Source organism: Crocodylus siamensis, chromosome 4 (assembly GCF_052110815.1).
Source record: "Crocodylus siamensis isolate JL-2025a chromosome 4, ASM5211081v1, whole genome shotgun sequence".
In the NCBI taxonomy this organism is placed as follows: domain Eukaryota; kingdom Metazoa; phylum Chordata; order Crocodylia; family Crocodylidae; genus Crocodylus; species Crocodylus siamensis.
The window spans coordinates 85,142,207-85,362,246 of record NC_143398.1 but is presented as its reverse complement, the minus strand read 5'-3'; the positions used below and the strand labels follow the sequence as shown (position 1 = coordinate 85,362,246).

General features: G+C 44.1%; 1 protein-coding gene and 1 long non-coding RNA gene across 3 annotated transcripts; one reads left to right on the top strand and one right to left on the bottom strand.

Annotated features, from left to right (window-relative positions):
• Positions 1 to 4,481: 4,481 nt before the first annotated feature.
• Positions 4,482 to 39,454, bottom strand: NUDT4 (nudix hydrolase 4). Of its 2 annotated transcripts, none has more exons than XM_090042684.1 (5): positions 39,143 to 39,454; positions 26,504 to 26,614; positions 15,669 to 15,713; positions 10,903 to 10,994; positions 4,482 to 8,250 (listed from the first exon to the last, which is right to left on the bottom strand). In XM_090042684.1, the coding sequence occupies exons 1-5, from the start codon at positions 39,239 to 39,241 to the stop codon at positions 8,052 to 8,054; spliced, it is 546 nt and encodes a 181-aa protein (XP_089898810.1). In that variant the 5' UTR covers positions 39,242 to 39,454; the 3' UTR covers positions 4,482 to 8,051. The 2 variants fall into 2 exon arrangements, with proteins under 2 accessions (XP_089898810.1, XP_089898811.1); XM_090042685.1 differs by having other exon boundaries at positions 10,903 to 10,991.
• A 2,998-nt stretch (positions 39,455 to 42,452) lies between these two features.
• Positions 42,453 to 128,200, top strand: LOC149865936 (uncharacterized). The gene is made up of 8 exons (XR_016441571.1): positions 42,453 to 42,549; positions 69,713 to 69,823; positions 105,145 to 105,251; positions 107,606 to 107,774; positions 108,298 to 108,413; positions 109,147 to 109,276; positions 119,586 to 119,738; positions 126,138 to 128,200. It is a non-coding gene; the product is annotated as an uncharacterized LOC149865936 (long non-coding RNA).
• Positions 128,201 to 220,040: the final 91,840 nt, after the last annotated feature.

Here is a 220,040-nt window from a genome sequence, read left to right as displayed (position 1 = left end):
TGGGATCTATAACTATAAAATTTGATTTTTTTGTAAGCACTTAACAGCTGAATCTTTCACTTTTTAATGAAGATTGAAATGGACAAATTTTCATAGCTCCATACCAATAGGTGTTTGCAGATGCATCTTATTTAAACTCATGAAGTTCATAGTTCACAAATTTTAAATACCTATACAAATAATCTTTAGATAAATTGAAATTTTTTTCTCTATGGGGTTTGAATATGTCCAGCTATGTATTGTGTTTAATCTGATGATCATTTGATAACTTTTGGAAGCCCACACTTGTCAGAAAACACCAATGTGGTTGACGTACCATAGAAAGTCCTAATTAGTTGATTTTTTTTTTTTTTTAAAACAGATGCCCAGTGCATGACTTAAAGATGCATGTTCTTGGTATTAGGCATTCACTACCCTGAAATCCTGTATAAGAGAACTGAAGTTGTACGTTGCATGTTAGTTTATGCATGAAGTTTCTGTAGTTACAAGATTCAGACTGTAAAAACAAATGTTAATAAATTTTTAAAAATACATCACTGTAATTAGGTTTGTAATCTAGGTCAGTGCAGCAGAAGTCTTAATCCTTAAAATCTTTATGCAACAAAAATTGCCATTTTAAAACTTTTGATCATATTTTATGTGGAAATGAGACTTATTTAAGTTACTTGAAACCAATGGGATTTAATGACTTCTGAATGTTGGGTGAGTTTGTTTGTTTTCATCTGAAGTGTGCTGCCTTTTATGTCCTTCAAGAAAGCGTATTTCCAACACATGGCTAGTGTAAAACATGTTAATGGAGCAGTGAAGTTGTGAAACTTCTCTCAACTTAGCATACTTTTACTTGGAATTATTTGGACGGTTACTTTAAAATATTATGTTACTGTTTATAGTATGTCTTAACTAATATAATGACTGTAATGATACTGAAATAGAAGAAGGGGGTAACATCCCTCCCCCAATGCGCACTCACAAATTGAGCTTTAAAAATAGAGGTCCCTTTTCTGCTAGGATGACACCATTCAAATTCACAATGATCACATTATATAATGTCTTTACAATCTTTTTCTGAAAATGACAAATTTTATTTGCCATTTCAACTAGTGACTTTGGGGGAGACTAGTAAAACTTAGACCAAAAGTTTCTGGGAAGGACTCTTCCCTTGTGTTCTTATAACATCCTTTGATTAAAACCTTTTTGTATTGTCCTAGCCTTGATATTTTTATGCAAGACTTTGATTGTGTAAGTAATTATCCAGTTTGTATGTCTAATTCCTATATTGTATAAGTAGTTGGTCATAATTTTTTAAGCAGGTTACTTATAAATGCAGTATGGGGTTGCAGTCAGTTAGTTGATTCTAGGTTAGACTATTGCTATTCAAGTACATGTGAAGAAACACTTAATCTTTCTGTATAACTGAAGTGTGTGTGTGAAGAGTGGCACCCCGTGGCTAAACTACTTTATCTTTGTTGGGTTTTTTTTGATACTGCATTGTCTTTAAGTAGCAGGTTGAACTTGAGTAAGGTGAGCAAATGAGCTTCGCTTGCTTTGCAAGCATTGAACAAATTAAGGATAAAAACTGCTGTGATTGTACAAGGTCTTTTATCAATGCTGGCTGAACACTATTTTTAGCTAACACACTGACAGAAGGAAATAATAGATGCACACAACTATTCTAGTGCCCTGCCTTCTGCTTAGACTCAGACTAATATGGCTAATTCTCTTTCTCTACTCTTGTAGAGTTAGTGCAGTTTTCAACAGAAAGCTGTCAATTTGAATTTGCTAACCTGAATGTGATGTACTGAGTGGTGAAAGGGAAGTTTAGAGGCATAAATGTAGGTAATGTCTATGTATAAGGTACTTTATTAGCTCTTACCTGCAGAAGAGGTTGTCATTGTTTATGAGAATAACATGAACAATTAAAATCTAAAGCTGAAGAGAAATCAGTGAAAGGTTCTGGAGGTGTCAGGGTTGTTTGTTGTAGTCAGCTAACTTCCTCCATGTCTGGGTGAATTCATTTTAAAATCTACAGATACCATTTCAGACTTTGAATTGCTGCCTACTGCAGCTAGTGTACTTATCCCAGCCAGTTATCTCCTGTGTCTCCCAGGTACTTAAACCTCCAGCTGCTCTGATTTTTGTCTTGCCAATTGCATGATGAGAATTCAGATGAAGCTTGATAATTTTAACAGCAAGGAATGTTGCACTGACTGGTGTTCTCTGTACGCAAGTCATTCACTTACCTTTGCAGTTGTTAGCCTGCCTTCATGAAGATAAGTCTGAAATAGTTGGGAGGCAGCAATACATTGTGGGATTGAGGGAGAATGCTTCTAAAGTGGAAAACAAATTTCATGCTTTAAGCAGGCCTTGTTGCTTGTAGGGTATATTCTGGGACAAGGCTAACTTTAACTTGCACATGGCTGGGAGTCCTCACACTCTATCACCCATATGCGGTGAAGGCAGGCCTGTTGGAATCCTTCCCCGGCTGTATAGGCAATGGCAATAGCACACAGCCCCCAGGCCCCTTCCTCTTGCACAGCTGAGAGAGAGATGGTTGCAGAGATCCGTGGGTTACCAGTTAGACATCCCTGCTCTAGGATAGTGAGTGTCAAGTAGGATGCTGTGGACCCTGGAGTGCTGCAAGATCCTTTTAAGGAAGACTTTCAATAGGAACACTGTTAGGTGTGCAAACACAGGGTTCACAAGGTAAACCCAGAGATTTCAAATAGGAATCCTCTGTCAAAAGCATTCTGACCCATGGTCTTTCTGAGGTTTTCACAATATAAAAATTGGTGTATTTTTCTGTAGTCAGCATTTTTTCTGGTATTTTTCTGACATCTTCCAAGAGATGCCTTGATTTTTAAGAAGGTTAAGGGGTTGCTTCAGGGGGTGGGGTGATGGGTTTTAGTACACAGCCAACAGCTGTGTACGTGTATTTAACTGATAGCACTGACATTGGTGCACACAAGGAAAAATGTTTGGAAACCACTTGGGGCTGACTTGCATGGAGGTGTTGATCTTTGCCCATTATGCAAGCAAGTGCTGATTTGTACAATGGGTTTAGACAATGCCTGGTTTCCATTTCCTTGAAAATTACCCTTTCTTCTTAGACCATCTCCTGTTCTTGAGTCAAGGATGGACTCTTCTGTGGACTGTTCAGGCTCAAGTTGGTCTTTTTTGTCATCTTTTTCTTTTAATGTATACAAACCTGCATGCACAACTAATCTTAACTTTTTTCATGTGGCTTGCTCAGCATGGTATGATCTGCTTGGGTTCTGGTTTGAATACAGTTGGAACTATGTTTTTTAAAGAAGCACCAGAAAATGAGTTTAAATTGGATTAAATGGGAACATCTAAGATGAATGAAGATGGTGAAGATGAATATTGACTACATTGCTGTCCAGGGAATAGAGTGCTTCAAGCACCGTAAGCCCACCCACATGGGAAAGGATGGAGTTAGCAAGTCTGGCTGTGATGTCCTCTATGAAGACTTTAGTTGGTAGAAAGTACTGACTTGTTGCTGGAGAGTTCTTCCACAGGCCTGAAATGATTGCCCTCTTTCATCTTGGGACCTTCAACAGCATGCTAGCCCTATTTGCTTCTGCTCTAGTAAGAGGCAAACATTTGGGTATGGATATACAGAACATATCACTACATGTATCAAGGACAGCTCTACTATCCAAACTGGTGTTTACTTCTAAATGCAGAGCAGTAGACAAAACACAGGCCATGGATTGGTCTTGCTGAGTAACACCAGCAACTGAACAGGACTTGCTACAATTTTTTCAAGATTCACCTGATAGTCACAGTACAGGTATATCCAACTCATCTGGTACTAGGGGCTGAGCCAAGCCCACAGCCTGGCCCTGTGCACTGGCTCCAGCCTTGCATTCTGCATGCACCATGAGCTAGCCCACATCCATCATACCATACACCAAGTCAGTCCAGGGTGTGTGCTACATGTGACATGGGTGGCTGGATCCAGCACACAGGGCCAGTCTTCAGACCTGATTGAGACTGGCCCTAGGTTCAGTACACAAGGTAGATCTGGCGCATCCTAGAATGGCTCTACACATTGTTGACAGGGCCAGTTCAAAATCCACAGGCACCACAATGGGCTGAGTGCTGGGGCTCCTTGTGCAGCTGGCACCTGCTCTTCTCTGCCTCTTTTTTTATTTTGTAAGAGGAGGGGAGTGGCTCATGTGGGGATTTTGTGATGAATTTGATCAAACCATCAAAGTGTTGCAGAATAATGCAATTTATCTACATATTATGCAAGATATTACTGGCTTTATCTGAAGCCCTTCTAAGCAAACTTCTCCATTTTGAACACTAAGAGAATGGGGATGGTATAAACCATGCTGGGGACTTGTCTGGTGGATTCTTTTTATGTCATTTCCCAAGTCCTTTTCAGATGGGGCCTAAGCATTTTGCATTAGCCCTTCAGCTTAATTTATATTCAGTAATTAAAAGATTGCAACATCCACAGTACTAGTTTAGATTTTATTTTGATGTTTATCTCAAATATAAAAAGTCAAAATTCTTACACCAATCTTTAAAGAAAATCCATGCAAGCTTGTCATAATGTTTACAACTTAAGGATTTCTTTATTTCAGATCTCATTTCTCAAAATCAAAAAGAATTAGCTGTATTTTACTCTGTTTTTCTCCATAGCCCATTGTTAAATGGGCCAAGCTTAGGTCAAGTTAATGGTGTAAAAAATACCAAGCTAAACTTGTCAGTCCAGGCAATACTTCAGTGTGCTTGTCATGTTAACACACATGCCCTTTCTAATTAGGTTATTCATTTTAATGAAATTCCAATTTATATGAATTGCAGTCATTGTACTTAATACCACATGCTTTGTCTTGTATCATTTTTAAAAACATGACTGCTGGGGGAGAGGTTGTTGGAAATGGCACAACTGATCAGATTCTTTTTACAATTCACATCAAGGCAGTTGCTGATAGTTTAGCACCATGTTCTGGTGGAAGAGGTAAAGGGAAAGTTTTTAAATTCACACACAGAATGCATAAATGTAAGCCATAGGACCACCTCTAATTAACTAAAACCAAATTAGAACAGAGGAGATTGTTAAAGAGGGTGACAAAAGGGCAAACTCTTGGGGAAACTGTTTCTACACTTAACTTTCTTGCATCCGTGCCTGTAAAGATTATCCTTCATAGCCCAAGTTTTACAGTACATTTCTGTAGACTGTTCAGTTCAGTTAAGAGAAATGCATATTTGCTATAGTGGTTTCCTGTAGCATAGTCACCCCAGTAACTTCTCTAATATTATTGTCAGTTACCATTTACTGTCCTGTTTTCATGGTTTAAACGTTCTGTGTATTACAGAAAGGCATTAGAGGAGGTCAAACAAAAAGCAATATTGGCATTCACGTTGAAGGTTGCATAGAGACTGAAGAAACCTATACAATGAATTAGTATTTAAAAAAATCCATGGAGCACTAGCTGTTTGAATGTGTATGATGAAAGAAAAAAAAAAAATCAAAATATTTATAGGCAATCAACTGAGTTTTGGTAGCAACACCAACACTGTACATTTTTTACATTATCAAATACATAATTCAAGAGATACAAAATAAGATCATGCATCACTACGAAATACGTTGTACAAGCTTTTTTAAATTCCAAGAGTCTGAAACAGTTTAGAGATTGAAGCATTTTCATGATCCAGAATGAGATATTGCCCAGGAATCTTGTACTTTTTATGGATTATATTGTACCATCAAAAGAAAGCTGTCAAAGATTATTAGTTATGCACTCAGTTTAAAGTGTTAAAATGACTACTAAACAAAAGTATGAGCATCAATGTATGAGACTGAAAGAGGAAGCTAAATGGCTTATACTATATTAAGAGGCAAACTTGTTCAATCTAAAAACAAGAAAAAAAAAAACAGGTGTGCCATGACAATACATTAGTTGTAATTGCAATATTGGATGTTCCTTTTTAAAGTTGTCTGACTTAAATTAAACATCTAGAGAAAGCTCAATAAGAATTTTTTCTAGACCTTCAGTCAGTAGTAGAGATGTGATGAATGGATGGTGTTCAGGTCCAGATTGGGGTCCGAGTTAAATGGATTTAAAATCTCACAAGATCAATTGATCATGGTATTTTCATCTCTGGCTGCATCTGAGCTAGATATAGACAACAATCCTTTTTTAGTTTTTCAAGTGACCTGGAATTGGGAGCCACAGAGCTGGTTCTGAGCCAGAGATCTGAGAGAAGACACCTAACTCTGAAATTCAGAGGATTGCTGATTTGTGGCTCTCGTGTATGCCCACTTCTGATCAGTAGTATTTATGCCTCTTCAAAAAGAGCAGTTTTTATGAACCAAAACCTCTAAAACATTAGCCTCTATGGATTAAAAGCATTTGTGTATGGCACAAGATTTAATTCATTAAAGAATCAGCTTGTGGCACCAACATTGTTCCTAAAAAAAATGTAACAGCACGCAAGTTTAATTTATAGCAGCATTTTACACAATTTGTGTTAAAAAAGTAGAAGTTAGTCATTTGTGTACTGAGTAACAAAATGTTTAAATTACATTTATTTTCCATTTTACACTCACTATTTACCAGTTGGACTATTTACAAAGGTTCAAATGCTATGTAAAAGAATGAGCTTACCCAAAATAGTCTTCACAAGTGAGGCAATAGTTTACCTCTACCTCAGTTTTGGCCGATTAAAGAAAAACTGCAGTTAGCTGTAATGGTTAGAAGGTGTCCGTCTGCACAAGAGAAGAAAATCCTACCTTAATGGCAGCTGCAAGAACATATTTGGGACTTGCAGCTGACTTGGCTTTCACCTTTTTTCAGGTGGCAGATATTTAAAAGGAAAATGGTGATTAAAAAAGGGAGACCTGTCAGTGAAGTTTTACCAGCAGGTTGGCTTTCCACTTGGAAATAGTGATGCTGTTAACATTAAAACAAAAATTAAGAAAAACATTCAAGTACAACTTTAATTAGGACATTCAGCAAAACCATGAAGAAAGGAAATTTTGGCACACCTATAATATAAGTGAACCCTTCCTACTTCTACTAGTACCATTTCCTTTTGCTAACTAGTTTCTCTTTAACATTTGTTAATGGACATACCCATAAAAGGAATGGGATGGGTAGGTCTATTTTTTTTTGAAGAAAAGTTAGGCCACAGAAGTTACTGGAAGGGGAGGGGTAAAGGGTACTTTTCTTTGAGAACTGAATACTTCCTGAAATAACTATGGGATCACCCCATCTGCAGCGTGTACATTACAGAAAACCAACAGACCTGGGAAAGGCAGGGATCAACTTGTTTTCATGTCTGCTTTTTACTGTTAGGAATTTCTTGTATGTGTGTCCCCCTCCACCTCAAATTTAGGATGGTTTGGGGAACTGCAAAGACTGTATCGATAGCAGACAACATGAATGAGCCAGCAATGGGCCCTTAGTTTCAATAGCTGAGGATGGCATAGGTAGAGGCAACTTTTGAAAGAAAAAAAATACATAGCTTAACATTGATATCCTCTGTTATGATTGGCTGAATGTGTTATTAGTATTTTACCATAGTCATGCCTGTGAAGGTCTGCCTTTGATGGTCTGCTTACTTTTCCAAACTCAGTGGTAGCATTTTCAAGCTCTAGCACTTAACAAAGTTGGATTCGGAGTAAGAGAGAAACTTGACTGCCATTTGTTTAAGGCTTTCCAGTAAGCAGATATTTCTTTGCAAGACTACTACTGGTTTTAAAAATTAAACAAGTCTTGAATAAGCTGAATGTAACCCAGATGTTTGTTATTTTAATAGACGTTTATAAACCAATAGCGGAGAGGGAGAGGGATGGCCAGTTAAGGCATCTTAAAAAAATCCACATATGGCTTTGGTTTGCTGAAATACTATTTTACATTGTTAAAAAGGAAAAAAAATGTCAAATGTGCGAACATATACAAGGCATTCACATATTTTGTTTAGGACTGACAGCTACATAAGTGTCTGCAGGTGAACACAAAGACATCTCCCCTCGTGATGGCATAAGAGTAAAAAGGTAATCCACGCATTTATCTCACAGTAGAAGGTAGCCCAGAAGTCTGTCCAGAAGTGACATATAAGGAGTTACTATCAGGAAGAGAGGGAACCACAGAATTTCCATTAGTGGGAGAGCAACCCAGTTTCAGTTTTTCCAAATACTCTGCATGAACAGGCTTGTGACACTGAAGAACCTTGATTGCATCTTCTACTTTAAACCATTCTCTCTTTCTTCCTAAAATGGAAATTTAAGAAAAAAAAAAAGTTACCAAGAAAAAGCGATTTCAAGTGGGGTGACACAGAAATAACTTTACAAACTAATCTGGAAAGGAAGAGGGTGCTACTACTACAGAGAAGACACAAAGGCCTAAGAAGTTTTGTTCCCTGCCTCCCAAATTCTGTAACATTAGTTGCATCTTTTCTGACCAACAACTGGAGAAGCAGCAAGTGACAGCAAGTCACTATACGGTGAAATCAACTTTCTGCCGATTTTAGTTTCAACAAACTTTTAAAGTGTGCTCTTTTGTAGCTGTTCTACTTCATCCATCCTATCAGCTTCTGCACAATTCATGCTCTTAAAACAGAGTCTAATCCTAATAGCTGAGAAGACTACCGGCAGAATATGAACCAGACAAATTAGTTCACTGCTTATTAAGTTGGTATCCTACAAATCAAAGTCCGTCTACACCAGACTAGCTCCTATGTTTGTTTACTCCAGCATAAACTAGCTTGGGAAACAAGTCACTCATTCGAGAATAGAGCACCTGCACATCAAGTTAGCCAGCTTGTGAATATAAAGCATAATATTTACCAGCTGTAAGCTTCTTTTTCCAGAATAAATTTTCCATGTCTGGATCGGCTCCAAGACAGAATATCAGAGGGCGTTATTTTTAGAAGCAGTTACATCTTCACTGAATACTTCAAGTTGGATAAGGGTTACATTCTAGAAGTCTGGGGTTAATTCCCTTTTCCTTTACAACTTAAGTGTGCTACACTGTACTACGTCATGTACTTAGACAAAGTTTATTACAGCAGCAAGAAACATTTTATGCATGCAAGCACACCTACCACACCCACACAAATAAATAAGTGGAATAGCATGACTACATAAACTTGAGGGCAAAAAACTTCACTCTCCAGGCATCAGCACTGGCCTTGTGGTAAAGCAGTTTCTGAAGTAGACAAGGCATTGCCAAACAACCTAAAGCACTGTGGTTCTGCTGTAGCTTCCTTAGTTGGTCTAACATGCACTTTAAACTGGTCATGTCTTTTTAAAGTATGTATTAAATTTAGCAAAATAGCAAACTGTTAATATTTGTAGGCAAAACCACAAATATACATATACATTTGTTTCAGCATAAATTAAGAATTGATTCAGGTTACCAATGGAGGTGCTGTGATATATTGCTGCCATATCAGATCAGCACCAACAAGATGGAAATTAACATCACCAGCTATTGGCTTTTTTTGGCTGGCGTAGCTGATATCGTACTGATGAATATAGTACACCTTCTGGCCAGGGCCCCTGGTCATTGCATGGATATGGCTAGGAATACAGCCAAGCAGCATAGAGAGCAGCACCCTGCAGCTAAGTATGGAGGGGGAGGGGTGTGGGGGGGAGCAGATCAAGGCCCCCATGGTGAGGGAGGGAGTGGGGCAGGGGCAGGGCATGGGATGGAGCCATGGGTGGCTCATCCAAGGGATCAGTGTTCCAGTGCTTAAAATGGCAGCAGGGGCATTTGAACTAAAACTCATCATCCAGCAGCCATAGCGGTAGCAAGCTGTGCCTCTAGGTGCTGGATGAGCAGGGGGTAAGCGTGGCCAGCATGTGGCTCTCTGGGCAAAGGCAGCAGGGCAAAAAGCCCCAAGTCCACAGCGTGCAGTCCGCCTCTACCCTCAGCCCGCTCAGCTCAGCTCTGGATAAAAGTGTCCCAGTGCTTAAAAGTGGTGACAGTGGCACTTGAACTAAAGCTCATTTGATAAGCTTTAGTTCAAGCACCCCTGCCACCATTTTTAAGTACCAGGATGCTGATCCCCCAGATGAGTCACCTGTGGCTCCATCCTGCTCCCTGCCCAGGCCCCAGGGTCCCATTTACTACTCAGCCCCACTCCCTCTGCCCCCCTCCCCAAGTGCCTCTTCCCCTCCACAGATTACCTACAGGGTGCTGCTCTCCATTGCTGCCCAACTGCATTCTTGTAAATCAGTCACTGGATCAGTATTGGCCAATATGCCTGGTGAATACTTGGCTACTGGTATCGGCCAAAAAAAAATCTTTAATCAGTGCACCCCAATCAGTACTTGTGTGATGCAACAATTAGAAAATGACTAGTTTCTTGTCTGTTCATGACAGGCTTGGGACAGGCAAATCTCTTATTACTAACGTGGTCATTATTGAACGATAGGGGAAACCAGTCAAAAGTTTCCCCATTAAAAATTGGGAAGGATAGTTTTCAAGACTTCATGCATTTTTTAAAAGTAAATACTACATGATTATATACTAACAGAGGCATCAAAAATGTTGATGTTGCAAGTATATTTTGTTAGAAGTACTGTTGTCTGGACCAACTGTATTTATGACTAAATATTTGGGAACTCTCATTCGGTCTAAAATCCTCATATCGTTCATCCCATTCTATTCCTTTACGATGGCTACTTTATACAAAATAAGAGTAACGAACATATCTGAAGTCAGAACCAGTTAAGTCTGCACAGATGTTGAGAGAAATTCCTTATTTCCAAGAGTTTCAGTTTATGCCACATGAACCATCTCTAGATTTAGAGAATCTAGTCTTAGACTCTGGGCATTGGTGGGGGGTGGGTAAAGGGTAGTCACCTACCGCATTACAAAAAGAAACAAACATACAAAACCAAAATAAAAGGACTTGCCTATATTAACTGAATCCTCCCAGTCTTCCAATATTTCAGTCACAGTTAGAACATAAACATAAGTCCTATGCTTCCGGTCTTGATTCTGCTTGAATGTTAGAAATGGAAACATTAATTCACAGCAATTCATAATGAATGCTTTTAGAGAGATATACAACAGAGGTTTAAAATCAGTGTTATATTATTCAATAGGAGATTTTGGTGTGATGCATGTCAGCACAAACATCTTAACTTTCCCTGACTAACCATGTACTTATACACAAAAATCCCTTGGAAATCTTGCTCCTCCAGCTGACTAAACACAAAAGTATTAAAACCTCAATATCTCATAGAATAGGAAAGCCAGCATTAGTATTAATAAAATCATAAGAGAGAGATAAACGTAACTACAGACTATGGAATTAGGATTAAACTATACTTTTGGTCAGACAGCAAGTGTCAGATAGGTAGGTACAAATGTTTGTCAGCACTGGTATTAGGCAATCACTGTTCAGACTCCATGGCAGAAGATAATCTTTGCTTCTGAAACAAAAGCTGTGAAAACTGGATATTTATTAAGTCAGCCTCCTATATTTTACACAATGAACTAGAAGGGAACATTTTAATTTTCTATGTAGTGCTGTTTGCAGAATTTCACTCAGTGCAGGTAAAGATGGCAAGTTAAATATCCTAAATTTGGGAGTATGACAAATGTGCAACTCTTTAAATACTGACTTATTTCCTGGATCTGCCATCATCATAGTGTGATTTTCATGAAACCAAACAGACAATTCACTCTAGGAGTATGACTGGGTAACAGCACCTACTTGTCTGATTAGGAAGAATGCACCCAAACCAGTTTGAACAGAAGAGACTCAGAATCATAGGGACTGTCTACTGGGATAAATAGCTATCGTACAATAACTATTTTATACCAGCGCCTTATGAGGACAGTTGTACTTTGGCACTGGATTAAGCAGAGGTGGAAAAAAAAAGTACCCCTTGTGAAGTAAAAGTATTTGCATGGAGAACTGGTGCAGAATAGCTATTGCACTTTCCAATCACACACAAGCCTATTTTACAAAAGCTTCCTCATCTTATAACTGTCTTTTACTCCCTGTGTAGGGAGATCTTAGAGACACAGAAAGCTCTGGTTTGCTCAGAGAAGGTAACCTGGTCCAGATGTTGGAACAAACTATTAATTTAGCTTTAGGGAAATATGAAACCAAGAATTCTTGCAGACAAGTATTAAACTCTTGATACCATTTCAATTCCAAAATAAGGTCATCTCTTAACATGATTTTCACAGGATTCAACAGGAGGACATGCAGCTATCTGAAACCCTGCCATGTCTGCAGGGGAGCGAGGAATTTGGATATACTGGGTAGTAAGCCTGTTTAAGAACGACTCCAAGAAAAGACCCTGAAACAAGTAAATGGCAACAAGCTGACCAAAGGTGGATGTGCTTAAAGAAGCTAGAGAGGCACAGAGGTACTAGCCCTATTACTACAACAGTGGTCAAGGGAACCTATCATGGCTTCCAACTGCTGGGCTGCAGGCGCTTTAGTGCTTTGCAGCCAATCCCAAGGATGCATACTATTTCCAGCCAAAAATCTAAGTAGAACTCTTACACTGATGCCTAGCTTTAACACTTCTCCTAAAAAAATCCATATTGAGCATCTGTAGACAATCTAAGGAAAGAATTGCTGTCCCAGAATGCCTTCCCCTTACTTTCTAGTCAGGAGTCTTTGGGGTATAGACTACTGGTTATAGGTTAAGACTCTTAAGACAATTACCAAGACACTGAAACTTCGAAGGATAAACTTGCTCCCATTACTCTCAATTTAGAGCCAATCAAGGGACAAGATAGTGAAACAAGCATAATGCAACAGGGTTGCTAACAGATCTACAGTGCTAGATGTAGCCTAGTAATACAAGGACTAATTGAGCAGAGTAGAAGGAACCATGGAATGGATGTACCAAGAATACGGCTATTTCAAGATGAGGCGTTCAGCTGTAGAATGGACTGCAGGAAGTTAGTCTAATCTCAAATATGACCATGTCCAAGGCTTTCCTATACATAAAACCAAGGTTTCTATTAAAGAAAAAAGCAGTGCAGAATATTTTACAAAGCCTACACAAGAATTCATTGGGCATACTTAAATTTAAGAGAAATTAAAGTCTGATGGGACTTCCAGGGTTTGAAGCCTAGTGCGCCACTATCCAGAACACAATCTCATATTGATTACATCATATTTACACCCTATGCTAAGACCTGGATAGAATAGTGATCGAACTTGCTGAAAAGTTAACATGTGGTCCCAAAACTAATTTTGACAGCAACTAGGAATGAGGGTCTGAAAAGGAATCTCTGTGATGTGAGATAAACAGGTGATGAATCAAGCAAGACGAGAACAAGTTCTTGCTTTAACTAGGCTCAGCTGGGCTAGAGTACAAGAAAACTAATAGTTGTTTCTTTCTAATGCCAACATAGTGAGCAAGATGCAACTCTTCTTGCTTCAAATTTCATTCTCCACATGACTTGAACACCCGTATGTATCATCAATTACATATGTACTAGGGCTGTGAGACAATTTCACCAGCTGTTTTGTTTTGACACTGTTTCGATTCATTTTGAGCTCGAAACAGCAAAACCAACACAAAACAAAGGACTTCGAAACAGCCTTGAAACAAAATGAGATCCCCTCCTCAGCGCTATGATCCTTTCCCCAGTCTGATCAAAACAGCAAAACCATTTTGAACAATTGGAGCAGAACAGTGTTTTTGAATCAAAACAAAAAACTCCAAATGAAACACTGATCCATTGAAGTGGATGTCAAAGTGGAACGCTGCTGTTGTTTCACACAGCAAATATCTACCCTCACAAGATAAAGCAAGCAAAAAGAAATTGAAGTTTCAGGATCTTTTAAAGATGGACTTGAAGTTTTTTCAGCTTGCATTTCAATGAGCTACAATTCAGAATACTAAAGAAAGAATCAAAGCCATACCACAACATTTTGCGGGTAGACCTTTCAATTAAGGAAAAAGATGAAACTGATACAGGACTATTAAAATAAAGCCACATGCAGCAATGTCAAAATGGTATTCAAGAGATGCTTTATTACCACTGATTTTTCTTTGAAAGCTGATGGACAGCCATTGCAAAATCTAAACTTATAATTTCACTAATCTCTTCACATACTTCTGTTGTTTCAACATATCATGTTTCATGTGGTTAAAGAATTCAAATGTGTATTAACTTTAGGCAGAACTTAAGTAACTTGATTCTGTACTAGAAAAGGCATTCTAAAAAGACATGTTGTTCCGGTCATAAGATGCTGGTAAAATTTAATTTCCTGATGCCCAATGTAGGCCTTGGCTGGAGCAACACAACTACCAATAATCCCAAATGATACCCAATAATATCTGTTGGCCTAAACATAACAGCATTTTTTCTAAACAGTTATACTGTTTTCATAATGTAACTAGTAATGAAAAATGAAACATGCCTTTTCAGCAACCACATTTATTTACACATACCATCTTATGCAGTATAATCCAAGATTATATACATGTATGTACACGGAAGTGGCATAACTTCAAAACAGAACCCATTCTGAAGTGGAATTACAGGTAGGCTGCCCTATGTATTTAACTGCACTCTATTTTTACCTCATTATCACGAGCTATTCATATGAAAGAAGCAGCAGAAAACCTTTTAAAGTGGTAGATAAAAAGCAAAAGGTGCATGTGTTAATTTTGGTTTTTAATGAGAAGTCTCCACTTAGCTTTCAATCTTTTAAAGAAATACCACCTTTTAAAGGGATATAAAACACACAATATATGGCCTATTTGTTGTACACAATTACACAGATTACTGCAAAGGTAAGAGATTTCTCTTTTTCAGTTCTTTGACCATTAAGTGATATCACTTTCAGCCACTTCTGTTGATCACTAGGGCTGTGCAAAGCTTCGGGTGCCAATTTGATTCCAAGGAAATCTGGCCCCATTTGGCAGCTGAATCTCCTAATCAAATCAGGAGACCAATAGAAATCCGAATCTATTCAAAGCTCTCCGAATAGATTTGGAAAAGATCTGGAGAGCTTTGGAGATTTGGGAAGCCCCCACTTGCTGCCACAGGGAGCTGGACCTGGACTCCATGCTGGTAACTAAGGGGTGGGGGAGCGGGGGTGGAAGAAGGGACCATGAGGGGGACTCCTGCCTGCTTCCCCAGACCCCCTAAGCACCCCCAACCACTCAGCCCCCCTGCCCCCACTCACTGGCTGCTGCAGCAGCCATCGGGGCTTCTGGGGACTTGTTGCAGAGCCCCCCATGTAGCAGGGGGCAGTGGGGATCACCTCCTGCCTAGCAGGAGCCAGTGAGTCCAGGGCTTTTTAAAAAAAGGCGTGGGGAGCTGAGGCTGGGTGGGGCAGCCATTCACAGGGTTGGGAGAGCAAGCGGGGGATGGGGCCAGCTGGATTAGGAGATTTGGCAGTGGACAAAATTTGGTTCTGGACAGTGATTCGAATCACTGTCTCCTGAAAACTGGCCAAATCCGAAGCAAATACTAGCCACTTCACACAGGCCTAGTAATCACTACAGAGCAACAGGGGAGAAAGCTTAGAAGACAACCCAGGAAAAATGCGACTAAAATTACAAAATAGGTAGTGCTCGATTTTAGCTAAATAATTTTTAAAAATCAGCTACTATTTTATGGTTGTGTTGTTAACAAATCTTCATTAAGCGTCTCCCCTCTCCCCACCACATCAAGAAAATAGCTCACCTCAAATATTCCCAGCAGTCTGCCCAATTTTCCCTTTACTCCAGCCTACAAAAGAAGGAAAATGTTACCATATTAACTTCCCCCAGTTCACAGACAAAGGTTAAAGTCATGCTTCTATAAGGAGTTTCTATAAAAGACAAAATGAATTGCATTGCACAATTATAGTAGGAGATTTCAATATATTACCTTTTAGAGAAATATTCCTTAGGCCTGTTCCTTAGAAATATTCTCTTCTTTAGAGAACTGTTTCAAGTGATCCCAAAATGTCTAGCTTTTGCCCTAAAGTATGCCTAAATACTTGGTTTATGTAATTTGAGAAATCAATAGGAGGATAAATTAGACCTTTTTAATTTTTTGAAGGATTTAGTAGACATGTACAGAGTATGAACTAGTTAAATTAATATCTGCATGCATACCTAAAATATTAGTTTACTTGCCATGGTCCTCCAAACTATTTCTGTTTTAAGCAGCTAAATAAAGACAAGGAGTAGAGATGAACAGAGAATACATAAAAGTGATGCTATTACTTACCAGAGTCCAAACCAAGAATCATTGGAAGCTTTAGTTGATTACTAGTTGTTATCAATAGTCCAAACCAGTCTACTTCTATAGCAAATCAAAAGGCTAGATTTCCCAATATCATTTTGTAATACCATAATAAACCAAGATACTTTAAACACTTTTATACAGACAACTGTTGGGGTAGGTATGGGACAGAGCCACACCACAATCAGGCTCTGGAGCGGTGAGAGACACGCGGGTGAAAGCCTGCTGTGCCCCCACTCCCCCGAAGCCCCCCAGACACCCCCTCAGCAGCCGCAGAGCCCCCTGCCGACCCCCAGCACAGCCAGAGGTAGGTGGGCTCGTGGTGGGCTCCCTGGGAGGAGGTGGCTGCGTGGAGCCGGGCCGGGTCAAGCCCCCGCCCAGGCCCCTACTTGGCCCAGCCCCCCAGGGAGCCACGCGACCGGAGCCGTGTGAACAGGCTGCGTAAACAGGCGCTCAAGTTAGCGCGGAGTTCGCGCAGGAGAAGGCGTGGGAGGGCACAAGACCCTGCCTGCAACCCCCCTAGAGTAATCAGTCCCAGCCGTAACCAGCTTATCAGAGGCATGACACGGATGGGCACGCGCCGCACCCCGAGGGTCCCCTTGGGCTCTGCGGCCCCCCCATTGGGCACCTCAGAGACGGCCACCCAGACAGAGCCCATGGTTCTGGGCTCCACGCAGACGGAGCCCCTGGATCTTGGCTGCAGGGGCTGCCTGTCCCTTTTTCAGGCTCTGGGGCCCGGGAGCATGGCCCCCTCCCCTTGCAGGGTCTGCTCCCTATTGGGGTCTCTGGCATGCCAGCTGGAGGAGCTCCAGGCCACAGTCCAGAGACTGCGTGCCATCAGGGACTGCAAGCAGGAGATAGACTCTTACTGCCAGGCCCTGATCCCCCGGGAGCTGCAGGGTAGAGCGCCGTCTCCCTCTACAACTAAGGAGGACTCTGGGACCTCCTGCTCTGCCCAGTCAGGGGCATGGACCAAGGTGGTCAAGGGCCCCAAGGCCCGCCGCACCAAGGCCCCTCCCTCGCCGGAGCTTAGCAACAGGTTCGCACCTCTTGCAGCCCCAGCAGAGCCTGCTCAGTTGCCAGCTCCCGCAGGCAACCCAGGCTCAACCGCAGCTACTGCCCCCGCTCTCCCCAAGACAAAACGAAAGGTGTTTGTTGTGGGAGACTCCATCCTGCGGGGGACTGAGGGGGCAATCTGCCGCCCCGACCCCTTAGCCCGGGAAGTCTGCTGCTTCCCGGGGGCCCACATCCGAGACATTGCGGAGAGGATCCCGCAGCTCCTCCGGCCCACAGACCACTACCCCATGCTCCTTATTCATGTGGGCACCAATGACATGGCTCGGAGCACACCCAGCCAGGTCATGAGGCGCTACAGGGATTTGGGAGCAGGGCTTAGGGGTCTGGGAGCTCAGGTGGTATTTTCATCGATCCTCCCAGTCTTGGGCTATGGGCTGAGGAGGGAGAGGAGGATCCACGCAGTGCACCAAAGACTGCGGAGCTGGTGTCATCGGGAAGGCTTTGGCTTCCATGACCACAGCCCGCTCTTTGGCGAGAGAGGCAGCGAGCTGCTGGGAAGAGATGGCCTCCACCTCTCCCCCCTGGGGAGGAGGCTCTTCTCAGCCAGGCTGGCTGACCTGCTCCACCGGGCTTTAAACTAAGCCCGCTGGGGGATTGGGGGGGGAGGGACACACGACTACTGCCACTGCTAGCCCGCTGAGCAACCCTTGCAAAGCCAGCAGACCAAGGCACTTAAGGGAGCCCACCCTTGCCCCAGCCCCGGCACAATCTGTGGGCAAGGGAAGAGCCCCCAAGGGGACACTTGCCTGCCTGTACACTAATGCCAGGAGCCTGGGCAACAAGCAGGAGGAGCTCATCCTCCTGCTCAGTGCAAAGAATTATGACGTCACTGGGATAACGGAGACCTGGTGGGACTCCACCCATGACTGGACCATGGGTATAGAGGGCTACACCCTGTACAGAAGGGATCATGTTGACAAAAGGGGTGGGGGTGTAGCTCTCTATGTGAAGGAAAGCTACATGTCCCTGCAAGCTAAAGTTGGCGACCGGCATGGACAGCTAGAGACCCTCTGGGTAAAAATTCGTGGGGAATACGGCACAGGGGACACGATGGTGGGAGTCTACTACAGACCTCCCACTCAACATCCTGAGCTTGACCAGGAGTTCGCCCGGGAACTGACTGAGGCCGCTTGCTCCAGGACCTTGGTTGTCACGGGTGACTTCAATTACCTGGACATCTCGTGGGAAGATCACTCAGCAAAATCCGAGCGGTCTCAAAGCTTTCTCTCGTGCGTGAATGACCTCTACCTGACTCAAGAAGTCTATGGGCCAACGAGAGGCAAAGCGCTGCTCGACCTGGTACTGGCTACAGGGGACGACCTAATCGGCAACCTAGTGATCGATGGGAAGCTGGGTGACAGCGACCACGAGCTGATCACCTGCACCATCCGTATTACATTTCTATAGGAGGAGTTGGATATTACTATAGATTAACGATGCTCAAAGTATAGCCCATAGGCTGGATCCAGTACACGGAACAGAGTCATCTGGCCCATGAGGTTCTCCATGGGTCCAGAAATCTGGCAGCGGGGGAGTGGTAGCACTTAACTGCCCAAGCTCTGGGAGCCCCACTGCAATTGATGTTGCCATTGCTCTCCTGTTGCTACATTTTTGAACAGGCCTATTTAATACACAGTTTCGCAGAAACTGTGAAAAATGACATCTGCACTCACTAGGAAATCCTGCATTGATTGTGATTTCCTGTGAAATCAACCTACAAAACCCAGCATTAGTCATGTAGCTGTTTTAGAACGTTTCAATGTGTACCACAGCACAGTGATAATCACTGTAGCCACAGATCACAACAGAGTTACTGGGCGTGTTTACACAAGATGCTTACTGTGCATTAGCCTAACATTGCACAGTAGTGTCATGGCATTAGCCTAACAACATTGCACAGTAGTGTCATGGCAAAAATCATGCTAATAGCATTACACAGTAGACTAATACACAGTAAGCGTTACTAAATAACTGCGCCAATGCTAATGCACAGTAACTCTAGTTACTGCACATTCAGTTAGTACTGAACTAAATTGGCAGCAATTAGGGCATATTAATCAACATGCAGATGTGCCCACAGTCTGCTAGTGATGTATATTAAGTGAAAGCGCCAGTCAGTGAAGTGAAAAGTGCATCTATTAAAGTTAGTATTATTTAGTACTTCTAAGCTTTTTGGAGAATGCTACACACAATAAGTTAGGACAAGTTACAATTCTTATTGTGTATATATTTATAATTATAATATTTAAATTTGATTTAAATTATATTTAAATTTATAATCATGTGACAAATTATATGATAACTTCTACAGAAAGTAAACTATATCAAGTTATACTGTTATAAGCTTCTCTGCCAATCAGTGCCAAGAAGTTGGGCTGCTGGGAAACGCCTGTGAAAATTGGTTCTTTGTGCTGCAACCAAGCTGTGAAAGTCGTCTCACCATGAACTAAGTAGACCCGTACCTATGGGAAGCACCATGGGCTGCATCACCTAGCCTCATGGCCTGGATCTGGCCTGCAAATTTGGCTTTGCACCTTGGATCAGGCCCAGGGCAACTGTGAAACACTGAGATAGTTCAACAAAGACTTTTACTCAGTGTGCAGCTATAGCTCTCCTCCCGTCATAGGAACAGAGGAATGTTTAATGAATCTGAAGAGAAAATATTTTCATGAGAAACAACTAAACTGTGGAATGCATTACTATGGAGTCATCAAAAACAAGAACTTAAGAGTCTAAGAGGATTGGAAATTTAGATAGATATGAAAAATAGCCAACTACTGTAGCATATGAAAATTTGGAAGGGGCAAAGAGACTCCATGCTTCTGGTTTCTGCCTAGCTTCAGTCAGCATTCCAGGATAAGACATCCTATGAAAGAGATTACCCTATATCTGCCTGTTGTGGCATTCTTATACCTACTTCCAAAATATCTGGCACTGGTCACCTTCAGAAACAGGGATACTGATCCTGGTCCTGGTCCTAGGTAGTATGACAATTCATATATTCTTATGAAAACATAATTGTGAAGTCCCAGTCTACAAGACAACCTATACAAAATGGCAGTGAAGGTCAACTGTATTTGCACTATGAGCGTTTCCTTTGAAAGGTGCATTATTGCTTTTATGCTTGTATCCCCATCACAGGCTGCCAATACAAGCTGTTATGATGCAACTATTGAGTTTGTGCCACACTGTAGCAATTCAAGTATGACAAAACCACTTCTGTTTCAACCCTGCTTTATATAGGGTCAAAGTTAGTGCAATTTAGCTCACTTTTAATCACTACAGGCTCAGGAAGATAACAGTTACTGCATAACAGCTTCTACTGGCTCTCAAGCAACAGCTCCCCGTCCCCTTCTCGTAGTGGCTACAAGTGTAGTTTGTCCATAAGGTTATCAGTACCACTTGATACAGCTATCATTGTCACATCTGTCTACATGCTTAGAAGATCCCATCTGCAATATCATGAGCTCCACTGTCGAAGCAGCCTTTAAACACTCAAGGGGTGGGGAGAAGGGGGAAGAGCCACAAGGTAGCCCTGGCATATGCAATATGCAGAGCCTCAAATTCACCCCAGAGCTGGAGAAAGCCACCTTGTCAAATGGCTGGCCCTCTACTTTGGAGCTGCTGATATACGAGGGGGCTGAAATGCAGCCACAGCCACTGAATAGGATGTCTCAAAGCTGTGCTTTTTCCTATAAAAAGAGTCTATCCAAGAAGGGTATTATCCTGCCCTACACTGGAAACAAGAAAAGCATATTACTGGCTATGTGCCTTCAAAAAGCTGTAGAAATTAATAAAGGTTTTTTAAACAGAGAATCTGATTTAGTTCCAGCACAAATACTCATGTGAGACTTGGTACTTATTGGTTAGCCTCTGTGGCCAAGGTAAATTAAAAAATAAGTAAATAAATCAGATATCCATGGCTGCATCCTACCCCTTTATTTGTATTAGATGGTCAAAACCAGGCTGTGGGAGGTTGAATGGGAAGAGAGAAGAGGGAAACAGCATCAGACTGAAAGTAGGGAGGGTTGCTGTCAGCAGGGCAAGCATGGGAAGTATACCTACCTACATTTTAAATAAAAGTGACATAATTTAAAAGAGGCAAAGGGGTAGCAAATGGACATCCGAGTTCCTTCTCTGTAGGGGCCATAAAAAGGAACAGCTGAAGAGGGCTTGTATAGGCCCTTCAGGAAAACACCATAACACTAAGTAACCAGGGAGACCGTGCCTGTATACTGCAAGTCAAAAAGTCCCAAGCTGTACGCAAGGCCCCTTCACACCAGGAATGGTATGTACGTGGACAAAAAAGGCTTAAGAATTTCCTGCTCAGACATACTTTAGATATGTGCGCCTTTTGTGCCTCACAAGATGCCTCAACATACCAGTTAATGTTGACAGTCATTTTAGGACTGATACATTAAACATGCTCGTTTAAAAAAAAAAAAAAGCAACAAAGCTTGTATTATTTTGTCCATGAGAAACGCCATGTTTTAGCATCTGTATTTATGTTGTAGCAGTCCTCAAAATAGTAGCAATGATCCCCCTACCACCCAAAAAGGCATACTTTGTTTAATAACCATAAAAAACACTTCTTAAATTGAAGTAATAAAGTATAGGATTTTTTGCTTACATATGTTCTTTTACAGCATTGTATAGAATCCAAGTAATTGGAAACATGCTATTCACTGGAACAAAATACATACATACATACGCACACACTTTTTATACCACCTTATGATTGTAAACAATATGAATATTTTCAAAGTTAAGATGGTTTTACCAGGCCATAATTCACATTTTCAGACTTGGTAGAATTATATAATAGCATCTCAAATTGTAGTTTAGAAGACTAGGTTTCAGCCTAGTTCAGTTATAACTATCTGGAAGCAATTAGATTTGTTGCATGATTAAATATGGACAAGGATACACTGTTTCAGCAGAATCTCAGAAGTATTTTAAAATTACTCTATCATGTTCAGAAACCCTACTTGTTTAATTTACATTCACATTAAGCATGGATGACTTTGGAGTCTAGATAATCTTCTGGTCTGTGCCTTCTACTGTTGCCATGTTTTCTTTACAGTGGCTCTAACATAGCTAAATCATTCCAATAATAATTCCACTGCAGTTTTATTGTGATTTTATTAAACCTTATGTTTTTTGCATAAATTAAGACCAGAAACATTTACAGAATATTTTTATAAGTGAAGGAAATGTACAGGTAGCATCTATTTGAAGTACCTCACCCCAGCAATTGTTTATATAAGGTTTTGTAATTTGGCAAATATCCACAAAGACACAGCTAGGGCCTTAAAGAGAGGCTATGCTGGTACTACCAAATATATAGTAAACAAGAAATTGAAATATCTACCAGTAACAGTGATAGGTAGCAGCATTTTTAGAATACAGAAAACAAAGTGGCAAAGAACCCTAATGTAGTCCTGAAAGGGTCAGCTGCAGGCATGTAAACAGTTTAAGGGATTGCAACTATGTAAAAGATACCAACACAGCATGTGCTTGGGTATCAGTTTAATATAATTGATAGATATATTAACAAAATTAATTTTGCATGCAAAAGCAAACCACAATAAGCTTTTTTGTTTAAGAAGTGTGTAACCATAAGGTGTTGAGATGTCTCAGCATCCCAATGCAGATAAAAGTGGCGTCTCCTTAGTGGAAAAGAGACAAGAGGACTTCCATCATCTGTAGCTTTTGTCCTGCAGCACAAATCTAAATCAAATTTGGAATTACATTGCTGAGAGCAGTATGTCCCAGAAGTTTGAGGCTGAAGGAATCAGGGGATGCCTATGCACTGTGATGCAATCCTTAACAGAACTATCATGTTTTTTATGACAAAAAAGTTTGCCTCACACTGGCTAAAGGTGAACGACAGGAAAGCAAATTCCACATCTCTTCCACATGCTCTCATCTGTAATTACCTCTACAAGAAGGACCTTACTTCACAGTCTCCTTAAAGACTTAGGGCCTTGTTGCACCTTATGCTGCAAGCCACACAAATGTTGACTTCTGTTAGAGATAGCTTGGAGTTTGAAGCAGTCACACCCTTTGTGTAGAAAATCTAACTGCCCCCAATCTGCACAGCTGTGACTTGCTGTTAGAGGTCTGGCAAGCAGAGACAGGACTAGGGCTGCCAACACTGTCTGAACCTATTCTGGAAGGTTTCCAGAATGCCAACATGCCTGAGACGCATAATACAAGTGCCTGTGTATATCAATTAGATTATGGTGCATAGACTTCACATCAGGAAGGCAAATGAACATTACTATTACATTATACAGTAGTCCAGTGACTTTAAGTTGGAGTCAACATTTAATATTTATTTTAATGAATGCCCTATAATTTATCTCCTGGGTGACTCAGGAGTCTCCTGGCAATTTATCTAATTCCTGGAGGGTCGGCACCCCTAGGACTAGGAGCTATAGCAAGTTGCCACTAGAGGGCTGGTGAACCAGGACAGGCTTCTAACCCTGCCAGATGGACAGGGGTGAAAGAGATCCTGGGATACTGAAAGACCACAACTTGGGTGGCACATCTGTGGGGACTGGCCACACCTTAATAGAACAGGGGCTGGGTAACGCACTATTCCAGGGCAGGATTATCTTTGATCTGCAACTTTGAGCCACACGAGTGCTTAACATCACTTTGAGGTATTAATGTACGGACAATCCAGGAGTTAAGAGCCCCAGAAGCCAAACAAAATGACTGTGTAAAAAGGTACTTAACACAGTGCTACCATTTTGGGTTGAAGGGTAAAAGAGGTCAGGAGACTAATAAACAGCATAACAGGTAGCATAGTATACAGCTGGGATTGCCATTTTTGCAAAAGATCTGGCAAAAAACAATGGTTAGGGATTTAAAGGATTGAGAGTGAAACATCCAGATCTACACACAACAAATTGCTTAAGTCCTCCTCACAGAGGCTTTCATGTTCTTACTGGGAGCATTTTTTCAGCAAAAAGGGTGCACCTGCATCCACATTTACTTTGGAATAAGAACATTCTGTGTGCATCTCAAAGTTGACTTCCCAAATACATTTAATACTGTGCTTTAGAAGACAGTTTGTTAAATTTCAAAACTCGATTTTCAATATTTGAATCAAAGGGCATCAAGCATATATAGGCATTCAATGAGGTAACATCATATCTTTAGGTGTATGATGCATGACCAAATGCTTATTTTTTCCATTAGATAAACCTACTTGCATACCTGGAGTTTAGCACTGTCATCTTGGCAAACTGTTTAGGTGCTTATTTGGGATTCTACCTTCTGTGTCCCAAACTTAAGTCCCAAGAAGCTGGATGTGACAAATATGCATAAACACATAAGCAACATGGAGTACAGCCTACCACCCCTTTAATTCAAAGACTGCCATGGGTGGAGTAGATTACGATGCCTCTCCCTTATTATAACAATAGCATATTAGAGCAGCGAGCGCTCCAACTGAGCCCTAGGCTGCAAGTCTGATAAGATTAAAATCCAAACTCATACCCCCTGGAAGAGCCTTTCTGAACTGTACTCTATAAAACACACCCAAAAAGCTAGCATGCTAAGCTTAAGTCTAACAAGATTTAGACAGTATTTCATACTTCAAGCATTTGAACTTCAAAGCAAACTGTGAGACAATTAAAAAAATTCACTATCTAAGCATGCTGCTATAAAATGAGGTTGTATCTGTTCATCAAGCCTTGAAAAGTACTTTAAAAAAACAATTCCAGGGGAGGTGTGAAGATTGTCCATTATACTTTTCTGATGATTATTATTGGCTTGAGAGTCTTTCTACCTTTGTATTTAAGAGCAAGTTACTGGCATTGTAGGAATTATGAAATGTACTTTAATTACGTAATACATAAGGGAATGTTTCATCATATCAGGTATAAGCACAGCAGTCTTTCAGGAAACCTAAGTTTAAGCAGAGGCAGGCAGAGAGTGAAAGTGCTAATGTTGGCAGGATGGAGTGTGGTGAGCAATAAATACATTAGTGTACGGAGAAAAAGTAGGTGAACAATAGCAAGGAAATTAACATGCCAAACTGGCTCCTGGAGGTTTAAGAGGAAGCCCACAAGGAATAAGGAAGGCAGGAAGTTTGTGTGTCTTGGTAATAACAAGGTAGGCATGTATAAAAGTTTCAGTTTAGATCTAATCAGTTTCTAAAAAGTCAGAAGATATAGTGAGAAATTCAGATAAGACACAGGAGAAATGAATTCTTTCCTGATCTACAGGAGTCAGCCAGCTAGAATTTCCCTTGCTAGCCCAGCTGTAAACATTTTGATCAAATGCTTGTAACCTATTGCTGTGTGGGTGTAGTCATTAATAAGTACCATAATACTGCTACTTTAGTATTTTGTTACACTATTTTATATTAAATAGTTGCTATTGGCCTTAGATTAAAAAAAAAAAAAAGACAGAAAAGGAAGGGTGGTACCTTAGACTACCTGGTTCAAAGAGGTGCAAGTGACCACACACTTGGTCAGATGCCTTCCCTTTATTGATCCACTTCTTCATCCCCCTTCTCTTTTCCCTCCCCCCCAGCCCATCTCTCACCCACTGACTCCTCAGTCTATATTTTCACTGCCTGCCTGTCTTGTATGCATACCAGCCCAGCCTCTGGCTTCTTTACTTTTCATTCCATCTAGGAAGAACACACACCAACTGCTGAAACTTCCTTAGCCTAAGGGTTTTTTAACCCAAAAGCTTCCTTAATAATTGTTTCCCAACTATTTAAGTTGGTCTAATAAAAGATATCAGATTCACGCAAAGAACCTTGTCTGCCTATTCCCTTTATTGATTCATTTGAACTCAAGTTCTAAGTAGTCCTCTGGCAGTCTAACGACTTTTCCAGGATAAATAGAAACATGTGAGTTGCACCTTCAGGCCCTCATTGTAACTCGAGGAAGGGCTAATTTCCTTTGCGCCACAGCTTTATGAATTTGCTTGAAGATCTACAAAATTCAGTTGCATTTTAGTTAGTCACTTAAATAAAAATATTGAATAGTGATCAGAGTGTGCTGATATACAAAATTGTATGCATTACAATACAAAATAATTAAGTTTGAAAGAAAGACAAGTTCTCTGGAGTTCCTTGGTCATGGGAATTTGGACAAATCAACCAAATCAGTATAGTAAATAAAATGTTCTCTTCTCCTTCTAATCTGTTTGATTATGCAAGGTACATCATCAAGGAGTCTCTTTACCTCTTCATACACCTCCCGAACTGCAGCTCCCCCTGGTTCCTCCTCAGGTTCCATTCCTCCACCTGGTACAATCCACTGATCTGGGTACCGGCTACTGCTCACTAGCAGCACCTGAAAATACAATTCAAAACAATTGCTAAAGTATCTGAAAATTGTCTGTATGATCTACAATTGTAGTTTGAAGATTATTTTTCCATAATCCATTGCAATTCCAGATTGATTTCTGTGTTCAAAGATTTGTCTGCAATCAATCTGCAGATAGAAGTTGCATTTGAAATTTCATGTACTATATTAAACCTTGAATTTGTGCATGTTAAAACAAACCAGGGTTCATTCCTTTATTCATCTCTTTCCCCATTAGGATGTTACCGTCTTATGCTTTGCATAAAAGATGCTTCTATACATACATATTTTTAGTACTGCTAAAACTGTTTCTCTACCTTGTATATGGTAAAGTGTATTTGCATATTAACAGAATCATAAAATATTTTATCTATATTTGCTCCTTAAAATTTAAGAAGGTTTATTTAAACAATTTCACTCAAATGATTATGGCTCTGTTACCATAAACAGACATCCATGCTAGAAGCATTGCACATAATACTGTGTAAATGCATTGTTACAACTCTAGGTGGCAGACTTTCTTTTATCATGGTTTGTTTTCCTGCAGAGAAAAAGATTTCATGGAAACAGCTAACCAGGATAAACTCAACCCAGCTGAGGCTACCTAACAAGGTAAGAATTTGAAGATTTAGTGGCACCTCTGGGCATTCATTTAAATAGTTAACATTAAAGTTTACCCATTGAGATGGGACCTTTTACAACTTGCCCAGGCTGCTGTAAACGCAGACAAACTATACAACTTCACCCTTATGGAATGCCTTTGTTTGCATTAAAGTAGGGGTTCCCAACCTTTTTTCCTACTGCAGCCCAGCAGGAGCAGGACAGGACAGATGGAGCTGGCTACCTCCCTCCCAGGGCTCCCCCACCACCCAACTTTAACCCCAAAACCGCAACTGTGACCCCAGAAGCCACTCGCCCAGGCAGACAAGACAGGGCTCTGAGCAGGGGGTTGATGCCATGACCCCGCAGCCAACTCACTGCAGCCCAGTACCGGTCCACAGTCTGTTGTTTGGGAACCTCTGTATTAAAAGGTCTTGGAAGTGAGCAAAGCCTCTACAGAGTCCTCAGAAAGCCTTTAATCATTCATCTTGACAAAACACTGGGGTCTCCCCAGTGGGCAGAGGGGAGCACTACCTTAACACTAGACCATTTGGTCAACAGCAAGAAGTCTGTGATTTAATTGGTCAGCATCTGGCCAAAAAACTAAGACCCATACTCCACAAACAAATATAAGCAACTCCATTTATTGCAAAATGCCTTTTCACTTTAATACTGTGATCTTGGAAGAATAAAACAGTTTAAATGGTTAAAGGCCTCTGCCAACAACCTTGAGCAACTGTTGGAGCAGCATGTTACAGGCCATTCATGATGGATCACTAATTAAATGCAGAGAACCCAACAGAAACACACATCACTTTGGAGTCCAACAGAAGTGAACATTTCCAACAGAAGACAGGCAATAAACAAACGTTCAGAGGCCATGCCTGTTGCCTGCAGTGGCAGTCCACCTGGAAAGTGCTCAACTAGCAACTTTAAAAGCATTCTCTTATACCTAAATGCCATAGCTGTTCAACATTTAAAAAAAAACAAACAAAAAACCAGCTGAAACACTACATATTACATCCTGCTGATCTACCCTGGTCTACCCAGTTGACTGCAATGAACACTACTAAAACAATTAACATAGGATGATTTTATTACATTCAAATCACTCACAGTTTAATGGAATAGTTTTAAATCAGCATTTACCGATTTTGTCAAAGGCTAGATACAAATTCCCATATACTAGTATGGGGTAAATAAAGGTTGCTTCCCCCTCCCTGGAAGCTCAGTAAGAACTAAATAGCTTTACCTTATTGTATAAAATGCTGTTCAGGCAATGAGTATCAAAAACCATTTGAAAGAATAAAGTTAACACACTTTGAGATTCCACAAAAATCAAGGCAATTTATGTGCACCCAGTTAACAACAACATGACCATGTAGTTACAGATATAGCAAGACTATTTACATGGAAAAACAACTTACATTCACAAGTCATTTCAGTCAGATATCCAACATTTCAAAAATGTATCTTTCTGAAAAATTAATCCCACTTATCTGCTCTAATCCCCTGCCTGGAGGTTTCCCTCTGGATAGAGAATAGTAGATAAGAAGGATTTTCTCATTGAGCCTGTGAGGTGGTTCTACAGAACAAAGCCAAGTTTTCTACCCAACTATTTTAAATTTTGTAACATAATGCTTACCTGTAAGCATCCCCCATCCAAGAATTTGGTTCATTCATGCAAAAGGAAAATCTTGGATCCTTATTCAATCCATTATTTTTGGATTAGCAGAAGAATAAATATGCAGGGTCCCCAGAAACAGCCAACACCTGCCTTGAGGCAGTGTACTTGAAGAAAATTATAGCCAACACTTAAGAACTTGTCATACACTACTGTGTAAATAATATTTCTTACATTGGTGAGCAAAGCAAGTGAGAGGCAGAGTTACTTCTAGTCCTACCTGCATACTGTCAGTGTTTTGTCCTTTTCAGTTAAATTTCAAGCAAACTTGGGATAGAAGATGCAGACTTTGACAGCTGAGGGAACTGACATCACTAGCACCTAATTCTTCATCAACATCAAAATGAAACAGCACAAAACTCCCAGCTGAGAGTGATCAGCAACAAAATAAATGGACTAATTGGAGCTGGACTAAGAAATTAGTTATGTTAAACAGAACTGCTTCAAAGAACACCAATCAGCATTCATTTGTGGTCACAATTCTTCACTACCTCTAATTATTAGAACAGTTACAGCCATTAGAGTTACTATCGACAGATAGCTAGAGGATGCATTTCATTATCAGATTAATTTGGCCATATATGCATGTAATGTTTTAACTCTTTCAAATGAAGGCACTAAAAAGCAATTTTATTCAGAATGTGTACTCAGCAGCACAAGCTGCCAATATCACCTCATCACTCTGCTCCATTCACCTATACCTTGCAAATGAAACTAAGAACAGAAATTAGAGATTCAAATAAAGCTAGACTTCCCCAGGTTTTCTACACAATTCTCCAACTACATGGTTCCACCGAAAACTACAGAAATTAACTAAGTGTATGCAGGACAGCAAGTTTTAACGTACAGCTTGCAACTGTTCATTCATTTCCACCTCAATCTCAGTGGGCACATCTACATGCAATTAATATGACTGAATATACTCTAGCTCAATTTGAGCCAGATTAATCCCAATGCCACTATCTATACATGCATTTAAACTCAGCAATTTACCGTGCTGCTGGATACCACTTGTATCTGATGAGACTATCTGGCAACTCAGCAAATTAGTCTACTGTGTCTTAAGTGCACAGTAAAGCATCTTGGGTAGACGCATCTAATACATACTATTTTAGAGGTACATCCACAGAAGGATTCTCAACTATGTAGCAGGAAATAAGGTATTTTCCACCAGTTATTTATTTATTTATTTATTTTTTTGCCATCTGATTCCTTGTTTGTGACCCTTAAAAAGCAAGAGTAGAATGCCATTCTTTCCCTGATCAAGACCAACAGGGAAACTTGCTACAAGATCATCCCTCTTTCATAGATTTTTTACTTAGAAATAAATGCAATTTAGATTGGTTAACTAGATATTCTCTAGCCAAGAGAAAGCTCATCTCTTCCACCTGTAGGTGCCTCTCAATTGAAGACAAAAGCTTCACTGCAATGAGGCCTTATCAAGCACGTTTTTACCCCATATTGGGGAAAAAAGTTGTTCCCTTTACAGGCAGGAAGGAAGAACTCTAGCTATTTTTTGATTGGACAGCAGTCAGTACCTACCCAACACAGCTATGGCTACAGTTATTACTAACTGGCAGGACACAGGATTTTTGCCAGAAATACTAAAGAGTAAAGAGGTCTGGGAAAAAGAAATGAGATAACTGTAAAAGTTCAGGCCTAGCTTATCCTAACTAAGAAAATACTCGTGATGCCTTTTGTGCTAGAATGCTTAGCTTTCTGGAAGCATCTCACTTTCATTTGTTATTTTAGTCTCCTTCCAGAAAGCTATATGTACACTATGTCTTTCTATATTCAAAACTTATTTTTAGATGTTAAACATTCAAGAACTGAGAAGTAGTTAGCCATGTTAGTTTGAAGGTAGGCAGAAGACAGCACACTGTGGCACCTTGGACTCGCTCAGTTGAGAAGGTGCTACCCTACCTTGCCTTTTGTCTACTCAAGTGTTAAAAATGACATAAATAAGGTTGCCTGTGCAACTTTATTTTGGGGAGATCTGGTGCACACCCCCTTGTACCTTAAATCTAGCTTATCCCAAGAGCCTGACTATCGACATCACATGTTGAAGCTTCAGGTTCTTGGGTATTGCCACGATATCATGCAGAATCCTTCTCTTTCCCCCCAGTCAAGGTGGGTCAGGAGCATTGGGGTCTTCAAGCACCACTTGCAGCAGTAAGAAATGAAAACAGCAACTTGCAGCAATAGGAGATGAAAGCTCTTTACACCAGGGTAGTTTACAGATACGTATTAAAACAGACCCAAACAAAGTAGAATTCCTGGCTTTGTAGGGAGTTGGGTTTGGTTTTTTCAGTGATTAGACCCTCCTTCCCCCTACCCTTGTCTCCATCTTCCCCAAATATAGACTCCTACTCTACAAAAGGTGATGTTGGTGCTTCTCAATCCACAGCTGATATCCAGCATAAGGATAACTTCTCCAAATGGTCAGTTTGGCAAATTTATAAGTAACTGAAAATGGTCTTCTAGTGGGAAGCATTAATAGGCTATAAGCACTGCTGCCCATGTCACTTATAAAGACATACTTTATAAAATGAGTAAAGGGGGATTCTGGGTGGAGGGGAAAGTCTTTGATAAGATCTCCCTCCATACAATGCATGACAGTAGTTAGAGAAGGATTTTTGTTCCCTAAATTTTGTGTTTTCAAGGAGCAGATTTTTGGATCTTAGTCAGTTGTCCAAGATCAAGGAGCAATGCTTCTCTGGGTAAATCGGATCAAAGACGTTAATACTATTTTAAGTATCACTGTCTCATTTCTGCAATTTGCAGATTGCTTTCTAGCTTTCCTATAAATTACATGGTACTCTTGCATGAGGGAAGCACCATCTCATTTTTCGATTCCAGGAAGTTGAAATCTAAAAGAAAAAAAACAAACAAACAAAAAACATCAAAGATATCTATAACAGTGAGACTGTTGCAAGGACGATATAATGAAGAAACTGCTCTTTCCTTCACATTTGAATCCTATTAGATATTCAAATCAATCAGTTTTGCATGGAGATCTCTTCTCCTCCTTACAGCAAAACTGAAGAAATTAGAAAAAGTATTAAAAACAGCATGGATTAGGTGTAGTAATTAAGCTATCACTTCTGATGCCAATTGAATTTAGATGACTTCCTTGTAAGGCAACAAAAATGCATTTGTACCTCTTATGACAAAAAAGAAGCTTGAGAGGTGATATACTATGTAGTTTAGGTCCCTAGAATATCTCTTTACATTCCTAACTGCAATGAGGCTAGAAAAAAAATTGCATTAAGCTTACCAGTTATATCTTTCATTTTATTAGTTTGCATAGCGCTTGAGCAAATCTTTAGGAGTTGAGATGCAGCTATCCACATGTACGGGGGTAGGGGGATAATAACACATTCACTTAATAGCCTTGAGAGAATTCAAAAAACCTGATTAAAAAAAAATAAATCTCTTTTCACCCTATTTTAAAAAGTAAAACAGAGGAGTCTAAGACCTTTTCACCCTCCCTTAATCTTTATAAAGAGGCAAAATTTTTTCCTGTAGAAGTTACCTCAAAAAAAGGCATGCTGAATGGTCAGTACTGATTATTACAGCAAATACTGTCCAAAATGCAAATTTAATCAAAACTTGCACTATAGTCTTTCAGCTGAATTTTGAAATGCACATAAAACAATATGATGGGATATCTAGATGTGGAAGGGCCTACATAATCCCTTGAGTGGTTCTCATAGCCACATAGGCCTTACAATGATCATGGGAAACTGGTATGCTAAAAAAAGGACTAAAAGCCTTCAGCGTTTTTTAAAGTGACTAGACTTCTTAAAACAAGGTAGCATAAGGCCAGGCCCTCCTGGAAGAATGCATTAATTGGCTCACTTACACCCTACAACTAGCTATCATTTTCTTCATTTAGACAAGACCTAGGTAGCATGTGTGCAAGTATGCAGGCAGGAAGAAAAATACTGGAGGCTGAATGAGGAACCACCATCCAGAAGATCATTATTTTAATTTTGTCCAGTATAAAATAAAAGTCAAAATGGACCACAGTTAATACACTGGGGATACAAACACATGCTATCTGTGCATGTCAGCTGCTTAGAGGGAAAATGCACATTTTAATTTTTTTAAAAGCATCATAAAGTGTTTATGCCTTATGTGAAACATAAGCTAGATGCTAATATCTTTATACTTCTGGTTTGGAAAGCTTGCCTGTTTCAGGGTTGAACACTATGTACCAGACAGGGCAGGATAGCACTTTAGAGACCAGCTAGTACCTTTCACAGGAAACAAACTAAATGTTTACATCCAACATTGCTAACTACCTCTACTCATATGCAGAAGGCACAATTTACAAACCAACATTGTCATATGTATGGGAATGTTATTAATGTGTCAGTACCAAAGATGATCATCACAGAATCATAGAACGTTAAGGTTGGAAGGGATCTCAGGAGGTCATCTAGTCCAAACCCTTGCTCAAAGCAGGACTGTACCCAACTAGATATCAGCCAAAGCTTTGTCTAACCAGGTTTTGAAAACCTTCAAGGATACAGATTCCACCACATTGCTGGGTAACCTGTTCCAGTGTTTTACTACCCTCCTAGTGAGAAAATTTTCCCTATATCTAACCTAAACTTCTCTTGTTGCAACTTGAGACCATTGCTCCTTGTTCCATCATCTGCCACCACCAAGAACAGGTCTAGCTCCACCTTCTTCTGAAGCCCCCTTCAAGTAGTTGATCACTTAACTACTTGATGGCTCCCCTCTTAGTCTCTTTTTCTCTAGACTAAATTATCCCAGTTCCCTCAGTCTTTCATAAGTCATGTCCCCCAGCCCCCTCACCAGTTTTCTAGCTCTCCACTCAACCCTCTCCAATTTGTCTACATCCTTTCTGTAGTGGGGCCCCCAAAACTGAACACAGTACTCATGATGTGGCCTCACCAGTGCAGAATAGAGGAGAACATAGTCACTTCCCTTGACTTCCTGGCAACACACCTACCAATGCAGCCCAGTATGCTGTTAGGCTTCTTTGCAACAAGGGCACAGTGCTGACTCATTCAACTTACTGTCCACTGTAACCCTCAGGTCCTTTTCTGCAGAGCTGTTGCCCAGCCAGTGAACCCCCAGCCTGTGCATGGTATTGTTCCATTCTAAGTGCAGGACTTAGCACTTGTCCTTGCTGAACCTCATGAGATTCCTTTTAGCCCAATTCTCAACTTCGTCTAGGTCACTCTGAAGCCTAACCCTATCTTCCAGCATATCTACTACTCCCCATCTGCAAACTTGCTGAGGGTACACTCTATGCCATCTTCCAGGTTGTTGATGACGACATTGAACAAAACTGATTTCGATCAAGTTGATGAAGACATTTAACTATATGCATATAATCATTTGAATTAGCAGCCAAGGGTTTAGCACTTAAGGAACAAGCCAAAGTTGTATTTTTGCAGTCAAACTTAGGAAACCATACCTTACAACTTATGAAATGTGTTAGGCCAAGAATTGAGCCAATACTGAACATACAGGAAGTCTGAAGACTGACTAAAGCATAAGAAATTAATTCTGAAGCTACTACCCTTACAGGCTCTCTGCTGAGGCTAGATGATCCATGTGAACAACTGCAGTTTTGTTAACATGACAACTGAACGGTTCAAAGGAGTAGTCTGCATGGAGAAAAATATAAGTGTCCATCAGTTTAAGGGAGCTTCTAAGGAAGCTGAACTGGTCACTGAGCCCTTTATCATAACTGAGCTAAGAGGCATATGACTATGGCATGAAGAAACCAAATAGTAAACTTTGATTTAAGAAGCATGGAGTTTTTAAAAAAATAATATAGTCTTTGTTAAGACTCAGTGTTATAATCAAGTGCAACCTGCAGTTATAAGCTCTGTGCAGGAGCAACTGCTTATTGTTACGTCTTGTGTTGTCCAGATCAGGAATTCTCAATTTTCTGGGATAAGTGGACTACTGTCAATCTTCTTAATTGCTCAGACCACTAAAGAGGGGTCAGCACAATCCTTACTGCAGAGCAGTTTGCAAATTGCTGGATTAGATCACTGTGTTACCTTCTCAGTTTAGATGTCTATTAAGCTGATAAAAGAAATAGAAAATTAAATACATTTAAGTGACAATCTTTTAATAAAACCACTGCTAGAGTAAATTTCAGGAGGCATGACCGAAAAAAGATTAAATCAATGTTTTCTAGCTATGCTAAACAAAAAATGATTATTGAGGCAAATACGATGATAGAAAGTTGAAAGAGAGAAAGGGTTCTCAAGATTTGAAACACCAGCCTCAAAGACCAAGTCATCAAAAGTTTAAATAATGTTTTCAGTCTGATTTGATTTTAACTCCCCTCATCTCCTCCATGAGTGAGAGTTTCCAGTTGAGAAGTCTACCTTTGAACACCTATAAAAATATAATGACCCTCCTCAACTGATCAGAGACTCTGCCAACAAAGAGAAGTGGTACATCCTATAGATATCTTATCAGAATCCTATTAGAAATTAGCTCCTATTAGAGTCTTGATACTCTCCTCTATTTTTTGTCTGATCCCCATGGTCCCATTCTATAAGAGGCATAGAAAGCGTAGCTGGAAAATGAACACCTATGGAGCACACAGCATTCTTCTAGACATTAACTTTTCCAAAAAGTTTGAAAGCTACATGATCTTTACACAAATCAACCAAATTATTAATTGTTGAGTAAAACAAATAAAAAATAAAGCTTTCTGCATCTTACTAATAATAATGCTGTAATATTTAAACATTTTATTAAGGATAATCTATTTTATTAAAAGATGATCTTTTTTCCACATCCAAAATATTTTAGAGACACTTAACTTTTGTGCAATTTCAATCAACCATTTTATCCAATCAATGAAGTGTCTACTAATTACTCAAATAGCTACAATATAATTTAGTCCCTTCCCTCTTGCTGCCCTTAAAGTTGTCTTCTGCCTCAGACTACAGCAGTACTCCCCTCCTTTACTTCTTAGTTCTTGAATTTCTTATCTGCTGAAGTTCCAGAACTGGAGGCAGAAGAGATGTTCCCCTACTCCACATGACAATTCTGTTTGAATGCTCAGGTTCCAATGCAGTTTAGCAAACATTTTATAACCACTGCCTTAAATTTCACTGAAAGCAACTGCTCACAGAAATTGGAGGAATACACAAATGCCTTTGGCAGAACACTAACTTCCCTGGACATTCTGTCACTGACCTCAGTGTAGATGTTCTTATCGAGTGAAACTTTAAAAATGAACTTGGATACAAAATTGCAGTGGCTATGCAGAACAAGTGATTATCCTCAGACTGGACTGTCACAACAATCCTTATCTCATCACTTGACCTAGCTTTTATAAGTGGTATATCCGTGAATGGGCAAACTGATTAATTTATCCTTATTACAGTATTCAACCCACTTTCACCTCCTGCTATGCTTTGTAGTTAAGTTCTATTTGGTTTAGAACCTCTGCTTTCTGCAAGTTCATTCATAGCATCCGACCGAGTTCATGCCTCTCTGAACAGTCAGTCTCTCATAAAGGTGGCACCCTGCCCTGCGCCACCCACTACCAGATCTGTAGAATGAGTAAGAACTATCTAAGGAACTACAACATCACATTCTGTTAAAAGGGGAATTATCAGGTTAGAGGGAAGCTACTACCAGAGCCCTCAAGAATAAATCTTAAGATTGCTCTATTTTTCCATTGGTGATCTTGATATAAGAAATGCCACTAGAACGATCAGGAGAACAGACAACTTATCTTATGAGAACGCTAGAAGTGCTTTGTTTGGATTAGTCTAGTAAAATGAACACCGAGAGACAATTTGGTTGATGTCTACAAATACGGATGAGGATGGTGAGTACCAGGAGTGGAAAGAACTAAAAGACAATCTTGGCACCAGAGCAAATATGTATTAAATGGCCATGAGTAAATTTAAGCTGGAAATAAAGTTTATTACCCATCAGAGCTGTAGGGTTCACAGACAAGTGTAGCAAAGTCAAGCAACTTAACTACTTTTGTATCAGAGCTTGATCATTTTGTTAAAAGGGAGGATGTAACTGATTGACTTATTCAGAAGACCTCTTACAGTCCTATACCCTAAGTTCTCTACTGATAGTAGTTCCCAGCCCAATATTAACTCCAGATCAGTTACAGAAACTGAGGACAGAAGTTAAAGAAAGGTAAAATCATTCCCGGTAGTCAGTAGCCCCCTATTCCTCCAAAGTGGACAAATTTGCCATTGGAAGATTCTTTAGACTCATCTGTATCTGAAGGACAAGTTGAATCACCCCAATTGTCACTAGTAATTAAAGCAGTCAGAACAGTCTAGTCAATTAAAACAGCAAACTCATACCACTTATTCTGTATCTGGGAAGCGCAGCCAGGACTTTGTTACTTAATTTTTATATCTCAAGTTAATTCACTGATGATAGGGATATGCAATATTTATAAAGGCTAATATGAATATTTGTTTATTCTAGAAATTTACCTAGTGTACAGTACAAATATTTATAACCTAGAACAAATGCCCAAGAGTGTCATGGGCATAGTTTTGCCAGCTACTATGAAATATCTTGGTATAAAAGTCTAGTGTATCAACAGCACCAATTGACATGAGAAACCTTCACTGTGGCAAGGGAAGCTACACCTGTAGGTACAAGGCAGAATGCTAGGCCTGGTTACAGCTTAGTAGAGAATGAGAAGGCATGGAGGATTACCACACATGCATAGACAGAAACACCATTTCTTCTTTCCACTTAAACATCAGACTGGGAGAGAGAACAAAGATCTCAACACAAGGCTGCATGAGTTGGAACAATACCTATTAGCTACAGGCCTTACTGGCACTGACTCCAAGGCTTATATAGAAACTTCCTTATCCCCTATGAGCAAGAGCTCAGATCTACAACTTCATGCACCAAGTATGCAGTAGAACTAGCAGCTTCAGGTCTTGCTTTGCTGGTGACTGCACCCAGCACTTTCAGTAGCAAAGCAACCCTGCCAGATCTATTAGGCTTCTGATCCGAAATCACATGGATGATGTACAGATCAGTGTTACAACTCAAAACTAGTCAATTCCCTTTACCTTCTAGTGCTCCTTTTCCAAGCAGCGAATGCCAGACTTACAGGAGCTCCCTCAGAGGTCCACATGCCACCCACCCTTAGTAGTGAAGACTCTTACATGCATCTGCAGAGTGCCACCCCTGAACAAAGAAGCAGTCAAATGAAATGTAGGAGCAGTCAAAGCAAATCTCATCCTTTGTTTTAAGTAATATTTGATATGCCAAGTTGGTCTATTTCCTTAATGCTGTATTTGAAATGGGGAAAAAAAGGGGCTCCAGATTGGCTGACAGAAACACCAAGACACCCAACAGACCAGCTCTGTAACAGACACTCATCTGTCAGCAACAAGCAAGCTACAACAAGTGCTGGACTAAATAAAGATGACAAAGACTAGTATCACTTCAAGCAACAATACAGGCACCCAAACATTGAGAAACCAAATACTAAAGCAGTAAAGCAGAGCATGAGATCACCCAAAATCCTGCTGGGGCCCAGAGAAGAAACTGATGCAGAAACTGAGAAGTCAGAGCCCCCTTCTCCTGACCACAGTAAGAAAGGAAGTCACTGGGCTGTAAAGACAGTAGAAGGCAGCAATTCTGCACTGCAAGGCACAGCCTGCAGCCAACACACATGTGAAACCCATCTTGTGCTCTTCAAGCCATTTCTGAGCTGTGGAATCAGTGCTGAGCCTAGGATTTCTTGCTGTTTTCTAGCAAGGCACCTGGGAGTACAAGGCTAGTTAGATTTGCCACGTGGGATCATGACCCTACACTCCTCCAGCACCCAGACGGCAAGAAACCCCAGTCTTCAGTTCCTAGGCAGCTGAACGACTCCGCAGCCATTTACTACAGAACAAACATGCCGGCTGCAGGCTTGAAGCAGCACTTGGATACACCGCCGCACTGCCAAAGAGGGACGAGATAAGGGACGGGGCAACTGACCTTGGTGAAGAGGCCTGAACAACCCCACGGCCTCTACTGCCGCCCGCGTTGTGCGCAAGAGCCCGCTCCCACCCAGCGGCTCCTCCCGTTCCCCCCGTGCACAGGAGGCGGCGGGGTCCGTGTCCCGAAGCTGGCACCGAGGGCACGCACACAAAGCCTGGCGGCTGCCACCTCTACCGAGGAGCCGGCGCTGCTCTCCTCGGAGGCCGCCGGCCGCCCCGGCCCAGCCGGCTCACCTCGTCCTCTCGCTCACTGCGGAAGCACAGGCAGGCCGCCCGCTTCTTGAAGCCCTCCCGGTCGTAGGTCCGCGTCTGGTTCGGCTTGAACTTCATCATAGAGGCGGAGGGCGGCGCCACGGCCGCGCCCCGGTCACCAACACCGCCGCCGCCACCGGCCGCCGCCGCTCTCCCGCACGCCACGCCGCGCCATGGAGCGCAGCCGAGCTCGGCCACGCCGCACGGCCCGCGCGGCCGCCGCTGAGCCCGCTATTTAATCGGAACGCGCATTCCAGCGCCCGGCCCGTGCCACCGCCTCCCCGCCGCACTGCGCAGGCGCAGGGCTTCGGGAGGGGCGGGGCTTCGGGCTCGGAGACGCTGGGGGGGCGGGGCTCGGCGGCACTGGGGGCGGGGCTTCGGGTGAGGAGACGCTGGCGCGGGGCGACCGTTGGGCTGCGAGGGGCTGGCTGAGGGAGAGGCGCGCGGGGCCTGGGGCGGGGGGTGACTGGTATCAGGCGTCTGGGCGCTTAGTCATCGGCCCCTGTGTGCGGGCGGGGCGGGTTGGGTTGGGTTGGGTTGGGTGGGGAAGGGCGCCCCCCGCTCCCGCCTCAGGCGAGGGAGCCGCGCTGACGGAGGAGCTCGCGGGCAGGGGGAGCCGGTGGCCTGGGCCAGGCGGCCGAGGATTCCCGCCGGGCTCTGCCTGGCGGGGCCGGGGAGGGGCCCTCGGCAGCCCGCGGGGAGGGAGGCTTGCAGGAGCTGGAGGCACAGCCCTGCAGTAAGAAGCGTGTTTGTTCCCGAAGAGACCTGCCTCAAGAAGGGTGTTTGTGTCCCCAAATTTGCAAAGAATAATTTTTCCAACCGAGTTGGTCTAATAAAAGATACCGCAGTTCCCCAAGGAACCTTGTAGACCTGCACTAAAGAAGACATGGATGAGCCTCCCTTGCTGGTCTAAGGACCCCGGCTGGGGTGGGCACTGGTTTGATAAAGAGCTTTTTGCTACAGGAGACGGACCAGCAAACACCACAGCTGCACACCGGTTATACCAGGGTTTAACTGTCACAGGTCAACCCATCTTGCCACAACGCAATCTTACCCTTTAGTTAGAGTGGCAATTTTGGCTGAGTGTAAACCCGCTCCTGAAGGGACATAAACTGGTACAAAAAAAAAAAAGACACTTTTATATGAGACTAGGAAGATGCAGGCGAGATGCTGTGTGGATGCTTCAGAGTCACAACACTGTGATGTGGGTATGACTTTCCCACATAGACAAGCCCTACATCAGTTTGAAACTGATTTCTCCCTCCCTTCCCCCTTTTTCTAATAAGTGTAAAATTGTTCAAGACTTTATGTGCAGACTGACAGCCACTGGAGCTAGGGCTATGCTGTACCCTGAGTTTGCAGATTTATAGGCTCTAAAGCCATGCCTACGCTAGTGTTTTCTACTGGCAAAGATAGCAGGGGTATGGAGAAGTGTGATCCCACATTGACATAGCTGTGCCTTCTTTGTGGGTTTGGTGGGATGGCATGAAGTTGTGCCACTAAAAGAACAACTGTACCCACACGAGCACTTTGCTTGTCTAGTATGCCTGTGCTCCTATACTGGTAAAGAGCACCTGGCATAGCCTCAGGCCTAGTCTTTACCACACGCTCTTGCTTATATGATAATATTGCCCAATAGTAAGTTGTTGGTTTTTTTAATGTTTCCCAGTAAAAGCCCAAATGTAGGTGATGCTGCCACAGGAAAAAAAGTGTGTTGCTAATATAACTTATTTCCTCTGAAGGTAGCACTGCCTGACTTCAGGCTAACATGTTCCCCATTTCTTTTGGGGAACACACATCAGCAACACTGAAATATAACTTATTTCCTCTGAAGGTAGCACTGCCTGACTTCAGGCTAACATGTTCCCCATTTCTTTTGGGGAACACACATCAGCAACACTGATAATAAAACAGTCTTTTCCCAATATAAGGTATGTCTACACCAGGAGTTTACTGTTTATACTTTAAGCATACTTATGGGAGTGCTTAACCGCTCCATTCATGTAGATGAATATTAATACAGGTGCCTATTAGTCATAATTTAAATATCAACTTTGTTAGTGATTTCACTTTACTCAAAGCATGGAGAAATGAAAAAAGGATCTTATCATGAAGTTCTGAACAATTTGGACACAGATTACAAAGCCTAGGACAAAGCTTGTGCAAGTGGGGGGCTTGGAAGTCAGAGAAGGCAAAGCACTCTTTTTAAAGCGGTTCTGGCTATGAACTAACCTTTGAGAGGACATGAAGTGAATCCTGAGATTGATTGTCTTTAGGAAGAGTTGAAAAACCTCTTTCTCTGAAGAAGTCTTTTCACAATGGCAGTTACATTCACAATTACAGCTGGTTGGAAATTTTCCAGTGAAACAAAATTTTGTCAAAAATGCCAGTTCATTGAGCCCAAAACATGTCATTTTGAACATCTCTGGCTTGTCAAATTTTTGTTAAATTCAAGGCAGGATTCTTTTTGTCAGTAAAACTGACATGAAGAAAAGCTTAAGAGGGCAGCCCAAGGTATAGAGAACTACCAGTTTGGATCAAAACCAAATAAAGTTCCACTGCATTTAGACTAGATGGATTTACAATATTGATACCTTTTCGTGCTCCAAAAACCTTTTCTCTTTCTTTCCCCTGCAAAAATAAATAAATAATTTTTTTTTAAAAAAAGGAAAGAAAAAGAGTCCTAACCCAAGCAGTGTTTTTACCCTAAAATGGAACATTTAAATATTCCTAGAATAGATATGTAGCTAGCACTTCTATTCCATTCCAGCCACCTGGCATTATGGAGTCATTGCAAAATAGATGGATTTCAACTGCTAATAGTCAATGCAGCAAGGGAGCTGAATTGTATTTTTGTGGTGGGGGGAAGGAAGGGGGCTTACATGATGGACATGTGGAACGTTTTATGCATTTCAGGTGAGAGCCCTCTTTCTGAGTGGGGCCAGGGTCCTCAAGCCTCACGTACTCAGCACCTCTGCAATGGAGAACATCTTTTGAGGCAGGAGGCCTCCCACTTCCATGCGTTACTTCAGCTACATGATTACCTACTTTTTCCCACAGAGCTCCTGCCTTATTCAATGGCTAGGTAGTAATTTTAGAGACAGGAAATTTATTTTCGTCTCATTCCCAATTCAGCAAAATACTTAACTTCAAGTATGTGAGCAGTCCTATTGTGTTCAATACTACTCACATACTTAAGAGACCATATCTTATTATTCTGCAGATTGCTTTCATATACATTTATAATCTGTCTTTAGTATTTATCTTTTCCGAGATGTTTATTGTTCATTACGTTTTTCTGAGGTAATTTTACCCTGATATGTGATTCATTTTGAATTGCCTTTTCTTTCAGGAAGGTTTGCCACCTGCTCAATTAAAGGAATGTGAAGGTAGGTTTTATGCTTCTTGGGAACGTTGTATGACGATGAGTCGAAGACCTGGGTCAAATTCTATCATAATAGCATTTCCGTCAAGGGTCAAAAAACACTGGGGCAACTACTGGAGCTAGGAATTTTATTCTAGGGAGATAAAAGCCAGGTGTCATAATACTTCAAAATGATACTTTCAGCAGTGCAGAATAACAGTGAAAGTAATTTTCCCCTTTTAAACTTAAAATCAAAGTACAGTAAAATCTTTGTTACCTGGCATCCCTGGGGTAAGGGGATTGCCAGTTATGTAAAAATTTCAGTTATCTGAAATAATTTGGCAGGGGTTTTCACATAATGCACAGTGGAGGAGGGGGTTGGGAGAGGGAGTGGCAGTGGTTGCATGTGGAGCGGCAGCAGTGCAGGGTGGTAGGTGGTGGTGACGGTGGTGGTGTGCAAGCTTTTCCCCGGGTCCTCTCCCCCTGCATCTGCCCAGCTGGTCAGAAATTTCCGGTTACTTAAATGCTGGATAACAAAGAATTTACTATAGTAAGGACCTATTATCTCTTCTTGTCCAAATGCCTACAGTAAGAGTGTCCTTTTTCTTCAGTCCTTAGGCAAGTAGTTGTTGCCAGCTCTGACAGCTTTACCATTAATTTCACAACTTCTGAATTTATCCAGAAGCCCCAGCTCCTGGAGGCATGTTGTTAAGTTTTGATTTTAAATAAGTTTATACCTGTCATGATGGTAGGAAAAAGGTTGAAATTGAGGCCAAATACATCCTAAAGACTCAAATAGAAGGGAAATAAATAAAAGAAACATTTTTGTAAAACGATCATGATTTTGGAGAGCCATATTGATAAATCTTTTATCACTTGAAGTTAGTAATAGTGGAGGCTAGTTTTAGGTGCTGTAATTGATGTGGCTTTGATTACAGACAGAAATCTCACATGATTCCATTTAAGACAATTTAATGTTTAAAGGTTCCCTAAGTTTTGTTCATTTAATCTTCTAAGTTGGAGAGACCCCATGTTATTTAGAATTACATATCTATATAAACATCTTAAGGTAGTAAACAGCAATTCAGTCTTTGTAGAAAAAAAGGTAGTTAACATTTATGTTACATTCAGAATACATATGTAATGATTGCCTATTACAGAATGACATATCTTGCTAATATGGTATTTGGTACTGTATTCATATGGTGGTATGTTAGGAATGGATAGAGTATGTTATCTAGTGGGACTCGAAGGTCGTGTAGGTGGGACTTCAACTCATTGCCCAATTGAAAAAATCAGTTGTTTGCACCTCAGATAGATGAATCCACAGATATCTCAAACAGTGCAATTTTGTGGGATTTTGTTTTTATCATGGTAGGACCAGGGTTTTTTGACAAAATGGTTGGTGGGACATAAGGTGCAAAAGGTTGAAAGGAGCTGTTATAGTACTGTGTCAAAGGTCTATTTCTCTGTAAAATTAATTGGTTACAAATCATCTTCTTCTCTTACAATGTATTTGTATTTGGAATTTAAACAGTAGCAATAATGACTAGAAAGTAAACAACAGATGCTCTGGATCCAAATTTATTTAGATCTATTATACACAAAACAATATGCAAGCATGGTGTAACGAGGTTTTAAAAAGCCCCTATAATCAAACAAAAGGTAAATCCAGGTACTTTTAGCTAAATTCTTAAGTGAAAAGTCTACCTGTTTGTGACTGCTTATTTTCCTTGAGATTGAAGAAACAGTAAAAGAAATTATAGAATAATTTGATTTTCTGATTTCTTTAACCCATATTTATTACCAAGGTTAGAGACTGTACTGTTCAATAATTGTGTTCTGGCAAGTAATATTAGAAAATAATATTTTTGCACCTTTAGTTTATTATGGTTAGTAAAAAAGAAAGTATTTGTGTTGGAAGTGCTTTTAGTTCTTGGTTTACCATTTATCCTGAAAAGAAATGCATTTCCAAGTTTGTTCCCACCTCCCCATAAAATTGAGTCAGATTAACAGAGCTGTCCTGATGAGATCTCAGTGTTTTAACTGTCTCTGTTCTAGATTCTTATTAATTTCCTAATGATTATAACCTTTCTTTGGGATGCCAGCAGTTAAACTGATACAGTCTAGAGGCAAGCATCCTATCTGGAGGATACCTCTGTGGAGCATTACAGCCATATGAGAATAGTAAATCTGAATCCAGCTGCATCACTGTCTAGTAAAGAAGTTGCCTGAGGCTCCAGGCCTTGTGATAATAACAAAATTTACATAGAAGTTGTAGGGATCAAAGATGGCAATCAATATATATGTTGATTTTAGTCTTAGAAAAGGTGCAGAATGAGGGAACAGCAAAAGTTCATTAAGATGATTCTTACTTTAACACAGTTTGCCTTTCCAAGTTGCATCGGAAAAGGGTGGCGCTTTTCCTGCAAATTAATAACACTTACATAGTCTATCAGGAAGGAGTGAGGGAATGAAATGGCAACTGCACCTTCTCCAGAAGCAGATGTCATTTCTGTGACGCTTTCACCAGCCACGGAAGTGCCAACAGTAGTCTTTCAATACTTGTGAAGGCCAATAGCATGTGAGAAGTCTATCAAGAAATGTACACACATAAACATAACCAAGGAAATCAGTTTATAAAAGTGATATATTTATTTTTAGCTCATAACACTAGCAGAACAGCTTTTGCTGAAGTTCCCGTGTCCTGGGTTCCCTGTATGAATTCAGCTTTGCACCTGTTTTCAATCTGCTGTACAGATTTTTCCTTAAATTTAAATTTAAAGGTTTACCACAGATGGGAATTGGACACCCAATCTGCAAAGCACCTCTCTGAATTTATATCATTGAAGCTGATATGGCATGTTTCCAGAAATTGGGGGAGCCAGGGCAAGCAGTTTGTGTGACAGTGATAGTATATGCATATTTAGTAGTCTAAATACCTCTAGAAATTTTTTCCTTTGTAATAAAAGGCTGGACAGTGCTACTGTGGCCCCACAGCCAGTACATACTACAGAGAGCAAGATTTCACACTAATTATTTAATTAAACATTTAATTAAAAATATTGAAATATTTGAAATATATATGTAAACATCTAGAACGCTAAACATTTTCATACTAACATTTTTGCCTTTGTTTCTCCTCTTAAGAGGTCAGGCAAAGTAGTTCAATATACTTATTTTATTTTCATGTAGTTACTGGACTTTTTAGAAGTCCCCAATGTGTTTTAGCAAAATGGAGAGCAGTAGTCCATCAAGATGAGCTTTGGAAGTAAAACTAGTCTGGTATCTCACTGCAAGAGAATCTCACTTGAAGAAAAAAAATTAACATCTGCAAAATCCCATTTTTTTCCTTTCAGTGCTCTGACAAAATTCCAGAGGATTTATATAAACTACATGAGAAATACAAGTCTGGATACAGGCCAAGTTTTACATGTTTCAGTATTGATTTTCTAAGAAAATGAATAATTTAAAACTTGGATTTATGATCTGAGTACGCAGTGCTTTGCCAGTGGGAACTATCCAGTGCCCATTTGGGACTTTGGGCAGGTGCAATATTCTGTCCATGAGCAATTCATTATAAGATTAGAGCTGTAGATTATAGCTCAGTTACTATAAATGCTACCTCTTCCTTCATTACAGTTTCATTATTCTAATTCTCTAGTAATTCCAGCCTTAGGAGTCAGTTCAGATAATAGAATCAATTGCTTAGGATCAGCAGTGTAGTTTGTGAAGAGTGTGAAAATCAAACACTTGTTCAGTAATTAAATTCTGTCCTAAAATTGATACCTTGAAATTAACATCTGTATTTGCAAATAGTTTTTTGACTGTCATTCATAAAATTACCTAAATGAGAGATCACATTGCAAGAAGTAGTACAGAAACTTTCAGAATCTATTCCAATTCCCAGTTAAAGGGAAGTGATATCTAATTAGGCAATAAGGAGATGGACTTAAAGGAAAACCAGACCCTTGAATAACTTAGGAAAATTGGAAGAGAATACCTGAAATTTGGAAATTTAACTTACTATCATAATGTTATATATGCTATATTACTACCATAGGAGTTTAACATAAAAGGTTAAGTACATTTCTCTCCCTTTCTCTACCTAATGAAGCATGTTTCACATTTGAAACCTTGTCTGAGTCTATCCTAGTCATGTAGTCAGCTCAATAAATGATATGACCCACAATAATCCTTGCGCCTTTTCTCTAGGAAGCTTGGAGCTTGTACCTAGTTAGACGTGGCAGTCAACTCCTATGAAATAGGTTGCTTATTTGTTCTATTTATTTTGATATGATTATACAGCCAAGGCTCCAGGCAACTGACAGGGAATTTGAGCCTATTTTTCGTATGAAGTTATGTAAATATAATAAAAAAGGCTTCTTTCATAAGGAGGTTGATTTTTTGTTTAAATAAAGGAATTGGGGTGATTAAGTAGAGGAAAGGGGATATAGTTATGGTGTGGTTTATAACGAACCAAACTAAATGCAAGTAAATGGATATTATGTATCTTTGAATACAGAGAAATAAATCATAGAGATGAATCAAAGGACGCCAGGCATTTATTCAGGACTTACTTTTCTTGATAACTTTCATCAAATACATCCCCAGAGTTTTATAAATTATGTCCCTCTTCCTGAAAAAAATGTGAGTGCCAGAATCACTGAAATGCAGTTGTCTCGAAGCTGGAAGGAAGCAGCTCTTTCACAGTTGATAACTTTAGAAAACCAAAGGGTACAAAAAGGGTTAAATTGAACTTTTGAGGTAAACTTTGGTAGACAGAATTATAATGTTTAAGAGTTAAGAGATGCTCATATGTAGTTTCATGGTGTTTTTCAATGTTGTTATGCTGTAAACAGCAACAAAATTGTTGGGGAAAATGATTAAGGTGAGGGTGTGGTGGCAGATAGAGCAATAAAAAATGTGAATGTTTCTGTGCTGTTTTCATCTGAAGGCTTTCCACAGTGTTGACTTTTGACTTTTCTGTGTTTAGTCAGGCTGAACCTTTCTCTTACAAAACACACTTTTGAAAGGTCACAGGTCAGTCTGGGTGGAGAAGATTCATCACATGTGACCTGTCACCTTTCCAACCAGGATTTTATGGAAGTTAGTCAGGCCAGCTTTATTGTCAAGTACAAGAGGATACACATTTGATAGTCAAAGATTGATTAAGGAGTATCTGGGCACACATCACTTTATTGCTGCATTTCTAGAGCTGGCATATATATATTGGATACATCCTCAGTTCCTGTGCTAACACACTGGGAAGTCTGGTACTATCATTCTTATTTCAGGACTTTATTTCAAACCATGATTTAACTATGGTTAATAAATACATGTATCTGGCTCCTTGTTATTATGCATGTAATGATTACATTTTGTCTGGTGTGGAGGGTCCACAAAAGGTACCCTTAAGACATACATAATAGCTTAATTTGGGGTAATAATTGAATGATCATGGATAGAAGTCTGTGAACTAGGGTCTGGGAGAGTAACCTTGCCATCCTGCAAGGGGCTAATATGAAATTACACCCAAGGGTTTGCCCCATTCTCAATAGGATGGGATGGGTAGGCAGGAGGGGGTGCTGTGAGAGGGATGTCAGAATTTCAAACAGATCCTTCTTTCCTCTATAGAGTTAGCCCAAGCCCAAAGTTCTTACCTATATACAATTTATTGAGTTATAATATACATAAACATAAAACTAAATACCATATACATACATTTATAGTGAACATTAACCAGTAACCAAGGTCAAACCCTAAATAACACTACAACATCACAATACAACATTTCAATCACAAAATATAAGGTGCAAATGTGAAAAATCTTAACATCTATTTCCTTAATATAGTCCATGACCCATGAAAAGAGATAGTCCTCCTTCCAATGGGGTCCCTTTGAGGGGGGGTGTCCAGGAAGCACCAGGGGCACCTCCCCTTAGGGCCTTGACTAGGCAGGGGGGAGGGGGAGGCTGCTTACCCAGCCCCTTCTCTGGGTTTGCCCGCCCCAAATCTCTTTCCCCTGTGGGACCCAAGGATCCAATGACTCATGATCCCTCAGGTGGTGGTGGTCAGGGCACAGCTCAGTGGGGTCTCCTCTGCTGGAGTGCCTCTCCTGCACCCCTGGGCTCCTCTCCACCCTGTGCCCTTGCCCACATCAAGGGCTCAGATCCTCTCAGCTGCTGCACCACTGCTGCTGGCTCCTGGGTGCTGAGCCTCATGCTGCAGCACTACTATTTCCCCGTGCCCAGGTTCGGCACTGAGGGCCCTCTTAGCACAGGCTGGGCCCTTCAGGCTCCGGCCAGCCATCCTCATGCCAGGTGGCTAACCCAAGCAGCCTCCGCTGCTTCCTGGCTCCCAAGGTTTGGGCCCGTGCACCACCCTGCACACCATGGGACCTGGCTGCTTGCTGGGAGATGAGGCCTGAGCTGCCTCACTGTGGGCCCCAAGGTCCTGCCGGAGTTGCAGGTTCAAGCTGCCGCTTGCGGATCCCAAAGCTTGAGCTTCATGCACCAAACTGTGTACTGTGATGGGCCTAAGCAGTCTCACACTGCTTCCAAGGCCAGGTCTCCACACACCATCCCTGTGCACCATCAACAGCCTGAGTGGTCTTGCACTGCTCCCAAGGCTGTTCCTCCAGTGGCAGCTTCAGCAGCCTTTGGCCTATTGCCCGCTGAGGGAGAGCTCCCCAACTTTTCTTGGCTCCACTCTTATTGAGTTCCTTGCTGCATCTGCCCCTCATGCTGGGCACACAACTCCTTTTATATGCTCCAGGGCTCTGCTGCTGAAGTCTTCCGGACTGACAGTTTACAGTCTTCAATCAGGTCCGGGTGAGCTCTTCTCCCCCTCCCCTCAGGAAAGGGGTGTGACTTTATTTCTCTTGCTGCCTCCTGATTGGTGGATGGGCTCCACCAATCAAAACAGCAGGATCTCAAGCCTGGGGCTCAACCCAAGCTCTGAAAGGTGAGCCTGCTGCAGGGGCAATCTAGGATCGAAAACAGGAAAGAGAAGTCAGATCTGTGTCCGTGAAATTCCATTGTCCTACAAATTCAGGGAGACTCCCAATGCCTGAGGAAGGGTGTTTATGCCTGAAAACTTGCAGGGAACTTTTTCCAGCTATATTCTTGGTCTAATAAATAATACCACATCTACCCAAAGAACCTTGCAACCTTGTATTGTTGCATGAACTCTTTGGTAGATATAACAGCTGTTGGGAGTAGCTATATATCTTGGCTATGGGTTTCATCTCCATAATTTCCATCTGTCTAGAACCTGAGGATGTTTATACACTTGCCCTGGGAGGCATCTAATTAAAGTGTCTGAAGTGTCACACGTATCGGCATTCCCGTGCTGACAAATGGTGGTGGGGATGCTTTAACTAAAACTCGTTCTTTAACTAGAACTTTAATTAAAGCACTCCGTCACCATTTTTCAGCATGGGGATGCTGATACACATGACACTGGAGTCTGCTGTAGCACGGTAATTACCATGCTCCAGCAGACCTGATTAACTGAATCTGTTCCAACATGCTGTAATTACAGCATGTCAGAGCAGCCTCAATATACATGTGTATAGGCATCCTAAGTGTGCTGACAGACATAAAAGAAAAACAGCAAAAAACTGGCACTTTACTTTATACTCCATGTGTTCCCATGCCAAACCCAGCACATGCCCAGAGGTGGCATTGCATTTGTAAAGCATGTCCCCGCCTTCCCATGTCTTTCAGTGCTCTAAATGCATAACCTCCATGTAGGTGAAATACATTTCATCTGTATAAACATATAGCTAACTGATATCTAACAGAGTGCAGATAGAAGTTATGTTTGTTGTGTGATCGGCCCCTTGAAAGTGCTCTACAACTATGCTGTGATATGTGTGTGGCTGCAAAGTGCTTTAAAAATGGCTGATTGCATGACAAATTAACCCTTATTTAATGAAGGATCAAATGAAGGTGCTCCAAAGTGGAGCACCTCAGGGAACTTGTGTTTCTTAGGATCAATCTGTCAGGGTTATGAGGTCTAAGCTGATAGAGCCCAGCTCCAGCCTTGGTGCTATCTGTGGGAAGGGAGTGGGGTGGGGAAGCTGTGGGCTGGTGTTTGCCCAACCTGAGTTAAAGAGGGGGCAGGTGGATTAGAGGCCCCCTGCCCTGTGGTCCCCCACTGCCCTACCTCCTTCAGTTCAGGCTGAGCAAACCTCACCCCACAGCTCCCTCTCCCCCTTCTCACTTATCCCTCCCTTCCCACAGACAGCACCAGAGAAAATGCCAGCTGGTAGAAAATAAATAGTTAATGGAAACCTATATATTTGTACTGGTCCACAATGGAATTTCTGCTCAACATAGATGGCCACCATAGCCAAGTGGTCAGGGCATTCCTCGGGGAGACCTAGATTCAAGTTCCTATACTGCCTGTTTTGGATCAAGAATTTTAAGCTGGGTCTTCTACATTCCAGGTGAATGCCCTCAGCAACAGAAGTATTGTCTCTCTGGACCAATGAATATTTAATTATTTAAAAATGTAAATTTATAAAAATTATTTACTGTACCAGAGAGAGAAATAATGCTTTTATAATTGGGTGGTTAAGATACTTGACTAGGATATGGAAGACTCAGTATGTATGGAGGTTACCTTTTTTTGTGCAATGAAGCCCCTGAAAGTGGCTGGCCAGGCAGTGCTTACCTGGGCTGTCTCAGAGGTGCGCGGGGGCTCGTGGGCTGTGAGCCTCCATGGTGGGTGGCTGCCAGGCTCTGGGCTCGCGGCACCTCTGAGCCGGTCCGGGTAAGTGCAGCCTGGCCACATGCTAGCTGTGTGCACTGGGCTATGCTCACTGACAGGGTAAGCCACTGCCTGGCTGTACTTGTGTCCCTATCACTGAGCTGCATCCACCGGGGGTGGCCCCACTATGCTGCTGCCTTGGCTGGGGCTGAGCGAGGCCAGTCCAGGCCGTAGGGGCAGCTAGGTTGCCAACTCTGAATCTATTTTAGGAGGTTTCATCACATGATGTAATGATATTTATGACTTTACGTCAGGAAGGCAAATGCACATTACTGTTAAGTTCTAAAAGCCGACTGGACACCTGTATAAATCAGATTCAACATTTCATATTTATTTTAATGCCTGATCGTTTATATATATATAAATATATATAAATATATTTATAAATAAATAAATAAATATAATAATATATATAAATATAAATAATATATAAATAATATATATATATATAATTTATATATATATATTTCATATTTATTTTAATGCCTGATCATTTATCTCCCAGGTGACTCTCAGCAGTCTCCTGGAGATTTATCTTTAACTAGTGAACTGCCTGTCCAGTGGGGGGTAGCTTGTTAACCCTAACCCCTGCCTCCCAAGAATGCGGGGGGAGGAAGCTTGCCCTGCCATCTCCTCCATCCCCTTCTGCCAACACCCCACACCACCACTGCCCCCAAGGAGCAGGGCTGGGCGGGGCTGAGGCCAGCAGTGCTGGCCTTGCCCCCCCACTCCATCCCCTCTGTCCCCGCCATCATGGCAGCACTCCGCCATGCTGTCACTGCTGCCTCTGGTCTGTAATGCTCTTGGAGCACTCCAGTTGGTTGTTTCAGTAACCAGAGTGCTCCAAAAGCATTACAGACAGACAGATGGACTAAGCCCTTTATTATATTAGAATTCCTAGAAACTCCAGGGCAATCCTGGAGAGTTGGCAACATTAGGGGCAGGGCCACCCCTAGCAGTTGTGGCTCTGTGACAGCCACTCCCCACACCCTGGCTGGGCCAGGCTGGGCTGGGCAGTGCTGCCCAGTCCCCCTCCTCCCTGCCCTGTGGTGATGGGGGGAGGAGGAGGAAGAGTTCCCTCCTAGTACTGGACAGAGCCCTCCTCCCTGCACCATGGGGTGGGGGAAGTCCCCGTCTGGGGCCTGGGCCAGGGCTAGGCAACCTCACACAGAGCCCCCCCTCTCCCCCAGCATGGAACAGAGCCACCCTCCCTGCCCCATGGGGGGAGGGGCAGGAGGAAGAGTCCCCCTCTGGGGTCAGGGATATCATGGAGCCCCTCCCCCAGTCTGTGGCAGTGGGGGAGAAGGAGTGGGAAAAGTCCTTCTCCGCAGCTGAACAGCCTCTCAGAACCCCCTTCTCCTCCTCACCCCACAGTGGCAGGGGCAGAGAACGGGGAAGAACCCTGCTGAGCACTGAATAGAGCCACTGCCTCATGGCAGTGGGGGAGAGGGAGGAGCAGGAAGAGTTGCCCTCTGGGGCTGGGCAGCCCTGTGTGCTGGGATTGTTCCCTGCTGTCAGGGAGCCACTGGGGCAGGCAGAGCTCTCCCCTCCTCCTCCCCTGCCACAACAGACACTCCCTCTTCTCCCACCCTCTGAACCCTGCAGGCCAAGGTTGGGGTTTAAACCCCTCCACAACCTTACTTGGGCCTGCTAGGGCCTGGTCATGCACCCCCGCTCCCCCGCTGCCAGCTCTGCTGCCCTGTGAAATGGAGGGCTGTTCTAGCGCCCCCCAGCTTCTGGCCTGAGCCACTGCAGGCATGTGCGTGCATTTCCTGAATGGAAAGGGAACATTTATCCATTTGGAAATTGGTACACTCTCTGTAGGTTAAACTAACCTGCAAAGATTGAATCAATTCAGGTTTGGGCTTTTTGAATGTCTGTCCCTAGCCCTTATGATTTTCTTATCGGAAAAGAAACATTTGTCTTAGTTGGGAAACTGCAGCAAGTTCTCCGCATTTTGCCAGTCCATTTACCCTTTTGGGGTGTGTGAGTTAGAATGCAAACATATGTTGCCCTTGTACCACCATAAACACGTTTGTGGTGGCAGAAGTTGCGAGCAAATGGACTTCCTAACATACTCATGCGCCAAGTACCCAAAAATGTTGTCATGACCAAAGGAAGTCATGGTTTGTGATGCCTTAATGGGAGAAAGTCTGTTTGCTTATCGCATGCCACAGGAGTTGCCCAGCAGGGGATTTCTCCTGGCAAGCATCTGCAAGTTCCAAGGGGCATGTGGGTACCTCCCTTTGCAGATATGTGCCCTGAGTCAGGGCATGGCACCCAGGGCCATTGTCCCATAGGATTGGGCCCTGACAAGGGCCCCAGCAATATCTGTAGATGCCTATGAAGTAGATCAGATATGCCAGGACATTCTGGCACAGCTAAGCCTGCTTGAATGACGATGTCTGTTTATAGCCTTAGCTATTCAACTTTTTAGACATAACTATGTCCATTGAGATTTCTAATCAGTCAGAAAAATTAGCTCTCTCCCTCTGCTTCAACAGAAGGTTAGTTAGTGGCTCCATTAGAAGGTGTAACAAATATTAAATAAGAATGTAAGTTTTTGTTAATATGGTTCAACTGTGCTATTAGCACATACGGGGTGGATCCAAAAGGAGTGCAGTGGCATAGTGTACCCCACCTTTCAGATTGGACTGAACCAGGGGTGCTTCTGGAGATTTTTTAAAGTCCCCAAAGCAAATAACAATGTTCCTGAATTCCTTTCCATGCATGTCCCCTCCCCCACTTTCCCACTCCCCTATTTATGGCTGCTGCTTTCCCCACTGTTCCAGGAGTGGGGGAAGCTTCAAAGCCACTTCTGCCTGATCCAGGTGGGCTGTGGGGGGGGGCTTGGCTCAGTTGGGAACAGTGATAGTGGCAGTAATGGACTGCTTCCGGGGAACAGGGCAGGATAGGGGAACCCACTCCCCGTCCGATTGCTGTGCTGCCCCTGTGGCTGAGTCCAGCCCCCATGCAAACTGGCTGGAACAGAAAGGAGTGGCATTGAAGCTTGCCCTGCCCTCAGAACAGCATGGAAAGCAGTAGCAGTAGGCAGGGGAGGGTGTTAAGAGGAAGAAGGGGATGAGCCTCTGAGGATTGAGGGGAAGGGAGGGGGATTTTTTACTTGCTTTGGGGACTTTAAAAAAGTCTCTAGAGTATCCAACAGCACAGTGTGTCCACAATAGTGGTTTGCAGGGGGAGAGTGGGAGTGGAGGTGCAGCTACCCCTGAAGCACAGGTGGATGCTTCTACACCCCATTTTGTCAAATCCTGAAAACATCCCTGGGTACACATGAATCTGTGTCTGCAGCATATGTACTACAAACTAGGGGTGTGCAAAATGGGCCATATTCAATTTGGATTTGGATTTGGATTTGGCCTTTATTGGGGACAGTGATTTGATTAGCTGATTTGGATCACTATCCCTGATTCGATTCGGCCAAATCCGAATCTGAAGATTCGATGCTGATTCAGAGAATCAGTGATTCAGATATAGGCACAGCTTTCAATTTTTTTTTTACATATCTTGAAGTACCAGGCGTGGCCCGTGAATTCTGCGATGCTGGGGCAGATGGAGTGTCCCATAGGAGTGCAGGGCCCCCACCGTGTGCCCAGTAGTGAACCCAGAAGTGGACTGGAAATACTTCTGGTCCACTTCCAGGTTCGCTGGGGAATGCGTAGGGACACCCCCCACCCCCCCAACTTCGTAATTGGCTGCAGGGGACACCGGGCGCCCCACAGACCCAGGAGGCACCAGATGCTGAGCCAGGGATGGGGAGATGGTCGCAGGGAGGTGCCAGGGAGGGGCCAGCAGACCCAGAAGTGGACCGGAAGTGCTTCTGGTCCACTTCTGGGTCTGCTGCCCAGTGCGCTGGGGAGCCCCCCACTCTCCTTATGGGATGCTCCATCCTTGTGGGATGCTCCATCTGCCCCAGCATCTCAGCATTCATGATCTGCCTGTTACCTTGAGGTATGTAGAAAAAAACTTTAAAGCTGTGCCTATGTCCGAATCTTTCTGAATCTCTCCGAATTGACTTGGAGGGTTCTGATTTGATTCAGAGAGATTAAAGGGTCCTCTGATTTGATTTGGAATTGGGCCAAATCTCCACCAAATCAAATCAGGGACCAAAGCTTTGCACAGTCCTACTACAAACCTCAATTTTGGAAGGTGAATAGGACTAATTCCTATTTCCCTTTACATGTCTAGATGTAGAGTTACCATATTTCCCTCAAAATGGAACACTCAACTCTCCAGCATGCTCGTATGTTTCCAAGTGTTAGAGAATGTGGTGTGGGGGGGTGGCTGTCACATAATTCCATTTTTGCCAGAACGGTCTTGTTTCAAACATTTTTCCCAGGTGTCCTGTTAAAAATGGGAGAAAAATTTTCATTTGACCAAACTGATGGGATGTGTGGTCAGCCTACATAAATGGCCCATATGCAGCCAGATAACTGCAGATTTTGGCAATTATGCACAGTTTGTGATACAGCTCTGGATGCATAAGTATGCCCATGTCCATTATTCAGGGATGTATTTGGTAGCTGTGTTGGTGTGAGACAAAAAGAAATGCACATCTTTAGAACTGTTGGTTCAGAGATGATACCTTTTATTTGACCAACTAAGAAATAGCAAAAAATAATCATTTTCTGGAAGCTTTTGGGTGCACACACCCTTCATTAGGCTCAGGGAAAATTAAAGATGGTAAAAAGTCCCCATAGGTAGAAAATAAACTTTATTTTTAAAGAGAGGGAGCTAGAGGTGGAAGACTGTTCCTTTGGGTTCATGAGTGTGTCTTTGTGAATTGCAGCTGCTTTAATTAAAGTGCCGTAGTGTCTTGTGTATCAGCATCCCCACACTTTAGTTCAAGTGCCCTCACCACCATTTTTAAGTGCAGGGATGATGATACACGAGACGGGGGAGGCTGCTGGATTGCAGTAATTACCATGCTGGAATAATAGCACATTGGAGCAGCCTCTGTGCTCGTGTACAGGCACGCTAGAGTCTAGGTCTCCTGTATCCTGGGCAAGTGCCCTAACTACCATGCTACTGGGAGAACACGACAGTGCTATTCTCCTCTTCTGTCATTTTGCTTCTGGCAAACACCTGTAACACAGATTCTGTTTCATCACAGAGCAAAATAGAATTTGAAACTCTAAGTGACTGAAACTGTAGTTATATAGCTTTTTATGTGCCATTTAGGCATCTAATGTAAAACAGGATTTGGTCCATAGTAGCTCACTCATATATACACTGGACAATATCTCCAGCTGGAATTCAGTTCTGTGGGTTCTTATCTATTCTTTATTTTTATTGTGATTTTTATGCTCCCTATTTGTTCAGCTGCTGGGACTAAGCTCACTCATGTAGTCTTTGAATTTTATTAATTAGCCCCATGCTTATTCTGAGTTATAATAGATACATTCTTCTTCTAAGTTTTAGGTGCCTCTGACACCAATGAAAAATGTAATTGCCCAGAGAATTATTAAGTTAATTAATACTTCTCCCTTTGAAACCAGAATATGGCAGTCATTATTTCTTTATCAATCACCACTGATTCCCCCAAAAGCCTGAGTAAATACAGTCTGAAGTGTGTCCTGCTGGTCAGCATATATGTGCAGTTTCAGATCAAGGATGGAGGGAATTAGTTCTGCAATTGAATTCCTTGTGGAGGTCTCTACCAGAAGTATCCTTTCCCTTAGTTTAATCTGCCTCCAGCCTTAGCATTAGAAGTAGACTTTGGAATGAGCACTGTGTCAATAAAGGTTACTCTGCAGTCACAGATAAACCTCTCAAAGCCTTTTTTATCAGAGTTGTCAGGATAACCATATCTATTACACCCCCGAGCACTCTGGTATGGATCTTGAGTCTCATGCCATCATTTTTCTCAGGATGGAATCAGGGAGTTCTCCCAGTTTCATAGTGGGCTGTATGCCTCCGAGAAAACACATATTAGGACAATAAATAGTCCAGAATCTACCTGCTTACCATTCTCTAGATCTGGCAATCAATCCAGCTCTTTTAGACTCCTCTACAGAGTCTCTTTCTGTCAACTTTTCCTTCTGACAGTTGCTCTCCTTTTTCTGAGAAGGGATTTCTAACTGTTTAGTAATTTTTGATCTCTCCATATCTAGCATTGGTAGAAGACCTGCAACCCTCACCTGAAGATTTATAAGAATATCATTGTACATTCTCACTCCCACTTGTTTGTTTGGAGGTTTTCCCCACACAGTCCAGAACTGGCCGGGAACTGTCCCACTTCTGGGGCAGGTCCCAGCCAGCTCTGAGCTGCATGGGGAAATTTTTGCACAGCTCAGAGCTAGTTGGGACTTGCCCCAGAAGCAGGACAGTTCCCAGCCAGCCCTGGACTACACACAGAAATCTCCACACAGCCCATACCTGGCTGGGACCTGACCTGGAAGCAGGTCAGTTCCCCACTAGCTCCAGGCTGGGTGGGGAAGCAGGGAGCTCCCAGGTTTCAGCACTGCTTGGCTCCCAGTTCCTGTCGGGAGCTGAGAGCTGAGCAGTGATGAGATGGGGTGGGAGCAGGGAGCTACCTTGTCCTGGCACTGCTCTGCTCCCAGCTCCTATGGGAAGCCAGGAGTTGAGTAGTGCCAGGACTGGGGGCTTTCCCTATTCCCTGTGGCCCCTGAGTGTAGGGGTTGACCAGGAGCAAATTTGCTCCCAGCCAGTGTCTACACATGTGCTACTGCTTAGTATCCACAGTTAATTTACCACCTGTATTTATGAGTAGTAACTAACTGCGCAGTAGACTAATTTACTGCCCAACAAATGCACATGTATACATGATGCTTTACTGCACTGTAGATTAGTTTACTGTGCAGTAAAGCATCTTGTGTAGACACACCCAATATATGTTTGAAGCCTAATTTTGGTCCTCCTTGCATTGGTGTAAATTAGGAATGTTTCCAATGAAGTCTGCCCTTCCAAATAGATTCATATTTATTTATGAAGCTATTTATAAAATTTCTCTCAGTATAGTGCAGGATATAGAAAATTAATCTCTAAAAGAATAACACTGTTGATTTTAGACTCTTTACTGATACTGTTCTTCAAAATAAAGGAGTTAATGAATAGATTTGGGAATATAGATAAAGAATCTTTTTACATCAGAAATATCCTGACAAGAACTATGCAGCCTGCAAACATAAATTAGCCACAAACAATGCCTTTGTTTTTAAAGATATGATTTTTAAAAGACCTGTGGTATGAACATTGTTTGTTGTGTTGCTTTTGCTGCCTGCACAATGAAGGTTAATTCATGTGACTGGCTGGAAAAGCTATGCAGTAAATATACTTATTTAGATTTCACTAGCATTTCCCTGTAAATGTCCTCTTAAGCCCACCTTCAGTGGAGTACTCTGCAGCTGCCTTTTACCATACTGGATTGAAAAGAAAAGTTGATAATTAAATTGAGTGAAGAAATAGTGTTTGTAGCTGAAATGTTTAGTATAGAACTTGGTGATCGGATTGAGCCTGAATTAAGGGTAGATGGACGATTTAGAAATCTTATGTGCTGTTGTTGCAACATTTCAAGTCTTAATCACAGAAAGTTAAAAGACCAGCTGATTCTACACCATGAAGATTATCATCATTAAGAAACGGTACAAATCTTAACAATAGAAAGTGCAAAGTTGTACACTTAAGGACTAACACCAAGACCTTTTGCTGGAAACTGCGGGCTCTTAGCTGGGGGTGATGGAGGAAGAGAACAATCTGGATGTATCAGGCAATTGTACGACGTCCATGAGCTGACAATGTGGCATGGTCATACAGAAGGCCAATATAATTGTAGCTTGTATGAAACAAGAAAGATTGAGCACACTTCAGATTTAGAATGTTGTGTAGAGTTTGGGTCATCTGTGTTGAAAAGAGATGAATTTAAACTGGAATAGGTGCAGAGAAGGGCTACGAGGATGATTAGGGGAATGGAGAACGTATTTTAGAAGATTAAAGAGCTTGGATTTTTTTAGCCCAGCAAAATGAAGATTGAGAAGAGATATGTTTACTCTTTATAAATATATTCAAGGGATAAATACTAGGAGGAATAGAGAACAATTATTTAAATTGAAGGATAATACTGGTACAAGATCAAATGTGTACAAAATGTTGGTGAATATGTTTAAACTGTAAATTAGAGGAAAGTTTCTAACCATGAACAGAATGAAGCTCTGGAGGGCAGTGGGAGCAAGAACTTCATATTTTTTTTAGGACTGAGCATGGTAAGTTCCTGGAAAGGATAGTCTGACAAGCTAGGGATGATCTTGGTGTAAGTATTTTAAGGTTGAATGTACTAGGCTTGCAGTGGCTTGGGGTTCTGAGGTGCTTCTATATCGTTTTGAAGTCGTGATTTAGTTTACATGACTGAGAACTGTAATCAGGATTGTGTTTTATATTAGTAATGATGACACTTCTCTGAGGTTGGTAGATCAGGATGACCCCATTATTAGAGATCATAAGGTCATTTTCATTCTAAAGCATTACAGAATGTCATGCAAACTGTATTATGTGAACTCCAATTATACATTCTCCTGATTCATGGACAGTAGAGCCTTCCTGTTTACAATGAGGTAATGTCTACCATCACTACTGAACTCAATGTACAGACTTCCTATATAAAGACTAAGCAGCTTAGAAAAAGCATGCAGTTGGAAATACTTTATTATGTATATTTTTTTCATAATAGCATTGTAAGCAGCAGCACACTGGTATTATGTGTCCCGTACTAAGCAATTTTAAATATAATATGCAAGCATTATATCAGGATGTTAATTTTATTCTAAGATAATTGGATATAATGACTGTTTTACCAGCTTCCCTGTTATAGAATAGTTTTAAATCATGCTGTGAAACTGTTTCAATAGTGTTATTCTTTAAGGTATATAATTACTCTAAAATACATGCTTCATTTTATACACACTGTATTTTTACAGATAATGATCAAACCATGACATAGTTCTCAACAGATACCTGAAGATCTCTAATTTGCCTTTGGCTATAGAACATCTGCCATCTTACAGGATGTAACTCTATGTGCAGTGTATCTTACCTCACTAGTTTTCATAATGAGTGAAGTATTCTGAATAATATATTAGGTGTTTTGAATAGTAAGACCATCTATAGAAAGAATTATTTTAAACATTTAAAAACCAGTTCTTTAAGAGTTATTGAATGCTATTTTCAGGAAAACTAGCTATATGCAATATTTCACTGTTTAAAGCTAGTATAGTCCAGCTACTGCAGTAAAATTGTGCTCTGATTTGCATGAAGACCACTTTGCTCACTGGGGAAACAGAGCAGTATATGGTCCACAGTCTGCAAGCATCATTCTAATGTATAGCCAAATGTATTACAAATTCCATTTTATATTGCAAATTCAGTTTGTATTATCTCTGCCATATAAGACTGTAGTAAACTCTAAGAAAAGACTCCGAAGGAACTTTCCTTTCCCAAAGATTGTGCACTTGGCTAGTTAAGGCAGAGTAGCTGACTTGAAGTTAATCACTATGTTCATGGTAATTTGATCATGTGCCCTTGTTGAAATAGATTCACTAGATCAGGAGTCAGCAGGCTTTAAGCAACAGCAGGGCAAATTAACACAGCTCAGTCCTAGAATGGGCCACTGTTTGTGACCCTTGTGCCACCACTGATCGCTGCTAATCCCACCGTCACTGATAGACAGTTATTTCCATGTCATTGATTGCTGCCATTATCCCAGCTTTGTAAACCAGATGAAATCTTTTTGCAGCCCAAATCTGGCCTGCAGGCCATAGGTTTCCAGCCTCTGTGCTATTTCATAGATAATTCCATGGCATGAATATCTACTCTACTCTGCAGTGTAACCATTCAACTCAACATGCTTTGCTTTTAAATAGTTATATATAGACATTTAGACCTAACTTTTGGCCTTGACCCAAACACATATCTATATTTTGGATCAAACTATTAAGGACTGAATAATGTCAGGGTAATAAGAACCATGGCAGGGAATGAAGATGGGTGAAAGAATGTATTGAGGGACAGTGAGTGATTTGTGAGAGGAAGTCTGGTAGTAGTTTGGGCTGTGGATTTAGTAGTGCGGGGATAAATAAAGGAACAGGGCTATCAAGGACAAGGGAGAAGAGTGGGGTTAAAATGGAAATAATCAAAGATATACTTGGGAGAATATGATCGTGAGAACTGCCACTTTGTGGGAAAACAGAACAACTAAGTCTTCTGAGAAGCAGCTGTAGGTAGTGGATTTAGAACTAAAATAGTGAATATTCTGCATATAGAACTAGAATACTGGCAAAATCCTAGCTCCTGCAGAGGCTTTGGAGATTGCAAGAAGGTTGGGGGATATATAAATCTGGCCCAGGTCATGCCAGTGAGAAAGTCAATTCCAAAGAGGTTGTGGTTGAAGTGGAGAGTGTGGAGATTGACACATAACTCAGGAGAGCTAGACTGGAAGCCAGCAGTTGGGTAGAACCGAATACTGAAGAGAACAGAACAGAATCACAGAAAAGGAAGGTGCTAAATCTGGGAGGGTTTGGGCATAATCTGGGGTCTGGTGCCCTTTGAAGACCTTTGGTTCTGAAAAGGGAAAAAAGGACCTTAGACTTCAGTCAGAGAGCTGAAGAAGACATAGGATATGAGTCTAGAAGTAAGAAGGATGCAAAAACCCAGAAAAATAAATATTAATACACTTTAGTTAAAAAACGGATATATTACCTAGCTTCCTCCCTTTTCTGACAACCCACTTCCAGTGATGGCCAGGCCATCCTAGCCCATCAGGGAATAACTTGGGGATAAGTGACCTGTACAGAGAATGCTAAATCAATATTGCAGGAAAAACTATCAGTGTTGTAGTTGCATATTGAGTGCAACTGCTGCACAAAAATCTTCTTTAATGTTGTCTATAGCTACTAGATCATATATACCACCAAGTAAACTATAAATGTCTAGGAAATTACTAATCAGCTCATCCTTCTAGTGGTCCATCTCTACTTCCTCATAATTTTCCCTTCTCAGCTTCAACCAGCCTTTCATCAATCACAGACCTCTTCTCTTTCTTCATCTAGAACAACCAGCATTCAGCATCAAATCTGATACAGAAATAGTGGGGACACACTTTTGTGGATTCCAGTTTTATACCTCCTATATAAAAAAATTAACAGATTAATTACTACCATTTGCAACCTGACCAGCATACCTTGCTTAACTGCCTAAAGAACGACACATGGAACTGTATACAATGCAATTTATGAAATCCACACCTATCCTATATAAGTCATTATAACATATGAATTTATGACTAACACAGATGGCACTCAGAAGCACTCAGTTTCCCATTCCTCTTTCAAAATAACTATCGATATAGGTTGGCTATGAATGGTGTAAAATAGCTAGTTGAGGCTGGAGTTACATAGAGGACAGTCTGACTTGAATGGCTATTCTCTTACTTTTATGGCTTTTTGATGGACTTAATGGCTTGATTTATATATATTTTTGTAATCTGAATTCCAAGATGACAGACTTCTCTCTCTTTCAACAGGGCTGATTCTATATGCATATGTAATCCAGGGGCTGAAAGGGAAAGTAGCATCTCCTTTGCCTAAAATGGAAAATGTTGCATGGGTACAGAGTTATTCTTATTAAATAAAATTAGTCATGACTGTGACACTTCATTTTCCAAAATTCAATTTTAAAGCTTTCTGTCAAATTCCCATAGTTGATCTTAGTTGTATCCTTCTTTTTTGATGCCCTTGGAACTTGTTGGCTTTACTGGACGTACGTCTAGCACTTAATTTCTAATTATTGGATTATTATTAATTGGATTGGATTATTTCAGTCTGACAGTGTGTAAAAGTACTTGCACATACTTGGCAAGATTGATTTTTATTGACAAACACTAATAAACGGTGATTTCACCTCACACTCATAGACCAACAAAAATATATTACCGTCAGTAATAATCAAAATTTATAGAAAGGTGACTATAACAGGGAACCCCTACTCCTGTTACAGGACAGTGGCAAAAGAGTGGGAGGGGCAGAGGGGTTAAAGAGGAAAAGAATGGGTGGCATAATGACCTGTCAACTAAACTATCAGCTGCTCAATCACAGGTGCAGGTAGTAGGCTGGAGGGACATAAGCAGCTACTTAAACAAACCCCTTGTGGCAGAGCACAAGTTGTGCCTGCCACTTCAAGAGGTTTAAGCAGGCTGTGGTGCAGCTAGCAGATGCGGTCAGGGCCAATTAGGTGGTCACATGACTGCAAGGAGGCCACTGGATTGGATAAGGGCTGGATAGTCAGAGTATAAGCCCAGGCCCTAGGAGCTGAGCTGGCAGTTACATCTATGCAGCCAGTGGAGCAATGTCACACAGCCTGAGTACTACAGCTGCCAGAACATTTGGAGGTTAGGGTAGGAACTATGGGGATGGAGGAGGTTCCTGGTGGTCCTGGGTAAGACCTGAAACTGCACCCTGCTGGGTTGGACAGTGCAGTGGGGTTGCCTGTGGCAGGGCAGTCTCCAGGAAATGCCACACTTGTGCCTCCCTAGAGAAAGGTGAGTATGGGGTGTTGGAAATCCTCAGCCTCTGCTGCCTTGTGGGTACCCCATGGAGGGGAAAGGCTAGGGAAACACACCCCAACAGAAAAGCACAGGGCCAGACCCATAGATTGGGGCCTAAGGCAGGGCCCAGGCCTATAGAGTGGGGCCTGATGTGCAAGGGGCATAAGACCCAAGAGTCCACTGAGGGGCAGAGTTTTATAGATTCATAGATTCATAGATGCTAGGGTCGGAAGGGACCTCAATAGATCATCGAGTCCGACCCCCTGCATAAGCAGGAAAGAGTGCTGGGCCTACATTACCCCAGCTAGATACACATCCAACCTTCTCTTGAATACCCCCAGGGTAGGGGAGAGCACCACCTCCCTTGGGAGCCCGTTCCAGACCTTGGCCACTCGAACTGTGAAGAAGTTCCTCCTAATATCCAATCTAAATCTGCTCTCTTCTAGCTTGTGGCCATTATTTCTTGTAACCCCCGGGGGCACCTTGGTGAATAAATACTCACCAATTCCCTTCTGCGCCCCCCTGACGAACTTATAGGCAGCCACCAGGTCGCCTCTCAACCTTCTCTTGCGGAGGCTGAAAAGGTCCAGTTTCTCTAATCTCTCCTCGTAGGGCTTGGCCTGCAGGCCCTTAACCATACGAGTGGCCCTTCTCTGGACCCTCTCCAGGTTATCCGCATCCTTCTTGAAGTGCGGCGCCCAGAATTGCACGCAGTACTCCAGCTGCAGTCTGACCAGCGCCCGATAGAGGGGAAGTATCACCTCCTTGGACCTATTTGTCATGCATCTGCTGATGCACGATAAAGTGCCATTGGCTTTTCTGATGGTTTCGTCACACTGCCGACTCATGTTCATCTTGGAGTCCGCTAGGACTCCAAGATCCCTTTCCACTTCCGTGCCACCCAGCAGGTCATTTCCTAGGCTGTAGGTGTGCTGGACATTTTTCCTCCCTAGATGCAGCACTTTGCATTTCTCCTTGTTGAACTGCATTCTGTTGTTTTCTGCCCACTTGTCTAACCTGTCCAGGTCTGCTTGCAGCTGTTCCCTGCCCTCCGGCGTGTCCACTTTGCCCCATAGCTTAGTGTCATCTGCAAACTTGGACAGAGTACATTTCACCCCCTCATCCAAGTCGCTGATGAAGACATTAAAGAGTATCGGTCCAAGCACCGAGCCCTGCGGGACCCCACTGCCCACACTCTTCCAGGTCGAAACCGACCCATCCACCACAACTCTCTGGGTGCGACCCTCCAGCCAATTCTCCACCCACCGGACTGTGCAGTAATCCAAGTCACAGCCCCTTAACTTGTTCACCAGTATGGGGTGGGATACCGTATCAAAGGCCTTCCTGAAGTCCAAGTATACGACATCCACCCCTCCTCCTGCGTCGAGGCGTTTTGTGACCTGGTCATAAAAAGAGACTAGATTGGTCAGGCACGATCTACCTGCCACGAACCCGTGCTGGTTTCCCCTCAGCATAATTTGTCCTGCCGGGCTCTCACAAATGTGAGCCTTGATGATTTTCTCAAAGATTTTGCCAAGGATGGAGGTGAGACTGACTGGCCTATAGTTACCCGGGTCCTCCTTCCTCCCCTTCTTGAAAATGGGAACCACATTGGCCCTTTTCCAGTCCTCCGGGACTTGACCCGTGCGCCACGAGCGTTCAAATATTCCCGCCAGTGGCTCTGCAATGATGTCGGCCAGTGCCTTCAGTACCCTCGGATGGAGCTCATCCGGGCCTGCCGACTTAAAGGCATCCAGTTCTTCCAAGTGACCCTGCACCACCTCAGGGTCCACGCATGGAAGTCTGGTGCCTTGCTGCTGCCTCCCTACACTCCCAGTGAGAGACTTGTCATGCCTCTCGCTTAGGAACACTGAGGCGAAGAACTCGTTGAGGAGTTCAGCCTTGTCCCCTCTGTCCGTCACCAATTGTTTCTGCCCATTTAGCAGGGGTCCTATTCCTCCCTGGGCCTTCCTTTTACTCCCTATATATCTAAAAAACAATTTCTTATTGTCTTTTACTTGGGTTGCCATCCTCAGCTCCATGGTAGCTTTGGCCTGTCTAACTGCCTCCCTACAAGCACGAGCAGAAGAGGTATATTCCTCTTTGGTGATCTCTCCCTGTTTCCACTTTTTATGTGCTCCCCTTTTGGCCCTTAGTCTGCCCTGGATTTCTCTGGTCAGCCAGGGAAGCCTCCTGGCCCCTTTCCCTCTTTTACCTCGCACGGGGATCGTCTCGCTTTGTGCTCGAAGGATAGCTTCCTTAAGGCACAGCCACCCTTCTTGGGCTCCCATCATTTCAAAACTACTACTCTGCAGTGCATCCTTCACTAATCGCCTGAGTTCGCTGAAATCAGCTTTCCTAAAGTCCAGCACGTTCACCCTACTGGTTACCTTACCCACTCGACGCCTTATGTTGAATTGTGCTTTTAGGTGATCACTGTCCCCCAGATGGCTACCGATCTGTAGGTCCCCTACTATGTCATCCCCCGTTGCCAATACCAGATCCAGTAAGGCATTCCCCCTAGTGGGACCATGTACCTCCTGCGTCAGGTGGAGGTCCTGTACACAGGTTAGAAACCTGCGTGAGCGGTGGGACTTTGCTGTCTGTGTCTCCCAGCAGATGTCCGGGTAGTTTAGGTCCCCCATGACCACCGCCTCTTTAGCTTTTATGGTCTCTGAGAGTTGCCTCAGGAGCCCCAAATCTATTTCTTCCCCTTGATGTGGGGGTCTGTAGCAGTTGTGGCCCTAGTGAGAGGATCAGAGAGGCCAAGGCATATCTGAGGATACCTGAGGCCAAGTTTGGACCAGAGGCTGAATACAGCCCAGGTAAGGGGCTGGGGGAGTTGGAAGTGATGTCACATGCCATCTGCAAGGCATGGGACACTGTATATGGGGAGGTTTCCAGCTGTGTATTTCATCCTTGGCATCAGAGCAACCAAATGAGCAACTTCCTGCATATAAACACCTGTTTTGTGTAAACATCAAAGGCGTGGCAGGAAAGGCAGGGCGTACTGCCTTAGACAGCAGGGTGGGCCAATGTTGGGACTGGCCTCCTACCCAAAGCCCAGAGGGGGGAGGAAGGATGACTATTCTAAGGTCCAGCCTGGTTGTAGCAGGGTCGTGCCTGGGCTGGACTAGATAAGTAGAGGGGGGAAAGTGGGGCCCAAAGTGGGGCCAGGGCAGCCAAGCAGCCACAGCCTCTCCCTATAGTCCCAGAGCTCTGGGACTGCCGCTGCCCTCCTCTTCTGATCACTGCTCACCGGGTTCTTTCCTGATGAATGAACAGAATGACTTAAAGTAGGTATGATTTATTCATTTATGGATATATCCTTTTTATATTTGGACACATGATTTTTATAAAGCTTCTAAGAGTATACTGTTATTACTAAATTATCTTCCCCCACACCCCTAATTTTGCACAATCCTGAACATTTATCTTGATTTTTATCAATTTAAATGGTTAAAAATAAGCATCAATTTTAGCCATCAAAATTATTATAAAAGTATAAATTGAATTCTGCCAACTTACACATACTTGATATTTTCAATATATAGCTTTTTAAAGAACTAAAGGTTCTGGATGTCTTATTTGAATAAGAAGCTAAGTCAGTATGCCTGGAAACGTGGCTGTCTTAACTATGCAATTTCATATTCAGAAATTTAGGCACATACCGCATATCTAAATAATTTTAGTTGGAAAAAAGTTGGTCTGGTTGTTGTATTCTTTGACTATTGATTTTTAGGTTAAAGTTTGTCTATCATACCTGCAGAATCAGGACTGCTTGTGTTTCCTCTTCAATGTTTAGCTTTGTATTTTATATTAGTCAAATTGTTCTTGATTCCTCTGAGTTTTGGAAGGTCTTTTCTTTCTATTTAGGTTTTTAAAAAATTTTTGCAAGGTAAAAAATTAAATTATTACATTGCACTTTGTAATGCTTTCATGTTAGTAATTCTATACCTCTTCACTGGAAAAAAAATCCTGTGAAGCATCATAAACGAATGTAAATCAAGCCTGGAAATAATCTCTTTAACTGAGAAAAAAGTTACTGCAAAGGTAGATTATTCCATAATTTTCTACATCAGTGCTTTTTTGCAGTGTCCTCTAATGCATCCTTTATTAGCCATTATTTGCAGAGTAGAAAGACTCCTGACTTGAATACTTTTACTTGGGCCTGGGCTGGAGAATTTGTCCTATAGTGAGCATACATTGGCCATAAGTCTTACTGTGGTCATGAGTAAAATGTTTAGATGTGCCTAAGTGACTTGGAAGCTTGTGTCTTATTGACTTTCACTGGAATTTTGACTCCTGAGCCACTTAAACACTTCTGAATATTCAACCCTATCTTCTTTTAGATCATGTTTTTTATAACAAATAAGTTCTTAGTGTCCCAAATTCATTTTTATGTTTCATAGTCTTAGTAAACCTGCCAGATATAAATTTTAGCATTCTCCCTTCAGTTGAGAGAAATGGAAAGGAAACTATTTTTTACCTACCGTAAACACGTTTGTGGCACTACATACCACAGTTTCAGATGTTCTCTGTGCTCTGGTCTGGGGTAACACTGTGACTCAGAACTCTGCAGAAATCACTCTGAGTTACAGCTGGGAGCTGCACTTCTGTCTGCATGGACAGAGATCTTGGTTTTTTAAACTTCCTATTGAGTAAGGTTATTCTGTTCTTTTAGAGGTGGTTTGACAAACTATATATACTATACTGGGGAATTAGTTACCATTAATAAGTATTTGCTATTAATTGCTGCCCTTATCCTCTTCTGGAAAAACATGACAGCACTGCTCATTCCTGTCTGAGGATGAGAATGGCTGGGTAGTAAGCCCTGGGGGGGAGTACAAACTGAAAAGTGCATCATGTATGAGGCAGAAGGGTCAAGTGAATACTGTGGAGAAAATTCAGTATGTTAGAAGCTGATAGAGCAAGAGAGTGGGTATGAGGGAAGGAGCAAATAGGGGGACAAAAAGAATGTTAAGTGGAACAGTACCAGGTGATCTTTGAACCAACTGCAGCTGCAGTGATTAAATTAATAATCCTTCAGCTGTCCCCCTGGGTGAAGATTTTTGGTCCTTGTACTAGTAAAAACACATTTTCTTCCACTGCTAAGCTTCCATTTTTGTTTTGTCACCTGTGGTGACATTCCTCCTGGAACAGAGAACTAGTACTTCTTCTTTAATAATTAGTGACCAGATAAAAATGCACCCAGAACTTTGCCTGATTTTAAGTTATGGATTCTCTCTAGGGTGTTTTGCTGCACAGAAGCTAGAAGTACAGATGCAACAACCTAATATACAAATATTCAGAAGAGAAACATTAATTCCACAAATAGTGATTTTAAGAATGGTGAAGTGCTTTCTCCTTAACAGGAATTTAAACCACCCAATTATTTAGAATGACACTTATCACCTGGTTGATTCAATTATATTAATATCTCTTACTCCTGAATTGAAAAAGGAATGTATGTTTACTTGTAAACTAGACATGTAATTTCTTATGTCAAATGAAAACATTTTTTTGCCATAAAACTTTGGTACAATGAAGAAAATAAAGAAGTTTTTTTTGCATTCTGTTGTAAGAATGTTAAAATGATGTGTTGTAGAGTATGGGGTAACAGGAAGTTTTCAAGGATCATAGAGGTAGGGGCTTCAGTGCTTTTGGAAGGTATGTGGTTTTTTTTTAAGAAACCAGTTTTTTATTTTAAAAAACACATTTCTGAACTTATTTGTTTTTCGAAATAACATTTGTAAGGTTAAACTAGTATTTGTTTTTTTTAATTCAGTGAACATATCACTAAACACATGATTTCTGTGGCTTCTTCAATCATGTTCAGATTCATTGATGACCCTGCTGGTTACTGGAAGACTGTTCTCCCTATCAAGGGACTACCAACAACAATGACAGTTTCTGTCTTTCATCCTCTCTTCTACATCTGATATTAAAGGTAAGCTGCAAAAGAAACAGACGTAGGGCTTCACTGAGGTTTTTTTTTTTTAAATTGCCACTTTATGATTTATTGCCTTTTTTTTCTCAATGTTTTGTCTTGCACTAATACTGGAGTTTCTGTTCTGGAAGAGTTTCTCCTACCAGGAATACTAGGGAAAAGATTTTAATAACAAATGTGAGCCTTCAGGAATTCAGATGGGAAGAGATTTGAAATCAAGCCATTCTAAACCTCCTTTTATTAATGTCCATCTAAATATAATTGTCTGAGTATTTGGAATAAAGGATGCCTTAATTCAGAACAATTGCTGCTTTGTGTAGGGTCATACAGTATGCTTTTAAGAAAGTTCTTCAGGAAAAAACAAAATGGTCAGGAATGGTGGTCTAACCAAAATGGTTTAACTAGAGATATTTTTAAAAATCTAACCAAGAAAACAAACAAAACCCCCTCAATTGATTATACTATAGCAGGAAAGGTATTTTCTAAAGGAAGAAAAGAAACTGTCCTTCAGTGTTTTTCTAAATCTTTAGATATTGCCTAACTTCAACATTTTGTTAGGTTTTTGCAGGAGTTCTCCTTTGTCATCTCTTTCACTGCCTACTTTACTAACTTAATTCTCAAACTGCAACTGTTTTGCTTTACTACTCTGAATTTGGAGATTGTGAATTTTCATTTTTATTTCCTAATCTTTTCTTCTTAGAAAGTGTCTGGTGGTTTCATTGCTGTTTCAGAGGATGGTAAAAGGGCTGCTTAGTCTTAGTACTACACAAATAGCTCATCAGGAGTAGCTGTATCCAGAAGCTTTATACTTCAGCCTTAGAAGACTTGGGGTAAATTCCTTCCTGACACCAAATATGGTGTTCAGTCTGACCCTGGGTGGAGGGGCAAACCCTGTAGCCAGGAACCTCTGGCTTTGGTCTCAGCTGGAGCAATGGCACACTGTAGTCAAAATCAGCCTTGGGTGTAGCCAACACCAATACCTCTGAGGGAGGCTTAAAAACACCCTGATACATGTAGCAGACATGGGGTGGGGGTGGGGGGGCAACTAGAAAGGCCAGCAGCATGGGAAATGCCCATATTAGAACTTTAGGTATAGCTATGCCTAGGTCGTCCCTGATCGGTGGCTGTCTAAACTCTTCCTGAACACCTCCAGTGATGGAGAGTCCACAACTTCCCTAGGCAGTCTATTCCACTGCCTCACTTATAACAGTGAAGAAAATTTCCCAGCTATTCAGTCTAAACATAATTTCCTGCAACTTCAAGCCATTGGTCTGCATCCTCCTCTGCAGCAAGAGAGAAAAAGTGCTTTTCCTCCCTTTTATGGCAGCCCAGGTATTTGAAGACTGCTATCATGTTGCCTCTTAAACTCCTTTTCCACATGCTGAACATGTCTAATTCCTTCAGCCTCTCCTTGTATGACTCGCCTTCCAAACCCTTTATCATCTTTATTGCCAGCCTCTGGACCTCTCTAACTTCTTTATGTCCTTTTTCAAATATGACCTCTCTAACTTCTTTATACCCAGCGCTTCACACCAGATGAGGCCTAACCAGTGCTGAGTAGAGAGGCACAATCACCTCCTGTGTCTTCTAACAGTCATTAACCTTATGTTATTTTAGACCAGGGACAGCCACTGTAACCCAGCCACCAGCCCCTTCTCATTTATACAAAATGGGCTTCAGTGACTAGTTCAACTGTCTCTGCTGGGCTCTGTCATGGTAGTATGACATTGGAAAAGAGGTGGCTATTTACATTTGGATGCATCCTAAAAACTTACGGTTAAAGTCAAAAGTTAAAACCAGTATTTTAAACTTTACCTTGAAAAACAAACTGCCTGTAAAGGTCTTGGAGCAAGATAAAGAAATGGGACTTCTCACAAAATAAGCAAAGTTGATGTCTTTTAGCCCTTTAATTAAGACAGATTAAAGTAATATAAATTTAGAAATCTAATGCAATGCAGTAGTGTAACTGAAGGAGGGTGACTGGGAAAGATGCCCTGGGCACCACCTTTGAGGGAGAGGAAGTACAAAAATAGTGGCCGCTGCAAGAGCAGCTGGATCCGTTGCCAACCTCAGCACTGCAGCTGCTGGTGCTACCTCATGTACCATAGCTTCCCCAGGCATGGAGTTGCCCTGCTATGCTTCTGATAAAATGCTAAGTTACACAACCTGATTTATTGAACAAAGCAAGTAAATTTCATTGGCAGTTTTTTGTCTAGTAGTTTACATACTTACCCTTGCTAAAAGAATTCCTGCTTTAAATCTATGCTTTCTTAGGCTGAACCTGTTTTTGGAATGCATTCCTGCCAGTTTGCTACAGAACAAGACTTGACTTGTGGTACTAGCATTCACAGTTTTATTTGAGGTTCACATCTTCTAGCACTGCTTGTTTGTTTATTTATTCATTTTTGTGAATATCACAGCTTTACAATACTGCCTAGAATTGCCTGGCAAAAAAATGATAAAAAGCAGAAAGTGGAGACAATGTAATTTAATTCTTTTTTGCTACTACAGTAATTTAAATAGAATACAGGGAGGTTTTTCAGAAAAACCATAACAGGTCTTCCTTTTGGAAATAACTTCCTTGCGCTCTCTGTTCTCCTTTAACGTCTTCCCATATCATAGCACAGCGGTTTCCAGCCTTTTTGGACTTGAGGCACCCTTCCCTGGACTCAGAGCACCTTTCATTAGACTTGAGGCACCCCTTCCTAACTTTTATGAATTGAGTAGCATTGAGTTAAAAAACCTATATATTACCAGGGGCGATGCGCACCCCTGAGCATGGCAGTTGCCACTTGCTGCCCAACCCCCCCCACTGCCGACACCACCAGTGGCATCTGCAGGCAGTCAGCAATATGTGCTGGCGGTGTCTGTGGGTGGTTGCTGTCTGCTGGCGGCGTCTGTGGGAGTTTCTGCCCCTGCTGCCGTGCTCCTGCCGCCTCTGCTGCTGTGCTCCCACCACTGCCATGGGGGCATACGTCATTCATGTATATTACAATGCTTACCTCCTTGTAGAGGGGCTCGGCATCAGGGTTGGAAAATTGTTCAAGCAGGCCTGCATTTACTTAACTTATCTGCTTATCTTGTTACACCTCACTTATCTCCTCACATCTTGTGGCACCCTTTATAGGATCTGTCAGTATCCAAGGGTCCCGACACCCTGGTTGAGAATCATTGTCATAGCATATAAAAAGCTGAACTGTTGTACCACACAGTTGTACAGAAAGATGATGTTAAGTATAGCCACACACTACTCTAACTTCTGTTTCATTGAGTTATTAATAATAAATACAATACACGGGCGGACAGTGATGCTAACTATATGCAACTTTACCTTAAAATACTTTGGTTAATATATTGTTAACAAACAGGACAAATGTATTAGAAGTCTTTGTGCTATTCTTGGAAGGTTCCTAAAGGAGAGGAAAAACAAGAGCAGCAAAGAGCTTGCACTATTGTTGAGATGCATAGACAGGTTTCTTGAAAGAGTGCTTATACAAGAGAAAGGATCAACTAATGCCCACAAAGCTTTATCACTCATCATATCATATTGACTTGCTGGAAAAGAGATGGGAGGTTCCCATGTGACACACCTCAGTATGTTTAATCAGGTAGTGTGTTAAGTAGTCTGAAAGTTTGCCATTTTCTCCCTTGAATTACACTTCCCTCCTCAAGAAACATGTGGGCAAAAGTGTATCTCAGTAATTCTTAACCAGGGTGCTGGAACTCCCTGGGGTGCCACCAGCACCTTTGAAGGGTTCTGCAAGGTGTGAGGAGATAAACAGATAAGCACAAGCTAAGGCTTGCCCCTGTCTGGATGATTTCCCACCCAGCTACCCAGCCTCTCTGCAAGGAGGTAAGCATTTTAATATATAAATTGTTTTTTGAAATTGGGTGCTACTCACAAAAATTAAGGGGGGTGTCTTGAGTCTAAAACATTTTAGAATTCCCTATCTATCCATATCTAAGTTAATAAAGATTCATGATATTTCCCTCATAGACTGCTTTAGCCCAACTCTAAGTAAAGAGTTGGGCAGGGGGCTGGACTCGATGATCTCCCGAGGTCCCTTCCAGCCCTAATGTCTATGAAATCTATGAAATCTATAAAACTTCATTACAAAGTGGTGAGGGTCCTGTGGGCCTGGAGGTAATACATGTAATTTCTCCTCCATGAGATTCTCTTGGTGGGATCATCTGGCCCCAGCAGTCTTTCCTGCCCAAGTGCAGGGGGGCTGGACCCGATGATTTGTACAGCCCCTAACACAAGGGTAGGCAAAATGCAGCCCATGGGATGGATATGTACTACCAGGCCATTCTACCCGGCCTGTGGGGCCCCTACAAATTTTAGAAAATTAATATTTATCTGTCCCTGGCTGCCTGTCATGCGGCCCTCAATGGCTTGCCAAAACTCAGTAAGCGGCCCTCCAGCCAAAATAATTGTCCGCCCTGCCCTAACAGCTATGAAACAACCTCATTTCTTCTGTCATATAAACTAAAACAAAGCCTAATTCACATGGGACACAAACTATTTTACAACTATGCAAACTGGCAGCCATTTTTGTTACAGTTACTTAAACATTCATTTTTTAATATTCCTAGCTGTAACCTTTCCTACACAAAAAGCTTATATATAAAATATGAGCAAGCAAAACTTTGCCTTTCCTATTATTGCTAATGCCCTTTTTTCTCCAATGTTAGGACCCCTTAGGTAAATGGATGGATAATATTGGAAAATGATGGCTGGAATCAGTTAGGCAAAGCTTAATTGACAAGTTGTTAAAAATTGTTGCTGAGCCAATAAAATATCTTCCCTAGGATTCTGCAGGTGGTTAACACCAATGCAGCTAAAGTTGCATTAGCAGAAGTAGAAAGGGTATGTGCAAAGCACTGTGTGGACAACGTTCATTTCTAATAGCACGCCTCCTGTAGTGAATGTAAAGGCTGAGAAGTGGCGGCTTGATTTAACTGCTGCTGTATCTGTCAGGGATATGACTTGCCCTCTATGCACTCTACCCTGAGGGTGGATATTGTTGCAGTGTCCAGTAAGTTAAAACTTGTGGTACTGTAGTTAGAATGAAGCTTAGCTGGGTCAAATTCCGGCCTCAGTTACAACAGTGCAACCTCACTGACCTTCGCGGGTTTGCGCTGATCTCGCAGAGAGAAAAATCTGTTTCCTTATGCTGTAGGATTGCACGGATCTTGTCTGAGGAAAAAATTGCCAGTGTTTTCCTCACTCTTGTTCTTAGTGGTCTAGAGTTATTGAGTGATGGAAGACAGGGTTTACTAAATTCTCCTTACTGAATTAAAGTCAAGGTGTTTACTTCAGTAGGAGGCCTGTAATCCAAATCAAGTCCAGCTAAACTGATGCTATTCATTCCATAGCACTGGATAGTTAAATCTTGGAAGGATATTCCAGAAAGCAATCTCTTGTGCCAGAACAATTTTCTAAAAATTAAAATTATATGTATAAGCTTATGCTTGTGCAAAAATTGTTTTTAAGAATGAATTCAGATTTTAAGAAAAGCAGGACTTTTCTAATTCAAAGGTTTCTTTATAAAGTTTTACCTTGGTTATACCCTTGGACTGGAAAATAAAATTGCACTTTGCTGTGCTTTTACATGCTGTTCGAAGATTATTAGACAAGGTCTTAAGCTTTTTTAATCAGAAAGGACAATCTATCTTGTTCAACTAGCTTGCTTTTTTATGGGTGAACTCCTCCCTTGCTTTTGTTTACATTTGATTTGAGTGCACACAAGCATTAGATCATGCAGGCAAACTGCATATTGGTATGTTGGTGTATTAGGGCAGCGGTTCTCAACCTTTTGCACCTTATGTCCCACCAACCATTTTGTCAAAAAAACCCTGGTCCCACCATGATTAAAAAAAAACAGCAGACCCACTGTTCGAGATATCTGTTGATTCATCTATTTGAAGTACAAACAACTGATTTTTTACAATCAGGCAATGAGTTGAAATCCCACCTAGGCGACTTTCAAGTTGTTGCCTGACTCGAGTCATAGTTTTACCCCCTAATACAAGTTGAGAAACACTGCATAGAGGGTACCTATAAATGATTTTGTATGCCGCTCTAACAACTTTATATTTGAAGTTCTGCACTTTGAGTGAAGGCCATTGACTTGACTTGTAGGCCTGGCTTGATTTAACACAAAATGGGTTTATAGTCTGAGATAATCTTATGACCACTCTTTTTGATCACAAGATCAAAATTCAGCCCCTTACTTGTTAGTGTCACTGTTCTAAGTGTGGTTTCCTCAAGAACCAGGGATGGGGTCCCAGAAAAATAATGAGAATTAGAAAAAGTAAATTTTTGGTTCTTTTTATTTGCTACCAGGTGTTTAAGCCACTCAGGGGGTCTTGAATCTTTTTTTTAAAGGAAGACTGGAATTCTCTGGTAATCGTCTGAGTTCAGGAACTAGTGTTTAGAGACTCCAGTCATTGTAAGGTGAATACCGTCATGGCAGTTAGCAATATTTGAGTACTTTTTCCAGGAACATATGACAGCTGTGATTTTTGAAGAGGTTCTGGCTACTTAAAATTATGGGGTCGAATTTAAAGTATTTGGCATGTAACTTAGAGAGTTCTAACCGACTGTCCTGGGGCATACTTTTCTGAAGGACCTCCTCTCTGCCTAGTTGATCAGTGAGATGCTTGAGCAGGAATGTGGGAGGAGAGGAGCTGGTAAGCCAGTCTTCATTTGGGAAATTGCGCTGCTCCTAAGACCATAATAGTTTTACACCACCATCCCTTGGGGCGTGCTGAAGTGGCCCACTTGTTTCCCTCACTTGATTCTAGTGGGAGATTGTAAATAAATATTTTCAGCTCTGGGTTATGTTTATTATTAGGCAAAGGAAGTGAGTTACTGATCTAATATCATCTTTATAACTGTATTGTTAGAATGCCCCTTCCTTCAGCAAATGATAAGTGATCTTTCCATAGAATAATTTTCTAAATCTAAAGTACCAATTGTTACCAGATTTAATATTAGACTTTAGGCAGTGCAGTGGCACTGAATTCATAAATGCTTGAACAAGAATAGTTCATTCTCTGAAGAAAGCATTTATTGAGCACAAGAATTCTCAACTTCAAGCCTATGGCAAAGAACAACAGAAAACTTCACCTAAGCTAAGACACCCCAGCGACAATACACATAACTTGGTCTAATTGCAAATACAATGTAATAAACCAAAAGACAACAGAAAGCCTTTTCATGAGTCTTACATAGTCCCAAGGGCAAAGTGTCTCTTTAAGTCCTTTTGGGGAATCCACAGGTGGTCTTAGGCACTGGAGTGGAGATTCCCCAGACCTAATTTCTGCCTGGGTTTGTATAGGAAAACCTGCACTTTCTTTTCTCCCTTGGGTGCCTTGACCATAGTCAAGTATAGCATGCCCCTCACATCTAGCATGCCTCTCATGCATTCAGTGTATTTCAGTCTCTCATGTCTCACAGGTTCTGTTTTGAAATCATCTGCTTTATTGGTTACACCAGCCCAAGCAGTCCCCTGCTCCCTTAGCTCTGTCTCCAGCATACACATGTGATGATTATGCCAGGTCTTTGCCAACACGAATAACTAAATATAAATGAGAAAAAATGGAATTCTCTTCTGCCAGAAACAGCAGAATGTGCAGTTCTGTGTAGACCTACATACCTATGGTTTAGTAGGTAAGGTTAGGAGTTTCTTTTTTCTTGTTACTGTCTTGTTCTGATTACAAGTCCATTTTTTCCCTCCAAAAGAATCACAAAAATTGCACGTGACTTATATATGGGTTGACTTATAACTGGCCCCCAGCTGTCTTGACTTTCAGACTTATAGTATTTCTGTGTGTGCGATACAAATATTAACCAGAATTGTTCTCAGTGAAGTTTGTATTTAAGTATTTTTATTGCATTTAACCCATTGGGTCCCTTCTTTCATTATTTCTGGTGGGATTTGAAAAGGTCAGGAGTAGTTCAAGGTCTTTATTTGTAGTTATTGACTTACATTCAGGGAAAAAGCTGAGGAAAAGACTTTCCAAAAATTAAACCTGAAAATGTGGGATTGATCATATATGTGGGGTTGACACAGTTGGAATGCTAAAGTAATCCAGACAATCACTGTATTAACACGATGTACAAGGGGACAGATCCTTTTCAACCTATTACGTACCCAGATGAACCTAGATACCTCTAAACTAGATCTTGTTTCTCCCTGCTTGAGTCCTTGAAAAGCTGTTAATGTGTTTAGTTTTGTAATACACCATGTTTAGTTTTGTCATCTGAGCCTTATGATTAAGTCACAAAAAGCAGTCAGGAGGAACTACCCACCTGTTGCATTCATATTTTTAGGCACTCATGCAAGGTGGAATAGAATCACATTTAGGCACCTAAGCCCATTAAGATCCTTAAGAGGTAGAATAAGATCTGGCTGGAAATGTAGAGAGGGAATTCTAGTTATAAGACAAAAAGGAATATTATTATAAATTGTACTATTACATGCTCAATTGTTATTAATTGCATTGTTATAATAAATATTATTATTATAAGTTACAAACAATCCCTGCATTCACTTTTTTCCTCTTTCCATCATCTTCTGTCCACCTTGGTTTTTTTCAGAACTATGTCATCTTTTTAGAGTTGTGTTTATTTGGTTGAAGGCCAGTTTTAACTAATCTTGTGGCTATCCATACTTCTGACGTTTTAATGCAATCTCTTCACTAATTTAGAGACTTAAGATAAAACTTTCAAAACACCTACATCCAATTTTCAAGAGTGGCTTAGGATGCCAAGTCACTTTTGGTGCTTTTGAAAATTTTATCCTGTATCTTACTTGTTCCTGTGCATGTAAAATCATACATTGAAAGGGACCAGGTTTGAAAAAACTTGAATCAGTAGTTAAAAATACAGATTTCATATCTATTTAAAAGACAATCCATTCTCTGAATGGAATTCTACTCACCTTGGGCCAGTTCCTTGGCCTTGCTGCACAAAATAAACACCATTAAGTGTGCAAACATCTATACATGATTCGCTAGATAAACTTAGACATTTCAAATAGGGATCCATAGTGTCAAAACTTTCCTGATCTGTTGTGGCCTTTCTAAATTCTTCCCACAGAAACATTGCTCTATTATTTTTCTGTAGTCCAAAAAGAGAAAAAAGTAAGGGCTGGCATTTTCTCAGGGCTGCACTGAGTCTAAAAAGGTTGAAAACCACCACCCTAGAATAACCCTAATGAAGCTGCTGGGGACTTCCGCAGGTGGGGTAAGCCTCTGAAGTTAGAAGGTAGAAGCAATGAAAGAAAGGTGGGCAGAGGTGAGGCCAGAGTATAAGAAGATATTTGGCTGGCAGTGTGGTCCTGATTAAGCAGGGATCTAGGTTTCCCATTTCCTGTGGGGGGAAAAATACAGATGTTTCCCTTTTTTTAAAGGAGAAAATCTATGATTATCTATGATCAAGGAAAAAACCTGGTAGACCACAGTGGTTGCTTGGGGTTGGGGGAAGTGGGAGGAGGACGATTTAAGGTAGGGAGCACCACCTGCATGTGCATATGTAAACATTCATGTGGTCGGCAATACAGCCAGGTGGCATGGTGGATAGTAGCTCCCACAGCTTTCTGCAGGTAAGTCTATGGGGAGGGAACATAAGCGATGCAAGGGGGAAGTGGGGCATGGGTAATGTATGGGGGGGCACAGTGGGGAGCACAACTTGTTGGGAGATTGAAGTGGTGGCAGTGGCTTGCACCAAGCCCACACAGTGAGGGAGGAAGTGGAGCAGGGATGGCAGTTGGTGGCTGGGCCTGGGGCTGAGGCTGGGAGTGCTGTCCAGCCAGGGTGATGTGCAGTATGCCAGGGCCAGGGACAGGGTAGGGAATACATGACCATGGGGCCCGGCTGGGGAGTGGGATAGAGCCATGGGCAGCTTGTTCTAGGAGTGCGGGGAGGCTCCCTGCAACTGTGCATACATCAAGGGAGACCATAGGTGATGCGTCATAGGGATTGGGTGGTGTAACAGGGGGCCTGCTCCGGGCTGATCTCACTGTGGCCCGCCCACCTGTTTCTGGGCTAACCGCCCGCCTTTTCGCCCACCATGCCTTGTTGGTAATTAATTAATAGATGTTAATCAAGTGGGAGCCTGCCCATTGCTTGCCGCAATGCCAGGGGGCGCTACCTGCGGCTCCATTCCTCCCCTACACTGCAGCTCAAGCCTTGCAGATGGCATCCAGATGTTCTCAACAGTCACCGGCCCCACACTGGGTCCCAGACTTCTCCAATCAGGACCCCTCTAAGATCCCTCTATTTCGGCGGCCTAATCTGCCTTCATTCTGGGTAGCAAAGCTCCCTGAACTGCTTCCCCTTCTGGGTGTGGTCCCCCCCAGGACCTTTGGCTACTAGCCCTGGCCCACCTCCAGGCCAGTTGGAACCCCAGGCCCTCAGCTCTGGGGTGTTCTTTGTGGTGGGCCCTGACCCTTCCGGTCCTGGCCCCAGTATGGGTCAGTCAGGGGTTATCCAGACAGGTACGAGTCTATGGCCCCACTCTCTCTCTCTCCCTCTCTCTGGGGTTCCACCTTCCAGACCCTATAAAGTGGGGAGCCAACCCAGCTGTGGGGGCTGGGGGTTAAGGCACCCCAACCTGCTTTTCACCAGGGTGGTAACTGGCCTGGCATTTCCTGGGGGCTTCTGCACCACTGGGAGCCCCACCAGGCCACCCACTCCTGGCAGGATGAAGTTTTAGGTTGTACCCAGGACCAGGAGCCTCCTGACCATCCCCTACAGCTCCTCCCTTACCTCCAGATGATACCTGCAGCCAGGTGATGTTGTTGCCTGGCCTCCCAGCAGCAAAATGCCCTGTTTATATGGGCAGCCCCAAATCTAAAATGGCTGCCCTAATCCGGCATCTGCCACCTGCTGTCTCAGGCCCTTAAAGTGGCAGGCACAAACAGTGCCCTGCCACAGGGGGGCATGTGCTCCCCCTCCCCAGATATTAGGTATGATAAGCCTAATATCAAAATCAGTTGATCTTCTACCTGTGTAGAGATAGGGAAGGATTAATATCATCATATAAACTCTGGTAAGATCTCATAGTTTGATTTTGGTCATTTATGAATTCAAACTGAAACAGAAAGAATAATAGGATGATCAGGAAATGGAGAGCTTTTTTTCAAGAAGAGAATTAATTTGGCTTGTTTCGATTGGCAGTATGCAGGCTGAAAAGGTACACGATTGTTGTCTCTATGTACATGTGGGAAGGAAAAGAATGATTTAAGTTAAAGGACAATGTTGACAGAAGCACAATTTGTTATAAACTGAGGCTGGAAGTCTGAAGATCCAGTAGGTGTGGTAGTTTTAACTCGGAGTTTGATCCATCTGACGGCTAATAAAATGTGGCTGCCTAAGATAGCAGGGGAATGCCTCAGTGACCAGGAGGTCCCTTTGAGTCCTGTGTTTCTATGTAGTTTTTTTAAGGAAATAGCTAAACGTAGGGGAGATCACACTTTTCCAACTTAATTTATGCATGCACAAACACCCGCATATAATACGTACGCTCTTTCATACCAGTGATATCCCTTGCATGTGGAAAACACCCATGTGTATGTGTACACTGCTAAAACTGACTTTAGCATGTAAACTCAGTTATTTGTGTTCACAAATACCAGTGCTATGATTCTGGGAAATGAATTAAAGCTCTTGAGGGTTTGTTTTTTTTTAAAAACCTTCTTAGGTCACTTTGTATTTTGTTATCATGTGATACGGGGAAACCTGTCTCATCTCTCCCTTCATCTTTGAACTAAAAACAAAATTTATGGAAAAAAGTAATTTGGTCAGCCAAACTTAATTAGATTTTTCATTTCTCCCTGTGCCACTTTGCACCTCTCTGCCAATGGAATGGACTTTAAAGTACAACTAAGCTATATCTGCATTGAGAGAACTGTGAGGTGTCTTTGGGGTAAATGAAAATTGGCCCCACTCACTAGCTTTCATTTTCAATCTTATAAACTGTCAATGCTTGCTTATTAGAAATACTAAATAAATCAGCACCTAGTCAGTGTATATATTTTATAAAATCTGAGTGAGATATGTATTGCCTGATTTTGTGAAATAGCATATATGATAAAAGAGGTTGTGAAGTGTTCAACCAATATATTTTATGCATCGTATCACATTTTCATTCCAGTTTCTAGCAGCTTTGTGTGTTTATTTTATAAATTTTGTGCCCCATAAAATTTCTTGTTGCTTTATAGTACAAAGGTCATCTCATTTGCTGTTTGCAACTCATGTATACGATCATGTTGCATCAGTGATTCCAAATATTCTGAAGGCCTGCACACGAACACATTTCTAAATGAAGCTTGACTAGCATTGTTTTTTCTTGCCCTTTAGTGACTGATAAATCCCTGTTTGGCATGTATCTCAATGATCTCCTGAACTATTACAGCACAAAACAATGTTGGAAAAGTTGTTTTTCTGTTGAAAGATTAATAACATGCACATGAAATAATTAAGAGACACATAAAGCATAAGTCTGACCCTCATTGTGCAATAAGGAGGAAGGATAATGGTTAAATGAACCAAAGTTGAAGTACTTTAGGGTGTAGGGTGTGGCTTATCTGTGAGGCAAATGCACATAATTAAAGTGCAAAGTATGGTCCAGAGGTTAGGGTATAGGTAGCAGTTGGAGCATGAGACAGAGTAACCTGTCTATTACTGCTTTGTGCACTAGTAATCTTTGCTGTGGATTGTTTCAATAAATAGTCCATTTATTTGCCTAAATGGGCACATCTACACAAGACACTAAATGTTCAGTAGACTAATTCTATTGCATATTAGCACATCCTGGCAAAAGCTTTGCTACTGTGCTAATGCTACTGCACCATACTACTACACTAAAAGGCACTGCTGGCGCCTGTTATTACAGGTACTAAATTTAATGTGCTGTAACTATGGCGCATTAATGTACATGTAGACATGCCCAATAAATTACTCTTTCCAATACTTAGATTTAGTAGAATGAGGGGAAGAAGAGGAAGTACAAAGGGGAGATAAACACTATGGAAACTACAGCTTATACTTACCTCATCTAATGACTTTTTACTTTGCTGTGAGAGGTGAATCCTGTCTTCAGGTGTACATCTGCTTGTTTGGCACTGGTTATAGTAGAAAAATTCTCTTGTAGGGGTGATGTGTTTGACTTGGGGCTACTCTGTTGTGCAATGAACTGAAGGTGAAAGGAGGAGTCCTTATATTGTTCTAGCAAGGGCTGAAAAACATTCACTCCAACACCAGGAAAAGGTTGTCAAAACAAACTATGTTATTGTACATGTATCTTTCATGCCAACACTTCTTATCTCTAAAATGCTTGTTATACACTACATAATTAAAATAATCCATTTATAGAATTTTATTGTACAGTTATAGCATGCAGTACCATAGCAGGGGTGGTGCCAGGGGTACACCAGCACTGGGCACCTTTATACTTCCCTAGGTGCAAACTTGGGGTGGGGGAGGGGGATGCAATAAAAAGCAGCTGATGCTGACAGCCATGTAGTCACTATTGTGATTTCAGCAGCAACTGGAGTCACTCTTGCCCCTGAACACCAGGTACCTAGCCATATTCCTGTGGTGCTGATAACATGGGTGACTTGTAACATATAATAAAAGTTGGCCAGAGTTCCTGATATTGGGCTCTTTCCAGTCTTGAATGGGATAAAAAAAAAGAAAAGATTGGTGCACTTTTCCCAAATATCTTCCATATGCTATCAGTGCTGCCATATTGGACTGAGGCAAGATGATATTCCTGGCTATAAGGCTGACTTTTGGAAATGTCATTTTTGAATATTCAGTTTATATGAAGAAAAAATATATGAACTTACTTGAGATTCAGTCTGGCAAGGCTTGAGGTCAAGGGGAGTAATTACAAATTGATTAACTGCATACGCTAATGGCCAGGACTGCATCACTTTCCTTTCTGAGTAGCACTGAATGAGAGAGTAACTTTCTTAAAGTTTAGTTCTTGGATAAGATCTATATTCCACCCTTTTGTGGAAATTTTTGTGGATCAATGATAACATGTCTTAACCTTATAGACCTGACTAAAAATCGTATTTATAAATGTAATTTAACCCTTTTCTAGAGGAAGAGCAAAATTATCCAGCTCAGTTTAAAGTTGTAATAATAGTTTACATACAACATAAATCTTGATTGTCTTGGAAAATATATGAAACGTAAGTCAAATATAAAATCAGTAGCATAAATGCAATAGGTAGGGTTTTAAGGGATCTCTGAACAAGGAAGGACTTTATTGCTTTGTGAATGTACTCTTCTGTCAAAGATGTGTTGTAATAAGTGACCTCTTCCATGAGTCCCGCAAAATGGTTGTTCTTAATTTGTTTACAGCTTAGATCTTTGCAATTAGTAAGTGCTTTTTCTTTTCAATAAGAAGTATCTATGACCCTATCTAGATTTCAGCGATAGTTTCAGTCCTACATGAAACAAAAGAGTAGAAAGAAGGATTCATTGTTGTACTCAGAAAGCAGCATGGGGCAAGTAAGATTCCACTGGGGAGTTTTGTCAGTCATATTTAAATTTAACACAAGGCAGCCAGTTTCAAATTCCATGCTGCAAGGCGAGAACAGGTGTTAACAACCCTGTTCTTCCTGCAGCCAAATTAAAGCAGCACAGCTGTAGTGTATACGGTATGCTGTTTTAAAAATGAGAGTCTCTGTCACTTGAACAAGGACTTAGTTCTTTAAATTTTAAAAAGAGTGGCTTCTTAATAGATCCTTGGTTTGTACTTTAAAAAATGTCTTGTCAGTGAAGCTGAAGGCAGATCCACTCTGAAAAGAAGTAAACAAATATAATAATAGTGCTCAGGCACATGGACTAGCCAATAGCCGTCAGTGTAGCAGGTCTGTAGAGCTAGAGTACTAAATGTTGCAAGGGAATCCAGTCTAAATTAAAATTCTCAAGAAGAATAAGAGCACAAGAACAAATCCATCTCAAAAGTTGAAATACTTATACTGGGTCATGCGTGGTGAAGACTAATCTGACAAATACGAAACTGTATGTCTCAAAGTCCGAACAGGCTATCAGACACATGTGTGACAGCACTGCAAAATATATTGTGACATGCATATTCCTGAAGAATCTAAAACAGGAAGGGAAACTTGAAGATCCTGACTGTCATGGAGTGGGGCCTAGGAGCGGCCGTGATCCCTCTAGCGCCCCCCTACTATGTCAAGTAGGTGATCCAGAACCCTCTTATCTCGCCTGCCATGTCTTTGATGATATCTGGTTCTATATGGGAGGCTGCCTTTGATCCCCTAGTACACGGTGTTATGCTGGAACTATTCCCCGTTCCGTATGGGGTGACTCGGTGCACCCCAGCCTTAAGGGGTGCCTCCAACCTCCCCTTTAGCACGCCCCAAGCCTCGCAGCTGTACTGGACATTATCTGGTCAGTTTCTTGTAGGCGCCCTTCCCTGGCGCCCCTGGGCTTGTCATGCAACCGGCGCCCCTCTATTCACTAGCCCTCTCGGGCCTACTAATTATATCCTCTGCCCCCCCCGGGGTCTGCTCAATCTACACGCCCCTCTTGGGGCTTCTCTTCCTCACAGACCGTGCCCGACTGGGGCCAGTCTCCCTGCACTCACGCGCTCCTTGCCCTCACCGGGCTTCTCAATAAATTTGCCCCTTCTGAGGCTTCTCACTAGGCTTGCCCCCTTCTAGGGCTTCTCACTAGGCCTGCCCCCCTCCAGGGCTTTCCCCGTCCAGGCAGCACCCCCCCGGGGCCTGCCCCTTGTACATCACGTGGTCACCCATGCATCTGGGCCCGCGCTCCGCACTTCCTGTGATTCTCGCCCTCTCTGGGGCCTGCCCCACGCTTCGCACGCTTTCCTGCCCGCACTGTGGCTTCTCACCATGGGCCTCAGGTGGCCTCAGCCTTACTTGGCCCCAGACCCCTTTCCTGGGTCGTACGCCCTACTGGGCAAAATACCGCCCTCACGAGCTGGGGTCTCAATACCCCACACACCGCGCCTCTCTGGGACTCACCTGCCGTGCCAGCTGTGGCGCCAATCGCTGTGCTGCCGAGCCAGCTTGTGGCACCAGTTGCTGTGCCCTCACTGGCACCGCTTGCTGTGCCCTCACTGGGCACCAGGAACCCCCGAGCTACTGGGGAGCCCTTGTGAGGCCTCCTCACACCCCTACAGCCTCACCTAGTCCTCCAGTTGGGGTCAACACCCCCAACATGCACCCCACCGGCACAAACAGCTGTCCCTGCCCGGCACCACTCACTGTGCCCACTGGGCACCAGGAACCCCCGAGCTACTGGGGAGCCCCCGTGAGGCCTCCTTGTACCCCTACAGCCTCACCCGGTCCTCCGGTATAACACAAAGAACTAAACAGAACCATAAGCCAAACAGCTGTAACACAAGAATAAGCCTCCTGGCTATAACATAGATTCTAGGCCCACCTGGCCCTCTTGCAAAGGCCTACCCATCAGGGTTTTCTCCACCCTTATTATGCTGCAGCCCCTTAGGTGCTCAGGCTGCACCACTCATCTCTGCTCTGCTGGGCTCTTCTGCAGAGCTTCTGCACCTCAGGCTACCAGAAGGGAACTACCACTAGGCTTTGGCCTGGGCTGTTTATAAAGGCCCGGCCCTGCCCCCTTTCCGGTCATGTGACCAGCCTGGTTGCTCTGGCAACCAACACCTGTGCTGCCTTAGGGAGCTTCAGCAGCCCATATTCCTAACGTCAGTAGCAGGCACCTTAGTGCCCTGCTACACTGACAAGTCTTAAATTCTTTCCACAGTACAGCATCTGAAATTTGCTAATCAGTCTCTAATATGCCTCAGTAGGCAGACACTTAGATGTAAATCAGGAGGCAGGCACATGGTAATGTATCCTCTTCCCCAAGATACCTAAGGTAAAGAAACAGGAAAAACAGTTATGCAAGAAATAAGTTTGTTTTTTATTGTCACACCTCGCAAAAATGAGGTCTGTCTACTCAAGGCATACAAGCTAATAAGATTTACAGTTCAGAAACATACCATTCATGCAAAGAAAGCTTGCTGAAGCATCTATTATACTCCTGCCCCCAGGCAGGTTGGCCTCTCAAACCCATGTCAACCTGAAAATACATAAATGGTGGTTCTAAATAATATTCCTGGTTGAGGAAGAGGGGCCTTAAAGTCATACAAACCATACATGAATCTCCAGGAACATTATTCTCCTATCCATGTCATATTTACTATCAAGTTAAAGTTTAATAAGGTGATACAAGAAAACTACTTTCTTCTGCCAAAGAAATAACTAGGGATTTACTCTACCCTGATGTTGTACCATTACTATCAATAACATTTAAGTAATGGAATGTGGCTTTTTTTCTTATGTGAAATATGTAGAGTACTGTGGAAAAGACTCCATGTCTATCAGATCTGACTTAATGCCTCCTTAATGGCTCATTCTTTTAACTCTTTAATTTACATGCCACAACTTAAACAGGGATAGTTAAAGACACATATCTGAACTCCTGGTTGAACTCCATGTGTGACCCCATCAGCAAATAGCTCATCTTGACAAGGCTATGGCCTTCACAGATTTACTATCAACTATCCTGAAATCTGAGAAGGTTCCCAAAAAAAACATTGATTTGAGGAGTATTTTAGGAAGTGACCTATGGATGAGATATAAATAGATGCATGACCAAGAAGTAAGTATTGGAAGAAGAGTTTTAAATAATGGCCAAAATTAGTTGAAGGTATATCACAAACTATTGAGTTAAAAAAAAAAAGATCTCCAGGCCAAACTTTTTCTTATACCAATGTAATTTAGAAGTACTCCCACTGGCTTTAACAGAGCAGATATAAGTGAGAAAAACATCAGTCTGTATACATTAATTATGCAGTAAATAAGAGTAAGATCTACACTGTCCAATCTAAGTCAGAACTTCCCCAGAGTTAGGGGTCTGTGTTCAGAGCTTTGTCTTGATTTATCTGTATTAAAAGTTTAACTGTGTTTACTTTGCAGGAGTCTTGTAAAAAAAAATTCATATGAAACTCATAAAAGGAAAGTTAAGTCAATAGGGCTCTACAGGAGATCAGCACTGATTATGTGTGTATGGTATAGAAGGATTTAGAGGCTTAATGGTGAAAATCTGAGCTGACATTCCAGATGTAAGGTCTGATCCTGCTGCCATGGAAGTGAAAAACAAAACCTTCAATGACTTGATCAGGCTCTTAAACAGACTTTGTCAAAAGCTTTAATATAAACATAAATCCATTTACATTTTAAAACTTTTATTTCCACAGCATTTTGTACTAATGACACGCACTCTTTGCAAATGTTGCATATCTCTAGTATAGGCTAATCCAATATAAATATTTAAAAGAAATAATTATCTTGTGTGTTGAGAACCAAGAGCTTCCTGGGAACTGCCAGATTTATACCAGCAGAAACTTGAATGGAGAGTCTCCAAAGCAGTTTGGTCTCTTGAACTAACTTTCAGTAGAAACTAAGATTTTTTTGAGTCTCAAGAAACCTCAGACAACTTGTACTTTATAAATCTCTTTCTTAAATTTTATTTCTTCCTTTTTTTATAATAATAAAATAATTTTCAGAGTATACTGTGATCTTCCAGGATTGTTGGTCATAGTGTTGCCTGGTAGTATTTCATTGAGGTCACAGACAGTTTGCTAAGGTGCACAATATCTTCTCAATGCCCAACCTGTCTTCAGATCCTGTCTCTAAGTTTTTGTCTTCTTTTCACTGGTTTGCCATCTCAGTTGACCCTGCTCATGTTTAGCTTATAGTCTTTCAAGCCCAGTGAATTCTGGAGTTGAGTTTTTCCATGTCTTTTTTTTTTTTTTTCCACTCACAGTCCATGATAGATGTGGGACAGTTTTATTTGGCCATATAGGGAAATTGATTTCTGAAGCATCCTGGCAATAGAGGTAGGCCTTAATATGTTATCAACCCAGATTTGTTCCGTAATAGTTTCAATTAACTTGATTTAATTGCTGATAATATCTGAATGAGTATACCCTACTGTCCAGAAACAGCTCTGTTATCTTCAGGAGAGCTCTGTTTGGTGAAAAGGTGTATTCATGTAAAGCCCTTTGTAGAACTGGGTCATTAAACAGTGACTCATCTGAAAACACTTTTCTGTTGGATGCCTGGATTTCACAGTGCTGGCATTAGGACATTTCTGAGAATTTTGGATTAATTGTAAATTTGATAAGGAGCATGCCAGAGAGGGAATTTAAGATTATTTGTGTTTTTGTCCTTCTTATAGATAAGATCATTTTTTTTAGTTTAGTTTTATGGGTGGAGCACTAGAATTTTTAGCATATTGGACTATAACTTATAATATGTATAAGAGATGAAACCTATCAGGATATGATTTTTCAGGCTTCAATATGACCCATAGCTGTTTTATGGCAATCATTGGATTTGTTTTTATTTCAACAAGAGCCTTTGTGCAATTTTATTCTATTGAGAATGCACTTTGAATAGTGCATTAAGCAATACAGCTACACCTCTGGTATGTATTTATTCTCTCATCTGTTCCCCCTAGGGAGATGGATATGCAGGGAAATGTTTTGTTGGTAGGGTTTTTTGTTTGGGTTTTTTTTAAATATAGATATTTCTGATTGTTTATATTAAACAATGCAAGTTCAAAGTCCTTACAGTGTCATTTGTGTTTCGTTATTTCCATACAGTAGGTTTTGTGACAGATTTAGGTTAAGGGCAACTTGTTGAATGACAGAAGCTTTCATTGCTCTCCCTCTTTTAAAGAGAGTCTCCTTTAATACAACAGAAATAGCAATACTTTCTATTATTCCATCCCTCCTAAGCTCCCACAGTTTTAACTGAACACACTTGGCACCCCTTTCTAAGGGAGCAAGTATGGCAGAATGATGTAGTTTAAGTAATCTTTTAGTATTATAGTAATAAATAAACTGTATGCTCTTCAAGAGAATTTATCTTTTCAATGCACAGACCAACCAGATTCCTTCGCATTGATGCTGAAAAACTCTTTGTTAGTTAAAGCTGGTTTGGAATTTTCTTTGTTTTCCTGGCTGGAAAATATCAGTTCCTCAAAGCTGGATCTCTTTATTGAAAGCTATCAATTTCAATTAAAACTTTGTTGGGAAAGGTTTAAGACCCATCCTGGAGTCCTTGATCAAAACCAAAGAAATGTTGAGCCCAGAATTGCTGAGTGGTATATGGGAGACAGATCCAGGTCCCTGCCCTGAAACAAGCCAACCCAGAGTTTAAATCTAGGTCTCCAACAACCTAAGTGAATACTCTGACCACTAGGCTGTTGCCTTTTTCTGGGTAGATCTTGCTTAGTATCTTATGTTGGACCTGTTCCATTCTGTACCAACAAAATGCTCACTTAGCCAAAGAAGCTGACTCTGTAGCCCGGTGACTAAGACATGCAGCAAAAATGTGGGAGCCTGCCAGAGCAGTGCTTGAACCTAGGTCTCCACACAAGTTTGGGACCCATGGGTGTGCTGTGTTTGATCTCTTTCTTTGTTTTTGGTTTTACCTAGAAATTCCAGGGTGGATCTGAGAAACATTACATGTCGATAGTTTCATCAAAGTCAATAGCTCCCTACCAGATTCCCTTTTTGATGAATCAGCAAGTTTCTACACAAAAATGTTGTCAAGAAACTTCTTACCAGCTCTCCTGTACACCAAGTTTTTCAGCACTGATATAGCTGCACCAGTGTGAATCCTAAGTGAACGTGCACTGCACCAGTGTAACAGCTTTTGCTGATAAAATAACTTTTTACATCAGCATGCAAGTCCAGTAAAGGTATGTCAGTCTGGTCTACCCTGGATGTACTTGTGGGTGTAACAAGCCCAGACAAAACATCAATACAAACAAAACCACCTCCACAAAATCTCTCAGATTCCTCAGTTAAGCCCATAGCTTTCATGAATTTTCCTAGTGACTCATAGATACTCATGGATATTTACAGCTTTTGTGTTAAGCACTTGAAAATGAATGGGTGTATAAACTAATTGGCAGGTTGGCTGGTTGTGCCCTTGAGCAACACACATGATCAGTGTCACCTTAATTTAATAGATTTCATAGATTTCATAGACATTAGGGCTGGAAGAGACCTTGTGAGATCATGGGTCCAGCCTCCTGCCCAAGTCGGCAGGGGTCACATGCAGGGAGTCAAACCAAACCTGAACCAAAAACAGGAACAAACTTTTATTTTTTTCCTGAACTGGAATAGAACCTGAACCATTATTTGAAAGTCTCTACTGAACTGAACTAGAACGGAACTGCAAAACAGAATTTCAGGTTACTGGTTCAGAATATGGCTGCAACAAGATAAGCATCCAAGTGTTTCTTAAAGGTATCCAGAGTAGGTGCTTGCATCACTTCTGGGTGGAGTCCATTCCAGACTCTGGAGACTTGGACAGTAAAGAAGTTTTTCCTTGTGTCTGGTCTAAAACGGTCTTCCAGCAGTTTGTGACCGTTACATATTGTCTTCCTTTGGGGTGCCCTGGTAAACAGATGTTCTCCTCGTTCCTGATGTACCTACCCCCTTTTATATACTTATAGGCTGCCACCAAGTCACCCCTGAGCCTTTGCTTTTCCAGGCTGAAGAGTCAGTCCCATGCCTCTTAGCCTCTCTTCATAAGGCCTGCTCTCTTGACCTCTAATCATGTGTGTGGCTTTCCTCTGGATTCTCTTAAGTGACTGCAAAACAATAATTCACCAAGTTTAAAAATGTCTTAGTTTGAATTATGATTGCTGGTGTCTTTCAGCTCCTTTGTGAAATACTCCATCTATACTAGAAGGTTTTGTGGGCATGCTTTAATTAACATAGCTCTTTTGGCAGAGTGAGTTCAAATATGGGTGCTGGTGCTGCTTTGTGGATAGATCCTGATGTTTCCAATTTACCCTCTGCTGTACCATTGTGTGGAGCTGCCACTGTTTATTGTGGGAGAGATGGGTTCAAATTCACTGAAATCCATCTATTTCACCACCCCATGATCTCTCTCTTTTTTTTTTTTTTGCCTTTCTCCTGCCAGCCACTAACGGTATAGATGCTATACTGATTAATAGAACTATGTGCTCCATTTTAGGGACAGGGCAAATGATTTTCTTTGTATTTGCAGGACCATAGCAAGGATAGTGAGGATATGTGAAAGACAGAATGAAGCTGACCAGCTGGAATTTTTACAGGTTTTCACTGACCAACTGCATAGGGTGAAGCATCAGTGGAGGGCCTGTACAAGAAATATTGATGGATTATGATGCAACATTAGCAGCACCTCCAAGCTTTTGGATGTAGTATGCCATATTCAAGAGATGTATACTGTGGCAGGATGAGCCCTGAGGGCTTCCATGATGCTCCTTGTGCCCCACTTCAGTTCTGCCCCTACTCCAAGTTCTCCATGTAAGCTCTCTTTCTATCTTGCTAGGCATGCTTTGATCTTCTTTTTATGTTGATTGAGAAGTTGTCCCTAACTCCTTGAGTGATCTCTTTGGTGCCTAATGGACTCAGTCTCTGGTCTTTGTCCATTAACAGGAACTTGACTGTTCTCTATGGGTGGCTTGCACACCCCACTGAAACTACCCATGCCCTAGAGCAGTTTTATGCAGGCTGTGGCATAAAAACTTTGGGAACCCCTGCCTTAGAGGCGTGACTTAAAACTTGGCAGTCACAACTTGTGACCTTAGTGGTTCTCATCAGGCCTTAAGGATTCCAGTCATAGCTTCTGTCCTCCACCACAACCATACCTATGCCTTGCAGGTGTCACTTGATTATCCGTCATGCTCCTGTACAGGCTTCAGCCTTTTGGCTTCAGCCTGCAGGCTACTCTGGTTATAAACTTCTAGCCTGGGCCCACTTGCTCTGGCCTCAGCCTTTATCTTTCTTGGGTTTCAGGTTTTGACCTCCTTGGTTGCCTGCACCATTCTCCCTACTTCCATTTCTCTGCCTCTTGGCCTATAGCATTCTGCCCCTGCCAGGGCCAAACCTGGAATATCTCTCCAATGTCCGAGCGTGGCCTCCTAACCACCCCTATAGCCACTACTTGGTCCTCTGGCATTTACTGTCTCTACCATAGCAAACAAAAGATACCACCCATTTGGGCATTCACAAAACAAAGAATAAGCTAAACTCAAAATCATCCCTATCCTGGGTAAACTTGAAACAAAAAGGAGGCTTCTCAAAAAGGGCCTCCCCTTCCTGCCACTCCAGACTCCACAATAGCATGCCTGGGAGATCCACATCCTTCCCCCAGCCAGGGCTAGAGTGAGTCTACTAGCCTGAGGGTGAGTCTTTTTCACTGGTAAGTCCTTCACCTTCTGGCCAATCTAAGCTATCATGCATTGTGAGTCTAGTGTCCTTTCTTTGGTTCACTTGGCCCTGCTTGTTTTCAGGGTACCTGTAGCAGGGCTGTTGGGGACTGCTGAAACCTCGTTTCCTCTTCCTATATTTTTGCCTGTGTTTCCCGTCCCTTCAAACCACAAAGACTCTATTCTTAAAGGCTCCCCCTCAGACCCTGCTTGTCCCCTGGCTTTCCCCTAGTAATTGTAAGGGTTTCCTATTAGATATGCTGATCTCAACCAATCTCTGTTCAGCACAGGTATAGAGACAAGAGAAGCTGATAGTGAAGAAACAGGTGACATCACTGTTTGGAACAGTGATTCTCAATCAGCATGCTACAAGAACCTTTGAAAGCTGCTGTGAGTTGTGAGGATGTAAGCAGGCAAGTTTAGGCTCAGACTCATCCTGCCTGGCCTCTCCTCCAACCTTACTGCCTGCCCCTCTGTGAGGAGGCAAGCACTGTAATGAACTTGTTTTTGAAATAAGGTACCACTTAATTTACAAAACTGCTGGAGGGGTGTTCTGAGTCTAATGTGGGGTGCCTTGAGTCTAAAAAGGTTGAGGACTACTTGATCAATAAGTCAATAACAATAAGTTTGGGAGTGGGAAATCTAGGTGGTGCAGTCATCAACCAGATGTGCAAGGCAGCATGTAAGCACATCCTTGCTTCAAGGGTTATAGTGGGCAGTATCCAGAAAACAATAGGTGTGTGGATCCAATGGACTTCCCTAAGAGAGGGAGTGCATATCTCATTTCACATTGGGTCCAGCTCCCTCACTGCACTTGGGCAGAAAAGACTGCTGGGATCAGATGACCCTAGCAAGAGGGGCATCAAAACGCTTTTTGAAGATCACCAGGGTGGGTGACTGTACCACCTCTGGGGGGGGACCCTGTTCCAAACCGTCAGTACTTGACTTGTAAAGAAACTTTTTCTTATGTCTAGTCTGAAGCAATCCTCAATCAGCTTGTGCCCATTATTTCTTGTCCTCCCCTGGGGGCTCTTGGTGAACAGATGCTCCCCCAGCCCTGATGTAAGCCCTTGATATACTTATAGGCTGCCACCAAGTCCCTTCTGAGTCTTCTCTTCTCCAGGCTGAACAGCCCCAAGTCTTTCAGCCTCTCCTCATACGACCTGGTCCCTAGGCCTCTAATCATGCATGTGGCCCTCCTTTCAACTCTCTTGAGCTTCTCCTCATCCTTCCTGAAGTGTGGCACCCAGAACTGAAGTGCGGTCTCATCAAGGCTGAATAGAGGGGGAGGATGACATCCTTAGCCTTCCTCAGAATGCCTCAGTAGATGCATGCCAGTGTTTGATTAGCTCTGCCAGCTACAGCATCTCACTGGTGGCTCATGTTCATTTTGTTGTCTATCATGACACCCAATGACGAGTTATCAAAATCAGTACCGGTGTAGGAGAATTGAGAGAGACACTCAGGTAAATGAAAACAGATGGACCATTTTCACAATCAGGGACAGCAGGAATCCAGGTTTTCTGTTCACTGCAGAAAACAGATACAAAGGCAGATTTCTCCTTTGATGGAAAAAATGTGGATTCTCTCTTTTCTCCTTTAAAGCGGGGAAATGCAGGTTTCCCTTGGTAAGCTGTCTGAGTTCCAGCCTGCAAGGGGCTGCAGGGAGCAAGAAGAGGGCAATCAGAGGCAGGGGGGCACCATATGAATGTGCACGTGCACATGCACATGGCAGCCAGGCAACAGTGGAGAGCAGCTCCCTCTAGGTGAGTCTATGGGGGCGGGGGCACAGGCCATGTGGGGGAGACTGAGGACAGGGAAGACATTTTTTTTTTTAGAGTTAACAAGCCAGGTAAGTTAAGCAAGCTTCTGGGATTCAGATTCATTACTGCACCAATTTTCATTACTGCACCAGTCAAGTTGAGGAGCTAAGCATAAAACAGCATTGAAGTAGATGCCAATAGGATAGTAAGTGTGGTGATGGAAGGAGAGGGTGTGTGTCACATATTCTTCTGCAGCAGGTGTACCTAGTGCATTTAGTTTCTCTGTCACTAACTTGTAGAGTGACTCTAAGTGGGTCTGTCTCAATCCCTACCTTTGTGCTTGTCTAGTGATGCTCAACCCATCTGGCCCTATGGGCTGGATGACTGGTTCACAGTGCACAGTCAATCTGCAGGCCAGCACGTAGGGCCAGTTCTATACCAACCCTGTACGCTGAATCAGGCCATGGACTAATGCTGCTGACTTGCCCCCATGTGCTGGGTTCAGCTGCAGACCAGCTATGTCATCTGGTCTGTAGGGATCCCAAGAGGCATAGCAGGGCAGCTCCCTGCCTGGGCCAGCACTGGTTGCTGTTGTGGTGTGCTGGTTGTATGGTCAGCTGCCGCTATTTTTGCCCGTCCCATAAAGGCTGCTGTCCTGGTAGCTCCCCCTCAGTTAAGCTACTGGAACTCCCTAAGGCACAAGAAACTGGCAGTGGTGAAGCAGTCACAGCGTTAATCGGCTTTATTCCTAGAACTGAAGCAGTTAATGTTGCCACTACTCCCTTGCTGTCAAACTTGCAGACCAGGGATTGGCAACAGTTTTGGGCAGAGTGCCAAAAACACCCTCAACCTTGACTTGTAAGATGTTGGCATGCCAACAGTGGGGGAGCCACAAGGGGCCCAATCTTTACTGTAGCAGTGCAGCCCAAGTCCCTTCCTTGCTGCCTGCGCTGGGGTTTGTGTGCCCACCACAGAGCCCAGGCTGCTTGCAGTTGTCAGCAGGGAGGCTGCAAGCAGCTGGACCAGGGTCCTCAGAGCCCCAATCTGCCTTGTTGCTTGTGCTGCGTGTACGTATGCCTTGAGGCAAACAGTAGGAAAGGGGCTGGGACTGTACTGCCACAACAAGGATTGGCCCCCTTGTGGCTCCCCTGCCATCTGCCCCAATGCACATATGCCAAGCAAAATGCCTTTGTGTGCCACATTTTGGCACATGTGCCGGGGGTTGTCTATCCCTGTTCCAGATCCATGAGGAGCCTGAATTTGGCCTGCAGGCCAGAGGTTGAGCACCAGTCATTTTGTTTATTTGGACAAGGTTCACCAAAATCCTCTCCCCTTACTAGGCCTTGTTTTTATTGTTAAGAGAAAATGTGTTTTAACCTTGGTGACTAATGCATGCCAAGTATCCTGCTGAAGAAACACAGTGGAGAAAAAGCACTTTAGTTTTATTGCATGGTAAATTTGGCAAGATCAGTCCCTTGGCAGAGATGTAGAACTAACCACATTTTGCCCTGAATCTTCTGACAGATACAGACTTGTGAAAGCTTTTCAAGGTCCAAGGTGGAATATGGGTATGCAGTTAGGACATCTACCTAGGATGTGAGGGACCCAGATGTAAGTCTCTGCTCCACCTGATACCTGGGTCTTCCACATCCTCTGCAAAGGCCCAAGGTGCTGGGATTTTGACCTATAGGTCTCTCTTTTTCTCCCCATGAAAAGCATAAACAACTGACATCTTTGGAAAAATGTGCAGTACTAGTGAAGACAAAGCCTACGTGTTTGTACAATGTCTAGCACAATAGATCCCTGATCTCACTTGGGACCTGTAGACACTCCTGTAAAAAGAAAAAACTGTTTTCTCTTTTTTCAGGATTTGGACCTGGTTCAGCTTCCAGTGGAAGTTGATGGAAGTCTTGCAGTGGCTTCCATTGGAGCAGGCTTTGCCATTGCTACAATATTATCACTAAGCTAGCTAGTTTAAAGTTACATTGGTTATAGCTACTGGCTGCACTCATACCTTGACTACGCTGTAGACTTACCCTATGTGCAAATAAACCACCTTGTGCAAGCCAGCCATTATTTAGGTAGGGCATGTATGTATTGCTGTAAGTCAGAATGTTAAGGTACTTGGATTGATCAGACTTAACTGCGCATGCCTTGCAAATAGTATTTGATCACTTTGGATGGGGGTGACGGGTGCAGGGGGCTTTCTCTCAAAGCAACTTTGCCCTTTTTTTGTCTCAGACCTTTATTGGGGCTTCAGCCTTCTTAGTTTCAGTCCCTTTTCTTTGGCTGTGTCTCTTCAGCCTAGGTCCACTGCCTTGGACCTCAGTTTCTGGGCCACATCTCCTATCTCTCCCTTCTAAATGGTTTAGTCATCTCTACCATTGCAAAAAAAATGTAGTTCCTCTATGTATCCACAAAACTGAAATCAAATGGAACTCAAAATCATCCCCACCCTGGGGCAAACTTAAGGCAATGCGAAAGAAAAGGAGGCTTCTCTGCCTTTTCTGACTATACCTTTCCCAGCTCCACAGCAACATGCCTGGGAGATCTTCACCCTTCCTCATTCAGGGTTAGACTACTTGTTGGTCTGAGGCAGCCATCTTATACTGCTAAGCCCCTGTCCTTTTGTCCAATTCACTCTATCAAACCATGCACACCCATGGTTTTCTCACTAGTGCAGTTGCCTTAGGGCCTCTGGTGACCATGGAAATGCTGTGTTCACTCCCTATATTGTTTCTGCTTGCAGTTCCCCCTCTCGCCAGCACCCTGGGCTGGAAATGGCTCCCGGCGGCATAATTAAATCAGTTCACCTGGCAGGCTGATAATGCTACGCTGGAGCAAATCAGGAGATCCCTCTGGAGCATAGCCATGTTGCAATGGCCAGATGGATCTCTTCGGATGGGTCTCTCCTTGAAGCAGGTGTCCCTGACTTTTCCACAGTGCACGCAGGTGCGGTGCACTCCCTATGAAAAGGTGTCTGTGGGTGGTCACCACTCACCACCAGCCCCCTTGCCACCAACACCACCAGTGGCGTCTCCAGATGGTCAGCAATCACCGCTGACCGCCGCCGCCGCTAGCAGTGTCTGCAGGTGGTTGCTGACCTCTGGTCAGCACTTGGCAGCCCCCCTCACCCCTATCCCCCACCGCCGACAGCACCGTGGCTGCCTGCAGGAGCTCCCCACTTACCACCACTATGCTCCTGCTGCTGCCACCAGCAACACTGTGCCCCACCACCTGCCAGGGGCATGCATCGTTTATGTGCCATTCTAAACTCCTGCAAGCTTATTTAGCTTTGTTCCACATTTGTACCACATTTACAGAATGAGAAAGTTGCTGTAGAAATTCAATCTAGTTAAATCAGGACCCTAGCCACAGAAGACAACTTTCAAGACAGGGCTAAATCTTTTACAGATGGTTTCACTGTTTCCTCTATGATGAAAATGTTGCTAAATGCCTAAAGTAAGCAAATCTTTTTTTTCTAATCTGAGTCAGTCATCTAAATTGTTGATTGTAACAACATCAGATAAAAATGTTCTGACTGAAGCATGATTTATATGACAGTAACACTCTATGCTTTGGCAGATACTCCAGCAATGCTAGCAGTATCAGCAGTTGGGACAAATGAATTGTAAAGCAATTTCTGCTCTCTGGAGCTCTCACTGTCTCACAGGACGACAGTTTTAATAGTTCAATATCAAATCACCTTTTGAAATGGTCTGTTGCCTCTGGGTATGTGTCTTATGGCGATAAGCATAGTAGACTACTAATCCCAGTAACACTTTAGTTCCAATGACAACAAAACCCTGTTAGGATTTAATGATTTAGTAAATTGGTATCTACTGCCTCTTACCAGCTCAAAAATACAAGCAGTATAAAATCTCAGAAGAAGGCACACAGGGCCAGACTCAGGCTAGCAGAGGAGGCACTGGGACGTGGATGGGGGGTGGGCACACAGGGCCGGAAGCAGAGCAGCAGCACCATGGGGCACTGGGTGGTGGCACTCCATCCCTGCCTACCCCGCCATCATGAATGATGGTAAATTTGCTACTATTAGATAATTTACCAACCTCTAGCAATGTACAAAGCTTAAAAAATGAACTGGAGGAAGTTGGACAACTGGGGGAAGTTGAAACCTGTAAGTTAGAATTCTCCTATGAGAATTTTAAATAAATAAATCTAAAAGATTAGACAGCTATGTTTAAATATGAGAATATCCAGTATATCTAATTAAACTGTAGTTAAAATATACTTAGGCCCCAATTGCTGGATCATTAAAATGAATAGTGAAGAATAAGAACCACCAAACCTTTCAAGGCCAGTACAACAAAGTGCTCTCTTACCAAGCATGCAACTGTGGTGGACTTTTCAATATCTAAACCAAGGCTTTGTAAATGTTAAAAGCATCCAGATGCTGTGAGGGCTCCACCAGTATAAGCCATGGTCCACTTGGACCTCATGCTGTCTGGGCATCCAACTGCTGCACAGGCATCCCCCCAACCTCATTGCACCACACCACACCACACCACACCACACCACATAGGCACTCCAAGCCATGGCCTCCCCTGACACTGCAAGCTACATCACCCCCTCACCTGGTCAGGAGCACAAAGCAGAAGTCAGAGAAGGGAGGAGGAACCCGAGTCCTCTGACTGGTACTTCAGCCAGAGCAACAGGGAGAGCAGCAGCGGCTGGACAAGAGTTCAGGGCCCCAAATTAACTCCTCATGTACTGTATGCTACCCAGAGGCCACCAGTGTCAGGCTTTGGCCTTAAACCTGGGGCCCAGGCCTGGCAAGCACACTCTGCCCATCCCCGGTCATCAGAGTGGCTGGCTGAAATAGGAAATGTTGGCAATACAGTTTTATCTGACTCATGAGTGCTCTGTTATTCTCTCTGGCTTGCTCCTAACCTGTGCTTTTGTCTTGATCTCCTAGCTTCCTGACTCAGTTCGCTGGTAACCTTGATCTCCATCTACTCTTCTAGTGCTTCATGCTTTTGGACTCCACTCTCACACCCAGTTTGTCCCTTGGATTCAGCTCACCCAATCTGGCCTAAGACAGTGCCTTGATTCCTGAGCACTGCAGCCCTAGATCAGGCAGCCCCTACCCTGATGTGACACCGGTTGGACAGCTCTAATCTACATTTTGGTTCAATTTGTCCCCAACCTAAGAGGGACATTGTCTCTTAGGTACTAAAACATGCTTAATTTTCTTCCTCCAAGAGCACTGACAGAATCACCCTGCCAAGTAATTGACAAGTACTTGGATATCAGTAATGGCAGTGATAACCTGAGATAATTTAACAGAATAAATCCCAACCCCTGTTGCACTGTTCCATTGCAGCCAATTGAGAAGAGATGTCTGGGGAATCTCCAATCAGCATGAGGGGGAACTTCTTAGTAACCGTGGGAGAAGTAGCCAGAGTAGCAATTGTTTTGGCAATCCCTAGACAATGAAGTAGCCCTTAGGGAACTGCTCTGCCTGGCATAACTTAAAGCAGCCCTAATTGGGATCAAAGATCACAGGAAAGTCAAGCTCCACTATTCCGTGCCTTAACAACATATAGTATACCTTTGCTTTCAGCAGGTGGGAGGGGGTTAAGAGGGAGGGGGGGTCCACACTCACATTTGAGGTTAGCAATACATATCTTAGAGGTAAATTTTAAAAAGTTATAATTGTAATGTCTTGCTCAAAAACATATGGTATCTCAATTTCTGGCAGAGGGCACCCAAGTTCCCAGTTTGGTTACTGTTATTGTTTGCTGTAAAATGTTTATTGCAATTATTGCCCTCCCATGCAAAATATTTTTGTCCTTCTCACTTTCACATGGCTAGCCATCCTGTGACCAGTCAGGAGTCACGGGACACTTATCCAGTCTAGTAATGCCAATTTACCATCCTGCACAAGTGAACAGGGTGCCTGTGTGACTACTGCCACCAAACAGTTTAATGTTTAGCTGTTTCTGAATCTTGCCTATGGAGTTGCAATGGAAGACAGCTTCCTGAAAATGTCACAGTTTAACATATTCTTCAAATATCAGGTAAACAGATCCAAGAAAAACAGAGGTAATTAGTACATTGTTGCCATTCTAAGAGAAACACCTTGAACTCCCATAGATTCCTAGCAGTCTGATTTTTGTTACATCATGTAACGGTTGCCCTCCCCAGCCGCATTCTACTGGCCTATAAGGGGCACCCTTGAAGTCCCTTAATACTTCACTTCTGTATTTTTTCTTGTATCCCGCCTTTACTTTCCTGCCACATCTTGATGTAAATATTGTTTAGATGTTCTTACAAGCAGGAGACTGCCTGTTGTACTTCTATGTTGGGGCTTCCCCCCTCCCCCCCCCCCGTTCTTTCTCTAGGTAGGCCATCCAGCCTAAACCCACCAGGTTTCATAGATTTCATAGACATTTGGGTTGGAAGGGACCCCAGAGGATCATTGAGTTCAGCCCCCTGCCCCAGGGGCAGGAAGTCAGCAGGGATCATAGGATCCCAGAAAGATAAGCATCCAAATGTGCCTTGAAGTCATTCAGAGTGGGTGGGTTTGATTTTGAGGCTCTAGCTCCTTAATACTCTCTGGGCCCGTGGCCCTCCTTTGTACTCACTATGGCACCAGGCTTTCTGGCCCCCTTTTACCCTGCACCCCTGGACACCAAGTTGTTGGGTCTTCTGCCTCCTCAGGCTTGGCCCTTTTCTTATGGCTCCGGCTACTAGTCAAGATCCATCTACTGGGACCTGGCTCCGAAGTCCTGCAGCCAGCTCTGGGTCACTGGCCCATGCAGCTGCACCCACTAGTGCACTGGGCCCTTTGGCCTTTTATGACTGTGCCCCAAGGCATTAATGAGACTTTCTCCTCCCCTACAGTCTTGACCACAAACCACTGGTTTACCAGTCAAACACAGACAGTAACTCCATGGGCTATACCCAAAAAATAAAATTAAAGAAGGCAGTATGCCAGATCACACTTTTCCATGGCTCTGGGCTTCTGCTTCTCATCATCTGCTATGCTCCTTCTTGTGGGGCTGCCACAGCTTCTCTGGGAGTCATCAGAAATTCACCCCTTCTGCTGCTCCCACCCCATCCCCAGCCAGCTCAGCCCAGGGTTTTTATAGTTCTGGCCTGCCCCCTTCCAGTCACCTGACTAGCCGGCAAGGCTCACCTTTTAACCCCTACCCTGCCAGCAGGCTGTGCCCGGAAAGTTCTGGCCTTAAAGCGATCAGCCTGCTTTCTGGTAACAGGGTTAGGGTTCCCTGTTACACAGCATGATAGAAATTAATTAATAAAACAGTTGTGCATTGGACACTTTATACTATAGTCATAAGCAAATTAGAACTCTATTCCATTCTCAAAAAACACTTGGTTTTAGGCCTACTATATTCTCATTTTTCTTTAACAAGTATCCTGCTCTCAGAGTAAGTTTAAATGCACTAAAAAACCACTAGTGATGGAATAGAAGCTACAATATTCTGATATTTATGTCAATCATTTGACAAGCTAAATCAGAATATGTACCAGATATCCAGCAATGGTCAAGCAAACCAAAAATATAGATAAATGTAGACATTAATGAAAGATTTTTGAGTCCTATAAGAACATCCCAGCCAACTCAAGATATTTTTTACATTTTCAGTTATGCATTTCAAGCAGTCACTAAGGTTCTGGCTGGTAGGTTTCGAGTAGTATTTAGTTAGTACTTGCTTCCTGGAGACAAGTATTATCACTTTTACAAGACAATACACATTATATGGATTTAGAGGTTTTCCTTACAAGCTTATTTTTATTTCTATTGATTATCAGTAATGTAGGACTGGCACCAAGCACCCTCACACAGGAGGCACCAAATCAAATGTGTGGGTGGGCAAGGGCAAATAATCTCCAGGCATGAGGAGAGGATGGAGCTGGCTAAGGTCCCCAGGCACAGCCCATGAAGAGGGAGCCCTGTCAGCCAGAAGCTGGGACAGGATGAGGCACCCTAGCACAGGGCTGGAGTGTGTTAGGTCCAGGGTCACAGCATTGGCTGGGTGTGCCTCTCTGAGCCACAACTACTCTAGCCTTAAAGGGCCCTCACCAGCCCTGTCCATCCTCCAGCTTTCTCCAAGTAACAGATGAGGGTTTCCTGTTATGAGGAGGCACCCAAGACTCATGTACCAGCCTGGCCATCAGCCTGCTGCTCCTATCATCGTAAGATCTGTTTTCCTGACCTCTGATCATGCGCGTGGCTCTTCTCTGGACTCTCTCAAGCTTCTCCACATCCTTTTTGAATTGTGGAGCCCAAAACTGGACGCAGTACTCCAGCTGCGGCCTCACCAAGGCTGAGTACAAGGGGAGAATGACGTCCCGGGATTTGCTCAAGAAGCATCTATGGATGCAAGCCAGCGTCTTGGTTGCTTTACTAGCTGCAGCATCGCATTGCAGGCTCACATTCATCTTGTGATCAATGATGACCCCCAAGTCTCTTTCTTCTGTAGTGCTATCCAACGTAGCACTGCCGAGCCTATAAGGATGCTGCAGGTTTTTCCTCCCAAGGTGGAGAACCTTGCATTTTTCGGTGTTAAACACCATCAGGTTCTCGTCTGCCCATTTGCTGAGCTTGTCCAGGTCAGCCTGGATCACCTGCCTGTCTTCTGGTGTGGATGCTTTGCCCCAAAGTTTGGTGTCATCGGCAAACTTGGCCAGTCCACTCCTGACTCCAATGTCCACATCATTAATGAAGATGTTGAACAGTACGGGTCCAAGGACAGAGCCTTGAGGGACCACACTGGTCACAGGGCACCACGATGAGTGACTGCCATCAATTACAACCCTCTGGGTCCGACCACGGAGCCAATTTCCTAGCCAGCGGATCGTGGTGGAGCCAAGGCCACAACTGGGCAGTTTGGCCAAGAGGTGATCATGGGATACCAGATCAAAAGCTTTTTTGAAGTCAAGATATATGACATCAATCTCTTCTCCCTGGTCCAGGTGATAGGTCACCTGGTCGTAGAAGGAAATGAGATTGGTCAAACAAGACCTACCCGCAACAAATGGGGCTCTTTAGCCCATGGGGCTCTTTAGCCTGGAAAAGTGCAGGCTCAGGGGTGACTTGATGGCCACCTATAAGTTTATCAGGGTGACCACCAGGATCTGGGGAAACGTTTGTTCACCAGAGCACCCGAAGGGATGATGAGGTCGAACAGTCATAAACTACTGCGAGACCGTTTCAGGCTGGACATAAGCCTCCAAGGTCTGGAACAGTCTGCCATCGGAGGTGGTTCAAGCACCTACATTGAACACCTTCAAGAGCAAATTGGATGCTTATCTTGCTGGGATCCTATGACCCCAGCTGACTTCCTGCCCTTTGGGCAGGGGGGCTGGACTCGATGATCTTCCAAGGTCCCTTCCAGCCCTAATGTCTATGAAATGTATTACAGATACCAGGCAATCTGTGAGGAAATTACAAAAATGTTGGAACAAGGCATCATTCTGGAGTCTCGGAGTCCTTGGCGTAGCCCCATCATGGCCGTGACTAAGCCCAACGGGTTGTTGCGGCTGTGTCATATCTCGCTTTGATGCCTTCCCTATGCCCCAGATTAGTGAGTTGCTGGAGAAAGTGGGACAGGCTAGGTTTATCTCAACCCTGGACTTATTGAAAGGGTGTTGGCAGGTACCATTGAGTAGGGAAGATATGGCCAAAACTGCATTTGGCATGCCATGGGGCTTATACGAGTTTAGGCAGATGCCCTTCAGGTTCCATGGGGTGTTGGCAACCTTTCAGAGGTTAATTGAATGTGTGTTGGCCCCACACCAGCAGTACACAGCTGCTTACATAGATGATATTACTATTTATACACAAAATTGGGAGGAGCACTTAGCAGCGGTAAGGGCTGTACTACAGGAATTACATCAAGATACATTGACAGCCAACCCAAAGAATTGTGTACTGGGTAAGGGTGACACAAAGTACCTGGGGTTTATGCAGGGGCAGATTTGGCTGTTAGCTGATAAGGTATAGGTCTTATGTCATTATACACCACCCCAGAGTTGCAAACAACTAGGGCATTTTTAGGCCTTTATCAAAGATTTATACCTCAGTTTGCAGAAATAACAGCCCCCTTAACTGATTTGCTGCAAGGGAAAGATAAGGGCTCCCTTAAGTGGGATGCAGTAAATAGATAGGCATTTGAGAAAATGAAGAGTGCCCTCTGTAAAGATGCAGTGTGGGAAACTCTGGACTTTGAGTCATCTTTTATTCTACAGATGGATGCCTCTGATACAGCCTTGGGCGCGGTCCTTTCACAGAAGACCGATGGAATCTCCCAACCAGCAGCCTACGCCAGCTGGAAGTTGGACCCAATGGAAAGAAGGTGTGCTGCAGTATAGCGTGAATGCCTATCCATAAAATGGGGCATTAACTATTTCTGGTACTACTTGCTAGGGTGTGAGTTCACCCTTACAACTGACCACACCCTGCTGAGGTGGCTTAAAATCAAACAAACGGACAATGTGTGCATCACCCGATGGGCACTGATGTTGCAACCTTTTCACTTCAATATTGAGTTCAAACCAGAGAAAACTAATGTGGTTGCGGGTTTTTTCCGAGATGCTATAAAGTAGAAGAGTTGGGGGAACAAGGCCACTTAGAGGCAGAGTCATCCCTGCTACTTCCTAATGAAGATCCGCCTAATGACGAGTTGAAGGGGAAGTTATGTGGAAAAGTCTGGGATACCTGCTTCAAGGAGAGTCCTAACTTGAAGAGATCTGTCTGGGCATAGCAACATGGCTATGCTCTGGAGGGATCTCCCTATCTGCTCTGGTGTAGCCTTAGCAGCCTGCTGGGTGAATCGAATTGGTTTAATTACACCGCCGGGAGCCATTTCTGGCCCTGGGCGCTGGTGAGAGGGAAAAAAAGTAAAAGAGAGGAGGAGGGGTCAGCAGTAAGGGGAAACACCCATCTGCTGTCCAGTACTGAAGTCCCTGGGAATGGGACAGCAGACGTATTTGGTCTACAGAGCTCAGAGGAGCTCAGTACAGAAAAAAGAAAAAGAGGAAACCCCAGCTCCACACTAATTGACTGCAGCAGGTGTTCAATCAAGCCGGCAGGATAGCAATTAGTGGGGAGTGGAAAACCCCCCCAAATGCTCGATCGCTGGAGCCGAGCCACAATTAGGAGTACCCAGAAGGTAAACAGGGAAGGAGAGAAGCCCCAGAGATCCTGACCTGAAGGCAGAGAGAATGAGAAGGGGAGAGAGAGAAGACACCATCTGGATTTTTGAGTTTGCTTTATTTTTCTTTTCTTCTTATCTGGCCACACCTTCCATCTGAATAAGTGGCTCTCGGTTTTGGGTCAGGGAAACTACTTTCCTCCCAAATTTAATTAAATCCTCAAAGTAGTGGCAGGATAGATAGTGGAGAAGAATTCTGACCCAATTTTGCTGACTGATGCCTGCCTTGGTACAAGCAAAGCAAGTGGATGTCATTGGAATGCAGGGGCCCGTGTCCATATCCTGTGATATCCTGACATGCTCCCCCTATACATCACCAATGGAATGGGAACTAGTTACCACAGTACAGAGGTGCAATAGTCTCTTCACACTTAAATGTAGTAATCTTTCAGAATCCATTTACTTACCCACCTCCATATACATACATACCCATTTGAGTTGAGGAGTTATGAAAAGAATACGTTTTGTGGTGGGAGATGAGCAGAGGAGGATTATGTCATATGTTATTTCCAATTCATTGTCTTTTATCATATTCAACCAGTATACAACATAAAATACAGTTTGAGAAACTATAGACAAATGAGAATGATAGAAAAATGTCTGTTTTTAAGACCTGAAATTTAACACCTACTATCTTGACCAATACCAAGAACTGGAACTAAAGAATGCATTTGTACAACTTGAGCTAAACAGCCATATTTTGTAGCTGAGGTCTATAACAGACTTTCACCCTGTGTAGACTGGGCACAAATGGGAGAGAAGCGTAAGAAACCTTCCAGTGGTTTTATAGAAACCCCTGCTCCTTCTTAGAAAGGCAGAATATCAGTTTTATTCAAGTCCAGTTAACTATGAAGCAATACCCATATTCTTCCTTCATTCCTTTGCTTTATTTCTTTTTTTAATACTTATGGTCAGCGTTCCCTCTAAGTTGTGTGGCATGCGCAGCCGCACCTGGGAGTGCAGCGTGAGCGCACCTGCATGGCAATACATACTGTACAGATTAGAGGGAACACTACTTTTGGTTTTCCATACTGTCACTCAAGACAGAATCTTCATGATTGCACTGCAGAGTTAACTTGCTACAAAATTATTAATTTTTTCTCAAAGGCTATGAAGTTTACTATTAATACTAAAGCAGCCTAATCTGTAGACCAGCCAATGGTCTACAGACAAGGCTGGTCTACATCCAAATCTACCCTGACTCTTGACATTTAGAGAATGATTAACTTGTAAGCTTGTATGGTTTTCCTCATGAATGAATTATGCAAGAGATACATGTGTAAGTACAGCTTCAGTATGTAGTGATCACCAGGTTTGATTTAACATAGGCATATGTGAATGAAAAGAACTAAAAAATAAGTTTTATTTGTGGAGCAGTAAGCAAGCCTCTGCATGCCCTTTGTCTGTCTTTCCCACACTGACTCACCTGACTTGGGGACCATCTCTCAGTTCCCAGCCTCTGGTATCCCTATATTATAACTTCTATCACTACACAGTGGCTGTGTCTAAATGAGTGGTAGACTGGAGCCAGGAGCAGGGGGAAGAGGAGGGATCCAGGCACACATGTCCCGCACACACTTGTGCCCCCTTACCTGACCCGAGGTGGAGGTGGACACAGCAGCAGCGGAACCAGCAGTGGGGGCAGCATCAACTGATCCGCCTAAGGTAAGTGGGGCAGAGGGACCAGACACAGCTGAGTCAGATCCGAAGGGGAATCCCCCCCGGATCCCTCTTAGCTGAGCTGGTAGGGAGACGTGCTCCTGAGCCGCGTTGCGTGAACAGAGCATTTGCGTTGGCATTCGCGCCGGCAGGTGGGCAGGAAGGGCCAGGAGGGAGACTCTTGCTAGGGTAGGGTGGAGGCACCACACTAAGCTATGAATAAACAGCAACTCATATGATGGTGTCGACACGGAGTGCTGCTAGGGCCCCGGGCGCAGCCTACCCGGGGCTTGTCTGAGGCCTCCACCCAGACAGAGCCCATGGGGGAGCTGGTGTTCCCCCTCCCTGGCCTGCAGGGGATGCCTAGCAAGGCCGGGGGGCAGGGATTGGGGACCCCCACATTTGTCCAACAGGTGTCTGCCTTAGGGCCCTGGAGGCGCAGGTAAGGGAGATCCAGGAGGAGGTTAGCAGGCTGAGGGGAATCAGGGAGGTGGAGGACGAAACTGATGGTTATTTCCTTTCCCTGCAGGGCCACGCACACAAGGAAGAAACACCTCATGAGGTGTCCTTCACTGCAGAGTGGCAGACAGTCACCTCCAGAACCAGAACCAGAACCGCACAGTCATTTAGTATTTGTATAACCAGGTAATCCCCGCAGGATTTTTTTGTGATGCTACTGTGCAGTACCAATGAGGTACCGTGCAGTAGCTTGTTGCTACTGCGGAGTAGCATCTCATGTAGACACAGCCAGTATGTATTAGAATCAATTGTATGAATGTACAATTGTAATAATATGCTTTCCAAAAAAAAGTATAGGTCAGGCAACTAAAGTTCTTAGAACCATAAACCATAGCAGACCCCTGCCTGAAAGTTCCCATGAAATCAGTGAGAAATGTTAACTAGCATCTAGGACAGTACATAGCCCTTAGTTATGAAATAATTAGGCAATAAGATAGAGTAGACTACATGGGAAAACTAAGTAATGAACTCAGTCATACTTATGTAGTAGCTATCCTCTTGGCCCACACACCAAGAATTTATCTGGTAAAAACCCAAAGCTCTGCAACTAGAGGCTGAAACAACTTATATCATCTGTGGACTGACAACGTGAAGGATATGTGCCATATTCACCAGTGGGTCAAACTTGGTCATCACTAAAAATGAAAAGGAAACAGAGGCAGAGATTATTATTTTTCCCTCATTAAGTTCTAGCAGAAAAAAAAAATTCCTAGCCTGAGGGAGATTTTTAATAATGTTGCAGGTCAACTCCATAGTGCAGTCATAGAGATTGTTGAGAGGTCTCCAGAGATGCCAGTCTGGCACTTTGCATAAGCACAGTCTGAAAATCTAATTCTTTCCTCCTTTGCACTTTCTGCAGTTCTACAGACCACAGCAAAGCGGGTTTAACATGCTCCCTTATCATCAAGGGAGCATTGTGCACCCACATTGCACTGGCATGAAGGATTGATAAAGTGTAACACTTAGACCATACCAAGGCTGCTTAAAATGTGAGTATCTAAATGTTAAGCTTGTTAAATGAGTGTCCTCTGAGCATCTCAAAGTTACACCACTTCAGGAAAGGCTTAACTTTGGCTTGTGGTTTCTGGCTTGTGTTAGGGTAACTTCAGTCTGCTCCACAGAGATAAAACAAGCAATTTGCAGCCCCTCAGAGTGCACTGTTCCCAGCTCCATCCCCCTTCCCACCCAGAGCAGGGATAGAGCCCAGGTGTCCTTAGGTAGCCACACCCCTACTCACTAGCCCTCTAGTGGCAAGTCAGAACTGTGCATACAAGAAACAATATTAATCCTTAATGTGTGACTTCTCATAGCATGGTCTAACTTTCATACCTCTTAATATTCCATAGATTTAGTATGTTCTATGTGGAATTCTGGAAATTCATCTAAAAGGCAGTGGAGAATCAGGTTTTCAGTAACAACATGGCCCTTCATTCCTACAAGTAGTACTTAGCTTCTTTCTTTTATATGAATATTCTTACCTTGAAGTTCATCTTGGTTTCTGAATTGGCTCCAGCAGACTCTTACTGATACTTTAGACTTTTATTAGCACAAATTGGGTACTGATCCTTGCCTTCCTTGGGCTTACTGCTAACATCAAGCATTCACTTCTTCTATTGTAGAATGAGCACCTTTCTGTGGGATACAAAAACATCTATATAGATGTAAAGGACTGAGCTTATTGTTAAAGGTGGCCTGGAAAGCAAGTTATTGGAGAAGATGTGCTCCTTTACTAATGAAAATAAGGCATTTCCTCTCTATTCCCATTTCCTAGCTTAGTGAGCATTGCTTATTCTCCACACCATCCCTCTGTGGTGGCTGAAAGAAGAGTTTTAATTGGACATGGAAGCCATGGTAGCACTGGAGACCAAGCTAAAATATCTGGACTTTAGGCTTCCCACTATGGATGGAGCAAAAGAAACATCTTAGGAGGTGTCTTAACAGGAAGATACTTATGAATTTTTTTAGTGAAGCCTGGCGCTCTGTCTTATCTAGGAACATAGGTGCATATAAGAGAGAATCAACTATTTCCACTTCCTTTTCACAGGGAGATTGGAAGAAAGACACTGTCTCATTAGTAGCTTCTTAAAGTAAAAAATATCATTTATAATGCTCTTTAGCCAGGCATGCATTTCAACCTAATTCATGCTGCAAAAGGAAACAAAGAGATGTTGCCTAGCAAAAGTAACTTATATTGACTTCACTATGTACCATGCTGCCTTCAAATAACATCTCCAGCATTGTTATGTAAGCAGTTGCTCTGCTACTAACATGGCAATTGCAGTGCTCCTTACCAAAGATACTGAAGGTCATAGATTTACGCAAACCTTTGAATTGGCAGGTGGACAAAATAGGAAGAGTGGGCCTTGGAACACCAGGGGAAGCTTGCAAAACAAGGTGCTTTTTGTTTTGTTTTTCAGGCTCATAAAATGTATTTGGCCTTGGTGTAATAGGATACTCAGAACCTGTTTGAGCATTTTGATAGTGATTTGTGGAAAGGATCTTTGGAATGGACTCTTTTCTGTAGTGAAGAAGAAATCTGTGGGCTCACAGGGAAGGTGGAACCCAGCTGCTTTTACTGGAATCCAGGAATAGTTGCCAAGATTTTTTTTGGTGTAATCTTGAAGAAAGGAGCATTAGGTCAAGCTCTCTTTTGCAGCTTGCTTGTAGAGAAAATAGTTATGAAAGCTTTATGTAACAACTGTTATTGTTCAGTTGATTATCATGTATTAAATAATAGTAGGCAAACATTTCTGTAAATATGCACTCCATTTTATGAAGATAATATGTTGAAAAGAGTAGGCTTTTCCAGGAGCGGGGAAAATACATGGGTCTGTACTAAAACTAAACATTAAAGCCCAGGACTTTATGCTGGACCTAATTTGTAAACTGTCTCAACCCTCAAATATACTTGAAATACATGGAAAAAGCTAAGAGACATAAATTGTCCTTCAGGCTTGAATCGTGCAGCTGCAGAGGCAGTTATATGTACCTTGGCAACAAGTGGATGGCAGCTAGTGAATGAAGATATGCCAATAAAGATTATGCTAGCTCATTTTCTACATGAATACTATAGTAGTTATTATATAATCAAGGTTAAGTTTGTTGTAGGTTCATTGAACTTGGTGCCAAATTTCTAGGTCCTAAAGTAGGTTTAGAACTTTGCTACTTCACCATTTCACAGGCAGTGTTAAAATTAAATCTGATTACATATAATGTTGACAGCAAGGGACAGGAAGCACAAAATGCTTCAGTAAACAAACTTATTAATAGAAATCTCATGACAAATGTCAACTTATAGAAGCAAATGTGATATCAAAATGCATGTGTTAAGTTAGCAAGGATTAAGTAAAACTTTTTATAGTGCAAATGTTTAGTATCAAATTTTGAAGAACAGCAACAACAAAGATTTTGAAGAACAGCAAGAACAAAGGACTTAATAATTATTTCTAATCAACTTTATACATATTTATAAACAGTAATTACAGCTAATGAGTGGAACCTTTGGTACACGCATGGCAGATGGAGATGCTTGCATTTAATCCTTGGGCAAAATTCTCTTCACAGAACCCGATGATCTTCTATGCTTTGTCTAAATGTGAAGGTCTCCTAGTGATGTCAGTGGGAATTCTATACATACGGAGAGCATGAAGAAAGGATGGTCCAGTATTCAGACTGTTAATGTAGGACCTAAGAGACTTAGACTTAGCTTTCTTCTGCAAGTCATTGGGCCAGTCACTTAGAGCCTGATCCAAACTGGTCAACTCTTCACCAAAATAGGAGTAAGGTGAAATCAGGTATCTTGATCACAAATAGTGATCCAATCTGTCCTTGGCTCAGCAGCTTCAAAAGCACAGAAGCAGATATGTTCAATAGATACCTTAAATTTACCCTGAAAAATTCCCTAAGCATCTCAGCTTAGGCTTCTGAGCATGCTCAGAAAAAAATCCAGTTCACACAGCTAAGTCCCTTATTCCCTCATGAAGTTAACTGTGATTCAGTTTTGAGCTAGAGAGATACTTAATTTCCACCTGAATTTCCAGAGGCCCGATTTGTTAAGCACCCACAGAGCCTACATAACTCACAATGACAGCATAAAGTTCAACACCCAGAGGCACTCTCACTGAAAATGTGAAGCAGGTGCTGGTGCTTGCTTTTCAGTAACAGCTTGGTATTTAGAACAATTACCGATAAGAGTGGGAGACCTCAGTTCTAGGTCCTCATCAGCCTCAGGGAAATGAAACTCACATCTCCCACTTCCAAGAGAACGGTCTCCCCTCTAGCCTATTTTGGTAAATAGTCTGGGTAAAGCGTATCTTCTATTGCAGAAACTAGGTGAATGAAGACAGAGTTCATGAGTCCTGGGGACAGAAGGAAAACAGGCAAGAGAGGGTTTGACTCTATAGATCATCCTCCTGGAGTCAAATGCTTAATTTGATTTAATTTTTAGGAGCCCTGAAGCTCAAAAGTGAGAACAATCTGGATCTGATCCTAAGCCCCCAAAACTTTCCCTCATGGTCAACAGGATAAGTCAATGGGAATTTTGTCTTGGAGTTAAATGGAGTAGAATAAAGGCTTTAATTTTGTCTTGCAGTTCCTCATTTCCCACCTTTAAAAAGGGTGAAATTGTTCAGAGCTGTTGTGAAGATTACTATATTAGAGGTTGTGAGTTGCTCAAATTCTGTAATAAGGGTCATGGATGGATAGACTAATACTATTGAATTCCAGCTACTTTGTATTTCTATAGAAGCTCCCATCCAAGAATCTCCAACCTCTTTAACAAGCATTTATGAATTAAACCGTTGAGAGGTGAGTTAGCTTTTATTCTTATTTACAAATGAGGAAATGCTCAGGTTAAATTACTTTCCCAAGGTGACCCAGCAAGCTTGCATTCAAGCCAGGAATGAAAGCCAGCTTTTGAGACTCTGCCCTGTGCGTTAATCACGAGACCGGTTCTCTCTTTTGGAAAGAGAGAACTCACAGAGAGGAAAGCCTTGTTCAAAGTCTATAGATTTGTTACTTCAAAATGTACACTCTGCTGCAGATTGCTTCATTGCTTATTTTCTTATCTCTTTATCTGTCTAAACTTTGCCCTTTGGGAAAACGTCATTACAACTAGTCAAAGCAGGAGTAATGCAATTTTTGTATGAATCTTGCAAATCTCTGGCAGACCAAAATGGAAGCTTTTGCAATAAGAGTACTGTCATTTTGTGCATTCATAATAGGTGACCCTTTTACACAAATTAAATAAGTGAATCAAATATGCTCCTGGTTGAACTTTTTTGGCTGCAGGTATGCTCCTATCAAGGGAATGAACACACCTTATTGAAGTGAGAGCTGAAATTACACTTCGGATGTCCTGAGAGGGGACTTTAGTACTTTGTGGTTAATAAAGGGGAACGGGGGTGTTTGAAACCATATTCTTGTTCTTAAGTCTTTCTTGTATTTTTCATCCAATGGGAAAAATAGTTTAAAAAGTGTTTTGGTATCTAGCACAGGCTCCTCCCTCTCTCCTTCATGCCTGCCAACTCTGGAAAGCTATAAATAGAGACATTAGAGGAGAAAGACAGACATACCTTTCCAATAGTATTGCTTGCAGAATAGAAGAGTGGAAAATGGCAAATATACTGCAAGAAAAATAGGACCTCTGCCCTCATCAGGGCCAATTAGAACAAACACTCTCTTACTGCAAAGTTTCTTTTTTTCCTTGGTGGCTGCAAATGTAAGTTTTGTGCTGGCTCTAAGAGGTTGTTTGAGAGAGTTTCTTTCAAATTGCTTGCTATTATGGGGATACTCTTACTTACACTGGAGAACAAGTCAGATGGGTTAGTGCTAGTACATATCAAGCTAAAATCTCATGAGCCTTGAGGGTCATGTTTAGCGATGTTTGCAAATTTGATTAAAATATTCACAGGAGTGCACAACAGAAGGCAAACTGACTGCAGAAACATTTATTCCTTGGGGTGATAGGGGAATGAGAGAGACTGGATTGAGGCAGATCAGGACAAAAATGGAAATGTGTTACTTGAACCATGCAGACACTTAAAACAAGATCAGCATTAGATCTTTTCCTCCAGCCTCTACATAAATCAGCACTAAAATCAGTGAAACACTGAAAGGAAAAATACCACATGAGTCTGATAGCTAATCTGAATTCTTCTCTTTATGTAGAGCTGGATCACAGAGAGTGATGACTTTTAGAGATTGCTTACTATCTATATGTTCAGTGTTTCTTTTGCTTCTTTTCTAACCATTTTCCTTATTTGGTCTCTCTTTTCCAGACTTTGTAACAAAGACATGCCTTGTTTGTAGAATTTTAATATAAGAAAGTTTAGCATTTGTACAATTTATATTCAGCAATGTTACAAAAATCTAATCGGTTCCCATAGCACTTCTGTAAGATAAATATTGGGGCAGGTTCTTATTGGTGCCAGCTGACTTATACCGACCGCTAGTTTGGCATACTTACATTATACAGTTTGGGGAAAACCAAATATCGCAAGCCGGTACAAAGATTCAGATTATACTTTAAACTCCTAATTTCTAGTCTCTGTCTCAGGCTTTATCTTCTCATTACTCTTCATTTTATATAAAAAAAATCTGAAGACTTCTACAAAGACCCTAACAGAGAAAAGATGGGCCACTGAAGTGTGAAGGTCATCATGCCCCTAAGCTCTTTTAAAGTACAGATAGAATTTAATTGAGCAGAACAAGTTGCACTGTGATGGACTTGAAGCTGACTTCCAAATGTGAAGTGCTTCAACACTCTTAGTCCTATCATGTCTCATTCTCTGATCCTAGAAATCTGATCACTTACAAATCTAATAGCAAAATTCCAGCTATCATCAAGGACCAATGACTACAGTACTTTTGTTTAGATTTTAGTTACACACACTCGGCATATGAATCTCCTTCCTTTCATGCCTGTGCACTCAGACACAAAAGTTGTCTTCCTTGTTCAAGGGCTTTTATTAAGATCTATTTGCTGTCACTGCTCAAACTAAAAATCCTCTTAAATAGTTTGAAGGACTCCAATAACAATGGACAAGACAATAATATAAACTCACATTACTTCATGGTATTTGCAAGTTCCTTGCTAATAAAAGCAGCTACTTTAAAATTAGTGTAAACAAGTTGTCCACAGTATATTGAACTGAACTGGGAGTAGGTAGGGAGAATGGTTTATTCTTTCACTACCTTAGCAGATAGGTAGTGGAATGGAAAGCCACTATCTGCAATTTCAGTTTCAGCTGAAGTCAATAGTTATGAACTCATTAACAGTCAATGGCTTTTGGTGATCTTTGAAAAGATGCAGGTGGCTTCAAACTAGTTCCCAAAGCAAGGGTCCACATAAACACATACACACAACCTCAACCTCTTGACAGTAGGCATTTGTATTGGTGGACTCAAGCAGCCAAGGACTGAATGGACATTAGACAGAACTCCCTTCTCAGGTTCCTAGTTGAGGCACAGCCTACTCTGTGAAAAAACAAAGGACTTAATTTATCAGTTAATGTTTTCTACGAGTTTTGATGTTGTCTTTATAAGAGTCCTGATTTAAAGTTAATTGAAGTTACTAGAAAGGCTCAGGTTGATTTTATTAGGCTTTGATTCAGGCTATAGTCCCTTAATATACATGGACATGTAGGAAGTGCAGATGCATTGACAAACATTGATACTCTTTGGTATCATGGAATTTACAGTTTCAAAGGCAGGAGTATATGCATTGCAAAATGAACTGTGATGCACACTGTCACAGGGAGGATACAGGGGACAGACCCCAAGGGGCCAAGGGGGAACCCTGGGGGCCAGAACACAACAGGAAAGGTGAGGAAAGAGAGAGAAAAACGAAGAATCCCTTACCTGCAGCTGACGCCGCGGCGAAACTGGAAGTGGCGGCAGGACTGGCGCGGCTTCTTAGCTGCGTCTTTTTGAAACTGCAGCCAGCTGTGGGGAGGAGCGAGTGGAGCTGGCACGGGAAAATTAAAAGGTGGCTTGGGCAAAGAAGAGGGTGAGAGACCAGGAGAAGATTCGCCAGGGAAGGTATCCTTGGAACTCCAATTAGGGGTAAGAGGGGTCAGGACTGCCTTCCACAAGGCAGAAGGCTGCTCGAAGACTGCCGAAGAAAGGACGCCAGTATCAGCACAGTGGATGTACCTCTTCCAGACGAAGGAGTTGAGGGAGAGGATCCAAGGTTTCAGGGCGAAGAAGCCAACAGCAGGGATGGTCCTGAAGAGAGAGTGAAGGAACTCGAGTCATCGACCTAGGTGGGATTGGTATGGGTTTGGGAAGGCTCCAGGAGCAAACCCAGATGGGGAACGGAGAGCCTAAGCAGCGAGAGGGGCTGTAGAAAACAAGCTCCTACTGTATAGAGCTGCCTGGCGAGGGACAGAGTGGGCGGAACTAGAGGGACCATCAAGGGTCCAGTTGGCATGTAGGGGGCCTGCAGTGTGGAAAGGATAATGTGATAACCTCCAGGCATATGTATACTCAGGACAGGGTTAGTTAGAAATTCTCAGGGCTAGGTTAGCCCATTTTTGTGTGAGGTCAGGAATTTTACTGGCAGTGTTTTCCATTGGTTTCTTTCTGTTTTCCACTTTTGGAGGGGTAGAGAGGCCGGTCGCATTGGGCCTTAGAGTTGGCTCAATCAGGGGTCGGGTTAGACCTTGTACATCTTTACCAAAGTGCCCATAACACCAAGAGGAGAGGGTCGGGCTGAGAGACTTCAGCAACTCATCGAGGCTGGGTATCAGGGCGAGATGTAAGGGAGGTTGGAGCTTCATGGAAGACTGCTGTCTAGAAATTCCAGACACTGGATAACCCCCCAGTAGTCGGACCCCACCACTGAAGGAAGGAGCAAAGTCGTGGCAGGTGAGATTGGGTACCCTGGGGCAGGACATCCATGCAGTACAACCACAGGGATGGAACAACAAGCAGTCCTACACACCCAAAGCCAGGCTGCATGGGACTGGATGATCGAAGCCCGGCAGGTGCACACACTCATCCATTGTTAACATAAAATACAATGAGATACTTCTTGAAATTAAATCTGAGAGCTGATTTTTCTTAATACTTCTTTAGTCCTGGTCTAAGAACAAAACTCGTACTGACTTAATAAAGTGTGCAATTTAAAAACAATTAAAGCAGTGCAGGGGACCGAGGGGAGAGGGGATGGAGGGAAGGGTTGCAAAGGTCCTACATCAGTTTAAATCCTTCTGCCTTCAATCAGCTTTATTTAGACTGATATAAGGTTATTCAAATGGAAGCTTGTACCAGTTTAAATAAGTAGGCTTGAAACTGTACCTGTAGTTAAACGAGTGCCACTAGTCTTGAACACTTTTTCATTCCCCAGTTGTTATCTTGTGCTTGAGTAACAGTATCTACTATTTTTTTATTGTTCCTTGAGAGACCAAAAATGATTACACTACTTATGTGGTTACATACCCTATGGTTTCACTTATTGTTTGGATTGGTTGCATTGCCTACAATGGTGCTTCCTCCTGGCCTGAGAAATCTTTGTGAGAGGTTTGTAGTTTGTTTGCAGTTAGGCACTATTTCCATTAGCTCGAAATAAAAGCAACAACTGAAATGAGATTTTAATGCCTGATGACTTAAGTTCCAGATACGAGATGAGCAAGCATGGTAACAAATCCTTGGAAAGGTGTTCTAGGAAAAAAATATCCAGTGAACAGTTTTACTGATGGCAAAGCTATTCATGGCATGTGTAAAAGACAGATTAAAATTCCATTTTCTGAAGGAAGTTGTGTAAATATGTTCTGTGAGAAATTAAGGCACATTGTAAGTGGTCCATCCTCAGAGGTGCAGTCTGTCTTCTATGACCCTTAAGAGGGTCATAGAGGACAGAAGATTTTATGAAATTATGTTTATGTCTTGGTGTCTTTGATTGTGGTGTCTCACAGCAGCAGAACATCCCAGTCCTCTGCTCTTCTGTCAGCAGTAATCATAGATCCTTTCTATCACTATGTTCTGTTAGATTATCAAGTCACTGAGTCGACCTTCCTGCAATTACAAAATGGTCTTCTATAATATTATATCTTCTAGTGTTCTCTCCACACTAATTTTAAATTTCCATTGTAAGCAACATCTGATCTAAACCCACCCCCATGATAACTGTTGTGTTTTCTGCAGTATATGCTGTATGGAGGCTGTGTGCGCTTGGTTGAAGAAAGAGTAAGGAACATCACCTTTACAGAAATGTGCCCTCGCTGAGGTGTTAGGCAGTCAGAAGCAGCTCTAATCTGTTGTTCTCTGGCAGAAGCTACAACCATTGATGCACTGAATGTTTGGCCTTTGTACTCTGCCTCAATGGTCTAAAGGGGGATGGCAGATCTACAGTAGCCTCCACTCTCCCATACTTTTGCCTAGACATATGCACTGAAGGTCTTGGTGTGATGGTCACACACAGGCATTTATACACATGCTCCTGGGGTGGGGGGTGCTTTAATTAGAGTGACTCTGAGAGCCACTCTAATTAAAGTGCTCAGAGCATCTTGTGTATCAGTCCCCATGCTGAAAATGGCAGCAGGGGTTGCATGAGCATTAGTTAAAGTACCCTGCTGCCATTTTTCAGTGTGGAGATGCTAATACATGAGACACTGGAGTCCGCTGGAGCCTGCTGGAGCATAGTAATTACCATGCTCCAGCAGACTCAATTTATCGAATCTGCTCCAGCACGCTATAATTACAGTACAACCAAGAAGCCTCACTGCATGTGTATAGGTGCCCATAGACCTCTTGCACATACACCATGATCCAGAGGATTGATGGTTGCCAACTAAGTAGTTACTCTATGAAATTCCAGGTCTGTACTACTGTATATTGACTTGAATACTAACGTACAATATAGTATGTAACATAATGTAATATTATGGGGTTTAGTTTTAAAAAAAACTAGTAGATAAGGTCTCTCTCTAAACTATTTTTGTCCCTCAGAATGCAGACACAAAAATATCTCTATGGATTGAATATTGAACAAATAAAGTTTTAGTAAAATCAGTGATAGGTGTGTTGTGAGGTGAGGAAAGAGGCAAAACCTCAATTGCAGTATTCAAGCTGTAACTTGTTAGGTACTCTATGTGTGTTTGGGAAGGATCATATTAAATTAACTTTAGTTTTTTCATATAAAGTGCCCTGTATCCATACACTGTTTTTTTCAGTAGAATTATTTGGTGTTGTAAGTTGCAGTAATTAATCTTCTTTGGTGTAGGAATAACACTAATTCTCGGTGACTTTGCTTTAAATTTTGTGTGGAAAGATTCCTAACAAGTCTGTTTTTGGCAGTCCTTCAACTGCTATCCCACACTGCATTAGCATCTACTTTGGCTGTCTGGATGTCTGTGCCATCTACTACTTGTGGATCATCTTGACTGGATGTCACCTGTCTATTTAAAAACTGGCATGCAGCCTGGTCTTCCCTATTTCATAGCAGGGATGGTAAGTTTACATATCTGGCATTGTATACCTATTATAGCAGTCATACCCACTCCTGTGTTTCTTCATGGATCCTGTAGAGTTTCTGGATTTGATTGTCCTCTTCGGAGTGTTGCCTCTCCAGTACTGTCTAAAAATTATCAGAATCCAGACACCTCCAAGACACTGTCAGAGCAAATGAAAGTTTGGTGGAGCTCCTAGATCAGGTCCTAGTGTCAAGTCAAAGCAAAATAGCTCTAACACAAGTATCTGAGGTAAAGGGAAAGGAACAGGACTACTAGTAATGGTCTCAACATCTGCCCATTTTACGAGCAGTTGTGAGTGATGTCATGCTTTCACTCAAGCATGAGGTGGTGAACCATTTTCTACAAAGCAGCCTAGACCCCATAACCTGAATGCAGTACACAGAGCACAGCACCTGATGGTCCCTGATGGTCTGTCAAGTATATATTTGCTTCCAGTGTGGTCTTCCCCAGTCTCGCCTGCCACAACTTTGAATATTATTTCAGTGGAGGGTCCAACCACTGGAGGTCTCTTGATTGCAGGATGTCTATCTGGTGGTCTTCTGCGAGGCTCTAACTCCCCTCTACCTAGCCCTTACACCCAGCCATGACGGATCACAGCTGTCCTCCTGGCCAAACTCTCCACTGTTGAGCCCCTGATTACTTTTCCCGGGGCAGTCCCCCCTGCCAGCGTAAACAGCCTGTGGTACACTACCTGGGTTATGAGGCCGCCACCCTTTCCCTAAGTCTAACAACCAACCCCAAGGCTTAAGTAGCAATCGGGTTCCATGAGCTCTGACCCTCAACCCCTCCACCAGTGGGAAACACAAAATACAAAAGAAAATCACTGATGCACTCCGAAGGACCCAACTGCCCCTTGACCGGGCTCCCTCCACCTAGTCACTAACTAGCTACCCTTGATAGTCTGGGTGTGTGATCGGGGTGACCAATGGACTCCACCACAATTCTCCCTCGTTGCCCAGCCTTTTGTTTCTTCTGACCACCTGTGGTCCTCTGGTGGATGCTGGTTCCCTCATCACCCGCTGGATCAGCACTACGCCACCGAGGGCCATGTTCCACAGCCCCTCATGCTGCCTTTGGCTCTTGTCTCCTACCTGGTGTGCCTCTTTGGCTCTCCTGGTGCCCTCAATGGTCCCACCTGGGCTGGTGCCGGGAGCTGCATTGGCTTCTCCAGCCCCTCTGCTGTAGCCACTGGCGTTGGGGTCTTTCTGTGCTCCTCCGCCCTTTTCCCTGGGCTCCCTGTTGTGAGGAGCTGCCTCCAGCTCATGGCTCCTTCTGCTGTGGCCAGCCATCTCTGGCTTGCTATGGGCTCTGAAACATCCTTCCCCGCCGGGGGAAGCAGCTTCCGGCTCCTTTCGCTCCTGCAGGAGCTGTGGAGAGACACCTCCTGTGGGTGCCCCTGCCAGTACTGATCTGCCCCCTTCTTCGTTGCCAGCGGCCTGTTTTATTTCTGTCAGCCAGTAATCACGGCTGACGTCACTGGCTGGCCACAGCAGTATAAAGGTGCGGCTGATGAGCCATGCGGGTTCCTCCTTGTGTTCCGGCTTCACCACAAGTTCTGCTTCAGGTAAGTATCTTCCTTTACTATTACTTTTTTTCCCTTCCCTCTGGGGGGTGTTTCTGACCCCGGGGCTCCCCTCTGGTATTTTGGGGTCCTCCCTTTGACTTTTCCCTGTGACAATGAGGACAGCTGTCTTGTTGGTGTTTTCCTTCTGCAGCTTTGGAATGAGCTATGCACAATTCTTTAGGAAAGTAGTGGTCCAACATCCCAAAGGTCTGTTGCCAGTGCTGGTTATCTCACTTCTGTATCACTACCTTGTCTTGCTCATCTCTGAGTCTAGAAGCAGCACTCCACTGAGTAAAGCTGTTTCAGGCAAATGTGGAGGTGATACCTCTGTTTCATCTATCTACACCTCTTCCAGCTAGAGACATATCACCCTAGAATTTCAAGCCCTCTATAGATCCTGCCTCAAATCCGTTCTGTAATAAACAACTATGATAATTATGACACAGAAGTGTATTCTACATGCTGCCCCCATGCTATAGCAAAGAAGTTTGGCACCTGGGGCAAAGCCTGCAGTGGCAGCCTGCCTTTGTGCTGTGCACAGAGCTGGGGGCATATGCCCCCACCACCATGCTTGTCCAGGAGTGCACGCAGTGGCAGAAGCTGCCCTCCTCCCTATTTCCATACCTCCCCAAAACATGCTGCTTATGGCTCCATCCTGATCCCTGTCCCAGCTGGGTAATGCCTGTTGGTGCCCCTTCATTCTGATGCCCCCCTTCTCCTCCCACACCTCCTTTGCTATGGTATTGTGTTGCTCAACAGCAAGTTGAAAACAGAACTTGCAAAATGCAGATGAATTATGAAGAATCAGGGTGAGGAATCATGGTAGTTTGTTATTCTGACCCAAAGTCCCAGGATTCCTATAAGTTTGAGCGCACATTTCACAAAGTGCCAGGAAAAAAATTCCAGAATACGTAGGGCTAAGTGATAGAACTTTGCACTATGGGATATCTGCCCAAAGGGCTGTGCAGTTAGTTTAGATAAGCACCAATAGGCTTTGTGGATGCAATTATTAACTAGGTAAGTACTTTAGTTGGCAAAGCAAAGCATTTCAATACGGTTAGAGAGAGGGAGTACTCAGAGAGCTTAAAAAAAGCAAGCTAACTCAATTTAACAGATCCATGTTAACTTGCCCAAGGTTTGCAAGCACAGCAGAGTATCATGGTGAAATCAATGTCACCCATCAGCCTCCTCTGCTAGCTGGTTTCAAGGGCAGAATTAGCAAGCCAGACTTTGAAACTTTGTTTGAAGGTTGGTTGCTGCAACACATGTCTCATGGGACACAAGAAAACCCTATAGGCTGATTTAGGTGACTAAATTCAGATTTCACTTCAGGGCCATTACATTTGAAAACTGGATCTTTAAGTGCACACTACTGTGCTGAGAAAATGTACCTCTTTAGTGAGTTTAGATAATAAAATTAGGCTGGCTTTTCAAGGGATTCTGCAGAAACAGTTGAGAGTGATCTTTGCTAAGAACATTTCTTATCCCCATTTTGCAGTCCTGCTGGCACAAAAATAACCCAGTAGACAATATGTTCAATGTTTTCAATATGTGAAAGCCATGTTAAGAATAAACACTAATTATGTATTTTGCAAGATACATAATCTGGTTCTGTTTATGTAGCTAAATACATCCAAAAAGGGGATTTTGATTATTTTAATACAGCCTTGTGGTGGGTATTGTTGATTTTTCTGTAGGTGAATTGACAGTATGATAACTAGATACTTGAAGAGGTCCCCATAATTAAACATTTAGTAGGGCTGTAATTTTCCATGTTTGTTAGATTTTGCATTTAGGTTAGGACCAATAATAAACAAAGTAGAATGATGGCTTGAAAAATATCTAATTTACTGTGCTAACAAAAAGAGAAACAGCTGAAAAAATTATTATGTATTGTAAACAAAGACTTTTACTTTGGTCAGTGCAAAATATAACCCTGGAAAATATTAACAAAACACACATTCTAAGTAGTACTATGTTAAACTTCCCTCCTCACAGCCCCAAAACAAACAAAAAGGCTGAGATAAAGTGAAATCAAGGTTGTAGGCATGTATGAAGTTTCAGTGTATAATACCATCTAAGAATGTAAATTTGAAAAAAAATCAATCTCTTCTGAATCCAGGGAAATCAGAATTACTATAAGCTTTTTCTAAGTCTTAACTTTTGTCCAGGCATAGAATTCATATTCAAACTATCCGAAATTTTCATCATCAAAATGGCTGTGACAGGATCCTGCCCAAGGGGTGATACCCCTGGAGCCTCCCATAGCTCTTGTCACCTTTATTTGCTTTGGGCAATCTCTCCTTCAATTCATCTGCCATGCCTTGATGTAATTCTATGTTTAGAAAAAGGGAGGCTGCCCCAGGTCTCCCCAAGCCAGATCTCACAGTCATGAACACAGGTGTCACTACTCAGTACCTTAAGAGCTAATTACATGGCTTCCTCATCCCCCCTTTTAGCCACATCCAAGCCTTGCACACTGCTTGTCATTGGTGTTAAGCCCCATTGTCCAGTCTGGCCACCCATGGGTCCATGGATCTTTAGCCCATGTGTCCAGTCACACAATATGGGCATCTAAACGTGGAGCAGTCTTTGCCACTGTTGGAGCCTCTGGCCCCAGTGCCTTTGACTATCCTGGCCCGTCCTGGGTTTGGGCCTTGCTACCTTGAACAATCCTCAATCCGTCTTGGGCTCCAGCCTGCACTTTCCACCCCTCTGGAGTCTCTGTCTGTTTAGCTCAGGCCTGCATTCTCTACCCTTCCTTGGCTCAGGCCTCATTACCTCCAACAGACTCTTCCCCTCCTGGGCTACAGGCCCCCTGGGCCTTCCTGGGTTATGGATCCTCAACCCTATTTGGCAGTCATGATCTTGTTATGCCTTGACAGTCTGTCTATAAAATGAGGAGGACTGGTGCACTCAATGTTACAGGAGTCTTATGAACAACAGTCTGTAATATCTAAGGCTGTGGTTCCCAATCTGTGGTGTGGATACCATCAGTGGTATGGAGACAGCCTGTCAGTGGTTTGTGTTAACAGATTTATTATAATTACTTTATATGTCAAAAATTTGCTGGTGGTACTTAAGGTTGTATTGTTTTAAATTGGTGGTGCACAATCTGTCAGAGTTTGGGAACCGCTGGTCCAAGGTACTCTTTTCAGGACCAGTGATGGGAATCAAAAGCAGATGGCTTGACAGTAAACAAGATGTGAATTTTTGAGTTAAAAACAGAAACATCTGTTTTAAAAAGCCTGTAAGGTGGTCATTGAGAAAAAGAGGCAAAAATTATACAAATCTTAATTTTATTAACTTTTAGAGCATCTAATAAAGTGAGTAGTTGCTCGCAGAACCTTATTCATCTCTGATTCACTTTGTAAGGGTCTCTTCTATCTTGCCATCTCTTCTACCCTCCTCTACCCTGACTTCAGGCTAACACAGATAGCTACCTCTCTTTATTTACTTTGCATGTTACATTTTAAAGGACAAATATCAATGAAGATTTGCAATAGCTGGGAAATATTTGCACATAGTATAATCTAATCTCAAGATCAATTGTTACCAAAGAATTTATTACTTGTCTATTCCTCCATAAACTGGGGATGATACCTCCTTTTGTAAATGTCTTTGAGTTTTATTTGCGGAAATCACTATGGAAGGTCTATGGAAGGTTATTGTAAATAATTATTACAAAGCACCTATGTAGTAGTTTTATTTATTAAGTCAAGTCAGACTGTGTTGAAAGAAATATAGGTAAAATATTCATGTGTGTCAAAGAGCTTAGAACTTGTCTATACTGCTGCAGCTGCCTGTTTTGGAGAGGATGTGACTAAGCAGGTCTTCCCCATGCCCTTGCTTGAGTTTACTGACATGCTTCACAGCTTGAAATTTACCATGGAGGGTGCCTAAAGCTTGTCCCCAGCACCTGCTCTCTGCTCCACCAGAGACCAAAGGCATGAGAATGGTTCTTGGGGACAAACAGGGAGTAACTTCACTGGCAAACTTCTGGCTCTAGGGCAGGGGTGGGCAGTGGTGAACTTCATTTCCCAGCAGCTCCTGCTTGTGTCACTCTGGCTGGTCTCCATGGAGATCCCAGGGGTGGTGGAGCCATGCCAGCATGGGGCTGTCACAGCCCTGCACTCCTAGATTCTCCATGGAGACCAGCTGAGCAGCACTGGCAGGGCACGCAGCTGGGTAGGGAGATTCTCTGGGGCTTGGGCTGGGATCTTGCAGCAGTGGTAGCATGGGCCAGAGCTGGGGCAGAGCTGTGATCCGCTGCCCCAGGGACATGCAGGCAGCAGATCATGGCTGTCCCAGCTCCAGCCCATGCTGTCACCACCACAAAATGCTAGCCCCAGCCCCAGCCCCAGCCCCAACCCCAGAACAGCTCCCCACCTAGCTGTGTGTCATGCCAGTGCTGCTTGGGCCAGTCTCCATGGAGACCCTAGCCCTGCTCTGCCATGTCCCCACTACTCCTGGGCTCTCAATGGAGACCAGCCAGAGTGATGTGGGCAGGGACTGCTGGCCACTGGTTGGATTTGCCATTTTGTCCCTCTCTGCTCTACAGCATGTCGGCATACGTGGATGGGTAGAATGTGCTAAACTGTGTGTTCCTTGGTACACTGTTGCTTTTATACGGATGAGCCCTAAATCTCCCTAAATTTATCAGGTCCTTTTGAAAATTTGTATCTATAGTACCCTTGGAAAAGAGATTGCTTTATACAGCTGGTGCTTTAATTTGGCAAAATACCAGTCTTTATCAGCCTTCCTTAACCATTCCTGAGATATTTTGTTCCTGTTTTGAATCTATTACATCAGTTGATAAAGCCTTCTGGAAAGAAAGTGGAAGGACTTAAGTGCAATAAAGAGAATCATCTACAAGATTGTTTACAAGATCCATGCATCAGCTTTTTGTACTTCGAATAGAAACATCTAGTGATCTATCAGCCTTTTAAATTGTGGCAATGCAAATGGAAGGTCACAGGAATGGACTCTGCAAGGCTAAGCTATGGAATGTACCTTGATCTGCTTCAAAACACAAATGATGACATCATGCAAGGGCCTGGAGATGAAACTACAAATCCACAGAACTTTTATAGGCTGCTGAAAGTGGATATAACACAACCTGTTGTCTGCCCACAATCTGAGCAGCTGTTTACAGGAACGTTTTCCACATAGGTCACTAGAGAAAGAGAGTAAGGTGCTGACAGCCTGACAGATGAGTTTTACTGGCAGAATGTCCAACCTGTTGGAAACTTGATACTTCCATACACTATATTAGTTGCAAACATTCAGATGCATTACTAGGTAATGCACCCAGTACATCTTCTACACGTCAACATCAAAACAAGAGATCACCCAAATCCAAGAAATGTCAGTCATTTTGAACCTCAATTCTCTGTTAATGTCTTAAAAACATTAAAAGTGCCAATGAGACTGATGATAAGGTTTTTTATACAAAAGACTGCAGCTGTTAAATACAATACAGAAAGGATCATGCTTCTGTGATTATAGAGCCAAAAGAGAAGGAACTACTATGCAGAACTGCTCCCTATTTCCAAGTAGAAACACCCTCTTCTGGTGTCTTTTAGACCAGTGGCAGTCCTCATGTAAGCAAAGTTTGCTCAATAGTCAATTTGATACAGACGCATACAAACACAGCCTGATCATTGTTTTAATTCCTTGGCACTGAAATTCCAGAAATGTAGTCATTTTGCAATTTGTAAGAACATTTTTTGGAGGATAACCCCCCCCCCACACATTTTGGAAGCCCATATACTTTAAAAGAAGGAATCTGTGTTTTGCTTTTCATTCTTAAAGGATAAAGACCAGTCTGTTTGTAGGAAGTCTTGTTGCTAAAGGTATCGTCATAAAGGAGATGGGTTACTGTATTAGTATGATTGACACTGTAGCAAAACCCCTAGTCTTTTAAATTTTAAAATGCATTCCCAGCCCTTCCCCAACCATTTCTGACTTTTTGTCTCCCTTTCTATTCCCTATAGATAAGTATAAGTGAGCCAAGACATAGGATAAGCTTCAGCATTTTATTTTGGTAGCAAGTTGTATTTGTTTTGTTTTTTCTCCTTTATATTGTATAATTATTATGTTTATATTGAGTTTTACTGTTCTATATCACTGTTTTACTGATACTATATGATTTAGGCCTACATATGTAAGTTAGCGTAAGTCATGTCAAATTTCCATTTTGTTTGTCAAGTCTCCATTTTGTCCCCATGCCTTGTTGCATAACCTATGACTCATACCTACCCCTTCTATGTAACTTGGTTTCTGGATGAATGGGGATGAATGAGGCCACTTGAGAGACAATGGCAGTAGGTCTAAAAATAGCTCCTTCTGAATGACCAAACCATCAACACCAATACCTGGACCAATGACCCAGCCATTGGAACCACCCTCAGAATTCAAGAAACAAAAGATGAGACCCACCATTGTGCCAAGGCTGCACACGCTCAGTAAGAACACCTGGAGCCCTCTGGAACAGGACTGACCTTGCTTGGACAGGCCTTCCCCATAGGAGATCAGAGGTAGTCTGCCCCATAAAAGGGGTAGTGAAGACTAACTCCTTGGGACACCCTCTCCATCTGGACCAGCACCATGCCACACCACCTATCCACCCACAGGCCCAGTTGGTGACCCCCAATCTGGACAACACCTTCTGGACAAAGATCCCTTTCCAGCCTGGATAGGTAGCTATCACCCCCACACTCTCTTCAACAAAGGACTTGGACTTTGTTTCTCTTCCGTACCTGGACTCCAACCCTTCCACTGAGTCTTTCTTCTGCTGCCATTGTGAGTGCTTGTATGTGTGTGTGTGTGTGTGTGTGTGTATGCGCGCGCGTGAGTGTGGGAACCAGTAACATCATGGGGTTGTGTAGTGTGTTGTCTGTTTAATAAACCTGTTATTTTAAAACCCCAAGTTGGGTTTTTGTCTGTTTTCTGACTGTTTCCTCCTTGCCACCACTTATCTGCCCCCCAAACTCCCAGCTGTCTGCTTCAGTTTCCTGCCCCAAGCTCCCAGCTGTCTGCTTCAGTTTCCTGCCCCAAGCTCCCAGCTGTCTGCTTCAGTTTCCAGCCCCAAGCTCCCAGCTTTCAGTCTCAGTTTCTTTCCTGGCTGTCTCCTCCTTGCCACTGGGCTTTTTCCCTTACACCTGTGACCTCAAGTAATCTTGGGGCCACTTAACCTTAACCCCAAGGCTCAGTTCCTCAGCTCAGCTTCTCTCTAGCCTACTGGTTCTAATCCTGGTTCTAGCAACTTTCACTCCTTACATTTGCTCTCTCACCTTGACCCTCAGGTATCCCAAGTACCCCATACACACACATACATACTGTACCATCTGAGTTTGGAACTCACCTTGTAGGTGGGTGGTATGTGCATGAACTGGTGAATACACACACACACACACACACACACACACACACGTGTGTGTGTGTCGTTGTACGCATGATCTATGAATTAGTGATCCATGTATGTGTACAGAGTATGTGGGTATTGACAACTGATTGTTGTCTAATTTTTGGTGTGTATGTGCTTGAATTGGTGATAGGTATGCATGTGCCTAGGCTGGTTTGGATGTGTATGTGCCTGAGTTGGTAGTGTGTGTGTGTGTGTGTGTGCGTGTGTGTGTGTGTGTATGCACCTAATTGATTTGTGTGTTTGTATATGTGCAATTGTGTCACACCCTCCTGTCTAACAGTGCAGTATTGAGATCCTGAGAGTTGGCCTGACCCCACAGGGCAACAACACTAGACCTACAAGTTGTTTTTGTTGTCATTAGGGGTGTCTATACATATGGTCTGGGGATGGTGGGGTGGAGGGGGCAGGGGGCAGTGCTTTAATTACAGCTGCTCTGAGAGTGGCTCTAATTAAAGTGCCCAGAGTGTCTTGTGTATCAGTGTCACCATGCTTCAAAATGGTGACAGAGGCACTTTATCTAAAGCTGATACAATGAGCTTTAGATAAAGTGCCCCTACCACCATTTTGAAACTTGGAGACACTAATACATGTGATATGAAGGCTAGCTGGAGCATAGTAATTACAGCGCATCTGAGCAACCTCCACAGTGCTGTATAGGTACTTTAGAGTAGGAGACTGGAAATCAGGACTTACTTGTTTTATTTCAGTGCCTGCTGCTGACTTGCAGGGGTAGGCAATGTTTTTTGGCTGGAGTGCCAAAAAACACCACAATGCCTACCTTGGAAGATGCTGGAGTGCCAGCATGCCAGAAAAACAAAATGAGGGAAGGGGGTACATGGCAGGATGCACTGCTTGTGCCCCTGCCCCCCAGCCCTGCTGCCCTGTGCCTCCCACCCAAAGCCACTGCCACCCCAGCCCAGGCTCTGTGGCTGTCTGCAGCCACCCCAGCTCTGGGTAGCTGCTGGAGCCTGAGCTGCTCCCAACAGTGTTTGCAGTGTCCCAGCTGCCTGCTGGGAGCAGCCTGGGCTCCTAGCTGGGAGCAGCTTCCCAGAGCCAGGGCTGGCTGCAGCTGGGAGGCTGCAAGCAGCTGCACCAGGCTCCAGCATTAGCTCCATGCTGGCAACAACTGCATGTGCTCCTCGAAGCAGACAGCGGGGCAGCACAGCCCACCTGGAGGTGTGCGCACAGTCACCACCAGCATGGAACTGATGCAGAGCTTTGGAGCCTGACGCAGCTGTTTGCAGCCTGCGCACTGCTTGCTACAGCTGGCCAGAGCCCAGGCTGGCTACAAACAGCCATGCCAAGCTATGGAGTCCAGGTGCCAGGTCTGTGATGGGAGCAGGGTAGAGACTGGGGCTGTGCTGCATCAGGCCCCCCCACCACTCCCACTATGTGCATGCGCCAGTACAGAGCTGATGCCGGGGCTCTGAAGTCCGGCACAGCTGTTTGCAGCCTCCCAGCTGCAGCCAGCCCTGGCTCTGGATAGCTGTTGTCAGCTGGGAGCCCAGGCTGCTCCCGTCAGGCAGGTGGGATGCTGCAAACCCTGTTGGAAGCAGCCTGTCACTGTCAGCAGATACCCAGAGCTGGGGCTGGCCATGGTGTGCCGAGCAAATTGGCTTTGCGTGCCATGCTCGGCTTGCATGCCAGGGGTTGTTGACCCCTGCCTTAGAGCCTTATACAAGTCACTTAATCTTCTTTGTGAAACAAGTTTAATAATACTACCAGAACAAGTACTTTTGTCTCCCTGGTTTAAGCACAGGGCTGGAAATAGAGTTGAAAGACCTGTGTTGCATTTTTGACTGCCACTGACTAGCTGTATGACTTAAGTATCTTAACCTTTCACTTCCTCAGTTACTGTATTGTGAAGTGGCCAGAACAGTTATTATTTATATTCAGAAAGTTCTGGGTAGCCCATGTATGAAGAAAATGCTACTATACAAAGTGCTATTACTCTTTATTTATTCTAATGACTGTTACTTTTGAAATATATGACTGTAACTTTCAAAAAAAAGAACCATGGATTAAACATTGATATTGGGTTTATGGTAGGGGTGCACAGATAAAGATTTTTTGGGCTGATACCAATGGCCATTTATTAACGAGCCATCTCAGCTGATACTGATCTGACTGCTGATATGCAGTCAGGCAGCTTGGAGAACAGCATTGGGCTGGTAAGTCCTATTGGAGGAAGGGGCATGGGGGCGCAGATCGAGTCCCCTGCAGTGAGTGAGTGAGGGAGTGGGGCAGGGGATGATACAGAGCTATGAGTGGATCATCTGGGAGGCATGGGGAGGGGCACAGGGTGGCTCCTGCTGCTGCGTGCCCCCCCAGAAGGAGGTATGGGGAGGTGTCTCCTGGATCTGTGCTTTGGGTGAGGGTGGGCTGCTGCTGCAAGTTGGTGCTGGTGGCAGGGGTGGCACTGGGCTCTTCTCAGTGGGGGGGCTGGACTGGGGCTGCGCTTGGGGTGGGCAGTGGCAGCACTGGGAGGGTTACAGAGGGGGCCTACAGCCACCCCAGAATTTGCTGCAGCCTCACCCATAGCCTCCCCCTCTGTGCCGCAGCTGCCTGCCCTCAGCACAGACCCAGCCCAGACTTCTACCAGGAAGAGCCCGATGCTGCCTCTGGCCCCACTCCACTGCAGCTGCTTGCTCTCGCCCTGCGCACAGGTCCAGTGGGTTCTCACCCCTGTACCTCCCTTGGGGGGTGCGCAGCAGCAGGAGCTGCCCCCCACCCCTCCCTGCACCCCCCAGAGGAGCCACTCATGGGTTCATCCCATGCCCCACCCTACCCCAGCTGGGCAGTACCTGCCCCTGCCCCTACCCCAGCCCCACTCCCTCCCACACCACAGGGGCATCCATCTGCCCCCCCACCCCTTCCATCCCCTCCACCCCTTCTCCCCCAACAGAATTACCAGTTAGATGCTGCTGTCCAAGCTGCCATGTTAGCTGTGTGTGTACTGTGGCTGCGCACATGCACACAGCATTTATCAGTGATGCTATTGGCCACATCAGCTAAAAAAAAGATGATTGCTGATAATGTGAATTTTCCTTTTATCAGTGCCAATATGGTATGGGCCAATGTATTGGTGCACCTCTAGTTTATAGCATGTCCCTGATGGGCCTTTGTGAGTCACTTCTGGGAGCTCTGCTCTCCTGGTCATTGGCTACTCCCCTTCTGGACTTGCATGTTACTGTGGTTGTATGTCCTCCCGCGTCGCCAACCCCGCTCTCTCCTGCCATGACTTGCTGTTACACCAGTGGGGCAGGGCTAATTCACGGGTCCCTCGGTAGCCCGGGTCTGGCCTGCCCATTGCACATGGGGCTCTGCCACCCCTATACCCCGGCCTCATGCCACGTGTGGACTCCACTTCTCCAAGCCCGCTCAGTGATGGATCACAGGCTTTTAACACGGCTCTCATCTTCGAGTTCCCCAAGATCCTTGGAATACTCTTGTCCTGATGTCGACCCCTTCACACCAACCTGAACCGGTGCCTTACCCACTACAACAATAGGTCCCACACCACAAACCCATCACCCTGTGCACCCCGTGCTATGCGCCTCCTCTAAGAGGTTCTAATGTGCCAGCTACCTCGCTGACCCTCCACCAGCTCCCTATTATCATGAACGGGAGTGGCACCTCTCGGCTGCTTTCTAGTTGCATCCTCGTTCCCTTAATCAATGTCCTCTGTTCTCAGCGGCAAACCTGCCCCGATCTCCCTCCAGCCAGGTGGTCCTTCGGTGTCTCGCCCCTCTTCAGCGAAGCCCGCACCCACCACCTCGGCACTTACTTTGGGGTCCTCTGAATCCTCCTGGGTTGTCTCAATCTTCCTTTGCTCACCCGATCCGTCGCTTCGGGGTTGACCTGCCAGTGTACCAGTCGTCAAACTTCCTCTCCAAGCCACTGCTCCCTCCGGCACGCTGACTTTTCTCTGTTTGTCCAGTGGGGCCCGCGCCGTGGATGGCCCTGACAGCTGTCTGCTCTCCATGCTATCCGCTGCCTCCGGAGCGGCGGCTGCCATTTTTAAATCTGCCGGCCAGCATCTGATGTCACCATCAGTTGCTGGCCGCAGCTTTACACAGAGGCGGCTAACGAGCCATGCGGGTTCTCCCTCTCTCTCTCTGTCTCTCCTGTCCTAGGCTACAGGTAAGTTTCCTTTGCTACCTCGGCCCCTGGGACATAGCACATTATAGTTTATCCAACTCCTGAATTATTTCCACATAAGAAAGGTGAAATTAATTCTTCCTTTTGATAGGGCTTGATCTCCCAGTGACCAGCTTCTTTTCCTATGTTAATTGTATATCTGCAACCTGAGAATTTCTCTCATCTGCTTCCCTCTGCTGTTTTTCACTAAGCTGTGCCTGACTTCCTGTGATCAGAAACCTGACCAAGAATGTCTTGCATTTGCAAGCTTGTCTAACTTTATCTCAGCTACATAATTGGTTCAATAAAAGATATCACCATAGGTGACGTGAAGGGAAGGCACAGTGGGGCATGTGCCCCCCTGAGATTGGCTGCTGCCGAAGCCACCGCCAGCTTCTGTGGGTGGTTGCTGCTTGCACCTGCCCTGCCTCACTGCTGACGTGGCTGGCGGTGTCTGTGGGTCGTCTCCCGCTCGCTGCTCACCACCCAACCCCAGTTGCAAACACTGCTATCTCTGTTCGCCACTTGCCACCACCAACAGCACCGCTGGTGGCTGCAAGAGGTCCCCACTCGCTGCTTGCCACCATGATGCCCCTTTATTCTTGGGAGGCACCAGTCATTCATGGATATCACCCTAAGAAATCCTTGCCTTTCACAATTTCTGGACCATATCATCTACAGCTTCACTCTTATACTATTGTAGCTTTCAAGTCACCTACCAAATCTAAAGATTATTTGAAGAGATTTTTCTTTTCCTCTCCTTTTACCATGCTCTATTCAAGTGTCTTGTCTTGGCTTTTCTGGGAGTCCCTTTGCCAGCATTCATGCAACTTATGTGGTAATGGGGTAGAAAACTATTACACTTGGCTACCTGAAATATCAGACTTGTATTTGCACACTAACAATTAACTAGTTTATTGTCTATGACTGGCTGATTGAAGCAGAGGAAGAGTGTCTCCATGCAGAACTGTCCAGGATTTTCTTGCAGACATCAACAATATTACTTTAGTCACAACAGGGAGACTTCACATAAATATTTTCAGGTATAAAACTTTGCTTGATTTACTAAATAACTGGTAGTGCAGACAACAGGAAAAATGTTAACTATTCAGCAGGGCAACAATGTAACTATTGACCTGTTTTGAACAATCAAAATATAAAATCATGGTAGGAACCCAGAATGCTTGTAACAGAGAATACCATAGAGGTGGACTGTGAAAGTTCATGACCAGGAAGGACTGTTTTAAGACCAGGAAAGGAATCAATTCTCCAGACACTGGGCGCATCTATAGGGGATGCTTTACTGTGCAGTAGAGCAAATTACTGTGCAGTAGAGCATAGTAAGCATCACTGTCTACACAAGCAGACCCTTACTGTACAGTAATTTGCTCTACTCAGCAGTTAATTTGCTGCCTGAAAATGCAAGTAGCAAATTAACTGCCAAGTAATTACTGCTCAGTAAGGCACATGTAGACAGTCAAAAAGGAGCAAATTTGCTTCTGGTCAGCTGGGCAGCAGGGGTCAGGAGATTGCTCCCTGCCTCTGGGAACTGCATGCTAAAAGGGTGGGCTCCACCACCAGAGCTCGGACTGGGACAATGTCCCCGTGACATGGCAGCAGGGAGGTCCTGACCCTGGCTCTGCAATTGTGTTTCCCACCCATCCTGGAGTGGCTGGGACTTGCTCCAGACTGGGACAGTTCCTGGCCAGCCCTGGGCTGCATGGGGAAGTCCGCATGTGCAGCCTGGAGCTGGCTGGGGACTGTCTCATTTTGGAGCAGTTCCCAGCCAGCTCTCCATGTGAAGACTTACTAATTTGGGGCAGGTCCCAGCCCCGCCATTGCAGGTTCCAACCACTTGCCTCCATTCACCAGTGGGCCAGCTAGCAGTGGGTGGGGACTCCCTGCCCAGCTAGGGGCTCACTGCTAGCTACCCCACCACCAGATGCTGGGAAGAGCAGTCAGCCAGGTCTGACTGCTCATGAAGGTTCTTAGACAGAGTGCAGGACCTCCATCTAACCCAGGAGGTGCACAGCCCCAGCAAGGGAGATGCCTTGTTGGACCTAGTGCTGGCCATGGGAGATGACCTGGTGAGGGGGCTGTGGGTGCTCGACCACCTGGGTGACAGTGATCATCGCCTGCTGGAATTCACCATCCAGCGCAAGGTGGCAAAGGCCTGCAGTAAAGGCAGCAGCCCTAGATTTCAGGAGGGCAAACTTCAATGAGCTAAGGAGGATAGTTGGGGAAGCGCTGAGGTCCCAGAGAGGAGGGGAGCCAGGTGTCCAAGGAGAGTGGTCGCTCCTTAAGGAGACAATCCTCCAAGCCCAAAGGAAGGTAATCCCAACGAGGATCAAAGGGAGCAGGAGGGCACACAAGCCTCCATGGCTCACCAAAAGCATCCAGGAATGTCTCCTTGCTAAAAGGGAGGCGTATACCCAATGAAAAGAAGGGGCCATCACCAGGGATGACTATACTGCAGTTGCTCGGGGATGTGGGGGGGCAGTCAGGAAGGCCAAGGCAGAGATGGAACTGGGACTAGCTTCCCAGATTAAGGACAACAAGAAGTCCTTTTTTAAATACATAGGGGGTAAAAAGAAGTTTCTGAGTAATGTGGGGCCCCTGCAGGACGCGTTGGGAAATTTGGTTGTCACACCAGACAAAAAAGCTAACATGTTTAATGATTTCTTTGCCTCTGTCTTCCTAAGTAGGGACCAGAACAACCACCTCCCTGCAGGGCCTCCCTCGGGCCCCAGGGAAGGCACACCTGGGCCAAGGGTTAGTGAGGAACTAGTTAGGAGCTTCTGGAGGGACTGGACATATTCAAGTCAGCTGGTCTGGACGATCTCCACCCTAGAGTACTAAAGGAATTGGCTGAAGTCATTGCAGGACCCCTGGCATGGCTTTACAAGCGCTTGTGGTGCTCTGGTGTGGTGCCGGAGGACTGGGAGAGGGCCAACGTGGTTCCCATCTTCAAAAAGGGGAAGAAGGAGGACCTGGGAAACTATAGGCCAGTTAGTCTTACCTTTATCTTAGGCAAGCTGTTTGAGAAAATTATTCTGGCACACATCCAGGAGGGGCCAGCAGGGGACTGCATGCTTAGGGGCAACCAACACGGGTTCATCTGTGGCAGGTCTTGTCAGACCAACCTTGTGGTCTTTTATGATCAGATCACTAAATCATTAGATGCAGGGGTAGCAGTGGACATAGTCTTCCTGGACTTCCGGAAGGCTTTTGACAATGTCTCTCACCCCTTTCTCATTAAGAAACTGGGTGATTGTGGTGTTGACACCCACACAGTCAAATGGGTCGCCAACTGGCTGGAGGGTTGCGCCCAGAGAGTGGTGGTGGATGGGTCCTTCTCAACCTGGAAGGACTTGGGTAGTGAGGTTCCGCAGGGCTTGGTCCTCGGGCCCACACTGTTCAACATCTTCATCAGTGACTTGGACGAGGGGGTAAAAAGCACCCTGTTCAAATTTGCTGATGAAACTAAGATGTGGGGGGATGTAGACATGCTAGAAGGAAGCAACAGGCTACAATCAGACCTAGACAGGTTACAAGTGTGGGCGGATGAGAATAGGATGAGATTCAACACAGACAAGTGCAAAGTGATGCACCTGGGGAGGAACAACCAGCACCATACCTACAGGTTGGGGAACTCCCCTCTTGTCAGCACAGAGGCAAAAAAGGATCTTGGAGTCATCATGGACTCCAAAATGAACATGGGCCGGCAGTGTGGGGATGCAGTCAGGAAGGCCAACCATACCTTGTCATGCATCCACAGATGCATCTCAAGCAGGTCCAAAGAGGTGATCCTCCCCCTCTATGTGACACTGGTCAGGCCGCAGTTGGAGTACTGCGTCCAGTTCTGGGCGCCAGACTTCAAGAGGGATGTCGACAGCATGGAGAGGGTCCAGAGGAGGGCCACTCGTATGATCAGGGGACAACAGGGCAGGCCCTATGAGGAGAAGCTACGGGACCTGAACCTGTTCAGCCTCCAAAAGAGAAGGCTGAGGGGAGATCTAGTGGCCTGTTATAAACTAGTCAGGGGGGATCAACAGGCATTGGGGGAGTCACTGTTCCCCCGAGCACTGCCAGGAGTGACCAGGAATAACAGTCATAAGCTGGCAGAGGGTAGATTTAGGCTAGATATCAGGAGGCGCTACTTCACAGTCAGGGCGGCTAGGATCTGGAACCAACTTCCAAGAGAAGTGGTGCAGGCTCCTACCCTGGGGGTTTTTAAGAGGAGGTTAAATGAACACCTTACTGGGGTCATTTGACCCCAGTACTCTTTCCTGCCATGGCAGGGGGTCAGACTAGATGATCTACTTAGGTCCCTTCCGACCCTAGAAACTATGAAACTATCATGGGTTTCTGCAAAATGAAACACCCTACATCAGTTGCCTCATTAATTCCTGTGCTTTGTCCAATTGCTCTAAGCTGAATGAGGGCCTTCCAAAGCTGATCAAACACATAACAGCTGGTGCTTTTTGTGCCTTGACTTAAAGCAGTTTAGTTGACTTGCCCGCAACGAGGACACAGCTTTTCTTCCTGTATAACTATTGTTAGATTTGACCATTGCAATTATCCTCAGGTGCTCTGGCAGGCCTGGGATGCAGGCATAGCAGTGCTGGGAGTGGGGGCTATGCCCTCCTGCCAGTTGCCCCCTTCTGCCCAGAGCGAGCCACACCTACATTCTGCCCCCCCCGCTGCAGCTGGGCAAACGGCAGCAGGACAGAAACCCCGCTCCGAGCACTGCCACACCTGCATCCCATGCTCCCCTCCTTCCTTGAGTAATGTGCCCCCCCTGCCCTGGCTGGGCAGCTTTTCCCAGGTCCAGCCCCAATCCCTCTGTCCCAGGAGGCAAAGTAATGAACGGAACTCACCTGCAGCTCAGGATGGGACATGCACAAGGCAGAGGGAGGAGCCTGCGCGGCTCGTTAGGCCCCTTTTCATTCAATTGTGGCCAGCTGGTGACGTCACTGATGGACGCCGGCCGGCAGCAATAAGAATGGTGGCTGCAGCCGTGGAGGGGGCGGATAGCCCAGGTGAGGAGCAGCAGCCATCACCATCAGCAAGAGGAGTGTCTGTTGCAAGAAACATGGAGCCAGGAGAGCCGGCTGGGATGTGAACGGAGCAGGGCCAGACCTCCCAACTGGAGACTGCACCAGACAATGCTGGAGCTGGAGGCATGGCACCTGAGGACACGGCTGGAAGAGTACCAGGGGGTGAAGCGACCCACAGGTGGAGTGTCAGGACAATGGGGCACGGAGACAGCCTCGCTAGGGAGGAGAGCCCCCGGGAGAGCCCCAAGGGGGTACAGTCGGGGCGGGCATTGCCACCAGGCGCAGATAGAGTATTGAGCAAGAGGGAGGAATGCTGGAGGTGATCGGTCCGGGTTGGGCCAGAAGGAAGCTGGGGAGGGCTTGGAGCAGACCGATTGGAGGATAGGGAGACACTGGGAGGTCAGCATTTTGGTTGTTTTGTTCGTCTAGGCAACCCTGGCTAAGGGATAGAGAGCTAGGGGAGTGTGCCTGCAGATTGAGGCTGAAGGGAAGCCTTTGTGAGGCCATAGTTTCCTTTGATTTTCCTTTCCCTGAAGGAAGGGGTGCAGGCGAGGAGGGCCATGGGGCCGAGCATGATGGTGAGCCCCACGGCTGGGAGCTGTGGTCATTTAGAGGCAGGCCAGGTGGCATCACCCCACAGCTGGGAACAAGAACAACAGGTGAGGGATGCACTGAAGGTGGCGTGAGGCTGGGTTGTAGGGGTGGCGGAGTCCTGTAAGTGACCACCGAGGGGTGGGCCGTGGGGTATCCTGTAAACCGACTCCTTACACTGAGGAACATCAAGTTGTGGTGGGCGAGAACGGGGTTGGGGACACAGAGAGAAGAGAGCTACTCCGGCACCGACAAGATCCCAACAGGTGTTTGACATCTACCTACAAGGTAAAAACCGCTTGAGAGCAGTTAATCGAAGCCCAGCGGTCACACCCTCCCTTCCCCACACTTCTTCCCTCCCCCCTCCCCCAGCCCCAACAGACTTAACAGCTGGAGGCAGCTGTGTCAGCCGCCTGTTTAGTCACCAAATCACCAAATCTTTTCCGAATCTTTTTCCAAATCGATTCTAGTGCTTCGAATAAATTTGGAGCTTTTAATTGGTCATAGAATCATAGAAGTAGGATCGGAAGGGACCTTGTAGATCTTCAAGTTTGACCCCCTGCCTGAGCAGGAGAAAAAACTGGGCTCAAGTGATCCCACCTAGGTAGGCATCAAGCCTCCTCTTAAAGACCCCCAGGGTAGGAGCCAGCACCATTTCCCTTGGAAGTTGGTTCCAGATCCTAGCCGCCCTAACTGTGAAGTAGTTCTTACGGATGTCTAATCTAAATCTACTCTCCAACAACTTATGGCCGTTATTCCTTGTTATGCCAGGGGGCACTAGGGGAAACAAGGTCTCTCCCAAACCCTTCTGGTCCCCCCTAGTGAGTTTATAGACTGTCACCAGATGCCCCCTCAGCCTTCTCTTGTGAAGGCTGAACAGGTTCAGGTCCCGCAGTCTCTCATTGTAGGGTCTGCCCTGTTGTCCCTGGATCATTCAGGTGGCCCTCTTCTGGACCCTCTCAATGTCCACATCCATCCTGAAGTGGGGTGCACAGAGCTGGGCACAGTACTCCAGCTGTGGCCTGACCAGTGTCGCATAGAGGGGGAGGATCACCTCCTTGTCCCTGCTAGAGATGCACCTGTGGATGCACGACAAGGTGCGGTTAGCCCTGCCAACCGTGACCTCGCATTGTCGGCCCATGTTCATCTTGGAGTCAATAATGACTCTGAGATCCCTTTCTGCTTCCGTGCTTTCAAGAAGGGCGATTCCCATCTTATAAGTGTGCTGGTCTCCCAATTCGATTCAGATTTAGAGATTCGGTCCCTGAATTGGGCCGAATCTCCTCCGAATCAAATCGGCTACTGAAGCTTTGCACAGCCCTACTGAATGAGTACTTCCAGCACGGCCCCTGGTCAGAGCTATACTTTGTGAGCTTCCTGGTCTGCCTACATTTCTCATGTACACAGATCAAGCTATGCTTAGCTGACTGCAAGCTAGCTACATCTTAGGAAGCAGAGCAGAACTAAGATAAATTACATGTCCTTATTACTATGCTAAAAGGAAATAGTGTTCTTTTTATGTGTTCACTTTCACTATTAAATCTTTCAAGTTGACAGAAGGTACAATAAAGAACAGAGTATTTATCTATAATTACACACATACCTGAGGAAGAATGCAGGCAAAAATGTAAGGTAGATTAAAAGTTATGTCATCTATTTCAAATTAAATGTGTATAATGCACAGATCTAAATATAACTTAATTTGCATTGAATGTACCTTCCAAACTGGTCCGTGATTAAAAATATTGCAATAATTACAAGGCCAATGTTTAAGTATCATAGATACAAGTAATAAACTCAGCGTGGGACTAAGGCAACTGGTTAGTGTCACTGGATGTGATCAGTGCTCTATCATAGAGTTCACCTGTTACACACATACTGAATAAGACTAAAACATGAGGAAACATTCACTTTAGACAATTTATCCAATGACACGATGTCATCTATTAGGTCATCTTCTTTTGATACAAGAACAGTTCAGACTATTTTTATCCTGCACTATTCAGATGTCATTCATTAGCTTCACAAGTGCTTTGGTCTAAATCCTAAATGAACAGGTGTAAGAACATTAGCTGACCAAATATGAACTCGTATAGTTTATATATTGTACATGCTCATGCATTTATTTAGAAAATGTATTCACAACCCTAGGCACTCTATCTGCAAAATCTCTACCTCGAAATCTGAAGGGAAACAAAACATGTATCCTCTGAGCTTTGGTGAATAAATTAACAGATATTAAATGGATAATAAGACACTTTGTCTTCTAAGCTCATGTGCTGCCACATGAAGGTGTTTAGTTTCTAGTTCCTTTATTCACTATATTTTTCTGTTAAAGTCACACTCACCTACAGAAAATATAGTATTTTTATAACTTGGTAGTATATTCATGTTTTTGTAATTCATCAGATTTTCATAGTTTCATATTAGCTAGGGTGAGGAGGGACCTGAACAAATCAGCTAGCTTGACCCCCTGCCACAGCCAGGAATGAATGCTGGGTTCACAAAACCCCAAGACAGGTGATCATCGAACTTCCTCTTGAATTTGCCCTAGGTAGGGGTGAGGAACACTTCCCTGGGAAGTTGGTTCCAGATTTTGGCCACCCTAACTATAAAATATTGCTTTCTGATCTCTAACCTTAACCTATTCTCCATCATCCAAGGATTTAGTTACTTAGTCATAAAAGGCCATCATTTCAAAGAAAAGCAGATGAAAAAATAGAATATAGTATATTATGTTAATTTTTCAAAATTCTGAGTTGGAGTTCTGGTACTTGTTTATTTTGTGACAGAGTAAAAAAAGAAATGTTTTAAACTTATTCAATTTGGGTAATTTGTAAAAATCATTTCATATGTAATCTTTGTTTAGTGGAAAGTTTTTTGAATGCATACATAAATCAAATCTGAATAATATCTTTCTTTTACAGTCTGTATATTATGGCAGTTTTCATTAACAAGTGCTCACTTATACCATAATGCAAAAAACCCTCTTTTTATTGTCATTGTGGACATTGTCACAAACTGCTTAATGTAATCACCTAAAGTACTCTCTGCTGTGTAAATTTAACACTTAATATCACAATCACTGAATGACATTCCAAGATTAAATCAGCTGGCAGACTATTGTTGGTCAAGTAATCTGCCTTGTTGAAGATGTATATGTAAAGATAGACAACAGCTAAAAATTGTATATTTTTTTGATAAACATCAGGCCCTTACTTGGCACTAGGGAATTTGAAGTACTGCTAGAGCCTGAATATGGCTTGCTGTGCCTTTAGTGCCACATGCAAGAAGTATCTTACAGTTGAATTGTGGAGGATTTCACAAGTACTTACAGCATAGAATAAATTATAGGGTATATTTGTGGAACTCCTGAAAGGGATAAAAAGTAAGAAAAGGTTTAAAGAATGAGTGGTGTGCAGGCATGGAACATCACAGGAAGGGAGAGGGCTCATGGCTTGTAAGACCTCTTTTGTGCAGTGAGCCTGTCTTCCCTTCAGATAATTAGACTGTCATTTTTAACATAGTACATTTTAATGATTTATTTTTCATTGCTATGTTAGATATTAAATAAATGTCATGGTTGGATGCTAAACAAGCCCACAAAAATGCACAAAGGAGCAGGGTATAAATTTTAACCCCCCTCTGTTTAGGTCTGCCCTTCATGAAGTGATTAGACCCCAAAGATGTGCCCCCTGGTGTGCAACTCCAGTTATTGTCAATTCCTCTTTATATCACACATACACATCAGTCTCATGCATGTGATATTATAATGTCTGTATATACTAACATAACTTTATATACTAATGCTTCTCTTTTTTATCACTCATTGGGTGCATCTACATGTGCCCTTACAGTGCCATTGTTATTGTGCCATCATTTAGTACTTTCTTTTGGAAGTACTAAATGATGGTACAGTAACGGCCTATATGGTGTTGTGCTGGTGGCACACAGTTATTTTTAGATGCTATGTCATCATAGCAACGCGCTACAACAAGGGAGCTTGTTGCTACAGTGATATAGCGTCACATGTGGACAAGCCCACTACGGAGTCAGCATAGCTAACCCTAATAATAGAGACTTCCATGTAAAATACGAAGCAGAGGAAAATTAAGGAGAAAACAATAAATATTATGTTTAGAAATGTAAAATCATATGGCTTTTAGAAATGCTAAAGGAAAGGTCTGTGTTTATACATGCCACTGCTACACTGTTCCAAGTAGCATGTTCAGCAGTCCATTTATAAATTGGTAATAAAAAGGCAGTACAGCAGGTACGCAGACTGACTGGCACTGCAAAAGTTAACTTCATGATTATCAGCATTCTTGATACAGCATTATGTTCAAGATCTACAAGCTGATGTGTATGATATGCTCTTTGTTGAAAGTGGACCTTAACTAGTGTGTGGGTAAGTATGGGGTGTTAACAGATTTTTAAACAAACCTTAAGTTTGCATGTGAGCACCTCTGTATTTATCCATAGATCATATTTTTCATTCAAGCAGAGCTAAAATTACTGGACTAATGATTGTTTCCTCAAACAATAATTTAAAGAAAGCACTTCACCAAGATATGATTATAATTTTAGGTGGGGCTGGTAGCACTGTCTGTTATTAAGGTTTCACAGCATTCTCCATTTTAAGACCCCATTTTTAGTTGTTCATAATTTGGTAAATCTTTAACTATTTTGGTTTGAAGTTTCCACCCTGGAAGTCTACCTCAGATTGAGGTAGACATACATATTGCACCTAAAATAGTTTAGCCAATTCTAAGAGTGGGGTTAAAGACAAATCTGTTGCTTTGCATATATTAAACATTTTAAAATATTTTTCTGCCCCCTTGGAGCTGGTGAGGTAAATGGGGGAAGGAAAAGGTGTCAGCTGGATGTTCTTGGGAATGAGATGTGGAGAGATTAATATAGGAACCACCATGGTGCCGAGGGTGCAGGTCACGTGTGGAGGGGAAACAGAACTGAACTGCAGGATAGGACCTGGAACTTGGATTGGTTAGTGGGAGGAATGTAGATAAGAAGTTGTGGCAGCAGTTGGGGGAAATAGGATGAACTGGGAAAAGAGGTTGGGACTGAGTTTAGGGAATAGAGAGTTAGCGGGAGAAAGAATTTGGGCAGTGGGCGTGGAAAGGGAAATCATATCTGGCTGGATAAGGAGATTTCGACTGGAGTGAGAAGCCTGAGGAGAATGGGACACGATGGGCAATGAGAGTGGGAGTAGAAAAGGAACCAGGGATGGGGAAGAGGTCGTATTTGGAAAGGACAAACTGAGGTGCAGTTGGAAAGAATGGGCTGAGTATGGGAGGAATGGTGGGAAAAGTCCCTGTTTAGTACAGTATACCCTGCCTCAGAGGGGAATGGAACCCAATTTCTCTGAGCCTCACCATTCCTATGCTGTCAGAAAATACCTGTGAATCCTTCTAGCAAAGTGAGTACTACTTCCCACTCCATTGCTAATTCAAATAGAGGACAATCATCTATTACTACTACCAGTCTATTGGCTCAAGTAGTAGAGGTTCCAAAAAGATACATATGGATTCCAGTATGATAGAACAGGGTTCAGTTTCTGTTTTTTCAATTTGCTTTTGAAAATAAACAATCCTAGGAAATTAGACATAAAACACCTTACGTTATAAGGATGTCATTAAGTTTGCAAAGTAAAAAACTCAGTAGTTGGAAAATACCAAAATGACAACTAACTCTGCAACTTTACTTCAGACTTTAGGTATATATATGAATAATAATGTAGAAAAATAGTATTCAATCATGTAATTAAAGATGGTGTCATAATACTAATATACATCTATGCCTTCATTCTGGTATTCCTAGATTTTCTGAGTTTGACTTTTCAACCTTAATATTTTAACAAGTGTAATATGCAGTAGAAACAACTAAATTGTATATTTGCAAACACCTTGAGCAATTTCTATTTATTTTGCTACACGTATCTGTATTTGTAATTCATATGGCTCTAAAGCCTCCAATGAACACGCATAGCCTGGGGGTAATTTGCTATCTGAACCTGGGCCTTCTCTGAATTTTGTATTTGGTCATTATCTCCTTAATGAAGTAAAAAGGAGGTAAAGATTTTAACACCTCTGGGCTACGTACAGACAATTAAAAAGCCCAAGGCTAAGTTGATTCAATCTTTACAGGTTAGTTTAATTGTGTAGATTGAACGGATAAGCAAGTGAGCAGACATTCACTCTTGATTCCAGAAATGCAGCCACATGCCTGCAGTGGCCCAGGCCAAAATCTAGGGGTTGTTTGAGCATGCCTCCCTGCTGGGCTGGAGCAGACAGCTTGGGCCAAGGTTAGCTCACCCACGCTGCTAGAGGGAAATTTGTGGGGAAGGTGCATCCTGGGGTGCTGGGGGTCTGTGAATTAATTCAAATCTAGAGTGGATCTGGGACAGAAGTTCAATAAACTGATTTAACTTAAATCAGTTAAGTTTGATGCTACATTCATCCAGGTTTATCCTAAACCAGTTTTGGCAATTTGAAAACAGTTTATGTGTGCTGAACTTCTATTGTGTTACAGATTTGAATCAGTTTATGATCATTTATACTGATTTATGTGTAATTTCTGTCCAATCAACAACAATGGGAGAATGTCAACATCATGTGGGGTGCCCTGAAGGCCACTGTGATCAGTGCCTATGAAGAGATACTTGTATTCTCTACCACGAAACATCAAGGATGGTTTGATAATAATGACTGGGAGATCCAGGAGTTGATTAGTCACAAGTCAAGGTCCTTTGTCCTTGGCAAAACAACACCAACTCCAAGCAAAAGAAACTGAATCTCCAGCAAGCCAAGGCAGAGGTCCAAAAAAGGACCTGTGATATGAAGAACAAATGATAGGAATACAAGGCTAAGGAGATTCAACATCTCGCTGACATCCATGATATGTATGGTTTCCTCAGTGTTAAAAAAGCCATCTATGGTCTGATCACTTGGGGACCAACCCCCTTGGACCTAAGGGTGGAGGAGACCCAACCAAGGACAGGGGAGCCATCAATGCCCGTTGGAAGGAGCATTTTGAAGATATTCTCAATTGAGACTCTGTTGATGAGAATGTTCTCAACTCCATCCCACAACACCCAGTCAGAGATGATCTCAGAATCCACCCAACCTTTGACAAGGTGAGAAAAGCCATCAAGCAGATAAACAATGACAAGGCATCTGGAGTGGATGGGATCTCTGCAGAAATCTTTAAGCGGGAGGAGAGGACCTCACATCACAACTTCATACTTTCATCTTAAGGATCTGGAATGATGAGGAAATCCCATATGCCATGATGTGAAAATCTTCAAGAAAGGAGTCAAGTCCAGCTGTGGAAACTACAGAGGGATCACCTTGCTGTCCACCACAGGAAAGTTAATTGTGAGAACCCTCCTGAACTGTTTCCTTCCACTTGCTAAGAGCTTCTCCTGGAATCTCAGTGTGACTTTAGGGCATCAAGAGGCACAATTGGCATGATCATCATAGCTTACCAGTTGCAGGAGAAATGCCAGGGACAGCATAAGCCTCTCTACATGGCCTTCTTTGACTGCATGAAAGCTTTTGACTGTCAGCCAAGAAGTGTTGTGGAGGATCCTTCTGAAGTATGGATGCCCACTGAAATTTGTCACCATTTGCTTCCTGATCCATGATGGTATGTGAATGGTGGCTCTCAGTAATGGATCTAACACAGATCCCTTTAAGGCTAAAATGGGAGTTAAGCAAAGCTGTGTCATCACTCCAACACTCTTCTCAATATTCCTTGCTGCAATGCTGCATCTGACCACCAATAAGCTTCCAGCCAGAGTGGAGATAAACTACCGAATGGATGGTAAGCTGTATAACCTCAGCTGACTCTGAGTCAAAACAAAGACCACCTCAACTTCCATCATTGAGCTCCAGTATGCTGATGATGCCATAGTATGTGCTCACTCAGAAGCAGCCCTTCAGGCAATCATTAACGTCTTTACTGAGGCATACAAGAAAATGGGAATGACACTTAACATTCAGAACCAACAAGCTCCTAATGAACAGTCCCAAGCTTCAGTAATCCAGATCCATGGTGGGACTCTGGAGAATGTTGAGTACTTCCCATACCTCAAAAGCCATCTCTCACAGAAGGCTGACACTGATGAAGAAATCCAACATTGTCTCAAATGTGCAAGGACAGCCTTTGGATGCCTGAAGAAATGTGTGTTTGAAGATCACAACGTCAGTACTGAAAACAAGCTCATATTTTATTAAGCAGTTGTGATCCCCACCTTGCTGTACAGAGCTGAGACATGGACAATGAACAAGAAACATCTAAAGTTGTTGGAGAAATATTATCAACACTGTTTATAGAAGATCCTCCAAATCCAGTGGGAAGACAGATGTACCATCCTCCTGCAAGCAAACACCATGAGTATTGAGGCAATGATCATCTGACATCAACTTTGTTAGGCTGGTCATGTCATCCAGATCTCCAACTCCAGACTCCCAAAACAAGTTTTATTCCCTCAGCTCAGCTAAGGCATATGCTCAAGAGGTGGGAAGAGAAGGTGCTTCAGGGTTGTTCTAAAGACCAACTTTAAAAAATGCAACATCAATATCAGCTTGTGGGAGACCGCTGCCCAAGACCACTCCAAATGACGGAAGAGTCTTCTGCAGGGATTTCAAAACTTTGAAACCTCACAACAACAACAAGAGAAGGAAAGTGGGATTGGCAGAAACAGAGTGTCATGGACCAAATCAAGAATCCAGCGGCACCCACCCCACACAGAAACACATGTTTGAGCTGCAGTAGACTCTGTTGCAAACATCCTCAGCTGTGAGGGATCACCAAAAAAGAATTTCTGTCCCTAACCTTAGAATCTAAATGTCACTTCTGTGGTTAGTATTGACCCCTCTTTTGTATATATGTGACATATAATTAGTTGAGAGATTTGCTGTTATGAAACAAGTCAATTTCATGTGAATCCATATACTATACCAGGGGTAGGCAACATTTTTTAGTCAGAGTATCAAAAAACCCCACAATGCCTACCTTAGCAGGTGCCGGAGTGCTGGCATGTCAGAAAAACAAAATGAGGGCAGGGAGTACATGGCAGGATGCCCTGTGTGTGCCCCTTGCCCCCCACCCAAAGCCTCTGCCCCCAGCCCTGCTGCCCTGTGCCCCCCAGCCCTGCTGCCCCATGCCCCCCACCAAATTCCCCTGCCCCCCAGCCCTGGCTCCCAGCTGGCAGCAGCTACCCAGAGCCAGGGCCGGCTGCAGCCAGGAGGCTGCAAACAGCTGCGCTGGGCTCTGGAGGCCAGTCATCAGCTCTGTACCTACATGTGCACCTGCATGTCAGAGCAGGCAGTGGGGGAGGGGCCTGAGGCAGTGTAGCCCTGGTCTCTCCCCCACTTCTGGCACAGAGCTGGTGACTGGGCTCCAGAGCCTGGCGCAGCTGTTTGCAGCCAGCCTGGGCTCTGGGTAGCTGCAGCAAACAGTGGGCAGGCTGCAAACAGCTGTGCCAGGTTCCATGGCTCTGGCATCAGTTGCATGCTGGTGGTGACTGCACGTGCACCTCGGGGTGGGCTGCACTGCCCTGCTGTCTGTCCCAAGGTGCGTGTGCAGTCGCTGCCAGCACAGAGCTGATGCTGGAGCTGTGGAGCCCGGTGCATCTGTTTGCACCATGCCTGCTGCTTGCTGCAGCTACCCAGAGCCCTGGCTGGCTACAAACTGCTGCACTGGGCTCTGGAGCCCAGTCACCAGCTCTGTGTTGGGAGCGTGGGAGAGACCAGGGCTGCACTGCCTCAGGCCCCTCCCCTACTGCCCACTGCAATACACGGGTGCACGCGCCTGTACAGAGCTCATGCTGGGGCTTTGGAAAAGCTGTTTTCAGCCTCCTGACAGCAGCTGGCCGTGGCTCTGGGTAGCTGCTGCCAGCCACAGAGCCTGGGCTGCTCCCAGCAGGCAGCTGGGATACTGCAAGCCCTGCTGGGAGCAGCCCGGGCTCCAGCAGCTACCCAAAGCCAGGGCTGGCTGTGGCATGCTGAGCAAAATGGCGTTGCTTGCCATGCTTGGCATGTGTGCTGGGGGTTGCCGATCCTTGTACTGTACTGTACTGTACTCCATGTTTGGAAACTTTCAAAAGCAGGTTAGACAAACACTTGGCTGGGATGGTTTAGTCAGGGATGATCCTGCCTTGAACAGGCGGCTGGATTAGATGACCTAGTGAGGTCCCTTCTGTTGTGTCTTATTGTCTTTTCCTTGTACTGTCCCTTTAAGGCCAAAGCCCTTATGTTCAGCACTGCAGGGTTCAGTTTGCTTCATGGCAGTTTGCTGCACTGGGGACTCCATTGTCTTTGCCATGAGGAGCTAGAGGCTTTTTTTGGTTCCTCTCCCTCCACAGAACTGGACAAGGACAAGTCAGAAGCAGAGCAAGTATAAATTCTGCATACATCTACTGAGAGCAATTGTTATGATCCACTCTGAATATGATTCCAGAGAATTATAATAATAAATAACTGTTAGTTCAACCCAGGAAAGTCCAGAGTGTTGTTGCTGAACTCACAACATATTATCTGGCGACAAGGATGGGATCCTTTGCTGAAAAGACACTCCTAGATTGACATTAGGGGCTGGAAGGGACCTCACAAGAGCATTGGGTCCAGCTCCAGCGCCATAGGCAGAAAGTCAGCTGGGATCATGTGACCCCAGCAAGAAATAAATCCACCTGTTTTTTGAAGGAGTGCAGAATAGGTGCTTGCACCACCTCTGGGGAGAGTTTGTTCCAGACCCTGGACACACGCACTATAAAGAACTTTTTTCTCATGTCTAGTCTAAGTTGGCCTTCCTGGCATTTATGGCCATTAGACCTTGTTATTCCTTGGGGAGGTCTGGTGAACAGGTGTCCTCCCAGGTCCTGATGTAGTTGTAGGCTGCCACCAAGTCCCCCCTGAACTTTCTCTTCTCCAGACTGAAGAGTCCCAAGTCCCTCATCCTTTGCTTGTACAGCCTTCCGTCCAGGCCTTGGATCATACGAGTGGCTTTCCTCTGGACTCTCTCAAGCTTCTTCACGTCCTTCCTGAAGTGGGGGCCCAATACTGGGCGCAGTACTCCAGCTGTGGTCTCACCCGGGCTGAGTAAAGCAGGAGGATGACTTCCCTGGTTTTGCTTGAGATGCATCTGTGGATGCATGCCATAGTTTGGTTAGAATTTCACAGCCACAGCATCACATTGGTGGCTTATATTCATATTGTGGTCTATCAAGACCCCCAAGTCCTTTTCACTTGTGGTGCTAACAAGCGTAGCATTGCTGAGTCTCTAAGTATGCTGTGGGTTCTTCCTACCAAGGTGCAGCACCTTGCACTTTTCTGCATTGAAGGCTATCAGGTTTTGGTTGGTCCACCTTGAGAATGTGTCCAGGTTGGCCTGTATCCCCAGCCTGTCCTGTGAACACCCTCCCAAATAATTTGGTATTGTCCATGAACTTGGCCAGTTTACATCTAACTTCTGAATCCAGATCATTAATGAAAATGTTAAAGAGTACTGGCCTGAGTACCAAGCTCTGAGGGACCCCACTGGTAACCCTGCATCATGCTGGTTTGCTCTATTCAGCTAGTACTTTTTGGGACCAACCCCATAGCTAGTTGCCTAGCCATCAGACCATATGATGATCAAGGCCACAGTTCCCCAGCTTAACCATGAGGACATCATGGGGAAATAGGTCAAAGGCCTTCTAGAAGTCCAGATATATGACATCTACATCATTTCCCCTGTCCAGGGCACATGTTACCTGGTCATAGAAGGAGATGAGGTTGGTCAGGCAAGATCTGCCAGTCACAAAGCCACGTTGGCTGGCATTCAGAAACTTGCCTTCTGTTAGACTGGCATTGATGGATCCCTTGACAGTTTTCTCCAGCATTTTTCCAGGGACAGGTGTCAGACTGATTGGCCTGTAGTTCCCCGGGTCATCCCTCCTCCCTTTCTTGTAGATAGGGACCACACTGGCTCTTTTCCAGTCATCCGGGACCTCACTCAAGCACCACAATTTTTCAAATATCCCTGCCAAGGGGGATGCAATGATGTCTGCCAGCTCTTTCAAGACCCTCAGGTACATTCCATCTGGGCCCATGGACTTGTGAATGTCCAGTTTCTCAAGGTGTTCCCTCACCTGATCCACATCAATTTTGGGCCCATCACCCACTCCTGAATTGGTTTGTGGTAGTGTGATCCTCCTGGGAGGGTGAAAAACCAATGCAAAAATGTCATTTAGGAGATTGGCCTTTTCTTGGGGATCTGATGTCAGTTGCCCCATTGGATCTCTCAGGGGCCCAGTGCTATCCTTGTTCTTTTTTCTACTTCCCACCTATCTGAAGAAGTACTTTTTGTTGTCCTTGATCTCCATAGCTAGCCTAAGTTCAGTTTGTACCTTGGCTTTTCTTGACCGCTCTGTGTAGGTGCAGGAGAATGCCTAGTAATCCTCTTTGGTAATGATTCCTGTTTTCCAGCTGGTGTAGGTTTAATGAGGCCCAAGAGTTCCTTATTCATCCATGGGGGCTTCCTTGCTCATTGAATGCATTTCTTGTGAGATGGGATGGCTTTGCTTTTCAAGGATTATATTTTTGAGCAATGACCATTCCTTGTGTACTCCTTTTTCTGCTGGGGTATGGCCTCTGATTGCCTGACTGACCAATTCTCTCAGTTTGCAGAAGTCAGCCCTCTGAAAGTTAAGGGCTTTTGTTTTACTGAGGGGTTTGCCTGCTCTTTGGTGAACTAAGAAGGTCATGGTTGCTGTCACCAAGCTTCCCCTCGATCCACAGATTGCTCACCAGGTCCCCCCCCTTTGGCCAAGACCAGATCAAGAAATGCCTCTCCCCTAGTCGGCCCACAGACCTCCTGGGTTAGGTAGAGGTCATCAATGCACATGACTTTTCAGATTTGGCCATGCACTCATCCCAAGAGATGTCAGGGTAGCTGAAGTCCTCCATGACGATCATGCATTGGGAGCACATTGCTTCAACCAGTTCCCTATTGATATCCGATCTAGATCTTCTCTTGTTGGCGGGGGGTCTATAGTAGACTCCAAGTAAGTCACCTTCCCCATGTTATCCTTGTATCTTGACCCAGAGGGTCTCAAGATGCCCTTCCTAGTTTGGAAACTCAATCTACAGGGAGGTGAGTTTATCCTTGATGTAGAGAGCAACACCCCCACCTCTCTTCCCCACATGGTCTCTCCTATACAAGGTATAACCCTCTACTGCCACCGACCAATCATAGGTAGAGTCCCATGAGGTCTCCATAATTCCTACAAGGTCATAGTCATTATCACATAGGAGAAGGGCCAGTTCCTCATGCTTAATTCCAGAGCTCCTGGAGTTTGTGTATAGGCAGTTACATCTGCCACAAGAAGCCCAATGCTTTCCTGAGGGGTTAAGTGGGACCTGTCCTTGGGCTGTCACCAAAGCAGGATCCCTTAGGCTGCCCAAGTTATTGGTAGTGTGGTTGACATGACCTGGGGTAGAACTGTTAGTAGACTGCTTGTCCCCAAGGTGTCTCAGTTTAAAGCCCTGTCAAGAAGGTCAGCCATTCTGGCTGAAAAGAGCTTCTTCCCTTTCCAGGTGAGGTGGAGGCCATCCCTTCCCAAGAGTCTGATCTCTCTAAAGTGTGGACCGTGGTTGAGGAAGCCAAACCCCTCGCAATGGCATCATTACCGGAGTCTTCTATTTACCTCGCTGATGCACCTATCTCTCTGGAGCCCATGTCCTGTGACTGGGAGGATCGATGAAAAAACTATCTGTGCCCCGAGACCCTTAAGCCCAGCTCCCAGAGCCCTGTAGTCACACATGACCCAGCCCGGACTTCTCCGTGCCGTGTCATTGGTGCCCACATGAATCAATTAACAAAGAATCAGAGGAGGGGCACTCTGAAGTGCTTTGTGTTAGAATACAAGGCAGTCAAGGGGAAAGAGACTTAATGGTGGGGCTCTACTACAGACCTCCCAACCAAGGGGAAGAGCTCGACCAGGAATTCTTAAGTCAGCTCACAGAGGTAGCGAAGTCAAAGGATGTGGTAGTCATGGGGGACCTGAACTTCCTGGACATCTGCTGGGAAGAGCAGTCAGCCGGATCTAACTGCTCATGTAGGTTCTTAGCTAGAATGCAGGACCTCCATCTAACCCAGGAGGTGCACAGGCCCACCAGGGGAGATGCCTTGTTGGACCTGGTGCTGGCCACAGGAGACGACTTGGTGAGGGGCCTGCGGGTGCTTGACCACCTGGGCAACAGTGATAATCGCCTGCTGGAATTCACCATCCAGCGCAAGGTGGCAAAGGCCTGCAGGAAGGCAGTAGCCTTAGATTTCAGGAGGGCGGACTTCAATGAGCTAAGGAGAATAGTCGGGGAAGCACTGAGGTGCTGGAGGGGAGGGGAGTCAGGTGTCCAAGGAGAGTGGTCGCTCCTTAAGGAGACGATCCTCCAAGCCAAAAGGGAGGTAATCCCAACACGGATCAAAGGGAGCAGGAGGGCAAACAAGCCCCCATGACTCACCAAAAGCATCCAGGAATGTCTCCTAGCAAAAAGGGAGGTGTACACCCAATGGAAAGGAGGGGCCATCACCAGGGATGACTATACTGCAGTTGCTCGGGGATGTGGGGGGGCACTCAGGAAGGCCAAGGTAGAGATGGAACTGGGACTAGCTTCCCAGATTAAGGACAACAAGAAGTCCTTTTTTAAATACATAGGGGGTAAAAAGAAGTTTCCGGGTAATGTGGGGCCCCTGCAGGACACGTTAGGAAATTTGGTCGTCACACCAGACGACAAAGCCAACATATTTAATGATTTCTTTGCCTCCATTTTCCTAAGCAGGGACTGGAACAGTCCCCTCCCCCCCACTAGGGCCCCCTCAGGCCCCAGGGGAGGCACACCTAGACCAAGGGTTAGTGAGGAACTAGTTAGGGAACTTGTGGAGGGACTGGATGTATTCAAGTCAGCTGGTCCGGACGATTTCCACCCTAGAGTACTGAGGGAATTGGCTGAGGTCATTGCAGGACCCCTGGCACTGCTTTATGAGCACTCGTGGTGCTCTGGTGTGGTGCCAGAGGACTGGAAGAGGGCCAACATGATTCCCATCTTCAAAAAGGGGAAGAAGGCGGACCCGGGAAACTATGGGCCAGTTAGTCTTACCTCGATCCTGGGCAAGCTTTTTGAGAAAATTATTCTGGCACATATCCACAAGGGGCCAGCAGGGGAGATCATGCTTAGGGGCAACCAACATGGGTTCATTAGTGGCAGGTCCTGTCAACCTGGTGGCCTTCTATGATCAGATCACCAAATCATTAGATGCAGGGGTAGCAGTGGACATAGTCTTCCTGGACTTTTGGAAGGCCTTCAACACTGTCTCTCACCCTGTTCTCATTAAGAAACTGGGGGACTGTGGTGTTGACACCCACACGATCAATTGAGTTGCCAACTGGCTGGAGGGCTGCACCCAGAGAGTGGTAGTGGATGGGTCATTTTTGACCTGGAGGGATTTGGGCAGTGGGGTTCCGCAGGCCTTGGTCCTCGGTCCTTGGGCCCGCACTGTTCAACATCTTAGCACTACAGAAGAAAAAGACTTGGGGGTCATCATTGACCACAAGATGAACATGAGCCTGCAATGCGATGCTGCGGCTAGTAAAGCGACCAAAATGCTGGCGTGCATCCATAGATGCTTCTCGAGCAAATCCCAGGACGTCATTCTCCCCTTGTACTCGGCCTTGGTGAGGCTGCAGCTGGAGTACTGCGTCCAGTTTTGGGCTCCACAATTCAAAAAGGATGTGGAGAAGCTTGAGAGAGTCCAGAGGAGAGCCACGCGCATGATCAGAGGTCAGGAAAACAGATCTTACGATGACAGGCTGAGAGCCATGGGACTCTTTAGCCTGGAAAAGCGTAGGCTCAGGGGTGATCTGATGGCCACCTATAAGTTTATCAGGGGTGACCACCAGGACCTGGGGGAACGTCTGTTCACCAGAGTGCCCCAAGGAATGATGAGGTCGAACGGTCACAAACTCCTGCAAGACCGTTTCAGGCTGGACATAAGGAAGAATTTCTTTACTGTCCGAGCCCCCAAGGTCTGGAACAGTCTGCCAGCGGAGGTGGTTCAAGCACCTACATTGAACACCTTCAAGAGCAAATTGGATGCTTATCTTGCTGGGATCTTATGACCCCAGCTGACTTCCTGCCCTTTGGGCAGGGGGCTGGACTTGATGATCTCCCGAGGTCCCTTCCAGCCCTAATGTCTATGAAATCTTCATCAGTGACTTGGACGAGGGGGTAAAAAGCACCCTGTTCAAATTTGCTGATGACACTAAGATGTGGGGGGATGTGGGCATGCTAGAAGGGAGGAATGGGCTGCAATCAGACCTAGACAGATTACAGGGGTGGGCAGATGAGAATAGGATGGGATTCAACACTGACTAGTGCAAGGTGATGCACCTGGGGAGGAACAACTGGCACCATACCTACAGGTTGGGGAACTCCTTTCTTGTCAGTACAGAGGCAGAAAAGGATCTTGGAGTCATCATTGACTCCAAGATGAACATGGGCCAGCAGTGTGGGGATGCAGTCAGGAAGGCCAACCGCACCTTGTCATGCATCCACAGATGCATCTCAAGCAGGTCCAAGGAGGTGATCCTCCCCCTCTATGCGGCACTGGTCAGGCCACAGCTGGAGTATTGCGTCCAGGTCTGGGCGCCGCACTTCAAGAGGGATGTGGACAACTTGGAGAGGGTCCAGAGGAAGGCCACTCGCATGATCAGGGGACAGCAGGGCAGGCCCTATGAGGAGAGGCTACGGGACCTGAACCTGTTCAGCCTCCAAAAGAGAAGGCTGAGGGGAGATCTAGTGGCCTGTTACAAACTAGTCGGGGGGACCAGCAGGCATTGGGGAAGTCTTTGTTCCCCCGAGCACTGCCAGGAGTGACCTGCAATAACGGTCACAAGCTGGCAGAGGGTAGATTCAGACTAGACATCAGGAGGTGCTACTTCACGGTCAGGGTGGCTAGGGTCTGGAACCAACTTCCAAGAGAAGTGGTGCTGGCCCCTACCTTGGGGGTCTTTAAGAGGAGGCTAGATGAACACCTTGCTGGGGTCGTTTGACCCCAGTACTCTTTCCTGCCATGGCAGGGGGTCGGACTAGATGATCTACTCAGGTCCCTTCCAACCCTAGAAACTATGAAACTATAACTATGAGGAACATGGGATGGTGGTTGGAGGTCCAAATGAATTCTCTGTCACATCTCAGACACCAGCTCCAGGCAGGCAGCAGACCTCACAGGCCAGGGGGTCAGGGCAATAGATCGCTTCCTCAGTCGCTCTAAGGAGGGAGTCACCCACCATGATAACTCTGCATCTACTTCTAGGCGCAGGCGTTGATGGCCCTGCATCCTCACATTCTGGAGCCTGCGGAATGGCTGGCTCCGTTGATGCAAGAGGTGCAAAGCGGTTGTGCAGCTCCAGGGAAGTGGTAACCCTGGTGCCGTGCCTCTTTGGGCTGGAGACAACCGTCGTCCAGGCAACACCAGGCTGGACTTTGTGGTGGTTCCTTGGTTCTGCCACTCTGTCGTGAGCCACTGGGTGGAGAGCCTGAAAGTAAGAGTCCAGCTCCTGCTCCAGATCCCTAATGGAGCGCAGCCACTGGACTGTTGCCTGGAGTTCCCTAATCTGGCACTCCAGGGCCTGCACCATTGAGCACACCCACAACGGGAGGTATCAGTGCCCCCCAACCCAGCTGCCTGCAGTTTGCTAGGCTGCCTCCACAAGGAGCCAGGGGCTCCATCTGAGTGGAGGCCAGGGCCAAGGGTCCCACCCAGGATGGGGCAGGGGCCGCAGGCTCTGTCTGGGTATAGGCTGGAACCATGGGCTCCATTTGGGTGGAGAGCCCGGAGGTGACAGAACAGGGGAGTCCAGGTGTAGGAGGGAGCTCAGGGTGTGACGTGTCCTACCCACAATGGTCCTTGTCAGGGGCGACGTGTAGGGGGTGCATGCGCATCCCCTGAGTGTGGTGGTGCACCTTCTGCAAAAAGGCTCGCCACTCTGCCATCGCCACTGCTGGCAGCATCTGCAGGTGGTCTGTGGTTCCCGCTGGCCTCTGCCACTCAAAATGGCTTGAAGCAATTACTGTCTTAATTCTTACATCAACTGCCACTATAACAGCTCTCCATCAGCTGTTTGCAACCCATGGGGTGCTCAACACTATCATTTCTGATAATGGCAGTGCATTCACCTCAGTAGAGTTCCAAGATTTTGCCAGCCACAACCTCATTCAAACTGTTACCATTGTACCTTGCAGGCCACAGGCCAGTAGGCAAGCTGAGTGAATGGTGCAGACTACAAAAGATGCTTGAGAAGAATTGTTGTGGGAGACTGGCCTGCCAGACTGGCCAGATTTCTGTTTGCTCAGCATGTAATTCCTTGCCCTACAACAGGGTCCAACCCATCAGAGCTTCTTATGGGTCATCATCTCAAGACATGCTTTGACCGTGCCAACCCAGACCTTGTGAGAGACATGCAATTCAGGAAAGAAAAGGGGTTGGACTCTGCATTGTCATCTGGTACCTTATGTTTTTTCATTCCCCAAGAGACTGTGTTTGCTCAGACCTACGGGACAGGCCCCCAGTGGGTTCAGTTTGCTTTGTGGCAGTTTTGCAGCACTGGGGAGTCAATTGTCTCTGCCATGAAGAGCCAGAGGCTTCCTTGGTTACTCTCCTTCCACAAGACTGGACTGGGTTAAGTCAGTGATAGAGCAAGCATAAGTTCTGCATGCATCTACCGAGAGCAACTGTTAAGATCCACCCTGGATATGATTCCAGAGAATTGTAATAATAAATAACAGTTCAACCCAGGAATATCCAGAGTGTTGTTGCTGAACTCACAACATATCACCTTCCAACCCTACTTTCTACGATTCTGTGGTAACTGGGGTTGATTAGCTTGGTAGTTTTTCTTCTTTTCAAGCTGATGCAGTGTGTTTTTTTTCAGACTGTGCTGTATTTCATTATGCCATTGTGATCCAGATGTCTAGTAAATCACACAAACTGCTTGCTCTGTCATGTAGTTTTTGTGACTCTGATTTCAAAAGGAAATTTCTGGACATATTTTAGAATTTTAATATTAAGGTAAAAAAATCAGGAGAAATTACTTGTAAATTTATGATCTACACCAAGTTGACTGAAAGGGAAGAGGAAAAGGCATAAAGAAAAACTCAGAATCGGCTCCTGCCCACAGAGAACTCACATGCATGTGGAAGCTGGCAGAAGAGTTACATAGAAAAACAGGTTTCATGTGTTGGCATCTGAGTTGTGTGACATTCAGGTCATTTTTTTCAATGTGGCAGCTGTGTGTGGTCTTGTTGCTGATGAAAGATACAAGCAAGCAGTAATGATGTGAGCCTCTGTTTTTAATTTTCAAATGTATTTTTAAGTATGAGTATAGCAAGAAAGGTGACTATAGTTGATATCACGAAGAAATATATTTGTGGTCTTCCAATTACCTCCTCTTAAAAGAATATTGTTCTAACTATTATACTGACAAACTAACCTAAGATGTAAGCATTACGCTCTGTTTTTTATTCCTCTTACATTATAATCAATATTTAAGTTTCTGCAACCAGAACTTAACATTTGCTAATGATATAGTCACAATATTAGAATCAGTTGGCTTTGCTATATAGTTGCACTGGTCTATAGCAGTAAGGGGATCAATACTTTGTTAACGATAGTTGAGAGAGAAGATGTCCCAAGGACATACAGAGAACAGAAAAGTTGAGCAATCTGGCATGTGTGTCATTTTGCTTAGTAATTTTTCTGCAGATAATTGTACTTTTGAGCAAAAGCCATTAGGACATTACAAATACGTTTATAAACATCAGGTCTTTTTTTTAGATTAGAGAAGTCTTTTTAAAGTGCACTGTAAACATAAAATTAGAGATGTGATGAGTTCTGAAGTTAGAATAAATAACATCATGTTTGCTTAGTGCAAAAAAGTACATAAATGACAGCTGTTGTTCCCAAGGGGCATTTCCATTGTAAATACAGTGCAGGTAAGACTTAACACTGCCAAGGATTGCAAAACCTTGACATTAGGTTTCTGCAGACTGCAGAACTACTTAAAATGTATTTTAGAGAGATTCTGAACTGGGAGAAGACATACATTTTTAAAGAGGGATTTGAATGCAGAAATGGTATTTGTTTAGGTGCCTAAGAAGATTGTTCTTGTCAGACACTACGAAGTTGAAGAAGATGCAACAGGTAGGAGAAAAATATGCGAGTGATTAAGAGGGAGACTCTAGTGGAGTAAATGGAGGGATACGAAAAGTACAAAAGCATCAGAGTGGAGAGTAGAGATTATGCTGAGCCAGGACTGTGAGGGTGGAAGCTGATGGTAAAAGGTTTTAACAGTGAGAGTGACAAGAAATAGAATAAGCAACTAACTGATAGCATTAACAGCAGCATTTTGGTTAGAATTGGTTTAAAATAGTTTTAAAACCAGTCAGCTGCCAGAATATGAGAAAACTCACTTTCATTTTGACCTCATCAGACTTCTGCCTCTAGGTTCATTTCAGGCTTATATGAACCACAAGCAAATTCCTCTTCATTTTAAGAGTACTTTATGATTTTTTCTTGGGCAATGCCAAGATAAAAAAAGTCTTCATCCTATCTTTAGCACATCTGTAGCCTGCACATATTTCACATCATATTTGTGTTGGAATCCTTTTGTTCTGGCTTTTGTTAATGCAGTCTCTAACCTCACTTATTTTTTATTTGCTGTAGATTACTTTTAGTCTTTGCATAGAATTTGCCCATAGTTTGGATGAGGCATTGTAGGAAACATTAAGCATGAAATCTAGCATATGCCTCCAAACTGTTCAATTTCTCTTATAGAATCATAGTAAAAGGGAAACTAATTTGGCAGAATTACTTCAATAGAGCAGGTATCAAGTTTGGAAAATCCTAAAGTATCTACCACTCAGATCCCCCCAAAATCAGAAATCACCATATGCCGTATGCATCTACATATTCATTGATGTGCCATAATTATGGCTCATTACGTTTAATACCTGTAATAACAGGTGTTAAACATAATGTGCTATAATTGGCACTACTGCACATTAGCACAAGTGAACAGACTTTTTGTGAAGTTAGTGGGCAGTAGATTAAATCTACTGTGCATTAGCATGGGTTTCACTCACTGTGCTAATGCATAGTAGAATTAGTCTACTGTGCTTGAACCACCTTGGTTAGGTGTGTCTGCCTAAGAGGTATTTTGTCTGTGGTTGCTCTTGAATTTACCACCTTCCCTCTGTCAGTATGCTTTTTTTGGCAGGCATCCTTTAAATTTGTGTGGGACAAGCAGCTGCAGCCCTAAGGGGACTCGTTTACATTTCAGATAGTAAGTATTCCCTGCTCCTATTGTAGTTTTCCTTCCCTTAGCTTCTGAAGAGATGGAACATCCTCAGAGAAGCATTTACAAAAAAATTAATCAACTACTTGCACTGTAATGTAATGAAGTTCCTTTTTGGACCTAATACTGTAGTATTCACTTCCCTGCAGCTGGTCCCCTATTACATCTATTTTGTTGCTATCCCATTAGTAGGCTGTTGAAATAAGCAGTGTATTAGGATGTCTTCAGAGCATTCTCCCTAGCTATATGAAGAATTTGCTGTCAACAAAGTGGTTGGTAATAATTGGTTAATTCATATTGAGTCTTATTAATGGACAGTAAAACTGATCCTCATTATTTCAGAGATTCTGAATGTGCTGAACAATGACTGAACACTGGCAAACAGGGAACTCAGAAAAATGTAGTTATAAAAGCAGCAACATGGTAGTCCTCAACAGAGTTACATTAGGGTAACTTTGGTCCATCGTTCACTATTTCTTTGTTTGCCATTATAAACCCCGCCCCCCAGGAATCTAGCCATGCTTTTTCTTCTTCTTCTTCAATGAGCATGGGCCATCTTATGGAATATCTTCATTACAGAAGTGCAAAAAATGATCTATTTAATTTTAACCTAATATAAGTTTAGTCTAATGAGTCGTAGGGCCAAATCCTATTCCACATATTGGGTATCTAAGTGAATTTAGGTGCATAAGTGAAATTCTGCTCAATCTTGTTCAGGTCCCCAAAAATTCATTAATGCATTTACTTTTGTAACACACTGTCATCTTAACCTTAGAATTGAGTCACAAAAAAGCAGTGAGGAAGAGGAGGAAGACCTTTTGTTTTAATGATTTTTCAGAGGCTCAAGAAGGATGGATTAGAAGTCTACATATGTGCCTAATGGGTGGAATACAATCTGGTCCTTAGTGTTCAAAAGTTACTAATCCTGGACAGCTGAAAAATGTGTATGTTTATTAAAATGACTTCTGAGTAGAGGTCACAGGCTTGTTGCCAAACAAACACAAAATCTCTACCTGATTTCTCATGTTACCAGTTCAAACAGAGGAGCAGCTAAGGTTTTAAAGAAGTAACATGTACAGTGTGTTTTGTAAACACGAGGTTGGAATGGCAGTGTTTTGTTTCTTTTCTCTTGCTGCCTTCAGAGGAAGTTTCATAGTTTCATAGTTTGTAGGGTTGGAAGGGACCTGAGCAGATCATCTAGTCCGACCCCCTGCCATGGCAGGAAAAAGTACTGGGGTCAAACAACCCCAGCAAGGTGTTTGTCTAGCCTCCTTTTAAAGACTCCCAAGGTAGGAGCCAGAACCACTTCTCTTGGAAGTTGGTTCCAGATTCTAGCCACTCTGACAGTGAAATAGCGCCTCCTGATATCTAGCATGAATCTACCCTCTGCCAGCTTGTGACGGTTATTTCTTGTCACTCCTGGCAGTACTTAGGGGAACAAGGACTCTCCCAATGCCTGCTGGTCCCCTCTGACTAGTTTGTAAACTAAGGAAGGAAGGCTTACAGATGAAACACTAGTAGAACTCTAATGACCCCAACACGCCCAACAGAGCTATGAGTACATGTGGGAGAAACCAAAGTCGACTTGTTGCTTGGCTGGCTTCCTTTTTTCCACAGTATCCTGAGAGTACTTACATTTGTCCAATACCTAAGTGACCTGCTTTTTAATTACGTCAATCTGGAACTTCATTTTGCTTGTAGAAGACTTATGCAACAGGATTAAGTGTATAAAAACTCCATAGCACACTGGATTTGTGCTGGAGTGTGGGTGCTGAATAATGCCATTAAAGATTATGTTTGAATCATGCTGAAAAACAGCTAGGGACAACATTCGTATTTAATGTGATTTCATGACACCCAGTTCCACAGTATAAGATGTCTGTTGTTATAATACAGACTGCCATTGAAACAGGAGCTAGAGAGGGACAGACATAGCTCCTGAAGATATAGCCTTGGCAATGCTTTAAACTGTTTTCCTTTCCCTTGTAATACCAGGGTCCCTTAATGAGTGATAGAGGGTTAGCCCTAGAATAACTTCCACTAAGTGCATCTATACGTGATATTTACAGAAGAGCTGCCTAATTAGCTCTGCAGTAAACTCTCAATGTCTGTGTGTAGATGAAACGAGAGGCATGTGTGCACGACACTTTAATGTGGGCTAAATGCTTTTGCGCTGCTTTAATGGTGTTGGTGTTTGCACACCTTGGTTGGTGTATTGTGCATTAATTCCAGGTGCTGTGGGAAATTTGGTGGCGTAATGTGCCTTAAATGACTTGGGGCTTAGCAAACTAAAACTCCATCAAGGAGTTTTAATTTGCTGCCCCTACAGCTGTGGAGTGAAGCACCAGGCTCTGAGCAGCTCTGTAGCTCTGCAGGCAGCCTGTTAGCAGCCCAGGAAAGTAGGCTCCATGCAAGAAAAGCAGCAGTCCTGATCTTTCTGCCTCCCAGAGTCTGCATGCCTACCTGAGCTGCTTGGGGGCCCCGTGCTTTCCTCCATGGCTGTGGTGCCCCCCGGGACTGCCCAAGCTGGGTGCCTGCGGGTGACTGTCACCTAGGGGGTGCTGCCACTGCCATGGAGGGAAGCACCAGCCCCTCCCCTGCCACAGCCCAAGGACTGCTCCACCTGATGGCAGCTCGCCCTTCCCTCCCCACTGGGGAGGCAGATAAGTCAGCAGGGTATGTACATGACACAGGGGTTTAATCAGCCCTAAATTGAAGTGGTATTTTTTAAAATTCACCACTTCAATTTAGGGTCCCGTTTCATCTACAAACACCCAGTGTCCACACATGTAGTCCTATTAGGGTGCAGGAAACTGATTAGTTCTGGTGCAGGTGAGGACTTTTTAATACAAGTACTGTCCTGCGGCAGCGTTCTTTAGTGCACAGAAACACATGTGTTGTCACTGATGGGGCTGGGTGGGTCATGAGGGTGCTTCACTGTGGGGCTGCCTGCTGCCTTGTGTCCCAGCCAGCCCCTCCACAGCACGCTGAGGTGGGTTGGAGCCAGGGCTGCTCTGACTCAGCTCAACATGCTGCAGTCCTGGGTGTATGTTCAAATGCAGTGCCCAGGAGCAATAAACTCCAGCACGATACACACTGGAGTCTATTGCTTTGAATTAGTTGCACATGTAGCTGTCCCTACTGTGAGTATGTACTAGTGTTACACTTAGATTGACTTAAACAAAGCTAGGTCAATCTAAATGCCTAATGGTACAGGTATGCAGAGGGCTTAAATTTCCCCCAAACTGGTGCATCTTTCTAAGTTAGTTCACATGAGTAGATGAACTAACTTAGATTGAGATTGGGTTAACCAAATCTTGTGACACCTGTATGCATTTGCAGCATAGCCCTAGGGCTGGGAAAGACCAGCTCCTCTCCTTAGCTTTGGGATGAGCTATTCTCATACCCCAAACCCTCTCTGGACTATTTTAGCCCCCCTGACCTCCCCAGCCAAGTAACCCTGCCATGGACCCATGATCAATCCTGGTCCCTCCAACCCTCACCCCCGACTTGTCAGCACCTGCCCCCCCCCACCCCTGTGGACCTGGTAGCCCATCCTGATCCCACCTGCCCACTCCTCCCCACAAATCCAAGTTACTTGCACTGGGCTAACCGTATAGCTTCTGGGAGCAGTGAATGACTGCACATGTCATTCCTGGTCTATGGTCACAAAGTAAAAACATAGACTGGGTGCAGCAAATGACTGTACACACCTTGTACTACCACATCATGTAATGGCCTACTCGCATATGATTATGCCTAGCAATGGGTGAATTGGTTTGCATAAAGTAAGAACAGCATGGTACTTGAAAGTCTTGGAAAAGTTCATTTTTTCACTTTTTTACTTTTTGTTTCAGCGTATCTTTCTGCACTGCTGTTTTGCTCAAGAATCTTCAAGAAAGGCCAGATTATTTTGGTTTTTCTATTATTTTCTGGAGCCACTAAAATGGCATGTGCCATATCTCAAAGTATGATTTATCTAACTTACAGATTTCCAACACAGTTTCTGTGCCATAGCGGGAGGTTCTAATTGATCCCATTGTGGTATGAATGCTTCTCTGTTCCCAATCTACCTCAGATATGAGGTTGTTGTTGTAGCACTCTTCTTTGTAGCATAGATCTTTGTATTAAATCATAATGACTTAGGCTTTCAGCTCTGAAGACTATAGTTGCATTCTCTGGCATGTTGGCCCAAAGGGCAGTGGCCACCTTTGTTGTTCAGAAGAACTGGCAGGACTATTGAAGCCTTGCTATGTTTATTTAAATCTTTTGGGACTCACCCATTATTAGCTATTTTTTAGTTTAGCTGCCAGCAAAACATGAGATTTTTGTTGTTATTTTCTTTCCAGCACTTCCTTTAAAACAAACAGTGAATCGTTACTGAAGTCAGTAAACAATTGGTATTGCAAACACCAGGATTTGTGATGTCTGGAGCTAGGCACATGGTATTAAACCTGGTGGAAATAGATTAGCACTGAGTTCAGTGATGACTCAGTATTTTTGAATAGAGAGAGAGAAAACTCAGCAGTTATAAAAGTCATGCCATCAGTGGACCAGAGGCATACATGACTGTAAAGGGCATGACAACTGTACCTTACAACAGGGCACACTGCACCTTACAACAGGGCAGGGCCCCAATCTGGTGTTACTCATGCCCCCAGCTAGCCCTGTAATAACAATTACAGTTAAGCAGCTGAGACTTTTGTAGAGTCAGTTAGGCTCAGAAGTGACACTAGGGTGACAGTTTGGTGTCCATAACTGGTGAGACTCTAAGGGAGCCTCAGAGAAGCTGAGTCAAAGGTCAGGTTTACAGTACAAACTTCTGCCAGTACTACAATGTCAGGGTGTATACAGGCATTACTTTTAGCTCAATCTAACCAGGGTTAGATTGGTCTAAATGCCCACTTGTGCAGGTATTCAGAGGGTTTAATTCAGTCAAAAAGTGGCATACCCAATCGAAGTTAGTGCACCTCAGGAAATGCACTAAATTAGACTGAGAAAGGATTCATCTGATCTAGGCTTTGCAGCATAGCTCCAGGACTAGGAAAACACAGCCTCTTGTCTTAGCCCCTGGGCCATGCTGTTCCCATCCCCTAACCTTGAGTGGGTTATTTTTAGGTCTTTAAGCTCCCAACTGCACAAACCTCCTTCCTCCCTGGACCTTCCAGCTCCCTTATCCCGCCAACCCCTCCCCTTACCTTGAGTTACTTGCATTGGACTCCCTGCACTGCTCCCGCCAGCAGTGAATGAACTGCTGTATACACTGGCTGTGTCTACATGAGATGCTGAATGTGAGTACTAAATGATTGTGCAGTTACTGGAATTAGCATGTGGTCATGCCAAGGAATGGCTTTTTCATGATGCTCACTGCATAGTAGCTCATGACTACTGTTCAGTAGTGTTGCATCGTACTTCCTGCCATGTGATTTTGCTGTGCAGTAGATACTAATTACTGCGTAGTCAGTGTCTTGTGTAAACGTGGCCACTGCTCCCAGTCTATGTCTAGGTGGAATAAAGTAAGTCACCTAGACCTAGATTAGGTCTGGTGAATGCTTGTTTGTGCCCTCATCGTAATTTTCCTGTGACATTTCTAAGCCAGCACAACACCTAATGTAGAAGTGGTTATGCTGGCATAAAAAAAGCTTCTGCTGGAATAGTTCATTTCTCTTAATGCATGGTATAAACTATGCAGGAAAAAATCCTCTTTTTCCCATATGAGCTGTCTGTCTCCATGAAGAAGGCTTTTGCAGCATAGACCTGGCTGAAGTTGGTATAACAAGCTGACGACCCAAAAGGAACTGTAAGGTATATTAGCTTAGGTTTCTTCTGAATTGGACCTGCTGAGAGGAGGCCTCAGTTGTATCTTGTTTTCAAAATATTGAAAAAGAAGTTTGATTTAAAAGCAGTGCACATTGCTCTACACAGACTCATTTAGCTAAAGACTGTGTTAGCTCCTCTAATGTTTTCAAGGTGAGAGAGGAAAGTGCTAACAAAGATCAGTTTAAGAGCAGTTTGCAGGCACCAGGGATGGAAAACTGTTGTATCTTTTCTAAAAAGACTGAGGCATGTAGATACACGCTCTGAGAGGGGGTGTGTGTGTGGCGGGGGGCACTTTAATTAGCGTGGCTCCAAGGGCTGAGTTAATTAAGGCACCCAGAACGTCATGTGTACCAGTGTCCCTGTGCTGAAAAATGGCGGCGGGGTGTGTGTGTGTGATTTGAACTAAAGCTCGTTGAATGAGCTTTAGCTTAAAGTGCCCTGCCATCATTTTTCAGCATGGGGATGCTGATACATGTGATGCTGGTGGCTACTGGAGCACATTAATTTCCACACTCCAGCAGACTTGATTAATCAATGCTCTGGAATTAGAGCACATTGGAGCAGCCTCCCTGCATCTTTATAGGAGTCTTGAGTGATTTGCAGTTACTTTAAACCTGGACACCAGTCCATGCTCATGGTGACCGACTTCTGTGAAATGAGTGCCAGTAGCTGTGCAAAACTTACTGAATTATTGTATTAACTGAGCCTAGGGACTGTCCAAAGACATTAAACACCTCCCTTCATGTAAAAGTGTCTTTGGGCCTTTGTACACACCTCATTTTTTGCCCTGTCTTGTGCTGCAACTGCATGATTGTTTGCATGAGTGGGATTTCTGGATGCTTTAGAAGTCTTTCTGATGCATTAAAGTAAAACTCCTTGGATGTAGTTTAGTTTGACTCGCTGGGAATTAAAGCATCGCATCCATGGATTCGTTGCGTGCACATGCAGAGGTAGTCAAAGACATGTAATAAGCCTCTTTGTCCATGAGATGGCTTTGATTTTTTTGTAGTTCACCCCTTCAAATTGCTTTTGTTTTCAAATTGCTTCTGTTTTTTTCCCTTGTGCAGTTTGCCAGCTTCCCTGCATCCACATCTGTGTGGCAGGGCATGGGTCGGGGGGGGTCCCAAGACAGGGGAGCAGTGCTGGACCATCCTACCCTCCTGCAGTGCCAGCCAGGGACTGGGCTTAATTTGTTTGAAAACCTAGTATGTGCAAACACTGATGCAACACTCCAAAATAAACAAGTTTACATTTTATAAACCTATTTAATGTAATAAGGATTAAAACCCATGGTGTCTACAGGTGCCCACTGGTGATACAGCCCTGGTATGCTCTATATCATTGGTGTTCAGCCTGTGGTCAGTGGACCCCTGGAGGAGTCTGTAGACTATATCTAAGGGGTCTGCCAAAGATGACTATGACCAATCAAAAGTATGTGAATACCTACATTTACAATTCAGAGGTGTGTGCATCTCCATTCAAAAATTTTTAGAGGTCCACAAATGAAAACATTTGAAAACAACTGCTCTATATCACTGTAATGGCTGCATGTTTTTTTAGAGATGTTCCCTTTGACTCAAGTACTGCTTTATTTACCGAGCCTTAAGTATACAGAACAGGAAATGTTATGGATTCAGGTGGGTTTTAGTGTCATGGAAATCTTATTCTGCCTTCAGGTGAGAAAAAATTAAGGCTGCCTATACATGTGCTCAAAGGGGCTGGGGCGCGTTTTGGATCATACAGAAGCTTAATACACATGACAGTGAGGCGATGCTGGAGCATTCTAATCAGAACATGAACAAGTATATCTGTAGGTACTCCCTAGGGCTAACTTACTTCTTTGGCAATTAAATATTAGGGCTGTGCAAAGTTTCAGTAGCCAATTCAATTCAGGGACTGAATCTCTGGATCTGAATCAAATCAGAAGACCAATTAAAAGTTCCAAATCAATTCAAAGCATCCAAATTGATTTGGAAAAGCTTCAGAAAAGATTTGGCCACTTTGGAGATTTGGCCATAGACTAAACAGGAAGCTGACACAGCTGACTGCAGCTGGTAAGTCTGTTGGGGTTCAGGGACAGGGAAGAGAAGGGGCATGGGGAAGGGAGGGATTGGGGCTGGGCCTGGGACAAGCTGCCCAGCCAGGGCGGGGGAGATGTGTTACTTGGGAAGGTGGGGCATGGGATGCAGGTGTGTCAGCACTGGGAGTGGGGGCTGTGCCCTGCCACTGCTTTCCAGCCAGTGCAGGGGGTGTGGGATGTGGGTGCATCCACACTGGGAGTGGGGACTATGCCCTGGTGCTGCTTGCCCACTTCTGCCCAGAGCAAGCTGCGCCCGCATCCCGACCACCCACCCCCGCGCCACCTAGGCAAGTGGCAGCAGGGCAGAGTCCCTGCTCCCAGGCTGCTGTGCCCACAGCCCGCAATCCTGACCCCTCCCAACCTCCCCCCCGAGTAACGTGTCCCCCCGCCCTGGCTTGGCAGCTTGTCTCAGCCCCAATCCCTCCCTCCCTCCTGCCCCATCCCTCCCCCCTCCTCTGACCTCAACAGACTTACCAGCTGGAGGCAGCTGTCAGCTGCCTGTTTAGTCTATGGCCGAATCTCTGAAGCGGCGCTGAATCTTTCAGATCTGATTTGGCCTAATTGAATTGGGACAGTGATTCAAATTTCCGAATTGAATCCCTGTCCTCCAAATCGGCCAAATCTAAATACGAAGTGAATACTTGCCACTTCGCACAGACCTATTAAATATCATGGGACAAGTCTGAAAATCAGCAACAAGTTGAGCCTTATCAACACTAGCACTTCAATTACTGCTAGCACTAACTGTTCCATACTGTGGTTGAAAAACAGAGGTTCAAGTTTTACTGGTGTAGCTGAGGCTAAGGAGACAACAGTCCTTAACCCTGCTCCCTCCCTACAGAGCAGCAGGTTGGATTGCAGGATCATTACATTCAATTCCACCTTCAAGAGCTAATCATCAACCCTGCCTCCTTGCTTCTGGCAATGGGTTAGCTACAGATGGAACTGTTGCTATGTTAGGAGCCTAAAGTCCTGTTTTTTCAAGGTTTTAGGAGGAATAACTAAGCATTTTTCACATTCATTCCACATGCCAGGTTGCAGCATTATGTGCAGATAATGCATGTAAGCCTTTCCTAAATACCATGGAGCCGTTATGCAGACATTAGCAACAGCTTTCCAATAGCTGTAAGAGGATACAGCTTTAGCAAGAATGTCAAGCATTTGTGGGAGCAGATAGTTTGAAAACACAAGAGCTCTGCTCAGCCAGGTGGCAAAGTTTGCTTGATTGTGTTGACAGGAGACTAAAGCTGCATAATGCATTGCTTAACTTGGTCTTGTTATCAGAGGAAGCTGATTGTTTGGTGTGTGTTGAATAGACTAGTTTATAACTGTAGGACTCTCGTCACCAAATGTTACACTTTATCCCATCAATTTTGCCTTCCTTTGCAAATGGTTACAAATGGCTTCATTTAGATTGCTCTATTGTGCCCATAAGTGTCTTCTGAAATGGTAGTGCTATTCAAATTATCAAGGAGTTGCAATATATTAGCAGAGGCATTGGCATCTACCACCAAAATAAGAATGGCATAGTTTCGACTCTAAGAACTCCATGCCCTATTGCTGGACATAGCAGAAGGTGTTGGACAGTTTTGTGAGTCCTAAAATAGCTAATCAGAAGGAAATGAAATAAGGCTGGTGGTCTGAAAGACACAGAAGAGAGAACAGCAGAAGTTCCCAAGGCAGGAAACAAATCAGTGTGGGAACTGACAGAGGAATACTGGCATCCTTTTTTAGCAGAAGTAGCAGTAGTACTATTGAAGATTTTTCTAAGGTAAGAGTCTACTGGCTGACTTCTGTTTTTTGAACTTATCTTGCATATCTGCCTTGTTAGCAGGGGTGTAGGTTGTAGCCGTGTTGGTCTAAGGACATAGGCAGACAAGGTTCTTTGGGTAAATCCGATATCTTTCATTAGACCAACCCAAATAGTTGGAAAAATTCTTCTTTGCAAGATTTGGGTACAAATATCCTTCATCAGGCTGAGGAGGCATCAGCAGATGGTTTGTGATCTTCCTGGATGAAGTAGTAAAGCAACCAGAGGCCAATATGTATGCAAGAAGACACCACTCATAGATGAGCCTATGAGCTTCACTACATCAATCTACTGGATACAAAAAAATTGTGGACTAAATATAGACATTGTATTTATGACATATTATAACCTGCCTAACAGCTGACTCCCCAGGTAAATCCTCTACTTTTTGCCAACAATTCTCATTCCCTTTCCCCCCACCCCTCTCTTGTCTCTGATCCATTAACTACAGCTACATTCATTCTCCTTCCTCCCTGCATACCAGTCTCTCACCTGTTGACCACCTCAATTTACATTTTAACTGACTGACTTTCTTGCACATGTACTGGCCTCTGGTTGCTTTACTACCCCATCCAGGAAGAGCACAGACCATCTGCAGATGCTTCCTCAGCCTGATGAAGGGTATTTGTACCCGAAAGCTTGCAAAGAAGAATTTTTCAAACTATTTGAGTCAGGGGTGACACTTAGGGTGTGCACATGGTTGCATGTGCACCCCCTGAGCATGGCGGTGCACCCCCCTACAAAAAGGCGCCGCTGACACTGTCAGCAGTGCCTGTGGGTGGTCACTGGTTGCCACCCCCATCCCCTGCTGCTGACACCGCCAGTGGCATCTGCAGGTGGTCAGCGATCCCCTCTGGGTGCTGGTGGTTTCTGTGGGTGGTCACCGAACCCTAGTTGCCACTTGTGCTCCCACTGCCACCGCCACTGCTGGCAGCGTCTGAGGGTGGTCAGTGATTCCCACTGGCCGCTATCACTGCTGCCGGTGGCATCTGTGTGTGGTCGCTGACCCCTGGTCGGCACTTGCCACTCCCTCCCCTCCACTGCCGACAGTGTCGGCAGTGTCTGCAGAAGCTCCCACCTACTGCCGTTGCACTCCTGCTGCTGCTGCCACGTTCCCACCACAGTTGTGCCTCTCCAGCTGCCAGGGGCATGTGTCGTTCATGATTTGAGTTGGTCTAATATAAGATATTGGATTTACCCTTGTCTTCCTTGGCAGAAATTTTCATCCTACCCACCTTGTCATATTGGTTTGAGAAAAAATTGAAGGGGCATAGGTATCAGGAAAAGTTGCATCATATATCTGAAGTGCTCTTTGTGTGGCAGAGCACCTTTGGGGTGCTTGCCATATGGCAGCATTTGCAGTAGGTTGGGGCAGAGCCCAGCAGGGAAGGAAGCCAAATGAAGCCCCTTAGGTCTCATTCAAAGTGGGGAGGTGTGTGGTGGAGCACTTTGGGGTACTCACCACTTTAGGGCCCTCACAGGCTCTGAGGGGAGCCTGCTTGCAGGAGCAGCAGGGGAAACATCTCCCATGTACCATTTAAAGGGGGAAGGTGTGCGGCAGGGCACCATTGGTGCTTGCAACTTTAAGACTGGGGCCAAGCAGTCAGCAGGTGCTTAATTGCGGTGGCCATTTTAGAGCTCTGGCTGCCTATATAAACAGGGCAATTAGCTGCTGGCAGCCCAGGCAGCAACATTGCCTGTCTGTGAGGCTTCATGGATCATCCTGGAGGTAAGGGAGGAGCTGTAGGGGATGGGTAGGAGGCTTCTGGTCCTGGACATGACCTAAAACTTTAACCTGCTGGGAGTGGGTGGCCTGGTGGGGCTCTCAGTGGCATAGGAGCCCCCAGGAAATGCCAGGTGAGTTATCACCCTGGTGAAAGGTGGGTAGGGGCGCCTTAACCCTACCCCTCACCTTTGGGTGGGTTAAGTAGTTGGGGGCCAGGCATGCCTGCGACCACCTGAGCCCTGTGGAGTGTAAGACCCTGAGAGACCCCAGATGAAGGAGGTGGAGATGGCGAGCCCCAGTGAAGGGGGAGAAAAACCAGAGGGCTGAGAGCCCAGTATGTTTATGTATGTATATATAGAGTTGCCCCTGGAAGGAGCTAGAGTAAGCTTAGACCCAGTTGTGTAATTGGCTGGCCACTACCCCAGTGAGGGTTGCGGGAGAGGCCCAACAGACAATACATCTGCCACTCAATGAATGGACTAGCTAAACCTATGGTCTAAGGGGCCCTCTCCAAGAGGGAGCAAGGCAGCATAAGCTGGTGATGGATGAAAGAGACCCTGTGAAAGAGGGTGGAGTGTGAGGGCCCTAGTGAGGGGAGGGTGGTATGAATGTGTGTGTGACTGAGGCCTGATGGTGCGTCCTAAGCTTGGTCTGCCTGTAGGCCGGGAGCACTGTAACATCTGGATGCCATCTGCAAGGCATGGGCTGCAGTGTAGGGAAGGTACGGAGCTGCAGATAGCACCCCTTGGCATTGGGACAAGAAATGGGCAGCCTCCTGCCTAAATTAAGATAATTAATTAAGAACAAGACATGGCAGGTGAGTCAGGTGGGTGGCATGCCCAAAGGCAAGTGGGGAACCTAGCACTGTGGCTAGGTGGGGAGCCCCACTTTGCCACAGTCTGGTTCAGTAAAAGGATCCCTACTTACTTCAGGGAGATTGAACCCTTCCCCTACTGGCTACTAATCTTTCTTTCTGTCTTTAGCTTGTTCTTTATTGCAGGGGAGGAACCACCCCCTTAGTACTCACTGCTACTGTAAGTATTTATGGAGGCAGAGAGGAACAAACTGGGGATGCATGCTGGAGCAGCAGTTATCAGGGTGCCAAAAAACTTTAAGGGATTTGGGAACAATTTGTCTGGCAGCAAAACTGATGGCTGAAGCATCCATCCAGCACTCATGAGCTGATGAATTTAAAGAGTGAACAAGAGACTCAGTCATATCAAGGACCAAGAACATGATGGCCACTGCTCCAAGGCCAAGGGTGAAGGATTCTCAGGGGCCACCAAGTGAGCCAGAAATTCACACTTTTCATTTTATACAATTTAGCCTTTGACTACCTGTAGACTGATATCAGAACATTGGCACCATATATATTTTTAAATAACTAGTTATCTAAATATAATTTCACCTTTTAGTAGCCCCGTTTGGACCAACATGTCTGGATACAGGCTGATAAATAGCATGAGAAATAATGTTTATTTTTTTGGGTTCTAGACTTATACTGATAAAAGATGTGATTCATGTTGTTTTTCACCAGCCCTTTTCTCAGCACAGTACTGCATTCCATTGTACCTGTTACAAGACTGAAGTTTTGGCCTGAGTCTCAGCTCAGGGCTGGCTTCCACAGTTTTTTCTTCATTGATTTAGCAATCAATATAGTCAAATTATAGACCAGCAATCATGTGGTATGAATTTATTGCATGCAGTGAGCTTGCTCACTGCTGATTCTCAGGTCTGTGAGTGAGAGAAGATCAGGCCACTGTTTGCACAGGCACAGATGTACCAGTCTGGGAGACGTAAGGTGAGGAGCATGGGAGATCAGGCAGTGCATGTACTGATTTCACATTGCTGGCTACACCCTGTCGACATGCACCCAGAGGCAGTGCTTGTGAATTCTGTAACTACCTGTGCACATCAACCCAGTGGAATCTTTTCTGAAGTTAATTAGCAGTAAATGATCAACTTAGATTTTCCAGATTGTCTGGAGGTTACATTTCTTAAAATCCCTTTGGTGGAGGTAAAGAGAGTGCATAGGTAGGGCTGTGTGCTGACCTGTAACAGGATCTTGCTGGAGTACGCTAGCATGGGTGGCCTTCAGGAAGGAAGGCCAATGTTTATTGATGTGGGGGAGAGGGGATAGTTAAAAATTAACCAAGAAAGTCAACCTTTATTGTTCCAAATAGAACCTTTCAGCTGTGACTATCAGCAAGAAGATGTGTAGCGGACCAACCAATATCCATTTGATACATGATTGAAAAGAAGCAAAGTATTCTGGGTGAACAATTTTTGTGTGTGCTACTTGTGCACTCAGTGTGTTTACATTAGAATATTTTTATTATAATGCTTCTACTACCATTGGTAGTATATTGGTAATTTAATAACAAAACCATTATAATGGTAATATAGCCACAATATGTTAGCACTAAGAAATGAGAGTACAATGAGTATAAGTCAACCTGTATGATAATAAAATGAACATTTTCTCTTCATCTTTGTTCAGAACCTGAACTGCACTCAAAACAAACTTTTGGGGAGGTGGGAAGGAAAAGATTGACAGAGTGCTTTTTTCCCCTTGTATTTTCCCTACCCCATCATTTTAGGAGGGGTGCCTTATTTTTTTTAATTTATTTTCTGCCAGAAGTGACAGTCTTGAAGTACCAAGACAGCAGCCTTTCTTACAGTATTTCTGGCCATGAATCTGATAGTCTTCATTAGAAATTGTAATCTCAAATTTCCAGTTCTTTTATGTTGTTCCAAAAGGTCCAAGATACTATTCTGAAGTCTTTGTGTGTGCTGATCCTTCTTGAGGAAATGACTTGTCATGTCATAACTAATGATGAGTTACATTGCTTAATGATATGACACAACATTATCCTCCTCTGGTTTTGTGTGCTGTGAGAGGGGCCTGTCACCAAGGAGCAGTTCCGTCTTCTCTTTATAGAGCCAGGGCGGGACAAAGCATTTAACTATATACAAATTTATTGCTATACAAAAATAAATGTGAATAAGAGACTTTAACTATTTACAGTAGAATTAGTATATGACACCATATACAATAACCTGCAATCAGCGTTGCACCACTTCAAGGAACTGCACCACATAGAACAGATAACTGGGAAGTCAGTACAGGTGATCCACAGCTCAGGCAATAATTAACCCCCCTGCGCAGATGAACATTAACACCCTGGAACAGGTAAGTCAAGGCATCAACACAGCAAACACATATAAGCATCAACTAAGATAAACTCAGGTAAGCTTAGGTAGCAATATAATAGATGTATACAGGCAGTAATACAGGTAAGTACAGGTAATACGCAGTAAACATATATAGGCAATGAAACAGGTAAACCAATATAACCCCCCTTAAGGAGTACCCATAACTATATTTTCATCAACAGTATGAAACAAACATCAATCACAAAATATGAGGTGAGTTCAGCACCCCATGAGGTGTTCCCTGGAGTCCTTCCCTTTTAGGGCCTGGAATGTGAATACCCCCCTGCCCCCACAATGGACATGACCTAATGGAGGAGGGTGGAGGCTGCAGGCTCTCCTTTCCCAAGGCTGCTTCCCCTGTGGGACTCGCTTCCCCGACAACTCCTGTTCCTGCTCTGAAGCAGACAAGGCTTGTCCCCTTGTGGCCAGTCCTGCAAGAGCCTCTCTCTGGTGGTGCCTGTGGCATCTCTTGATGGCCTGGTGCCCCACTCTGGGCCTGCCTGGCCTCCCATCTGGGCTTCCCCAATGGCCCTGTGCCCTGCACTGGGCACTCAGAGAGCTCCTATAGGAGCTGAGCCCTTATTAGTTCTGGTTTCCCACCCTCACGCTAGGGGTCTTTCCCTTTCCCAGGCCCTGTTCTGGGTACCAGGGCTCTTTCAGTTTAATGCTGAGCCATACTGCAGGGCTCTGGTTACCCAGCCCAGAGCTGGGGCTAACTTGAGCAGTCTCGAGCTGCTCTTGAGGTCAACTCTCCATGCACCGACCTGTGCAAGCTGCTCCCAGGGCCAATTCTCTGTGCACTGATCCACAAACCGTCCCACTTGGCTACTTGCCAGGTTCACAGGCTCAAGTCACCTCAAGTGGCTCCCAGAGCCTGAGCGCCATGTGCGCACCATCGAGGCTCAGGCGGGATCCTGATGATGGTTTTCTCTGGGGCTCCTCTCTCCTTGCCATCCCTCACTGTGTCTGCCCAGTGTGCTGAGCACTTCGGGCTTTTATTAACACTGGAGGCCCCACTCCAAAGTCCACTGGACCCGCAAAGTGCAGTCTTCAATCAGGTCCAGGGGCTCTTGGCCCTGCCTCCCTCCCCCAGAGCAGAGGTAGGGCAAGCCCCTTCCAGCTATTACCTGATCGGTGGAAATGTTCCACCAATCTGAAGTATCCTTTTCCAAGCCTGGCTTGCTGGACAAAAATAGCGAGCCCAACACATAGGGATTTAGAGACACATGAAAACACTGTCTAACACTTTATAGGATGATACTATAATCCTGTAGGGTGTCATTATTGACACAGAAACAGATTAAGCAGCTGGTCTTCATGGTATGTGAAGCACAAGTTCTTTTTTACAGGTTAGTGTGGCAGTGAATTCACTCAAGGCTGCTGAGGGGGAATACTTTTAGTAGCTGTGGTACTTCTTTCAAGACTTCCATCCAATCCCTCTTTTCAATGAGTTGTAGGGAATCCCTGCAAATTAGTAAAGAGTAGGCCTGTGCAAAGTGGCTAGTATTCACTTTGGATTTGGATTTGGCTGATTTGGGAGACAGTGATTCAATCTGGTGATTCGAACCACTGTCCCGAATCAATTCAGCCAAATCTGATTCAGCCTTTGCCGAATCAGCTGAACCTCTGAATTGGCCCCATCCCCTGCCCACTCTTCCAGCCCCATCAATGGCTGCCCTGCCCAGGCCCAGCTCCCCACTCTTTAAAAAAAAAAAAAAAAAGCCCAGCACTTACAGGATGCTGCGAGGCCGGGGGGAGGGAGGTGATCTCCACTGCCCCCCAACTGGCCCATACTGCTTGGGGGGCTGTATCACAAGCTCCCATCCCCCTTCTGCTCTCCCAGCCTCAGCTCCCAGCTCTTTAAAAAAAAAAAGCAAAAAAAATCCTGCACTCACCGGTTCCTGCCAGGCGGAGGGTGATCCCCACAGCCCCCCACTGCCCTTCCCTGCCCCCCCACTGCCCTGCACTCTGTGGGGGGCTCTGCCACAAGCCCCCAGAAGCCCTAAGGCCACTGCAGCAGCTGCTGAGTGCAGGATTTTTTTTTTTAAAGAGCCAGTAGCTGGGACAGTGCGTGGGGCAGCCACGGGGGGTGGGCTGGGAGAGCAGCTGGGGGTTCGGGGCACTTAGGGAGATTGGGGGAGCAGGCAAGGGATAGGGCTTGGCAGGGGTCCCCCCATGGTCCCCTCCTCTCTCCTCCAGTCCCACCTTCCTCGCCCCTTACTTACCAGCACAGAGTCTGGATCCAGCTCCCTGCTGCAGTGAGCAAGGACTGCCCAAATCTCTAAAGCTCTCTGAATCTTTTCTGAATGAATTCAGTGAGCTTCAAATCAATTCAGACCTTTTAATTAGTCTCCTGATTTGATTCAGATTTGGAGATTTGGCTGCTGAATCGGGCTGAATCTCTTCCGAATCAAATCAGCACCTGAAGCTTTGCACAGCCCTAGTAAAGAGTATACAGGGGTTAAAGCTTTCTGTCTGTGGTTCTTCCATTTTCTAAAATGTCACATAATTTTTCAACCTAAGAAGATGGGGCAGAATTTGAGCTCTACTCAGGTGAGGCTAGGACACTAAGGAACTCCCCATCTCACTTGGACTTTCAAAAAACCAGCATGGCAAACAGGAATTAGCTTTCTTAACTGAAGTGGGTGGATGAGGAGGGAAGATACCTTCTACCTATTCAGGTAGTTTCCAGGTTGTTGGTAACAGGAATGAGAGAAATCCCAAGCATACGTTCTTCTGGAATTACATCAGAGTCTCCCTGTAGCAGGGTGTCCTACCTCTTTCTAAGGCCAACCACATCTGTATAATTATCAGAGCCATATGGGAGATCACAGAATCATAGAAAATGAGGGTTGGAAGGGATCTCAGGAGGTTATTTAGTTCAACCCCCAGCTCAAAGCAGGACCATCCCCAATTAGGTCACCCCAGTCAAGGCTTTGTCTAGCCAGCTCTTAAAAACCTCCAAGGATGGAGTGTCCACAACCTCTCTGGGTAACCAGGTAGTTGAAGGCTGCTGTTAAGTCCCCTCTCAATCTCATCTTCTCTAGACTAAATATGCCCAGTTCCTTCAGCCTGTCTTCATAAGTTCTGTGCCCTAGTCCCCTCACCTTTTTTGTTGTCCTCTACTGGACTCGCCAATTTGTCCACATCCTTTCTGTAGTGGGGGGCCCAAAACTGAACACAATACTCCAGGTGTGGCCTTACCAGTGTTCAATAGAAGGGAAGAATCACTTTTCATCATCTGCTGGCAGCACTTCTACCAGTGCAGCCCAGTATGCCTTTGGCCTTCTTGGCAACTAGGATACGCTATTGGGTCACATTCAGCTTATTGTTCACTGTAATCCCCAGGTCCTGTTTTGCAGAGCTGCTGCCTAGCCAGTCATTCCCCAGTCCGGTGCATGGGATTGTTCCATCCTAAGTGCACTTGTCTTTATTGAACCTCATGAGATTTCATTTGGTCAGGTGTTCCATATAAGGAGCTGACAGAGCTGCTACAGAACAAAGCTGTTCAACTTCTGAGTAGTCAGGGGCCTAATATTTCAAAGGCCGTGTGACTCATGCTGCAGGACCCTGCTTTGTTGTGTAGGCCATCCTCATGTGCTGTGCTGTGCTGTACGGGTGCCCTGGAATCCACTGATGTCCCTGGGCTGCAGGCTCCATGGATCCTGCACACTGTGTCACACTGCCCTGCTCCCAGGGGCAGGAAGTATAAGTTGGAGGCAATTGGTGAAACCCAAAGATTCTGACAAGAGCAGCAGGAAGACAGTGAGGGAAGTGGTGCCACATTGGGAGCCTGGGGACCATGGATTATCCCTTTGATACTGTGGGTCTTGGAATAGGAGGCTTTTGGGCAGGGAGAAAAGGGTGCAGGGTGAAAGACCTTGGGGTTTCTGCAGGTTGTGTTTGTTTTTGAGTGCCAAAGCATCTGTGGCTGTCTCCGCTATAAACCAGGGGACTTCCCTTATGTTTGAATTGGTGGCAAAGGCACAACAAGCAGAGTTGGCAACTTGGGCAAACCCTGCAGGAGAGCATGGCTGGGGGCGGGGGGTGATTCAGTGGGACAGCAGTTACCCATTTCCTAAGCAGCTGGTGCTGCCACTGCTGTGTACTTTGCCCACTGCAGCTGTTGCTATTAAATTGGGACTGTTTTGGCGCTCCTGGCTGCTGGGTCACAGACTCCACAGGAGTGGGGGCATGATTCAAACATCCATCCTAACTTGATGTCTGGGAGGTGTACCCCTTTCTTGCACCCCTCGTTATGCTACTTGTTGCTTGTTCTTATGGAAAACAATGGAAGCTAAGAGATGATGCTAATGTACAGCAAGCTGTACTGGATCTAAGAGCTTGATTGCATTTTAGTTTTGCAGCCACAAGAACTTAGGCTGGGCTGTTCCATTCCACCCTGGTGTCTCACCTTTATTAGCTGAGTCACCAGGATGGCACTATTCTTATTCTTGGCATGCATAACTTTGTTTGCTGGAGTTGGGTGTGCTGCTTCTGATAAGAGTGATTGATTCATTCTCTCTCTTTGCTGTTGAAGGTTCCTTTGCCATAGTGTTCAGAGTTTACTCTGTATTCTTAGTGTAGACTCTCCTTTTGTTCTGAACACTTAGCAAACAGATTTTAATAACCTGAGAGTAAATTCATACATTAGAAAGTCAGGTATTATTAACACTGACTCTAGGCAGCCAAAATGCAGAACCATATTATATGAACTACCCCCTTGAGCTTTGCCAATGCATATGCCCCTGTTCATTGAATCTGATGCTGATCAAATAGAGAACAGCAATGGGTTTGTGATACAAGCAAATAAGAACAAGGCTGAGACCAACAGCTCATTCCTCACATGTGAGCTAAAGAGCAATTTTGCTTGAACTGTATATTTGTAAATAATATTTGGGTTTTGAAAATTTCATATATTCTTTGGTTTTGACTGGTTGTTTTCCATATTACACTTCTGTATTACATGAGAACAAGTAAACATGCTTTGTGGCTTCTGAAGGCCAAGCTCATTGCTCAAGCCAGTTTCCTTGTACCCTGTCGTTCTCTCCCATGAGCTCCTAGTGTACCATATCCTATCCACACTTTTTATTTATCTGGTATTTCTTGAAAGCATAAACCACATGTGTAGTAACTAGGAGGCAATAAGTAAAAAAGATTTACTTAAACTTTACAACAAAACTAAGTAATGGGGATTGAAAAGTCTGCATTCAATCCATAGAAATGAAAGATGAAAAAGACCAGCTATGTTCTTTTTGCCGTTGCAGAATTATTGCATAGTTCTCAAATGCACTAGAATAAAATTTAGGTGGTTTGTGATGTTGTTACATCATTATTAGATGGTTTCTTTGGATTAACTTCTTTATTTGCACTCTTTTCCATTATTTTATGCAAATATCTAAATATAATTCACAATGCATAAAATCTCAAGCTGAAGTAACATTGTTAGACAGGGACTATGTTTCTAGGCTGTAGATTTTATCAGATGGGTTTTTAGTTCCTCCTGATGTGCCTATGTGTTGAAGTTGCCTAAAAACTATTCAGCCTATGTGTGTTGAATATATTTATGTTACCTTGGTTATCAATTCTTATTGTATTTAACATTTTATAAGGAGATGATTTCACAGTGGCACATGATGACTTCCTGGAATTTTTCAAAACTATGTTTTTATTTGGGTTAGTCCTGCAGAATGATCCAATAATGACACAGTGCATGCCATCTGCTTTCAGCCATATACAGGATGCCCAGAGTCACCAAGGATAAGCAGTGTGGAATCTGAACCTATTTCCTGTTATCCTGTGTATTTTATTAAACTAACAGGTGGTTGTTCAGCTGCCTAAGCCAGGCTAAAACAATAGGTTGAAAAAGAAAAACATTTGTGTTGATAAGTCAAGTTTTGGAGATCTATATGTTTTTTATAGAATGATGAAATACTGTATGTCAGCAACTTTATTTTTCTTACATGATAATATTATATGTAGTACCAGAATCCTAAATATCTTATATGGGAGTGAAATAGTAATACATAAACTCAACCCAAATCAACATAGGACACTTCAATTTCCAGTGCAGATCCGTGTATAGACTTGGACTAAATAACAAAAAGAAAATCTTAGTTAAAACACACTGATTGATTTGGGTATAATTGAAGGTAATGGAAATGCCTAATTTAACTATGGATTTTTCTGTTATGACATGTCCCCACAGTTACACTATTTTAAGATTTCAAATTTATTTATTTAGCTATGTAAGCACTTAAATTTTGGCTTAATTTAGGCTTATCATAGTGTAAGTTCAGTTGATTAGAAAAAGGCTATAAGCTTAACCATTCTTAAACCGGAATAAATGTCCATGAAGGGATTTGCATCAGTTGAACTAAACTGGTTTGACTAAATCAGTGCAATTTTGGTGTGCATAGGGCTGTGTTTCAATGTTGTTCCCTAATGCAGATGCAATGAACCATTGTAACATTTACAGGCATACCTCATTTTATTGCGCTTCACTTTATTGCGCTTTGCAGATATTGCGTTTTTTACAAAATGAAGGTTTGTGGCAACCCTGCGTCAAGCAAGTCTATCAGCGCCATTTTTCCATCGATTAGCATTTTTTTAATTAAGGTTTGTACATTTTTTTTAGACATAATGCTATTGCACACTTAATAGACTACAGTATAGTGTAAACATAACTTTTATATGCACTGGGAAACCAAAAAATTCGTGTGACTCACTTTATTGCGATATTCGCTTTACTGCGGTGGTCTGGAACCGAACCTGCAATATCTCCGAGGTATGCCTGTACTAAATTCAGTTGAATTGATATAAGCCCTGCTTTGCTATGTTGCAGTGCATGCATATTGGGGCAATGTGATTTTAAACCAGTGTGAGTTTACATAATGTAGTCAAGCCTGAGACTGGTGGGGATTGCTTGGTACAGAAATGGTTAACTCCCGGGGATGCAGCAGTAGTCTAGGACCTATGTAGCTTCCTAGAGATAAAAGATCCACTATACTGCAGTCTTCTGAATTTCAGTTTCTAAATTATCTATTTCCATTGTGCTTTTCTGCAGTTTTTTAATGATTTTTAGGAATTTTTCATGTGAAGGACATAGCCTGATTGTCTACTTCTCTGGGCAAATCAGTGGGTAAAGTCTCAAAAGAGGAAATCTCTGAGAAATTCCTCTTACATTTGCCCAGACATGGAGCTGTTGTCCCCCACCCATCACAGATTGGGCCATAGGTAAAACTTATTAAACCATACTCCAGCCTTATGTACAGTAGGATGAAAAGTAAGGTGTGTGAACATGTGCAAAGTCTGGCATAGCCAAATTGCATTGCCTTTTTAATATGGACAAAAGCAGTAGAGTTCCAATATAGGCTCTATTTTAGGAGCTAACCCCTTAAATCCTGGTCTAGATAAAATATTTGATAACTCAAGAGACAGTAACCCTCACCTCCATGCTCTTTTCTCCTAGTCATGACCATTTTGTTGATGAATTAAGATAAATTGTTATACTTCTCAAATTAACTTAAGCATGTCCAATCAAGAGGTCCGGGCACCAATTAAAACTGGTCTAGAAATACGTTCAGGTGAATAGGTGTAATTTTTATTAGTTCTTATAGTGTAGGCTTTAAGAAGTTTTAGGTCTGTCTACATTCAGGAAATGGGCACGGTACAAAGAATAGCATTTTAATTCGGTTTACATTTTACTTGTTTTAAGGGGAACTTTCCTGCCTTGCAGCATTTGTAGGTAAACAGTGTTGAAGTTTGCCTGGTTACAAATATGAAGATTTTGAGATAGTATAACTGTCACCTTTGAGGTAAGTTTTCCCCCAAGCACACTCCCCGCCCCCCCGCATTGGTTTGGGACTTTGCAATATGTTGTTGTTGTTGTTGTTTCAATGCCCAAACCAAATTTATTAGCATAGTTGTGAAATGCAGTGTACACACTTAAAACTTTCTATTCAAGTAATTTCAGTCTTTAAAGATCTTTAACAAAAAACATTTTACCCGGAGATTACACTAATCCCATCTCCTTCCTGATGATAGTTCTCTATTTATTGTTACCACTTTGGACACTATCTAATAATCTGAGATCTTTCAGATGGTTTCAGTTAGTGGCAGATATTAGTAATGGAACTGGGTATCACTGATACAATTCTATTTATGACAACGTAAAATATCTGTGAATGCTAGAGGAAACTAAGGGGAGAAGTTGCTTGCTCATAACTCTAACTCTTTTGAACCAGCACCTTGCCAGCTCATATGCTGTCTGTTTTGTTTTGGTTTTTTTCTCTGGGTCACACTACCCATGACTATGTAAAGACTTTGTCAGTTCTCTTACTATTTCTCTACTGGCTTATGTCTCTAAAACACCATCTGCTATACCTGCCCTCACACCTAAAACAATACCCAGCCAGAACTGCTTCTCCTAGATCAAATCTCTTGAATGTGGATGAAGACCATGTTTCTGCCTTTATTTCAGATATTTGCTTACACAGAGAAGCTCAGTGACTTCTCACAACCATCCTAAATGAAAGCTGGTAGCCACGTTCAATAACATCAATGAGGTTCAGCCTTATAACACTGTCAACAGGAAAATCTTTTAGCATGTTCATTACCATCAGAACATAATGGCGACACTTGGGGAGTGAGGGTGGCTGCTATAATATCTATGGTATCTCTTAATGTATTATAAACGTTATTATTGATATGATAGATCGGGGTGTTGCATGAACTAATTTGTGGAACTTGGACTAAGCCTGCATGCAACATGTGGAACTGGTCTGGTGTGAAGGCTTGTGACATGGGGTTGATTTCGAGTGCAAGCTGCCTGCAGTGCCTGTGCTGAGCCAACCCTGTGCACAGGGTTCCAGGACCAGTTCAAATTGGCAGTGCTGGAGCCAACGTGCAAGGCTGTCTGGAGGGAAACCACATTCGTTACAAGCCCTGCCCTGGCTCCCTGTGCCACAAGCAGTGCTTGCAGCTCCCCATTGAGCCCATATGCTATCTGCAGCATATGCCAGCCTTGCTCTGGGGCTTGTGCTGCTGGCAGTGTATGGGCTCTGTGTGTGCGCTGCCCAAAGTACAGGGGACTAGGACAGGGTGCGTGCTGTATGCATTCCCCACTAGACAGTCCTACATGCTGGCTCTGGCACATGAGGATGGCCTGGGCCTGATCCTGATCAGCTCCAGAGCCACTGCTCAGGGCTGGTGGGGAGCTGCATACAAGGCATGCCCCATGCTGACTCCCTGGGTCCAGCTTGTGTGCCACCTGCAGCACAGGCCCTAGAGTAGGACAAGTGTGTGCTGCCTGGTCCAAGGACCCTCTACCATGATGGGGCTCTGGATGAGTTTGACACCTCTGATTATAGTCTGCTTAGACTATCGATCTCAAGGGTTATGGAACACAGCTGTATTGTCCACAACATAGCCACTACCCTTCACCATTGTGTTCCTTGTTTTCTGTTGTCTTTTTTTTTTCTGTAGATAAAAATGAACAAAGCACAGTGACAGCTTTCTAGTTTCTGGCATGCATTTAAAAGTGAAGCATAACTTCTTCATGGACACAACTACTATTGATCTAGTGTCTATTGCAAAAGTAATTTGTTATCCTCTAACGGTCCTTCTGGATTTTATTTGCTCAGGTTGGGAAGAAAGTAATTTTTAATGAGGCTGTACACAAACAGAATCTGTTAAGGTACTTTGAAAGTCAAAAAGTTAATGTTCAATAAACAAAAAAATGCTAGTTAAAAGTTAATGCAATGAGGCCTAACCAACAAAGAACTTTTATCAGGTGAGGTGGATGGTAGCTTCCTGGACAAGGAGTATGTTTAATCATTCAGATCTATGCCATGGAGTTTAGAGATGGAATGACTGTGATTAACAGTCAGATAAACTCATTTTATAACAGAGGTGAGTTATGAAAAGTAGGTTTCAGTAGCCTGCAATGAAGTGAAGAAGACAGTTGGAGGAACACACTCCAATTTTATTCTCCTCTTTACTAGCCAAATAAAACAAGGATTGAAATTATTCTCAAATCAGGTGTGTTAAGTAAAAATGCATCAAATTTTACTGAAGTGAACATATTTTGAGATCAATAGATTCAAATATGGAAATGCAGTCTTTGGAAACAAAGACTGAAACAATCTTCTCTAACTTGAAGTTATTTCTCTGGGCAGGACTGGCTAGATAATGGAATAATGTTATTCTCAAATAAGGTATTTGTTTTCTTACAAAAAACCCCTGGGGAATTATTTTTACACACACTTTTTTTTTGACCATCAAAGGGACTGGTTTAGTAAGAAAATATTTTCTTCGCGTCTAACATTTTTACCCCCCAGCTACGTTTGATAGTTAATGGAATAAAATATTCACAGAAAATAATTTAGCCAGCTGTGTTCTTAGGTTAACTTACATGGTAAGTCCTAAGCACTGGGTTCCTTTGCAAATGTGGCCCCTTGCAACTATGATAAACTGTCCCTGTTTAAACCAGACTGTTGTGAAGATTTTATGAGGATCCTGTGTTTTGAAGCATATCTATTAGCTTTAGAAATAAGCTGACAGGCTCAGCAGGGAACAGTGGTGTCATGTTCAAGATACAAAACAAAGCTGGAAGGTCCAACTTTACTCCGAGCAACCCTGAAATTACCTTTTTTTTTTTTAAAAAAGTATTTTTTGTTACATAATTTTTGCTTCCTATTATAGATTTCATAGACTTTCATGGACATTAGCGCTGGAAGGGACCTCAGAAGATTTCATAGATTTCATAGATTTCATCACGGCTGGAAGGGACCTCGGGAGATCATCGACTCCAGCCCCCTGCCCAAAGGGCAGGAAGTCAGCTGGGGTCATAGGATCCCAGCAAGATAAGCATCCAATTTACTCTTGAAGGTGTTCAATGTAGGTGCTTGAACCACCTCTGATGGCAGAGTGTTCCAGACCTTGGGGGCTCGGACAGTAAAGAAATTCTTCCTTATGTCCAGCCTGAAACGGTCTTGCAGGAGTTTGTGACCGTTCGACCTCATCATCCCTTGGGGCGCTCTGGTGAACAGACGTTCCCCCAGATCCTGGTGGTCACCCCTGATAAACTTATAGGTGGCCATCAGATCACCCCTGAGCCTACGCTTTTCCAGGCTAAAGAGTCCCATGGCTCTCAGCCTGTCATCGTAAGATCTGTTTTCCTGACCTCTGATCATGAGCGTGGCTCTCCTCTGGACTCTCTCAAGCTTCTCCACATCCTTTTTGAATTGTGGAGCCCAAAACTGGACGCAGTACTCCAGCTGCGGCCTCACCAAGGCTGAGTACAAGGGGAGAATGACGTCCTGGGATTTGCTCGAGAAGCATCTATGGATGCAAGCCAGTGTTTTGGTCGCTTTATTAGCCGCAGCATCGCATTGCAGGCTCATGTTCATCTTGTGGTCAATGATGACCCCCAAGTCTCTTTCTTCTGTAGTGCTATCCAACGTAGCACTGCCGAGCCTATAAGGATGCTGCAGGTTTTTCCTCCCAAGGTGGAGAACCTTGCATTTTTCAGTGTTAACACCATCAGGTTCTCGTCTGCCCATTTGCTGAGCTTGTCCAGGTCAGTCTGGATCATCCTGGATCTTCTGGCGTGGATGCTTTGCCCCAAAGTTTGGTGTCATCGGTGAACTTGGCCAGTCCACTCCTTCCTGACTCCAATGTTCACGTCATTAATGAAGATGTTGAACAGTATGGGTCCAAGGACAGAGCCTAGAGGGACCCCACTGGTCACAGGGCACCACAATGAGTGACTGCCATCAATTACAACCCTCTGGGTCCAACCACGGAGCCAATTTCCCAGCCAGCGGATCGTGGTGGAGCCAAGGCCACAACTGGGCAGTTTGGCCAAGAGGTGATCATGGGATACCAGATCAAAAGCTTTTCTGAAGTCGAGATATATGACATCAATCTCTTCTCCCTTGTCCAGCTGATAGGTCACCCGGTCATAGAAGGAAATGAGATTGGTCAAACAAGACCTACCCGCAACAAACCCGTGCTGGCTATCCCTTAGGATGTTAGCCTGGGCCGGTCCATCAAGGATGGCCTCCTTAATAAACTTTTCTAAGATCTTCCCCAGGATAGAAGTCAGGCTAATGGGCCTGTAGTTAGCCGGATCCACTCTCCTCCCTTTCTTGAAGATCGGCACCACATTGGTCTTCAGGCACTACACCAGAGCGCCAGGAGTTTTCAAAGATCCGTGCCAGGGGCTGGGCTATGACGCTCACCAGCTCCTTGAGTACCCTGGGGTGCAGATTGTCAGGGCCGGCTGACTTGAAGGTATCCAGCTTCTCAAGGTGTTCCTTCACAGAGTCAGCATTGATGGAGGGTAGGGGATCCCCCTCACCCAGATTTCCCTGTCCCATAGCAGGCATGGGCGTCCCATGGGACTGATGAAAGACTGACGCAAAGTACCTATTTAATAGGTTGGCTTTTTCCTGGGTGTCAGTTGTCAGTTGCCCCATCTGGTTTAGCAGGGGTCCAACGTTGCCCTTGCTTTTCCTCCGGCTCCCCACATATCTGAAAAAGGACTTTTTGTTGTCCTTGATGCTTGAAGCTAGTTGAAGTTCAGTTGCAGCCTTGGCTTTCCTGGTTTGCTCCCTGCAGGACCGGACCAGTGCAGAATAATCCTCCTTGGAGGTGAATCCTGTCCTCCATCCTTTGTAGGCTTTCCTTTTTAGCCGTAGGAGGTCCGCTAGGTCCCCGGAGAGCCAGGAGGGCTGCTGTGCCTTCTTGCTGCCTTTCCTCCGTGTTGGAATAGATTTAGCTTGTGCATTGAGGATTGCTTCCTTGAGAAACAACCACTCTTCTTGAAGTCCCATCTCCCTGGGGTCATGGTCCCTAAGGGCCTGACCGATAAGCCTCTTGAGCTTGTCAAAGTCGGCTTTTCTGAAGTCAAGGACTTCTGTGTTGCTGACTGACTTGCCAGCTTTACGGCGGATGGTGAAGGTGATCAGCTCGTGGTTGCTATCACCCAGCTTCCCATCGATCACTAGGTCGCCGATTAGGTCATCCCCTGTAGCCAGTACCAGGTCGAGTGGCGCTTTGCCTCTCGTTGGCCCATAGACTTCTTGAGTCAGGTAGAGGTCATCCACGCACGAGAGAAAGCTTTGCGACCGCTCGGATTTTGCTGAGTGATCTTCCCACGAGATGTCCGGGTAATTGAAGTCACCCATGACAACCAAGGTCCTGGAGCAAGCGGCCTCAGTCAGTTCCCGGGTGAACTCATGGTCAAGCTCAGGACGTTGAGTGGGAGGTCTGTAGTAGACTCCCACAGTTGTGTCCCCTGTGCTGTATTCCCCACGAATTTTTACCCAGAGGGTCTCTAGCTGTCCATGCTGGTCGCCAACATCAGCTTGGAGGGACATGTAGCTTTCCTTCACATAGAGAGCTACACCCCCGCCCCTTTTGTCAACATGATCCCCCCTGTACAGGGTATAGCCCTCTATACCCGTGGTCCAGTCATGGGTGGAGTTCCACGAGGTCTCCATTATCCCAGTGATGTCATAATTCTTTGCACTGAGCAGGAGGATGAGCTCCTCCTGCTTGTTGCCCAGGCTCCTGGCATTAGTGTACAGGCAGGCAAGTGTCCCCTTGGGGGCTCTTGCCTTGCCCACAGATTGTGCTAGGGCTGGGCTCCCTTAAGTGCCTTGGTCTGCTGGCTTTGCAAGGGTTGCTCAGTGGGCCAGCAGTGGCAGTAGTCCCACCCCATCCCCCAGCGGGCTTAGTTTAAAGCCCGGTGGAGCAGGTCAGCCAGCCCGGCTGAGAAGAGCCTCCTCCCCAGGGGGGAGAGGTGGAGGCCATCTCTTCCCAGCAGCTCGCTGCCTCTCTCGCCAAAGAGTGGGTTGTGGTCGTGGAAGCCAAAGCCTTCCCGATGACACCAGCTCTGCAGTCTTTGGTTCACTGCGTGGATCCTCCTCTCCCTCCTCAGCCCATAGCCCAAGACTGGGAGGATCAATGAAAACACCACCTGAGCTCCCAGACCCCGAACCCCGCTCCCAAATCCCTGTAGCGCCTTATGACCTGGCTGGGGGTGCTCCGAGCCGTGTCATTGGTGCCCAAGTGAATAAGGAGCATGGGATAGTAGTCTGTGGGCCGGAGGAGCTGCGGGATCCTCTCTGAAATGTCTCAGATGTGGGCCCCCGGGAAGCAGCAGACTTCCCGGGCTAAGGGGTCGGGGCGGCAGATTGCCCCCTCAGTCCCCCGCAGGATGGAGTCTCCCACAACAAACACCTTTCGTTTTGTCTTGGGGAGAGCGGGGGCAGTAGCTGTGGTTGAGCCTGGGTTGCCTGCGGGAGCTGGCAACTGAGCAGGCTCTGCTGGGGCTGCAAGAGGTGCGAACCTGTTGCTAAGCTCCGGCGAGGGAGGGGCCTTGGTGCGGCGGGCCTTAGGGCCCTTGACCACCTTGGTCCATGCCCCTGACTGGGCAGAGCGGGAGGTCCCAGAGTCCTCCTTAGTCCTGGAGGGAGACGGTGCTCTACCCTGCGGCTCCCGGGGGAGAAGGGCCTGGCAGTAGGAGTCTATCTCCTGCTCACAGTCCCTGATGGCACGCAGTCTCTGGACTGTGGCCTGGAGCTCCTCCAGCTGGCATGCCAGAGACCCCAGTAGGGAGCAGACCCCGCAAGAGGAGGTGGCCATGCTCCTGGGCCCCAGAGCCTGAAAAAGGGACAGGCAGCCCCCGCAGCCAAGATCCAGGGGCTCCGTCTGCGTGGAGCCCAGAACCATGGGCTCCGTCTGGGTGGCCGTCTCTGAGGTGCCCAATGGGGGGGCCGCAGAGCCCGAGGGGACCCTCAGGGTGCGGCGCGTGCCCATCCGTGTCATGCCTTTGATAGGCTGGCTACAGCTGGGACTGACTACTCTGGGGTGTTCACAGGCAGGGTCTCGTGTCCTCCCGCGCCCTCTCCTGCGCGAACTTCGCGCTAACTCGAGCATGTGTGTTACGCACATGGCTCCGGTTGCGTGGCTCCCTGGGGGCCTGGGCCAAGTAGGGGCCTGGGCGGGGGCTTGACCTGGCCTGGCTCCACGCAGCCTCCTCCTCCCAGGGAGCCCACCACGAGCTCACCTACCTCCGGCTGTGCTGGGGGTTGGCAGGGGGTTCTGCGGCTGCTGAGGAGGTGTCTGGGGGGCTTCAGGGGAGCGGGGGCGCAGCAGGCTTCACCCGCACGTCTCTCATCGCTCCGGAGCCTAACTGAGCTTTTTTTCCCTGTCTGGCGGGCCCTTTTAAACTGCGCGCATGCGCAATGGGCCTGCCATCGGGGAAGGCTGATTTCTCAGGCCGGGGGGGCCCTGCCCGGGATTTGCAGGGCGCTGCTCTACAGGAGGGGGACTGGTGAGTACCCACTCCTTCTCTTGTCTCTCCCTGGGGGGCTGGATCATCGAGTCCAGCCCCCTGCCCAAAGGGCAGGAAGTCAGCTGGGGTCATAGGATCCCAGCAAGATAAGCAACCAATTTGCTCTTGTATATATTCTCAAAATATTGCAGCCATCACTACTTTTAAACTCCAAAATGTGTTTGTAACAAGTGGTGGGTTTTCTAAGACGCACCACATTAGAGTTGAAGGCAAGCTAGCAACAACCTTTAGATAATCAATCTAAAACTCACAGGAAAAATCCCTGTCTAAGAAAATATTGAAGCAGGTTTCTGTGGTACTATTTCAGCCAAAAAGTGGTCAAAGACCTAGACTACCACTGTTTGTCTTGCCAAATGGGTGTTGTATGAAACGTATACCTTAAAGTCTAAAAGGATCCCTGAACAGCCCTGCGTCAAGGCGTTCTGAGGATGTAATGTAAAATACTAATAGGAATAGTAGGTTTTAGAGCAATGCATGCTGGGAGAGTGGGATATGGATATCAAGAATCGGTTCCTGAAATTGAAGGAAGGAGGGTATATCTACACATTCATTAATGTACCATAGTTACTGCACATTTAGTTTAGTACTTCCGTACTGAAAGTCAGTTAGTACTGCATTTGCTAACCCAGCTTATTAGCACAGTTTTGCCTGACAAGCTACTGCACAGTAAACATCTTGTGTAGATGTGCCTGGAGGCATTCAAATCTTCTTTTTCCCCACAACTTGAGGCAGAGACCTGGGTACAGAAAAGCTGATTGTGAGTCTCTATGTAAGGGGCTGTGGAAGAATTAGAAAAAGCAGATGAATTAGAGGAGGAAGGAAGCTTGTCTAGTTTGGCATTTTGGTAGCTTTTTTATTTTACTGTCTGTTAGAAGGACCAGAATAGGGAGGACACTAGAGAAGATGAAAGAAGAGACCTTGATAACACAATAGGATTGGGTTGGAGACTGGCCATCTGCCTCCTGTCAAACATCCAAGGTGAAAGTTTGTGTTAAAAGTGGAAAAACTGCTCTTACCCTCCCTACTGTTCCATGGTAGGAAATGATGCAGATACTAGTGAGAGTCCTGTAACCTGAGGGAGGCTAGGAGAAGACTTTAATTGCTTACATTGACATTGGCACTGATATTGTTGGTCGTTTTGGCCTTTTCATTATCCCAGAACTGGTGGAGTTTTGGTAAAACCAGAGGGCTAAACAAGCTTGTCATAAAAAGAAAGCTAAGGCCATATGAAAATGTACCTATCAGGGAAGTAAACCTACAGCTTCATGTAGACTGTGGCCCGATCAATGCTTCTGAATACTTTGAATATACACACTGGGACCCATACAGCTCAAACGTGGGTGCTTAAACTTATATAGGCGCTCAATTCCTTACTCAGCATGTGATTGTCAGAGGTGGATGAGCACCCTCATCTTCTATAAACTGAAACACAAAAGCAAAGTTGTGGAAAAATAACATTTTGGTTTTGCCTTGCTGAAAATGCAACCTTTCTGCAGCATATTTTTTCTAAGACTTCTCTGAAGCAAGGAATTTGTAATTACTTAGTGCTGTCCTGTTATATCCTGTAATCCAGACATGCTCATTAAAGTTGTAACTTCCTTTCAATTTTGTACTTTTAGGTAGGAAACAACTAGTATTATCTTCTCGGAAACCTCAAACTACTTAATTGTAGGAAAGAACTACTTCTTACAGCGATGGCAGCTAGAAGACCACAATCAGGTTGCACTGCAGGTCATGAGAGAACTTTTATTTATGTTGACTGGTTCTAACACTTTTGAAGCTTATGAAAATTGGGCTCTGAGTGAAGATTAGTGTTTTGGTTATTTAACCCTCTCACCTCTACCAAGTGTAATTATATCACCATTCTTATATTTTTAATAGGTTCTTCAGTTCAGTGGGCCAACAGGTGTAGCAAGCACTGTTACGGTGCAATGAGAAATGCGTTTCCATGATGTATCTATTAAAAGTGAGACCCTGTTCTTTTGATATGCAAGCACTCTGAGTGAGCGGTTGTAAACTGAAGAGGGTATAATAAGAAAGGGTGGATGGAAGCTGAACTTAGGCAAATTAAAATAGAGATTAGGCAGATTCTTTAACAACAAAAAATGATTAACCACTAGAAGCAAGGTACTAAGGCAAGTGGCAGATTCTGCTGTCTTCTTGTCTTCAAACCAAGATTGGATGCCTTTCTGTAAGATATGTTTAAACCAAACACAAGTTATACAGGGGTAACTGGATGTAATGTGAGGACCTGTGATATACAGGAGGATAGACTTAGATGATCTAATGGTCTCTTCTGGCTGCAACCTCAATGAATTATTGCATGATGGACTCCATTTAAGAAATGGAACCCAGTTCAGTTGGCTAAATGATGGTACTAAGAAGACCTCAGATAGTTTTTACAGTGTTTCCAGCCTAGTTTTCCACCTTTTGGTACTGTCAGTCCAATTTCAGGACACTCATATGCCACTTGAGATTTTCTGCTGGGTCAGAAGTAAATGCTGGTGGCATATCTCTAAGGAGAGATGACAGTTCACTCATCATGCCCATTGAATCCTTTCCTCTTGCCTTTCTGGTCTGAAATTATATTATAGGGTGCTAGAAGAGGCATAACTAGATGCCTGAGCTAGTCTTGTATTTTAACTTAAAGATGCTTTTGATGCTTTAAATAATGAGGTATGGTAAACTTTCAGATCAACAAAGGGTGCAGCTTGTCAGGCCTACATGCATTTTAAAGAAGAAGCAATGTCTTTCTCAATTTTTTTAAATGTCCCATTGCTTTATTTTCAAAGTAGAATTATTTCTCAGAGTTAATTTATAAAGACTGTAGACTCCTCTTGTTCAGCAGAAATCTGCCACTAGCTCAGCCAGGCAGCAGTGTTTTTTCTGTAAGGACACGATGATTTGTGCTGCCTCACATTTGCATACGCTGTGGTGCTGATTGTTCTGTTTGCCCAATAGGTTTGTGAACCCCTTCTTTCACGGGAATTTGCATCTTCACTTTTTCAAGTTTTTTCTCACTTAGGAAGGGATGTAGTTGTTCATATTGATGACTTTGTCTCTTCTTTGTTTGTTTCACTTTTTGGATTAGCTGCTTTGCTGGCTTAGCCATTATTTTTCGTGGTCTCTGCCACTTCTCAGTACTTTGTCATATCTACATGGCCAAAGGGTCTTCTGTGATCTTTTTCATCTGGTATCTTGTAATGTTTTTAACTTTCTTCCATGACAATATCTTTGGTTATTAGAGCATATCAATAGAGAGGAGAGGCCTTTTTCTTCTGCTTTTATATGTTTTATTAGTTCATGCCTGATTCCAGATACCTAATTGGCTGATTGTGTTAAGCTGACATTGATAAAATTTGTTATAAGTGATTCCTAGTGATGAGGTTCAATAGGTATAGCGGAGGGTCAAAAATCATCCCATTAAATGGAAGTGACTTTAATAAACATGAGATGCTTTATTTGGGAGTGACTACTTGACACTACCTTGAATTACTTGACACTACTACATTCTTGCTGTATCAGTTACACAGAACATGTTGTATGGATATATCTGCAAAGGATGCCTATGGTGCACAGAGAAGCATAAGGCTGAAGGTGAAATGCATTCATCCACAGGAGAAGAACAGTTTATTCATATAAACATTCTTCTCAAGGAGTTTTGTTTTGTTTTTATTATAACCAAGAAAATGTCCCTCTGACACTTGCAGTTTCCCAAGGTAAATCAGCGTCAATGAAGAGTGAAGCATTTTAGTGTTAAGTGTTTATTAATGTGTGTCATGTCGAATGTGTTCATAGGCTCCATATTTTAAATCCCTTTGTTCCTCCCTCCTATTCTTGGCTTTGGTCTTCTTTATCTTTTGCATCCTGGTTAACTCCCTCTTTGTTTCTCCTGTGTGTATGTTTATCTATATTTTCATGACTCTTTAATTTAATGTAGTTGGCAAAATGTGCTGTAATATTTTATTTTACTAATTTTATTCCTGGATTAGCATGGCTGGATTCTGTAATTAGGCAAACTTAGGCAAATGATGTTTGTCTGATTCAGAGGCTGGATATGTACTCTAATATCCCTACTCTTTCTGCATGGGGGGTTTCACTAAATCATCACACATGAGAAAAAACAGTATATTGGAATTAAGATGAAGAAAAAAGACTAGTGCCCTCATTAATGCTCTCTATACCTCAGTAATTACAGTAAGCAAGCCATTTTTTTGATCTTGCTGGGCAAATTGAAGCCCAGTATAGTGACGTACGACTTAAAATCAGATATCTCAGTGGCAGAAGAGGGAATAGAACTGAAAACTCTTGGCCCCAGCTCCATGTTTTATCTTCTTGACTTTTAGCCATATTGCTAGTTTCTGACTTAAGTTACCTATTTTTCTTATTAGTGTAACTTTTTAGAATGTTGAAACAATCTATGCAATATAATGGAATCGTCAGGAGACGGTTTATTGATCTGGGTTGTGCGGCTATACTTGCTATCCGCATAGTCTATATCTACCCAACCAGCCTAGCTTTCAATATCCTGTGTGACGGATTGATTTACATACATTACATAATTTTGGTCAGCTGAGCAGAATTCCTGTAATGGTGAAGAAGCCAAAATTGACACCTTCCCCCTGTGGATCCATCATGTAACCTACACTGGCCGATCATGAGACCAGTCTGTGAAAAATAGATCTCTGGTGTAACCATATACTAATGTGAGCTGCTCAGAGCTGGTGCTGTATGCTGAAGTCATCTATTATTTCAAGAAGGCTCTTCTTGTTCAGTTTCCCTCACTTTGCAAAAATAGGATTATAATAATAACTGTATGACAGGCATTTTATTTTTAACTATATTCTTATTGGATGGTTTAGTTGATCAAATATGAAATATTCCAGTAGGATCCATATACAAAGACTACCATGTCTATGAATTTTAGGGACGGGGGGAAGAAATCTAAATACTTAGTCTTTGATTATTTTCCACAGTCTAATGTATGTACTTGTTTTCATTGTATACAGGTTGTCAAGTAAGGAAACTATTAAGCTCATGTCTGAAAGGGTATATATCAAGTATTTTGTACTGGAAACCAATGGCTATACAAAAAAAAAAAGATTCCAGCCTTTACTCCTTGTGGATATTTTACATACTTTATCAGTATAGCATATTGTTTCTCAAACTTTTGATTCCTGGGGGGCACACTTTTTTTTCCTGGATTAAAATTGGTGGTATACTTCCCTCTTACACATGAAAAGCTGTGTGTGTTCCATTCTCCTGCCAGAGGAAATCATACGGTGCTGAGATGTACTGTTAACAAAAATAACATCAAGCTATTTTCTAACTTAATTTTATAACTGCTTTGACCAGTAGCAGTAGTAGGAAACTTGATTAGACAGTTGGTCAAACGTCCTCATATTTTGGGTCTAAGTATCATTTTGCATTTCTCTAATGCATTCCATCCAATGACTTCAAAGATCAATTAATTTAGTTGTATAACAAACAGCTTGATGAATTATACTAGTGGTAGTGTTCTCTCATGCTCTCATTCTCTGTCTCCTACCACAGGAAAAACTGAGTCACAGAAGAATTCAGTAACTTTCAAAAGGCCAGTGCTGTCAATCTGAAAAGTATGTTGTCTTAATCTTGGCGGGAAGGGGGGAAGGAAGAAGAGGGGGAAGGGAAAATTACTTTTTTTCTTTCTATTTTTTTTGTTTTCTTGTTGAGCCTTTATAGGGTTCATCTTTCACATTGGATATATTTCAAGCTTAATTTAAAAATCAGGAAGACTGGAAGCTTAATTAAAACAAAAGAAAGCAAAACAGCCCAAATAAATAAAACAAAAATACTTCCTTCCCCTCCCTCCCCCCCAAAAAAACAAAAAAAATTCCAGCAACACAAAATATGGTTCTGTCTGAACCACAGAATTTTTGGAGTGAGGCCTTCCAGAAAAATACCAGGCATTTCAAGACTTCTGATTTAAAATAGTGAGAGTTTGCAACATAAAAAATCTCAGAAGTTGGTAGTCCTGATTGGTATGGCATTCCATGGGGATTAATTCTAATTTCAGTGCAGCCACTTCCTCTGAGCTTGGCAAATACAACTTGCACACCTCACTGCACCAGCAGGAGTGAATCTGGCCATTTATCAGCACTGGGAGTAGTTATAAGCACTAATCCGTCTGACACACTGAACTGAGAAATCTAATCAGAGACTTATTGCTTACTAGCAACCTCAGTTACTGTAAATTTGCCAGCTTCTAGTACTACAGTTACCTACTAGTCATATAGATTACAGACTTCTTGGGCATCTGGCTCCCAAAGTGAAATCTATTGCCTTGAACTGGGTTCCCCAGAGTGGGGCTCACAATAGCCACTTAATAACTGCTTAAAGTACTTGGAAAAACTGCAGAGAGTATTGTGTTTTAAATCCTGTCCCTTTCCAAGGCCTAATTCCAGGCCTCAGGAACATGATATTCTTCTGTTCTTTTAGAAATTGTGCAGAGGGTCACTCCATTCTTTTAAAACAGGGTTGTTGGTACCAGTGCCCTCCTTTAATACAATAGTTCAGTGGTTAAACCATTTACCTTGAACGGGAGACCTGGGTTCCATGTTCTTTGCCGCCTGAGCGCATTCAAATTCACATCTACCCTCTCTCACGAGAGTGCCTTAGGTATCTTACTGCGTGTTGTTCTGGATGGTCCTGGGCACTTCCCACTTGTTCAAGCTGTTCCATTTTGCAAAAAGGCACTTTCATAGCTTTAATAGATTTTCAGGGTCGGAAGGAACCTCAGCAGATCATCGAGTCTGAGCCCCTGCCCTGGGGAGGAAAGAGTGCTGGGGCCAGGTGTTGGTCCAGTCTCTTCTTAAAAACCTCCAAGGTAGGGGAGAGCACCACCTCACTTGAAAGCCCATTTCAGATTCTTGTAACCTTTATCATAAAGAAGTTCTTCCTAATGTCTAGTCTAAATCTGCTCTCTGTCAGTTTGTGGCTGTTGTTTCTAGTTACTCCAAGGGTGGCCTTGGTAAACAGAGTATCTGCTATTCCTTGCTGCTCCCCCCACCCCCCCCCGAAAAATCATAATCATATGAGTGACCCTCTGCTGGAACCTCTCAAGGTTATCCACATCTCTCTTGAAGTGTGGTGCCCAAAACTGAACACAATACCCCAGATATGGCCTTACCAGTGTTGCGTAGAGGGGAAGTATCACCTCCCTAGACCTGTTTGTGATTAATGCATGATGGGGGGGAATCCCTTCCCCTCCTTTCCCCTTCCACTTTAAGATTCACTGGTCTGGAGATTTATTGGTCCTGCAAGCAAGCAGGGACATAACTTTAGCCAGTAATTAGTGCATTCCTCCAGGCAGCATTGGCCAGAAAATAGAAGCCTGGGTGAACTTGTATTTTGCCCCCCCTTCTTCCCCCCTCCAAATCAGTGGCTCTGGTGCAAAGGCTGCAGCTATGCACCTGGGAGAGGTGAGATCTGAATTCTGACCCTGCTCCAAGGATTGTTTATGCATTTTACCTAACATCTTAGATAGAATAATTCTAAAGATCCCCCCAGATCTTTCTGCTGCATCCAATTTCCAAGCTTGTCACACATTACAAGAATAATTCAGGTGGAGAGAGAAATGACTTTCTTGACTTGAGTTCATAGGCCAAGCCAGAAAGTACATGGATATTAGGCAGTGTTGTTTTTACCCAGATTTGAATAACTCTGTCTGTTCTTCATAATTGTGCTATGTTTCCTGTCTCTGAACAGAGAGCATCAGGTAGGACACTGAAGGCAGATTATCTTTCAATACAGATTATCTGTCAATATTAACAAAATGAATAAATCACAAGTAGTTCTAAAAGTAAGTATCTCAGAGTAAAGTTTAGTAGGCCCATTCAAAAGAGGCTTTTATATACAGAGCACAATCAAGACCAAGCCCTCTTTTGCAAACTAGTAGTTGCAACTTGCCTCCAAAAGCTGCCAAATTTTACAAAGCAAATACTTTTGTGGGAGGCTTTGAGAGATAAATGTCTTGATTTTATTAGTGCCATTTCATAGTATAGGTACATAAATAATCTTACTTTATTCCTGTAAGAGATGTGGCTGTCATAAGGGCTGGTATAAAACAAATTTTTATTTCTTGATCCTGGCACATGATCTAGGTCAAGGGCAGAAAAATCACCTGGCAGACTGGATCATCCAGTGACTTCAGTGACTCGTTACAACACCTAGTACCTTGTCAAAATGTAATTACAGCTGAAGTTAAAGCTCTTAGGAACTTGACTGAGTGATGATAAACTGGTGGTGAGGAATGCTGTCACTGGAGACTTATGACCTTATTGTACAAGTAAAAATATTTCTCAAGATAGTATTGTACATGAAGAGCTGGTTTGACAGCTATAATCATAGGGATGGTGTACTGGTTGAAACTGTCTTCCTATTGAAGGCCTTTTTATGATTCCCATCCCTATCTGATTTGAGCACCCCTACACTGATTTACATTTATTGATTTTTCCTCATAGTACCCCAGGCACTACAGTTAGAAGCGTCTTTGACATAGAGAAGTATTTTGTTATATGAATGAGGAACTGAGGCATTCCATACCTCAAAACATGGAATTGCTATCTTTCTTAATATAGAGGCATTTGTTAAAGAAAATTAATATCTACAGATTTCCAGACTAGTCCCCCTTGTTCATCATTAATCAAACACTGTCTAGATCTGTACCAAATGGAGAAATACTGCAGGCAAGTTGACCTATCAACTACATGGCAAGATGGAGTGGCAAGGTTAAATACAAGTCTATGGCAGAACTGGAGATGGGGCCCAAGTCTCTTGACTTCAAATTTATCCATCTCTCATTCTTTCTGAATGATATCGTATTAATAATTAAGTCTTCATTTGGGATAGGAAGTAGTTTAGCAGGTGCTCCATAGTCTATATGTCCACAAAAATTCTTAGGGTTAACCTTGAGAGTTGCTTAGGCCATGTTTAGCGCTGTTCCCTTTCTGTATCAGATTTTTAGCTTGTACTGTAGCTGTCCACAGCTTGCTGCTTGCTTGTAAAAAACCATTTTCAGAATTCATCTACTTGTTTCTCCTTCTGGGCTTGTTTCTGCTTATAGAAGTAGAGGAAGGAAATTGGGTTCAGAAGGAATGGAAGTCAAGATCAGGAATTTCTACTGTTAGGCTTCCTGAAGTTGAGACTTGCATTCTTGGGTCCTTTCTTTTTTAATGACTGTGACAAAGTATTTAGCAGACTTTGCAAATTCATTGGAAACTGACAGCTTGTGCCATGAGCACTTGTGCTTTGGCCTCAAACTTGCAACCTCTGGGCTGTCAACTGTGCGCCTTAACGCCCAAAGTTTCAAACATATTGCAGAGAGCAGCTGGCTAGGAAGTAAGTGGCAGTGAAGTTGACTGTGTGCCTGGAAGTTCAGCAGACCATCCAGAATTAGGCGTGACCACTACAGAGGGTTGAGTTAAAGGGTTTAGTAGAAAGGCAGTCAACATTTATGGGTTTAGGATTGACTCTACCACAGTACACAGTTATTTTCTCAGTCACTTGCCTCCTCACAGGCCTTTTGAAATGGCACAAAGTAACCCTGCAGGACTGTTATAATATATGTCTTCTTTCTTTTCATTTAGGATATCATGGAGCAGTAGGGCTGGAAGGGACCTCAGGAGTTAATCTACTCCAACCTCCCCTCCAAAACTGGCACACATTGGTGGAAGCAGTGGGAAGTATCAGGGCCCTTGGAAGGGATGTGCACCCTGCTTATTTGCAGCGTTCTGCCACCTAAGACAGAGACACTCAAACCTGGATCCTCAGATCGAGTCAGAGGGCTCCTGACTGAGCTATCCAGTAGAAGGCAGGATAGATTTGAATCTTTTATAGACTAACTGTAACCAGGTAATAGGATAGGAAAACATGGTCCCTGTTTAAACCATACTTAACACAATCCAGTCTGTGGATGATATCTTGTTCCACAGTTTCCTGCTAATTTTTTTAAAAGTTTGCTGCCTGAGAGCAGCCATGCTCAGGTCAATGATGAAACATTCAGGGAGGTTAAAGTGTTTTGCCACAGTCATGCATGCCTTCCTGTAGATGATGTCTGATTGATGTTCATTCATTCTGTCACATAGGAATTGCCCCATCTGTCCAATGTAGGCAGCACAGGGGCACTGTAAGCAGGTGATGGCATATATGACTTTGGTAGAATTACAAATGAATGAACCTCAGATGTTATAATCCATGGTATTTGTTCCAGTGATGATTTGGTCTGTACTGACATTAGAGTATGGAAGGCCCAGGTCTGTTGCAAGGCCTGGTGCTCAGTGAGGCTAAGTTAACCGGGTCTTTATAGTTTAATTGTTATGATGGTATAATTGTTTTGCTTTGTGGGTAGCACAGGCAGGGTCTGTAGTGTTACTCCTTGTAGCAGGCTACATGTCTTGAGGGCTGCAACCCAGTTGCAGGCAGTGAGCTGATTGCAGGCCTGCCTAGGGGGACTGGATCAGCTGATAGGGATAATTGACTGACCCAGAGAAAGGTAAATCTCTCAAGGAACAGAGCTGGGAGAGAGAGGAGGCTGCAAGACTAGAGGCAACAGCATCAAGCCAGGGTACTCTCCCAGGATCTGGGAAAAGCCCACAGGGTATGAGTTAACCCTTTGTTTTTTATGTATTGTTTGTTTGGTGATGTGGTGATTTATGGTCTGTCCTGTGGAGCAAGTTCACCTATGGAAATAAAGGCTGTGTGATGTGAGCAGACAACCCACTACACTCCTCCATTAATATTTATATTTTTACAAATAGTCCTCTGGCTCCTTTCTTTCTATTTTCACTTGTTGATTAAGCAGTCATTTTAATTGAATTGTTTTAGGACAGCATGGTCAAAGGTTGGGAAGAACATTAAGCCATAAATAAAAGCTAAAAATCTTTCAACCTAAAGGCACAGTTTGGAGAGTGATAACGTATCTTCAGTAGTTCCGTGGGTGGATTGAGGAGATCTGTTAATCATTGTGAACTACCTGCTTTCAAGAGTTCAGATGTTGTCACAAAGGAGTGGCATGTTCCAGTCCTCAGTAAATTGGGGAAACTGCTGTAAAGCTGGGCTGGAGGCCAAGGTAAGAACTGGCTAGCTAGAGTCGCAAAGTATAGGGACTTTGTAGAGAGAAAGACCAGACAAAGGTAGAGTGGGGTAGACAAACCAAAGCTGCCCTCGCAACTTCCACGGAGCCAAATTGGAACTACAGAATGCTGGCATGAATTAATCTGTCACATTAAACAGCATTTCTGGTGTACATTGATTCTGTCCATGGGCTATTCAGAACAGTCTCAGGATCTTCATGATGGGAAGGGTTAGGAATTGGCGGGGGGCATTAAATAAAAAAGTAACTGGTCCTCTGTTATATGGGAACTGGGCCCCTTCAGGGGGAATCTTCAAGTAGCAGAGGAACCTCTATTAAATCTGCACTACTGGGAAATGTGATGAATAAAGGTGTTCTGAATTCACAGAGCCTTTGCATGGAAGACTCTACAGATCCTAAGGAAAAGGTGATGGTTATGGGGGGAATCTTCTCCTCTCATCTCTTAATGGAGTGGCCCTTGAGTAACTCTTCTAAGGGATACTTTTAAAACTACTCCTGTGGATTTTAATATATTGGGGCAGGGGGAGGGATCTGACCCATTCATATTATTTCAGTACAAAATGTCTATCAGCAATGTATAAACACAAGGAAAGATACAGTCCCTGTTTAAGGAGCTTAATATCTAACCAGGAGTCTAGACAGGCATGATGCATACTTTGAAGGTTCAAACTTCAAGCAGTACGTGGTAAAAACATATATAGTTCATACTTGGAAAACTGAAGTGGTGTTTTATAGACTATAACATGTAACTTATAGTAGAGCCTGAGTAAGAGCCAGTGGTTCTTTACAGCACCCTATTTTCCAAAATTAGACATGAGATAATAAGCAAGCAAAAATCCAGATGATATTAGCAATTATTGAGGAGGGAACCAATCACGCAACTCTTATCACAGGTTAATTCCTGTGAGTTTTAGTGGGGTTGCTGTGTGGCATGGCAGATGGCCTGAAAGATTGATGACAGCAGGATTGCAGCTGTAAATGTGGGTGAAGTGGTGTGGAATCAGATAAAATTAGCAGGGGTACGAAAATTATGTAACGTTTGCTCATAGTTTATTGAGTCACAGATATCTTTATTTAGCAAAGAAGATAAATTAAAAAAAAAAAAGAATCATGAAGAAACATCTTTCTTACTTGAAAATAGGTTGAATAGCTAATGAACTGACACAGCCTGCTTAGAAAATATTGCAGTTTCAGTGTTAATCCTGCACACAAGTCACTACTCACAACACCGCTGCTGGGAGTAGTGATTTGACCAGCTGCTCCTTTTGGTACTCAGGAAGCAGCTTGGCTGAGAAATATTATTTTTATTATATTTGTATCCTTGATATTATCTCCACGGAAACAGAAGCTGCTGACTAAAGCTGGCCAGAATTTTTTTTTATTTAAAGAGACTAATTGGGAAATTAGGTTTTGACTCATATAATATTTTCATGAAATGTATATCAATTTGGACAAAATTTTGTTTTTAAAAAATTTGAAAAAGCTTTTGAATGTGGCAATGCTTCCTCTTTAGACATTTTTGGACTGAAAAGTTTCAGTTCTATTTGGAAATGACTTTTGGTTTTGAAATTCACTTATGTCCTGGTTAGGACAAGCTTTCTTATTATGGGGGTGGACTCTTGACTGGGATGGCTTAGTTTGGGATGATCCTACCCTGAGCAGGGGACTGGACTAGATGATCTCATGAGATCCCTTTCAGCCGTACTTTCTTGTGATCCCTCTTGGCCTCACTTGGAGCAGAGGTTTTAACTTTAGCTTCTTAGTGCATTTATATACGTGCTCTGGGTGTGTGTGTGTGGAGGGGGAGAGGAGGCACATTAATTAGAGCCACTCTGCAAGCCACTCTGAAGTGCCCAGAGTGTCTTGTGTATCAGAGTCCCTGTGCTTCAAAATGGTGGCAGGGTGCTTTATCTAAAGCTCTTCAAATGAGCTTTAGATAAAGCGCCTCTGCTGCCATTTTGAAGTGCAGGGATGTTGATACACGAGCTGCTGGAGGGTGCAGGGGTGTGGTAATTACCATGCTGGAGCAGACTCCATTTATTGAGTCTGCTCTGACATGTTGCAGTTACAGTGCATACAGTGCAGAAGCCCCTTGTTGCTTGTGTATAGGTGCCCTCAAATCCCAGATGGGATCCACCTGATGAAGAAAGGGAAGAGTGTCTTTGCAGATAGGCTTACTAACCCAATGAAAAGGGCTGTAAGCTAGGTTCACTGGGGGATGAAGACCAAAGCCCTGAGGTAAGTGGGGAAGCGGGAGACCTGGAGGAAGAGCAGCAGGGGAGCAGGAGGGAGCAGCAGGGGAGGTGCTCTCATACTTCCTGAGCAATCAGGGCAATCAATTAGTTACCTCAGGTGCCTGTACACAAATGCATGGAGCCTGGGAAACAAGCAGGAAGAATTTGGAGTCCCTGCATAGTCCATGACATCATCTTTGAAAATTCATGGTGATCAGAAGTCCTGGATGATTGGAAAAGGGCAAACATAGTGCCCATATTTAAGAAAGGGAAAAAGGAGGATCCAGGGAACTACAGACCAGTCAGCCTCATCTCAGTCCCTAGAAAAATTATGGAGCAGATTCTCAAGGAATCTATTTCTAAGCACTTGGAGGAAAAGATGGTGATGGGGAACAGTCAGCATGGATTCACCAGGGGCAAGTCATGCTTGACCAACCTGATTGCCTACTATGATGAGGTGACTGGCTCTGTGGATGTGGGGAGACCAGTGGATGTGGTGTACCTTGATTTTTAGCAAGGCTTTTGATACAGACTCTCAAAATATTCTCACAGGCAAGCTAAGGAACTATGGGCTGGATGAATGGACTGTACGGTAGATAGAAAACTGTCCAGAGCATCGGGCTTATAGAGTAGTAATCAATGTCTCAATGTGTAGTTGGCAGCTGGTATCAAGTGGAGTGCACGTGACTTGTGAGGAAAGACTGAGGGAACTGGGTTTATTTAATCCAGAGAAGACGAGACTGAGAGGGGACTTAAGACCAGTCTTCAGCTACCTGAAGTGGGTTTGAAAGAGGATGGAGCTAGACTGTTCTCGGTGGTGGCAGATGACCGAACAAGGAGAAATCGTCTCAAGTTGCAGCAAGGGAGGTTTAGGTTAGATATTAAGAAGAATTTTCTCACTAGGAAGGTAGTAAAACACTGGAACTGGTTACCCAGAGAGGTTGTGTAATCTCTATCCGTGGAGGTTTTCAAGACCCAGCTAGACAAAACTTTGGCTGGGATGATCTAGTTGGGGCTGGTCCTGCTTTGCACAAGGGGTTGGACTAGATGACTTCCTGAGGTCCCTTCCAGCCCTCCAGACGTCATTCCAACCCTCACTTTCTATGATTCTGTGCCGTAACCATTGCACAATAGGGAAAATGAGGGAAGGAGAGAGCACTATTTCCTTGTTCATGTTGTGAATGTGCAACGTGGTACCTGAGAAAACTGTTGGACTTGATATTTATCCTCTACTGCCTTAGCAGCTGACATCTTAAACAGCTATAAAAAGTATAGGCTAAATTGTCCATCTGTTGGTCTAATGCCAATGAAGCTACGTAAGAAGAAACTTTAGCCCTCTGCGCAACTATGGGGACTGACCAGTTTACTGGGAATTGAATTGGAGACTGTGAGAGAGAGGAGAAGCCAGCAGGCTCCAAGTCTCCAGGGCTAAGCGGAGGGACAGTGGCCCCAGGTCCGTAGCCCCAAGGAGCCTGGCAGAGAGTTCCCTTACCCAGGTGTGTTGGGAAGGGAGGGGCCGGTATTTCCCCCGCCAGTATAAAGGAGAGGCCGGGAGGGAAAGTGGAAGCAATGCAGGACCGGAAAGAGCACGAGGAGGAGGTGGAGCACGCCAGTGTACACTGCAAGGGACGCTGAAAGCAACGCTGAGTGCTGGTAGGAGCCTCTGGCAGAGAACAAAGCCCCAGCGGGGTTTTTGAACCCAGTCTGCTGGCCCCTGCAGGGGCTAGGACTGTTTGTTTACCGGCTGGGGGCCGGGGGAGCCCAGCAGGAGAAGGGTAAAAGCCCTAGTAGAAGGGCACCATTGACTTTGGGTACCGTAGGCCCTGTAATAGGGGCGCACTTCACTTGTGGACTAAAACCGTTGAAAGGGGATCTTGTCAAACTCCACAAGGGGGCTTTCCGAGAGCCAATAAGGGGGCTCGGCCCCTCGGAGGGCAAGTTTGAATTGGAAGGCGGCTGCAGACGGCCGGAGCAGCGGCACAGATCAAGGGAACCTTCTTGGTCCTAGTGCTTGTTTTGATTTCATTTTTGTTCATGGATTATCTGAGTGGACGTGAGGATACGTGGCCGGACTGGCCAGTTGGCCACCACCCAGTGGAACGGGCGAGGGTGTAGGGGTGGCGGAGCCCTCAGAAACGCGGGACCTCGCGAGACGCCAGTGTCTCATAATTGGATTACACACGTCAGACATCTGAACCAACTCCGTTAAGATCAAAGTCATGGCAGGTGAAACGTACGCGTGGGACACCCCCAATTATAGGTGATGACACACTAGGCAATTGGCTGGTGGTGTCTGTTCAACCCGTGCGGGCCCTGGGACCCGACAGAGACCTTGAGCATTAAATAGCTCTCTTAATAGTCACCTAAAGGGCCAAGTTCTATAGCCAAAACAGCTTTCAGCCTCTGTCTATTGGGCAAAAAGGGGATTGAATAGCTCATACTGATCCATGCTTTACACATGCAGGACCATTAAAAGCAGTTATGCTTTTAGTCTGGTATAGGAGAATGGCAGCCAGTTTGGTGACCTGGGTGACACACTGCACAAGAGTGAGAAGAAGGAAATATTGTTGTGAGATACTAGACAATCTCCTTTCTTTCATAAAGGGCGGTGCAGTCATGCAAAGAATTCCAGGTATTTCAGAACACCAGTAGACTTCTGACAATTGGTCTTTCAAGACAGCTGGGTGAATTTTGTTGGTTTAAGTATTCAATAATAGGAATTCTCACTCCTGGAATATTGGTTCTATTGAAATGCAGAGTTCAGCTGCCAGACTTGACACCAATAAAGTTCAAGTTCTTTTTGAATATTTGTGGTCCTTTCTAATTCTATCACAAAAGTGAGAAGTGGATCAGTACTGAAACTGTGCAGTAGGATATCACAATACAGATATGCCACTTAACACATTCAAATAAAACCTGACCTAGATCAGAATCACCTCTGGTTGAACTCTTCCAACTGTGCTCTTATGAAAAACCATTCCCATTTTCACACCTCTTTAAATATGTGTCTTGAGCAACTTTTTCTCCCTTATGCAACTGGCTGAGGGTATTGGATGAGTCACCAGAGAAGCAGCTTTTCAAGAAATGGATTTTCCAGCTATTCTGCTTCTTAAATCCCTTCTTGCCCCTCCATTAGAGGGGGCTGTATTCCTAATTAAATTGAAACTCTAACTCTTCCTAATTAGAATGGACAGACAGAGACGCAGCTGTCTTCTCCGATCTTCTTGGCCATTCAGCATAAAGTTATTTAAACCCCCCTTAGGATGTTTGCAAATGAGTCCCATGGTTTATATTATTAATCAGACTCTCTGATTGCTCTAGTCATCACTTATCTTGATTACTGCATTATCTCAATTCTCTGCCCATTCAGCGTGACCCTTCCTCTACCACTCTGCAAAAAGCTGGCTTAAGGATAACCTCCATCTCATCCTGCTATGACTCTTGCTCTGACCTTTTGAACTTTTCCTAGGAATCTTTTTTGCTGAAGTTGCATCAGTGTAGCTGAGAGGCTCTGACTAATCTCCCGAGAGCATATTTTGTGGATCATGGTAGGATTTGCCAAATTACACATTTGAAAAATAGCCTGTGTGCTTGTATCCATTTTGTTGGGTATTAATCTTTTATAATATGTAGTTATATTAATGCTCCAACCAGCACTGGGATTCTACTGGAGTTAAAACTGTTGGATTCTTAGTCTGAAGAGCTTGTTATCTAAGCTGAAGACACAGGTAAAAGGTCACATGCAGGGTAGTAGCAATACTAGGAGTTGTCCCCAGTTTTCTGACTACCATTCCAATGTCCTAGCTGCTTGCCCCTAGTGCCTCTGGTGGGGCTAAAGTCTGTCTTGGACACTTTAATTTCTGGGTTTACATCCTCTCTACTTGGCTAAGACCATCTCATTTTGATGGTTCTGCACCCCAGTGGCTTCTCAGCAACTTAATCGTAGTATTAAAGTTTCATAGTTTCTAGGGCCAGAACAGATCTGAACAGATCATCAAGTCTGACCCCCTGCCCTGGGCAGGAACAAGTGCTGGGACCATAATACTCCAGCCAGATATCTATCCAATTCATATACTGGACTTTCTTTTTATGGATGATTATTTAAATATCTCTTTACAAAAGCATCACCATTTCTGAAATCCTGTGGTCTCCACTAAAGAGTTATTCTTCTATTGATGGTATTCTCTACACCAGAGCTGTCCAGCTTTTGAGTAGCTGGGGGCTGACGGCTGCAAACCCCACATGTAGCAGTGGGTGACCCTCATTTTGCTGCACTGGCACTCCTGCACCATGCAGAGGCCCCCACAAATCCATAGCTGCAGGCTCCTGCAGCCCCACAGATTGCCCACCTGTATGGGGGGAGACAAGAAGCAGGACAGAGTGGGGCACCTGGAGACTGACGGTGGACTGGGTGGGGGGAGAGGGAGATAGTGCCCCTTAATCAAGTCCTGGCAGAAATACAGCCCTATAATGAAGGCCAACTCCAAAAGAAGGCAGACATGAAATAAATAGAGAACTCACATGGAATTGCTGCTGCAGCTATGTAACTTGGAATTTTTTTAAATGCTAAACATGGCACGCACTAGGTTTTGGCAGGTGTTTGTCAATACCCTTGTTTTACAGCCTGACCAAGGACTCATTGACGAATGGCACTTGAGAAAGTGCTTTTTATAGGTGTTGTGGTTTAGTTTAGATATTGTTTCTGAAAGCAAAAGATACTTTGAGACAGATATGCTTGGGCATTGCCAGAGCATTAGAAAGAGGAGGTATAGGAAAGATTAACTTGGACGATATATTCAACTGGATACTGAGTTGCTGGGCTACTATGACTGAATATGAAGAACACTATTGAAATGGAAGAATAGAAAAAAGAATTGTAAATGAGGTGTTCTTTGTTCCAGTCATTCCACTTGGAGTTGATTTGCACAATAGATAGTTAACCTGATGCCCCTGGAAATTGTTTGTGAAGCAGCTTGTCACAATGTAGCCCAACCTTTCTGGAAAGCCACCAGTTAGTTATAAGTGCAGCCAAACTTCGGGTCTCATATACTTCTAAGAGTTTGTTTCCTCTGACTAAAGGATTTGTTTTTGTATCGGGGTTATTAGCGTGTATTGGATATCCCACTGTAAGAACATAATGGCAATAGTGCACTTGACTTTTAATAAAAGGCTAACTAGGTGAGGTTAACCCCATGGTGAGCTACAGAGCTGACCTCAGTTAGTTATCTTACCATGAAGTACAGCAAAAGCTTTGTTATCCGGCACCCATGCAGAGTGGTGGGGGGTGCCAGATAACAAAATATACTGGTTAACTGAGAGGCCCAAACAGGCGTCTTTGCTTTTTTGGGCTGCTGCCTCTGCCGCTGTGTCAGGGGCATCGCCAACCCTCCCATGGTCCCTGAGGAACAGGGAGGCGAGCCCTGCACAGGCTGCTATGTCCCAGACTATGGGGGTTCAGCAGCACAGGCAGCTTTGCCCCAGGCCATGGGGGCTCACCAAAACTGAAAGTGCCATGGTGGGCACTTCCAGTTTCACTTTTACCTTACAAGCTGGCATGCCGGTTAATAGAGCCTGCTGGCTTGTAAGGTGCCGGATAACACAGCTTTTACTGTACTATGAATGCTGCCTTCTTTTTTAGGGGTATTGGTTGTAGCTGGGTTGGTCTAAGGACATAGGCAGACAAGGTTCTTTGGGTAAATCTGGCATCTTTTATTAGACCAAGTCAAATAATTGCATGCTTTTAGGTACAAACACGCTTCTTCAGGCTGAGGAAGCATCTGCAGTTGTTTTGTGCTCTTCTTGGATGGGATAGAATAGAGTAGAAACCAGAGGCCAGTATGCAAGAATGCCAGTGAGTGAAAATGTGCATTGAGGAAGTCAATAGGTGAGAAACAGGTGGTGGGGGAAGTGCAGGGTGGGGAAGGGGAAGTAGACATGGTAGCTATTAAATAGTGGGAAGGTTACCTGGAGTATTGGATGTTAGGCATGTTGTAATGTGCCATAAATCCAATGTCTGTATTTAGTTCATGATCTTTTGTATCCAGTACTTCGATGAAGTGAAGTTCATAGCCTTGTCTGCAAAAGCTGTTTTGTAAATTCTCTTGGAGGATTAGAACTGAGAGATTGGAGAGAGAGTGGTTTTCTTGTGAGAAATGTGCCCCCACAGGTAATTGGGTATTTTTGTCTTTGCTCGATTTTCAGTGTGTGTTCATTTGGGGTGGTATGCAAGTGGTAGTTTCATAGTAGCTAGGGTCAGGAGGGACCTGATCAGATCATCCAGCCTGACTCCCTGCCACAGGCAGGAATGAATGCTGGGTTCACAAGACCCCAGACAGGTGATCATCTAACCTCTTTTTGAATTTGCCCAAGGTAGGGGCAAGGAACACTTCCTTGGGAAGTTGGTTCCAGATTCTGGCCACCCTAACTGTAAAAACTTGCCTCCTGACCTCTAACATAAACCTATTCTCCATCAGCTTATTGCCATTGTTCCTCATCACCCCAGGTGGTGCTGGGGTATGCAGTTGTTGTTTGGTTTCGCCTACATATTTTCCATCAGGGCACTTAGTGCACTGGATAAGATTATATTACATTTCTAGAGGTGCAGGTGTACGGTCCAGGAATCCTTTTAAGGATTTTACAGTAAGGAAACTATTGTGCATGTGTTATTTTGCTATTAAAAGAACAAGTCAGTTGAGTTTGGGATGAGTCTAGTCAGTTTTCCCAGCTGTGGATCTCAAGGACTTGGTTCTTGGGGTATGGGACTCTGCTCAGGCCTCCTGAGCCCCCTACTTACTACACCCATTCTATCTACCTATGGGACCTCTAGCTTCAAGATTAACCATTTCAGGACAATGTGACAGGAAGGCCAGGAGCACACACATAGCAAAGGGATATCTTAACTTTACTGCAGACAGAAGTGCAGCTCCCAGCTGTAATTCCGAATGTTTTCTGCAAAGCATTCTGAATTACAACGTTACTCCAGACCAAACAAGTTCACTGTTGGCTCCAGGGGGGAGGGGAATCTAGCTACGGGCTGGGAGCCTGCAGCCAGGTGCCCACAGCAATGGCTGGGCGCTCTGCCAATGTTCACTTTTTCAGAATGGGATGGGGAAAAGGCAGTGGAGGGAGCTCATTCTTGGGGCTCCCCAGCCAGTGCTGAAGGGTAGGGTGGATGAATTGGGGTTCCCCTGCACTTTGGGGGGGCTCCAATACACCTACCCCACCCTCCAGAGGCGGGGGCTGAAAAACCCCCAGACTGAACTCCCTCCACTTCCTTTCCCCTCTCCCGTTCTGAAAATGGGGACACTGAGAGCTCTGCAGACACAAGTTACAGAAGATGCTACATTTTGAAACATCTTTATCTGATACCTCATTCACCTTGTTTGCCATTTTTAAGTGGTCTGCAGCCATGCAGTTTTAAATTATGGAGATTTAAAGACAATTGACACCTCATTTTTTACATGAGCAACACGTTGGGCATGTCTACACAAGACGCTAACTGTGCAGTAGTCGAATAAAACTGCACAGTAGCATGTCACAGCACCAAGAGTGCCAGTATGCTACTGTGAAATATTATTATTTGCCAGCACTACTGCACAATAACTCTGGTTCACAGTAGCTACTGTGAATTAGTGTCTTGTGTAGATGCACCCACTAAGTTTTTCTTTAGCCCCTTTCTTGTAAACGACTGGACCATTTTGCTTGATATATATATTTTTAAATTCAGCCTGAAGCAGACATTCAGCCTGGAAAATTTCAACCTGAGTACTTAAGGTTTGGCACAGTTATCAGCTACTGAAAGCATAGTCTTTTAATGGGAAGTGTTGGGCAGCCTTAATAATAGGTGTTGCTACCATCTCCACCTATAATAACACACTAATTTTTCCTGTGTCTCGTTCTACTTTGCAATTTAATACTCTTACACAGGGTTGTCTGATCTTAGACTAAAGCCTGTTAACAATTCAGAACCAGGTAAGGTACGTAACCAGCTGGAACACTGACCAGCTTAAGACTGGGAGCAGAACAAACTGTTTTACATGTTGTTTATGACCATGTCAGGTCCTGACCCATGTAATGACTGGAATTTAGGGAAAGCAGTTATTAAAGGGAGGAGAGGAAGGAAGAGCAGAGGAAGAAGGAGGAGTAGCACAATGCCAGAACCAGGGGGGTGGATACATCCACAGATGGAACTCGGAAGAAAGGTTAGCAGTGAGTCAAGAGGGGAGAGTTGGGGAATTGACAAATCCAACATTCAGGAACATAGGCAGCAATAGAAAAGGAGAGAAATGCAGCACAATATTTCAAAGAAGTGAAAGAGCCAGGAACAGTGGGTAAGAAAAGAAGTTACAGTTGTTGGGGAAAAAAAAGATAAAACTTGGGAATAAGGGGAACTGGTTACACGTGCTCATTGTGTTCTAGAGGTTTAGCCATAGAGGAAGTTATCAGTGCCAGAAAACTATGACTTAAATTGCCAGTTCTTGATTACATAGAGTATCCTTTTTGGGGAAGGGAAGAGATGGGTCTTGGGATTGGATTTCCTATCCACAAAGTACAGATCTGAAATCTCTGCTTCTTATTTAAAATAACCCCCTAAATTTTCCTAGCTCATTTTCTGACATGAATGTCCAATTCCTGACTTGTGCTGTCTCCCAGTCCTTGGTGTCATGGAGACTGCCTCTGCATTTCCCATGTGCATGCTGCTGGACAGTTCTATGGCATTGGAGGAAGGTTTTGTTGGTTGTGGTTCTTCAGAGTCTAAATTTGCTTCACTCAGAAATCTACCAATTCATATTTTGAGTTGTAGCAATGCTACAAGATACATTTAATTTGTTTTTTTTTCTCCTTAATCTAGTCCTGTAATCAGAGAGCTCCTATTTTATCCATAGATGTAAAGACTAGGATATAAGTGCTCTGTGCTAAATATTGGCAATAATTCTTCATTCACTCTGATCTGAGGCTTGTGCCCCAATATAAAAAAGGCATCACATAACTGGGTGCATCTACCTGTAAATTAATGTGCTTTTCCTAATGCACAATTAATTTAGTACTACCAATGTGAGATACTAAATAAATGAGCATTAGGCTGCCCTAATGTGCAGTACTAAAAGCACACTTTTAAAAGCGACTCTTAATGTGCAGTAGACTATTTTACTGTACATTAGTATAATTGCACAATTTTTTTATGTGATGCTTTAATGCACAGTAAAATAGGCTACTGAGCATTAAAATGCATGTGTAGATGTGCCCACAGAGTAGAGTAAATAACTTGATAAGATTTGCTGTGGATGCATCTCATGACAGACTGACTCAAAAACACTGACTTCAATGTATCAGAGTAGTAAGAAAAGAAACAGCAAATGAAGAAACAGTTTTACCATAAAAAGATGCTGAACACACAGGAACGCATCCATGATAGATGTATTGCTTTCTGTAGGTGCTCTGAATCTCAAAGATAATGTTGTTTTCTGCTGTACAAAATGGAGCTTGTAAATTATTTTTTTATGACAATGAGAGAGGAAAATCTGAGCAAGGCCAGAAGACTTTCAAACAGTATCTGTGAATTTCTTGAAATAAATTCTTCTGCAGACTATTGGTTGTTAGCTTTATTCTGTATGTGTGCAATCTTGCCCTGGTTTTGCTATGATTGTTCCATTGTGGATTGAAGGTGTGTATAAATATGGTGTAGAGGTCCAAAACAATGTGGACTTAAGACAACATTAGTTCCTATATCACCAAAATTGTTTTATGAGCTTTGCTACTTTGGCAAATAGCTTATGTTCACATTGGCTGAGTGACTTGAGATGTTTCTGATCAGTCAGTCATAGTTGAAATAGGTACTATATACCTGAACTTGTATTTCCATTATGTTTCAAGTTTTTATGAGCCTTTTTCATAATTCTGTAGCCTGTGTGTTGAATCCTGGGCATTGGGAAATCAGTTAAAAGAAAGAAGATGTATTTATAGAATTTCTTTGTTGAAGTTGGGGAGCTGGGTTTTCCTGCCTCTGTTTTCATTTTCTTGGGAATTGCTTTTTCTTCTTTGAGGGCTCAGGCATTTCAACTATTTCCAGCTTTCAACTTTTCTGGTGAAATTGTTTTCAGAATGAGTCTTTCACATTTCATTGGATGGGCTGAAATTAAATAAGATTTCAGAAGACATTAGTTTTCTCTTGTCAAAATGACCAAGTCATGTAGAGTTTTGGACAGATTGCTTACCATAATTGAGGCTTTTTACCATATTTCAATACTAAAGAAAATTTAATTTTTCTAGTTGAGACAGTATGCCACCAATTTGAGTTCTCATTTCAGGATCTTTCACTGCAACTTCCCAAATTGCACAGTACAAGACGGTTCTCAGAAATTGAAGCCAGTAATTATTTGTGGAGAGCCCATTTTGTACAACAGAGGATGTAGATGCCTGACGATGTACTTAGCATTTAATAGTATGTCCTGAAATAAATACAGTATCTCCTCTCAGTGATTTAAATAATGTAGTGATTTTTGTAAACATTTTCAAGAACGTCTCTTATCTTTAATGATGTTCTGGCAAGCCAAATTCAGAGCGTGCCAATGCCAGTCGGTAGGTATAACTCATGATTCCTTGTGTTGTAGTCTAGTTTTCCTATCTGCTATATTACCAGCAATTTAATAAAATTGTTCATGATGGATCTTGATCCTCAGATTAGTCACAACGGTATATCTTCAATTATGAATATATGATTTCCATTATTGAAATATGGGCTATATTGTACAATCTAACAAACTGTTCATCTTATTGTCATACGTGAGTCACTGGAAGTGATTTTTCCACTGTTTGTCTCTCAGGCCCCACCTGAAGTATTGTGTTCAGCTTTGAGCGGCAATTTCAAGATGGATGTGGACAAATGGGAGAGTGTAGAGAACCGTAACAAAAATGATTAGTCATGACATATGAGGAAGTGTTGATTTGGTTGGGATTATTTAGTCTAGAGAAACAAAGACTGGTGGAGAACTTGAGAATAATCTTCAAATGCAAAAAGAATTGTTATAAAGATGACAATCAATTGTTCTTGTTTACAGGGGATAGGGTAAGAAGTAATGGACTTAAAGCAAAGGAGTTGTAGCTTAGGTATTAGGAAGAACTTTCTAACTATTAGGGTGGTTAAACTGATTAACTACAAAAGTGTGAAATCTGTTATTGGCAATTAAATAAACATTTGTCTGGGATAGATGAACCTGCCTTGAACAGGTTATTGCACTAGATGATTTTCAGAGGTACCTTCCAATCCCCTTTTTTCATGTTTCTATGATTATCCATTTATCTACCTAAAGTGTGTGGAGGGGAAGTAACATTGCGGACTGCTTGTGGCATCTGGCTCCATTTTCAAGGTCTTTTTGCAGCAAGCCCCCTGCTGCTGATTGACTGAGGGGCCCTGGAGGCCCTGCCCCTTGCTGCTGATTGGCTAAGAGGGCTGTCCTTCATGCACCCCCACCCATCAGCACTGAATGGTGGAGAGGGGTGGGTCTGCCCTCAGCTGATAAGCAGCGGAGGGAGGAGAGAGAGCCACCATCTTGGCTGCTCCCTTTCCTTCTGATGGCTTCCCTCCAGCCTGGCGGGCTGTGCAGCTGGGCTGCAGCAACAGCTGACTCCCACTGGGAAGCCAACATTTTATTTTTAGTAAGCTTTTTTTTTTCTCTGCGATTCCATGCAAAATCATGGGGAATGCCAGTTTTTGTGGTGGTTGCAAAAATTGTGGAATTGCAAGTATAATAGAACCCTGTCCATAGATTTCATAGATATAATAGAACTTGAGCTAGAAGGAACTGTGCGAAATCATCAGGTTCAGCCCCCTACCCAAGAGGCAGGAAGTCAGCTGGGGTCAGATCACCTTATGTGCAGTCTAAAGTGATCTTCTAGTAGTTTATGACCGTTGGGCCTTGTCTTCCCTTGGGGTTCCCTGGCGAATAGACATTCTTCCAATTCCTGATGCACACCCCTTATATACTTACAAGTAAATTGCCCTTCAAGAATGATGGCAGGGACATAGGCCTGTGTCTGGCCCCCCTGCCTTGGGCTGGGGCTGCGGCAGCTCCCCGCTTCCTCCCCCTCGCTGCTTTGGGCTGGGGCCAGGGCCTGGCCCTCAGCTGTGTTCCCCTTTCCCCTTGGGGCTGGGGCCCAGGTCATTCTCTGCCTCCCCACTCCACTTTGAGCTGGGGCCAGGGCCATTCCCCCCCACATCCTCCTGCCACTTCAGGCTGGGGCCTGCTGTTTCCCCACTCCCCTTCGGGCCAAGGCTGGGGCTGCTCCCCACCTCCCCCTGCCATTTTGGGCTGGAGCCTGAGGCATTTTCTCTCTCCCCTTCAGGCTGGGGCCATTCCCTGCCTCCCTCCCAGCCTCTTCAGGCCAGGGTCTGGACCTGTGCCTAGGCCGTTTCCGTTCTCCTCTAAGGCAGGGGCTTGGACTATTCCCCCCACCAGTTTGGGCCAGGGCTGAGGTCTAGGTCTGTCCCTGCCTCCCCACCCAGCTGCTTTGGGCTGGGGCAGGGGCCTGGGCCTGGGCTGTTTCCCCCCCTCCCCTTCAGGCCAGGGGCCTGGGCTGTTCCCTGCCTTCCCCTGCCACTTTGGACTGGGACCAGGGCCATTCCCCACCCCCACCACTTCGGGCCAGTTCCAGGGCTGTTTTCCCCCTCCTCTTTGGGCCAGGGCTGGGGCCACTCCCCACCACCCACTTTCAGGCCAGAGTTTGGGCCTAGGCCATTTCCCCACTCCCCTTCAGGCCGGGGCCAGGGCTCACAACCACAACAGAAATCACAGCGGTGGTGGTGGTTGCGACTGTGGTGCGGTGCAGCCACCGGTAGCCCCTGCTCCCCTTCCTGCTTCCCTCCCTCCTCTGTTCTTTGCCACCTCCCACCCTTTTGGCTGTTGTTGGTGGGCGGGAGGGGCCCTGGCTCCAAGAAGCAGACCTGGTGGGGGGGGGGTAAGGCTAGCACTAGTGGCTTCGCTCTCCCTGCTCTATCTCCTCCATTATACCAGTGCTCCAGTCCCCGCTATCCCCCTCTGCCTCTAAGAAGCAGGGGAAGGGGGTGAGGCTAGCTTTGCTGGCCTCGCCTCCCTCGCCTTAGACCCCTTAGTCCCCACTGTCATGGAGGTGCTCCACTGTCTGCCTCAGTCTGTGTAGAGCACTCTGATTGGCTGCCGAGACAGCCAATCAGAGTGTGAATAAAAAGTAATGGACAGACAAACAGACTGAGGCTTTTATAATATTAGAATAGGCTGCCACCAAGTCACCCCTGAGCCTTTGCTTCTCTAGGCTGAAGAGTCCCATGCCTCTTGGCCTCTCCTCATAAGGCCTCTTCTCTTGACCTCTAATCATGTGTATGGCTCTCCTCTGGACTCTATGAAGCTTCTCCATGTCCTTTCCAAAGTGTGGAGCTCAGAATTGGATGTGGTACTCCAGCTGTGGCCTCACCAAGGCCAAGTAAAGCAGGAGGATGACTTCTGGTCTTGCTTAAGAAGTATCAGTAGATGCATGCCAGAGTTTTATTTGCTTTTCTGGCTATAGCATTGCATTGGTGGCTCTTGTTCATCTTGTGGTCATTCGTGACCCCCCCAAGTCTCTTTTGGTCGTGGTGCTAGTCAGTGTAGCACTGCAGAGCCTATAAGTATGATGTAGGTTTTGTCTCCTGAGGTGGAGCACCTTGCATTTCTCTGTGTTGAATGTCATCAGGTTCTGATCCACCAACCTTCCGAACTTGTCCAGGTCAGCCTGAATTGCCAGCCTATCCTCTAGCATGACCGCACTTCCCTATAATTTGGTGTCGTTTGTGAACTTAGCCAGTCCACTTCTGACACCTGAATCCAGATCATTTATGAATATCTTAAAGAGCACTGAGCCCTGGGGGACACCTCTGGTCACCATGTGCCATAACTGACATAAAACTGCTGGCTCTTTATTGAAGTCATTTTCATTTACCGTACTTTCCCAACACTTTCCAGAAGTGTTTTTATATTAAGTGGAATCATGAATTGTTTGACTCAGTTTTAGACACTTTCAAATGTTGGGGCCATATTCTGTCTGAATATAAAGCTTCAGTTAACCTCTCCAATGAAGAATGTTTTTTCACTTGTTCAGTAAAATGGCTTTGCAGTGAAGGTACTTGTCTAGCAAGATAGTGTATAAGAGTTAGTAGTTTCATTATTATCTTCCTGTTTTCTTCTTTCTCCTGAGAACACTTAAAACTTACTGTGTTACCAACTTTTTTGCTGCCTCATGGCCTCATAAACGATTGGTACCTCTCAAATTGTCTCAATTTTTTTCCCAGTTAAAGACGTTAGGCTGTATGAAAGTTCTATATTTGTATGTACAGCAGTAACTACACTGTCACTAGTTACAGAATAGTGGTCTACTGAAAAGTCATCATAGCAGGATAAATAGAAAGAAGGGCATATTTTCACAAGTGCCAGAGATATGGCCAGGACATAGAAAATCAGGGCTTGACCTGGGAACATCACAACCCAAGGGATCAAGAACAGACCGGGGAAAGGAAACAAGGGTCAGTTAGAGTCTAAGAATCAGGTCAGGAGGAGGCTGAGGTCAGGAGGCTGACAGCAGGTTAGGAAGCTGAGGTCTCTAAGGGACTGGAATATAGGCAGCAGAGCAGAGTAGCTCCATACCCTGGGCAGTGGTGCTGTACCAGGTAGCAGCGGCTACTGTTCTGCTGGTGGTAGCTGTTTGGCCAACTGCAGCAGTGGTTATTATGCTGTTCTCGTCACTGTCCCCATCCTCCACTTTTCAGTTATGCTACTGATAGGTAGAAATACAAGGCAAGGGGGAGTGTCACAGAGCACTTAGGTGCCCTGCACCTGAACAGAGACAGCTCAAGAGAGACCCCTAGTGGTGAGACGGGGGAGGCACAGCTGCCAGTCACCAGGGAAGCACAGGTGCTGGTTGCTGGGGCAACCAGCGAAACCTGCTGACCGGTAGGGGCAGGGCGTAGCCCTTCTTAAGCCCAGGCAGGAGGCCAGGGTGGCAGTTCCCCTCTGGCAGCCAAGGAGGGGGGAGCTCGGCCAGAGCAGAGAGCGGGGCAAGGATTGACTGCATGAGCATCCACCGGTTTGCTGCCATGGGCTGGAGCATTTTTTCCGGTAGGGATCAAACGCTGTTTGACCAGACGGTTTAGTTTTACGTTATAGCCCAGGGGCTTTGTGCTTTGTGTTTACTATTTTACCAGAGGACCAGGTGAGGCTATTAGGGGTTGGAGGGGGGTGCATCGGCCCCAGCCCCAGAGTGAAGGGGGGGCAGCGAGGAGCCCCAGAGTGAAGTGGGGGCAGCAAGGAGCCCCCAACAAGGTAAAGGAGAGGACCAAATTACAGCAAGGCCCAGGTCAAGATCCTGGCGGTACCATCTGTGAGGCTTGGACTTTAGTGTAGGGGAGGAAAGGAGCCGCAGATAGTGACCCTGTCACCGGGGCACATAAAATGGGCAGCCTCCCACTGATTACAACAATCCATTAATCAAATAAGATCAAGGCATGGCAGGAGAGTAAGCAGGCGGTTGGCCCATTACAGGAGGGCTGAGCCACTCCCGGAAAGACTCCAATAGTGATAATCCTGTCACAGGGAGGTTCAGAACTAGGAATCAGGGATACAGTTCATCACTAGGGGTGCACTGATAGAGATTTTTGGAGCTGATACCAAAAGCCAATTTTTAAGGAGGCATATTGGCCAATACCAATCTGATTTCCAATACAGCTGCGTGCAGTTGGCAAATCTGTTGTGGTGGAAGGAGATGGAAAGGACATGGTGGGGTGGGGCACAAATCAAGGCCACCACAGTGCGGGAGGGGCTGGGGCTGGGGTAGGCGCTACCCAGCAGGGGCAGGGCATGGGATGGAGCCACGGCTCATCTGAGGGGCATGGGGAGGTGGTTCTCACTGCTGCACTCACCCCAGGAGGACATGGGGGGGGTGTGCCTTGGATCTGTATGGGGTGTGGGTGGGGTGGGCTGCAGCTGTGGACTGGGGCTGGCACCGGGGCAGCACTAGGCAGGCGGTGGTGGCACTGAAAGGGGGTTACGAGGCAGGGCTGCAGCCACCCCATAGTCCCCCTCCTAGTGATTCTGCTGCCTGCCCCACACAAATCTGGGGGCACATGACCCCCCATGTCCTCCTGGACAAGCAGCAGGAGTTGCTGGATGAGTGGATGAGCTGCTGAATGAGCTGTGCTCAGTGATGGGAGCTGCTCCCCCCTTCCTGTGCCCAATGGATGAGCTGTAGCTCTGTCCCATGCTCTCCTGCCCCAGCTGGGCAGTGCCTGCTCCTCTCCCAGCCCCACACCCTCCTCACCACAGGGGCCTTGATCTGCCCCTCCATGCCTCCCCTTTCACCATGACAGACTTACCAGCTGCATGCAGCTCTCCACTCTGCCTGCTGTGCTCCTGACTGCCTATGTGCTGTGCTGTAGCTGCGCGCATACACGGGCCATTTATTGGCTAAATTACTGGCCACTTCAGGCTGATTTCCGATATAGACAATTTTCTTTATACCGTCGCCGATCTGATATTGGACCGATGTATTTTTGCATCTCTAATCATCACTAGCCAGTGCACCTGGAGCAGGCAGCTATAGCTGTATGAGACTGAAATGTAAGCAATTGCCAAACTAAACTATGAAGAAGGATTTGGCAGTCTGGACTGCTGACTATCTGAACTGTTGGCTGTCT

What these genes read in the sequence shown, in the direction of transcription:
- NUDT4 (XM_090042684.1), bottom strand. Translation starts at nt 39,241, where the DNA reads ATGATGAAGTTCAAGCCGAACCAGACGCGGACCTACGACCGGGAGGGC. An exon ending in GCAGTGAGCGAGAGGACGAG is followed by an intron (nt 26,615 to 39,142) that starts GTGAGCCGGCTG and finishes TTGTATTTTCAG; the next exon opens with GTGCTGCTAGTGAGCAGTAG. An exon ending in TTCGGGAGGTGTATGAAGAG is followed by an intron (nt 15,714 to 26,503) that starts GTAAAGAGACTC and finishes CTTCTTTTGTAG; the next exon opens with GCTGGAGTAAAGGGAAAATT.